The sequence below is a fragment of the Adelges cooleyi genome, unplaced genomic scaffold (assembly GCF_023614345.1).
Source record: "Adelges cooleyi isolate 19-005CV unplaced genomic scaffold, UGA_ACOO_1.1 ACOO_flye_CR_arks_rails_tigmint_CR_PRNA_21, whole genome shotgun sequence".
Taxonomy (NCBI): domain Eukaryota; kingdom Metazoa; phylum Arthropoda; class Insecta; order Hemiptera; family Adelgidae; genus Adelges; species Adelges cooleyi.
The window spans coordinates 11,904,809-12,107,475 of record NW_026095871.1 but is presented as its reverse complement, the minus strand read 5'-3'; the positions used below and the strand labels follow the sequence as shown (position 1 = coordinate 12,107,475).

Genomic DNA, 202,667 nt, shown 5'->3' with positions numbered 1-202,667 from the left:
ATCAACTAAATAACTAACTATAAATCATTCAACTAATAAATAAATCAAATAATCACCAATCCATAAGTTCAATTAATCAAACATTTTTGTGACCATTGTTCATTGATAATTGATAAGCTATAATAAGTTGAAAGAGTTTTAGGATATTTTTAAGTTCACGTGTGAATTTTTTCACACTTTTCCATTACATAGGTATAGTAAAATACTTTTTCAAATAATTTGAAAGAAATAAAATTACTTAAATTATTAAAACTCAATCAATATTCCTTTTTAAAGTAAACCAGGTAATTCAATGATTTAATCAATTAGAGTTCCGTTTATCGACTTTAATTTACTCATCGCTTATAATTAAAGGTTGAATTTTTTTATGCAATCGCATTTTTTAGTTGGTTACAACATTTTTCCAACACTGACTGATGATGGTCGTTTTTTGTTCAATGGGTTTTTCCGAATTTAAAAAAAAAAAAACGATTAATTAATTTTTGAACGCTGTTTTTTTTTTTACAAATATTATTTCTGTTGCGTTCAAACCGGTTAAGCACTTGTGTATTGGCTAGGGTCTCTAGTGTATATTTATTATTAATATGTTGGACAGTGTGGTCAGTGTATGGGCGGTGGCAGGGCGTCGGACTGTGTGCGCGAAAGAGCAACAGGAGTCAACGGAAGACTTAACCCTAAAAGGGGTGGCGAGGGACGGAATGGGCGGCCGAAACCAGAGAGACCCTCGACGACAGGCCGACGGTTACAGGCGCGCATTCTTTGATTCGGCTCCGAGCCAAACGCACAAAGGCCGCCAACGCCGCTCGTCAAGCTCATTTAAGGATCACGTGTTTCACGTCATTTCACCGTTTCGGTAAGTCTCAATTCAAGTTCAAGTAGTTCGCAAAACACTTAATACAATAGAGAAAAAAAAACATTTTTTTTTAAATACTCAGAACAAAAAAAAACCCACACGCTTGTAGAACACAATTAATTTATCATCATCGTAGTACTTATATTTTTTTAACCGGAATTTTACCGTTAATTTTGAAATTTCTATAAAATACTCTTATTTAAATCAACGGGGGTTTTTTTTTTTAATTAGACTTTGCGATTGCATTTAATCTCGACAATCACATAATTAAATATATACCTACTAAATTACAAAACCAAATCGACCACAGATAAAACATAGATGGAATATTATTACCGGAAAAAAAAATGTATTTATGGTTCTATTATGTTATTTGCTACATTTTTTTTTCATTTTTTAATGCATTTACTATTGGAAAATGCCTTTAAAAATTGTAAAAGATTACAAATCTACGTTTAGTTTGAATTCCCGTGCTAATAAAACTAGATTAATTGTTAGTTGTTGTCGAATGTAATTTATGTTAGGTACTTCATAACAAACTGGAATATTATTCGAATAATTTTTTTTTTTCTAAGCAAAGCGAAAATTAAAATAACAACTCTTATTCATTTATTTATTATTCGATTCGACTATTTATGACAAAATTATTTTTGTGTTGTTGTTTTTATGTTGTTTGGGAAAATCAAATAATTTAATATTTGCCGATAAATACATTATTCACCAAATTATCTATTATTTATTTTCTTATTACAATTTTGACCAACTGCACTCAATAATATCTCTGGTAGTGTGAATCCTAATATGCTGCATTTTTATATACCATTTTTTTAACAGTTTAATTTTTACTATTAAAGCTTGTTAGTCATGTGTTATTATAATTTATATCATTACAAATATTTTATGATAAACCATATCATAATAATGTCTTAGTCTACATAAACTATTTAGATACTAAATTATTATAACATATCTGTATTTTAAACCTAACGCGGTCAATCTAATAACTTATTCTATCACATGCACATTACATTCTAGTTTCAATACATAGCTGAAAAGGTATATTTATTTTCCATAAGACGCTTAAGATGGTTAAGATTACGAGGCACGAACTTATATTTTGCAATAACGAATGTAGAGATACATTTTTTTTTTAAGAGGTTTAGTGTTCGGCAATAGTATCTAGCATCGTAGATCTATGAATGATCTATCTCATTTAGCTTAAAAATCTAGATTTTATATATATATATATATATCTTCATTTTTTTTAATATGCGTGTCTTATAAATTGTAGCCACGGCAAAAAATTATAATATAAAATAATTATTTAGATTTTGTTTTAATAATACCGCTAAAACCTATTAAAAATAATGATATGTCACCTACTATAACTATAGTTTTATACAGTTTATATATTACAGTTATTAAAACTATGATTATCTATGATTCCGAGATTTGATCATAAAACTAATATGGTTTCCCGTTATAACACTTAGTAAGAATGAATTGTTAGGTTTATTTCTAAAAATTAAACGCACTCGGTTATTAGTAATATCGTTGTTGTTTTACCTTCAACTGCATTTCTTCAAACGGTACCTTATTTATCTAGTAAAAAATAAATAAATACCTTCGGATCTTTCGCGCCAACTATATTGTTCAAAGGAATTTTTTTTATTATAACTTACTTTTTACGACTGGAAAATTCATACTTTTGTTGTCTTAAGCCTGAGCCCTTCGCATTCTATAGATGGCGAAGCAATAATAATATGTATATATAAAATCGTATACTTACGTTTTAATCTTAATTATTTTATAAAAAGTTACGGAAATTCATACACAAAGGTCTTTTGTATAAGTAATGTAATTTTTGTTGAAAATAGTTTTTATTGCTGCAGTGAAATAGTAAGCAACAAGATATTAATATTTTTTTTTTTTTAGTAAAAATAAAATTTTAGAAGCTTTTATTTTTACGTTCAAGGAAATTTACATAGAATATTATGATAATATTATTTGAATTTTGTGTTTATTGTTTGATTACATTTTACCGGTGTAAGCGTTTATACATAAATACAATCTAAACCATAATATATATATATATATATATATATATATATATATATATGTGTGTCATTTGTGTTGACTTACATTGTTTTTAATATAGTACAATATCTATTGTGCACTGTCAATGATTACAGCTGTTAAACGCGGCGGTTTAAAATTTAAATCAGCTGTACAAGCGAGTAATCTATTTTTGCAATTTAAACAGTATTTTGTGCCTAAACTAGCATGGGCTTTAGAGGTGGATTTTGAAAAACCGGCCGATTACAATCAAAATTGCACAAATAAAATGATAATATATTTTAACATGAACTCTGCAAGCGCGGCGACTAGAGCACATTATCGAAAGTCAGTCGAGTGTTTTTAGTCGGTACTGTCACTTTCACGGCGGTTTAATTTACCGTTTAACCTGAACGAGCCACTCTAAGCACCGTATAACAAGTGCACTTGGTGTGCATTTTGCGGAATATATAATTCGGCTAAGTACCTCCCAGGTCGCCAGCGTCCTGTCCGGGACAGCCCCTTCTCTTTGAAAAAAGAACAAAAGTTTGAAAAATGTCCAGGAGAGAAAAGGTTGACCCCTTTGATTAGGTATTTATATGGCACTTATTGTCCTATGCATCTGACCCGAAAAGAGTGCTCAATTGTTTAGCCGTCGTGGGTTTATTATTTTTTTTTTTTTATTATTATTTCGAAAATCTATTCATTTGCCGAAAAAAGTGTAATGTTGTTTTGCTTTGGCCGCGACGACGACGACGACTTGTCGGTCACATTAACGGAAACGGTCCGGAAATTGTTTACACAACAGCTATTGTACTTAACATTCATGTACACCTTAAGCTAAACCTAATAACAATAATAATCACAAATCTTCATTAAGGAAAAATATTTTTAAAACGGGTTTAACCCGTAAAACGCTCGGTTCGAAAATCGCAATAATGTATTTTTACAAAACGACTAACTTAACACATTTTTGGAACAGGTCTGGCTTTATTGGACACGAATTTAATTAGAATGGAAAAGTATGTAATAAATGATTATAATTCATTAATCTAACACAATTTTATAAGCAGTTAAAATTGTTAAGCTATTATAATATATTTAATCCATTTGATGCATTAGCATGTTGTATTTTCCATCCATTATAATTATCGAGTACAATAGGGTGAATGGTATAAATTCAACAATTGATCCCGCTGACCCGCTGAATGTGAATAATAATATAATATATTGCTTGGCTCTCAATCAACAATCCTCTTATGAAAGTCCAGACTTTCGACCATCACCCATGTAACACGATAGTTTTTAAACATACATATTTTTTGAGGATATTACTATATGTATTATTATGCGTACGAAATGTGAATTTAAAGTATATTTATTACACATAACAGCTAATTGTGTGTTTCAAAATCGTTTTATATTTATATTTCGGAATAGTACACTTACTTAATATTATAATTTATGTTATATTATTTTAAAATTTTGAATTTAAATATTGTTGTTTTTTTTTTTTTTTTTAATAATTTATGAATACAATCGATTACCGTCGAATGGTCTGAACTGAAATGTGATTAAAAACAATAATTATACTCCTAAACTAATAAAAAGCATACAATTACGTGTTTCGCGAGCAATTTTGATGGCATCAACATTGGACAAACTGTATTTTGAACCTCTATCGCCATTATTGATTGAATAAAATGTCTGCTACTATATGTCTTTGCAATCAAATCGTGATGGACGTTTTTAGCGTCTAGCCATTCGGCTTCTGGTTGACTATCAGTACTTGTAGGTATTATTTACATTTAAGTCTGCGCCAAAAACGTCCCCACGTGCCTACACTTAAGTTTGAAGCGTATGGTCTAGAAAATGTCCATAGACATTATTAAACATACACAACGAGGTAGTCGTCAAAGTTCCAGGGAATCGCTTTGTAACACTCGTGTCCGTAGAAAGCTCACAGCGGCTGTGGCACGCGCCTGGAACACAAAAGAACCGTTGTGGGCTATTCGGCGCTTTATCAAGTTGTCTTTGTATAATACCGCGTGTTTACCTTTGTGCCGTATACCTAAAACCGGCATGCCATCGCCGTGCGTAGCAGCTGTCATCTGAAGAATTTGCGTTCATTACTCTGCCATGATACATATTGAGCTTTTAATAACGAAAACTAAAGCGGCAATGTAAAATGACCAAACCTCGCGAATAACGCAAACTTACGCGTACACGGTGTTGGTATTATTTGGCGATTCGCGGCATAGGTATATTCCATTACAACAAGAATAATATAACTTGTTTGTTCACACGTCTTGTATTCATAGGACTGTATACTTACACGTTAAACGCACGACAATGTTATTGTTATTATAATCATAACCGCAAGCCGTTCTTCGGTTCGTAAACAAATGCATTTTACCATTTTTTTTTTTTTTTGTTAAAATATGCAATTATAGCAGTTGTACTGTCAAATCAGTCAACTAATTTCAGAAATTTCTTTTATAATTAATGAAGGATCCGGTACAAAAACCTACACTTTTTATCAATAATTGTTTTTTCATGAAACAATTATTTACATGTTCGTGCATCAAACAGTAAAATCTGACTATAATTTACAAAATTATTATAAAACATTTTTCCCGACAACAGAGGTAAATGGGATAGTGGATTTTCTTCTTGCATCGGACCCTTCATTAATACAAGTAAAAAATAATTTTTTATAATATTTATCCAAGAGTAGTCTAGCCTAGTATTCTTCTTTTGACAAGCTCGGCTGTCCAAAGTGATATTAATCAACTCACTGATTCGGAAATATGAAGACATTCATTGTTTCTAATTAAAATTATGTCCTGTACGTCAAGAATATTTTTTTTCTGCGTTTAAAGTGTCCTACCGATCTATCCAAGTTCTACAAACCATATTTATTTTTAAAATTAAGATTAATCATCATCATATATATATATACACTATGAAACGTCGCTTGTAATACAAAACATTGATCCATTGTGCTTAAGGTTGTCAGTTCTGAAAAAAAAATTATTTCAATTACTGTGCATGGTTGAATTTTTATAGTTAAGTAAAAAATGAACTCCAATAATCATAAAGTACATGTACGATGATATTATGACATATTATTGACCTTTCAATAGTTTTCTGTCACGCTCCTTTTGCTTTGAAAATAATAATTGATATACCAGTTGACGATCGATTGGACGAGAAAGTTCTAAGCTGAAGTCCGGTAGTCCGGAGAAAACATCCGGCATTGCAAGACGGTCTCGGGGGAACACGCGAACGTTTACCGGCACCCTCGGTTAATGTTAAATGATTGGGAGGAGAAGGAGAAGCAGGACAACAATAAAATATCGGCACTTAAAACCAATCTGTCGGAGTACGAAAAGTGGTTTAAACAACTCCACGTACTTTTGTCCCTTCAGAAAGTTTCGCTGGTCGCCGTCTAAAAGTTCTGCGGAGAATCAAATTGATGTCGGCCGATTGGTTTCAGTTATTTTCACGATCCTTTACTTTATTATTTCAACCTAGTTGCGACTTCATATCACATATACGGTGGATGTCAGTGTTGGGCATCAATCACTAATTTTTTCAATCAAATGTCGATTGAACTGAAAAAATTAACAATGTATTATTTGCCGGTTAAACAATTAGTGGGAATTTAATTACTCGTCACATTTTTACGTTAATATAGTCAGCTAAATATTTAATCATAAATCGACCGCATAAACAATTTATCAATAATCAATTAGTCGGTGGTAATTGGTCAATACGAGTTAGGTCAGATACAGTCAGACGGATGTTTAACATAAAATCCTATCAAGTCAAAATCAAAAAGAGAAGACATTTTTTTAGCACATCGAATTGTGTTGATTACACAAATATCAAATCGGTGTTATTATAAGTTTTATGACCGACCAAATATACATGTACCCAGTCTACATCGGCATTGACAAATATTTAGAGAGGGGCAGGTACTGAAGGAAATTGTATAGGGTCAATATCAATGATGATTTTGTAAAAATCAAACGCGATTTTTCATAGATTGAACTGGCTGTTTTTTTAACTTTTGTTGTCTTCTTAACTTCGCCTTACACTGCCAACCACACGGGGACGGTCATAAACAGTAATAAAATTACTGTAGTATACAGTGTTATATTTGAATTCATAATGACCATGTATTATTTTGTATTATTATTCGACTAAACCCTATTTGGAAAAAAAAAACCGACGATAGTGTTCTAAAACCGTGACGATCGTTTTCGATTAAATACATACATGGTTTAACGTACCTTTAGTTAGTAGACAGACGGGGAGTGTTTATCCTCCCCTCCACTCCCCTCCCATCCACCCATCGCGCATAATTGACAGGTATAAATCCCGAAGAGATGATGGTTGATTAACCAAACCGGACAAATCGGCCCGTTTTGTTGTCCCCTGCGCCAACACTATATACATAATGTGTGTGTGTGTGTATGTGTAAAAGAGAGGTATAGGCCGCCGAACTTAATGAGCGTGTGCGCGTATTAACCCGTCGAGCATTTATTACCAAATACACGCTGCACGCCAAATACTATATCGGTCGAAACTCGCCTATAATGCCCCACCCTCTCTTCCCGGCTCCCTTGACGCCTATACACGCGGGCACGCCATGAGAAATCTAAAACGCACCCTCCGCCCCCCCCCCCCTCGCCCGCCACTCGAGTTGAGGACGAATATCCCGTTTAACCCGGGACCCGGGAGGTATGGTAGGGTAGGGGTGGGGGGGGGGCGAGGCAAGATTAACTGACTTTAGGGTATTCTCCCCGTTATGGATAGTGGACGTTCCCGAAAGCCACTCGATGACTGTGGATGGCCCAAAACAAATTGTCATTGCTAGAAAGTTCATACATCTGTTTTAGAAAATTGATGGTCTATTAGACGATTTATAGCAATACAGCACGATTTATCACGGAAACCGCGAAACGGGTACGGCCAACAACCGTACGACCGGTTATAATTAATTATTAAAACTATTATTACACAGTATCATCAGCGACGTTTCTAGTAGTTTAAGATTTTTGAACATTACGCTAATATTGTCTGTAGATTTTGTCGCGCGTTGCCCACGCGAGTTGTTAGTTAAAAACACTGTTAAAACTGGTCGCCTGTAGACTGAAGTGTAAATCAACGGTTTCTGAGTATAAGTTTTTATCAGATTATCTGTTGCAAACAAATTATACAATCCGAACAACAAGCACAGCGAGGTCAGAATGATAAAATACTGAAAAAAAATAAAAGTGTTAAATATAAATGTTAATAACTATATAGGCAATATAGAAAATATTCTTAACAATGTTAAAAAAGTTGCTATCCCTTTTGGGGATAAGGGTTGATTATTTTGTGGTTGTTTCTTACTGCAGATCGGTAGGGTTTCATCTAAAGAACACCTCAGACAAAACTGGAACTAATTCAACATTTTTTTCAGTAGAATTATTCCATGCCATACTACGTTAAAAGTTATTAAGCTACTAAGTATTACTAAGTTGAAAAATATGAGTCAATATATCAGGGAATCTTCTCGATTTGAAACGGATAGGAGTGAACTTTTTTAACTTTTAACATTTTAAAAGTTCATTTAGTGTAATTTTAAATGGATTTTAAATCGGTTTTTAATAGAATAATACTCGCTTACCCCACACCACAAAAATGTTGAAACTGAATGATAATATTGTTCAGAAACATATTCGACCAGAAGTATTGCATTTATTTTTTGAATAAACACTTTTCGAACCATCGATGCAGCTTTTAGGTGGTGTTGTCTTGTTTTAAACTTTTCCGCCGTTTAAAAGCCAGCGGGTGTACTCATATCCCTAACGGATTTTGCCCAAATTTAATAATCATCTAACAATTTTTTCAACTTCGATGCAGAGCTGAGAATTTTTATACAAAATTTACTTTGTCGACAACAATTATTATCACACGTATGGGATTTTTAACTGTATGCTATTGAACGGTCGAGTGTCGTTTATATTTGTACGGAACGTTCAAGAGGCGATCAAATAAAATTACTGTTATTTTCGCATAAAACGCATAAGGCGTAGCCAATTTAATCTCATTCTACCCTCTGGCCACGACATCGAACGACACAGTCAGATAATTGACACAAAACGGACAGAACCGTCGCTACATTCAAGAATTCCAGTGTCATAATGGCCTATTACTATTTAACGGTAGTGTTGAATGGTCCAACATCCACCCCTTTTCAACTTTTCCGCTTAAAATGAGTATTTCATTATTACTAACAATTTTGCTTAGACAAAAAATCTAAACAAATCCGAATCAAACATAAATAAAAAGCGATTTATGTTATACTGAAAATAAATCAATGAATATTCCTGCAACGCGTCAGACTCTTTTGTAATTTGTAAAATTGTACTTTATGTTATGAAAGTTCGTTTTAAATGGAAAAATTCTCACGGCTTCAATTATGTGAATATTTTTGAAATCTGTTTAATAATTTTTTTAAATAAAAAAAAATGTTCTGATTAAAAACGTTAAGCTTTCGAAATCAAAGAAACAAAAAACAATATTGCCAACTTTAGATAATCTCTTTGTCCGAAACAAATTATGTTTACATAGACCTTTCATGGCCTTTCTAGTGTCATCCATTCAAGTATACTATTTTATTCCGTCACGACAATATAGTTTATAATATAGTGTAATACATATATTTTTTTATTATTTATTTTCAAATGATGTTTTCTGCATCGATTCGCGGTCGTGTACAGCACATATTATTATGCTCGAACGGCATGTAAGTACCTATATGTTATGTATATATACTCGTATATTATCGTATTGTAGTAAATAAAAACAATGATCGGCAGAATTGGAAACGGAACGTCTGGCAAAATAAGGGCGACGAGGAAATCGAGAGGAAAATATCGAAAGGGGGAAAAAATCGACCAAATAAGGAAAACCCGGGGACGTTTCCCCATTGTACGGCGGCGGCAAGTTCCATGTGAACCAGTCCGCGGCAGTGCGTTTTAATCTATCGTCGTCGGTAACCTAAAATAAATCTCATGTCAATACCAGAAGAAACACACCGTTTCCTGCACCCCGTTCCGTTTAAGTTTAACTGCCGGGTTTTCGGCCCTTCCCGGGGGGCGAGGGAGGAAGGTATGTACATATGCGCCGTGTTGAAGGCTAAGAGGAAAAGGGTAATACCGCTGCCTTCGACCTCTCGCATATACGTCGCTGTTCTGCTGTTGTTTTTGTACGAAAAACTGTACGGTTTTTATTTTTTTCGTGTCACAAGTCACCCCGTTGAAGTTAATGTTTTGCCTTATTCAATTTCCTTTATTTGTTTGATTCGCGAAAAAATAAAAAATAATACCGGCAACGACAGTCTCCAGTTAGTTTTTAAATACACCCGACCCGCTCACGATGCCGGTATAGGTACAAATCGCAGCGTTTCCATTATAATTAAAAAACCGTGCTTACGGTAACGTTACACATCACGTCGTCGCCGTACATAATACAGAATTTCCTGCCGTTTGCAACACCTCCCGAGTAATTAAATATTTTTGAATCCAATTTATTTAAACTAATGCTGTCGTACCGTTGCACAATCCCTACAACTAACGGCGTTTTAACCAGTCAATATTCGCTTTTGCCCGTCCTCTTGTGTTGTTTGATTATTTTGTATGTAAAACCACCATCAATTACTTATCAGTTATGCGTAATAATGATTTTATTATATTTTTTTTTATAAGCGCTTTTCGTTTTTAATTTCTAAATGCAAAACAAAACATTTAAAATTTTTTTGACTCCACTGCTTGCATAACCAACAGAGCCATATACCATTTGAAAATAGTAACTGGTAAATTTACAATATTTCAATACTCTTCAATCAAATAAATAACACAAAGAGGACTTGTTTAGGATTTAATATTGTAATAATATAGTGCTTCAGAATTTTTATACCAACTCTCTGATATCATAATCATATAATCCTTTTTTAAATACGAAAACAACTCTATTTGCTTTTGGACTGCCTGTTTTGCAAGTTAAATAAACTGCCCAGACAAAGATAATGGTGTAATATACTACAATTTCTTTCTTCAATAACTTATCTCAATAATTATTCACCTTATCTGTCTTTCTCGTTTGTAAGAATCTATATCTCAAACATCTTATCTCCAAAATCTCCATTTTCAAAGCTGAGCAATCGTCCGAGGCACAATCGTACAAACAAAATCACTTGGTTGAAATGTGTACCAAAAAATCAATAGCGATAAAGGAGCGTTAAACTCTTTAAGACGAATCGAAAACCAAGTAACTATCGACAGTGAGCGACGATACAACGACCAAGAGATAACGCTGTTTTAGACAGTCCAAATCGGTCACGGACATTTCCAATATCCCGACAAAACAAACACTATCGTGTAAAATCAAGCTTCTGCTAATTTTTCAAAAACCCATCCAGAAATCACACCAACAGTTTATTCAACAACAGTTAAACGTTTTTCGAATGTTCAATTCACTAACAGTCTCCTAATATTATGTTTTATAACTTTGCACGCCCGAACGGCTGTTGTCCATCTTTATTTATGTACATTATTACTCACGTATAATTAAAATGGAATTACTCAGAAACAAGTAGGACCCGTACGGCATTTGCATAAGGTCTATGTGTGTGTGTGTGTGTGTGTGTGTGTATTGTGTAACGTTGACTAATCGGTCATTTTATGTGTCACGAAAAAGCACACGCTGGTGAAAATGCTGATTTTCGTCCGTCCGCCTAAAAGCGCACCGGGACGTTGTTAGTCAAAAGCTATACAGCGTTGAAGAGGAAAAAACGGTTGGCATGTATAATATTGTTTTTCGGCCAACACTGCGGACCGCATGGACACCGAAACGTTGGTTGTTCAAACATGTGTTACATGTTTTTGGTTGCTTGTAACCATTATATTGCAATTTTTTTTCTATCCTCCCCCCCCCCCCCCGGAGCACTTTAGTTGAAAATGAGATTATGATGATCGAGGAGTACCGAAAAAAGCAATATCCCTTATGTATGTATTGTTATAAATGGCTTTCTGATCTGATTCACCTATGCCGTCCAGCGATTTTAACTTGACCTAAAACATTTTTTTGTTGCGTAAAAAATAGATTTGCACCACAAGTTTTAACGTTGCTTTCCCTCGTTTTAATTTCAAAATTTCCAAAACAAAATATGAGCAGGTTATAGGCAATAAAAATGCTTTGATTTCGACCTATTTCACTTGCCTAACTTAACATAACCTAACCTAGTTTAATTATTTATGTTGCTCGGTTACGGAGGAAATCAACCATCGATGGTAATAATATGATAAGGTATTAATACAAAATTAATATTCTGTAGTAATATTAATAAATAGTTTGAAATTTTGATAGCAGATTGTTTTAAATTTGGTTGTAAATTTGTATTCGTGATAGAGTTTTAACAAAACCTTGTGGAGAGCAGCTATTCCGAATATGGTTATAACCTAAAGGGCCGGTTTACGTGTAATACTACAGAGCTTCAAACAGTTCTAAACATATAATGTAAAAAAATGCGAATTAAAATAAAATAGTCTAAGATGATATTGAAATGGTAGCCGCCATTTTGGAGTTTGCAAATTTTTTTTATGGTAATTGTTTGTGCAGAAATGTGTATTAACATGTTTGTACACAATATTCCACGAGTTATTATCAAAGTTTCGATTATTTTAACTTTGTAAAATAAGTGTAAGGTGATAATTACGAAAAACGGTATTAAGTGCGCTATTTTTGTGAAAAGTGTGCTACGAACGAGTGCCTGAATAGAGACTTCTTTCTGGATCCCGTTGTAGGAATGTAGCACGGGCTTTGCTACTATTATAGTTTAATATTGTGAACCGACGCAGCGGTTAATAAGTCATCGGAAGTTTAACATGGAAGCTAAAAGAAAAAAAAACTAAAAAAAGTCAGGATCTCTAAAGTTATCACAACCCGTCTGGGTCGAACCGACATTGATGACCGTCCGGACGTTGATGACTGTTCGGACATCCGAATTTCGCTTTAAGGCCGCGCGGTTTATTAAAAACTTCCAAGTCCGGCGGCGGCTTCGTCCGTGGTGTTCCATCAATTTCCGATTTTCTTTCGGGCCCGTGGCTTCTTATAGGTATACGTACAATATATAATATATAAAATAACAACGTGGTATGCGGACGGCGTTTTTAAAAACTCGACCGGTGATAAATGAAACGCGCGCCAGCGATAACGCGCGGTATAAAATAACCTTTTATGTATGCTCGACCCGCGTCTCTATCTCTCTCTCTCTCTCTCTCTATATACAAGCTCATCGGGTCTGACAGTGTGTAAACAATCGGAAACGTCCACTTCTGTCTCTGGCAAAACACACATGCACACACAAACACACACACACACAGCGGAGCTCGGCCATTTCTCACACGTCACCGTCGCGGGTATCGTCACACGGAATTCGCCGCCGCCCCTCCCCCCCCCCAAAAATGAAATCGCCGGACCCTGCTGGCCGGCCTTTTGTTTGGCATTTTTAATTGGTTCGATCACCGCCCCCGCACAGTCGGTCGGTCGGTCGGTCCGTCCCGGTCTCTTTGGACCTCAATGTATCTTCGTCAAACCCGTCTTGGCGACGTCTTCATTCTTCGGGACCGCCGCCGCCGCCGCCGCCTCCGAACCGATATATTACGACCCCTGCCCCTCTGACCCTCCCCTTTGCCGCCGGTGTCTTTGAAAACGGATTACGCCGGTTGCCGTCGTGTTTTTAGTAGCTTTACGGATTTTCCTATAATATTATTATCCGAGTACGGGGGCAATAATATATCACCCGTTTAGAGAGCTGATCCCTCCTCCCCCCCCCAGCCCCGGAATCGCGCCCTTGTCGACCGTACATCGTTTAAAGGTTGACTTTTCGATAAAAACAATTTAAGCAGTAAAATACGCTCCGCCACCGTCGTTTGCAAAAAAAAAAAAAATTTAGGGCCCTCGTTACGCACACATACAGACACGACGACAAACAACAAGCATAAATATAATATTATATTATATATTGTTATACTCTAATACCGTAATATACTGTGTAATAATATATCGAGATACGATCGCCGTCACGTCGTTCAAAAGGACAACCGTGAATAGCTGCTGTTGACCTCGGTGTTGTTTTTTTTTTTATAAATCGAACGGCTCGGTGCAATAGCCGATTATTCCCACTATATTTGTTTTATCAAAAGTAATTTTTACAATTGTCTAATGTACATTGTTTTTGTGTGCTACAAATCTATAGAGCCAATTGCGTGCCTAAGTGTTTTCAAGGGGAGGGGGGAAGGGAAGATTAAAAATAAGCCTCGAGGGTTTGGCCCCAAAAAAAAGCTTCTTTTAATTAATAATTTAATTAACTTTTGACTTAATGTGCGGTAGGATCAACTAAAAAATTTCTCGAAAACCAAATATTTTAACCAAAAACTGTTTTAAACATTTTAATAGTATATTTATTATATTTAAAAAAAAAAATAAAAATTTTATTGTACTGTATTGAATAGTACGCTGATTTCCTGTTAATATCCTGACTCTTAAATCTTTTCTCAAAAAATGTAATAATTTCTTTATTTAATATAAAAATATAACGTTAAGGTGTAGACTGTATTATAATAAAATCTAGATATTAAAAAATACAAAGAAAATTGTTTAAACTCCTAAATATTACTAAAAAAGCGAAGTTAGCCTCTTTTAATAGCACCTGTATTATTACATAAACGCTTAAGTGAAATTTCAACGTCCTGCGAGATAATACAGGCTTAAACAAAAAAATAAAATGTATTGCCAATAAATACGTCCATAAGGGTTTTTGTCTGGTGATAAATGTGTGAAAGGTGCGATTTTTTGGAACAGAACGGCGTGCTCACCGTTGACAGACTATAAAACCCGTACTACTTTTTGAGACTGTGAGTATATAAACAGAAGGGACTTTACTTAGTAAAACAGAATAAAAATTGTTAACAAAAACTCACATAATACAACGAAAGCCAGACGATAGCGATTCCGTGTAATAATATGGCAAACTACTCATATAATAAATAGCAGTTATTACCTTGTGATATTTTGACAAGCTTTGCATTCTGTTTTAAAAATATGTGTATGGTAAAATATAATATGAGCAGGCTCAAGTTAACACAAGTGCAGACGTTAGAGGGGCATTTGTGACTTTTCCCCTCAAATCTATCGGCCCTTCGGCCCCAGTAAATCCATTCGTAACCTACCTACATACGGTTTATTCATAGTTTTTAATGACTAACGTTAACGGTACTGTGTTTATTTTGGTTTACACCAATTATATCATATGCAAAAATCGTTACGACAGGAGAATGAGATCACAATACATAATAAACAAATCGCCATAGTACTCCATTATGGCACAATAATTGAACTAATTTTGTTTGTTTTTTTTTTTCCATAGCACAGTATTAGAACCGAAAGGTCGCAGAGACATCCGCAAGGATATAATACTCATACTACTAATAGTTTACAGTGAATAGCTCTGAGGCATAAAATAATGAGTGTCTAGGTATATACAGACTACTATTATAAACATATCCTCTTTTATTCTCATACATATATATATTTATACACATTGTTTTTTTTATGCCAAAAAATATTTTACAAAATACCGAACAAATTATTGGACATTTTAAGATCTTATTATTTTGCTGTGTGCAATGCTTTAATTGCATTAACTATACTGGAAAGTCCAATACATTTGGCCAAAAGACATTGAATAGTTACAATTTTATTTTAAGTTGTTTTAAAAATGTTTTAAATTAATATATTGTACTATAAAAGTACATGCTAAATGCATTTAAATTTATAACAACATAATAATAATAAATGTAAGTATTTCATTGAAAAGAGGAAATGGGCATACTGGCAGGACGTTAGTTCCTACAGGCCGATAACAATCTTCTGATATATTCTGCAATATTGTTGTACAGAATATAATTGAGTGACAGCTGAGACGAAAAAACAGCTATTATTTTAATCTCTAAATGTAACGTTACTTAAGTTTTTGACAAGTTTCAGAAACAGTAGCGGAAGGTATTAAACTAAACCCGATAAGAAAAACATTTTAAAATTAACAAAACTGTTGATGGACAGTTGACATTTATAAAGAAAACCAAAAACAATAAACATAATGTAAAACGTTATTTTTCAATTTTTCTAATTTATTAAGGTAAACTATATTAGCATGTTTAAACTATTTTAGTTTAGTTTTCTAAAACAGTTGATATTTTTAATTCTTAATATATCTTTGACAAATATTATACTTTTTTAGAAAAAGTTAACTGACTATGAAGATTTTTCGAATTTATCATACAAACATTTTGAGAAAAGTTTGTCGACAAAAATTCAAAACCTATTATTGCACTCGTATAGTGTAGCATTTATTTTATTAAAATCAGAAACTGGTCGAGTAAAAATAACGAAAAATATTTATTTAATTATCAAACCTTGCTTGTTTGTTTTGCTTTTAATCAAATTCGCGTGTAAAAAATAATAAGTAAAAAGTTGTTAATTTTATTTTTTACCCGTTTTTAATTAAAAATATATAATGTAACAGAGTTTTGTTTACAGTTAAAATATTATTTGTAATCCCCGAATTGACTACACGTATAAAGTATATAACCCGAATTATCCGTGTTTCAACAGTATAACACATTTTAATTTCGCTTCAAAAGTCATAACATACGAGTAATATACTCTTGATATGCAAAATATATAATAATGCATACATACAATATGTTATGTGACATTTTTTTTTTTCGTTTTAATGATGAATGGTGTTGCGCAAATTCAGCCGGCGTTGAAATTGAAAATAAAGTTCTCATTAAAATTTTTTTATGGAGAATTGCAACAAGATAGACACTTATTCGGATAGGTATCTAGGACTAATCGACAATAGACACAAGTGTGAGGTGGGTTATATAAAAAATATCAACGCCTAGCTCTGACAAGTGGTAAATAATATTGTTACATGATCTCACTTTGGGATAGCACTGAAATATTATATCAAAATTGTCGTTATTATTAGTGTAAGGCGGTTGTCTTGATCGGTTTATGGTGTTTTTGCCGTCCATAAAATCATCGCGGATCGACCGGTCCCAGGAATTCAGTCGTCACGTGGGTGGCGGACACTGCGGGGGGGGGGGGGGCAACAGGTCATCCGGGGAGGATGCCAGCGAACAGGACATAAGGGGAAAAAACACATACCCCTCGTCCGGTCTTGTTCCGGAATCCGTATACTGGCGTGTAACACTCCCTCCTCGGTCCTACCTATATATATATATATAGGTATATATGCTCGGAGCCGGCCAATTAATAATATCACTGGTCCGAGTAATAACAATTAATAATAGGAAAAGAGGTCTAACGAGGTTTTCCTAAAGTGTATCATAAACAGTTAAGGCATACATGTGTACATATAAACTTTGCACGGTATACATGGAAGGGTGGCGCTTGGTCTGGCGCGACGCTGCGGTTATACGGCCGGTCATCCCTCTGATATATCACACACAATACTGTTGTGCCGGGGACTTACCGTCGTGCGTCCATTATTATATCAGCAGCTATGCTGTTTAACTGCTACAGCGCCACACACACACGCATGCCATGCCAAATATTCCTAACCGTCTTGTGATTTATTGCCACCGGTATCCGATAGCGGATCTAGAATTATTATTATGAATTCCTCGCAGCTCCAGCAGCCATTATATTATAACCGGTCCACGGCGGCCGTAAATAAAAACACAAACGTTGTGGTTATTAACCACACTAAACCTACTACCTGGTATAGTAAGGTACTTCACGGCAGTGACGGTCAAATTTTCGGTCAACTGATAATCTGATTAAAACTAAAAAAAAATCTTTCATGAGCGATGAGAAAATTAAAATTTTAGTTTATAGGTGGTATGGTGTTCTCTTAAACACGTGCATTATAAAAATTCTAAATCTGAATGTTATCTTAGTTTATATATTTGCGCAGTGAGCCAGTAAATAATTATTTTTTTTTTACTTTAAAAATTAGAATTTTCATCCAAATAATGGACGTGGACAATAGACCTTATTCAATACACTACACCACAAGAAAAAGTTGTTTCATACTACTATCAATAATTTTATTAGAGGAAATTTTATTTTATTTTTAGAAATGAACTCTCCGTCCCTTAATTGCACACAGTTTATAAATCTTTCCACCAATATTTGATGAAAACAAACGAAAATATTTAAATTTTAACGCACTCCATAATTAAAAAGATTTTACATTATCCAGGTATTTTTAATTTTAACATTGATTTTGTTTTAATAACGGAGATGAGACAATTTTGTCGACAAACAACATAATAACGATACAAACTTTCTCGGAATAAATTTGAAAAGTGCGAATAAACAATGAGAAAACTGCAATTTGCAATCAAATAAAGCCGAAAACAGCGCCGGGAGAAATATTAAAACTGTTATTGATAAAACGGAGATATGTTACTTGAAATAATTAGACGGACCGAAAACAATATGCACAAGTGAAGTCATAACGAACAATAACCAGTTAAACCCACGTCAAACGAGTCGACCGCAATGCAACAAAAAAAGGACAATTTCCTTTACAAACTGGTTGGTTGTTTTTTTAATTACAAAATTAATTTGTAACTCATATAGTCCGTTTTGATTACAACCGAAAACGTCACAGCCTTGAAATAAAAAACGACATAAGAACGATATATTATTTAGAAAACAGATGATTACTTATTATATTATAGTTACAGTCGATAGATTTAAAATTAAGATTTTGTAGTCGTTATACGATCCATCGGTTCTAGTCGACTAATATGTAGTAGTGATTATAGTATACTTATCCGCTTAAATGTGATATATGGACGATGGTGATGGCTGCTAAACAATTGAGGATTTTTTAAAACAAAATAAAAAAGTACTTTATAATAGGATCTCTGTTTTTGTTGTATCAACGTCACGTCAACGATGCATTTTATTATAAAAGCATGTTTTCCTATTGAGTGAGCAATTGACTTCTAAGAATGCGAAAATGAAATTGATCAACACAGTAGAATTCTAATTATTTTTTCTTTTCTATAAATATATATATAGTAACTGCCGACATTTTCAGGAATCGGGAAGTGTTTAATAAATAGCGCCACTTATTCAAATGCCTTTACGCGTCATAACATTTTTTAATAATTTACAATCAAAAAGCGTACACGTCGTCGCCTCCCTGTGAAACCTCATTAGTCCATAATATAATGACTTTTCAGAAACTCAGCAAATTTGTATACTAGCTGTGTGTATGTTATTGCTTCCGACGAACATAATTTAATAGCAATAAAAATACCTACTTAACTTTCGTTTTTTATGTTTGTTTTGGATCTCGTTTTAAATAAATAACAAGAAATCTGTTTGTAATAAAGTCTGAAATACTAAATTGTTCACCGGCGCATAGTGCACAATTCGTAGTATAATTTTTCATTATACCTTAACCGGATAGTAATTGAATATTTTACATTTAATCGCAATATTTTTCATGTTAACGACGTATTCGGATAAAAAATTAATTTTTCATTTTCAACTTGGAAGCAAATCTGCAAAAAGTATTTTTGATCGCGCAAGACATCGTTACGTTTTTAAACCTATAAAAAAAATTGCCCACACAAAATTACCGTTGATCATAAACAAAGACGCTATCGAACCGCCATCGCTGCTTCTCAACTGCTTAACGGAATTTTGAATTATAAATTGAATAGAGTTTTTATTATTATTATAATTTGATATTCTATTATATGGTGTAGGGGAAATGTAATCCGGCGGCATTGAAATTAATCGTGGATTAATATCAGATTTAAAATACAATTCCGACCACCGAACACGCGGCGTATTGGAGTGGTTGCAATGGAATGCATTAACAAAATCCAATCGTATTCATGGGCTCAAAAGTATTTGCTTCCTGTTCGTTTGTTGTCATGTCATACGCCACCGCATACCGGGTCACATATGTCTAATCAGAATGTCTGAATCTACTCGGTTCAAAGCAATTTTTTATTATGTAGTTTGTCCGTTTATAGAAGTACAGACTATTAACAGAGGCCCCTTCAACTGCGATAATGGTGTTAAACAATCTATCTTTTAAATACCAAACTTTTTTTTTTTTTTTATTTATATATACATTACTTTTTATAACATTTTTTTTTGGCGTCAAAATGTAGCTTGCACAATGCGTTACAAAACTAAAAAAAAACTCTAATTTTTCCGTTTTTTTATCTTCTGTAAATTTTTTTAAAATGGATTTAATCTATTTTGAACGCCAGACCTTATTTCACGTAACCTTACAAACGTAAACAGTAATAATTTTCAGTTCTAATAAAATAATTATATCATCATTTGTAAAAATTCCACTTTTTTCAATGTTTTATATTATGTATAAAATGCGAATAAACAAGAGGAAAAATGAGGATTCCGTTTCGACGTAATGAAATATTATTTGAATGCTTTGGATAAGTTTCCAGGGAAATGATTGTATCCTATCAACAAAATGTTTTTAAAAAAAGCAGGGAAAACTTTACTAATTTTGAACTTTTTGAAATCTTTTTAGAGTTTAGTGGATTACCCGAAGTAAGAAAGGTACATTATAATCGATTGGTTAAGTAGCTACAATATTTTATAGGGTTACATCAATATCGTCTGCAGTTGAATAAAGGGAAAACTTATTTATTTTTTAGACCTTATTGAAGGATTTCGTAAGTACAACTCTGTTTCCTTATAGATTTATGTAATGACATTGGATCAAGAGTACTCGGATTCAGTAAATCTTTTTATATTAAATTGGTAAAAAATAATAGGGCATAAAATCTTTTATTTTCATATTAAATATAAAAATAGAATTTTATAATAAAGAAATATTTTTCATGTTTATAGTAAAGAAGTATTTTTTGTTCTGTACTGATATAAATTAGCAGTACATTATGTATGTTATTTTCAGTCCAACTCATTAAGATAGAGTTTATTTTGAAATTAATAGAAAATCGGATTTACTTAATATGTTTCCCAACTTTATGCACATTTCTTCTGAAGCATTTCTTCTTATTATAAAGTAATTAAATGAATCTTTTAAAAATGACTTTTTTTTTACAAAACAAATATTTACAAACACCGACTTTTAAATAAATATACTGACAAATATGTGTTCATTCCTCCACCCTTACTCCGCCGAATGCTTTATAAATCCTCTGTGCATCACATGTACCGGATATACGATTTTTATCGCATACACGGAGAAACTGGAGACAAGTAATAAAAGTTCTTTTTATACTCTTCTACACAGAAGTCAACTTAAGGACTGTTTTCGAGAAATGATTCACAAGCGACGGGCAATTGATCGTCGTAGTTGTGTTTATTTATTTGGGAGGTCGTAAAGGATTTCAAGGAACGTTTCCCTTGCACGCGATTGATTTCAGTATAATATAAAACTTCAAGATATTTAATGAGTACGAGAGAGACGTTCGATTGGCATTAGTCTTGACGTGCCGCCTATAATATCATATACGTGCTTAGACAAATATTTATTTTGTAATACTCGAAAGTTGGTTTTGTTCACAAAGAGCACATCTATGAACACCACACTCGGGCTGCTAATCGATTTCCGGCTAAGTGAAAATCTATTATACATATATACGACGTGTATCTTAGGATGTTTTTGGATATTTTAACAGAGTATTTTCGTTAACACGGCGTGCTGTAAAATGAAGCCCATTAATTAGTTCAACCGAACGTTTTCCGGCTTAACGTCTTGCGTCCACCCCTATCAAACGGGCTCGGGGGATGATAGGACTTATGATTTTTACATCTGGTCGTTGGCTACCTCTGTAACGTCCATCGAACAAGTTTGGGACGACGACACGGGTAGAACATATAGTTATTTTTTGTCTACAGACAGAGAAAAAACTGTCATTGACCGAAAATTGAACCGACGACCGTGCGTGACATACTGCCGCCGCTTATAACCCCATAACCACGCAATCTACTCACCTTCATCCCTACGCTGTTAATAACGGATGTTACATGAAAAAAAATCGTCATAAATATAGGAATGGATTTGGAGGAGGCTAGAAAAAAGAGGGGATGGGGGAAAAAAATCAAGAAATAGATAAATAAAATATATGTTTAAAATCGGGTGTTAGTTTGTTTAGTTAAATTTGTGTTACCCGATGATTAATACAAGATGATAACCAGACACAAAACAAAAATAAAAAATTTTAAAAACATTGTTGTAACACCAAACCGCACACTTGTATAATATCTTTGTAAGTGATACTATCATAATACAACTGCAGTACCGCCCAGTCGTTTAGTGCGTTATGCAATAATAATAATAATAATAATACAGCGCAGACATTCCATTAATCTTGAAAAGAGCATAAATAACGTCTTCCCGGTCGGAAGTTTAATTCGTATACGTTACACGTGTTGAAATTGATAAACTCCTCGTCTGGCCGTTAAGTATTAACATGCCATAATTTCATACGCTAAAAATGATTAAACCGTGCATATAGATCATTCGCCTATTACAGTGTGCAGTCGCCGTTTTTCTTTAAGCCATAATAAGTATTATTACTACACTATTGTAATCATTGCCTTATGCAAGTCACGCGAACGCCTGCAATGAACCGGCGTTCAAAAGTCGTCACACAAATCATCGGACGTTAAAAATATAAATAAATAATAAAAAGAATGGGACACTAGAGCTTAAAATTGTTGTTCAGCTTTTTCTCCAGTTGTACGTCATCCGCTTCGTTTAGTTTTACAAATGCTGTACCTGATTTATTTCGACGTGTCCCTAATCCCAATAGACTTCTTTTCCCACCATTTATGTTTATGTCAGAAAAGTCTACAAAAAAAAAAAAAAACGCCCGGTGAAAAATTTACTCGTTTTTTTTTTTCGTATTGTTTTGTTTGCAGTTACTTTAATCCGAAATATGCTCTGTCGTATCACAGAGGTTCAAAAAATAATAAAAACATACAAAAAAAGTTAGTAAATAATGATATTATTTTAACCCCAATATTATCCGAGTGCGTTAATTACAATTGATTTATTTCTTTATCGATTTATGCCGGCAGTTTATGACAAGCCTTGAAAACCTATTAACACCTAATGTTATACTAGTTTTAAAAAAAAAAAATGTAGTTTTCTTGGTAGTTTACTATCATACACAACAATATTATATATAATTTATAATGCTACGTTTAATTTTCTAGGCCAACTTCACATAAAAATGGGCTTCGAAGGAAACAAAATGTACAATCATACATTCAAAAAGTTCAACTAAACTGGAATTCGTTGTTCGAAAATTAACATGGCCAACGAACATCTGATCATTGTTGCATTGCTTTGCATTAACGGTTGCATTATCGCCAAATGTAAGTATGAAAAATCAATTATACAAATTATAGTAGTTTTAATTTTTTACTATAAACCTTTATAGAAAAAAGTTCTTTACTAATCAAATATCAATTTAAACGTGGTAAATATTATTTTTTTCAAATTAGTTATTGTTTGATTTTAAGTAGTGTATTATTATCAATTAAGGCTTTTTTTAATTGATGAAAGCAAACGAGTGTACATTTGCAATAAGATGAAAATATAACAATATATCCAAAAGCGTACTTTTAATAAACTATTATTGTCACTATTTTAGTGAATACACCTTAATCAAAATTGTATGTTGCATTAAAAATGTTTTCTATGAAATTATTATTATAGCTTAAAAAAGTTCTATAGAAAATCTTCATTATGTTAAATTATCTAGAATAAACTTCATTGTTTAAGTTCAAAATATTTGTTTAGGGTAATTTTTGAAAATAAGTTTTTAAAGTTTTTCAGTACCCTACATACATAATTGGCTTATTTAAATAATAATGATATTATAGATAAAATAATGATTTTTTGATTTAGTGAGGCAAATTTATGTAACACGTGAAGACAAAATGAGCGTACGAATTAAAATAAAACATTTTTATAGCTAAAACAATTATAATTACAAAAAAAAAATTACTGTAGCATAAAATTCTAAGAAGATTTTGTAATTTTATTTGAAAACGACTAAAAATGAATGTTGGAGATTGTACACAGTTATTATTAATATCGTTTGAATTTATTATCAACTTGAGGGGTATGTTAACTTTTCTAGTAAACTCTAGTACTCATATTGATTTGATACTATACAAATAAGCTATTCAATTTTTAATGACTTAACCGTTGACTAATTTTATCCAAAAGTTAAAAACATTGATATTATAATGAAGGAAAAAAGTTAGGATGGTAAGTCAACGGACACGTCTGCGGGAATTATGTCGACGTCAAGTTTTGAAGACGTGACTTGAGTTTACGCCATTTGTCCAAGCGTCTTACCTGTTTTTTAATGACACTCGGCGTTTGACATTTTGTAATTACTTAGAAATTACAATGCGTTTTCTTACTACATTTTTTAAAAATATTGTATAAAATAAATATTGGTTAGGCAGTTTTGGACATTATTGTCGTTATGATTACAACCAAATATCAGATAACAATTCTATCAAAGCTCAGCTTATGTCATAGCAAATTGAAAGTATACATTTTTTAGGCAGCAACATGAACGGTTTTGTTTAATTTCATAAATACTTTGTTTTAAAAGTTTATTTTCGAACGTCTAAAATTTCAACTTTATTGCCAAAAATATAGGCTTGCTAAAGTGAAATCGGCAATTTTACTAAAGAATCTTCATACACTTTGGCAAAACTTATTTTCAAAGCAAATTTAATTTCGTAAACTCGTCCCATTTTTGGCGCAACATACAAAAAATCCCATTGCATATTCTTTTTGTATTGTTGTGCTTACTTCATTCGTCGTCTACATCACATTATTACCTACCAATTGTATAATGGCATTTCGCGAGTTTGGTTGCACGCAAAATCTCATAATACACATATATATATATACACACACCCCAACAACACAACACAATAGAATGTGTATACAATACTAGCAAAGCGTTTTTAATTTATTTCAATTTCTCTGAATTTTTATACATAATTGTATAGTTACTATTGCTGGCATACGAGTATATTGCTTTGGCTTCAAAGCTTTCACAGGAACTGGCTTCCCATGAATATGTGATTTTATTAATAGGATCCGGATTTGCTCACATGTGCAAATGTTTTATCAACGACAAACAGCCAAAACGCTTTGTTACGGATATCCAAAACCCAATTTAATGGTACCTATTTAATGATTATTTCTATGGATCCCATTGTTCCCAAATGATGACGTTTGGATGGTTTATAATATATGTTTTTTTTATTCTAGAGCCTCTACTATTTATAGTTAAAAGGTATTATTTTGAAAACAATTAAAGTTTAACTACAAAAACTTATAATATGTTACAGTATACATGTAAATCACGAACCATTTACAGGTTACATCATAAAATAGCTAAGTATAATTTACCTGGAATCAAATGAAATTGTATTCAGTATGGTGATCGTAATTACCAGAGCATAAAAATTTAATTGTTGATGAATCTAGAACTCATTAGGCGACTCAAAAGAAAATGTTAACCATAACCTATGCGCTGTAACAATGTCCAAATCAACACCGAGTCAACTATAACTTACATCACACACAAAACACTATTGTCAATTAAAATAGTTTGATTCGGCAACCATACCGTCAACTATTGAATATCGATAGTGCTTTGTTGTTCGCGTGCATTGTTTTGTATAATTGAAGTAGCTCGACTTGACGGACTTTAGCTTAATATCGGCACTGGCAGTTCTACTACTAGTGGGAAATGTTCAATGCATTCAAACTAATATCTACCGTTAATCGCACAACTTTGAAAGTTAATTGTACAAAGTTTTACATCACCAGCGGAAAGTAAAAGTATACTACGGCAATTTTGAAAAAATTAAGATGGATAAATATGTAGGACAAAAGGACAATTGGGATACTCAATATTTACTAGATTTGGACACTTCGGTAACGTCATTTATATTAAATATAAATGTCGATCGCTAAACAGGAATAGGTACATATTATTTTTTTAGACTCTATTTCGGATTTTATATAAGAAATCAGCAGTAGCAAGTCATACTGTCTTTATAAATCTGAATTTTTTAAATTATAAAATATAAACATTTTTGCATTATAAATTCAACAAATAAATTATTAAAATAATATTCCTAAAAACAAACAATACTATATCTTATAAAAACGATTTTTATACCGTCCTCGAGCTTTACAAAATTAACTATAGCAAAACATAATCAAAACAACGGTATTATGCCTTGTCAACACAGTATAAAATAAAGACTAAGTTTTGATGGCGTTTGAATAATTATTGTCATGCTAATTAAAACATTACAAAGCTTTAAAATGAATTAAAAAGGCATTCAAAAATATCAGTTAATATATTTAAATCTGATGGTTATTCATTATGATTTTGTATAATTTTTTTTTTTTTTGTTGTTTTGATAATTTTCTTGTTTTAAATAATAATAATTGTAGCGAGGAGGGAGTAAAGCTTTAGGTTAAACATTGGACCTTGCGAGATTTTCCCGAAATCTTATTTACATAATCCGTACGATAAGTATAATCTTTCATTAACTATTCGCGATGTTGTTATACTTGTAGAGAATTGGCCACACAAAAAAAAGCGTATTTTAAGTAGGCATTAGTACTTAGTCAGTGGTGTTTTTTTCTCTCCGATTTTAAAAAGGAATAAATAATTTTGCACGCAATAATAATTGTCACTTTCTCTGATTTCTTGAGGCTACTATTGTTTTTTGAATGCGTTTGGAAACAAACAGTTTTCTCTAAGTAGTACATTACAAAAGTAGAAACGTCAAAAAAAAATACAAAATTATCTCATGTCCGTGTCATTTTTACAAAAAAAAAAGCTTAATATTGAATTTCAAAATCGCTTAAATTCCTCCTCCGCCAAACAGAAATCCAATATGAAAGAATTGGCGTAGAACTTAAAAATTTGTTGTTTCGTTCGTTTAATGGGATTAAGGTACCTCGATGGGACCTAAGTCGACTTTCCTGACCAATTCGGCTATTCGTGCATACGTTATGGTAAAAGCGTTATTGGTGCGCCTAAACTCTCAGTGCACACCATGTCTGTGAAAATTCGTTTCCACTAACATAATACGCTATGAAATTTAATTTAAAAAGTTTATGCTGTCGATTACAAGTACAAGTTATTATTATTGTATATAGTGTTTAAAATACATAGACTGGCAGGCATATTCTAATTCTATTATGTAAAACAACGATTTGGTCGCGATAACTCTGCATAGTCTTTGATGGGAATTCCGGAGACGGAACAGTGCACTGTCCCCGGTAGCTGCTGATAAAACATTCATCATTATGTCGACAGACGTTGGTCGCAGTGTCAGGAGACTGCTTCTTATCAGTATGTGTCCAGCAAGAGTTGTCTCGGGCATAACAAACGGCTGTGCAAATACCCAAGTCGTACTATTCGCGAACGGCTCTGAAATCTTGATTTGGTTACATTTCGCATTACAAAACAAAGTGCGATACATGGAAACCACTAGGGCAGGGCAAACCTATTTTGTTATGTTATCATATACAACTGGATCGCTGGCTCCAAAGCGCTTTCCGTGCACATCTCATTGAGACTTTAAATGAAAAAAAATAATAATAATTATAAAGTTAAACAAGTACGCGAAGTTCAAGTACGTTGAAGTTAACGCACTTCCCATCAAAACGAAAACAAAGGCCATCAAATCGTTATCGTACCGGTGCCGTCCCCTCCCTCCCCCAAAATTCACTACTGGTCCCTAATTTGTGAAACTTTTTTTTGTGAAATCCTATAGCAAATTTAGATAAGCCAACCAGAAAAATTATTAGCGATTGGACACTACAGTCAAAGATATATGGGGCTACTATGTTTACTCATACGGACAATGATGTTATCTCGTTAGTCATCTTAGAGTTCTAAAATCGCAACCAAATAACTTTATGCCAACGTTCATTTTTAAGGAACGTTTTTGCGCGTCCATTTTAGATATCGTTTGAATGTATCAAAGTATTTTTGTACTTGTAATCAGCAACTTATATCTTGTCGGAATAAAAGGATGCTGTTGCGATACACGAAATAAAGAAAATAAATATTATAATAACATAATATCTTTCTGTTAAGTTAATATTTTTTTCTTAAACATCACTAGTAACAAAAACTTCTCATTATACGTGTACACGATTCTTCTTTGTTTCCTTGGTGTGAACTTTCTACAATATTGTTTATCTCAAGTTAAATATATTAGGTTGACATAATTCTCAATTACCGAAATCCAATTTATTTTTGTTGCCACCGGAATAAACATACAGCAAGATACTTGGCCGCACGGCTTAAGCCCAAAGGTATCGCTGGAAACAATAATGTTATTATTATTTGTACCATTCCTTTTTTATTTTTCGCAGTCCGGTCTATAGTAATTACACTATGGTACATTAACTATAAGGGCTTAAACATATATGTGCCGGGGCGGCGGGTAAATTGCTTTGTTGGCTGTTGCTTATATCGTAAGCTCTTTTTTACATGAGTATTTGTCGGGGCAGAGTGAGCTTTGGATATCGCCTTTGTCGAAGAGGTCCGTATCGTATAAAAGAGGATAAAAGTCTTTGGCAGAGGTTACTCGGCAGCAACAGAGAGAGAGAGAGAGAGCGTGCAAGTCGGTTAGGTCGGTCGCTATTGCTTTTTAATCCTTCGAGTAAATTGAATAGGGGCTCAGTCGACAATAATGAATCCACAGTGAACATCACGATTGAATTATTTACACGCCAAACAGTATAATGTAAGGACGTGACATTATCAAAAGCTAAGAAGCCAATATAGACTCGTATATGGCCAGTATATACTCACAAAGTATAATTGTCTAAAAGACTTTGTGTAAACGTTCCATGTAGGTGATTAGGTTAGCGGTACGAATTTCCCGGCGAAAATGTATTATCCATTTTACTTTTCATCTGTGCGGTTTATACAAATTCAATATATATATATACTACTGGATATTACTACAATAGTATTATAATACTATTTAGAATTATATTTAGATATTATATTTAGAATCGAAGAAAATGGAGCTTAAGTCAATTTTTGAGATATTTTATTAAGTCACTATTTCTTTTTTTGTCGATTAATGTAATTATTTTCCAGTTTGACTAAATAAAATATTCAGTAACTATAGTTTTGTAAGCTTATATATATTTATTATTGGACCTCCCGTATGTAAACTAATGTATCATTTAAATATTAATTATATATTATAAAAACAAAATCATATTTGCACAAATTCATTACCAAAAACCCAAACTATATACTTTGCATATGCATACTTGTATGTAATTAACTGTAAATGTATTATTACCTACTGCGCTATTGACCATGTGAAGCGTTATTACATAAATTAAATTAATGTCCTGTTCCTGAAATGATTAATTACGTCGTGGGTGTGACGTTTACATCAAATACCGTTATGTCTAATAAAACAGTTGGAAAAATAACAAAACCTACTCACGAGCCTGGATTTCATTTAGTCTGACAACAACGACACACCTAAAATATTTATTAATTTACCATTTGTTATCAAATCCAAAGTAAGTTAATAATTATGATGCTATAAAATGAGAGGCAGATAATACGTATGTCCACAACCCTGTATACCACTTAATGAAAATAATCTAACTATCGGAGAAATAATATTTTATTACTCAGATTATATTATTCATTATAGAATGAGATTTGAAAAACTCTAAAAACTAACAATGAATTTAGTAAAAATAGTTTAAAATCTAAAAGCGTATTTATTGATACACAATCATATCTATTATAAAAAAATGAATAATTGTAAACATATAAATCATCAATACTTTGTTATGGTAACCATTATACATTAAAATTTTCCATACCTTGATTAGTATGTTTTAGTTCTTGCTAGTAGTAAGTATACATTTACATGTTTGCTTTATGCACAAGTTTAAAATGTATAAGAGAAACGAGATTTTGTTTGTGAATTTTTTATTTCAGTTATTGAAATCACTCCGCCTGGAAGCTTATACAGCTGCAATGTATATATGGAATGCTTTTCTTACTTTACAGTTTCGATATTTCTGCAAAGACATCATCCATGCAACGCATATTATTTAAATCCGAAAGTATTATGCCAAAGTTTTTTAAGAATAAAAAAAATCACTGTGATAATAGTATTTGTTGTATACATTCGAGCCAAGAACGGGTTAGGCGATGTAATGCATCTTAAACTATTGTAAAGTCACAAAAGATTCCATTAGGACATATACGGTTTGACTATCTTTACATGTACTGTAAAAAACAGTGTTGAAATCATCAATCTTTGAAAAAAAATCTATACTAATCTTATAATCATAAGACTAGTATTTCTATTTCTCCAGGAGCGCCATTGTTGCATGGCCCAGCCCTGAGGCTGATTTTTACTGTAACCTGTAACGTGATGATGTTATGGCATGCTGGGCTTTGAGATAAAATATTTATAATAAGTAGTAATAGAACGCCTTTAAAATAAGCTGGATCTTCAACTCTGAATTGAATTTAGAAAAAAAAATGTAAATAAATGTTTTACAAAAAAAAAAATATTTATCTTTTACCGAAATTCCCATACCGGCGTCGTTGCGTTTAAATGCAATTTCCCATCAGGTTTGCATATACTCGTCACTTAATAATTCCGTCCGTTCGTGCTCGGGGTAATTATTTCCCTTGCCGTCCTCGGCACTAGCGTACATACATACCCTTCAGGCAGAATTCAGCAAAGGAAACAAAAAATGATTGATGCACTTTACCGTCTGGCTAAGCCGAGATAAAAACCGCCGTGCGGTGTGAGTATAGCTGTCGAAAACGTTTTTGAGCGCACCAAATCTTTGGTGGCCGTGCAAAACCAATCAGCCAAAAACCGTCCAAGTGCACAATAACAATAACCGCGATAACAACGCCTTTGGATAAACCGACAGCTCACGGATGATGGCGATGAAGCGCGTTTAAGGTATTATGATTGACCGCTGAGCTTACCCGAATAATCTGGACACGATGAATTCGTATAATGTCTGTTTAACATTTTAATTTCGACGAGCTGAGTGTGGTAAAATTGTTAAACCGTTGGCAACTGTACAATCGATCAACGGTCCACGTTACATCATCTCACCAAGTTACTTTTCTTAATATTTTCTTAAGTTTTAACTTTCGACTGTTGAAATTTGGATCCAAAACTCCTTTATAGAATCACAGTGGATTTACATTAAAATTAAACCCAGGTATATACGGTGACTAGAAATAATGTGAGACCTTTCTAATCTAGTCGATCAGCTAGGACTCTGTGATTTATCAGAAAATCTAAAAACGCATTTTCTGCAAATGAGAGTGATATTTCAGATACATGTCAAATGCCAGTTAAAAAATAATAATGCAGGTACGATCGATTTCCCACGGGACCCGTTTGCGTCCTAAGAACTTTTTTGGGGAGCAAAAATTGAATTAATATTTTAAACTCACATGTGTGTGTATGATTATGCCATAAACAAAGACTCGGTTGGAATAACCAAATCTATTCCGCGGTATAATGGAAATGTCGGTAAGACTAAGTTTTAACCGTAAAAAAAAACGGTCACCGAAGTACACGTTCAGTTATTTTTCAAATGAGGTTTTTTTATAATAATAGCTTGTACAGGAGAGACTGAATTGCTTAATGTTGGGACCGGTAGAGAAGAGGAGAGCACGAGACAGAAACTACTTCAGAATACAAAACGCCGTTTTACCGTTCTTTTTAATAGCTGAATATATATTTTTTTTTATTTAATAATACAATATAATATGAACTCATCTGCGTTATTTTATTGTTCTTGTTGTTTTTTTGCTATTTCAATTACAGTTTTAGATTAAAGCGGTAAAGTTAGAAAATTATTAGACTACTGGGCTTAAGACGACTCAGGCGGGCCACAACTTTTTGTGTAACACAATAAACGAGTTAGTTGCGCAATTAGTATGATGTAAAGATGGAAAAAGTGTAGTGTAGTTAGTGTATTCAGTATGAAAGGCACGTTTGAAATAATTGCTCTTAACCTTTTATTTAGCATAATCACTAATAATATTATGCAATAGGTCGTGCATTAAAAACGTAGATTATAATATATGAACACAATGTTAAAAACCCTTCAAAGGTGCCTCACGAACACATAAGTACATTATTCCAATTGCTACCCATTAACAACAACAAAGTCTTCATCGGCTATGGAAGGTACAAATTAATTAACTATAATAATGGTTTTAGCAAATCAGTAAATAATAAAACGTTTACCCGAATGAATTGTCATTTACCCTTATAATCTTTGACGGTTCATTAATATTAATAATTTGTATTGTTTATGTTATTTTTTACACGTGTAAATCGTTAATAATTTGCCCTTCCACGGGAGTAAAATATTTAATAAATAAATAAATATTCAAGTATAGCCGCAACTTAAAGACGTGTACGCTATTAAATCGTACTTACAAAATACATAATATATTTTATGTCTTTCGAGGGTTCTGAAAGGTAGTGTAACTATTTTCATGTCTATACTACACTATACTTGATGTTTCAAACTAAAGCTTAGATCAAAATTACCTCAAATCAATTTGGAACTAATGCTACATATCTACATATATTTTATGTAAAAAATCAAAATTTAAGGACAAACAATAATTTTGTAGTTCATTCGAAATCTAATATAAGTTCATAATAACATGTTTCGTTTGTTCTAAATAAAAAAGAAACAGATAATTAATTTAAATGGTGCTTAACGAAATTATTATGATCGAAATAAGTGTTAAATTTTATTAGCTAATTCTTTCTCTGAAATATTTAAAACAAATAATAATAATTTATTATGTAGATGCATTTACCTTTATCCGAAAAATTTACTTTTCTTAAAACTTATTTTGTCTCTTCCACGCGCTATCCAAAATAATATATTATAATACCTACTGGTATACCTATTGTTTAAAAATATATCATATTAATATACTTTTCAACTTATTCGGTTTGTCGAGTTTTGAATAAAACAAAAAAGCGAATAATATGTATTATGTATCATATTATTCGTATACTCAGATGTATTATGTTTTCCGACGAGTTTTTCATAAAGTAACCGAAGTAAAAGATCCAAAAAGAAACTTTCTTATTAGGTTTTGGTTTAATTTATTGTGCAACGATAAGTAGTTTTTTTGTCCTCCCCGTTTTGTCCCCTCCGTCGTTTATTCTTAAAAATATTTCTCTCATTCCATTCTCGCTCTCTCTCAGTATTCACTTGATGTTGTCGTCCGAATGCTTTATGGCGGTGGTTGTCACTCGAAATCATAATAAATATTAAATCTGATGTCAGATTTACGACCATCGAGTTCTACTGTAACGTGAGAAAAGCGAAGGGGCTAATTTTTCCCCCGCCAATTCGGTTATATTAAAAACCATACATTTTCCCTTCTCGGCGGTGTCTCTCGGCCGGTCTCTATTTTTATTAAATACAGCCATTATGTGGAAGCACCCGAAAAAAGGATTAATTCGGCCGACGTTTAGCAATAAAAACGCAATTTTACCACCACGCCGCCGCCGCCGCCGGCACAATCTATACTTCGACCTCACGGCTACTGCGGCGTATCTCTCTCTCTCTACCGCCTCCGACTGGGATCACCCAGTAATTTGGTTAATAACCAAAAACAGATTTAATTTGTTACAAAGGCTTTGCGTCGTGTGTGCTCTCGTGCGTGTTTAAGGACCGGACAACTTCTTTAATGCACGACCGAAAGAATCGCCGAATGCGAACAACAACCGCTAATGTTTCGGATAACTTGAATCGCTGCAATTTCGAAGCCTTTGGTAATAGATATTCACATACACACACACACACACACACACACTGTATTTGGGTCCAATGTATACATTAAAAATACCTTTGAGTTATTTTATACCCACCGGCTAAGAATGCGGTAATTGGTACGTGCAGAGCGATGGATACTTTGAACGAGGAGAAAACATGACGAAAATACTACGTAAAATAAAGCTTTACGCATACTATAAAGATTTTTGTTTAAAGGTAAAAAAAAAAATGAAAAAGGTGTCAACGTAAAATCTGCTATAAATTGTATACACGATAAATAACAGTATAATAGTCTATTGTTGAGAGCTAAGCACGGACAAATATTCTTTCCAAATAGCACAAATGACGGTATACATGTATTTACATTAATGTCTGAATGCTTTACATTTGTATGCAAAAAAAAAAATATGATGGAGCAAATAAGTTTTTAATTTTTAGTGACTTTTTTATAGTACTAGAGTAAAAATACTTATTATAAAACCTAAAAAATTGAATATCACTAAGGGCTATATGTAGGCCGTAGACCGTTTCAAAGTCGTAATTATGACAGTATCTAATTAATAATATTATACTGAACATATAACTATTGCTTTGTTTTACATTATTATGGTGAATAAAACATTTATATTTTTAATACAATTTTAATGTTCACTCTGAACTGGAAAAGGATATTGTCATCATAATGCTGTTCATTTGGTAACTGTCTAGCTGCGGTAGACGAAGAACAGAAGAAGTCTGATTGCAAGTTGTTGGAAATCGCAGAAATGCGTACACCTATTGTAACGGTTATAATATTATCTAACCGTTCCTGTCTCTTCAAGGTATCTCAAAAGAACCGAGAAATTAGGAGATGGATGAACGTCGAAGCAAACCAGGAGTTGGCCAAACCACAAGTGTGACAGTATTGCCGTTTAAGTCAATATATTAATATTCATCATAATGCATTTATTGCCAAGTGTTTTCAAACGCAATTTGTATTCAACTTGTAGTCTAAATAAAATAACACGTTAAAACTTATATGTTAAAAGAGACCTCTTTTTATATTTTTATTTCTTTCTTCACTGTTGAAAACCAAAGTGTATTCGTTAAATTTTGTTTATGTTTTTTCTTGTAATAATACAAACCTAGTGTCTTTATTGACACCGTCGAACCCACGTCTTTACTACTTTATAATCCGGTGTTTTCCACTTCTTAACAACTTGGAGGCACTGTAGCGTATATTTTATTTTAAACTAAATGGGAAAATAATTACAGACATTTTCACATGCACACAAATACATAGTATATTCAAAAATGTATACTATTCATAAAACAATTTATCAATTTATCAAGGTTACAGTAAATATAGTTATACAAATAATAACAAGAGTCAAGAAATAGTTAACAAAAAAGCCCAAAGTGGGTGATCGTAGACCGCCGCGTTGGTGATTGCGCTCTAGAGGAAGTTGCCGCCTACCGTCCTCACCGTAATTCAAAAATGTATATATATATTTCCCAAAACAATTTATCAATTAAGGTTACAGTAAATACAGTTATAGAAATAATAACAAGAGTCAAGAAATAGTTAACAAAAAAGCCAAAAAGAACGGCTAATCACAGTATACGCGATGGCCTGGGTGATCGTAGACCGCCGCATTGGTGATTGCGCTCTCGAGGAAGTTGCCGCTTACCGTCTCCTCACCGTCATTTCGGGTTATCATTGGCGTCAAGACGTGTAACCGTTTTCCTCGGATAGTAAAACTAAATATTGAAAATATTTTGACTCCCCCCCCCTTGACAAATTCCTGGGACGCCCTTGATTTTAACATTATGATTTATGTTTGAGATCTCAGATAACATCAAATATTTATTTTAAAACATTTCTGTAATTTAAAACTAACCGTACATAAATATATAATATAAAGGGTGTTCCAGAAAGCAGCCACATTTTGAAAATAATTCAATTAATTCCGCTGTCAATGGGATCAATTTTTCGGCAGACATCGGCGGAGTCGGTAATAATGTGTCTAAGATAAGACTCAACTACACCTACAACGACGAAGGTGGGAAAAACGATTTCAGTATATAAGTATACAAGTGTTCACGTGTAGATCGTTAGACCTGTGATAGTATTACACGAACTAAGTAATTTATACAACGAATTTAACGATAAAACCCAAATGCCAAGATTATAGATGGGATTGTAGAGGTAATATTAGCAAGGCCAAGTGTCGTTTAAAATTGTAAGAAAAAACGTATAAAACTGTATGTGGACATGTCATATTCAGTATACTTGCCGAAGTTTGACCATCGCTGATCACGGCTTCACGTGACGCACCCACCGTGGACGGCGGCACCGGTACCGATGCATCGATCATCGTTGCCGTTTGACTTGATTAGTAGTTCATGAGACATTAGAAAACTCTTTAAATTTATCAAAAACACTGGTCTGCAAAAAAAAATTTTGTTTTTCTCCTTATTATTCTCATGCATGATAACATCATATTTGGTGCTCTAAACACGGAATTTAACATACAAATAAATACAACACATAGATTTTGAATATCATGTCTATTTAATCAAAAAACAATATCATCAAAGTAACTACAAATATAAAAAAGTGAAAAAAGACTACGGTCTAAGTTTTACAGTGAAAAATGCTAATTTTACAGTCACAAGTTATAGAAATATCAGTATATTTATCTCATTATGGTAATATAATTCAAATTATTTTGTAGTTTTTTTCCTTTTCATCGTTTCCATCGAAGTTTCTCGGCAAATCGACCAACAAAAATCAGCAAGCATTGCGGCTGACCATTTTCCATTGTAGCGTCTTTCAATATGCATAATATCCTGATGAAACCTTTCACCATGCTCATCTGATACGGCACCAAGATTTTCCGGAAAGAAATCTACATGAGAGTCCAAAAAATGAATTTTGAGTGACATATTGCACCCTAAAGCTTTATAAGCAGAAAGAAGCTCTCGAATGATTTGTCGGTAGTTATCAGCTTTTGTACTACGAAAATTCATATCGAAAAATCTAGACGTGATAGAAAAAATCGACCACTGGGAACAGATTCAGAGCATCAAAATCTTCATATTTATGACATAATTTTTTGAAGGAGGATTTTGTTGCAGACCAGTGAAATCAGCTAACTTATAGCCCTCAGAAATTAATTTCTATGGAATAGATATTCCATAGAAATTAATTTGATTATGAATGGCTAAAACTGTCATGGGCCAAGCAAAAACGGTTTCTGTGTAGCTATGTTTAACTTACACAACTATTTAAAACCTTTATTATGAACGGTGTGATAATTTTAAACCTGGTTTTTCTGTAAAATGATTGTTTTAGATTAAAATAATATGTTGAAATATTCATTATCACAATGCATTTAATTATTCAAGTTGGTAATAAAAATAGTAAATGAAGCTTTAATATTATTATTTTGTAAGGATAAATCGAGATGATGACTTATAAAAGTCAAATAGCAATTTGTAAAATATTTAATAAACCTCTTAAAAGCAATATGATGCAACGTTGGATGATGATGACTGTTCAATAACTAACTTTGAATAATGACTATATAAAATATTAGCGTTAAAAGATCCTTTCTTTAAGAAAAGAAGAAGTAAAGTTAGACTAAATATTATTTATATCGGCACAAAATACTCAACCGTACTCCCATTTTTTCCTGTAACTTAAAAAATAAAAAACTGAAAAAGTCTTAGGTTTAATAATTATAATACCATTATTTTTTTAAATAAGTCCGTTTCATAACTAGGTTACCATATTTTACTTTTAAAAATTACCCACAATACATCCTTCCAAAAAGTCATTTGATTGTACACAACAAATATTATTTTTAATAATTTAATACGAATTCACCTACAAAAAATAATATACTAAAATTTGTATCTGCTGTCCGGCAAAATGTAGTTTTATTGACTTAGCCTCCATATTTTTGACTCACTCACGACTATAACTGATACATTTTATATTAAGTACATTAAAAAAAAATGCTTTATTTCTATAACAACATTTGAATATCAATTTTTGTTATAAAATGGTAACTGATATTACAGTAAATTTACTCAAGTATGATTTTATAATAACAGATAAATTAGTTAAATACTATTATATAGTACAACATAGTACCAAGTTTCTTCGAAGGCGTTCTGAAAAACTTTCAAAAGTCGTCCCCATTGCGTCCCTTCTCTACTGTCCGGGGGAAGGGTTTTTTAATAAGTGGGTGGTTTTTTTTTTGTGTTTAACCAACTAACAACGTTATCATCCTAATGTTTGCTTGCAAAATTTACACACACGCTTGTATGGTATTGTTGTGTAGATCAATTTTATATTTACATATTATGACCCAAAGCCGGACGATCAAATAAGTAATAGTATTCGACTCCGGACAGTCGATAGATAGTATTAAATTTCTACGAGAAAAATATGTACGCCTTCTGAGTATTCCATAACTTACACGAACCCAACATCGGTCATGCGAGAACAAAATGCTTACTACACTTTGATATCGTATTCATCATAAAACGTTAGGATGACCCTTCCAATAATTTCACTTATTTACTGTATATAATGTACTTGGATGTACCAGTAAGCCAAATAGACAAGGAACAAACATCCCTTCGGCGAACAAGCACTTATTCCGTAGTTCATCCCTCCTCGTGCTGTACTCCACCTTCGCATTATTATCGTGTGGAAGATCTTTCACGCTTCGTATTTGCCGACATTAGCATACAAGCAGCGGTTTATTTTGGTTAGCTTATATATACAACAAAGTGAGATTATGTTTTCTTTTTTAAACAAATCATACATAATACAACCGTTTACCCTTAAATCTAAATAATAATATTCAATTTGTGTTGTGTAATAAAATTAAAACAAACGACTTTTGTTTTGCAGCACTTTCGGTAAAATATATTCTCACGAAAGACCTACCCACGGGCCTTAGACGTTTTAAATTAAGGGGTTGAAATCATATTTACACTACCGTATTATTATCAATTATGCAAACGTTACATTTTTTATACCGAAAATACTTGCCCACAAACAACTAATGTAAATAAAAATACCTGTAGGGGGACTTATCTGCCGTATACACTTCACGGCAACGCCTTTGTTATCAAGCACATACAATGATATCTACCGCGTTATTTCCCTCGCAGTCTCTTGCTAATTTTATAATATAACCACAAGACTGTTTACACACAAATGAATTTTTACTACAACGTGTACCGTTAGATAAAGATTATAATGATGGATTAATGCGTCAAAACTAAAACAAAATATGATACTACTATAACAATTTAATTAGAAATTACCATATTATAGTAGTAAACACCTTCTATATGTAAACTATAGATGGGTGTCGTCTTCGCATTTATTTTATCGTTCAAAGGTTCACATGAGTGTTATCAGACGTGACGTAAAGATTAAACGTGTAAGTAAACATTTAATAAAAAAAATTGCTCTCTCCTAATGTAAATTGGATTACACTTTTAACAGGTCAACTTGAATACGTTTTATAAAGCTCTGTACAAAAACAAGAACTAAGTATGCATGTGGCATATTAGTAATCGCTGTTACTTCGTTAACAATAATAAGATACAAGACCTAATGACGCTTTATAAAGATAAAGAAATTACTGAAATTCTAACTACAACTTTAGGCTCTAAGAACCAGACTTTGATGTACTCAAAAGCTATAAAACAAAAAAAAAAAAACATTTTTTTCATAAACTTTCGCTAAAAATGTTTACAAAAAGCTTTCCGGGTCCGGTACACGGTATTGTCCTTTGTGCCCGTCTCGCACATAGTCGACACACCGCCGGGCTTGTGCGCGGGAGGACCGTGCAATGTCGGAAAGCAGTCGCCTGTGATTAATATATTTATGTAGGATAAAGACACCTGGGGGGGGTGGGTACCTACTCGACGTCGGACTAACTTCTGCGCCTGCTAATAAGACGAATCAACCACAAAGTAGTGGAGCAAACATTGCGGCGGCGACGGGACAACACGACGGTAAAGGCGATAACACAATTCGGTCCGCGCCGAGGAGAGGTCTGAAGTGCTAAAATCTGCTGTGGCAGAACAATAGCCGCCTCCGGGGGGTTCGTTCGGTCTCCGGAGGGACGTGCGATATTCAAACGCAGCTAGTACAATATGTACAGCACGGGGAAAAGCTAATCGTCCGGATCGGGGAACTTAAGTATACACACACACACACACACACTATCCGCCGCCAAAAGCACAGCTACAGCCGAATATAACCCGTGCCCGATTTACGACTTTTAATTATAATAATAGTCCGCCCTGTGTGTTATAACTCAGGCGGCCAACGAGACGAAGTTCATTATTATATAATACACACACGCGCATACTTGGGTGAAGTTAGTGCGGGGGTGGCAGTGCTTCAATTGGTGGTGCAGGAGGCGTCGGCCGTATGCTGTGCAGAGTTCGGAGAACTTATTAAAAGAGACCGTTTTGAACAGCAGAGTGCCGTTGTGTGTATATTCCGATTGTGTGCGTTTGTGAGTAAAAGTTTAACACCGGGTGTTCTACGATAAACGGTTTTTACGATATCGCGCACATACCCCGGCCAAGCTTTGACGGTGTGAGCGAGCTTTGTTTTTTGTAATAATCGTTTAAATACTTAAAAAACATTAGCACACACACACACGCGCGCGCGCGCCCGCCATCGCTTCTCTTTGCGCTACCAGCCGCTGAAATTTCTTCTCGGGTACAATATTCTTTTATGTAGTTTTTTTTTTTTTTTTTTATCTCCTCCTTTTATACACATATAATATACCTATAATTGTGCGTGCGCGTTCGTCACGTACGCGGTTCGCGAAAATGGAAAAAGCGTCCGACGACAAAATCGAATGTGCATAAATTAGACCGTTTTGCGAGGGAAAGAAGTATAAGCAAATTGTCCCCTATACACAGGGTCAGCTAGCTAGTCGAATCGTCCTCTCAACGTGTCCGGGACACCTTAAAAGAGAGGTAGAAGGGGGAGGGGGTGACTTCATTGCCTTACATAATATTATACGACTCCCTGCGGGCAATACACATACGGTTCGGGGCTACAGCTAAAAGGTGGACACAGCACACAATTGTTTGTTGTGTCCTTTTCCTCTGGTCGTATAATATGTACAATTCGAATTTTGGTATACCTGTTCCACGAGGGAAATTGCATTACACTGTGTTCCCAATATCGTTTAAACGTAACGTAAAGTTGTACACTTGTTTTCTTTGCACACAATATGCAAACATCTTCCTCCGTTTTCCCTCTGACCCCTACACACACACGGTTTTTGTTTATAATTAAATTTTTTATCGACGCGCAACAACCCGACGGTGAAATCTAATATAACACTGTCGATTTGATCAGCAAATACGAATTACATCAACACAGAACTAACATTGTACGATGTACCTACGGCTTGGTCGACCAAGTCTTTCGCTATTGCCTTGTATTATGTATATTTTTTACCGTGAAACATCCATAGCGATCCCAGGTGTCATCCCATGAGGTACCTCTCCGCCATTGCTATTTCCATATATCTACTGGCAAAGTAAAATAATAACTTTTATTACTCGAATAGTGTAATTGGCTGCTCAATTGGGATTTTTTCAAGTTTTCCTAATACCAATAATAGTGAAACATTAAATCGTATAAACAAATAGAATCGAAGACAGTACACGCATAATAAGCCTCCTCCGAGCTTACCCGATTTCCTAATAGGGCTACAATCCCCTTCTCGTTGGGTAATTTTATGTAAAAATTTAAAAAAACGCGGATTAAAATGCAGTAGACTTTCTTTGTAGCGTATTTTGTATAATAGGGCGCTAGCCGTCAGTAAATATCAAGTGTTGTATTCATCGAGTGAGATAAAAAAAAAATCCCTATAATAAAGCACATATCATTTCATTGTTAAACCCCATTTTGTCAACATCTTTACACACTACAAAGCTGTTGGAATTTATAATTTTAGTGGAATTCGTTACTTAGGGGATTTTTTCCATCGAGTCGACTGACAAAAGCTCTCCAGACACAAAACCGTCGGTTAGACGAGGACCAACAATTCCTGCTTGACGCTAAACGGAAGAAAACAAACTACATATAGAATTTTTTTTCATTTTTTTTTTTTTTTATTGCATTTGCCAATACCAATGAAAATCGTTGGATGATTTTTAAGGGTTGTACAAAAGAGAGAGCCGATTAAGTGCTTACTCGCTCAATGCTTTAGTGGGATTACGAAATGACGGCAGTTATTTTGTCTTTTAAAGCCAACCCATTAATTCTGTTTATTTCGGCACATTTTTTAATCCTATTTCCGGGATTGTGGCGTCCGAAGTGAATCTATGATTTTTCACAAAAACAAGAGATTATCAGTAAAATAAACAAATACTACAGCTAGACATATTAGTTTAGTGGTCGTTGCGTTGCCCGAATTACTATTTCTACTTGAATGGTCTGCTTCCATTGTTGTTAACACAAAATTCGTTGTTATAATTCCTATGACAATTGACCTGACTCTGTCTTCAGACTTTAAACAAATTTTTGTTATTCGCCTGATGCAAAAACTTAAACAATATTCGAATAACAGCAGCAAAAGTGTACTACTGTGTTATGCGCTTTTCCAGAAAAACAAAACGAATCGACCGGTCTACCGAAAACTAAATTTATCAGCTGCTATACAGGAAAAGATGAAACGCCTGAGAACGGACACACGTCGCTCGTGCGACCGTTGAATATACGGTTTAGCTTCTTTTTTTTTTCTGCACAAGTATAATCGAAAATACCAACACGCGCTAAATTCAATCCGGACGTTGATGTTGTTTGCAAGTCTATTTTTCAAGTATCCCAAAGACAGTGTGTTTTGCAGTAGATGGCATTTTTCATCCGGACTTGTGTTGGCAATTATGTTAATTTTTCCGAATCCGACCGGCGAACAATCGCGCGTTCTTATTTTTCCGCAGTAACGTTTTCCTATAATATTATCTAGCTTGGCTTTTTCTTTATTTTTTTTTTTTTACCATTCGAGCGAACCACTCGTACACACTCGCATGAAATCCTATAATGGAATATACATATTATACCGGTAGAAATGCATTTTCCCCGACAAAATAGAGCACTCCCGGAATGTTATGTAAAATTCACAAAGTAGATCTGTTCGCTACGGCCTTTTTTTTTTTTTCTTAATGCAGACATCCCGGTGCATGTGCTTATTGGTCGGAGATCAGAATTGACAAATAAAACGGATTGCATAGCTGTGATTTTGACAGCAACGAGTAGTATTATATGAATGCCTGTCGTTGACGTAAACACCTTATAGGTTAGGTCGACCGAATCAGCAAATATTATGCACTTACAAACAGCGGCACACACACACACACACAAAACATATCTAAGGCGTTTGTCGCCAAACAAGCTTTACACGCTTTTTCCGCCGCCACGACGTCGTTCAACAGGCTACATATTTGTCGGTACCGAAATATACAGTATGACGGTGCTAAGTGCTAACTACATTACTTTGAAAAATTTTCTCCAAATAATGTATGCGCATTTGACAAAAACAGGGTCAAAGTTGGTTTTCTTTTCTCTGGTAAAATACATACCTACGGGCTAAATAACATTTTAGCGCAAAACAAACATTTATTTCGTCGACGACAACGCAAAGAATACGTTTTAAGTGAAACTTTATTTTCATTTTCCACGCTAAAACTTCTTTGCCCCGAGTTCATGTACATTTGTATACCGCGAACGTTTTTTTTTTTTTTAATATTATTCTTTAATCTAATTATGACATATACAATGCACATTTTACTTGTATAAGCCGCATTTTTTTTTTGTATAATACTTTTTTAATTCTATGGTCGAGCACACTCCTAACTGGTAACCACATTGACACTTCAATAGACTTGTTATAAAAGCTATAATATTATATACATTTTTTTCTTTCGATATTAGCATTCGTGAGTTTTAAAGGAACGTATTCATAAACAATTAGTTCGAAATACACTAACGGTTAGAGTTTATAGTTCAACTAGTTTTTACATTCAACACGTTAAACGTTTTTAGAAAATAATCATTTTAATGGGTATAATTTTTTAAGTTTTCAAAACTTTCCAACGCTAATGAACCATCGCGCTGACTTTCTTTTTTCATGAATAATAATATCATTATTCAATTACCCTTTTGATGCGGTGGTTTAAAAAGTACACTTTCAATGAAATCTTACCCGAAAATTATTTTTACAGGTCAAATTCACGAGCCGGACGAAGTGATGCCCGAATTCTATGCTCCGCTAGAAAATTGGACAGTCACTCAAGGCAGAGATATTTATTTCACTTGCACCGTCAACAACTTGGGAAACTATAAGGTAAATTCAATTTTTTTTTTTAAACCACTTTTCTCCACAATTGAGAATCGTATAAGCTATATAAGTGGTTAGTAAAATCTGCTGTTGAAATTAGCCTTACAATGTACCACAAAAAAGAATGAAAAACATTATTGTAGCAATATCTTTTTGGCAAGTCAATATTAATAAAGACTTACACTCGTTATGCTAAGAGGGCTGTGAAAACGCCTCCGCCTCGTCGAGCTCTCCGGTTACGGCCAATTTTCCGACTCATTTACCAGAGAAAAACGTCTTAAGCACCGATGTAGAACCAATATTTTAATTGACAGGTTAAAATAACTTTTGATGTTGACTAATGACTCAAGCAGCGAATATTTAAAATAAACAAGTGTCAAAGTGAGTCGATTTTTATAAGATTAATTGGTAAAAAAATAATTTGTTAGTGCTCTCAAAAAATAATCATAATAAATAACACGAGAAATATTTTCGAAAATTAAAAATTAAGAACTTCAATAGTTCCTTGTTAGTTTATAAATCAAATGTTAATTTATAATTTATAATACATATTTATATATATATTTGTTCGGTAACTCTTGTATTCAAAACTATTCATTACAATGAAAATTATAATACTTGGTCAGGTAGATCCTGCAAAACTTTTCAGTTTTCAAGTTCCTTGTGATATTTCAGCAAGCAGGTTGGCGTAATAACCAAAGAGGTTTTTTTACCTTCATGTTGAAGTATAAAGGAATTTTGAAAGCACTACTAGAAAAAACTCATTTGAACATATGACAATTTAGTCATATTATAGTTATAACTTCTTCATTTTCAAACACTGAGCGCAAACCACTTTGACTTTTGTTTGATTAAATACTCCTGCTGTAAACTTAAGGGGCATCTACACTAGCATTTATTAAGGCGCAATGTAAAGCCAATTTTTCGCTAAAACTTAACATTAAGCTAAAATTAGGCAATACTGTGGCACAATTTTAAAATTATTTTTAGTCAATTAATTCTTTCAATGTAAAATACTGCAATTTTTTACTTTTTTAAACTGAAATAATCAATTTAAAACAGTACGTTTAAAGTAGAATGAGTTGTTTTCTACCAAAATAACGCAGGTGTAGAGGCCGCTAACGAATTAATATAAATATATAATTTAACATGCCAAAAATCAAAAACTTCTGTCCCCTAGTCTTAGGGTAACTTTTTTTAACCATATTCCCTGCTTTTTCGATTTTTATAACGAAGACATAATAATGTCTCACATTAATGAACAATAATTTAATTTCGTTCTAAACATAATGCCTTCATTATAGTTATAAACGCAAAATTCGCATTTATGTTTATTAATTACGTTTTAATATCGAAACTCGCGCCTGGTAGATAACGCCAGGTTGATTTAATGTTATTTTCTTGATTCCTAATGTTGTGATCTGTTATCAAACCCGTACAAAGGATGCGCACTTAAGAGCTGTACATTTTATTGGTAGCCTATTGTTTTCGTGCAGGACATTGGGACTTCAATTGTTTGACTTTGTTGGTCGCCAGCTCTCTTATTTTTGGATATTTAAAAATTATAAGGGGAGGAGGGGGAGGCTCACTTTTAGTAGCCATAAAATTTACCCGTGTCCGTTATCAGTGATCGTTGTAATAAAAGTCGTATAACAAACTGTTTTCCGCGTTAAATACACACTTTATGAGCTTTTAGTTAACTCAAAAGATAATAACTTAACACGTTTTACATGACTAAACACGCTTTATCGGATTCCAGTTATGACTTTTTTAGCCGTACTGTGTACACACTGAAAACGTCAGACAATTTGAGCTGTTTGACTAAATTTCTAAAATTACCCGCCTAATCTACCCTACAATATTCTGGTCGACGCCCACTAGTTGATTACATGTTAAGTTAACCCACGGTGATTTTAAATTTATTTTTTTTGGGACAGGTTTAGCAAAAAATTACAACCAAATTTAGCAAGATTCGCTTTGCGGGATTACACGTGCCAACCGTAATATATATATATATATAACGCACCGTACTGCATTGGTAGTTTGCGCATTCACCGTTATTACCGCTTTACTTACATTTAACCGGCACGTTAAACCGTAGTTGGTTTAACTTGAGTTTATTTTGCAAACAGAACTACAATATAAGTGTTTTGTGGACACCACAGTTAGGTCATACATATATGTATAATATATGTAGTAGCAATAATAATAATTTTTATGAGAAATGTGTGTAAATATTACTCTTGTTAATTTAGTCAATCCGATTCATGTTGTTTATAATTTTAACATCGATGCAAAGCTGAAAACGTGTAGGTTTTACAATGTGTTTTTTTTTTTTTTGGATTTTAAGACACATTTTTTTTTTTACTAGTTTTCACTAATGTATTATCAAAAATAAAAACACGAATATTGATATAATATTTTACAATATTATGTAGATATTACAGTTAAACGCTCCGGGAAAAAAATATTGAATAAAATGTAGTTTCAGTATATACCTTGAGCGCTTATTCCAGTTTTATTTTTTGTTTAAATTAAAAACAGAGAATAACAGAATTTCAGACAATATGCAACTATTTTAATGATGCGGCCAGCGGCATTCTACTTACTATGTGTATAATGTACATTTTTTTTTCTGTGTTATGTATGTAATACATGACAATATCATATTAGTCGCGAAATGAGAGGTACGATGTAGATTATGGCTGTCATTATGATACTTTACAAGCCCCCTCCCCTTTTGTTGCTATACTACAGTCTACACTTTTAATATAGGCAACCAAACGCTACATTGACCTCTCTGATAACATGAAAACTCGTATCACCCATGAATTCCAAATAAGCTACCGAAATGGGTTAAACTTTACAAAATAATAATATATTATGCCGCGTGGAAATATTACAAGCGTACAAAAATGATATTCCATACCATAATATCTACGTGTCGTCCGGCAGGTATACGCCTGGTGCCTGAACGCGATAAGGAAACGGAAATAATATTATTATTGTAAGACCCCCAATGTCGGTGTCTCTTATTAAATTTGAATCAGACGTGACCTCTGAAAGGAAAACGCGTACTTGTACTTGATATTGTGGGGTGCGAGCGATTTTAGTTGGATTACATTATTTGTTGTAGCCTCGTCCCGTCTGTGCGCTCTAATAAAACGTACGGGCAGACAAAGAACTCAATCAAGCCCGATATATATCTATATATATATATAATATATCGACAACCGTGATCCGTCACCAAGTTTTTATTATTAGGTTTGTTAAGATTGCCTCGAGACAAGTTCTCCTCTGGGGCAAGTCGCCGCGCCGGACGGGGTCGACAATTGAACCGGAATATGCCCCAACACTTTCAACTTTTTCTGTTTTTCATCACCTTCGGCACACACCTTAACACTTCGGTCTCAAAAATATATGACCGCACACGTAGGTATACGCATTTTACGGAAGTGTTGCAAACGCTTAAAACTCGCCGAAAACGAATCCCTTCCGGTCAATAACCATATATTTGTGTACCGTATATGTGTTACTATGATTTAGGCTTTAGGGTGAAAATAGTAATACACCACGGACAGGTTTCGCTGAACGACATTAACAGTGTAGCCTATCGAGTCTCAATAATAATTTTCCAATACTTCGTAATAACCGGAATGACTCGATTTAAATATAATTATGTTTTACATAATATAATTGCGATTAATGAATGGGACACACGTGTTGCCGTTGAATAAGAACAAATCAGGAATTATCTCCTTTGATAGTATTAATTTTGTAATATTTTACGTTAATTAATACTATTTTGATTACTATTTGTTGTTTACTCGGTTTCGTAATAACGCATTGTCATAAACTCCGCAAATTTATCATTTTTACTCGTTATTTGGACCAAAACAAGTAAATATGAGTGAGTTTCTTTACTTTATCTTAAAAAAAAAAAAAATAATAAATAATAATGCGTTTCTTAGAAGAATAGTTACGTTACAACTAATTTTTCTCGTTTACAATATCTTGTGTAAGCACTCCTTATACATCAATAACAGTCAGCTGTCACTGTTGTTGGAGTCTAGAGACTATAAAAAGTGCCATCAATAATGTACATTGAGAAAACATTTTAACGTCAGTTATTTTGAAAGCATAATAATATTGACTTTAAACCTTTAGTCAATTTTAAGTACTAAGAAGTCTTATATGTATATATATATATTTTTTTTTTATTTAAGTACAAAAATGTTCTGTTTAAATACGAAACTGAATTATTTTTTACAGCGGAATAGATTAATAATGCCGATAAAATGATAATAATTATCAACATTTTCACATTTTATATAATTATATTTTTAAATATTTTAGGTCGCTTGGATCAAATCAGACTCCAAAGCTATTTTAGCTATTCATACCAACTTGATTGCTCACAATCACAGACTCGCCGTGACTCACAACGGACATAATACTTGGAAACTGCACGTATTCAACGTTCAAAAAAACGACACGGGAAGTTACATGTGTCAAATTAACACAGAACCGATGATAATACAGGTAAAATTAAACATATTATATAATGGTGCGAAGTAAGATTTTAATTTTATCGATATCAACTCTAATATTGTTTTAAGAAAATTTCAATTAACTTTTTTATAAATATTTCATTCTTATTCTTCGCAATTAAAAACAAGTAGATAACAAACCCCGTCGCAATATAAACCCCAGATAGTCGAAACTATTTTCTCTGGAATTCTTCCATATTAAACCATATTCTGTTCAGTCAGGAACTTAATACAAACGAGTCAGCGCTTATTCCGTTAAAATACGTTGGTCGCTTTTATTATGATTGGAAAATAAATATGTCTTAAGTGCATTTCGAGTAATCGAAAACAACAATAAAAAAACAAAAAAGCTACTTTGTTGAAACCTAATTTCACGGGAATTGTTAAGTGAAATATTATAGTATATTATGTATTTTGTAGAACACATTTTATGTATTACAACTTTTTTTTTCAAGTCATGAACTGCATAATATACATTTAATTTTTCATTATTTTGCTAAGATTCCGCAAAATAAAACCGGACGCTATTAAAATTAGTGTTTGTAAGACAGATTGATTTTCTAATTACCAACACAATGATTTCTATAACAAAGTGAACAGAATTGAATTAAATAAAAATAAAAATCATCGAATATTTAACAGCGGCATAAATATTTAACGGTTCGCAACAAAATGACTGCGAATCTCGATCAAACGAATATTACTTTACTTTACTGAGTCTTTAATTTTACTACACTGATCGCAAACTACTCGCAATAAAATCAAATTACAACATTAAAACACTATAAAGTAGCAGTAATTATTAAAAAAAAAACTTTCTGTAAGCTATAATTTATAAATGAAAAAATATTAATTGACTTACTGAAGTATCGAATACTTTTTGAATTCGAATTTTATGCAACTTGTTTTCCTAAGAGCGACAAAATTAATAATCGTTAATTTTTAATAATAATAATGTATATATAAAAGAAAAAACCACAACGGAAAAGTTTTAGGCAAGTTTTTTCTGTCACACCTGCAGTACCTAAGCGTATCGTAACGATTAGTTTTTGCCCTGCACTTCAACGGTACGGACCCTGTAAAGAAGTTTAATTGCTTTGTACAGAAATAATTCATACCTCAATTGCCACCCGAGTCCATCGATTATTTATTAACGACCGGAAGAAAAATCATCCCTCTCGAAATAGAAATGTTTTGGCGAGAGAAAAAAAAAGAAGAATCCGGAAAGACAAGTTGATTCACATTAAACCGTTGGAATTTTATTTCTATACAAATCACTGTATTGACGTTACCTACCTTGTCACAAAAATAATTATAATAGTAAAAATCTGCTACAAAATATGTCCAGCCAATTACCTAAATATTTGTGTCTTATTATATATGCCTCATTCATTACTGCATTTATCCGTTAAAAGTTAAGCCCCCGTGAGTGTAAATGAAAATAAACGAAATAACAACAATACACAAGACGCAAAAAGTAAAACGTAGGTACGACAGCAGTTTGCCAAAAACTTGCCCACTCACCGTATCCTTATTTCTCGCGTCATTTGCTAACAGCCGATTTCAGGTCACGTATTACCTTCTGTTCGCCCGCACAACCTGCGAGGGTGTCATTGCGATTTTCCCTTCCATTCGGTCTGATTAACCGATTTCCATAAAACATAATAAGCCCAACGATTTGTATTATATTTTACAAAGCCAACGGTTCCGGTATATACAGGCTGTAATGAGCTTTACTCAAAAACGTCATACTCGCCTCATAGTACAAACGATAACTAGACTTTTAATTTTAGCTACTTGTGTTGTACAAAAAAAACCCTACATATCACTTGATAGAATATTTTTCAAAGCTTTAAAAACCAGATAGTTACCCGATGTCTTATATATATATATATATATATATATATATATATATATATATATATATTATAGTATGTTCACGGCGGCAGACGTGGCTAACAATATAATACGCTTGGTTCATGATAATCGATGCTATAAAAATAAAACTCAAATGCCTTTTTCAAAAAGACCAACTCGTTTAGTATTCTAAGAACAAACATTTAGTTCATATTTATTTTTCTCAAGCTGAAAAAATGTAAGTTCTTGTTCTTTATACAATTTACTTGTTAAGGTAAAAAGCTTAACAAGTAAATTCCTTAGTTACAAAATTCCTAAGCCTAGGTTACTTGCAACCTCGTTCAGAGTAACAAATTGTTTTTTTTTATCGAAGCTTTAAAATAAATTTAAAACACATTTGTTAGCAAAATACATAATTGAAAATTCTAATACAAGTCATACAAATATATGAAAAATGTCCTTCTATACTTGGTCATGCTAAGTACATCGACATCTTTCAATACATTATCTACAATACAAAAACAAATTATTTGGACGAATATCAAAGATATTTTGAAGTAAAAGATAGTAAAACAATAAATATCTCTATATAGAGTATGTTGGAATGATTTATAATAAACAAAATACCCTTCTTGCAGTAAATCATTACTTAAATAATATAGCCATTGCACTTTGAAGCAAAAGCAACGAGTTTATATCAACTTAATTCGACGTTTTCAATTTAAACATTCATCATAGCTAGTATAAATAGAAATACCTTGCAATTTTGAAAACTCAGTTATAACAGCAAACAACGAAGACCGTCGCTATAGTTTTCTTTCTCTACATTATGAAACTAACAATCCATAATTATTAGTGAAGTTTTAAACTGTGAATATAATATTAAAATGTAATACTTTGAATAACTGGTATAGTTTATTAAAATAATTGCAGTAAAAGTCTTGCTGTTTCTCTCAATTGGAAAATTGAGCCCTCTTTACACAAAAAGTTAGGGGAAACTTTTTATTTAAAAGCTCTAATTATAATTGCTAAATAAAAGTCTTCACATGTACTTACTCATTTATAATGTCGTCTAACCTAGTCAGTTTTTCTTTAATCCCAAATGTCACTTTTTTGTTACACAAGCTGCTTCATTTAATCACATTTTATTCTTTTCACCAAATTTTCCAATATTGACTATTAATTCATAATCTATAGAACTGTGTAAAACCCATATGGTTTTATTATTATTTTAACTACTTTTGTTATCTTCTATACCGTTCAGTCACACGACAAAACGGTTGGGATTAATGAGAAATGTCTACTATTTGAGATTTCTAAAAAAGAGCATCCACTCATAATCTTAGTTTGACTTTTAAGGTTAAAAGTGCGCGCGTGAGAAAAATGATTAAACTGGCGAGATGGGAACTTTTTTTTTTTTTTTAGAAATGTTTATGATTTACCGGAACACTGAAGGTACATCTATACGATATAGACGTGACGTAATATCTTACCGGGTTATTCAAATCAAACACATTAACCCGAGATATGCTTTGCGCTTTATATTATATTCCACCGGCACGCGGCCCACTTAAAAATCCTAATTGTCTTTTCACATTGTCGCGTCGCAGATTTATAGATACCTGGAATAAATTACCATGCGATAACATGGCAAATTATTATGGACAAAACGATGTCCTGAAATTCCATAAAACCGACACCCTTCCCACGCTGCCACGCCAGTCTGGCTTTAATGGATCAATTTATTTTGACAAAATATTTTACTTAAAAAAAAATTTCTCAGACCGGATACTTGGACGTGCGGATCCCGCCGGACATCATCGACGAAGATGACCTCTCGGGTCCCGGTAGCTCGGCAATGGAAGGCGGCACCATAAGATTGCGGTGTCGGTCGACGGGCAAACCAGAACCAAAAGTCTACTGGAAGAGAAAAGACAATCGACACATCATCATCAGGTCGGGCGAAACGCGAGAAAAACAAGGTTAGTCATTTTTTTTTTATAGTCAATCTTAACTTTAACAAAAATCTTCCGGTATAATCGCGGAACGTGTTGTAATTTTTAATTTGGAAACTACAATATATATATATATATATATATGTAGACTGTAGTTATAGGACTGTTTGAGCTTTGATCTCGAATAGTCTGAAAAATGTCTATTGTCTGTAATGAAACTGGATGAGGAAAAAGAGTATAGAAGATTTTTACAATATTTTAAAGGAGTTTTAATTTAGTTGCTACTGTAAATCATAAATATATTAACTAATATAATATATGTCTGCGTAAAACACGCTCGGTATTTGAGCATTTTTTCCGTGTATTTTGTTTTTTTAATTATACGAGACGGACGAGAATATACGAAGAATTCGTCTGCAACGGTTTGACGTTGGAAACTCAGCTGCTGTCCAGGGGTATTTTTTTAAAATTTAATTCACGCTCAGTTTCAATTCGGCATGAAGAGAGGGGGGAAAAATTACAAAAACAGTGTAAACTTATAATAAGTGGATTTTGTGTTTTTTTTTTTTTTTTATTATTTCAACTAAGAAAAAAAATGATACTCTGCCTGGAGCCGACATCGTTCTGTTGCAAAACCGTTTTCTGGCCTTAGGCAACGAGAACAGGGTGATGGCGGTGGCGTTTCCCCGCAGAGCCCTCCCCTACAACTCCCCCGCAGCCACCGGGGGCACGTGGTTCGTGGCGAGCAATAAGAAATCAGTCGTTTGTAACGAACAAAGACAAATGTTATAAAAGGCCGCCACTTGCAACCCGTCGCCCGCCCGCCCTGTCGATGCATCGCCCGCCGCTGCCGCCGTCGGATATCAAGCGGCAAATAAAAATCCGCCGTTATTTGTCAAAAGTTTGAAACGGAAGTCCCCCTCCCCCTCCCCCCGCTCAAACCCCTGGAAATGCTACTGCCCCCCCCCCGATAGTCCCGTGCAATGGTCTCGGATCAAAGGCTACATAATAAAAGGAACCCTATACAGTATGTATATAATGGTCGTGGAAGGGGTTTAGGGTGAAATACCCCAACGCCATAATGTCAAGATTTAAAACTGCACTATCAATCGCCGACCGAGATGGACAAAATTATTAACAAAACGTCTCAATCGTGTTTTTCTTAGATTAACAAAACGTGTATTTCCTGACTGATTTCCCCCATTTTAAATGTAATTTATCGAATATATAAAAAAGTATTTAATAGCTACATTATGATTTCTGAATGTATCTGAACACCTGTACGAATTGTTAATAAAATGCCCACATCATTAGTTAAATTAACCAAGTAATACTTAATTTGCTATCAAAGAAAACGTCATAATCAAATCTGTTTTGCTTACATTACCGTAAGATTTTAGAGGAATATTGAGAGATAGTTATTTCATGATTTACAGCGAGATGTTGTTAAAATCCAAATATTTTAAATCGTTTTTAATCCCTCTGACTACTTATCCCTTCGTGAAAGAAATCAGCTGGAAGAAGACCACCAAAAGAGCACCGAATTCCCTTATAGCGATACAATAAACATGAAATATTTATTTTTTAGAAAACAACTTAAGACCAAACCTTCAGAATCTCTAAGTAAAAAGTCAAAACAAAAAAAAACTATTTACAATCCCAAAAAAAAAGGAATAATCTTATCAATAAAACATACTGACAAACAAACATATTTTTATAGAAAATATTTAATTTATATTTTTTAAACTTTAACACAAGCTTAAGTATACATACAGATCATATGACAAAAAATTGTTTTAAAAAACCCTATTTTTGAAATTTTTTTACATAAATTAGTATCATGCTTCATCAACGATTCTGTTAGCTGCCAGCGTTGCATAGCATTCAGTTTTTAATGAAAAATTATTTTTAATCATTTTAAAGAAATGTTTAATGTAAAAATATAGCAATTCAAGATTTTGACGAGGAAAAATCGATGTCATGCCACATCTCTAGTTTAAAGTTTGACTCAGTACGTTATTAAATAGTTCTCTGTTGTAATATCCATTTATCAAATAAAATCGAGAATTCTGACTTAGTTTAGGTTTTCCCTTTAATGGTTAATACAAAATTAGACTTAAAGACAAAATGCAAAACCATTTATTTTAGTTTTATGGTCGTTTTTAAAATTAAAAACTTATTATATGTAAATAGGTACTTAGATGTTGATAGACAACTGCATACCTGAGCATAGCTATTTATGTTTTCGTATTGTATTAAATGAAAAAATTGTTGCAATAAACTTTTTTTTTTTTAATATTCTACTTAAAATTGTTCATTTTTTTGTAGAGTCGGCGACCGTGAAAGGCGACACCCTCGAACTGGACAACGTGCACCGGACCGACATGGGCAAATATTTGTGTATAGCCAAAAACAACGTGCCGCCTACGGTCAGCAAGGAGTTCAACGTGCAAGTACATTGTAAGTAGACCTCAAAATTAACGTGCGCTTACGCCGGATTAACCTTAGGTATAAAATTCCCTTTACCGTGTACCGCAGACCCGAGATTTGAGGCGAAAAAGGCAACAGTTGGCCATGCAGATCCATTAAGGGTATTAATGCGGTTTTCGTATTGGGTCCATTTGGGGTATGATGTGCGTTATAACAGCTACAGTAATAACCACGGGATTTATCACATATAAAATGCAGTGACTAAAGCGAAATACTATTTTTGGGCGTTGAATTTCCATAGAAAATAATCGCAAACCCACCGCGTATAGTGTACAATAAAATAGGTGTATATGTGTTGTTTAAAACGATTAATTCAAAATTCCGCCTTTGCAGTTCATCCCATGATCAAGGTGACCAACCAACTGGTGGCCGCACCTATTGGCAGCAACGTGCACATTCAGTGTTATGTGGAAACTTCACCGAAAGCCATGCACAGCTGGGCCAAAATTAATGGTAAGACGATTCGTTTATAAACTTGGGAATCGCTTTAGGCTCGTTTAAATGTCACCTCCAATCCGACCCCTCCGCCGTTTGTAGCCCGAACTCATCGTTAATCCGCAGCAGGAACAATGAATCTAGTATATACATATTGTCTGTTTCAACGGTCGATTTGATTTACCGATCACAGACCGTCTTGACTTAGTTGGAAAACTGCTATGAAAACTCAATTGTTTGAATTTCTCAAACTCATTTAGCCGAGCGTATTAGTAGTGCTATTGACCGTTAAAATAACTTACCTATCCAGTCGAATAATTGCCAACTTTGGTCTTTTAATTTAAATATTATGATATTGGCATTTAACAGAGGCGCACGTATTCAACCGAATCGTTTTGTAGATAATACAGTAGAGCAGTCAGCTCACCTCTTTATAAGGGGAACTATTGAACGGTCGAGCTTTTAATATACTTCCGTATACAAATTTTTGTTTTAAACTATTGCCAACGGCCAACAGTTTTCAGAATATAAAATGATATAGATGAATACACAAACACGTTAGAGATTAAATTAAAAAACAATGTAAAAGACAGTAGAAATAAAAATAGGCGATAAATACGTTGTATGGTAAAGAAAATGTTTAAAATGAAAGTAACCAAAACGAGAAAATTCAAATTAACGTGTAGAATAACTAGACATATACAGAATTCTGAATAAATGTAAAAGGAATGGTTTTAGAAGATGCGTCGGTAGTACAATATGAAGAGATAATAAAAGAGAACGAAATAATTAATTTCTGGTATGTTATATTGAGTGAATTAGTGATAAGAAGCAATTGAAGTATATAGAATCGCGATTAGAGGTAAATTATTAAAGATCAGAATATACACTGAAGTATATTGACGGAAGTTGGGTTATGGTGACCGAAATCTGAAAGTGACTTTAATAACTGTCAAACGTTCTGGATAGTATAAGGCAGCACAGTACAAAAAAATGCTATCCCCAAATTCGCATCGAATGTCTGATTGTGTTCCATATAAATTTCAATTCGTTCTAACCTCTTTTCGCAAAATTGTAACAAGTCATATTTGAAATTTAAGAGAGCTTAAACGTTTTTAGTTTTGTTCGATATTGGGGAAAAAGGAGTGGGATTTTTTTCAACTTACAGCCCTCGATTATAAAAACCAATCGCACATGATTTCTGATTTTAAACATTTCTTTTGAACGCTACGTTTTTCAAATGGACGGCAAATATCGGTTGACCTAGGATAATAATACAACAACAGCTGTTAGATCGGCACAACAAAAAAAAAAAACATAAGACGTTTGTGTGTTTGTTTTTCTCGGTTAAAACGAGAACGGCTCTATGAATCTTAACATAAGCTGCTGCTGCTGTTGTTGCGGCAACGATAAATAAATAACATTATACACGCGTACACCACAGGCACCTAAATCCTCTGATCGCTCTTAGGGTCGTCGATAAAACAGGCCTGAGTTTGTTCTTGTTATTCTATATATATATATATATATTTCCCCCACCCCCCCCCCCCTCGACGATATTCTTCTTCTTTCCGTTTCTCGTTCACGCTCTTCATATACATTTTCAACTGTTCGATTATGGTTTATATATATATATATATATGTTTGTTTGCATTTTTTTTTTCGCCACCTTTACTGCCGGATTTACGCGTCTCCCGGTAATGTGGACATACTTATACGGGGTGACGTGGTGCGAGGGAGCGAGGAGAGGAGGATCGTTCGGAAAGAAATCGGTTTAATGTTTTATTCTGATTGTAAGGGGACGGTAAAAACTGTCGTGAGGGTAGGATGGGGAGGTGACGAGGAAAGGTGTGAGCTTTGGCGACACATGTTATGTTTACCGTTTTTGCCAGCAGGACTCATAAAATCCGCGTTTCCGTTATGCACGCGACAGTTGTCTGCACCGCCGTTGCCCCTTCCCCTCCGTTGACCCTTAAAGGGGAGGCAATAACGAGCCCCCGCGTAAGTACACTTTTTCTCGTTTAAGGCAGTGGCCTCATCCTGCCGCCACCTCCTCGGTGTTGTAATACACCGATCGTTTATCGGATACCAGTCGAAATTCCAAATAATAATAATAATAATAATAATACAATGTAATACTATATTATAATATTTTCCCGAATGCCATGCTGCTCACACGTACCTACCTATGTATAGTGTACCGTTAAATGTTTATTTTTGAACGTCACCTATAAGCACTTGGCGCTCGTGAACTTGTGAATGCTTAAAGAATATTCCCCCGTCGGTAATGGCTAACAAAACGCGAATAATAATATAGTGCAAGCGTTGTGTAAAATACACGAACAAAGTTGGCAACTATCATTGTTCATTTACCAAAAAATCATTATTTGAATAACTTTCGTACAACTACATAAGGCTAGATAGATAATTAGATAAGAAGAATAATAAATTATATTTTATGTAATCATTTATTATTCGACTGCTTATGACAAAACAATATATTATTAATTCGTTACTTAAAATTTACATTCTAACTTTTTTGTTATTTTTAACTACCTCCTTCTGCAAATGCAATAGAACGTCAACGTTCTATAAAAATCACTCGTACCTTTTGTTTCTCATTTCACTCTCATTAATATTTTGTAGATTTAAAGTTTCTTCAATTTCTTTACAATAATATATTTGAGTTACAAAAGAATCAATATTAAAATTCGTCATTAAATCACCAAGATCTTAAAACTATAATATTTTACTGATTTGGCTCCAGTCTCTTTTTTGAAAAAAATACTTGTAATATCGAATAAATAACCTGAATATTCTAATTATTCTAACATGTTTGTTGTTGTTGTAATATTTTCATCTAAATGCTCTCAAGAACGTTATCATTAGACAACGGAAATCTCATACGACAGTTTTTCCCGAAATGTCGACCACCCGCGGTCAATTTTAATAAGTTCAATAAATTTAACTTTACTTATCAAGTCCGGCCAAGAGGAAACATTGAAGAGAGTAGAAATCTGATACTGACAGTTAATTTTACTGTTAGAGACAATCCGAAGAAAACTCGAGTTGATGAAGTGTTTACGGAATTTGCATTATTTTTCTCGAGTGTTAGAACTTTTGATTGTTAATTGCTAGTTTCAGCAGAATAATTTTAAGTGTTTTGATTACAACGACTGCCAAAAAAAAAAAAACATAATATATAATTTTTCGCATGAACGTTTCCTTTGCCAATGGCGAACGTGCAGCCGGTACGAAGACAACGTTTTTGGGTCATGTAATTTTGCTTGACAACTGGTGGTATTTCTTTAGGGTCTTCATTTCCAGAGTCATCTAAAATATGTAAAGGAGACCAAATATTGCGAAGGGAGGAAACCCGTATTATCCGGAGACGTTCTGGTCGTTTTGTCGAGGAAAAAAACTTTCAGAAAAGTTTTGTTTTTCCAGCTATTTTATAGACAAAAGTCCCAACCGTTTGGCCCCGCGTTTGGTCAGCGCAAGTCGCACACAACTCAATGTTAATTTTATTTTTATTCACCCCCCCCCCCCCTATCAAGTCGAAACCACAGCGTCGCTTTATTCGAGTTTAGAAATTCAATTCGGACGGCGGTCCGTCTGTCATAATATTTATTTTCATAGACTCAGCGGTATTTTTTTTCTCCCAAGGCGAAATCATCAAAGGGCTGTTTCTTGATCTATACCACCCCGTCCGGCTGCCGACTGTCGATCAATCTTCGTTAGGAGCAATTCGTTCGGAGCGAAACCGTAGCCAAATCGCGAATTAGACCTACTAACCGGCACCGAGCACGCTTTTCGCGCCATTGAACTTACAATAATGTGTTTTCTGCGGGCCGTTAAAAAATAGTAATAATAACAACAACTTTTATAAAACTGCCGCCGTCTACCAGCTGCTTAATTTTCACACATATTTTCGGCAAAATTCGTCGGTATATTATAGTTACTATGTATTATATAAATAATAATAATAATTTCAAGCGCGCGGGCCAAGTGTAAAACGACGGAGTGTTGCACGTTACATGAATCGCCCTGTATGTGAACCGCCAACTCTAGTAGATTACCCGGTTAGGATTATAAGGATACAGAAATGTACCTACCGCGAGGGTTTATGGCGCCGGAATATTTCCACCGATACCTCTACCTGGCAAATAGAAAGAAGAGGGAAAAAGTTAATCAACTGGTTTCCGCGACACACAAGTCCCTAAATCTCAATTTCGAACACTCGCCGAAATTTCCATTTGCGCTAGATTATATTTATGCGTCTCGCTAGAATATATATTAGGTATTACTCGCCAAAGCCCTGGTAAAACATTTAAGGAGATATGTCGTTTTATGATATTGTATTTACTATTTATATGTCTGCGCTCGGTTAGCCGGAAAAAAATACAATAATTTATGTAATAATAAAATATACCCGCCAGAGAAACGCTAGGTTTGGTTCCCCCAGCACCCTACTCATTTAAGAAATCCAATTAAATATCAATAAATGTGACGAGGCCAATTTACATATTGTCTCGCTCGAAATAGTTTAGGAGGCCAGATGGGCTTACTGTATAGTGCAGACGAATAGGACAAACGCAACTGTTATTAATAATTGTTTGTACACGAAAATAATCAACAGCTGTTTGTTTAATTTTTAATTAAAAGTGAAATTAGATTTATGGTCGTCTAAATGGACTCTACTGCAGTTAAGTTGCATGATATCTGCAGTCGTTCAATTTTAAATCGCCTGATGTAGTTTTATACTGATAGGTATTACCTAATTAAAGATTGGCTTTTAGATGACATCACAAATTCAAACACTCAATATTTGGGTGTTCATAAAGGAAAAACGAAAATCGAGAGTTAGAAATTTTCTATAAAAAACAGCTTTTCTATAATACTAGGGGAAAACTATATTTTTTCCAGGAATATCGACTAAAGTATTTGTATCGAAAAATTAATGAAACCAAATAAAAGCTGTATGGAACGATATTTCGGAAAGAATTGTAGAAAATTTGATTAAAAAAAAGGGCTACAATAAATGATTATTCTTGTAAAAAAAGTGTATGGTTGACAAAGTCGTATTAACTATAGCTTCGACTTGATTTACCTAACCTGACCGAGTCAAAAATGTTCTTGTTTTGGTCGTTTCTAATAAATATGCTTATGACAGCTTAAAAATACATATAAGTGAGAAAAGAAAATGAAATTTACAAATTTCCATTGCGGTCAGCTCAAAAACGTTACGTTGGCCAAACTTATACTCTGTTATGTCCATATAGATTATAATTTTATTGACTAATTACTACTACTATATCCTATCCAATGTGGGATTCCCCACACTACTTGCATACGTCATTGCTGGCCTCAATTATAATAATGTAATATAATGTCTCATTATTATTTTTAAGGCGCTGATCTCATACCCAGTGCCAAGTATAAAATTACCGAAACGCCAATTAACGAGTATTCGTTGCAAATGAACTTGACTATTACCGGACTGGAACCCAAAGACTTTGGGGGTTATCTGTGCATAGCAAAGAACGCGCTGGGCATAGCTGAAGGATCCATACGACTGCAAGGTATAGTATATCAGCCAGTGTTGGAAAGTAATTTAACTTATGTTTCAAGGCGCTGTAATGAAATTACTATTTAAGTAATTTAATTACTGCATTATTGAGAGCAAGGCTTTGAACACCACCACCCCTATACCGTAAGAAAAAACACAAAGGAGGGTGAACCCCAAAACCGAATGTCTAATAGTAGAAATAAAATTAAATTCCATCCTTATAAATACCCAAATTCAAAAACCTAATACAACCGTACAAAAATAATGCACAAAAATAGGGTTTGATTTGAAAAAATTGTCCACTCTAATATTTACTTTATTGTTTAATCGACAATTAACATAAAAAATGGTAAATATATAATTAATTTAGCGGTAGTGTTAAAAAATAACATTGTATTTTTTAACAAAAATTAACTTATTTTGAAAATATCAAAAAATTGAAATATTTCATAACTTTAAATTGTATGAAATTTATAAACGCCCATCTCAAACATGTTGTAAAATGCCTTATCTTAAGAGGAGATCAAAATTGTATTGATATTCTATATCTTAAGAACCATTGACGAATGTAAACTTTGATATTTTTGGTTATTTAGGGGCTCTGAACAATAATAAAATTCTAGTGATATATTTAAAAAAGTAATTTTGGATTAATTTAATTACAATTTTGCAGTCTAGTTTAATTGCCATAAATAAAAGTCATTTATCCAACGCTATAATATCAGTTACCGATTGCGCGACTGCTGTCAGACAAACGACGGACATATAATTCTGTCCCACGAGAGAACGGTATTGCGCAGACACCGCCAAAAACGCATTACTCTCGTATGCGTCTGCGCGTAGACAGTAGCGACGCGTTTTGGTTTCTGCGCAGTACCGTTCTCTCGCGAGACGGCAGTATAGAACCCGTGTGCAATCCTTATTGTGGCTTCCTCTCGTTGCAGAACTGCATCTTCCCAACGTGCTGACCACTTCGGAGGCGCCACCGGATCCGGAAGAGGAAGACGAAGACGAGGAGGACATAGAAAACTGGGTGCCGGTAGAAGAGCCCACCGAGGTGCCGCCCAGTCGACGGCCATACGACCTACGGCCCGACCAGGGAGTAACCACCGCCGTGACCACCAGAAAGCCACCACCGCACGGCACGTGGCATTACGACAAGGGGAACCGGCAATTAGGCGGCGGCAAAGGGGGGGGCTCGTTGGGGCCGGTTCGGGGCTTCGGCCTGACGTTAATTGTTGTCACGTCGATCGCTATGCTACTTGGCATTTTGGACGCAACGCGGTAAACGCATGACTGATTGGCATTCCTAATATAAAAAAACCAAAAATTTTAAACCAGACAATAATCCATTTTTTTTGTTATTATTTATTACGCGCATAAGTATTACTTTTATCGTTAACCAATGTATGTACTGAACATATAAATCGAACGACGTTTAGGCCAAGACAGTAATTGTTTTTCACATTTTTATCGAATTGTTGGTGCCAAATTTTAGGCAGGCCTAACTTTTACAGCATACCCATTAAAGTCTGTGTTGTAATTGCGGGTAGAAAGCTGTGGCGTGAATAGGTAAAATTTTCAGGGGAGGGCTCATGTCCTCGGATTTATAGATCTGTATTTATAATTTATTATACCTATAAATAAATTGTCATAGTTTAACAAAATTGTACTTTATTTATAGGCATGAATATTGCAATTTATAGTTTATACAGTTTACTATAATATATAGTGCATGTGTCTCTAGTGCCATGTAGTAACCCCAAGTATTTAAAAGTTAATTAATCTAAAAAAATTGTATTAGCTTAATTTCTACATTAAAGACAATTGTAAAAGAAAACGTTTTGAAAGTTACATATCCCGCTAATGGAATAATTATTGTTCTTTAATTGTAATTTATATTATTCTGTACTTTTTTCACTGAATCCGAACTTGAACTCACACTTTCTAGTTTTTTTTTCAAATCGCTTCCAAAATTAGTATTAATGTCTAAATAATAACAATAGTTAACATTTTTAAACTTTTAAGATGATTTTTTTTATTTTCAAATTTAAAAAATATACATTTCTATTTTTTATAATTTATACTATTTATCTCAGATAATATCAGATCATTTATCATCTATAAATAATGAATAAACTAATTATTATTTATTTATTAGGTTACAATAGTTATGTTATTCACGAATCAAAAATTACCTATCGTTTGTCGATAAATACATTTTTCGTGCAATTATCATTTTGGCTTTTTGTTTCGTTTTTAACGACTTTTTCATACGTGACCAGGTAAAATGCGACAACCCGCCAACAATCATTAGGAACACACTATAAGTATATACTAAAACATAATCAATAACAGCTCTTAAAAGGTTGACTGTAAAATAATGTCAACGTCCAATCGGTTTAAAACGTTTCATAAACGTTACTTTACACGACTGGCGTCGACTATATACATGTTTTACTTTTACAATAATGTTTTTTTTCTACTAATTTTACTGACTAATTTAATTTTTTCAACGAAAAGCATCATTTTATAAGAAATATACTTTGACAAACGTTTTCAACATAAAAATGTTACACACATTTATTGACCCCAAATAAAATTCTAGTTGCTTAATACCTATCTAATTTAACTACCTTAGATCTTTACCAGGTTTATGGTAATTATCACTATAATACTATGATACCACTATCAGATGTAAAATAAACGAAATATTTAAATAATACTTTGTACTTTTGAACATAAATTATAGTATTGTTTAAATAAATTACATTATACTCCATTTCAATTTTATAAAATATAAACAAAACATCTCACGCGAGTTACAAACATAATTTAATTTCACCCAACTTTAATATTCAAAAGGATATTGATTTATTTATATAATTATTTCATTTTGATTTAGATTAAAAAAAATAACATAAAAGTCCACAAGTCATTCCAATTTGTTTTATTATTTTTTTAACGTTTTATTGTGAAATGTAATACATATTTATTGTTACCATATTATAAATATTTAAAAATAATTAAAATCCATATTTGCTATTTTACATAATACGTGTAATTATCGTGGTAGATTTTAAAAATCTAAAAAGGTAAAAGGTATATAATATAAATTCTAAAAACATTTCACCATTTTAGGTATACATAATTTAGGTAATATAAAAAAAAACACACTAGACTTAAACCTAATATATTTCTATGTACTATTGTTATTGATATACTACTATCGGATCTTTGGTTAGGACTTAGGACCAAATTCAATATCATAGTAACATTTCCATTACTTATTATATTAATGTTTTACGAGGTGACCATTCAGGTAAATACTTTATAAGCCAGAGTATAAATTGTAATTATTGATAAATATAATTATTTATAATAAAAATATGTTAACATTACATTATTGCATTGTATTTCATAATATTAAAATTGTCTTCCAATAGAATAGGTAGTGATTTTGATTTTTTAACAACTATGTATGCCAGCATAAAATGTACATTGTAATACGCTCAAGTCTGGAGTGTGATATAAACTAAATATCGACCGGATTTTTTTTTTTTAATTGTTTTAAAAAAATTGGTAATTTGACAAACCTCTTCATTGGAATATACATAACGACATATTATAACCAACGCCAATGCCAATCATTACAACCATTAAAAATGTACGTTTTTTTATGGCTTATTGTTATACACATTATTTTTTAATGCTTTACTACATCATAATATATATGTTAAACATTTTAATATAGTAAGTACATAGATTTAAGATAAATTTAACTATTAAAACAATAAACTATTATTATAAAATTGAAGTAATATAATACATTATAATATACTTCCATTGTTTTCTACAGAATTTAATTATAAAGCTGTTGTCGATTGATGTTTAACAAAATAATAATAAATCGTTTATAATAAGGCCCAAAATTTAGTTCAAGACACATCAAAAAACTATAAATAACATGTTTCTTTGGTCCGTACTCTTAACATTTTGTTAATTGAAACTCATATGCGCCAAAAAAATTTACAACAATTTCAAAATGGAAAAAGTCAATTCAAACTAGTTCAATAAGTCAGGCATCTTTTTTATTTTTAAAACAAAAAAATTATATAAATGCATTATTAATAATAAATAATAATATAATAGTAATAATAAAAAAAAAGATTAGTCAAGTGAATTATAAAATCAAGGTAAGCATATAATTGTATTACCGTGTGTTTGGAAGCGCGTAATTTTAATTAAAAATAATAGTATTAATAGTTGTAAACTTATTTATTTCTAACTATCCGATTTAAAAAAAAAAAATTTTAATCTGACACCTGGTATGTATTCATACAGGGCTTGTATTTTAATAAAGGAATGTACAAATTCTTTTAGAGATAAAAAGGACGATCTACGATTACGAGTATTATCCCAGTAGTGCCAATGTCAGCGGCCTAAGTTGTATCCAGGAAACAGGTGCAATAACGTTGTGGCCAGCTTAGTATTTATGTTCATTGAGTAAGTCTTACCCAATTCAGCTCTACACGATGGGCACTGATAGACTTGCGCGTTAAAAGATCTCTTTAGACATTCCTGTAAACAATAAAGACACTTTATTTGAGTCAAAACGCCTAATAATGAACACAATTATATTTTAAATGAGAAACCTTTTCAACTTTCTTTAATTTACCTAAACATAGTAAATGTATATTTATTAATATACCTTTCTATATAATTATTATACAGTTTACACTTTTAATTAAATTTTGCAAAAAATTGCCTGTACCTAAATCCTAAATAAATAGGGGGTGTAATGTCCCTTTAATTACTCAATTTATGTATAAAAGTTTAAAAATCCAACTCACTTTACAAATGTTATGAGAACATTCGGTCGTGATTGGTTCGTAAACAATATCTTGACAACATATGCACAAGAATGTTTCTTCAACTCTATCCAGAAAAGCCTAAAGAATAGACAAATAAAAACAGATCAAATAAAATATTTATATTTAAAAATAAATTTTAATATGATGCCTACTTTTTTGCCTTTTTCTAATGTCTCTTTGCAATCGTCCCAATATTTTTTATTTGCATCATCGGCTAAAATAAGTTTTCTCACATCTTCCTCAAGCTCGTACTTTATTTTAAATTTCTTTTCAGGACGTTTCTTGTTGTCATCACTCGCTTGTGTACTCGTAGACAGACTGTTAGATTGCTCACTTTCTTCGACGTCAGTTTCCGTAAGAGCCTTCTTTCTTTTTGCGCCAGGCAATTTATTTTTGGCATCATTTATCACAACTGGTATGTAATTTTCAGGAAACTAAAAAACATTTTATTAAAATTAAATTCTATTTTTTATTTACTTAACTTCATCTAACTAACAATTATTTTAAGTCCAAGTTGGGCTATTCGTTTTTTTCCTGCTGCAGTCCATGGAGCCGGAGCTGGATCGTCTCGACGCAGAACAAAGCGCCATACTGTAAAACCTGATATTCCCGTTTCAGGATAGTACTTAATCACTTTATACAGACCATCATACCTACCAGAATAAAAATAGATCAATTATACACTGCGTGATATATACAAAATGGCAAATACCAATCAAAATAAATATAAATAATAAAAAAATTATCATAACAAGAGTTTTATTGGAGAGGCCAAATATTTTGTTTTGAGAAATAAATAATAATAAATATCATTGACATCTCTTAAGGATAATAGTTAAATAATTTGCCTACTAAAAATTGAGCTAAAATTTGTCAATGTTTGGAAACCTTAGGTTTGGATAGGTTAAGCTTAAATTAATAAATCAAGCTGTTTATACCCCAAAAAAAAAAGCTTACCGATTTCCCATTTCTGGAGCATACTTAGAATGTTTGCTAAGCTTGTAATTTCTTACGACACGAACTGGCTTGCCCTTTTTCCAATTAACGGCTTTGGCTCCTTTTTCGCTATCAATTGTGGCGTTACAATTGAGCGCTAAAGCTCTAAACGAAAAATTAAAATTTTTAAGCTAAGCAATTGATAATCAAGTATTTGAATAAATAGACATTGTTTTTGTACCTATTGTATCGTGTCAGTTGCTGATCGCAGCTCTGTAAAGCTGTACGTTTGTTTCCTGACAAGTCACGTCCACCCGAGCCGGTGTATAGAAACTCATCACCGTTATCGACATCGTCTTCATAACCGCCGCTCAACACGATGCTAAAAGCGCCTTGATTATCTCGGCCATGTATACCCCCGACAGGAGGACGGTGAATACCTGCTTCGGACACCTATAAATATAATCATACACTACAGATTGACTTATAATAATTATTACAAATTGTATTACGAACTTGAACTCGGAATAGCCAAGAGGTGCCGACTTCTACTCCTGGAATCGGGCCAAAATGGTTTGAGGGCACGATGTTACACTGTTTGGTTCTACCCACGCAAGCCATACCTTTTCCCCAGTCTCGTTTCGACGTTGATGCGGGCGTGTTTTTTTTGGAATTTTTTAATTTTCCACCAACTTTGACAATTTCGTTCTCGTCATTTTTACATGCCGGACAGTACCTTTTAATGATGTTAAAATAGTTGTTAATACATCAATAAAAAATACTATATACTTTACTCACCAATCATCATCTTCCGGAAGGGCTTTCAAAGGAGGATTGAGGCAGGTCATATGATAAGGATGATTGCACTCATCGCACATTAATTGTTTATCTTCGTTTTCCTTACCTCCACATACACGACACCCACAATCCATACAGTCTTTCTTGTCATCATCTTTACATTTTATACAATATAATGCGCCAGCTCCTTGATTTAACATTATTAATTATTAATTGTTATTTATATTAACACTTTCAACAAAACTATCATATTGGCCTTACTTTGGGTAGTAGGTTTTGTTTGGAAAAATATATCGTCTTCGGGAGTTCTTTCTGATAGAAGCTTATAAGGCTCCAATTTAAATATGTCATCAAGAAACGTTAAATGACAATTGTTCAAAACAGCGTTATCTAGACCAACAGACACATCTCCGATGACGTCTCGACCTTTTCTAGTAGTTTTAATTTCTTTTACAAGCACGTCGTACCAATATCCACGTTCTTTAGGATATTCAACGTTGTAATTCATTAAAACACGATCGCCTGACTGTAATTCGCTAAACGGCAATATCTTATAGGAATGTGGTCGAATTTCTTGGAGCTGCACTTCGGTTGGTGGCTCTTCCGGACATCTATAAAAACAATAAAACATCACTCAATGTTTCTGAAAACAAATTATTATAGTACTAAAAATATTGGTATTGACTAAAATTTTGTCTAAGAAAACATAACTGAAAATTAAATTTATACTCATGGCAAAGTAAGCTCTAAGTCATAAATAACGTTTCCCTTTGTTAAATGTACTTTCTTGAAGTACAATATGTGTTTTGAAAGTTTGAAATTTAAATTTGACTAATTTTTTAATCATATTAAACAAAACAATATCAATCTCAGTGACCTAATCGTAAGGGAAGTACTTCTGTACTCATAACAAAAGTGGGAAGGGAGAACACAACTTCTACACTAAAATAACACTTACCCGACTATTTCAGCTACATATACAAGTCCATCATTTTTAACTGGACTTTTTGGATCATTTTGCTTATCGTTAGACGCAACATCTTTTTTTATTTTAATTACTTTTGCTAAAAACCAAGAGCCATAATTATAATCTTTTATGTCTACATAATCGCCAATTTTGAAGTACTTTGATTCTTCGGAAGCATTGTCTAATGTGTCCTAAAACAAAAAATAACACCCACAAAGTAATTATACTGCCAAGTTAAAAAAATATAATATTATCTAAAAACAATTTGTGTACTTGGTCTAAAGAAGAACTAGTAGAAGACAAGCTGGTATTGTATGTTTCATGTTTCCCTTTTGTAACTTTTAAATTTGATTTTTTCGATTGGTTACTTTCGGAAACTATAGCTCTCACCATCAATTGAATAACATCGTTGATATTTATATTATAATCAAATAAACTATATTGTTCTTCGAGCTAAAACAAATTATATATGGTCAATTTGAATACATTAATTGATTAATATACAATATAACCATTAAATATATAAATATTAATAATCAAAAATTCAACTTGAGGCGTTTAACAACAAATTGTTCATTAGGAATTTTATGCCTTAGTATTTTTGTAGCTTGTTGACAAAACATTTTCCTGCATTTATTTAATACAATAGTTTGTCCTTTTGAAATACTTGTTATTATTTTTGAGTTAAACCTTAAGAACACCTATTTTATCTATACCTATCAGGAACACTTCTTTTTTAAATTCAAAGGCAAATAACTAACTATAAAGTAAAATAATATAAATGTATGATAAAAGTCTAGTTAGTCTTGGGCAATGTACTTGCGTAAGGTAATAAAATTAATCATTATTAAAGATAAAAATACTTGTACTTGGGTATAATTCTGATTGCGCTAAAAACATATCTATCTGAGCTTTAATTATTACGTTTCTAGCATAATAATATTACAGTGTTGGGTAAAATTATTATCTAGCTAAAATGTTCGAATAAATAACGAATAAATGATAAAAAAATAACTCAATATTTTCAACAAAAAAATTTATTTTAATACAATTATTTAAATGTACAAGATAATTGTTTTATTCAAAAACAACAAATAAGTGTTGAATAATACTAATTTATTCATTTAAACCAATTAAATAATTGTTTTTTTTAAATAATTGTCGGTATTTGTGCTGTTTGGCAAAGAATTTGTTAATCAGTGAAATTATAAAAAAAATGAATAGATAAACATGAATATGTTAAATGTGTACCAACCATTATATCTAAAGGTATCAACTCAATTACTTTGAGTCAGCAAAAAAGCTTGGATTATACAATGAGTACACACACATTGTAGCACGTTATGTTGGTAACGTGATAGCTGACAAATTATTGACATATGATTAAAATATTATACGAACAATGAGAAATGTAAGACAAAAGTATTTAGCAATTTAAAACTCTTAAGACGGCCATCGTAATTCAGGGCATACATTTTTTTTTAATCTAAATGTTAATTTTATGATAAAAAAATTATGTTGAAGCCATATTTTACTTAGTTTTGAAGTTAGTAATGTTATTATACGACCATTATCGGACGAGCATGCCGTTAGTTTGGTTATGCATGCAGTATCATACTACACAATGTTGAACATATGCGGATAATCGTAAATGACACATACACATGTAATGCGGGTTGCTGTACATAATTTTTATTTGCAGCTAAACTGACTAAAATTTTACACATTTGCTACAAACCTATATAGGATATTTTTTGGTTGGCTGTGAACAAAGCAACGGCACCGTGCGAGCACTTGTAGTAAATGCTTAACAATTAATGATTTTTACTCACAACATTGCGCTCAACTGCGGTGCTGTGCTCAAATGAACAATTTTAACTTAATTTAAAACACGTGATTGAAAAACCCTATTCTAAACAATGAGAGACGTGGTACATATTTTCGGAACTACACACATCTGAGCCCTGATTTTCAAAACAAACGTCCATGTTTATAGAATATCATTATTGATTTATTAGAACAAAGACAGACGCCTTATTAAAATGAAATAAGCTTGTCCTCACTTGTTTTCCCGCAAAAAATAATCTTTGCTTGTCGGGTTTAATATTAAATTTTTCTTCCACGAGTTTTTTGAATTGTTTCACCACCATTGTTCTCGACGTAGGTATTGTTATTGACACGCCGGTGTCCATCATTCTCACTTGCACGTACATTTTCACTGTTTATTTAATAAACAAAAATAATAATGCATTGATATATTTTACACGAAATAATCAAAAAGTCGTTACCTATATTGAATTAAAGATGATTAGTCCAATTTGCTAATTACTATAATAACGATCAACGTCATACGGTTTTCTTATTGAGGAAAAGTCGAAATTATATAGCTGAAAAATTCAAAAATAAACATTATTCTGTGAAAAAAAAATCTAAAATATAATACGTCGTCAACATTACATTAAATTGACTTGACATTTTCAAAGTAATATTATGACTTACCTATTTCAAATAACTAGAACGGCACGACCGGGGTGAGCAATCCGCAGAAAGCGCTAGACACTCATAACTAGTAACTAGATAACAAGTACTAACTAGTAACTAGTAGGTAAGTACCTACAAAGTAAGCAAGGATTGTATCGAAACACAAAACCGACGAGCGACCAATGGCAACTGGCAAATGGACGTCATCACTCATCAGATCTACTTACCAATGGCATAAACAATCGAGTTTTGGCGGGAGACTCTGTCTAAAGTCCGAAGCCTGATAAATTAAAATGTTTAATACCACTGTAAAACTTTGACTACTTGGCCGATTAGTTATCGAAATCGGCAATAGTTGGCTACACTGCTATATGCTGGTACTTTTATCAATTAAAAAGTACCAAAAAACTGATAACATAATTTGTTGATAAAATATAATCCCAGGGCGGCCTTTGATAAATGATAAATCGGAAATCCAATAATTTATACAAGATAAATCCAACGTTAATTTTTTTCTTCAATGTTTACAAACATAATAAAAAATTAGACTTAATATTACTCTAAAGTTCAAACTCGGAAAATATTAATATTGATTCGACATTCTAAATCCCGGAGGACAACTTTAGTTAATTTGTTATTATTGTATAGTGCTATTGTATTAATTTTATTTGCAATCTCCAGACACCATTTGGACTACCATGGACTTAATTCAAGCTGTTAAAATGTATATAAACAAGATGACTGAAGATTGTGGTCCAGGCATGAAAGTACTCCTTATGGATAAAGTCACTGTGAGCATATTGAACTTGTAAATTACTGATTAGCGCAAACATATTCTTTAAAAGAATAATGACTGTTCTTGCCAGTTGAGCTTATAAATTACTGGTCTCCTTTTAACTAGTCACTATTTTCACTAAATGTCAATTTCTTTTATAAATGGTTACTTTTTTACGTATAATTGTGTTAAGCAATATTTACCTAATTTAAAATTTATATTTACTCAATAAATTAACACATAAATTGTGTTTTTATGACAAATGTAATAAATGATTTTCTTCAACATTTTTGTGGGCATACTACTTATTGTTAATTGACACACTTTAAGACTAGACCGATTGTATTATCTATTGATCAAAGAGGAAGCTACAGTTCCATGGAAAATGTTTTTCTTTGAATATCGAGTTGGGAGTAAGACCATTAGTATTATAATTGAAAGTAGAATAATTTGGTATTCTGTCTGTGAATGTGTGTGTTTGTCTATGTCTATACCTATGTCTGTCGATAGCAACTATGTAAATTCAAATTTTTCCCTAAAATTTTATCAGTATGCTTGTTTGGTTGTCTAGATGAACTGAATTAAATTTGGTGGTAATTGGGTTTCATTTTATCAGATTTTTTTTTTACAATTTAAAAAAAAATCTTTAAAGAACATCACCATTACCTGTTAACTACGAGTATTCTGATTTCTAAAATTTTCCAAAAATACATACATAAATCATTCTATTTTGATTGTAACAGACTAGTATTGTGAGTGCAGTTTATTCTCAGTCAGAAATACTTCAACGCGAAGTATACTTATTCGAACAGCTGGACATCAACAACAGTACAGACAATTTATACTTCATGAAATGCATTACGTTTTTAAGACCAACCAAAGAAAACATATCGCTTTTATGTAAAGAATTACGGAATCCCAGATATGGATACTATTATATTTGTAAGTGACATTTTAATTTTTGATGATAAGAATATAAACGGATACGTTTGTTTTGTTTTTTTAGATTTTAGCAATATAATTTCAAAAACCGATATTAAGGCAATAGCAGAAAGTGATACCCAAGAAGTTGTAAGAGAAGTACAAGAATTTTATGCAGATTTTTTGGCAGTCTCGCCTCATCTCTTCTCTTTAAATATCTCCTCTTGCGGGCAATGTAGCTAACATTTAACTTTATTGAACTTTATTATTTCATTGCTTAAAGTTCATTTAATGTGTAGGTCTTTCTTGGGATCCACTGCAGTTGACTCGCTGTACGCAAGGAATTCTCTCAGTATTACTGTCACTAAAAAAATTCCCTTTAATACGATTCCAGGCTTCTTCGAAAATGTGTAAACAATTATCAGAAAAAATTAAGGTGATAAATTGTAATGTTTATTTGACAAAAATATATTTACTATTGATTTTGGATATGTTTTAGGAAGTATTCTCGAAAGAGGAAAATCTATTCGATTTTAAGCAAGGAGATATCCAACCACAAATGTTAATATTAGACAGAAGAGAAGATCCAGTTACTCCATTACTAATGCCAGTAATGTCATAAAAAATACATACTGCTATTAAATCATCTTATTCCTAATGTTTGAAAATATTTTTAAACATTAGATAGATTTAAAAAATTAACGCACTTTTTCATTAAATGAGCTCTTAAACACGTTTATAAACAAATTTTGTGTTTGTTAACAATTTTTGACTTATTCATTTAACAGTAATTTTCATGTAGAATGACGGCGTTTTTTCACTAAACTATTTCCCGCCTGACCCGCTTGGCCTTTTGTCCTTGTTTTTCTCTGAACATTTTAAAAATATTTTACCTGTTTAATAGAAGCCTCTTTTTTTTCTTAACATAGTGGACGTACCAAGCTATGGTTCACGAACTGTTGACCATAAATAATAATCAAGTCGATCTGAGCCATGTAGAAGACATCAAACCCGACTTGCAAAAACTCTTGTTGTGTGCGGAACAAGATGATTTATATAAACAAGTAATTATATTGTTTAATTTTAAGTACTAAATTATGTAGTTTTAATTTGAATTGTAATTTTATTAAACTGTGTTTAGAACATATATAAAAATTTTGGAGAAATTGGTGAGATAATGAAATCACTGATTGATGATTTTAAATCCAAAGCTAAAACCAATCAAAAACTTGATACAATTTCGGACATGAAAGCTTTTGTTGAAAACTATCCTCAATTTAAGGTAAAAACTAAATGATATAACTATTGTCGTAATCTTATAAAATGCCAATTGAATAAACACATATTTTATAAATTATTCTTCTTTCAGAAAATGTCTGGTACCGTTTCCAAACACGTAATTATAATGGAACAACTATCAAATTTTGTATCTCAGAAAAATCTCCTTGAAGTATCTGAATTACAACAACAGATAGCTTGCGACATTCAAACCTCCCAACATTTACAAGTAATTATTTTCTACCACAATGATAAAACAATAATTAAATCAACATGATGAGGCAAGAGGTACAAGCATTTAATGAAATGCAAAGTTAAGTGACGTTGGCTTAAACAATCGGATAGAGAAAATAAGTTGCATTTTATGTGATTGTATAAAAACAGTAATTGTAACCACTTAATAACATCCCAAACTTTTTTTAACCCACTCTCCCCTTCCCTGAAAAAAAAATTCTGAAAAACAGTGTTGCTTAATCTCTTTTGCCTCGTAACCGTTGATAAACGTAACATAATGTGTGATGCTTAATTTTAACTTTATAAACGTATTTAATACTTCAAATTTAGAAAATTAGGGAACTTATCGACAAAGACATTCCAGAAGATGAAGCAAGTAAACTTATTATGTTGTATGCTTTAAAATCGAGCGGTAAAGACAGTAGTAAAGACATAAATAGTCTAGTTCAATTACTTAAATCAAAACGAGTTGCTGAGCACTGGATTGAGGTAAAATATATTTTTTATAATATTAAAGTGTAGTAAATATAGAATTTCAAATATTTTATATTTTCAGCTCGTACACGATATAATGAAATACCAAAGTAAAACATTAGTTGATAATGAAAATACGTTAAAAAATGCAAAACAAATTACAAAACGTTTTTATAAGGTAATTTTATATCAAGTCATAAATTAGCATTAATCCGTAATAATGTTTGTACTTTATTTCAGGACTTGAAAGGAGTTGATAACATATTCACCCAATATGTACCCCTTTTAAAAGAACTTATCGAAGATTTTATCAAATCACGGTTAAAAGAAGAACACTACCCATATATTAGCGACATAAATCAATTTACCAAAAAGTAAGTGAAAAACATATGTTTACTATTTACATTATTACGTTTGGAGGGTTGTTTATCCACAGTTATTACAAGTAAGGCGATGCAGGAAAGCAGCCGGCACAATGTCCTAGAATGTACTGGAATCTTTTCCTGTCTATCTAGTATGATCTATCTAGTGCTAAGACTTTAAGCGAAAATTGAAACCGTTACTGTTGTTTTATACACAATTATTATGTAATTAATAAGCTGAATCACATTTATTGAAAATTGAACAAGTCTTTTAACATTTAGCATTTTCTCAGACCAAATTGGTCTTTTAAATTAAAATTAATCAAAAATTTGTCAACATTTCTGAAAAACACTTAATTTTATCTGTTTAGTAAGGTGCAAGATATCATTGTGTTTGTAATTGGTGGTGTTACATATGAGGAATCTATGGCTGTGCATCAATTGAACGCGGCAAATCCACACGTGAGGATTATACTGGGAGGTAGCAAAATTCATAACTCCCAAAGTTTTTTGAACGAAGTGAAAATGGCTACTTTTGGAGTAGTCAAGACCAGACCTGGATCTCGAAAGCTGTAAATATAATTAGCTAACATTTTGCAATTAGTATTATTATTATTATTATTCGTATACGCTTTGTTATTTATTTTTCTATTTATTTATTATAAGTATGTAATATAATTTATTGTGCTTGAAATTATTTATATATTTATATATATGTTATATTAAATTTTTATTAATCGAATAACTACAACTACTGTTTTAAATGACGACTTGTACAATTATTTTACGAATAACTGCCAACGTTCTTTTAATACATATTGTCTAATATCAGAAAAATAATGTTAGCGATATCCACCAACCTATACCGTACTTGATTTGACGTTATGCAAAAACTCCCTGTTTGTTTGCTACAGTCTGTCGATTAATTGCCACATTGATAATTATTACTAAAATAAAAAGACATTATTATTAGTATATAATATATATCAGGGTGGTCCTTGTTGAAAAATATTTCTATAATTTTTTCATATTTTTATTTCATCCCCTTAGTTTCTCTGTTTGCACGTCATATTTTTAATTATATAGAAACATATAATACAATTTTACTCATGTTTCATTAAGATTATTATTAATTTTATTATAATCTGATGCAAAACCAAATATATACTTGTCGAATATTCAATATTAGATTCGTGTGTAATTTCTATAAATATTCTATCAAAATGCTAATCGCCTTGCTAAGAATTATCCTACTAGACATTCAATTAGAAATTTATGCAAATACGTATATTTTCATATTATTAATAAAAAACTGATGCGCAAATAGGGAGAAATAAAAATATAAAAACATTAGGGATATTTTTTTTTTTTAATATTTGGAACCGTAAGTCGGCCATCCAACGTCATGTCTTATTTAAGGACCACCCTAAAATATATATATAATTATTATTATGTATAACAATCTATATTTTTATTTATAAATCAATGCATGTAATATTTCAAACATTATTATAATATACCTACCGGCTACCTTATATTATATTATAAACAAGGTTGTAGTAAATTATTTGTTATTGTTCTTTGATTTTTTAAATCAATTGTTGTTTGATCTCTCTATTATGAATTGACTATTTTACAAGTACGTTGTATCTATACAGAAAAAAACTCGTACAGTAAGTTTAATAATCATAACGAGAAAACCCCAATACCGGTACCTACCTAGAAAAAAAAAACAACATGAATGAGTTGTAAAAATGACTCGACGCATAAATATTTATCCGTTTATAGTTGTATTTATTGTTCGGTATAAAAATTTCGGTTTTTTTCCTCGGTCAGAGGCATCATTGCGGTTAAGAGCTTAATCTGATGTACAGTGACACCTAAACAAATAATTCTGTACCCACATTAGATACATACCGTGTGAAAAAAATGACTAACACTCGAGATAAAGAATGTCCGGAAAAAAAGATATTAAAAATCATATTTTTCGGAGAAAATATTATTATATCATTTATTTGTAAATACAATTAAAAGGGTATTATGTGCCTCGAAGTACTCGTAGTGTCTCGAGTCGAAAAAATACTATATATATAAATATATTGTATAATATTACTATTTTATTTATATTATATTATACTACTGTGCCCATCCCTGCTTATTGTCTGCTATACGTGTGTACAAAAAATTGGAAACCAGAGATTCGTAGTTTTGATTTTTATGCACGTATAGCGATATATAGCATTAAAATGCATTTTTGACACCTTCGAGCTGTACGCAATCAGCTGTTGATCGAGTAAACCTTAAAATGAATTCTTTATTAATTATATAGATTTTTTTTTAAAACGATACTGTGCGTTTTAAATGGCCTCGAGTTGCTCTGGACATTAAGTGTCAAGGTTACTATAATAATATAGTGTTTGTGCGGTGTGTACTACGATATTGTGTTTGTAGTACCTACGTGCATTCGTCTGGTAAGGGAAGGAAGTGACGGGGGAGTGTATGATGAGGCCGGAATGTTTGTACACACATATTACACACATTTGATCATACTAGAATAATAATAATAGTATTATTTAGAAGAGCAATAATTATTGGTGAACGTTTATATGCGTCATTTTGCCCATTACCGTAACATCAGACCTGAAAGACAGGAAGTGAACCGCACTAACATAAGACTCATGTCTCAAGACTCGTCTTGTCATCATATTATTATAAATATTAACACATGCGTCCGCCGTCGGGCATTTTATTGTTTGTTGACTAGATCGGTCAGAAAAATAAATTGTTTTTTTCCTATTACAATCAAACCGTGTTTACCCAGACTAATAATTCATTTGTTGTACATCACCTTTTTCAACTTTTGGGAAAATACAATAATAATTAAAATTGGTTAATACTAATAAAATTATGATACCTGCTGTTTAAAATTTGACAAAATATTTATTTTTTTATTAATATTTAAACAGTGATTTTTTTTATCATGGGCTATTCAATATCTCGCTGGGTTTAATTAATAATTTAATTTTGTTTTTCGTAGTTTTTTTATATAGTGTGGTCTCGATTTTCCACAAATTTGTTTGTTCCTACCCCCTCCCAAATTAGTTTTTTTATAGCAACTTTTGAAACTTAAATGGTAACGTTTATATTTTATTACTATTTTAAATTAAGAATATTTTACTAAAAATGATGACTGGTTGATAACCAGTTTTGAACCACTTTTTAAAGTTATAAGAGTTTAAAAGTTAGTACGGGAGAAGTGCGGTTGGGAAGTGTGCGCAGATAAAATTAATACTACATTCCACCTTTCCTTCTGCCGTAAACTTGACACTTAAATAATTTCAAATATAGTTGTCCAAAACTGGTTAAAAATAACAGCGTAACAAGTTTTTCGTGACAAGTTTTTGTGACAGTTTTCGGTTTTCAGAGCTAAGACATGAAAATGTCAAAAACCGAGTGAGGTATTGAGTGACCCATGATAAAAAAAAATCGCCCTGTACATGGTGAGAGGAAAAGAATAATATACGATATCATTTTTAGACATCAAATCAAACTGTATTTGTTTTTGGCAATTAGCAAAATATATTTTTAAATACTAGCAGATTGATAATGAATGACCTACCAGACATACCGCATTTTTTGCCACTCTGCAATAAAACATAATATCAGTGTTATTACACAGCAATTGACAAAAAGTAACGAAATATTATTATTTTTTACTATACTACCACAGACATACTAGTATTATACGGCCTGAGCAAACGAGTTCGAGTAAAAAAAAAGTGTATTTTTACATACTTCATTATACATTGCTTTCCGTGAATTAACGACTATAAAAAAAAAAAAACATTTTAACAATGCATTAAATAAATGTTATCCACCGGTTTAAGTGGTTCGTGGGATTCCACGTGAACTTGCGAATCACGTCAGGGTTTTCCTAGATTTAATTTAATTATAACTTTTATCGTTTGTCGCGTGACACCGACAAAACCAAAAGCCGATCGGTCTACTTCAACTTATAACTTATAGTACCCCTCTTCTCCTACTCCTCGAAATTAAATTGACGGTTTTCCCAAATCGTTTTCGGTAACAAGATACCTATCAAGGTTAGGTTATGTACTTTAGTAGAGTAAAAGCCGTAATATAAGCGGGGAAATACATTGAGAAAGACTAAAGATATCGCTTATCATTTTACATAAATATATTATTAGCAAATTGTATACAATATCTACATTTTTCAACACTTGATTACATAACAACTGACAACAGTAGTTGTTATCGCACATCGGGAAAACCCCCGTTATGTATGTTCCGTATACATTAAATCAACAATTAAATGTTCGAACTTTAATTACTATTATTGTTATTTTGTAAAAATTTAAATATGCGAAGGTCATGGCAAATGTCCGCCAAATTCAAAAGTAAATACCTCTAGTAGTAGTAGGTACAGTTGCATTGCACTTGAAAAAAACAATATTTACAAGTACGTTAATAACTTAAATTTTTTGAGAAGTATGATTTTTTATGAAGCTCTTATATGGATTACTTTTTTGGTAAATATACCGACGAATAAATATTAATAGTATGAGGTATTCTGATAATGCACTTGGTGAATGAAAAAGACAATTGAAAACATTTTGAAGTTAGGTTATGCCGTATACAATTTTTGGAACTATTTACACGTTTCGTTGAAAAAACATAATTTTAAAATAGCGTGTCAAAAGACATAACTTGAATCACATAGTTTAGTTAAGCTATCAGAATGCTATGTACTATTAATCATTTCTATTAACATTTGTTGTAGACTGTAGCTATAACAAATAGTATTCATTTTGACTTGGAAGCGTTTTTGATCCCTAGTTTTAGAAATAGCCACAAAAACATCTTTAAAATTTTTATTTTAAACGTTCACATTAAAACAGTTAATATGATAGTATAAATAGTGTGTATCTTACAAGTTACAATAGAAGTGCTTAACATGTTCTTTTAATTTTTCGAGGGAAGAGTATAACTATTAAGTTTGTTGAAATAAAAGCCATCTGTAAAATTTGATCCCTGTTATAACATTAGAATAACGAACGACCCAGAACTGTACTTTTTTGAACTCAATCCAACCCAAATTTAGATGCATGTACGCCATTTGCAAAAAATACTTAAGCTAACGGTAAAAAAACGAGAAAAGATATTACCTATGTATATTTAATATTGACCACATTACTTTTTGACATAAAAAAATACAGCATGTGGGTAAGCATAAATAGGTAGGCACATAATATAATTTTTATGACTCCGGTACCCTCTAATCTCTATATGGGTATTTATGGACAGAAGTAATATCAGTGCAGTATTATAATGAATTTGCTTAGACACGTACCGTTTTACAAGTACCACCGGATAATGTTTTCGTTATCTACCATGTGTGCCTTATCTCTTGTAAAAAAATACACATGCTAACAGGGAAAACCCGATTGACAGTCTCAAATGTCGTTCACCTACGAAAAAAAGAAATTTTACATCTAACGCGCGTTTCGGCATATATTTTCTCCTTTCTTCGCTTTCTCCGCTTTCGGAAATCCCAAACCTATACCATATCTAATATAATGTCTCTCTCTCTCTCTCTCTCTTTGCATAATAATATATTACACGCTGTGCTCTATTGCATTGTACGAAATTTGTATTCGTCGTCGGTGTTGACGAAGGTTATTTGTGTAGGTATAACATCATCATAGGACGTAACCGTTCTCGATGATTTCAAAGGGGTTTTTTTGCGTGACTGTTTCTGCGGATAACAATGATTGTGCTTCTTACTTACTGTACAATAAGTCAATTATGGCTAACCTATTCCATAATTAGGTATCGTAAACGGTACAATTTTCTCGGGGAATTTCATAACGTCAATTATATAATAATACCCCGCACTGTAGTGTTCACCGGATAAACGCAGTCATTATCCTAAAATTGCCCGTGTAACACAACTGTTCCTTCCAGTATTGCCAATATTTCAAGCGACGGTATTCGCAGAAGGCCAGAAAGTATCATTCGGTTTTAGATATTAGATTGATCGATTATTAGAACATATTGCCATTTTGTAAGTGTAATTTATAATGACGTCAAAATGTATCAATCGAAGTACGTGCCTAAATTTAAAGGTGCATTATGATTTATGAATGTATCAACTATCAAGACAATATCATGTATCAATGCCTTTAATTCTGGTAAAAAATGATAAGAATTTCGTTTGGACCGAAAAAGGAGCAGACCTGGCCATTATTTAAATAATTTGAATTTTAAATAAAAACTCAAGTATTCCATAACTTCGAACTTTATAATATTACCTGACATAATAATATTAACTTGACATTTTTTCCAATTGAAAAACTGAAATTTCAATTATGTATTTTGAATATTTATCGTTGTACGAATGTATAACACACTTTTTATTACGACCATGATTTACCAATGCACTATGTACCAACTCTAAAGAGAAAAAAAGATTATACAAGATTATATGGATTTTGTCGATAACAAGTATAGAACCGGTCATTAGCTTGTATTTAAAAATAGCTTTTTATAAGTATTAAATCATCATCAAATAATTTTTAAAGAATGCTTTTGAATAACCCTTAATAAAAAAATAAGTCAAAGGTTTGCGCCAAGAAGGAGGACTTTATTTACAACATTGACAAATTATTACTTTTTTAGGTATACCAATAAGTGTATTATTTAAAATTTTTAAATAATAGAGGAATACTATGTAGAAGTAATTATCGAACATAATATTGTGTATCAACATCAGACATAACGATTGAACTGTGGAGCTACAACTTTTAAAATTTAATAGTTTATACTAGATTATATTTAATAAAATCAAAAAAGATTATATAATAATATGTAGTTTTACATATTTACACGTTTCCAGTTTCTGTCTATGGATTTAGAATCTGTTTACTTTTAGTTAAAATACTCGATGGTAAAAAAAAGCTAACTACGCACCACAAACGTGCATGGAAAATAATAATATATTAATCAGTTTTTGAAATCTGTAAATGGAAATATCTTGAATTTTTTTTATTCACTCTACCATTAGTTTTAGGAAGCATACAAATGAATCACATTCCCTATATAGAATTGATTGTTTTCTTCTTTAATAAACTGTAGGTAGTTTATCGTGGGCAAACCAGCGAATAGCCTAAACCCGGACCAACATAGAGTTGACATGGGAGAATGAAGTTAGTACATTTTTGGTACATTACAAGTGGAAAATAATACTTCAATTATTTCTTCGGTTTAAGGTCATGGTCGCGCTATACATCCAATATGTATGTATTCAATATGGCTAATGACGCACATTCAAATGAATGTAAATTCTAATCAAGGATAAATGGAAACATACGGAAAATGTATCTATCTTTTTAAATTCAATTTCGAAAAAATATTCAGTGCTCGACATTTATATGGTAATTTTATTTGAAACTGAGTTTAGAAAATGTTTCAAAACAAATATATTAGCTGGTATTTTAACTGGTGCAAGGTGCTCTGCTTGTTCATTAACTTGTTGGTTTTAATCATTCAAAACTATTCTTTTTATAAATGAAAAAAACGTGGTTAAGTTCCTTGTAGTTTCCCAAAGAAAAAATAGACAAGAGTTGATAACAAGGTTGGTTAGACTGCTAGCCAAACCAGGGAAATTTTTATTTCAATAACAACTCACAAATAATCATTTGCAAATAATGAATTTATTAAAATATTTTTTTGGCTCACCAAATAATTTTTTTTATTTTGAGACGATTTTATTTGCTGTAATAAATCATTTTTTAACTTAAATACATTTTGTGTATCTACTTATAAATATGGTCGAACAGCCAAATCTCTCTCAGCATACTTTTTTGTTTTTTCACTCCATGCACACACATACACCTCCATAACTTCATTAATCACATTCATCCACTTCTCCTTCGGTCTATCTCTGCCTCTAAATACCTTGTTTTACAAATTCAATTTCACGTTCTTTCCTTCTTTAAGATCACATATACAATTACCAAATATATTTACGTCACGGATAGCAAGTTATGGAAACTGAAAAAAATATGTGTGATCAAATAAGGCAACAAAATCGGGCGGTTAAACTATACTTAAACGACATGACGTCAACCCGTTGTTGCGTACAGCGTATTTATTTATTTAAATCGATGCGACTGTTTTACTTGTAAATTCATCGTTCACATTGAAAGAAACACAAGAATTACTAAAAAATACAAACGATATTAAAATAATAGTAATAACATGATATTAGTTGTTTTTTTTTAGTGAAAACTCGACCAACGTGAATTCCACTAAACATTATGGTAAAAAACAACAGTAGGCCATGTACATAATATATTATAATATTGCCTATGAAATGTAATACGTATTAATAATTATATTTTATGATCCGAAACGTCATCGGCTAGCCACTCGGACGTTGTCTTCGGCGTCTACCACAAGGATACAGGGTGATCCATCTGATGTAACACACTAATTTTCTCGGAAAATATGAATATTTTGATAATTAATTTTTCCTATTCTTGTAGGTACATATTTTACTATATTTTTTAATACTTAGAGTTGAAGTAGTGTCACTGGACACCCCCTTCTATCTCGTCGTCCTCCACTGTAAAATGTTCAACGAATTTACTTATTGTTTTTAACACTAGAAATTATAAATAGTTTTAATAAAAATAAAATAAAAAAATAGAAAATGTTTACCTTCATCTCTTATACGTAAAAGGAGTATGGACTTTATTTATTCACATGGGAATATATGTTTTCAATTCCATAAATATGTAGACAAAGAATTTTAAAAATGTCGGACAATGCAAACATAAATGTGAAATTTATGGACTACTGAAATTCGGAAGACAATTATATGGGGAAATATAATATCTATTTAGTCATAGAAAATTAAAAACATTGGTTCTCTTTTGAAAAAACCAGGTCAATACGTCTTGTTTAACGTAGGAATGAAGATCAAAATTGTCTAAGTATTAAAAAATATAATAAAAAACGTACTTATTAGTAGGTATAGGAAAAAACTAATTTTCAAAATATTGAAATTTGCCGAGAAAATGAATGTCTTACATCAGGTGTATATTTTGTATATATGTTACAACGAGTTACCGCCCACAGCGATTACGCGTCGCGAGCCCATTGTGCTGTCGTATAATAATAATTAATAATAATATTACATTATGTACTCGCTGTATACGTAGTATTGTTCGACGGCTACGTAAAATGTAATTGACGAAAGTTGACGGTAGTAAAAAAATATTTTAAAATTACTATAGGAAATAATTGTCAGACGGCGGATTATGGTATGTACAGGTGTATGCGTGCGTGCGAGCCGTGAGGCCTGCGGTCTCCTACCAACGGGTGTGTGACCTCAGTTCCGGGGAATCCCAGCGCAAAGTGACTGCCGCCGGTTTACACTATCGCGCGCCATGTCGATGGTAATGATTGCCAGACAACGCGGGCACTGCATGTGTGTGTGTGTATTCGAAACCAACGGTTTTCCCCGACGATTAAATTCTCGTGGGTACGCCGCGCTGGTGTCCGTGTGTACTACAGTACACGGGCACCGCAACTATCTTGTTCAATTGGCATTTAGCTATTACCATAAAATAATATCGTGAAAATCCACAGTTTTTTATATTTTTGTTTTCAACTTGTCTCCTCGTGCCGGCCGACCGACCGAGACCGGGCACGCCGAAGAGGAACCAAAAAAAATTACTGTAATATATCAACTTGTTTTTCTCGAATTATTCGTTTTCAGCATATTTTGCGTTTCGTTTTTCGACAATTTTTCGTATACTCGATATTCGAGTATTGTACCCATTGTAGTAAAATCGAATAATCCGGGCTCACGTCGGTACAATGGCACTATGAACACGCGCAAAACGGCCGGTCTTGCACGGTACAGCTAACGCGACCGCCGGTACCGCCGACGCGCACGATATCGGGTTTTGTGTCGACAGACAAAAGGAAAACATGAAGATGATGACTACCATTTGGGCCCGAGCGCTTTTCATAGGTATGAAAAGCATACACGTGTAATTAATGTATTATTAACATCGAAACCATTACACCCGCACCCTGAACACTAGGGGAGTTAGGATTTACTTTTTATTTTAGGAGGGTGCTAACAATACTAGGAAAAAATAAAGCGAATGCTTCAAACAAAACGACCAGAAAACACTTGTTTATGATTTATGTACATAAGTACATGTTTACACTCTAAGTGTGAAATTTAAATACTTTTGCTAAATTCGTAAAATTCACAAAATGGACAAAATTGTAAAAATTTGGGACATATGAATGATAAATGTCAAAATTTAGTTAAATTCTAAATCTTTGATTTTCTTAACAATATGTTCTGTTATTCTAAATCATAAAACTGTTCAGTTCTATAAAAAAAGGTCCTCCTGAAACGTGTTTCCTTTGCCTTCTTAAATCTTAATCTTTACCAATAATGTTTGACTAATGCAACAAAAATGCTATCACATTTTTTTTTATAAATTGTAGACGATCGTGTATATTTCTTGACGTTGTATTTTGTTATTTAATTGTGTATAATTTAACTTATGACAATGTACTTGATCCTATTTGGCGTTTATTATTAATAAAATAAAATAAATGTCACGGGAACACTAATGTTAAATTAACTTATTTATATACATATAAAATATAATATACCTATTATTGTACAATTATAATATAGTATTGTCAGTCGTCTGAAAACAAAATAGTTAATTATACTAACGAAAAGCCGGTGAAAAATATTTTCTTTAAATCAACGTCCAACACCTCGCTTTAATCCATTAGCATGTTATTATAACGAAATATATTTTACTAATTATACAACATTATTATTATTGTTTTATCAGTTACATATTTTTTAATCAATTCCACGTTTTAACGGGCATCGTTAAAATTTTTCAAAAACATTTTAATTAGCTTTTTCCTAATGTATTTTACAGCCGACGATTACTAAATTTGTGTACAGTAAAGTTCGCTGTAGATACAGAAGCCAACATTAAAAAAAAAAAAAAACAATAAAAAATAACGTGTTGGGATAAAAATAGTATTGCACAAGAATAAGAAAAATTATAAATAGCGACGTCGTAGAGAGTTCCAAGTATTTCGAATAAATTATTGTTTTAATAATAGTTAGACGAAAATAAAATATACAACATAGAAGCGCTTTCGGCAAACAGGAAGAGATCCTTGTATTTCTTAATGGTCTTGGTCTTCCTTTCTTAAATTAGCATTTAAATATCTTAAATTGCAGATTGAAAGTTAGCCCTAGAGAGCATGGTAAGGTCGGGGTGACCATTAAAATAGTCGCAAGGGTATTAAGTTGTGAAGTTCGTTCTCACTTGGGAGCATAAAAATACATTTTTTAAATAATAATCTATAGTTGCACCTGTGGCTGTGTTGGTATTCGATTTTTTATTAATCGATTATAGTGTCTGACTGGAGATGAAATTTTGCCTTTTGACGTGTTTGGATTAGAAAAATATGTGTTAGATGTTTCTTTTTGTTTGCAATATTTGATCTTCGGAGGGTAAGGCGGGTTTTCCCAATTTTGTATACGAAACACGTCATCGTAAAAGTCGAACGAGGAAGTTTTCTTGTCAGTCTATCAGGTTCAGGTCACCGCTAAGTATTATTTATCATTATCATATTTGATTTACTCATAGCTGTCACGTCAACAGCAGAAGGGTTAGTCATATTATTTATTATATCAAATTTAACATTCCAATTTTTTACTGTCATAAAAATATATGCTAATAAACGCGTTGCTTTAAAATTTTAACAATTTCTCGTTTTGTACGAAATGTTTTCCACTATTAATGCAAGGTCGGGATTGGTGGTTTTTATTGAGCATGTGGAAAAACATATTGTTTTTTTGTTTTATGAATTAATCTTGTTTTTACTATAACGACTGTTAACGGCCGTTTGAACTATTTTTAAACATTAGGTGGTCAATTTAATTTTAATAAACCTGCTCGACGACCCAATCCGATCCAGTTCAAGGTTTTAACTACGTGTGTTCACTGCTATTTTAAAACAAAAGGGTTGATAAAATTGTATTTTGAACGTCAAAAAAACAAATGGTATACTTTTATGGTTGGAAGGTTTTACATACTATAGGCTCCAATTATTGGTTAAAAAAAGTTGGCACAATCATGGTTTGTTAATTTTTACAGAAGACAATAAATAATAGATAATTACAGAACATTAAACAATTGATCTTGAATCATTTCATTTTTATCTTAGGTTTTTTTATTTTCATACGTATTCATTATTTATTCACAATAAACGTTAATTTATAAATGATGTTTAATGAATTTATGAATGATCAAAATTATAACACGTTTGTTAATATTATGAAATGTTTTAAAAATGGAAAAAAAAAATGTAATGTAGATTTTTAAAAAAAAAAGTTTCATTGTTAATAGGTATTATTGCTTTTTGTCAAATTCATGGTTGTAGTATAATAATAATAGTGTGTAAAATTCATTGAGGGATAACATACCATTTGGTATTTCGTGCGTTTAACGGCGGCTCTACTGCAATGGACAACGGTAGCCCTTCACTTTCGTTCCCACTTCCCCCACTCCTGGACTCCACACTTCTCTTGGTTACTGTAAATAATAACATGATAGTATACTACTTTACAGTTTACGGCAATTGCACTACTACCACTACGTCTCGCCAGTGAGTAGTCAGTTATAGTATTTGCTGAACGTATTTGCTAGTAAACAGTGTATAGTAATCTGTAAAGCGTTACGCGCTACACGCCAAGTTCGTAGTGTCGTCGAATTGATAATATACATTTTTGTTTTGCCGTACGTTTGTTTGTGCTTGAGAAATCGTATCGTTTTGTACCAAAATTTTAATCTAGTCCATTTGTGTTTGTGTTCATTTGTAACAATAAAATTTAATAAATAAATACTTAAGCTATTGCGTAAATTACCTATTACTTAATAGTGTTTTGACGTGTACAAGTGGCTAAAAAATAAGAACTAAGCAGTTATTTCCATGATACTCTGTTGCACAATATCGAATATAATTATTTCGTTATAGTTCTTTATTAGTACCTTACAATATAATATAATTATCTCGCAATAAATTTATTTCATTATCGAACGTTGTACGTCAAAGACGTCTTCATCAGTAACTTGATTATAAAAATACAGTTAAAATTTCTTTCCAAAGCATGTGGTCAAAAAGTAATGCGGATAAATTGAAAATGGCACTTTCAGGAAAACGCGAAAAATTACAATCGTCCAAGACCGATATTACTTCTAAAGAACTTACAAACGTAAAAATGGATTCCGGATTCCTGTCCGACGCCAACCTATCATGCGACATGCTGTCTAAAGAAAATATCGAGTATGATACGAAAAGCGATCACTCCTCTAAAGACGCTGCCAAAACTACTCTAGACAGTGGATTAGATATTGGGGAATCAGAGTGTCTGAGTGAATTAGATGTAGACAGTAAAATTACTAATCAAATGCAGACTAATAGCGAACCCAATTGGAAGTTGTATTTTCAGCCCAACGAAGACGGAGAAACGTATGTATATAATTATTAATAGTTTTATTTTTAAAGTTAATATCACTAAAAAGAGGGTAGGTAGCTCAAATAGTGTACTCACCATAAAAGTAACAAAATTTATTAGGCTAATTTCTTTAATATGTATTATGTAAACATTTACAAAAATAGTCTACACTTACACTTCCTGTTACGATGTATTAAAAGTAGTATGTTATAGCCCGAAAAGTAGTATATTTTTGTCCGTTACATTGAACTATAATACCCTTCCCAATTCACTACAAAAGCTAACATGTTACAATAAAAATAAGTATATTTTACCTAACAAATCTCCTATTGAGACAAACATACTACTATTCGTGAACATCAACGAAACATACTATTTTTCAACGTAGCAAACACAAATGTATAACTTATCAAGACATAAAAAATAATATTATATTTTGTAAATGAGTTATGATGCATATTTTTTAATAAATTACTACGACTATTTTACGCATCTAGTAAAAGTGAAATATAAAGTTATTACTATTTTGTAGCGGGTTTATTTTATTTATAATTCATTATAAACATTTTAATTATTTACAGGCAGCTTCATTTGACTATATTACATGGATACATAGAAGCATCAAAGCGGTTAATTGACATTTGTCCTGATTCAAAGTATCTTGATATTCGAAACGACAATGGCCAAGTAAGTTTAAATTTTTTGTATGAGTTTTAAACTATTAGGTATTGTGTACTTTTTTTAAAAAATATTGATCAATTGACTTTTTAGCTACATTTTGTAGATTACATATTATAATTTTATTTCGTTTGACCCAGTTAGATAAACAGCTATTGCAAAAGTATATTTTTTAAAGTTTATACAATGTATTTTGTCGTTAGTATTTTCACAAATTATAAACATTTTATATAATATGTTAGGTATAATATTTGAGTGTTAACATTGAGATTATGGGAAAACTGAGTAATAGGTTTTAGTGTCTACTGTCTTATAGTTGCTTCACCACTATCAATATTGAGACAATGTTTATCCACTTTTATTTAATTTAAATAACAAATATTTTTTTATATACATTTTAAATACATAATTTATTTTAATCATCTCTCTGACTTACAGGCTCGTGCCTCACTACTAGTTATTAACTTTCTGTTAAGAAATTATGTAATGTGTAATTGAATGTATTCCGAGTTAGAGGATAATGATGAGCAGAATACTTAAACCGTGAAATTATATTTATAGGCTAAGAATTTAACTTTGGTTCAAGAGGTATCTGGCAGCATCCAGAAAAAATATTTGATTAACTCTATTTATGTCAGAATCAATATCTATAATTAAAAGTTAATACTAATTATTGATATAAGTATGCTCTTAAAATGTCTTAAAACCTGAGAACTAAAAATTTGTAATATTCATGGTTAAATTAAAGTTATTAATTATTTTAAACCTTAATAGCATTTTAATTAGTTAAATTTTAATCATATACAAACAAATATTGCACGTTATTCCTGTGGTATTCCTAAGTTCAACTTATACATGCTTAACTATAAAATTGAATTGTTTCAACATTTGTATCTGGTGTGGCTCACTTTTGTGCCAGTCCTGTAATATGTGTAGGAAATCAAAAGTAAAAAAAAATAGGGTGAGTCACCATTTAATTTATACACTAATAAAATTAGTAACTACCAAGTATCGTTGAAAATGTATTCAATTTGTTTTCCTTATAAACATTCTTATGCAAAATAGTTTCAATATATTTTGTTGTTTGACTATTCTCCTTTAAAAATTATTATATTATGTTACTGTCAACTTTAGTTTTACAAATGACAATATTTAATCATTTTTAATTTAAGTGTAAGTAAGCTAATAATAATAATGACTGTTAGACAACCAACCAGTATTAAATAATTAAGAATATGTCTGCGGCTAAAAACATTTAACAAATTTACCACAAATACTGAAGTGGCGTAGTTGTAGGGTATATGCTCTATGTACCCACCTCACCCTTTTCACCCTTACACCACTGAGGGATTGAAAATTAATATTACGCTCTACTGGCCTCTTTTCTTCCTGTCTTTTACTGTGATATTAACTTTTACATGTAGAATATTTATAATCTAACAATATGAAAACTTTTAATTAATAATACTTGTTTTGTTGTACTTTTTCAGACTGCCCTTCATTTAGCAGTTTTGACGAGTCAGTGTGAAATTGTTCATCATTTAATGATTGCCGGCGCCAATGCAGAAATATTAGACTTTAATGGTAACACGGCAGTGCACTTAGCGTGTTATGTCGGTAAATTGGATACTTTGCGAATAATATCTAATTACGTTCTACTACCAAAATTGTTAGACTTGGTCAATTACGATGGTAAGCAAATTTATTAAGCATTAAAAAATAAAATATAGTTAACACATTTAGAACACTATTGCTAACATATTTTTATAGTTGGTAATAAAATATCATGATACATGCATAAATCATAATGCACTTATAAATTGAAGTACTTCAATATATATATATATATATATATATTCAATAGGTACATTTTATGTTATAATATATTATATTTACATTGACAATAGGGCAATATATATTATAGTAATTTTGCAAATTGGTCGCCTTTGCTTAGTTCTGAGATACATATTTCAGGTACATTTCTCTTTCTTTAAAAAATAAATTTTTGTGTCCATATTATTTTATTTTATTTTCATAACTTAAACAACTGTGGGAAAAATTGGACAAATAAATATTCTATTCGGTTTTAAAACAATTAATATTTTAAAACTATTTTCAACTATTAAAATAAAATATATTTTTATACCAAATTTGACTGTATTAACATTCAATATGTATAAATATTTATATATTCAAATAAAGAACCTGCAAGTCAGGAAGAAAAAGAATAACTGCACAAGACGCGTTTTTTATAATTATATATAAATATATTAAGTACAATACGTTGTCCTTGATTTTTCTCCAACCAGACACCAGTTAACAGGTTTGGCCGTGGTTTGTAAAGATTACTATTGTAATTTTTTTTTATAGTGATGCTATGTGAATGTATTTTGACTGAATATTATATGTGTCTTCAATGTATTAATAGTAGTGTATTTTTATAAACTTTGCTCTAAACTATATGAGTGCCAAAAAAAATTGGTATTCTGTATTTATCTACATATATTTAAAAACTTACTATCGTTGTATTAAAAAAAATACAGGGTTATCCAAATTTCATGTTACATTGAGTTTTTCAACCAAATAACTATTTAACCTTTTGTCAGTGTGTGTTGGCTAAAAATATAATGATATCTCATTTACCTACGAGTAAATGAGATATCATTATATTTCCATGGTTTTCCATATGGTTCCATAAATCCTAAGATGCTTGACAATGGGTTAAGATAACCGAGTTTCTTAAAAAAATATATAAAAGTTTATACAGGTATGGGGCGGGCTTACATGTGCTGGTACAAATGTTTATGTAGAATGTAGATTTTGAAAAAAATGTTGTCGATTTTTTTTAAAAATGATTAAGTATATTATTCTATATTTTTTTTAAAGTAAACCTGGGGATAATTTAAATTGTTTTTACTTAAATACAAGTTTAAATAATTATCAAAACAAAAATTGATTAAAATTAAAACAAAAAATAAATTTGACTTGAATAATATTTAAAAAGAAAATTAAAAACGATAACTCAAATATTTGTTTTCTAAAGGAAGAAAGCTACGATTCCTTGAACATTTTTTTTTTAGAATTTTGGGATGTGATTAAGATCAATGTGTTTTTATTTAAATTAGAACATCTTGGAATACTGTCCGTGTGTGTGTGTTTGTCAGTGCAATTCCTATGTCAGTCAAAAGCGCTTGCATGAACTCAAATTTTTCCCTATGGTTTTACCAGGATGTTTGTTGGGTTTGGATGATTGCGTATTGTGTTTATTTTGACGGCAATTTGTTTTTCTTACCATCTGTTAAACTTAGGCGTCTGAAATTTGCACAGTTTGTGAACTGGTTGAATTTGATATGTGATACAATTTTCAGGTTTTCTTGTTTATGTTAATTAAAATCGTTTAAATAAAGAATGACAATTTGTCAATTTAATATTTTAGTGTGTTCTCTATGTTCTGTTTCAGGTTTGGCTTGTATTCATATAGCGACAATCGCGAACCATTTAAACGTAGTAAGATTTGTAGCTAATAATGCCCGAAACGTTAATATTACTGTAAGTCAAATAGTTAATAACATTAATAGTAAAAAATTAAATAGTTTATATTATAATTTTTTTTTTTATCCAGGACTATAAAAGCGGTTATACAGCATTACATTTTGCAGTAGCGCTCAACAGGGCAACTCTAATTGAATGTCTATTGGATAAAGTAGATCCTAATGTCGAGAGTTACGCAGGCCGTTTAGCTTTCGAAGTTGACGATTATGATGACGAAGAAGAAGATGATGAAATTGTATGTACTTAGTTTAAATTAATTTTAACACATTTTTTAATTCTTTTTTTTTTTTTTCAATAAAATTTATGCTCAATTATATTTTTCAGAGTGATGACCTTGTAAATTCAATGAATGTACTTCAGTTTCCTAACAACAGTAGTCCAGTAATTTGCTGATCTATAAGATATGAAGATAGCTTTTATACAGAATTTTTAAACATCCTAGACTAGACAGTCAATAGCGCCACCAGCTAATATTTTCATATGTATATTTTTTTTAATAATTTTAATTTTAAATAATTTTAGCATGTAAAAATGGAATTTAACGACAAACATTTTATTTTGTTGTATTTTTTAAATTATTATTATTGATGTCATGTTGTGAATTATTAATTTAAGAGTTATTATTGAACATTACAAACGCACTTTACTTGTTATGTGCGTGCAATATCCTTTTATCAGTGTTTCTATTATTGTTTAGTTTACAATCTGTCTAGTTTTAATAAAAAAAAAAATATATATATATAGCTTTAATTATTTTAGGATTCATTTATTTATTTTTCAAATAAATGTTTTTCTATAGTTGATTTGTTTGTGTTTGTTTAATAGTCTCCTTTTATATTTAAAATTAATTTAAAAGTTCAGAATTGAACAGTTATTTTACAATAGATTGTTTTCCAATAATGTGTTTACAATATGTACCGATTTTGTATTGTTGACTTATAGTGTAAAATGTAGCTAATTATTTTTACAGCATTATAAGATGGTGTCATAAAGCCTATAATTCAAAACTGAGATATTAAATAGAAGCAAATCTAGTTAACACATTTTGTTCAACAAACAAATTATTCCTATTTAACATTTTTGAACATAAACATAAAACTAAGTAAGGATGTGAAAGGAAAATATTAATTCTTAAAATGTCTAATCATTATTTCAAAGTAAATACTTATGAAGCTGGTGATGAAAAAAATTACATTTTTTTTTTATATCAAACAGATTAACTTGTATTTTAACAAACCTGGGTATTATTTTAATACAAATGCAGATAATTAATAAAGTTGTATTTTTATTTGACCAAATAACTACATAATAACTTCAAATAAATATTTTATGTTTAAACAAAAATAAAATCGGATAAATACTTAAACCGTTTATTTTTATTTTTTTTATAACAGGTTATTTTTAACATTCAAATAGAAATGTTTCAAAATTAGCTAAATAAAGGTAATGTAATTAAAATAACTCATTAAATCAAATTGTTATTTGTTATCAAAATAAAAATAAAAAAACCAGGTGTTTTTTTACTTTTATACTCTTATAGTTTGTGGGGGCAAAGTATAATAATTTGGATCTATACAATAACTATCGCGTCGGCGTTGGCACTGTAAAAAAAACTAGCGGAATAAGAGTTTACAGAATATGATAATATTTTATCAGCAATTCATTTATTTTAATTTGATAATTGGCAGCACTGTCCGGTTGTTGTTCCGACAATTTTTCTAGAATATTCTGTGATTTTACATCTGCTTTACCGCTCGCATTATTGCTGTTCGTATTTCCCAAACTTGTTAATAGTCGTCACTTTACACCTAACTCCTAAGTACTCGCGTGTTTCAAAAAAGTATTTAGCAAGCTATTGTATTTTCATTTCAATTATATTATAATATACTTGTTTTTTTTTGTTGATTTCTATTCGTATTATAAATTGTAGTTTTTTAAATTATGGTAAGTAACATTTTAAAATTGAATTTCATTATTATTTTTAACCTTAATTTTTGTTGGATTCATTTTCACTATAATTATATAATTAATCGTTTTTATTCATTATGTTTAGTCCTTCTGACAATATCTAATGTTTTTTATTAATTCGGTGCATATTGTAAATTATTTGTTTTTTATACTTTTTAATTTGATATACATGTGACACTTGAATCTTGATGAATTTTTTAGGCATTGGATTTAAAAGAAAAAGGTAATGCCGCGTTGTCAGCGGGCGATTATTTATCGGCAGTTGAACACTACACTAAAGCTATAGATCTCGATCCCAAAAACCACGTACTTTACAGTAACAGATCGGCTGCTTATGCCAAACAAGGAAATTATCAAAAGGCTTTAGAGGACGCTGAAACAACTGTATCTATTAAACCAGACTGGCCTAAAGTAAATAACACTTATTTAAAACTTATTTCAATTATTATCTATAATTACCTAGTTTATTTACAAACCTACTTTTTCAAGGGTTATTCAAGAAAAGGAACAGCGTTGGCATTTTTGAGACGTAATGACGAAGCCACAAAGGCGTACGAAGATGGTCTTAAATATGATCCTAATAACCAACAATTACTAGATGGCTTGAAAGAAGTCCGGCAACAAGCACAACCTTCGTTCGGAGGATCAAACAACATGTTTCCACCCGAAGCATTCTTGAAATTAGCTCAGGATCCGAGGACGAGGGATTTAATCAACGATAAACAATTTATGAGCTTACTAATGGAATGTCAAAGTGATCCTCAAAAATTACTGTAAGTAGTCGACGCGAGTTAAGTTTTAACTTAGTATTTTTTTAATTTAACGCTTAAAATAATTTGCGTTATGCTAATTTTTGTAGGACAAGTATGCAAGACCCGAGAATGTCGGCTGCATTAAGTGTTATGATGGGAATAAATTTGTCGGCAGACGATGACAAAATGGAAACTGAACCATCTCCTCCACCAAAACCAAAAAGGGAGCCAACACCTCCACCACCTGAAAAATCCGAAGACGACAGTTTAACAGAAGAACAAAAAGAGGTATTGTGTTGTTGTTAATTTGCTGATTGATGTAATTGTGTTTACAATTTATATATTGTTTATAATTTTACAGGCCAAGAAAGAAAAAGATCTTGGTAATGAGGATTACAAAAAGAAAAATTTTGCAGAAGCTTTAGCTCATTACAACAAAGCCATCGAATTGGAACCGACCAATATGACATTTTATAACAATGTTGCGGGTATTGTATTTATTAAAAAATATTAAAAATAGAGTTTGTATTAATCTTTTTAAAATTTGTGTAGCCGTGTATTTTGAACAGAAAGAGTATAAAAAGTGTATAGAACAGTGTGAAAAAGCGGTCGAGGTCGGTCGTGAAAATAGAGCGGATTTCAAATTGATCGCAAAAGCTTTCTCAAGAATTGGAAATGCTTATAAAAAATTAGAAGTAAGAATTTTTGAATAATCCATCATAAAAATGTTGCAAACAAATTTGTATTAAAATGTTTATTTTCAGGATTACAAAAGCGCTAAAACATATTTTGAAAAATCAATGTCTGAACACAGAACTCCGGAAGTGAAAAATATAATATCTGAGTTGGAAAAAAAAATTAAAGAAGAGGAAAGAAAAGCGTATGTTGATCCGGTTAAAGCTGAAGAAGCTAAGGAAAAAGGAAACGATTTATTCAATAAAGGTATTTATTAATTATTTTATTTTTATTTTTATGTTTGCTCTTATTCATCTTGTACAATTTTAATAATTAGGTCAATTCGCGGAGGCTATGAAAGCATATTCTGAAGCTATTATGAGAAATCCCGATGAGCCAAAGTACTATAGTAATCGAGCCGCCTGCTATACGAAATTAGCAGCATTTGATCTCGGCCTTAAAGACTGTGAAAAATGTGTTGAACTTGATCCTAAATTTGGTATGTACATTTTTTTTTTGCATTATTTGTAACCGTGATTGTATTAACTAAAAATGTTATATATGATTTTTAGTGAAAGGATGGATTAGGAAGGGTAAAATTTTGCAGGGTATGAAACAATCATCCAGAGCTTTGACAGCCTATCAAAAAGCTCTTGAAATCGACTCTTCCAATGCTGTAAGTCATTAATGTTTTATAAATATTTGAATTCCTTAATTATGTTTACTGATGTGACAAACTCAGTAGCGTAGTCGTAAGGGTTCACCCTATGTTTACCCTTACGACTACAGAACTGAAGAAAATGTACAACTCCGAACCAAACTAAAAATAAATCCCATGTGTGTGTTAGTTGAAATTTATCAGTTGAAATTTTTTTTTTCTTTGTAATGGTTTAGTTTTGTTGGGTTCTATCACTGGATAGCCTCCCTCCTAATACAGCATCATCGTTTTTATTTTTTTTTCTCTGTATATATAACAATGTAACAATTTGCTCATTATGCCTTGCAGCATAGAATGTAAATATTTTTCTATAAAAAAAAAAAAAAAAAGGTTCAGTTTAGTGTGTGGCATGTCAATAATATTTTGTAAAATATTTGCAGGAAGCCTTGGAAGGATACAGATCATGTTCGATAGCTGCGAATTCAGATCCCGAAGAAATGCGAAAACGTGCTATGGCCGATCCCGAGGTACAAGACATTATTAGAGATCCTGCGATGCGACTCATACTTGAACAAATGCAAAACGACCCTAAAGCCTTAAGCGAGTGAGTAAAAGTATTTTTTTTTTTATAAGAATGAATTTCCAAATTTGAAATGTTTCGTTGCTAATAATGTGTTGTATGATGTTTTTTTTCAGTCACTTGAAAAATCCAGAGATTGCCAGTAAAATTCAAAAACTGATTGAATCTGGACTCATTGCCATTCGTTAAAAGTTGAAGTTTTTAAACAACATCCTTGTACAAACTTTGAGAGTTTATTGCTCCACTTGCGATGCTTTTTTCTAAATTATAAATATATTTTTTTTTTTGCAATGTCTAGAATTTAATTTTTATGATATTTAGGTGTATGTACCGTATAATTTAATACAAATTAAAAACTATACAACTTATATATTATATAAAAAAAAAAGAATAAAGGCATTTTTTTTATGTATTTACTATTTATTTAGTTTTATAACATTTTTATTTATTTTTTTTATTTTTGATGTTTTTTGATCATTTACATATTATAGTAATTAAAGCAATATGCATATTGTTATAAATTTGCTTACCAATACATTTGTAAAGAAATATAATGGCGTAGATTATTGGTGGTGATTATCGGTAGTTATAGCAAATACATAGTGTGTAATTTTTAAAACGGCACCACTGAGTATTTGTTAAAGATTGGCAATATTTGTAAATGGGTGTGATGTTCTTTTTTCTTATTTTGTGTTTCATAAGGGAAACATACTGCTGATATCTAGGATGATAAACTCGAATATCTGATACTTAAAAATGTTTTTGAAACCTCCATTAATAATCAGTTAGACATAACATTTGAGTGCAGTTTAAGCCTTTTAAGTCAATAACATTAGTGACACCATCAAAATACTGGTAAACGTTATACCCATTAAATATGGAAAATGTGTCATCAATTACTGAAATTTTATTATGTACAACGATAGGACACAGTATTTCTAAATTGGTACCTGTACAATATATTTGTTGAGGGTTTCTAAGTAAATAAAATTTGATTGCGTGTTGTGCAATTTGTACAATAAACTAGGAAGTATTCGTAAAATGCTAATATTAAATTAATAATAGCCGTAACTGAAATAAAAACCGAAATGTTACTTTGTAAGATTTGTGAAAATGTATAAATAATATTTTATAGTGTTAGAAAATTAAATATCAAAAATGTACAATTATCAAATAAAACAACAAACTGACTAGTAGTGTTTTCTCACATCTAATGCAAGCAGTTTTATTATATACTTGAGTGGTATAATAATAATATGTTGTATAGAAAATAACTATGATTATATAAATGTGTTCAGATAAAGCACAATAAAAATAAATAAATATATCATCTATACAAACAAAAATTGTATTCATTATATTATTATAATGTATAAAATTGTAACGGTTATAAATATTATATAGGTAATAATGTGGTGGTAATGTGACAACGGAGAATACTAAAAGGTATCGTCAAAACTAGTCTGGCCACCAGCCACAATATCCGTTTTTTCTCTTTTTTGTTATTGCTTGAGAACTTCATCCTTAACTTATCCGGAAAAACGTTCAGAGCACCAGTCGTCGCCACAGGTAAACAATTTTATCTCGTCTACTCTCCCCACATTACACATTAACTCATATATATTGTATAATATATAAATATACTTTTCTAGTCAGTCTTAGCACGTGTTTAAATCCACATAAGAAAAAAAAACCGGTGTGATACATTAATTTGTTTACGTTAGTTTGAACTTCGATGCTTAAACTTATAGTAATCATATAATAATAACTGCGTTAGGCTTGGAAACATACACATTAAAAAAAAAAAATAATAGTTTTGTTTTTTAGTACAATATAATATTTTCTTATTTTTAACAATAATTATAAACGAATCGAGTTTTCGCCACAACACTCGTCTGACATTGCGTATTTTTAACTAAAGCAATATTTTTATGCTGTCCATTCAGTCTTACATTTGATTAAACGTTTCTTTTCGTTAGCGGAAATTAATTTCTTAAATTAAATTTTGATTGGATTTGGTTTTTCTGAAAAATTAAAAAACAATAACAATTTCAATAGACATAATGTGTGGTGTAATAGCAAAATAAAACATTTGTATCTAGACTATTGTTGTGAAAACATAACATGTACAACTTGGTGGCACGATAGACTATGACCTAAGTATAAAACAATAATCGTGAGCGAAAGTCGGCTAGAGGGTAAAATTTCTCCTCTCTGACATTATTTACAGCGGAGACAAGACGTGTATCATTTTGACCTTTCCCTTCGCCCTTATAAAAACTTTGAACAATAGACGTCTCAAGTATTAACTAATTAATAAAGCATTTTTGAACAACACGAATGTACTTACTAATCCTACAAGCGATTTTTTGTTCGTTCTCACTTGTTGCTGCCTTTCTTTAGTTTTTCTTTTACTCTCCAAAAGCCTGTAACGATTTTTGAAAGTAACGCGTTAAATACAAATACCTATTGATTTTCTTATTGGTTTACCGCCTAAGCAGGATTAAGAGAGTGGTTATTACTTTTCTTTTACGATGCGCTGTTGTTCCATGTTCCAAAAGTCCTTAAAGTCCGTACAGAACGGCAGCCAAAGGGGGAAGAAATCTTTTGGCGCCACTTCAGTAAGACTTTTGCTATCCTTCGGGTGGAATTGATAGAACCGCATTAGTTTTATGAAACTGTATTTATAATACATGTAAACATAAATAGTATGCGTTAACATGACATTGCATTACTCTCAAAATCATAAAAAGACACTTACAGTTTTTTGCTTTCCTCTAAATTTTCTCGTTCGTTGTCTAATTGTGTGCGCGCTAAAAAACAAAACAAACATCATAAATCATACATTACAATCATGCTATACTTTGAGTATTCAATCGTGTTTATCCCCATTGCTTAATCTGACGACGGTATAGCTGAGTACCATGAAAAAATATATCGAATAAATCACCTACAGAAAGAGAAAAATATATAATAGACTACTAACCCGTGGCAATGAACGATTCCATTTTGGATTTAAACGGTTCCAAACTGTCTTCCGCCGATGACATTATCACCTTATCAGCTTTTTTCTTACAACCTAAACCGAAAGCGATTTCCAGATTATTGTCGCGGATTTCGATAAAAAATAATTGACCATAAGAAAAAGTATTTTACCAGCGAAACTCACCTACTAGTTTAATTATTAAGTCTTTCAAACCCTGTTCCAAATCGTCAAAAGTTACGTGTGCTGCTCGATCCACATCGCTGGGCTCGGGCACAGGCAGTGTTTCTTTCATTGGCTCGTTGCATTCAGATATGTACGTTCGTACGATGAAATGTAGCAGAGTCATAGAGTTGTCTGAAATCAAACAAACCGTTGGTCGAAAACATTCACACGCGTACAAAATGTACATGAGCTATCATCGAATGGGAAATCATTTTATAGCTGACTTAGCTGCGGTACCTTTGCTTTTAACGTCTCTCAGCTTCGGCAAGATTTCCAAACCAAACCCGTCCGCTTGACCGCGTTGTCTGTTGCCGCCGTTCATGTAATTTCCCAGAGCCAAAATAATGGCCAACACTTTTTTCAAACCCTCCGATGTCATCAAGAACTGCGACAAACAACAGCGACGGTTTACAAAACCAATGGAAAAAAAATGCAAGGGCTTGTTAAATCCCCCTACTAGATGCACTCACCCCCGATGTTGCTTTCATGTTGTTCAATTTACTGGCAATGCTGTTCAGAGCGTCGTTGAAGTCAGACTGGAATATCAGACAGGCGACGCGCTCTCCAAAGTGTGGGATTTCGCTGAGTTCATGCAGGAACTGTTCGGGCTTATCGAGTGGTTGGTCCGGATGAGCAGACACGTGTTCTTTGATCAAACTTAGCTCTTCTTCTGTCGCCGCCTAAACAACAGCACAATATAGTTATTCAATTGCAGGCCAAAACCTATCGTCGTCTTGTTACACACATACCACTTCGTAGATTTGTTGGAGCACTTCAACGCTTACTACCGACGTATCGAAATTGTAAAGAGCTAAAAATTGAGCGGATTTACATCAAGTGACAATCATATGAAAATACCGTATTTTATAAATATACATACCGTTTTCGATTTCAGAGAAATCCAAATGTAAACTTTGGGCGAGTATTCCCACGTTTCGAGACCTTTTGGTGTCCAAAATTTGTTTGAATTCCTATTACAGTCAAGTAGTATACAATATTCATCATCACGAACGTGCCTTTAATGATTTTTGAGCCAGCTTACCTCAGTTTTCTTTTTTTGCAACACTTTTTTCTTAGACACTTTCGGTTCGACTGCTTGACGTGAGAATAGCTGTGAAAATTCGTTTATATTTGGAATCGGCGCCTCTTCCAAATCACTCCACAACGGTTTCAGACTGTAATCACACGTTACACAATAATTGACATAATAATCTTGAACCAAATTATAGTAATCACTGATCCAAGGCGGTTATAGTACTTTCAATAAACGTTAAAATTTAGCGTACCAATCGGGTGAATCGGGTGAACTAGGTGTGCGAATTTCAGCAATGGGCTCTTTCACTATCACTCTCGTCCAATACAGCGGTCTCATTGGAACTGGCGGATTTATGGGTTTTTTCCGCAGCACTGTTTAATGAAAATAAGTTTAACTCGAAATTTTTAAAATCGTCACAAGTATATTATATCGCCCAGTTCGTCTTGGTCCTCGATTCCCACTTAACAAGCTTCAAACTGCTATTATACACATTGGTTTTTCTCGATTTCAAGCTGAGGGCCAAGACGAACCGGACAAGATAAATTCGAGGATACTCACAGTCGCGTTGTGCGTTCCAACCACCGACCGGTGGTGCGGGAAACGGCGTTGGTCCATTTAGAGGCGGCGGAGGTGGTGGCGGACCGTTTGCTCCGGAGTTAACTTTACCATTGAGAGATGGTGGAGGAGGAGGAGGAGGAATAGACGTGTTTAGACCCGGAGGCGGTGGAGGCGGTGGAGGTATATTAGCACCACAAGAAGGCGGAGGAGGAGGTGGTGGTGGAATATTAACACCGCTTGAAAATGGGGGAGGAGGAGGAGGTGGCGGTGGTGGTGGAGGAATATTAGTGTCACAAGACGACAGTGGTAGAGGTGGTGGTGGAGGTGGAGGAGGGATATTATCAACACACGATTGGGGAGGAGGTGGGGAGGTGGTGGTGGAGGAGGAATGTTGTCTTCGGGTGGCGGCGGAGGCGGAGGTGGAGGTGGAGGTGGGGGCGAAGGAGCGATTTCCGAAATAGGAAGTGGTGGCGCTGGCGGTATCATAGGTTTGTCAGGAGACGAAGGGTTAATACTGGCTACAGGAACGACTGTTGAAGACGAGGACAACGAGAGACTGTCGTCGGTCCTTAGAAGCGACGAGGTTGGTTGTACCTTGACTTTGGATTGCACGGGACAATTGGTGTTTTCTGAACGTGGCCCGGCATCGTTCGACGGCGACTCCGGCCAATCGCAGGTCGGGGTTTTGTTCAGAGAATCGTTTTTGGCCACTTCCGAAAAGCTGTGAGACAAGTCCTCGTTGTGCACAATGGTATTCGTGTCACTGGTGTCGAGGTTCGGCGACATGCCGGGGAAAACGATTTTCTTTAAGGTGAAACCCACCGGCGTTGCCGGCAGAGATGCAGCAGCACCGGCCGGCGTGTAGTACACAGAAACTTCATTGGCGCTAGGACTAGACGGCGGAGACGTTTTCGAGGAATGGTTTCTGGGCGTCGACAAGGGTGACGTTCGTTTGGTCGGCGAATGCACGCCGTTTTGTTTCTTTGCCAGTGGTTTGTCGTCGGCCGAGTTCCCGTTGGTTTGCTTCACCGGAATCTGCGACTGTTCCAAAGACAAGCACGAGAACTTGTCGGCCAGCGAAGTCAGAGATTTCTTCCGCCTTAGTGGCAGACTTGTCTGTACCGGGGTGGAGACCGGCGAGAAGTCGGATATGTTTTCAATACCCGGCATGTTTTCTTTGTGCGGCGATCCGACGCAGTTTTTTTGCGGCGTCTGTAAGACAATAAAAAAATTATTATTTCTTTGTACACGGGCGAGACAATAAAATAACGGCAACTCAAAATTTAATTCCGAAGAGATACGACGATAGGTAGGTACCTGTTTGGAGACGGTTTTGTTTTGAATTTCTTGTAGCTCCTCGGGCTTCGCGTAGGTTTTCTGCGGTTGAACGCCATTGCCGTTTTCGTCACCTGAAATATTATTGCATCGTTAATTTTTTCCCAAACGGATGTTTACTTAAATCGTGTCGTGTACCTGTATTTTTATCTGTTAGCCATGTTTGTTGACCGATACGGCCAGGTGATTGCGCGGGCGAGTTGATCAGCTCAGAACGGGCCCAGTAGTACATGAGGTCTGACTGAGTAAAGCACAAGAAAAAAATTAATTAGCTGTACAATGCCAGGCGTTAGTCATGCATCGATTAGCAAGTGTGCAAGACACTTTCAAATAGGATTACACGTAGTTATAATATTAAATTACGATTATTATGAATTATGATAATATGATCTCTTACTGTTGTCACATCACAATAGAGTATAGGTTATTTTAGTAACTCATAAATTATCTCTGTAGATTGTCATCATAAGATGTTAAAATATCAATGAATTCACTACGCCTACCGTATGTGACACATACGCATATTTTACTAATTTCACTGTACGTCCATTTTTTAAGTAATGTAATTAATTTTTAACTCAACACTTGGAAAGACATGTTTAGTTAGGAAAGGATCTATAATCTATATTTACATAATAATTTGTTCAAACTCCACTTTTTCCGTTAGGCGTTTTTGGAATTTTGGAAGGTGCATTTTTAAACTAAGAATAAAGTTCATTAATGAACGGAATTTCCCAAAGAGTAAAATATTCAGAATTTATCAACTTAAATAGCATCAATTGATAAATAATGTTGGTTATGTGAAAACGTTCTAACGACAAGTAATTATTTGAAAAAAATTAAAGCTTTCAATTAGGTTTTAGCTATAACTAAAAGTCATTACGTATTTTAGTTACTTAATTTGAACAACATTTTTATACAACTTTAGTAAAATTCTATATCGATTTAGACAACTATAAATGTCATAAATATTATTCCCTGAATATTTTAAAAATTGATGGATTCAACCTTTTCTAATCTAAAGACTTGTCAACATATAGGTTATGTTTTTTCTACTTATTCTTGGTATTTTGCTCCTAGGTTTAAGAAATTTGTTCATCACTTAAAATGATAGTTGTGGAATGTGAAATCATCGTGTGTCTTATGGGTAGCGAGTCTACCCACCCGGCATTCAGCAAATATCTTATCTGTAATCGAAACTGCCAACCATATCAGATAACTGTCTTGATTTTTAAATAATATTATTACGGATGATACTTGTTTCCGGCCAAGATTATTTAGATTTTAAAACACACAAAAAAAACAGGGATATTAGTGAATACTGAATAGCACAATACTGACTGTAAGCGATATTTAATCTGCATGGATGGCGTTATGTAGGCGTGGACCATCTGGTGAATGTATATAGTGGATAAGCATGTTGTTCAGTCATAAGAAACCTCAACTAAACCACACTATATACTTTTAATTATAGTTTTTTTTTTTAATTCAAGTAAAAGTAACGATTTTCTAATGTGAAATGTATGTTTGCAAATACTACTTTATAGTATGCGTGCATAACTTAAAATCAGAATATGTAGGTGTGTTTTTGACCAAGTATATAGGTATTTATCGTCTACACGGTATGCGAGTATTATTCACTGTACTACATTCGAGACACGATGGCCCACAAAATTGCATAAAACTAAAACTCAGTTGCTTTATAGTACTAAAGATACAATTTACGAATTACAAAATATTTAAATGTTTAGTAAAGGTAAAAACTCTTGTTTCCTAGTACCTATACATAGCTCAAGTCAATGCGAACAGAAAAAAATGTTGCCCCTATCTATATATATTTTTAGTTTCAACGCTCTTTTCTTTTGGTCGGGCAGAGTAGGGGCAGAATGACCTCTGTTTAGCATCGAACCTTCTGTCATCTATCAAAAACAAGTTAAACGCCTTATCCCCTGCGCTATACAAGCCGATGCTTAATTATTATCATCGATGCGGGCTGATGTTTTATGTTAGGCGTTAAACAAATAGGGAATTTATTTTTTTTATAGAATAATTAATTGAATAATCTAAAAAGCTAATTTCACCGTTGGATCACTAATAAGTTAGCGTTAACAAATATACGAAATGATTTATGATCGTGGACCAATAATTGATTTGTTTTTGATTAGTTTGGTTTAATTACTTTTTCAAATCACTTTTTAAACCTTTTTAACTTGTGCCTAATTGTTGGGTAATAACATAATATTACTGACTACTCACTCTAAACAGCTCGCCGACTACCGCATTTTTGTCCCGTATCTGTTTGATTACACCCGCCGTTAAGAGATCCGTACAGATTTGAGGGATCAGCGCACGGGCGTCTCTGCGAAGATCTTCTGTCCCGAAAGACGACACCAACCAGTTGACCAACACTTGGCCTGTAAAAAAAATAAATAAAAAACGTTGTTTTACATTAACTTTGTTTTTTAATTTCCAACGCTAGTCCGTTCAAATGATCAAAATATAACGTACAAGTGTATTGCAACAAACCGGGCCTCTAGAGTTTCCTAGCGGCCAGCAGGAACTGATTGGAAAAAAATTGAAAACAACATCGTTTGATGATCTCAAACGAATATGTTAATGATAATCCAAGGACGGCCGGCGGCGAATGCCACGACGGTCGTTCAAAACTCGACTATTTTAATAACCAGATAGTCGCAGTGTCAAATTAACCGCCTAAACGGTTTCTGGTGAAACCAAAAGTGATCTGCGTCGTTTTCTAACGTTTTGACCACAAGCCATTTGGCGCGAATACGATTTTAAAAAAACGCGGAAAAAACGAAATAATTGCATAGTTATTAATAGTAATGCGGAAGTTGATAATATTATAATTAGACGAATACACAACAGCTCAGGCGGGTAACCGCAATGGGATTACCTCGGTTAAAATAAAAAACGGTAATGTTTATTATTGTCTTCGTCTCATTTGCTCCGTGATTGCACTATACAAGTGTGTACAGCGCAACAAATTATTTAGATTTTGAAACCAAATCTATAAAACCGTATAAAAAGCGAATTTTCAAATACGGATTTCTAACAAAAATAAAAGGACGTTTTAGAAAATTTCTCGTTAACATAATTTATGCGAGGTCTAGGGCCGAAAAATATCTATAATAATATAAATTATTAAATTTAATAAATAGTTTACTTGTGAATGGTTAATACAACTGAGACGCCATTAATAAAACATTATAACGATATTCATAGAGTTTATCCATATTTAGAGTTGACGGCCCTGCGTTCGTTTTTGTACCGTACAACAAACAGTTGTGTGTTTTATGCGTGCACACAATTTTATTATAAACCAACAATATGTTAAATGGAAAGTTCCGTTAGTAGATACACGTGACTACACGGATTCCAGGTCGACTTTCAAAAGCACATAATCAATTCCACTATGTTGCTATGACCAGTGGCGCACACAGAATTTTTTTTTTTTTTTTGAGGGGAGACTTATGGTAAAATTGTTTTGCCCCTATCCCCTGCATAGTGGTGGATTTAAAAGGTTCTCCCTTAACAACCCCCATACAAATTCCGAAAACATATGTTGACCACCAAGGTCCATCCAAGAGGCCTTGGTATTATATCATTCATCATTCATAAGGAATTATGTCATTATGTTATACATGTTTAAATCTGTGTAGTAAAAATGTACAGCAGGCATGAGAAATTACTTCTCCTCCCCCCGCTCTCATGCACGCCTCTGGATATGAGCGGTTAGAGTTTTGTATTGATAAAAAATAAAATTTATGAGTTTTGGATCGAAACACTTTATTGCCTATTGATCGATGCTGCATGCAACTATTAGAAATGCGGTCAACGCACTGCGCCTTACAATCGGTGTGACCCCAGGTTTTTTGCCATTTTATAATATGTTACAACACAACAGAGCAGCGTTGTATAATAATTATTATTAAGCCTGTCAATAGCTGTTAAAATGGGTTCACCGAATGTATTGTAGGAAAAAAAAAGCTTTTATTTTTTTATTTCATTCCGGAGTCGATCGTGTCTTTAAGACATTATAATATCAAAATGATAATACGTTTCTCACGCAAGTTCAGCCACATTATTATTATTATTTTTTTTTTTTGCCCGCGCCAAACAATGCGGCGGTGGTCTTATACATTTTTCAGTTGGACACTTTTGTTTTGTTTATTGCACTTAAACATTGATGAATAGATCTAGCCCGTGGTGGTCACGTAGTCATTGACACGGCGTGTATCGATCGATCGAATGGAGTAGGTAGTAGGTAGGTAGGTAGGTAGATATATTACACCAAAGGTCGTCGGAGAATAAACTGTGAAGTCTTAATCATAACATTGACAATACAAATAATGAACGGATTGTCTTATGGAACATAATATTATCATTATTTCATAATGCCGTCCGGCCAAATGAGTTTTGATTGTTTTAAAATTACACGCTGCCGTCCGCGCCAGTGTTTTTCTTCTAGGGAGATAATCGCATGTATTATCCACCGCGTACCCGCCGTTTCCACGGTGCCAGTCTAAAATGTGACTGGTGAAAATGAAAAAAAAAAAAAAAAAAAAAACGCAAATAAGAGCGACAGGCGCCACGGTGTAGCCATCCGTGCACTTTTCACACCTGTCAGACGTGTCTATCGATTACACACTTCAAGCCAAACGAACACTCTTACATACAACGATGATGGACGGACAAGAAAAGAAAAAGAAAAAAAAAACCTACGACCGCCGCCGAATCCTCGAGTCATAGGTATTCTTTTCCGTCTACTCGGTCGTCGTTAATGCCCACATATTATTATTATTATATGTACGTGGATATTATATACCTATATTATAACCCGAGCCGGAGATAATCCTCACGTGTTTGTGTATACTGTGTAGGTATAATATTGCTCGTAATCCGCACTTAAAAATTTGGTTTTAAACGGCAGTTTTGTTGAATTGAATCATTATATCATATTTATATGTATACAATTACAGAATAATATACTCGAACACTCGAGATGTACACCGTAATAGGATTATGAAAACGAGTGAATTATAACACTAATGATATTATTTAAATAGCGACGCGGCTTTATTAAATATATATATATATATAACGCGTTATTGTGCAACTTAGGTTAGGCAACGCGGTATAAAAAAAAAAAACAAAAATCGAGACTACAGTATACCCAGTAGTATTGCGGTACATAAATTCGGATTAAAAATAATAATAATAAAAAATTAAAATGTTGTCGATTATGTATTTTTTTTAATGCGGAGTTTTTTTTAAAATTTTATTATTCGCCGTTTAACGGAAGCCGATCTGTCCATTTACGATTAAGTGTGTCAATGCACGAGTATGGGAACATGTTTCTGTAGAAGGTCGTGATACCTATAGAGTTCCCTTGTAACCATTAAAGACGGTGACACCTACACTTTAGAAAAGGCAAAAGGCAACAATATACACATAAATATGTATATTCCATACCAAACGGAACTATGCCAACAACAATACAGCTACTCCGTGGACATTTTATTCAAATTTATTGCGAATACGTGAAATGTTACCCTATTTTGCGCATTCGTACAACTAGCACAGCTAGTGGAATGTTCAGCGTTCTTAAATACCGATTCGCTGTGTTGTTCACAAGTAAATACCATACTTGCATAACCCAATTTTTCTTTGGTTTAAGACCTTTTCACGCCGTTGACGTTTTTAATTATCATCTTCGATCATGTTGAATGTAAATACATCATTTGATGAGTACCGACAGTTCAACCGTCAAAAAGATGGGCTATAATAAATATTTATACTTTTTACAAGTCATAGTTTTAATTTTTAATCTCAGCCTTACCGATGGTACGCAGGGAACATTAGGCAAAAGTCAGAAATATGAAAAACAAAAAAATAAAATGTTTGCCGAATCATATGTTTACACACGTCAAGACATCAAGACCGTTACGCAAGATGTCAACTACTTATATGACACTGTTGTTGTTGAACTGATTTCATTAGAGATAAGATTGAAGTTCAAATATTAACTTGGTGTCATTTTAAAATGTATTTAGGTACTATATAAAATGCAATACATTTTTACCAAATCTGTTTTTTTATTTATTGTGTTAATGTTTCTTGACTTACGTTGTTGAGTTCTAAAAGTATGAGAAGTTAGTATTTTTTTTCAATAAAATATAGTTTTTGACGTATCTGTGGACGTTAATTTGGTAAATTCTCACAAACAATTAGTAATTAGAAGTTTGGCAGTTTTTTTTAATTTTTAAATACGTAATAACATTATATTGCCAAATGGCTAAATATTGCTTATGAATAATTGTATGTTAAAAAAAAAAACAAAATCACAGATATGCATAAAATAAGTGCACAAAAGCAATCATATTAAGTAAGGACACGTTAAATAGCAAATATACAAAATATAAAAAATAATTATATATATATTTTATTTTACTTGGAACGTGCTCAGCCCTATTGCGAAATCTCAACTGCGCAAAAACTTATTATTTTTTTTTTTATAACAAGAACACATATTATTGTCACAACTCAAAAACAAAACAAACACAGTGACATACCGCGACTGAAAACCGAGTCGTGTTCGCGGGCTAGCGTTCAAACCGACACTGATTGCCTGACGTCGGGATATCAAGTGCATAGGAAGGTAGGTCTTTGCGGCGGAAATCATTGGGCCAGCAATAATAAGATACAGTACAAACATAACCGTTCTGAGCCTACGCAAAGCCGATAAATCAATGACGCCGAGTCAGCCACCACATGGCGTCTCTCCCATTCCAGAAGGTTTTTACTTTTTTTTGCATCGCTCTATTGCAGCAATGTCAGCTATAATAGTCAGCTGCTGACGAACCGGTCGACCGGATTTCATAACGTCACAACGTGCCCGTCATCTGTTTTCGGGGGCACAACGTGTGCAGCTTGTCCGGTGCACAACAAGTCCGAACACACGCATAACGACCGAACGAATGCATTGAATCGACACTATTATTATTATCATCGATTAATAACGATACTGGAATGAAAAACATCAAATCATTACACGCGCATCCCGTATAATGATTTATCGAAAACCACGATTTACTTTTGTCCGTTGAGCTAACAAGTAACAAACGGCGGTTGAATTTAATATTACGGCCATGTCATTCCGCGTAGAATCACCGGACACCGGATAGCCGGCACGGTCAAATGGACCGATAACGGGTTACGGGTTGTTCAATTGAAATTATCCTCAGTGACGTAGTGGAAACATTTTAAACTCAGAGACAAAGCATTAAAAAAAAATCCATCCTAATTCTAGCTACTAATTCACAGGATTAATATCGTTAGACTGAGGGCAATAGCGAAAAGTCAACTCCCACGCCGCTCAACACGGTTCGTGATTGTATAGACTCTAGTGAAATTTCTTAATACAATCATGGCATGCCCATGGGCGATGGTAGCCGGAGATACCCAAGCAACTTTAAATTCCATTCTAAATGTGTTTCTGGTAACGCAATCCGAGTTCCATCACTTTGAGACGCTATGGATAACTACCCGGTTCCCAGAGAAGTAATAAAGACGAGAACCGAAGTAAATTTGATATTGTTTTTATCTATGAATCTTGTGTTTTGAGGCATTCAACCTACTTAAGAACATGTAACAGGCAGTGTAGGGCGTGGATTGTAGGAAACGCGAAGCTCCTACTGTTTATCTGTCCAAGACAAAACGATCTGATTTCGATTGATGGCAATCACTTTTTAAATAGATATTTCGTGTTGCTAGCTTGACCGGGTTTGGTCTTCGAAATTCCCCGGGTCTATTATGCATCGCAGTTGCATATAAATCGGATGACATATTTTCTCCAGGAGGTCTTGGGGACGTTCCATGGCTTCGGGTGTAGCGGCTAGGACTGTGGCACGTAGATCAGGCTGTAAAGGCACGATTATTTTTTTACAACACTATAATCGGGTCGTGATCCACCGATGGAATATACATAAACAACAGACAACAACCGATGACGGACATGTCACGCGCGTGCTGTGGCGATTGGCAACGGCAGATAAGCCAATTTGACGGACAGGCGACGAAGAGCGGCAACACAAGCCGAAGCTAAGGCGTGCTATGCCCCCACGGGCAGCTATACTTTGTCTCGAAGCAAGAATGAGAAACGCACACGATAGAAGTGAAGATGACATTTGACACGAACGGGGCACCTTCCACATTGGCGATCACGTTTCCATAGCGAATAAGAAGAGCACATATTATTATAATGTATTCATAAAGCGAACGAGTCTATTATTCGTGATCCTTAACGAACACGAGCTTATTGTAATGTTTTAGGTTTATCGGTTCTGTCATGTGGTGCCAGACATAATATAATATGTGAGCTGTTTAATGTTGAACACAACAATATTGTTATCTGACACATATAACGCCGCCCCTCGATTATCGAAAAACACAGCTGTATAAGTGCAACAAAGCGAATTGTATAATATCAAGTTAATTGTTATCGCCATCGTTAATCATGCGGTATTATGTTTTGAACTTTAAAAAAAAAAAGAACCATACAAAAAAGTTTTTAAAAAACCGAATACGGTATCATTTTAAAGTTCAACAAAGAGCATCTAAGTGCATATTGCCTATTATGTGGGAACGTTGGGTGAAAAATAATAGGGATAGTTTTGCACACTTTGGTACTACTATAGAAAATTAGTCATCACTTCAAAGTCATTACGGGCGGATTGTTCACAGGCCATTACGGTAAGAAATGTAGAAAATAATAACAATAAAAATATAATAGACAAAAATAATACGATACGGCCGTATAAAATGTATAGTGTATCAAAACAAAATAGTCAAACCGAATGGAGGTTATTGTTTTCCCACAGTTATTACTTATTCGATAGTCTATACTAAAATACGAGACGGCGCGGCGATCGCTGTTGATCTTTTTTTTTCCTATGTTTTTCAAGGTTGTCGTGTACCTATCTTAATTTTCGGATCCTGGCTACGGCAAAAAAAAAAATAATAAAGAATTATTCGAAACCGGTTCTGGGTTAAATGCAATTCGGTTCTACAATGATATTAAAAGTAACACACACGTTGCATCTTTGGCGGTCCGTCCACCCCTCCCCGTTATATTTAAGTAATAATTATAATATAGATGCATTGAGGCGACTAGAGAGGTTCTTAAAAAACTCTCAAGCTCCCTCGGGATTTGGCTTTGCCCAATTGGTCGCCGACAAGAGCCCGAAGGTTTTTGTAAAGGATTTCAAGGACTTCCCTAGGTCCCGTCTACTAGTTGCGCGTCTTACCTTCGAACTTCTCTTGGTTTTTGAAGTCCAACTTTTCGGGGACATGTTTCGGCCTCACTGGCTTCTGGTACTTGGTTGCCTGGTCCAGCGTGACCTTGGCGACCCTCCTGAGGACGCTCCCGTCCTTGGGACCGTCGCCCAGCTGCGAGGCAGCGCTGCGTCTGACTGAATCCACCTGCACCCGACCTATGAACAAACACACACCTCAACGTTATTAGGGGCGTACTAAATTACACGGGAATTCGTATAACACACGTATCGTAATCATAGAGGTATACTATTTTCTTACGATACGTGTCTATATATAAATATATACTTTATAATACACATTAACTACTGCTTATACCATATCATTTTATACAACACCATCGAAACGTGGCCGAGAGTCGACATTAAAAACAGTTAAACGACTTGCGCGTTGGGCCGGAGCTGAGCGTTTTCGAAAATTATTACTAGTAATTTGTCAAAGTTATAACATTGTTGTAGAAACCTATATTATATTTTATCTATATACCCGTGTAACTATAATATATCTATGAATACTAACTAGCCCACGATTTTCTTTCCATATATATATATATATTGTGCTCCGTATCAATGCGATACAAAACGGTCGATATAAAAAACATAAAAAATGTATTTTTAAATCGGTTGTTGGTTTTGAATTTTTAGATTCCCACGACCCCGATATAGGGCAAACGCGTTAATGGATATGTACTATGCAGGCTGGCTCCGAGCAGTTTAAACCGTCCAATTAATTGAGTGGTAAAATTACTATTACAGGTGTTTTGATTATACAGCGCGGTGTGCCCGTTCATTGTTAAAAATCCATTTGTGTGCACAGAACGGCGCTGTATTCAGTGGCGTAGTTCCTGTGGTCTCACGTTTACCGTGTATTTAATGTGTTCCGACTTCTGTGAAAACTGTCCGGCCGGGTTGAAAAAATAAATAATAATTTACCGGCGGGAAAATTCCATTATGTATAAAATTACCCCGTGTACGCGCTATTTTAGTTAATCGTGGGAGTTTAAGAAATTATCGTATTTAGATCATTTGAATTATTGTCCACAATTTTAATCGAGATTACCACATCCGCAATACAGTGGAGTGATAGTAAGCAAGATAACTAGTTTTTTTCGCTGACTAACTTACAGTTCCTAAAAACGTATAGTTTTCTACATTTTTAGAAAACGATAAGAAAAATTTTGATTTTTGACATTCCGGCGTATCTCAATACCAGTTTTTATTGTGCATTGGACATTTTGACTGGAAGTGTTTACGGTGCACAAGCATAACATATTGTGTTTTCTAAGAATCTCTTTTCGCAGACAATATAATAATATTACATAGTGGATTTCATTAATCGTATAAACCACATAATTGATACAACGGGTATGGTTTCAAACGAGAACCTATGAGTTGTACGACACATTGTCTTTTTTCCAAACATAAAATGATGTCACTCGTTTGAGTTTTAAAATGTTGTTTTTTATGCTATGGGAAATTTAAGAAGCACGGAAAGCAGTAAACATCATGAATGCATTTTGCTTGATGTTGCCGTTTTTAACTGTGTTTAACTCGTTAATGATTGATGATACTCGCATTGGCTATAGAGTTGTTCATTAGACCATGACTTCATTACGAAGCAATAAAAGTAATGATTAACAAGAATGTCCTATGAATCAGAAATAACTTATAAGAAACCATTATACATATGTATGTATAATCGAGGCAATTAATCGCCGTTCCTAGATTAACGTTTACCGCATTCGTACCTCCCGTCTTATCAATAATTTAAATAATAATAGAGTTATGTAATTTTTAATTTGACGAATAACATCCGATATTAAATATATAAATAATAACAATACTATTTTTTTTTAGTATTATATAACAAACTAGACTATTGACTTACATTTTCGAAAGAGATACAAACTATTTGCTATAAATTGCATGAATTGTATTAGGTGTTATATTAGTTAGAAGCAAGGCAATTAATTTCAAGCAGTCTATTATAAGTCAGCCGCAAATTCTGATGAACAACGTTGTTTTTTAATGCTTTAAAAAAACTGTTAAAATTTTCATATCATCAATCATATAGTTTGTGGCTGTGTAAGGTATTGTAAATTAAAAAAGGACCATTAGTGACAGTTAAATTATGAAAAACCAGCGAAAAACTAAAATACATTTGCAGATATTGTAAGTAGTGTATAGACTATAGAAATCCACAAAATGTTAAATACATTCAAAATACAATGTACATAAGTCCATTTGAAGAGTTTATAGGTATTAAATACGATTACTCACGCTCAATTTTATAATCAAATTGAAACTGTCAATTTAAAGTGGAACGGAAGCTAGCGTTTTCGTGTTATGGAAAACCATACATTAATTGTTTTAACACTTAAACGGCTATTTTGTTAAATGCAGTAAGTGTCAGATTTCAAAAATATTTTTATCTAATATAGGTACTGCATATTTGTAGAGCAAATATTGCTAAAGCACTTCAAAAATATGATTATAAGTATTTACTGTTATAGCACAATAGCACAATCAATTATCAAAACGAATCTGTTGATTTTCTGTGGAATTTTTGGTGTTATAAAAATCACTGAAATATCTTGGATAAATTCGCAGAGCAAAATAATATCTCTAAAGTTTTCGAATAGTTATACAATAATTGATGATGATGTAATCATACATAACTATACGAAACTAATCATACATGATAACCATTATCAATTTATTAGAAATACATTTAGATTATCGCGTTGACACACTGACACTCGACCATTGATGCGTAAATTCATATTATGTGTAAGCCAACGTGTACGGTGTACACCTTATTCAACTAGCATTTGCCTTTGACTAACAAAACGATAACTTTGTAAAACCACTATACTGACGTCTTAGTTCTTAGTGCTCGGAAACTCGAGTACGGTTTATCTGAAATCAAGTTACTGCTTACGGGCTACAATAAGTGGTTTATTTAATAGATATTAACAGTTGAATAATAACACAATTATTATTTAAAGGCGACTAGATCAAAGCGATTAGCATTCAGCTGTGAGTGTAGTCCGTTCTGGCCGTTTAACTTTGTTACGAAAATAGTAAATTTGGTGATTTGAAAAAAATTGTTGTAAAACACAAAAAAATAGTGATCAAACCGTGCGAATCCCATTTGCTTATCCACACCGACCGGTTAGATTTCGACGACGGTTGCGTGTGCGACGTTACATAATAACCTTAGGACGTTCTTTGTGTTAATATTGTGAAATATTGTATTTTCATGCTGTTCGCTAAATAATGGCTAATTCAACGAGTTATACGCTCAATATTCTGTACGGTTTATATTAGTGTGGGAAAAAAATGGACGATTCCCATTAAAAAAAAATACATTCGAGTAAGAAAATCATCGAATTTTCCCATTGAACAATATATGAGCGCATTGATCGAATTAGGTTTTTTTTCGGATAACGCGTTTTATTCAAATCGTCAATAGTGAGCGGTTCGTATGCCGACGACGAGCATAACAATATAATATATACCCATAAAATCCCTGAATCGTATCCGTTCCACGCAGTTGACTCTGGAGATGAAAATACAGGTTACAGGTACACGCCATTATGTACAATATGTACGATTATACGCGTACCTCTACAGGTACATTAAGTCTTCTCCATTCATTGTCTCGACCGGCTTGTGTTTCATTGGGACGTGAGAAAAGTGTATTAATAGTATACATATAATTTTTTTTTTGTCTGATCTGTTGTGTTTGTTTTGTAAATAATATAATATGTATAAAATATGATATCAATTTTCGCAGACAACTCTAAGCGATTTCGTTGCGGTCGTCGGTACGCACATAATATTCGGTAAACCACAATATATGCAAAAAAAAAAAAATGTAATATTACTACCTAAGTCCAAAAACGATTATATGCTTTGCGTTAAAAAGGGGGGCGATGGATAATAACCGCTAACCGTGCGGTTTTCTGTTCCCACAAGGTCTCTGATCGTACTCGAGCTGGTCAACTAGAATAATATAAAATATCGAAAAGTAATTTCTATTAGGGAAAATGGATTTGTATTTTTATTGTTACTTTTTATTTATTTACAAACGTTTCACTCCCGAGCCGAAAGATTTTAAATTAATACAACGTCTGGTCTAATTTTACTCTCCGGGTAAAAATAATTGTAGCCGTCTCGGATTTACACATAATGTGTACATAATATATATATATATACACGTGTCATTAGTTTTATTAATTACATACAACCCCGGCGGTGTTATTCCGTTGACCGCTGCAGTATCTACTCAATGACCTATTGGAATTCTAGATTTATTGCTTTCACTGTCTTCGCAGATAGGCAGATACATATTATATTATGTATAAAAATAATTATATTTTTGTTTTACTGTATTGCCTGACAGAGGCGTACAGAGAAATTCAGATGAGACTCGGTTAATTAACATTACGCTTTCGTACTAAAGGAAATTGTGTTCATTATTTATAATTTATGTACACTAGATAATGTATTCCATAAGACTCCTCGTTTCGCAACAAGAGTTATAGCGAAAAAAAAATTATATTATGTTCTAGTTTCTATGCAGTTCCATAGATTTAAATTTTTAATAGCAAAACTTTGATTGTAATGTTAGGATTCAATATGAAAATGAATTTCGCAAAACAAATTTGTAGTTCTTTAAATTCGTTTAAATAAAAATTTGTTTGAAATTATAATTTAGATAAAATATGTTTAAATAAAAAAAATGTATTTTTTACTTTTGAGTTTTTTTTTTTATATACGCTTTTATTTTAAATAATAATAATTTTTTAATTTCAATAACTTCCAAGTTTGACTTGAAACGAACTATTGTCATTACTGAGCAAAAGGAAAAAACAATTTTGCATTTAAATCCGTCCACTATAAATAATAACAAAAAATATCAACAAATGGCGATGTTAAAAATAATGCGAATTATTATGCATAATTTAATATTTAACTTGTAGACGTAAGCGAGTTAATTTTTAGACGTAAACCTACTATAAAGATGTTTATCGGATTTGCTTTGTGTACCAACTGACAACGGCTATACAATTTTGCATTTTATATTTAAACATTACCGAGAACAACCGTATATCTATACATAATACACCTAACCTAATGATTTATTAAACAATACTTCATTAACATAATATTATTTACATACTCCAATTGGACTTTTGATCGCAGAATAAACGCGCCTATTATTATAATATTGTACGTTACCCGTGCACCGGCAATAGCCCATTGTAAAACTCTAACTGGTTAGCAAAGTAAATAAAACATTTTTTTGGAAAAATAAAAATAAGTTTATAATATTATATTGCCCGAGAACGGATTTGGTCGACCCATTTTAGTTGAACGAGCAAGATCAAATTAACACTTAACTTGTCGAATGGCTCTTACAGCGACTCTTTGGGTTTGGTTTAATTATACCACCAATAGTGTTTTTTTGAAGATTTTTGGCAAACGATAAACTCAGAACGCGTTTATTGGACTAGAATAATTCGTATACCGTTTGCCCTTGTTCGGGCCGGCCAACGGTCGTGATTGTATTGTTTTTCCAATGTGTTATACTTAAGTAGAAATAATTGTTACCTAGTGAAGCTGTTTCGCCGACGGTCGTACCGAAATCTTCACCTCCATTCCGTCCTAATAATTAAATATTTTCTCTCGATTCGATTTGCTATTTTTTTTTTCGCTCGACACACGCGACGGCATGTGAATAATAAATATCGGTATTATTATTATAATTACTATTAAAACGCCGGCACTTGAAGTATGGTTGATTTCGAAAATTTTTTCGTTATTTCTTTATTGGCGCCACACGGATTTTTGCGGATTATTTACCTCTAACGGTCCAATCGGTACTAATACATAATTCCCATGTGCGAGCAACGCACATGTTTAAAAAAAATAAAGAATTATAGATGAGCTTTATCAGCAGTCGAATGCAAGGCGCGCGCCGACGACTGGACAGTGTGTGTTTGTGTGTACGTGAAAACTTCTAACCGCTGTTGTAGCACCACACTCGTTATCGAAAATAGACGGGGAAGAGCATACACGAGATAATACCATTACACGATAGGTATAATAATATGCATGTTATTATATCTATATAGTACAGCCCAAAGGTGTATACGATGTTCTCGCAGACAATAATATTGTATATTATATCAACAAAAATGCGTTCAGACTTTAGTCGTGTATGCACGATTGTCGAAGTCGTCGTCCAGCGTCTTAATAACACACGTCGACAGGTAATACTATTTTAATGGGTTCGTACCTAGTCGTTTCAGACATAACGACGAGGATTTTTTTCATTAGAAAATAACTCGCATATTAATTATGTGTAATCACAATTGGTTTGGTGCAATCGAAGTGCGCAATATTGTGTACATTAGGGTGGTACGCGCGATATGGCAGTTTTAGAGAATTTTTATGTGAGGCCCACCAAATCGGTTTCAGATGAGTAAAATAAAATACCTACTCTCGATTTTTATTTGAACCATTTGGTTTCATGTTACAATAAGAACTAAGTTGTTTGGCATAAATGCAGTTATGATAAGCGATTTTTCACTCATAGATATAGTTTGTTTAATTTTTAAAAAAGTCGAGTTTATACCTAGTCTTTGCTAATTAGGATATTTCAATACTCAATTTAATTATGAAGAGGAATATTCGGGAGTTTGAAATTATTGATACAGTTATTTGGTAATTTGTGATATGTGAGAGTACAAACAATTGTCACATAAACTTGAAGCTTATTATAAAATTTTTCTTTTTAGAAATATCTATAACCGTATAATTTGAATATAAAAAAACACTAATTCTCATTGCTGATACATCATTATCTATTTCATGAAGTCATGCAAATAATTTCTAATAATTGTCCAGACTTTAGTTACTTAGTAAGCATGTTATACTTGTTTATGAAGTGTTTATTTGGTCCGTTTAAAATTATCATAGTTAGTAAGTAGTTTAATTTTAATTACTATTAATTATTTATACAATTATTATCAAAAAAAAAAAAATTTAATATTTATTCGATATATTACAGTTATTATCAAGAAAATAGGTTTACAACCTTTTCATATTTTAGGAATATTATAATTTTGTTTTGCTTTTTGTGAAATGAATAAGAAATGATCTTATTATTTCAACATTTTAAGGCTCAAGTGAGATTTATTTAGCTTTCCCGAATGTTAAACCTTTTAAAATTAAGGTCTTGTTTGATATCTCCGCCACGACATTCCCATGAAAAATAATTATTATACTTTCGAGCGTAGATTACTGAGAAGATGTTTTTTTCAATTTCAAAAGTCAAAATTATGCTTAAACAAACATCAAATTACCGGTAAACAGACGACAATTGCACAGATTAGCGAAACGATAGCGCGTCCGTCTCTTAAGTCGATTATAATCTGAAAATGTATTTTTTTTTTATACTTAAATCACTCGGTAATGGGTAAAAATGAATTACCCTAATCTTGTAATAAGTTTCTGCCGCCGATAATTATTTAAGAGGATACGGTCGTATTATGGGGACGTCGTCGAGGGGAAAACCCGAGCATGAGAGAGTGGTGGGGGGGGGGGCAATTTGAGCTTAATGAACATATTATTATTACGGTAGATGTATGTCTTTTTTTCTTCTTTTTTTTTAATGTGCAGTTAGGTACGCTAACAGTCATGTTTTGGCCGTTTGCTTTCCGGTAGATCGTACGTGATGATATCCGTAAGAGTAATGAGATTTGTTTTTCGAGCCGAATGAGAAAGATATGCCCCGGACCGATCGAGAAACGAAAAATATACGGTACATGGCAATGTTTAATAAGTTTAAAAAAAATATATATATATATATGTATACCATACAATATGATATTAATCGGTTTCCGTAAATCTCCAAAAGACAACAATAGCGGCCGCTTGTCAGTTACCAAAAAAAAAAAAGAAAGAAAAATATATATATTTTTTAAAACAGTCGGCCGACCGAAATGCAAGTAGGTACTGTTAATAACAATAATTAGTGTCGTTGTTTGACCGGGTTGTGTAGAAGTATCAGGCCCCGGACACCGATATTATAGTGAAATATCGATTTTTTTTATACATACATCATATCGAGATGAAAATATCTCTACTCCGAGCTAGGGGTCGCCGCTTATCTCGTTGTGTACGGTAATTATATATAATATAGTGATTATTCTGAACCGCGTTTGTCCTCAAGCGCACACGGTACGCACACATAGGTTTTTTTTATGTGGCGCAAGAAGGCATGTTATTTTCTCATAAGATTTTTTTTTTCTTACATTTTATTCTTACTTTTACATACACATATTATAATATATACCCTTTCTAGTTTGTCGGTCGGCACCGTTACATGCGTTGGTTTTGTTAATAATTAACGCGCGAATGTTGGCGCATATTAAGGTTTTAAACAAAGCGAAACGCATCAAGCTACTGGAATAATGGATATTCTTTAATCTGGTTTGCGTCGAACGAGGTATTTTTTTTAAATTTATGTGTGAACAAAATTAATTTAAAAAAATCTAGATCGAGTGACGCGCAAAACGGTACTTGCTTATTCGTCGAAAGTGGTTCGTTCAAATATAGAGTACTTGAGGTAATTAACAACAATAATAAAATAATTGAGAATAATATTATAATTACTGATTACAACTAAACAGCCCATTGATTAACGTGTTTTCGATATGTTAATGTTATCGATTGGCTGAAAAACAACACTCTTAATTGGTTCATTTGAGTAAATATATAATTATAAGTCTTGTACAATTATAATTTTATTGAAACTGTTATCTTTAGGACAACCAATTACGGTATTATAATTATTACTGTTTGTCGACGGCTAGACTAAAAATTAGCAAAGCAATTTATTACCTTTATTATCTCCAGCAAAAAAAAATAACTAGTATAAATAATCATATTTTAAAACCGTGGTATAAAATAAAGCCTTAAGTTGGTAGTAATGTAAAATTATTAATTTTCCATAAAAAATGGCCAGTTTGCGTTTTAAATGTTTTCAAATATTTATTTAAAACCAATTTCACACATTTTGTTTAAGTATAAATTAAACCTGCATTTTACAAAAAAAATTGACTTGTATACAAAATGTTAAACACCAAATTTCGATTAGTGAAAAAAAACCCTATACAAACAATATATTTTAGTTTCTAGTTGCAAATCATTGTAATCAATTTTAGCTACATTATATTTTTTATTTATTATTATTATTTTTGGCAAATTTTATAAAATTCAAGGTGGGTTTAGTTAAAGATAAATAAATTGTTTTGTCGTTGAAAAAAATAAATTTGTCTCCTCTAATTTTGACCTAGAAAGCGAAAATACGAAATTTTTTTAAAGAAGTGAGAGCGAAAATAATAATAATTTTTCTTTCGATTTTAAGCATTCCTTGGACATACGAAGAACTTATAAAGTTTGCTAATATTATTTGTTAGCTAATCAAACAACCTGTTTTACTGTTGTACATGTTTTACTTATGTTATTTATTTATTTATGTATTTCTTTATTGTTATTATTATTATTTAATGCTTTATTATTATTATCTTTATCATTAGTATTAATTCTATTACCTTTATGTAAACTCAAATCAGCCGATAGTCATATGCAAAATAAAAATAAATAAACAACCTGTTGTCAACTCTAAAATAACTTTACAATTTTTTTTAGCTTCGGTATTGAAGCTAGTAAATATAATGGTAGTGATTTTTAATTGATGTGTTTATAAGCAATACAACTTTAATTTAAATTCTTTAAATGATGACCTAACCAAATAAATAAAAGTACCTGCCGCCGCACCGAGGAAGTTTGTAGGCAAACATTATATTCAACTTTTTAATCGTCTAAAATATTGATAACAAATTAACCATTTTTTTTTTTTACATTTAATTAACAAAATATTTTCGATTAGTTTGGGCAAAGAGTATTTTATGCGTTCTGATCTTAGTTCCCACATGGATCCTAATCTTAATTGTATCCTAACATTTACCATGAGATCTTTATTTCGAATTAGGTTTTTGATAACTGTACAGTGAAGTGAAATTTTTTGTTTTTTTTTTTTTTTTGTAAAGCAGTGTTACTGTGGACTGTATTTTGTACGAAGACGGTGCACCATTATAATAATAAAAAAAAAGTATCTTACTGCGGCTATGGAATTATGGATTAGTTTTACAGTATGTACATTTTACCATGTTGTGCGTTACACAGGGAAATTATTAGGTACGGTTTAGAGTGCAAAAACATCATTAGAGGTGGAAGCATACACATAGTATAATATACCGGTAATTCGGTTCCTTTAGGTAGGTATAGTAATTATTGTTATTAAACAGGCAGGTACGCGCGGTCATCACGTTAGCGTCACACGTACGTGCTGTTACATCCGACATCTTTCAATAATAATATGTAGTTGTACACGACCGGATTCAGTCATTTTTTTTTTTTTTTTATGAAAATGATACCTACTAGTTAATTTTTTTTTTTATACAGCACTGTGATAGTAGGTAGGATTTCATATAATATATAGAGAGAGAAAACTATAAAACGGCCGATACCGTATAAATTATATAATTGTATTTTTGTGTGGCCATAATTGACCAACATAGTTGTTTGGGCCTCACTAGAGAAGACATTTTCAAATGTGTCTAAGTTTTTAAGGTTTTTTTTTTTGTTCTTCAATCACTCTCGAGGTCACTGAGTAAAACATGAAATTATAGATGGACGGATACAAAATTATCATAATATATATTGTATATCCTGTGACCGAAAAATGGGAACAGTTTTTTAAAAAATTGTTTTAATGTCAATGAAATTTGCATAATATCGGAGTGAACGTAAGCTTTTAATATTCAAATGTGTTGTACACGGACAAATGTAATTTATATGCGATGCGTGTCTCTATAATAATATGTCATTGAAGCCGGTAATAATATTAAATTAAAACAATATATATATATATATAATTATATTATATTATTCACGTGTAAATCATATTACCGTTCTGAAAACCATCTAATGTCGACTTAATGATAATTGCATGAATAATTCGATTCCTACGGAATACCTTTAGGCTATAATATACATATGCTGCGTTTATTGAAATCCTATACTCGTGTATTTGGAAAATAAACTTATATAATGTACAGGTACATACTACACCTACATGTGTTCAGTTATATAATATAACAGTTAATGCCTAGTCTAAAATAAACAAACATAGGAAGTTTCAGAACTGGTCGTACTCGAATATTATAAACATATTAATTTGTTCCTATTTGATTCGACGGAATTAAAGTTGGCTGAAAACGTGGAGATGCTCAGAATAATTTGTCAATAATAATAATAATAATAATAATCCTGTTTATCTGCGTTTGGAGTGTTTGTTTTACACTTATATTTGAATTGATACAATGATAATATTGCAATATTAATACGGGTACTAAGTAGCCTATGATCCGGTACTTAACACTTCCATTGTTATTGTTTGTCGGTGTTGTTATTATTTTTAATAATCTCGGATTGCTTATTGCAACTGTTCATTTTACCATCGCCGTTGCACTTCCCCCCCCCCCCCCAGAAAATGTAAATTATTTACACTGTTCGAATCGTTCACAATGTCGTTTTTGTTTGATCGTTTAATTATCGTGTGTGATTAATGACTATTAACATTTATTAGCCTATGATGATGGTAATAATTTTTCGATATTATGACGTACCTATGCCGTCGCCATTCATGGTTTGGACAAAAATACAAATCGCCCGATAAACACTATTATTTTGGTTGATATACATAATATTTTGTATTGTTTATAAGTATTACATAGTTTGATTTTATGTTGATTGACGAGTTGACGTTTTGTAACAGTTTTGTTAGATCATAATAATAAAAAAAAAGAAAAACATTATTTAACTAATGTAAAATAATTTGTTTTACATAAATACTTATGATGTTATTATGTAATAAATAAAACATTCATCGCGCGTAAATCCAGTTTAAACTTGTTATTGAAATAATATTGCGCCAGATTGTTTAAGATGAAGGCGTTATGTATTGTGGGCTGTTTATGTATTTGCATACGTGATCGCCTAATGCCAATTTTTTTATTTTTAATAAATAAATATCTTAATTATTTTTTTTTAAGTTGTAATTGTTATTTTAAAATAATCGTTCTAGCAAATTATCTGGTTATAATTTATAAATAACTAAGTAAAATTATAACTGTATGATCCAGATTCTCTGTAAATATGTTCACAACGTTTCTTAAAGACAAGTAGTTTTAGATCCTGAAGCCGGTCTTGTAATTATCAGGTTTTAATTATTATTTTAATTTAAAAATTGTTGTCAGTAAGATCTTTCCTAGTTAATATTGGTACTTAAAAGTGTTGAATTTTTCTTTTGTTGTTGTAATTATTACTGAATATTAATTTAGTTTTCATACTAGTCTATTATTTAATAAGTAAAGGTAAAAAACTATACCCCTTTGCTTTTAACTTTTAAGTCACTTATTATTGCAGCTGGCTGACTCAATTATGAGAAGTAATCCAAATAGAAACTAAAATTAAAATGTACAGTATGGGAAATTTGGGTGTGACGAGAGACTAGAAGTAAGATAGGACAACGACAATAATGCTTTTAAAAATATGTTTTATTGAGTGAAGCACATTTTTCAACAATTATTTTTTCTAAGTTAAAAGTATTTTTTTTTAATTACCGTTGTTCCATCAAACCTATAGTTTGATTACAAGTTAATTAGTTGACTCTCGATATGTTTAATGTGTTTCAAATGTATATATTATAAAGTAAGTCCTAGAATGATCGTTGCACTGCTAATAATTAAAATTAATTATAATTGAAGTTGTGAGAACCAACAGGGTAAAGTAACTATAACACAATTTTACAGGAGAGCAAAAAAAAATAAAAATTTTTTTACTGTATTTATATGGATGAAGTTCGTAAGTTTTTTCAATATCTCTTAAAAAATTGTGAAAATTTATAGAACAAACGAACAAAGGTTTCGTTGACAAAATAAATTGTATGATTAAAAGCTTGTTTTTGAAAAAAAAACGGTCACTTTTACCCTTTTGGTTCTTGACACTTCAATAATTAGACTATTTGTCCGTATTTAAAAAAACTATCACATATTTTTTAAGCATTATTTTAGTAGTAGTTTAGAAAAAATAAATAAATCTCGATTAAATTGGTTGAACATTGACAATGGAGTTAACAGTGCAAAAGTCGTTCTGGGATGTGCCGTTAATTAATATGTAATAATCATAATAATTAAACAATTGTTACCATTGGCGGCCGATTGAATTTTCGTCGGGTTGAGTTCGACTTTGCGATGCTTGACGATAGTAAAAGCTTGAGTGGGCGCCCGTGCACCACCGGCGAGCGTATCGCCGTTGATCACCATCGCGCACTCGTCGTCCGGTTCGTCTCTGGCGTCCGAGTACACGCTCTGCGGACTAGTCAGCGGATCGGCAAACACTGAGTCCTCCGAACTGGACTCGTCGTTGCGGCGGCGGTGGTGCTGCTGCTGCTGCTGTTGTTGTTGTTGTTGCTGCGGCTGCGGCTGTTGTTGTTGGTGCCGCTGCTGCTCATCTGCATGATGGTGGTGATCGGTATCGCCGTGGTCGCGGGCCGGGGGAGTGTGCCGCCGCTGCTGCTGCTCCTGCCGGCGGAGGTCACGACTGGTCACGGTCACGTGACCCACCGCCTCCGCCGCCGCCGGCACGACTGGTTTCCGTTGCGCCCTTGCACCCCCCATCAGCCAATCCCGAGTGGTCCCGGACCCGGTCGACTGCCTTTTGTTCCGACTCTTCGGGCCACCACGGGACGACGGCGAAGAGCTTTGCAGATTGCCCATCGCTCGTTGTTTCCGCTGTAATTATAATTGTATTTTTTTTTTTATCACAGTCAACCGCACCGCCGCGCCGGCACTATGGTCGCTGGCCATAGCGGTCCGGACTTCCCGTCCGGACATGCACTTCCCGCTGTACACGCATAATAATATATCGAATTACTCGTCTCCAACACGCCAGTTTTTAACCTGTAACGAGACAAAACACGGTATGAACGGTTTGTTGACAAAAACGGCAAAGGTAAATGACATTTGTACCATAAATTAACGTTAAAAATATTATCATTTACTTATATCGTATCGATACTTCATTAGAGAACTATAACGACACGCAAGTATCCACTACGATGGTTCGATGCATAATTTAGATAGTCTATCAAGAGCCTTTTTTATATTTAAGAAACCACTAAATGTCTATTCATTTATTTAACCTTTAATGAATTGCAACCTGACGTAGTGTAGCGTTAGCTAATTTTAACTTCTTGATGCATTTAGTCATAATGATGCCAAAAAAAAACTGTACTTCCCTCGTTAATAAGTGAATATTTCAAAATTTAATAATATATCAAATATCAACAGGTTAATGTGTACATTTATTTGTCGTTGCAATTTTATACTGGACTGAGATTAATCACAACGCTTGTTTTTGAAAGGAATCGATTTTTTATGATCGTAGTTGTTATATGGATATTGACATTTTTATTTTAGAATTTAAATAGTTGTTTTTTACTATAGTTTGAGCGAGCAGTGTTGGGTGTTTTACCAAATAGACTCAGTAAATTTTACAAATTTAAGATTTTGTTTTTGTCTTATAACTATCTTTTTGACATTAATTAATGGACAATTTATTAAAATTAACATGCCATATTACATAATATTTAACTACGAAGAAATCCATAATGTTACAAATGTATTATATAATATTGCACAAGTCGTATACATACTACTCGTTTTCATTCATTTTGCAAGGGATTAAATTTCAGTTTATAAAAATGTCCCATACATTTCAAATTATTATCGGTTTAAGGGATTGTCTAAAAATCAAATTCGAGTGGCTTAATGATTATTATTCGAGTTTAAATAAATACATTTGTTTTCTTTTTCAGTTATCAGACATACACAATGTGTAAATAATGCGTTTCACATTCTCGAGAATTTGACTTTGTATACTTCGGTATTAATAAAATAAAAATCTAATGTAAAATGTGTGTATTATATTATTTTCTATTATTAAATGAAGGCGACGTAGACTATTACCCTTTCTCGTGCCTAATAAATAGCTGCTGTCATTACTCCAAATCGACCTATAATTCTTGGCGTAGCCACATTATTTACTTATACAAGCTTTTGGTAAAACCTTTTAGCTAATATTCTGTCTATTGAATATACGACAATAGACCAGAGGTTAACGGACTCACTATGTGCTTTCTCGAATTCAATAACCTTAACTGTAATAAAATCAGTGAAATACATAATATTTATCAAGATTTAATTAGAACATATACGATTTTTGACGATAGAATTATGATTTATGCTGAAGTTTTTATGATACGAATGTTGTAAGTATTTAAGGTCTTAACAACTCTTGATTAACATTCTTCTGGTATTCAAGAAAATAATTAAAATATATAAATTTATACTTATAAATTAATCGAATGAAAATAATTTTACTGATTACCATAATATAATTTATTTTTTACTTTTACGAGGAACATTAATATTCTATTAAATTAAAATCATTAATAATGAGGACTTGAGTAATAAAAAAAAAATCTTTTCTTAAATTAGCAAGTAGGTAGTACTTGTTTACACATAAAGTGTGTGATTTCTCGTTATCAGACAGGATTTTAATTTTTACTGTTATTATTAAGATAATATTTTATGCGTTGTAAGCTTAACTGGCCGACATTAAACATAAATTTATGAGTCTATTATTAAACATATTAGCCTGACCCTGTTATATATTGTTGTTGTTTATCCGACAAACATATTATAAAATAAAGTATTTGGCCTTTTCTTTTCGCATTTTTAAAATAATAAAAATATAGTTACAAAACAAATGTTATCATATTGCATCATATTGTATGATATTGCACACAAAAAAAAAAATGAATTTAAAACGCTCGCAAATCACTTTACATATTTAAGATGAAACAATAAAACAAAGTAAAAATATGAAGTACTACTTAACTTACTCACCTTGGTTACTAGTGGTAATTAGTAGTGACTTTTAAGAAAATTTCGCTTGTAATAATATATGATATTATGTGTGTTGAGATATTTATTTAAAAAAAAAATTAATTAACCATTTTCGATTTTTTTTCACTAATGGATTTAAATTTGTTCTGGATACTTACCGTAAATGTGTATGTTTAGTGGTTAAACACATGACTTTCAAATATCTTCTAAAGGTGCATCGCCCGGGTACGTCGCGTGTTCAAAACGCATAACTGTTGAGCCAAATCTGTCGAAAATGTAGGAGTGAAATAATAATTATTAACAGCTGTCCAACTTGGAGAACGCGATACCGATGGCGACAGATGGACCGCCGGAACTGAGCACGGGGTAAACTGTAAACACCAAAGCGCTGGGTTGGCCCCGTTTTGGAAAATCGATAAGGGCGGGTAACGTGTAGTCCAACTGTATGCACAGTAACTAACCATGCCTAACGGTAAACAAGTCAGGTCTAACTCGATGAATGCGACAGCGCGTTGATATAGTATTCGGTTGTGTTGATAAAGTGGTCGGTTCAATTGAAACGACTCTGAAACACGGTCAAATTAATTAGTTATTTAGTCGAAGATCCCTTTGCCCATTAACATTGAATTGGGAGTGTACAAACAATGCGTAGTAGTTTTATATAGCGAGTAAACAACAAAATGCACGGTCTATCCGGTCAATCTATACAGCAGCACGGATTGTTAATCGAAAATCCATCGTTTATTTGATCGAAAGTGTACAAAAATGCCTGTTACGAAATGCCCATACCATTATAATATTAATAATAACATTTTAATACAGTTACACAAATATGGTTGTTAGCGACATACACAGTTTGAGAAACATTCTCACTTTAAGTTTGACTATGAGTGATTTCCTCAGTTTTATAAGAAAAGAACTTGGACATATTAATGACAAAAATATTCTGCTAAGATATATACTTAAGTTTTAGTGATCATTTAAGTTTTTATTTGAACAAAATTGGTTGAATGGTCTAGATAAAATTTGATAGTAATCGGTCAAAAAAAGCGCAACAAGTTAAGAGTTAGGGCCAGAAGTCATAAAAGCCCGAAACGCATTGTAGTCATTTTAAGTGGTTCTTTAGATTCAAAGATCTAGTTTTTATATATTTGAATTTTAACTATACTGAATGCCGCGATAATTAGACCTAGCTAAGAACTCTCTCCGGAATTCACAGATAATTTTACTTTTTATTTCATCAAAATCGATTCTGTAGTTGTATTAAAATAATATATATTTGTTATTATTGGCAACTTATTAATTATGCGTGACGAACAAATATTTTTATTACTGCAGGTACTGGTACATAATAATTATTTTTAGCCAACACAAATAATAAAACGGAGTAGCTATATTTAATAACCTAACCAACAATAATACAGCATTTTTTTAACCAAAAAAATGCATAATGAATTAAAATAAAATAAATATCGTTATTATAATTTAAAAATTAAACGAATAGGTAAAAAATGTAGCTTCATAAAGTTTAAATATTATAACATAAATAAACTACTCATGTACCTCGTTCATTTATTTAACTGTTATACAAATCAATTATAAAACTAAATATAGATAAAACATTTATTAAATTTTTTTTTTTCATTAATTAAACATTTTAAAAATCTAAATCTACAGAGGAGGGTCGCCTTTTTAAAATTTACCACTGTTGTTTAAACTTTGGATAAAATATTTAGACGATGTTTAATTCGGTCAAGTTCAAGTTTAAGTAATTTAGTAACACGGCGTTACGGGTATGCAATTTAGGTGCATTCATGATTTTTATCTTATATAGCTAATTCTAACGAAATGTATTATCATTTTTTTGTATAATATGCATAAAATTAAATCAATAGTACTCCAAACTATCTAGAATTGTTTACCATTGGCCATCTGGTACAGATGTTCTGTATTAGTTGTGTGTTAAAATATATATCCGAATGCGTGCGATAACTAGATAATGACTCCATACCAATAACCACAAGAATTTATTTAAAAAAAAAAATTGTGTTGTAGAATAAAATGTGGGGGAGGGGATTTCCATTTAATTAACAAAAAAAAGTCACGGTTTTCCAATAATGTTACATAATATGATAATATAATTTATTGCTTATTAGTTACATAACTTATAAGTTAGGGTATCTAAAACTATTGTAGAATATTCCATAATACTGTTTAACACTGGTCATAATATTTTTTCCTAATAAATGTATTTTTCCGAGCTGTACGGCCTCAGCCTTATATATTACAGTTTTTTTTTCCAATGGCGAAAGTTTGATCGTATGTTCCTTTTGTACTTTTAGCAAAATGGTTTTGCTACACTTGAATTCTTTGCTGATTATACTGTTATGTTGTTGCGGAATATGCAAGGTGTCTTGCTATTTTTCTTACTCGCCCCCGAAGGCGGATAAAAACGATTGGTGGGCAAATTCTGTGATTTATGAAATATTTACCATGTCGTTTTTCGATACGGACAGTGATGGACACGGCGACTTGAAAGGTAACCGCGCGTTTTAACAATACATTTTAACTGAAAACCCATACTAACCGTTACCTACCGTTTGTTTAGGTGTGACCCAAAAACTAGATTATTTAGCCGGCCTGGGAGTGACTGCCATTTGGCTAACGCCGTTTTTCCAATCGCCCATGGAATCTTCTGGTTATGACATCACAGATTATAAGGCTATACTGCCACGTTTTGGTACGATGGACGATTTTAAAAATTTGATCCACGCCACTCACGGAAAAGGTAGATAACCGGATGGTAGAGGCGGCATATTTTCTAAGACCTAAAATTGTTTACAGGCATAAAGGTCTTCATAGATTTTGTGCCCAACCACACGAGCAGAAAACACGATTGGTTCACAAAGTCGGTTAGAAAAATCGACCCTTATACGAATTATTACGTATGGAGGAACGCTAAAAACCACGAAGACGTTATAAATAAGGGATCGGACCCGATTGTTCCAAACAATTGGGTAAAACCATATAGTAAACATATAGTAACGTTAACATGTGTATTAAAAATACAGCCTCTCGCTTTCTCAGTACACATCTCTCAAATCTTCAGATAGAAAATATTTGATATGGATAATTTTCGGGTGTATCCGTGTTTTCTTTTTTTTGCTAACATTACACTTACATAGCCGAAATTGTATTAACTGTTCTATAAATATTTGAATATAGTGTAAAATTGGCTCTATTGGTAATCGGTACATGCTATATTTTAGGCTATTTGATTGTTAAAAACGATCAATAAGAAGGTTAAGGCGTATTTGTATTTGTACGGGTGTGATTAGGTTTATTTTTCTTCGATATTGCTAAAATATTACTGTCAATCGGTCCACGATGCATAAGCATTCGGTAAGTATACACTTTTTTACAGTTGAGAATTTATCCGAACGGCGACGACAAGAGTGCTTGGATATGGAACAAACACCGTCAACAGTATTACTTCGTGCAGTTCGCTCCGAATTTGCCGGATTTGAATTACCGCGAAAAAGCTGTGCACGATCAGATGGGAGACGTTTTGAATTTTTGGCTGAACTTAGGAGTCGACGGTATCCGAGTTGACGCTTTGAAACACGTGTACGAGAAGTATACTACCGACGACGAGCCGCTCATTGATCCTAATGGCTCGTTGGTTTATGGAAATCTGAATCACACTCTGACCGTCGACCAACCGGAAGTGTACGATTTGATTAAGGAATGGCGGAAACTACTGGACGGGTTCGCGGCCAGAAACGGAAGTAACAAGAGGTACGCCGCCGCCGCAATTATTATACATTGGTTAATTACATATTTTGTGTGTGTGTCTTTTAACATATTTCGATGAGAAAATTACCTACTATAGCCTATAGGTACAGAAACTTTTTGTCGAGAACAGAGTTGGACATTTTTATTTATAATTTTAAAACTTTACCGTTTCCATCTAGGTACCTAATTATTTTATGATATTTTAATTCTTCAATGATAATTTTGTTTTAATAAATCTATTAGGTATCTGTTTATTTCGATTAATACTTTGTTCGTTTTGTTTTAGTTGTTATTCGTTTTTAATTACATTTTTTCCAACTCTGAAAGGAAAAAGCTCATCTTGAGGCCTACCCTATACGACCCTACCCAGGAGCAAAGAGAAATTTAAAAAATATAGGTGTTTCATTTGTAATGCATTGAACATTTTTGTTTTGTTTTTATTTTAGAAGTTGTACAATGTGTAAATATTTTTTTTTTCAAAATTTAAGTTCAAGTCACTTATGTTTATAAGGCAATATAAAATAAGAATTAAAGAAATTAAATTAGTTAATTATAATTTATATTGAGGTTTTTTTAATAAATAATAATATAAGAAATGTTTATTATTAAAATTTTTTTTTTCAAATTATGTTTTATTTAACATATTTTTATATCTATATAATAAATATTTAAAAACAACTTTTTTTTTTTACAACGTTATTTTTTTATTTTAATTATTATTATTTTTTAATTAACGTTACAAACTTATTAAAACGTTTTATGTACATTTTATTCGCAATTAAAAACCGGCCATGAAAACGTTATTCCAAAAAAATTATTAAAACTTGATTGGATGATAATATGTAAATAGTGTAATGTTATTACAACAAAAATCATTTAATAACTTCTTTTAAATGTTTTATATAATACTGTGAACATTTTTCTTTGCTACTTGGGTAAGTTTTTCACCCGTGTACTTAGAGAAGAAATAATTCGGTTATAATTCTACTCGTATCTGTTAAACAAGATACTGTTTTGATAATATTTTCCAGAGCAATAATGACCGAGTCGTATAGTCCGAATACGGTGTTGAGTGAATACTACAAGAGTGGAGCTGAAATACCGACATATTTTCAGCTGATGGAGCAATCTAAAAACAAATTGGCGACAAAATTCTACAAGTTGTTAGAAAATTGGTTTGCAACTATGCCGAAAGGATCGTTTAACAGCGTGGTAAAGTCAATACTACAGTCACTTATTAAATATTGATTCGTTAAAAAAAAAACAATCTCTCCCCCACAAAAAAACCCTTGTGCGTGTCCAATGGCAGGCAAAATGAGAGAGAATAGATTAAGACGGTTTAGGAGAAAAATTAAATAGTTGAACCGGGTAGAAGCGGAAGTCAGTGAAGAGGGATTTTGAAAAACAGATAATATGGCCAAACCCGACTAATGGAAATTTCTCATGTTTTGAAACAGTTACAAAACCATGATAATCCGAGACTTTCTAGCCGGTTCGGGTCTAAGTATGTGGACATGCTGAATGCATTTCAATTGTTTCTTCCGGGTCCGGCAATTATGTACTATGGCGGAGAAATCGGTATGGGAAACCAGCCGGATCAGACGGACGGCAACATGAGATCGCCAATGCAATGGGACGACAGTGCAAATGCCGGTAAAGGAAAAATTCTCAATTTCCCGACAGTCGCACATAATTTATCGACTCATTAAATAAGAAAACAAGATCATTGTCGGTGATCAGGGGGGGGCTTGGGATTCTACAACCTTCAAAAAATCTTAAAACTTGAAATTAGTGCTACATTTGTTTTTATTTCAACAAATCTCTCATTAAAAATCAAATTTAGGTAGGTATTTTGGAAAACACTAGTTATAAGTATCCCAAGACAAGATCGTTCACGCTTTTATCGTCTTAAAAACTATTTTTGTTTACATTCTATAGTTTTTGTCGTTTACTGTTTCGCGTCGATGCGTTTACCCGAGTGATTTTATCACTTTATTTGATTTTATTATCTTGCCATTTTAGGTTTTTCCGACACGAATCCGTGGTCTCCGGTGTGTGACGATTACAAAACCATTAACGTCAAGACCGAAAGCGACGACCAGAAAAGTCATTTGAACTTTTTCAAAACGGTCTTGTCGCTGCGTAAATCCAAAACACTTGTCGACGGAGAACTCGGGGTGTACAATTTTACAAACACTATGCTGGTGATTCGCAGGTGAACACACTTAACCATTAATAGCAGGGGCAAATAGACTAAATTAATGTTACCGTGAAAATGTATGAAAAGTGCTCAAAGTGCTAAGGTTAATTTCAAGTACATAGGACCAACTATTAAGTTAATAGTACACAATATGAGTTTATTTCCAGTGGGAAAGGCAAATAACAACGTTACAGTAACGATTGCCAAAACGTTTTTTAAAAATATATTTCAATAAAATGTGTGGTTTAATATCCTATTCATATAATTCTGAGTTCAAATCTATATTGGCCCACATGTTGTTTGCAGATATTTAAATGATGACCACAACTACGTTTTAGTATTAAACTTCAAATCCAGTTCACAGGATATTAACTTATCTGATCAAATTACGGTTTTGAAAAAACAATTGTTGGTTGTCGACGGATCACAACAATCCGGATACAATGCTGGGTAAATGACTTAGTTTTCAAGTTTTTAATATAGAAAAAAAACGTCAGTAAATAATAATAAATAAGTATAATAATTGTATCATTTACAAGAATTTTTTATTTTGCTTTTTAGGGACAAAATAGACGGATCAAAATATTTAACTTTGCAACCTATAAGTGCTGTAGTGCTAACAGATATATTTTGATAAAGTTTCAAAACCTTACATATTTTTAACCAACAAAGTTTCAGTAGAGTGCCTCTGGGCACTGTAGTTTTAGATATTTTTTTTGTCAAAATTCTATCTATATATTTTTATAGCTATTATATTTTTGCATTAATAATATTATAAATATAGTACAAGTACTTATTGTTAATTTGGGCTTTATGTTTATTATTTAAAATAATTATCGTTTGAAACATTCACTCAAAGCATTTATTTTCTCGTGTTTAATGCTAGAAGAACAAACATGTTTTTGTGCCTACTTATTATATATTTAATAAAACTATCAAGCATTTAATAACTGAAAAAGAATCGTTAGTGTTCAATAAAAAATGTTACCAATCTTACACACACTACATTAATAATTGTACAACAGGTATTGAGTAAAATAGAAATGTATATTCTATAACTAATATAGTAATATCAACTTGTAATTTTTGAAATACATCCTTATAAAAATTGTTGACTAGTTGAGAAAAAAAAACTTTCGCTTGAATTACAATTTAAAAATATTTATATAAATAATAATAGGAAAAAAAAACTTATTAATTTATTGATATAAACCACCAAAAAATAAAAATTATAAAATGCAGTCTCTGTAAAACTTAAAAATATTCAAGAAAGTACTTAAATTAAGATTCCATCTTTTCTGTGTTGCCCTTATCAGCACTGTCCTTTTCTTTCGTTTGAGCCACTTTGATGCTGGGTTCATTAGTTTGCACGATCGGAACTGATCTTGCTTCCTTGTTGTTTTCAATCATCTGCAGAAGACAAGACAAATTCTTTAATATTGAGCATTTCAAACAAATTAAAAAAAAAATAATTTTGATAGTTATTATTTTTACCTTTTTTGGTGCAACAATACTGAGTACACCGTCAGAAGACAATTTAGATGTAATGGTGTTTGGGTCGACGTTATCAGGAACCTTGTAGCGACGAGTAAACTGGCGTGAAATGAAACCGTGTTCATCACTGCGTTCCTCGTGTTTTCCATCTATCACCACATAGTCGTCTACTACCTTGACGGATACTTCTTCTGGCTTGAACTGCTGAACGTCCAAATTTACTTTAAACTCATTCTTGTTGTTTGAAACACACGACAGACCACTTTCTGGTGCAGCAACAAGTCTCCATGGTCTTTGGTAAGATCTTAGTGCTTGAGGCGCTCTAGCATACAAAGGACAATGCGACATTCTTCCATAAGAAGGAGCGTGTGGCAAAACCATGTCATCGTCCAATAGGCCCAATCCAAAATGCTGGTCGTATACAGTAGGACGTGACAACTCTTCTAACAAGAAAGGCAAGATAGACATCTGAAAAATCAATAAAAAATTATTATTATTTAGCTATTCAAATAATAAATTATTTGAGACATATTTAGTTTCTTTGAGATTTTTAGGATAATGGTCAACATTAAGTTGAAATTGTAATTTTCTTCTATTAACTTAAAAAAAATCAACTATACTTTAATGTAAAAAAATTCCCTCCTGATAAAAATACTTTGTTACGCTTTTGATAAAAATAGGACATACTCGGATAAAAATTTAACTTACCTAAGCTCTAACTTAGACTTACAAAAAGTTAAATGTTTTTGAAAAAAGTTAAGGTAAATATTGTTTGGTTCGCGATTGAAACTAATTTTTATATAAATATAAGTAAATTATAAAGTATTCAAAATGAAAATTTAAACGAAATTTATTCACTTAACTTAATACAATAATACGTTAAACACTAATATAATAAAATATATTACATACCTTTTTAGTTTTTTTTTCTGATATTAAACGAAAATAAAATGTATTTTATAACCGACTCGTCAGTTAAAACACCAAAATATAACCAATCGTTGAAGATAAATTTACACTTCAAAAAGAGTACACAATTAAATACAAATCGCAAAACACCGTTGAAACTTTAAGCGTTCACAAGACACAAATTCAAAATCAACTGATGCCTCGCCAGCGGCCGTACCGCTTATTTATAGTGGGGAGAATATTCGAGAAGGAACCAATAGGTCGGCGGGCAGGTAGTGGTTCCAAACGTTGGGTGTTCTAGAAATTTCGCGAGTACTCTGTATTCTGTAATGTAATTTTTATATTGTTGTGTTGTGTTAAGAATGATCTCGAATATTCGTTCGCATGACACAAATATACAATACATTTATTTATAATTTCTAATAACAATTTCGTTCTTTTTAACCTTGGCGGGTTGAATTATTTTTTTTATCAATATTCAATACACCAAAAATAAAATTTATCATCACAATGTGTAATATTATAGCTTAACAGGCCTTGTAAGCCCTACGATGCCTTGTCGAGATGGTTTCTCGGAGAATTCACATGTACTTAATATACACAATTCTTATTGTTTACCACAATTAAGACAAATCTATTTTTGCCGAGTACGGAGAAAAAAATTATTTACCACAATAATTGTTCAATTATTTGTTATTTTTGTACTGGCTGACCAATGGTACAAGAAGCGATTTATCCTCTATATTGGATATTTTTATAAAAAATATATTATATACAATTAATTATTTTGGCCAATGATCTACCGGGAAGTCAATAGAATAATCTTGTATTATTTGTGACCATTAAATAAATTATGTTTCGCAATAAATGGTTCGGTTGAAAAAAGGAAAAATCAAAAGTAAATCTACATTGTATCGTATTTCCGGATGTCGAAATTTTGTTTTAATAATTATACTAAAATATGAAAAAATATGGTATTTTTTCTTCAGATAAATAAAATAAATAAAATTTTAATGTAATAAAAATAATTCTAGGTAGTCAATAATTATCTGTTGTCAAGATCCTATTAGGAGGACGAGGTGCTTCGTAACTAATGACTCGCTTTCAAATCTATATTTATATGTTTTTATCATCATTATTTTATACATTTTAGCTCATTTACCATGCTATAAGTAAAAAATAATAATTACCCAAAAACAAGGTAAACATTTTGGCATTGGTCGTGTAGCAAAAGTAAATACATGGAAAATAATATTTTTTATGTCTCTTTTTGTCAAAACTGGTTAAATAATAAAATTGGCCATTTTAGATTCAATGTTCGGCACAAATCGAAAATGCCCATACCGAATCTTAAATAGGGAAGTATTGCCCTCTTAATCGAATACTGTAAATCAATAATCATTAATATATAGTAATTGGATTAATCGACTTGAATCTATATAATATATAACGACTAACTAAACATTACATATAAAATGTATGGGAAAGAGACAGCTAGTTCGGGCAAACTGATAAGAACACATGTCCAACTTAGCTCTCTCTCTCGCACATAATATCTTGGTAACATAAATTGGTTTCCACGCGCGGTCCATACATTACAATGTCTATGGACTATGTATAAGTCTATATAGTTACATAAGGTATTAAATACAAACCACAAGAATTATAAATTTAGTTTGGAAAATACGGGCTTATTTTCGTGTTGATATATTATGAATTACTGAAACAGCAATGTATTATCGTTTATAATTAGTGTACACACTACACACTGTATTAACTTTGGGTTATTGGGTATGTTTTTATAACATTATATTATAATGTATAACTGCTTAGATGACATTTAATGTAGGTATTTGTGCATACATAATATATTTATATTTGTTAGAGAGGTTATGAATTCATTGCGGTTACGAATTCAACGTGGAGTTGAGGGTTTTTTCCGGCTTTTTTGTTGTTCAACTCGCACTACTGTATTTAGTTTCTACATTCGGTGGTCGGTGGCACTGGTAAAACTATAGGATAATCTTATCTTATAGTTTGCGGTCGATGGTAACTCAAATCATAATAATATGTCGTGACATTTATTGAGTAAATAGTAAGTAATTAATAGGGATGTGGTAAAGTAGACAGTATATAGTATTTTAAGTAATAGTTAAAGATAGCAGAAAACTAAGCTAGGATGATATCTCTTCGCATCTATAGGATTTACAATACATAGCGATGTAGATAGAAATATTGTGTTCTTGTAGAACTATATTGTATTGTACAGAAGTGGAAAAACAAAAAAATCGAATATTGTAAGTGACGTATTTTGTTTTTATTATCGTTGACTTCATAAGTATTAAGTAGTATTGTAGTGTTTTTAGTAGTGTGTATTGGTATTTAGAATAGAATGTTTTGTAGTTAGAGAAGCACAATATGCAAACGTGTACAATTTTTTAAAATCGATATGTAGGTACCTATTTTAAACTCATATTTAAACAGATGACCTAAGTGAATGCAGTTTATTTTAATTGAATTCCATCTGAGTAAAAGTATGCATAGGGGGAGATTTTGACAAATATTAGGTCGACTTAAATAGTTAGTGGGAAACAGACCCGGGAGGCTTTAGTTTCGAAAAAAATATTCCCAATAGTGAGCCCCCATAAAAGTATCTCTAGTTGACATAAAATCAAATTTTAAATAAAAAAAACGTTTTCTATCATTTTACTAGTCAGTGAGTAGTAACTAGAGGAAATTAAATAATAAAATACTAAGCTATAAATACGTACAATTTACAAAATTGGGATTAATTGGTATTTCATAAACTAATTAGATAATTTTAAATGAATAATTAAAATTGAAAATTGATGGGCCATTAAGTTGCCGGTCGCAATTAATAATAAATAACTGACATTTTTTTTATATAGAACACATTATCGAATATTTTATTAACTTGTTTTAATGTTTTTACTTACATAATATTATGATTAAAAACTTCAATTGAAAAAAAAATTTGTAAATTATTTTGTATAAAAATCTTAACCTTATTACTAGTTAGGTAGAATGTGAAATAGGGAGCCCTTGAATTTAAATTATACATTTTATTTAATATAATCAAAAATTTATTTTTTTAGATAGTAAAACAATAAAGCCAGCTCAATATTAAAAATTTGTTTTCAAAAAAAACTGTAAGAATTACAGATTGATAATATATTATTATTAAATTATATAATCTTTATAATGGAGAAAAATTCTCTTTTAAGTAGGAAAAAATGTTATTATAATTTCAGGAATCAGAATTTGGATACTTTATTAGCTGACAACAGCCATTATGCGAAGTGCATATTATTGTAAATTATAATTTCTTTTGAAAATAAAATATAATAAATTATCTATAAATCTTAAATGTATCCGACGATTTCCATATTAATTTTTATTTAAATTAGTATATAATATGATATAAATAGGGAAGTTTAGATATAGTACGTCACTGTTATCTACACTGTAAATAGTATAGGAAATGTTTGTTATAATACGGATAACGTTCTAGAAATATCTAGAATAGTCCAGTTTGAGAACCACTGTGTTCCCGAATATTCTACGGATAATAAAAGCGCGGCGATTCGTTTGAACGGACAAGTTGTTTGTTCCGAGCAATACGTGTTTGAAGTGTCCAGTGCGATTTTGGAGTTCTGTACCTTTGTGTCAAGACTTACAGGTTGTAATTGCTTTTGCTTTATTAAATTTGTGATTGTGCGTAAAACCGTCGAGTACGTTAATTTTACTAGAACTTTATTTTCAAGTACACGATCAGCAAGCAGTATTTGAAAACATCAAAGGTATGTGCAAAATACATAATTATTACATTTTGATTTTTGTTATTTATTTTTTAAAAGATATTTCTAATAAACAATTTGTAATACATCCGGTTAATTTGTTATTAAATCTAAGTAATTTATTATAGTAGCACATTACATATTCTATTTCATAAGTATAATAATTAATATTTCTATAATGTGCAATTTCCGTTGTAAAATTTTATCGATATTAAGCAAATATATAAACTTTTTTAGTGCTGTAGACTGAATGGGAATTTTTCAGAAATTACTTGTGTATAAAATGTATTATTTTGAAACTTAATTGAAATATTTACCAGTTAATAATTATTCGATAAGTTTGACAAGTAGGCCTACAATTACTCTCATTTAGTCATAATTAAATTAAACACAATATAAGCTTTACTTAACTTATAAAATAAATTTATTTTTTAAATAATGTTAAATTATAAGAGGCTAATTAAATTAAATATTCTTCATTTATTTTTTCCAGATGTCTCTCCTACCATACTTGTTAGAAGAGCTCTCACGCCCCACAGTGTACGATCAACATTTTGGTTTGGGTCTATTCGATGATGACATGATTATGCCACGCAATGCTCTCTACCAGAATCTTGTGCCTTCGTTGTCGAGACCTTATCTAAGACCATGGAGACTTGTTGCTGCACCAGAAAGCGGTCTGTCGTGTGTTTCAAACAACAATAATGAGTTTAAAGTAAATTTGGACGTTCAGCAGTTCAAGCCAGAAGAAGTATCCGTCAAGGTAGTAGACGACTATGTGGTGATAGATGGCAAACACGAGGAACGCAGTGATGAACACGGTTACATTTCTCGCCAGTTTACTCGTCGCTACAAGGTTCCCGATAACGTCGACCCAAATGCCATAACATCAAACTTGTCTTCAGACGGTGTACTCAGTATTGTTGCACCCAAAAAGGTAAAAATTATAACCATCAAAATAATTGTTTTTAAAATTTGTTTGAAATGCACAATATTAAAGAATTTGTCTTGTCTTCTGTAGATGATCGAAAACAACAAGGAAGCAAGATCAGTTCCAATCGTGCAAACTAATCAACCCAGCATCAAGGAGGCTCCTAAGAAAGGAAAAGATGGCACTGAAAAGATGGAATCATAATTTTTAATGCTTAAATTATTTTAATGTTTAATAATCAGGACTGAATATGAGTTATTACAGGTCATAAATAATTTTTATTTTTCATTTTAACTCTTAGATATAAATTTCATAAATGTTAAAAACTAAAAAAATAACGGTAGTTCCTTTTTTGTTCTCAAGATGTAAATCGTGTTATTTAATAATGTACTTTGTATTCTATAAAAGATAAATAAATGTTTAATAAGTAATAACTTATTCATGTTGTTTTTTTAAATTGTATTTATATATGTAAATTAAGTGCCAGATCCAATTTATCCAATTATAGGTGTTTTCCATCTATACTAGGTTCTTTACTTGATAATGTAGTAATCGTGTGATAACAGCAATGAAATAATATAAAATAAAAAAAAATTCTTTTACAAAATATAAAAAATTGTGTTCTTAATCATATAAAAGATGTAATAATACTTTTTTAAAGGCTTATCATTTAGTCAAGGTACTTATAAGGTTTTTTAATTGTTCATTGTACCTAATTTTTGTACGGTCCTTCATAATTATTGTGTTAGTTTGATCTATTATTATTTAAGCAGTTTAGTTAGCACAAAAATACCATTTTTTATATTTAGTTGACTGGTTCTGATGTAAATATCATAAATTTTGAATGCTATATTTTTGTCATTATTTTACCCCTTCTATATCATAAATAAAATAAACCAATGTTTTATAACCATAAAACATTTTTTATAAAACTAACAACTGAGTGTTTTCAAAAAAAAATGTGAAGGGTACAAAAAGACATTTTCTGTTGTTAACAACAAAAGAATTATGCCTTGGGAGCAACTGGTGCCTGGTAGTACGTTAGCACTTAACAGGCTTACATACAATTATAATGCATTTTAATTTTGGTTTAAATAAGACGGAAATACCACAGTGGGTGACTATGGAAATACTAAAATGTTAAACCTTTGTTTTCTTAAATGCCGTTTCCCGTATAAAGTGGTTTAAATAAAGTAGAAACTCTAAAATAAACAAAAACAATACAACACAACACAATAGAACTGAAAACATTGAACACATGAGTGATAAATGATAACAGATAAGAATGTTTATTACTGATAAACGGTATTTTATAAAATCCCGTGACCGCGGTATCAAAAGGAATCATTTTTCAGTGAACATATGTGTTTTGGTTGCGGCGACGCCATCTTAATGAAAAAGTACAGTATATTCCTTAACCGTAATCATACTCGCTCAATCATCTGCGTACTTTATTTTTCTTCAGCATTTTCATAAAGGAGCCAATACATGTAGTAAGTTTACACATTTTATTTAATACTTTATTTAACTTTTACGCTGTTATAACCGGATTTTTATTGTGTTCGGTCGTTTTTATTTTAACCAATCCATATTGTTGTGATTAGAAACTGTCTATTGTTTGTTTTTCACGTTGTGAGTTCTGTGGTTAGGCAGACGCGGGAACATGATAAAAGTAAAGGTTTCTTTTTTCAATATAAATAGGTATATATTGGATTTTCAAAGTATCTCGTGTTTTTTTAACGTGATGTACGAACGTCTGCCGTCGAAAATATTAACACTGTCCGGCGGTTATAACCTCTAGAAATTTGATATAACCAATTTCTGGTCAAAATATTGGAGGTACTATTGTGTCATTTGTAATCACGTTTTCGGTTTTCCTTCATTGTAATTAGCCATTTCGTTTCATTTTAAAATTATGTTTCTATTTTTGTCATTGACACGTTATTTATTGAACTTCTAATATATTATCGTCTTTATGGCCGTACCTTACCTAATCATACTTGTAGAAGCGACAAGCTGTTGATGAGGGTACTATATTTTTTATGTTGAATATATATGTTTTATTAATTTAAATGATTTTTCTATATCTTGTAAAGTGATTTTCTTTTATACGAATCTAATATTTATCTTTTTAATAAATATTTTGTATTACACATCATGTATTTATAATTGTGTTACGCAATTATTTTGACTGTTGTTGGTAACATAAAGTATAAACTGTTATGTCAACTTGTAGAAACTTGAATGATATCATAATAATAATAAAAAATGCAATTTGTTAATGTGGTAATAGGCTTATGATGTTTTATGCTGTCAAATGTGTAGCATTTATAATATCATACTGTATAAGAAAATTTTCATCTTCTTTCTCACTGTTTTTCTCAATTATTTAGGATACCCATTTAGAGCAACCTTAATCCAATATAGTCATCTTAACATTTTCATTTAGACCATTTACCTTGCTTGACTTACTGCTGACCATCTTGTTTTTAGTTTTTCTTAACATATTTTTGACTACACTTACATAATTTAAAAATTCATTTTTCCTCTTTAAACTATTATATTATAATTTACTGTGACTATTGAATATTTAAATATTTTTTACTTGTTAATATAAATTGCTTGCTGATAACGCTTTTTAAAATAAATATCTTTTATTTTTACATTTATTTTTAGATTGAAAAAGGAATATAGGATAATAAAAGAAAGTAACTAGTGTGTTAACCTAGTGTTTGTTTTAAATTTGATGATACTTATAAAATACTTAATTTAATTACATTAATTAATATTGCAATAGAAAATATGTATTGTTACTCCAGTGTAAACAATTGTGTATACTTACAAATAATGTCTCATGTACATGTTGTTTTTTTTCTTTTTCATTAAATATTAAGTTTTTTAATATTATAATATTTTAGTTTATGTTTTGTATTTGTATTTAGTTAAATTTTTGTGCTGAAGAAAATAATATTGTCAACATTTTTGTTTCAGGTTTATAACACAAAAGTTATTTGTTTGTGTGTATGAATGTCTTCTGAGTGAATGGAACAGTGACTAGGTCTAAGTCCAAGGTTACTGTTGCGTATACTTGTCGTCTGTTTGTTGTTGAGTAAGTTTTTAAAAATTATCTATAGTAATGTACATTTTATAGAGATTTGATTTTTATCTGAAAAGTCTAGAAACATTCTAAAGATCATACTATATTTGGTATTACAACTATATATATTTTAATTCACCTTCGCCACTTCTAAAACTTAACTTTTAACTGTATAGCTTTTTAGCAATATATTGATTTAATCTAGCATTTTAAAATGTTTGTATTATTGATGTAATAATAATATAATGTTTAATTTAATTTCAAAAATAAGTAGGTAGTTATTGTTTTTTTGTTGTATAAAATAAATCAATTCTTTTAATTTTTTAAAGTAAGTCTTACTGTAAATATCGATGTGTTCATTCTTATGTTTGTTTTTGTACGTACGATGGTATAATAAAATACAAATTTGTATTACGTTAAAATCATTGAAAAATGGTTATTTCTTATTTGTAAAAGTAAATTAATTTGTTTTTTTTATTCAAATTATTTCTCTATAAAATATTATTCATTTTATTTGTGTTTAGTTACTTATTAGAGGAAGTAATTTATGCATGATGGTTTTTCAGTAGTTTAACTTAAATTTCGACAAAATTAAATATTCCAAAGGGTAGTTGAGTATTTTTATTGAAAATTAATTTTCTATTAAAAATGCATTATGATTTAATATTTTGTGTCACGGGTTTACATTACTTCTCAAAATTTGATCCTAGTATTATTTAAAATAAAGCATACCCATGTGGTTTCAATTAGTTATGGTAATTATTTAGGCAATTAAAATTATATAATGTTTATTTTCACAGATGTTTGGATATAAATAATTATGTAGTAATACCAAACAATTTTCTCCTTAATGTCTATGTATATAGTTTCATATATTTTTTTGACAATTATTGTGCTAATGTTTTAATGTAGATGAAATTTCGTAGTTATGTTTTTGTACTTATTTATCACATATAATAAATGTGAATAGAAATTTGTTGAATAGTTTCTACTTGTTATTACCACCTAATATTTTTTTGTTAAATCAATTTTGGTCTTTTGTTTTAGCTGACTTTAAACAAAATATAAAAATCAAATAAATTAAAATGGCTACAATGACGGAACAAGTGTCAAAGCTTTTGGACTTTTCCCAAAAGCTTGATATTACCTTATTGGAAAATATAGTCGGCTGTATGTACACAGGCACTGGTGATCAGGTAATTTATAATTTATATAACCAAATTTTTTTTTTTAAATTAAATTATTATATTTTACAACATTTGTATTGTTATTATCCTGTTTTTATTTATTTTTTATGGTTGTGCTTATAATGTATAAATTAAATTATTTTATTTTAGCAACGAGCTGCCCAAGAAGTGTTGACTACGTTAAAAGAACATCCAGATGCCTGGACTAGAGTAGATACTATACTTGAATTTTCTAATAATCAACAAACAAAATATTTTGCTTTGCAAATTTTGGAACAGCTGATTAAAACTAGATGGAAAGTACTACCTAGGAATCAATGTGAAGGCATAAAAAAATATATAGTTGCTTTGATCATAAAAACATCTTCTGATCCATTGACAATGGAAAGGGAAAAAACCTATCTTAACAAATTAAATATTATTCTTGTTCAAGTCAGTTAAAAAAATTTTTTTTTTGTTATAGTTGTATTTTTTAATTATTTAATTATTTTTAGGTATTAAAACGAGAATGGCCAAAAAACTGGGAATCTTTTATAGGAGAAATTGTAGGCGCAAGCAAATCCAATGCTAGCTTATGTCAAAACAACATGGTTATATTAAAATTGCTAAGTGAGGAAGTGTTCGATTTTTCAGCAGGCAATATGACACAAATGAAAGCTAAACATTTAAAAGACACCATGTGCTCAGAGTTTGCACAAATTTTTGAGCTTTGCCAATTTGTATTGGTCAGTAAAATTTATGTTTGATTTACTTAAGTTATTATTTTATAAACTTATTTGAACATTAAGTTTTGGATTACATTATATAATTTTTTGTTATTTAGAGCTCTTCTCAAAATGTTCCCTTGGTTCATGCCACCTTGAACACACTCCTCAGGTTTTTGAATTGGATACCCTTGGGCTACATATTCGAAACAGACTTAATCGATACATTGATATTTAAAGTATTAAAAAATCTTTTTTTTTTAGTGTTAAACATTTTGTTAATTTGGTTTTTGTTCTTTTAGTTTTTCAATGTTCCTATGTTCCGAAATGTGACGTTACAATGTTTAACTGAAATAGCAGCTGTAACTGTTCCGAACTATGACGCTGCATTTGCTGGTTTGTTTTCAAAAACAATGGCACAGCTCCTTCTGGTATGTTTTGTAACTAACCAGATAATAATAATAGGATAAAAATATGAATATAATATTTTGTTTTAGATGTTACCTTTACACACGAATATTAAAGATGCTTATGCTTCTGGTCAAGATCAAGAACAAAACTTTATTCAAAATCTGGCATTGTTCTTATGCACATTTTTAAAAGAACATGCTCTTTTAGTTGAGAAAAATGGTTCTAATGAGGATTTGTTAAAAGTAATTATGCATTCAATAATAGTACCCTGTAGACGATCAAATTTGTTTGACAATTTTGTTGGTCAAACTTCATGTTTTCATCAAACAATAGCTAAAACACACCGTCAATCCAAATTTCCATCAAACACGTCAGTCTATTTGACAAATAATTTGATCGTTTTCAGGGGCCTATACATTTTTAAGCAAAAATATTTGTTGTTGTATATAAGATACTGTAAACTTATTTTGAGAGGTTTATGGTGTATCGCTTAGCAGTGCTTAGAATTGTTGTCAGAAATCAATTAGTTCTTTATTTATTCAAAAAAAATGTTGGAACCAGTGAATTTGTTTTAATTGCATTACTCGTTTGGCCATCTGACACGGCTCAATAATAATGATCTCTCATTATTAATGTAAACACTTGTCTATTTTTGTTAACACCGTAACTGCTGTTCTAAGAAGAAATTTCCTAACCAACAAAAATGCGATTTTGAGATTTTTAACTTTCTGGGAAATTGTTGGGATGTATTATTTTTTGATCCAACATGGAATGTCCTACGTGCATTACAAGGCTTTCTGGAGCTCATGAAAGGTCTGTCCTATCTACAGTTTTCTAGGCTAAACTAAGTGAAAAAGTCCTATCTGACAGTGCCAAGTAAAATGAAGTTGGGACATTTCTAATAAGCAAGGCAGATAACTTCTTTATAGGTATTAATCAGTATAATTTTATGTGTCCAATAAATAAAAAAAAAATACAATTGAAGAAACATATTAAAACATTATAAATTTAATCTTCTATGTTTTTTTATAACTTGTTTTATATGATATTAACTTGTTCACTAATATTTAACTGCTATTACTAACAGCATTATTACTAATTTGATTTAGTAATAACTTCCACGTTTAAGCGAATGGGCTATAACCAGTTTTTCTAGAAGTGTTAAGTTGAAATTTTTAAGATTCTGGTTTTCTGTAAAATACAGTATTAAACAAGTTTTTTTTAAATCTTGGCTAGGTTAGTAATGAATTACTATTTGGCCATCAAGAATTATAGACCTTGACCAAAATATTATTTAACAACAAACTGTGAAAAATATGATAACATATTTTTTATATTATTAAATAAAAAATGTAATCATTTTAATGTAAAATTTTAATAACATTAATTTTTTAGGCACTTCATTATTTGGTTATGATATCGGAAGTTGAAGAAATTGAAATATTCAAAATTTGTTTAGAATATTGGAATAGTTTAGCTGCAAGTTTATATAGAGAAAATCCTTTTGGCCAACTACAAATAGTCGGTTTATTTTCACTTTCTCCCAATAGCCGACCAGACTCGAATGCTATTTCTCCAAGGCGTCAGTTTTATGCCCCAGTCTTATCACAGGTAATACAATTTTTTTATGCTGTGCTAATAATTAAACATAAAAAAAAAAATTTCTCATTGAGGTTTTCAAATATATACTGAAATATATCTGTGGCTTAGAGCAAGAAGGGCCAATGTCAATTTTGTGCATAAACGAGTTAGTCCGCTAATTGCAAAGATTGAATCATTCTTTATATACTGTGAAAAAATCACACTCTGAGGCCAAAAAATGAATTACTCATGAAGAGTTTGATAAACAAATTAACATAGAGCCTAATGGAAAATAAAAACTTCAAAGCTCATTTTCCGAAAGTTGCAAAAGTGACATTGGCCCTTCTTGCTCCAAGCCACAGATATATATTTCAAAAAAATTAAACACAAGTTTAGTTAAAAAGTGGTTTACTATGTTAATTTAAAACCGAGATGGTTTACCGAACTTTAATAGGTATTATAGTTGGAAGAACTAAAATTGGCTGCTGATACGCCTCTGGCGGCAGATTTTCTTTAGTGGGTTGTAAATATTATGTATTGCCAGTTAATATACCCAAAGCCGCCGAGTGACTCGGTTGTAGAATCCCTGTTTGTTGAAAACAAAATTAATAAAATATTTGCAAGAGGTCATTTTTTTGTTCTTCCAATTAGATAATTTTTTTCTTTATCTTCTGATAAAATATAGTCTAAATATACATTTATTATTATTTTTTTGTTAATTTTATGTACTTTTTTTTGTAGATGCGTTACATAATGATAAGTCGCATGGCTAAGCCAGAAGAAGTTCTAGTGGTAGAAAATGAAAATGGAGAAGTAGTAAGAGAATTTATGAAAGATACTGATGCTATTCATTTGTATAAAAGTATGAGGGAAACACTTGTGTATCTGACTCATTTGGATTGTGTTGATACTGAGCGGATTATGACAGAAAAACTACACAATCAAGTCAATGGAAATGAATGGTCTTGGAAAAATTTAAATACTGTAGGTTTGGTTAAATCATAATATTTTTAGTTTATTAATGTTAATTATACATAATTTATTTGTTCAGCTATGTTGGGCTATTGGTAGTATATCTGGTGCTATGCACGAAGAAGATGAAAAGCGATTTTTGGTCACAGCTATTAAAGATTTATTAGGACTGTGTGAGCAGAAAAAAGGCAAAGATAACAAAGCGATAATTGCTTCAAATATTATGTATGTGGTGGGGCAGTATCCACGATTCTTAAGAGCACATTGGAAATTCTTAAAAACTGTTGTTAATAAATTGTTCGAGTTTATGCATGGTGAGTATTTTTTTAAACTTTTTTAATTATTAGATTTAGTCACAGAAGACTTGTGATTTAAAGTTTTTTAGTGTAACAGTATAATAACACTCAAGAAATATGTCTTATTAAAAAAAAAAAGATGTAGTAATCTTCTTAAATTTTTTGTCATGATATAAACACAGATAAAGTGTACAGACAAATGTTATGAAATTATTAGGTTATTATTATGGTGATTAGGTTTTAAGGTCCTTGTTAAATATTTAACCATAAAGTTTTATGATAATAGCATATGATTATAAATTAGATCCTGAAATCTCATTGAAGATATTTATCTAAGGAACCACTGATGCTATGTATACCATTTTTACGTTAAGAGGGTAATCAATTTAACATCAAGCCATAAAATATATAGTTATAATTATACATTTTCATTATTGGTTACTATTTGTAATGTTTGTCTTTTGGTTTTAGTAAATTATATAGCAATTATTAATTATATTCAGAAATCACAATATTTATCAAACTTACTTACCTATCTACTTAGTGTATTAATCATTAGGTAAATTATTCTCTGATGAAAACATGTCTTAAAAGTGACATGAGTATGATTTTTTATTAGTCTTTTTGAGAATAATATGTTTAATTATAAATAAAAAAAGTCTAACATGGAAAATATTAAATTTTACCTATTTTGTTATGCTATGTTATAGTTAACAAATGATTATAAATTAGATCCTGAAATCTCATTGAAGATATTTATCTAAGGAACCACTGATGTTCAATGTTTTTACTATAAATATTACTAAGTATGAAAACAAATTTCAAAAATAAAAACGTGGTTGCAGTTGTCTAGATGAAACTTAGATAGAAAAAAACACAACAAAATATTCTGTGATGTAAAAATGCCATGCTAATTTTGATAAAAAAAATGAGAAAAATTAATTAAATTTAGCTGAGAATATCTTAAACAATATTTTTAGTATAGTTTGAATGATGAACAATTGCTTATTATAGTTGATCAAAAAATGATTTTTGATTAGTCTTCCTGAAAATTATACTTTTAAATAATGATAATATATAATATGATTAGCAAATTATTATTAATTAGATTCAGAAATGGTATTGACGATATTTTTTTCTAAGGAACCACTAATGCATTTTATATTATTTACATTGGAATTTTTTATATTAAGATTCATCTAAATAGTAATTAAAAATTGTATTTGTAATGTTGTTTTCTAATCATACAATGTGATCTTTGATTAGTCCTTATGTATAATGGTTTTCTATTTTTTTTCTTATTGATAGCAAATGATTATAATTAAGATCCTGTAATCTCATTGAAGATATTTATCTAAGGAACCACTGATGTTAAATGTTTACTATAAATAGTACTAAGTATGAAAATAAATTGTATAAGTTATACAATTGTAATATAATTGTACCATAAGTTCTTATTTGGACATATAGTTGATAAAATACAATGTGTGCATATTGAAAAATGAAACAAAATATTCTGTGATGTAAAAATGTCATGCTAATTTTGATAACAAAATGAGAAAAATCAATTCAATTTAGCTGAGAATATCTTAAACAATATTTGTAGTACAGTTTGAATGATGAAAAATTGCTTATAGTTGATCAAAAAATGATTTTCGATTAGTCTTCCTGAAAGTTGTACATTAAATTATTGATTTAGGATTGGTATTGACAACATATTTTTTTTAAGAAACCATGGATGCATTTTATATTGATTTATGTTGTACTTATTTAAAGTTAAGTTGTAAATAATTCTGTGATGAAAACATGTATTTTAAGTGATCATTTATGATTTTTTGATTAGTCTTCCTGAGAATAATGTGTTAATGAACTACACATTCCAAAGAATAAAATCATATATTTTTTGGGATCTTATAGTTAGCAAATGATTATAAATTGGATTCAGAAATCTTCATGACGATATTTATCTAAGGAACCACTGATGCTAAAAGCTCATTGCTAATTAGGCTAATATAAAAATTAACTTTTTGTTGATGTGTAACATTAAAACAAGAATATCATGGTTGCAGTTATCAATGCTAGTAGTGTAAATGTTAAAACCTTAAAAAAGAAAGTAACAAAATGACATGCTAATTTTTATAAACAAAAATTATAGTAACAAGTTAAATATAGCTGAGAAGTTTTTAAGCAATCAATATTATGAAATGTAGAATAATTAAAATGATGAAAAATTGCAATAATAATGTTGATATAAACAATGATTTTCGATTAGTCTTTCTGAAATAATGAAACCCAATAAAAATAAGTAAAGTTATTCAGTAACAATAACTTTTAGAATTTTACAAAGTAATTATATGTCCGATGATGTCAAATTGTCATGCTAATTTTGATTTTATATGATAATAAATAAATTAGTCTCTGAGGATAAAAAAAAAATATTTTTACTTATTAAATGAAATAATTATATAACAAATTGTTTAAATGTACTGGTCATTTTTTTTTTACATATGTATTATTGTGCTTACAGAAACTCATGATGGTGTGCAGGATATGGCTTGTGACACATTTATAAAAATTGCACTAAAATGTAGAAGATATTTCGTTCAAGTTCAAGTTGGTGAAGCTATGCCATTTATTGATGAGATTCTGAATTCAATGGCTACAATCACCAGTGATTTACAGCCACAACAAGTAATTGGGATACTTTAAAAAAAAAAAAACTATTATCGCTCATAATTATAATTGTTTTCCTATAGGTTCACACTTTCTACGAAGCAGTTGGTATAATGATAGCTGCACAAGTGAATTCTAAAATCCAAGAACAGTTGATTGACAAGTATATGCTTCTGCCAAACTTAGTCTGGGATGATTGTATTGTTCAAGCTTCAAAAGTAATAATTATAAAAATGTTTATTTTACTTTTGTGATTTATAGTATTTTGGGTTATGTTAAGTAAATTTTTAAACCTTCATCTAGGATGTTGAAATATTGAAAGAACCAGAGTTTGTGAAACAATTAGGAAACATCTTAAAGACTAACGCCAGAGCGTGTAAATCACTTGGCCATCAGTATGTTATTCAAGTGAGTTACTTTATGTATTCAAGCAGTGATGTAGTTGTATACTTTTTGTATACCCACCTCCCACTTTTCTATGTTTGCGTGTACTTGTAACAAAAATTGTATGCCCTCGGATAGAGTACACAATTTGTATATAATGCATGTTAATGTGCACACATTTTTTATCTACATTTTTTGCATTTGTATTTCAGTTAGGAAAAATATATTTAGATATGTTAAACATTTACAATGTAATGAGTGCTAACATCACCGATGCTATATCAACTAATGGAGATAGTGTGACTAAACAACCGTTGATAAAAAACATGCGTGTCATTAAAAAAGAAACATTGCGCTTAATATCAGACTGGATTTCAAAATCCAATGACAATGCAATGGTAAGTTTTAGTAGATACATTTATTTTAGTTGTTGTTGTTTATGCTTAGGATGTTATTTTGTAAATGTGTTTAGGTGTTAGAAAACTTCATTCCTCCTCTCTTGGAGACAGTATTGGCTGACTATAGCAAAACCATGCACCCATCAGCTAGGGAGCCAGAAGTCCTTAGTGCTATGGCAACAATAATCGATAAACTTCAGTCTGACATCACACCGGCTGTCCCTAAAATACTTGATGCTGTATTTGAAGCAACATTAACTATGATAAATAAAGATTTCGAACAGTTCCCTGAACACAGAACAAACTTCTACCTCCTATTACAAGTATGTGTTTATTTTTTCAATTAACAGTTTTTATGAGTTATTTCATTTAACAAATACTTTAATTATTATTTTTTTTTTTAAGGCGATAAATAACCACTGTTTTGTGTCATTCTTATCGATACCAGCACCACAATTTAAATTGGTTTTAGATTCTATATTTTGGGCTTTTAAACACACAATGCGTGATGTTGCTGAAACTGGATTGTTGGTATGAATATTAGTATTATTTTACATATTGTAAGCATGTTTATAAGCCCATATATAATAATTTGTGTATAAACAAACTTTTTTTTTTTTACCTTATCAAGTTCGTGTCTACAACTTATAGGAGAAAAACAACTACAAAATTAAATATAAGGAAAAAATGTTGGATTTATAAAAGTATTTTATTATAAAATAATATACTATTTATATATTTTTTTGCAGATATTGTATAAATTGTTACAAAATGTGCAACAACACAAACAGGCAGCGCAGAGTTTTTACGTTACATATTTTACTGATATCCTACAACATGTATTCTCTGTCGCTACAGATACATCGCATACTGCTAGTAAGTTACATTCTTACAGTTGTTGATATAGTTTAACATCAATAATTTTTATTTGATTAATATGTTGTTTTTTTTCAAATTTAATAATTAAAATTTGAATTTTAGGTCTTTTGATGCATGCCCAAATTCTGTCATACATGTTCAAACTAGTGGAAAGTGACCGTATTGAGGTTTTACTAAGTGCTCCGGGTGCGCCTCCTGATGGCGATGTCACTGAGAAAAATGTCGCCTATGTACATGATTTTGTAGCATCTCTGTTAAAAACAGCATTTCCTCATTTAGCTGATGCCCAAATTGCACTTACCGTCCAAGGCATGTTCAATTTAAATCACGACCTCAATGCTTTTAAAGATCATCTTCGAGACTTCCTTGTTCAAATTAGAGTAAGTCTTAATTGTTGTACTAAGGCCCGTTTCACAACTGCGCGTGTAGATTGTTGGTCCAAATTTATACATGGCGTGTGATAAAACTGATTGCGTATGAGAAAATTGTATGCCATACGCATTAGATGTGAAACAAGCCTAACTATCAAGTATTAAATAGCTCTGGACCATTATATTTATGATATCAATTACTATATTAATAAAACTGAAAGTACCGAAACAGCGTTAGTGTGTTTGGCGCTATTTTTGGTGTATTTATTTGATAAATAATGTATATATGATCCTTAATTTGGGTTTAAGGAAATTAAACTAAATAAAGAATCACCCTAATACACATTTACAATTTTTAACCACATTTAATTAACTGTATATTTCAATAGGAATTTACCGGCGAAGATATATCAGATCTATATTTAGAAGAAAGAGAAGCGGCTTTGCGACAAGCACAAGAAGAGAAGCGTGAAGTACAAAAGTCCGTACCGGGCATATTAAATCCACATGAAATCACTGATGACATGCAAGACTAAAAAAGAATTTATAATGAAAATCGCATCACTTTACACCCATTGGTTTTGTTAAATTCGGTTATTAATTAATCTTTTCCTAATCCATCCGAATCAGATTATGGACTTTTTCTTGGTAGTATGTTTAGACATTTATTTTTTTATCAGAAATCTGTTCTTTTTTTTCTATTAATTAAATTTGTGTATTAAAAGATGAAACTTTTATGATGAAGTTTTGTATGTTAAAAAAAAAAGAGCTATCATAATATGAATTCATTGACATACTCAAAGTGATCGTTTAAGTTTTGACTTATAAATTGGCACTTGTAGGTATTTGGGATTTCCAAGCCCACCAATTCTATTTGTTTAACTATGTGGTAAGTTTTTATATCGCAACTATATAATACCTATTCATACAGTTCTACGCAAAAATAATGACCTAACTTTTTTTTTTTAATAAATTGGTTAAACTTTTGTATATATTTGAAACAAATGTGAATTAATTTTTTTTTGTTATTTAAATTATTAAAAATTATGGTTGGGAAAGAATTTGTAGAATGTTGAAGGTAGTAATATTCGTAAATGATTATAAGAGTTTTATATTTTAAAACCCCAATGTAAAAAGTAATTGTACAAATTTTTTCTTTACTATTTTTATATGAATGAAGTTAATGAACTTAATCTAGCAGATTAGCTTTAGTTTTTTTTTTTTTTTTTTTTGTTATCTATTATTTGATAAGTTCACTGTAATTTGTTCCCAATTAGGTTCTAGTTTTATTTGCATTTAATAAAGTTAAACTAAAATCTTTTTGACAAAAAATCTTTTTTGACTAAAATCTTTTTGACCATTAATTTTCCTAAATAATTGAAATGGTAAGCTACAATAAATCGTCTTACATATATTATTTCAAATTGAAATAAAGGCTTTAATTATGACATTTATTTTAAAGGGATTATAAGTAACATATATCAATTATAAAAAAAGTATAATAAATTTCTCTTGACACAAAAGAATGTTTTTTTGTTTTAAATAAACCAAAATAACAAAACGGTTATCGAAAACCATGTATTTAATCTTTTAGTTCAATATATAATGTCGCTTGGCAGCACATTGCGTGCTTTTTTTTCGAGTTACACTTAGATTTTAGTTTTTCATGATTTGTCGTTCGTTGAATTCCACAACAATAACATTTGGATTGCTGTAATAATATATAGATATAAACAAATATTTGCTCCTTTACCTTGAATAACAGGTTCAAGATGAGTGAAGGGCAAATTAGAATGTGCGTTTTATCTACTAAATATTTTTACAAAACTTCAAAAAAATACATCTCCAACAGAAATGGTCAAAGAGCACATGTTAGAAACATTTTACATACATTTAAATGTTTAAAAAGAAATTAAGTTCAATATTTTTTTTATGGTTTTTTTTTTCTGAACAAATAGATAATAATTATTTTATATTTATAAATCTATAATAATAAATTTTGTTTGTTTCTAGAGAGAATAACTTACACAAATTTTATTGGAACATTTTACTTTTAATGCATTGAACTATTGTCCGATTCAGAATTTTTTTTTTTATATTAGTTGAGAGTTAAATGTATATTTTTTTTCAAATTTTATCCGGACCTAAGAACTACTATATTTTGCTATTGTCCTTGTCGGTATGAAAAAGTTTGAATCAAATTGGTTGTAGCGACTGGCGCTTGTTTTTACATTTAAGTATAAAATGTGCGTGGTTGTCAGTTGTACAGTATTGATAGGGCTCAAATTCGTTGTCGAAGCCTATTATTCCTTTTGTATCGATTTATAGGAAATGGTGGTGTTTTTTAAAATTCTATTTAGGTTTCAAACAAGTTATGTATTGAAAAAACCTGTAGTTTGGCGTTGCAACTTAAAAACGTACATCCAAATCGCCTCCATCGCAAGTACCAATGGTTGGTGGTTTTAATTTTTTCGAAAAATATTTCATACCTTCATCTGGGAGTGTCCCAAAGAGTCGAGTTGATTAGCGTTTCTTGAAAAAATGTTCTGATAGTGGTCTGTGCAAAGTGACGACCCGACCGTTTTATTCCATCGCGAGTGGTTGTTGTCTATTGAAAATAAAACAAAACTACATTAAAACATTTCAGTAACACTGGTTAGAGTTTTGCTAATCCAATGTAACTAGTACAATAACAATTGTTGTTGGGTGATATTTTAAATTTAAATTCTAGTACCTTCTTCTTGTGTCTACCGTTAAACGTGCTGTTCAAACTATGTTATATAGTGTCGTTTGTACCTTACAAAAGTGTTTACTATAATATAATTTCATGTTATAAATGTGTCTGTAACAGTTGGTTTTGTTCGCCGGAGTTTAAAATACTTAATTTTTTCCAACCGTGCCGAAGTGCGTGTAGTGGTGTTAATATGATTTGGCGTGTTCCTGCGGAATTCTGAGTTCGGGGTTTGGCTGTTCATTTCGTTCGAATGGATACTCCAGTTGTAATTTGTACACGGCGAATTTGGCACATTTAAATCAGTCCTCTGTCGGTGTTCGGTTGTGTTTTTGCCGGCCTGTAAACTTTGATGTGTGTTGGAGGCGTTCATCTTGCTGCGGTTCATTTGCTCTGAGTAACTGTTTGGGTTAAATAACGACGGCATCGACGATGTGTTGATTCCATGTCTTTGCTCATAATCGACGAGCTTCTCTAAATCTGAAATGGGTTTTATTTTTAAAGTCACTTTTAAAAGCCAAATTGTTGTATTGTCCATACGTTCATTTCGTTTTATATTTTTACATTATTGTCGTTACTCGTTCCCACCTTGTTTGAGTTTCAAAATCTAATTTATTAATAAAACTATTTTTTTAAAAATATTTGTATAGTTTCTTTTTTATTGTGTACATATTATTATAATGTATACCGCTATTCTCGGACCACTACGGAATGTAATATTGAGCTCTAACCAAGATAGTATTATAGCTAGAATAAAAGTGAAAATACCAAAAATCTCTCAAAACCGCGCATCCATATTACGTTTGCTTTAACAATAACTGTTATATTGGTATTATAATAGTATATGCTCGGTGCGATAAAAAAATAAATTACCTTTTATGAAACTGTTCAAGAGTTCTGGTTCTATATCTGTGTATCCTAAAATGTCCAAATGCCTTCTTACCTCTTCCGGATCTACAAGCATTAGCGTGATCTGTGATTATTTTGCTTTTGTAAGTGTGTAAATATTGATTTTAATGACGGTAAATGTAAATTTATTTTTAGTAACGTATCTAGGATTAAGGTTTTTGAGCCACTATATAATTATATATATCATAATAAGAAAACATAAAAAAAAAATAATACAAATAATTGTATTTCTATAATAAATTATTTTTGTATATATATTTTAATGTAAAGACATGCATATCATTTGAGTATTTGGTTGTGTAAATTACGGGTATTAATTAAATTACAGTATGATTTAGTTCCTTTGTATCACACATTATTGACAATAATCATATTATGTTGGTTTATCAAAAATAAAACGTTTAAATATGTTCTTGACTAATTATTGTCCACGCTGTAGTATTATTTGATATTGCGTTGATATGGGAAAAACGTTATTAGTTTTGTAACGTCATATTGGTTCGATCCGTCTTCAAATATATTTGAAAAATGAAAATGATCGTCATTGTCAAGTCCACTGTTTAAAAGGCCAGTTGGTAGCTGTCTCTCTTCAGTATCATAACTGGAAACACAGCATAGTCAATGTGACATTCGGTATAGGCATTAATGTGAGCATAGATTACCTAAATCAGTAGGAACGGACACGGGTTTGTCTAGATTGTAGATCTTTTCGAAAGTATTGCTCATCCTGTACAGCGACGCGATCACCAATGCCGTGATGAAAGAGAACACGAAGAAAATGTCCGACTGCGATTTCAAATTACAAGAACCCGATAAACGGTTAGGTAATAATTGATAATCAATAATAAATAATGATAGACAAATACATAATAAACGAAATAACAATTATAAGTGGAAAATACGAGCGACACGTTGTTACACCTTTTTGTTGAACACAACCGCAAAATGGTTGAAGAAGATGACCATCAAATTGCCCAATGCCACCGAAAAGTACCACATTGACAGAGATACGGTCTTCATTGTTTCTGGAGCCTGCAAAATGAATTGGTCTTATTCTAACAGTAAATTTTCTTGTACCAATAATATGCCATTGGTATTGACTTTACTTCAGAAAAAGTGAACGCCAGTCCGGTCATGGTAAACAGAGTTTCGCCAAAGGCCATACAGATAAATTGGGGCAACAGCCATTGGAGACTTATGAGTTTGTCTTGTGCGCCATGCTTTAAAATACAACGGCCAAATTATTTGTAAATGATGTGAAAATTACAATATTATTTTCTGCCAAGTCGCTGATGGATTTTACTATGGAAGGTATCAGAGTGATTGTACAGATTTATTTATATTTATAGTTCACATTTAAGCTCATCAAAAAAATGAATAGGATTTTAAGGGAAATAATAATAACGTAGAAACTATTTTTTTAGTAATGAGATTGTGTCCACTGTTCATTTATACCAAGTCGAAGATTATAGTTTAGTGTAAATGTCGAAAACAAGTTACGAGTGCCCTGAAGGTCCACTAAGTAACTTGGTTCTCTGCGGGAAGTTTTGTAAATTATGTTCCAATTATTGGGAACAGTAATTTTATCGATACCAAAGTTGGGCCACGATATACATATTAAGAGTACCGCGATAATCTATTACAAATGTAAGTATAATTTGATTTCAAATGCAAATCTCGTTATTTCTTTTGGTACACATATTATGAAAATGAAATAAGCCGGTAATATAAATTAGTGTTTTATATAATACAACGAAACGGGTGTCAATATACACTATTCATGGTTATCAAAACTAAGGGTAGGACACCACAATTTCGATTTTTTGCAAAAAGTGTAACCATTTAAACATATTTTGATTATTAATATGATAGAGTTTAGGGCTTAAAAGTAGTAGCATATTGATTTAGATCCTGACGGGTGGTTAGTTTCAGATACTTGGGGGGAAGTAATGCCTCACACCAGGCGGGTTCCCCCCGGGTTTCCACGGCGCATGAAAGAGAAAAAAAATGGTTGGTTAGGTCATATCATGAACTCACTTCGATGTGCAGCTCGACACAGCCGGACAGCACGAACGCTATGGCGGCTATACTGCCGCCCAGCAGGATGCGCTTAAGAGGGTACTTGAACAACCAGTGCTTGTCCAGGTACGGGTACACTAAACGTTTCATGAACGGTATGGTGATTAACACTAATACCGGATTAACGACCTGCAGCACGAAAACGGGTACTTGCAAGCCGAAAAAACGGCCGTTGGTGCGAGCCGCTTGAAACAGCCACGTGGTGTTCTGCATTGCACAACAGTAAAACGAGTAAGTAAATTGTATTCACAGTCGACTGCGTTAGCAGTGCGCAAGTAGGGAGTGCTATGAACAAAAATATAATTGTTTCGTATAGCTGATATTATGGCGGTTTAATGCGATGAACTTGGATTCTTTGTGCAAGCGTCTGCTAAAAGACCCTCCCTAGTTGCGTGTCTCTACGTGGTATGCGAATGACCCGACAGACTTGTTGATCGAACAGGCTCCAGAACATCGACAGGGGTACGTACAGGCGTAGCATGTGCAATGTCTTTTCGGTGTCGTAAATAACACACGAAGGGTAAATGCCGTCAGCGTGACCTAACCAGTGGGATTTTCCCGGTCTCTGGTAAGTCAGTTTCTTCCACAAGGAGGTCTGCAGCGAGAAAAAAAAAACGACATCAACTCATAAATAATTGACGCCGTCTAAGTTTTTACCGGAAACTTACAACAATGCAATTAAACATGTTTACCAAGACGCTTTTGCCGGACTTTTTCGATAAATAAAAAGGACTGCCGCACAGAAATGCACCTGAACAAAGTTTATGGATTTATTGCTATTATTTTAATACTATCGACACAAAACTCATAAATCGCACTTGACTCGCGAGCGGTCGTTTATTCAGTCCGAACCCAACTGTTATTATCACTTGGATACCTACATACAAGTTGGATTGCGTTATATAGTCAATTTTGGAACACGGGTCATTTTGGTCCTTATAATAATTAAAATATGAATATTGATGGTACAATAGTTTAGAATACTATCATTAGTTGTTTGCGAATCCAAAGCCTTCCCACCATGTCATTAAGTAAAAACTGCAATACCTAAATATGTTAAATTTGGTCACTATATTTTAGGATGGTGTAAAGTTTTAGTCCTTGAATATCCCTCTTACTTGTGCATCTGAATATAAAGCCAATTACTAATGTGTAATAATAAAACTATAAATTATTAACTGATGGAGGTCATTTTGAAGTCAATACTAGAGTTGAGTAATACTTGAGTTGTTTTATACTGCCATAAACATTTTTTTTTTAAATTAAGTACCTAATTTTTGTTGACTTGTATTATCTTTGAATCCTGTAAAACCTAGAAAAACATTTTTTTTTAAATTTATCTAAATAAGTACTTAGTAGTATGTATACATTTTATGAACGATTTTTCGTTGATTGTGTAGTGTGTAGACCATAGTTTGTATACCTATCTATATAAATACAAATGAAGTGCTGTTCGTTGTAACGCGCATCACTTGAGAACGGCTTGATTGATTTGGCTCATTTTTTTTTAAATGTTCGTAACAGTCCGAATAAGGTTTTAGAGGAAAGAAAGTTTTTAAAAAGTTCCCGGAAAATTGGAAAATTAAAAATTTTAATTTTAGAGAAAGAAATCAATAGCTAATCAGCTGACATATGGACAGTTTGACATATAGCATACTGTATAGCCCCCCCCCCCTTCTCGGGCTAAGCCAGGGCAACGTAACTATAGTATGATTTGTAAATTATATTTTACCGAGGGCAATTGTCATTGAAATGAATGACAATTCAAATCTCAACGCGTAGGTATCTACGCTGAAGTTGCTGCTTGACCTGTAAATGGTTATTAATGGCGTTGTTATCAGTCCAATTAATACGGCTGAGTGGATGACAAAGTAGAAAGTGCTGAAGAAACTCTCGGCGTGCGACACACTGATGTTTTTGCTGCTGGTGATCAGCTGTTCCAGCCCAAAAGCAGGCAAGCACGGCTTTATTCCACCCAATCCGATCGAGATTAAAATCAAACTATACAGAGTCAGTATACAACTGCAAATTTGAAAACAAAATATTAAACAATTTAAAACAGTAAAAAATCCGTGTTGTAGTATTATATGAATGTCATGGCTGTTCGGGCCATGACCTGTTTTAACTATTATACTTTAAATTAAAAATATTGTGCAGATGCTTCATTCAAATGCAATTTGTTTTTCCCTAGTGGACAGATTTTTATTTAATAAATTATATATTAATATTTTTGTTTATAAATAGTCATCACTATGTTCTAAATTCTTTCACGTGTCCCCAATCGAAGCCGTTTAAAAATAATATATCAATTACGGATAAGTTTGATTATTATAATATCCGGTAGAATAAAACTATTATAACAGTATATAGATACTTGCATTTTATACACGTCTCGATGGTACAGAGTCGCATAAAACATTAGCAGAACTCCAGACCAGTAAACTACCGAGTACGAAATAATTGTTCTGAAAAACAAATGTAGGTATTGAATATAATTTGTTTTGTTGAAAAAACGATTATATTTGTTTTAGCCTAAGCTGAATTTTAAAACCAATTATGTAACTTTTTTTTATGGTTTAATTTTGAAATATTAAGCAGATCAATTTGAAAACATGTGTTGTAACTAAAGTGTGTAGCGTAATTCACGAAGAAACAGCATCACAATAACAATTGTTACTCATCCATAAATCACGGGAAACCCTATTATAAATAAATAGCTTGGCATTCCTTAATTATACCTATTCTATGGGGATAATTGTTGAAGCTATGCATCGGATTTATACTTATATTAGAACATAAGACCGAACACGTCATTATATTTAATGGTTTTATTTTTGCCGTTGTCCATTACAAAACCCTTACAGAAATTCTGATTAGCAATACTTACATCTGCACAGGTATTACTTTCCTTACTTGTATTTGCCAAAGTTGCTGTTTCCCACTACGCCGCCGATCATTGCAGATATATAGCAAAGCATCATGAAAACGTGAAACATGCTAACAGATTTTTGTTCGTCGTACATCAAAATGTCACGCAAGTAGAACGACAGAATTGCTAAAACATAATAAAAATCTCATTGTGATAAAGTGTGTTCACATACAGTAATTGTCTTGCTGGCCATTTTTGACTTACAGCGAATGCTAGCAAACGAAAATCGTTCGCAAAACTGCATTAGAAGAACGAAACATACTCTTATTGGATACATTTTAGGAAAACGTTGTAAAAGTTTATACATTCATAACATACAATCAGGAAAAAATCAATATAGTATTCTGGAAAAAATAAATAAATCAACACGTGATAGTAGTGCCAGACAACGGCAAACATAGATAGTGAAGTAAATAAATTGTAGGAGCTATATATAATTTTACAATATATTATTATTATTCTACTTCTCTTCTTCTTCTAGTTTACGGCCTTGAAGACCATACTGAAAAATAAACCTCGCTCCACCTCTCTCTATTTAGAGCTAATTCCCTCCAATCAATATCTGGATCTTTTCTTCTTACTACATTTCTATTCTGATGAACTTATCTTGCTCGTTAGCCCTAATGGTCTATTTCCTAAAAGATATATGCTTTATATGTTTATATGCTTTATTTTTTCTAATCCTCTACTGACCTGCATTTAAATCGAAAACGGATCCAAAAATTCTTCTTAAATTTTTTAGTCTCAAAACAAAATGGAAAATACGTATTCGTTGTACTAAAATTATTTTATTTTGAATTAGTAATAGTGGAAAATATAAAATAATTATTTTGTTAACTGATGTGTCCGATCATTGGCGGTACCTATAATATAGCAATACGTGGGGGCTCTTTTAATTCAATTGACATTTTTAGAAAATAGACATCGCTTTAATATTTGATAACAAATTAATTTTTCATGTATATGTTTGCTAGTGATAATAATGGAACTGATGATTGTAATAAAACTTCCAATATATGTGCCGTTTTGAAATCTATGACCTCGGACACACAACATATTTATGTTATTTGGTACAGCGGATTTTAGATTTTTTATTCTGATAGATGAAGTACAATACTATTGTTGTACACGATGTATAACATATAAGCGCATTGTAAAATACTTTTTCATCAGATATTGTGACCAAAGTTATACTAACTTCAGGTTAATTACTCGCAATGTCCTTGTACATTAATACCAATGTTCAATTATACTATGGACCATAGCAGTATTTGTACTTGTATTGATTCATTTGCGTTCGATGTACCCATTTTGAGAATCGACAACAAAGGCACATAATTCTATTTATAATTATTTGCGATTCAAATAACTTTTAATTAAAATGTCTCCAATGACTTTTGACGCACAAAAGAGCTTGAATGTGGAATGGATGGGTAACAAATCTATATTGGTTCGAAACGCCTACAAGTGTTATTCAGATATTGTTAGCATGAAAGGTCTAAATATGACGGTGCCCTGCGGATCAATGTGAGTATTAATAGTACAAATTTTATTTTTTACATTAAGTACACTTTTTAAAAGCATTTATCCTTGAATAATAAAAGTTATTACTGTGTATCAACTGCGTTTTAAATAAGATACGAATTGAATAAGTGTTTTGTGATATAAATAAAACGTAAGATAATGTTATTAGGTATCATAATCTATAAAGGTTGAGTTATAGGAAAATTAATTGTATAGTTAACATAAGACTTTTACGAACTGAAATTGTATTTATTTAATTGTATAAATTCGAAACTGAAGCAAGACCCTGCTGCAAGCGCTTCACATTTTTGTTCATAGAAATTGAGCTTGCGGTACTTGCATTCTTACAGGTCGGTTTTGGAGTAAGTAGTATTGCTTTATAAACCAATAATAATAATTGTTTAATAATTATCGTTGAGTTTTAAAGTGCAATTATTGTTTTTTTTTCATAAAACTTATTATTATAAGCGATTTAAGGGTTTTGATTTCAATTTTAGATATGGACTTCTCGGGCCTAGCGGTTGTGGCAAAACGACTCTGCTGAACTGCATACTTGGCCAAACTCCATTAGACGCGGGTAACATCTATTTGAAAGTGCAAAGATTGTCGGACATTAGCTATATGCCTCAAGTACATTGTTAAAAGTTCATTAGATAGTTTGTTTTAGGGATTTTAGGCGTCTTTAGCTAATGCATAATAAAACGTTTGTTTCTTCCAGGACATTACACTGCACCATAATTTGACGGCGCGTCAAACTTTTATATTTTACGGCAAGTTGTACGGTATAGGCGAAGAAGACATAAAAACCCGAATTAAAGAACTTGATCGCATACTGTGTTTGCCCAGATTAGATGAACAAATTAAAAATTTAAGGTAAAAAAAAAAAAAAATAAAACACGACGAGCGATCGAGTGAAATAAAACTTAATAAAAAAAAAAAACAATAATTCCTTATTGTTAATAGCTAATTCGGTGAATTTAATTTTTGTATTGTATAATTGGATTAATTTAATGGCGTCCTTAAATTTTTCTTTGAATTTTACAAGTAAATGTTTAGGTTTGCAAAAACACACTCATTTGATCCACGGTATTATTTGAATGGTTCCGAACAGATGGACAAACACTAAGAAGGGTCCGCGACAGGTTTAATTCAATGGGCGTCTTAAGTAGAGATTTTGTTTTAGAATATGGTTAAGATATTGTTTTTTTTTTTTGTTGTTGCTCAAACCTGTAGATTTAAAACGCAATAAGTAGCGTTTCGTGCTGAATTTCTGAAATTATAAGGATGCTACTGTAATGGAATGAGATGCGGCGAAAACAATAGGATTACGAATCGTCACGCTTTTGTGTGTGAATAATACAGGTATCGTATTTAAAATGATTTTAGTGGCGGAGAACAAAGGCGACTATCGTTTGGGGTGGCATTGTTTCACGATCCCAAAATCATGATACTCGACGAGCCGACTGTCGGGGTAGATCCAGTTATTAGAGAAAGGTAGGTAATATTTTGTTGATGTCTTCCCGTCGACGTTTTGACATTAGCTCATCCCTTTGTCTATTGTGCACCAGCATTTGGGACCATCTAGTCAAATTGTCTGCGAACGGTAAAACCATAGTCATAACCACTCACTACATTGAAGAGGCCACGAGAGCAAACGTGGTAAGTATATAAACGCTTTTTAATGTTGAAACATTTATCCTGTTGCGGCGTTGTTGTTTTTAATGAGATCATCGAACAGGTGGGTCTGATGCGAAACGGCACATTGGTCGGAGAAGATTCACCGTCGTCTCTGATTTCGAAACAAAACGTATCGACCTTAGAAGAAGCGTTTTTGTCTCTGTGTTGCGCCCAAGAATCTGGAAATGTAAATTTTATACTAATTTACTATACAATAAAACCATCGGGGGAGTTGTGATTTTTGTGAAAGAAGTAAGAATGTTCTGTTAGTTCAGAGAATGGGTACCACTTAAACTAGCAACTAGGTTGCTGATGAGTGGTGTAAATGTTGAGATTATGATTTAACCAAACCGTTTTGATACAAGTTTGACCATTAGGATGCCCAATCTTGAATACCTGGATAAGTGACGAGGCAGGAAAATAAATGCGACAAAATAAATTCGGGACAATAAATGCCAAAGAAAACCGGCTTTAGACGTGTATTTACATTACCAATACTTTTTAGGTGTTCAATAATGTTGATCACGATTTAACGTCATTTACACAGCCTCGCCCGAATTTGAAAAACGACACGTTTTCATGGAGACGATTTCGTGCACTCACATACAAGAACGGAGCCTTTTTGTACAAAGATCATACGTTTGTGAATTTTTTAATACATAATACATTTAAAGACAGTTGCCAAATAAATAGCGATATTTTAATACGTTCGTGGTCTTTTTTTTTAGGTTTTTATTTTTTACTTTTTTTCTGCCATTGGTTCAAACTGTGTTCTATAATCTATGCATTGGTCATTCTGTACAAGACGTGAACTTTGCCATTGTTAACGATGAGATGAAAAATTGCGGTTCGTACGTTCACCACGATTCGTGCTTCCTGAATGATGTTAACTATACAAAATTAAGTTGCACGTTTATCGAAAATTTGCGATACTTCAACAAGCGACTGGTGAACCGGCATAAAGGTCAGACAAAAATGTGTTACTCACATCCGTTTGGTATTTGTTTCCAGGTGCACTATCCGAATTTAGAATCCAGCAAGGTGGCGTTGAACGCTAATGACGTTTCGGGAATATTGTATTTCGCCCACAATTACACGAAATCCCTGAGAAAACGTGTACAGAGACGGGCAAACTTATACGACATGAACTCTAGCTCGGTACAAGTCTACTCGGAATTTAGCAGTTGAGTTTGAGATTTGATGTTGAAAACAAAAACCTAATACCTCGCTTCGCATTAAATGATTTTTTCAATTACAGTTTTCTTCTTCCTCGACATTAATCACAATTTTTGCCACCGTAGTCCTCGACCTCCACACAACCCCTCTGTATAGTGTACATCCGTTTTTGGGTTTTCCTCTACCTGTATTTCCGCTGACAATCATTACCGCTCTTAACACATATGCTCACGACCTTTTTCAGATTATATTATTAGACAAAAAATCAAAAGAGACGTTTATAAGACTTTCGAGAAAACTATAAATGAAGCTACTAAGCAATGCAATAAAAACATGAAGTCGGTTTCATCGCCCATCGTGGTATTTATTGAAATATAATAATTTTACTATCAATAGTTTACATATTTATACTATTGGGATTTTTAGATCCAAAAAGTAGGAAAAGTTCAAATCACGGAGTTTATTCATTCGTCCGCTCCTGGGTTTATAGCGTTGTGAGTACAAGAAAAAAAACTGTATAAAATAATAACATACGATTTTTAAGTTTGTATTATAGTTAGGTTAAAGACTTTTTTAGCTATTAAATCTTTTTAGGTCTATCCACCCCTATTTCTCTTTGTTGTTTGCAAAGCAGTCAATTTCAGATGAAACCGAAACAAAGTCACTTAAATTTCTTTCATCTAAGACTCTAAGATCTAAGAACATGTACGTTTTCGGTTTTGGTTTTTACTGTTTTTTCGAAGGTTTCTAAAAGGTTTTTTTTTGTGTTTTATTTTTCATGTGTAATTTATAATTAAAATAAATTTAAAAAAAACTTAGAAGGTAGATAGTTATTGCGTAGTTTTTATCAAGCTGTTAATTTGGAAAAAAAAAAAAAACGAAATTGGATGTTCCGATTTAAATTCCGACATTCTGCCGCCGCCCATTAGCGAATAATAATTCTTAATAAACAAAAACGGTGTCATTTCGAAATTAATTTATAAAGCTTAGGAAAATGTACGAAGGGCATTTAAAAACTTCATAAATTATAAACAGTTTTTAAATAATGAGTTCATAAAACATTCTGCGTCGTACGATTAACTTTAAGTCGATAAAGTCTTTAAGCGGTACTGTCAAACTAGCGCCCATGGTCCTTGTTGTAAGTTTTTCTTTGTACATGTTGAATTAGCATCTTGGAATATTTACTAGGAAGTGAGATCGGTTGTTAATAATGAACAAATAATAAACCATTGAAAAAAGAAACGTCACAACCTTGCTTGATAACACGCTTAATTGCCCAGTTACTTTCATCAGACGTAATGTGCATACAAAAATGACATATTCAATATTGTATGAACATTTTTTAGCGGCTACCAAAAACGTCCCTGAACGCTACTTAACGAGTTATTAATCAATATGTATAAATTCACGGTTATTAAATAAAAACATTAATGGTTAAACTTTTTAAAAGTCTAATAAAACACATTGAATATAATATTATTTTATGATATGCTAAAGATTTTATATTTGTGTTGTAAATATGTTTTTAAATAATAAGATGATTAGTTTTCGAATAGTTTTGCAGGATTTAATGAAAAATAATAAGTGCAATTTAAAAAGTAGGTAGGTACTTAAAGATAACATTTGCGTTCATTTTAGTCTGAGATGGCCATAAAAGTGTGTCATGTTTTTCTTTATTTTATAAATAGACAACTATAGTTGCGTTAATCAGATAAAGGACACACACGCAGGATCCCGTGCGTTTCATCTAGGTCTGAATTCCTCCTTTATGTACTCAACACTTCAATGAGGTCAAATTTGGTTTCTCTTGTGCGAAGTTCAATCTCTCTGAATTAATACAAAATAGACTTATTGTTCATGAATATTTATCAAAATCTAGTATACGCTTTCAAACGATTAAATATTTACTCAGTTTTTGCCATCCTGTCGGGATTTCTTTTTTGCGTTATCATGTGTAGAGTTTTTATGGCTTTGATGAGAAGCCGAAAAGGTATTGATTTTGCCATGATGTTTTTTTTAATATAAATCAGTTAATGTATCTAGTATGTATCCATGCATGTATCTACCCATGCTCAATTAAGCAGTTTATACAACGTTATTAATAAATGTGTCATTTAGTTGTTTGGTTATTACACATTTTAATTTAATTTATTTTATAAGCTGATTTAGTGACATGTGTACTATTAATTATTTTGACTGAGACAGATATATTATAAAGCCTTCATGTAAAATATTTTAGATTGGCTTTTTACTTTCCAATGATATTATCTACCGGGCTGATGCTGACAGAAAAAGACGAAGGAATAATGAGTCGAATCATGGCCGCCGGTAATTTGACGTTAACATTAAAATGTTGATATATGAAGTCATTTTTTTCATGTTACAGTAATTTTTCGAAGAAAATGGTTTCAAAGAAAATTTGTCAGTGTTTATTGCCGATAATTTTTCAGGGGTTACGTTTGAGGAGTTGCTGTTCTCCATGTTTTGTCTTCAGACTTTTGTTCATATCATACAGTCGGCCATTGCGATGTTCATGATGTTCACCGTGTTTGACAACCCGATTTTAATGGAAAACTTTTGGTCGGTCGTCGCCATCGTAATGCTAACCGGATATCAGGGGATGTTTGCAGGTGGAAACAAGCAACCTTTAACTTTTGTTATGTTTTATACTTTGCGCGTTGCCAAAAGTGAAATCGGATAAGCTTTTATGTATTATAATAATGTCCACATAGCTCGTTTGAATATATCACGTTCAATATGACATCAGACGGATAAGTTACCCAATTATATTAAATACATTTTGCAGTTATAACAATGGTTTTATGTATGTCAGTCATAGGTACAATGCTCGTTAATAAGACATACTTTGTTATAAACTAATAAAAATTGAATTTATATTTGTAAAAATAAATTTGTAAGATTTAATCACAATGGGCAATTTTTTTTAAAAATAATTTATGTATTTAGGAATACTCGCTGCCGCTTTTTCAAACTCCTACACCATGGCCACTCATATTAACATGGGGACAAACGTGTTATTCACCTGCTTATGCGGTAAGTATAAGTTTATCCATTCGACATTTTTTTTCTTCACATGCAGTTCAAAAATTGTTTTTTTCCAAGAACATGATTGCAATGCTTTTTATTTAACATACTTTTTTGTCGTAATCATTTTAAAATTAAAATAAATTACTCAAATTATTCAAATGTTTTTTTACATTCGAGTTATGGTGTAACACTTTTAAAATACTTATCAAAATATTATTAATTTGAAATATTTTTACATTTCATAAACATTAGGGTAATATACCTAAGACTTAAAAATGTGTTATGTGATGTATTGATAAAGTTGTTTCCTTTTTGGCCATTGTTAAAAAATGTAGACTATATGATATACATATAGTATAAATATATTATGTAGTTTGGATGAGCCAAAAAAAGAATAATGATTATCAATTTAATCTTATTTATTAAATTTTAGGTCTAATTTGGCCGATGGAAGGAGCTCATCCAGTATTAAGAGCTTTTAATAAATACTTGCCTCTATCCGCTTCGTCGGAAACTATTGGTAATTTAGCTCTCAGAGGATGGTCGATCAAACATCCGGCGGTACAGAGAGGCTTTGTTTTGAATTCCTTTTGGATAATTGCATTTGCGGTGCCACTACTTTTTTTTAATTCAATGAAAAAAGATATGTGGATCAAACGGAAGTAGTACAGCCAATTAATAATATAATAATAATTATTTGCTCGACAACAATATATTACACTGAATGTCGTGTGTTATAATAATGTCCACATAATATTATGATGTAATTAGTAATAATAACAGTCTGTAAGTCTTATCTATTATTATTATAAAATTTACAAATAATTTAATGATTAATATTTACTAATTGTTGAACTAAACATAATTGTATGTTAATAAAATAATTACTTAATTATTTGTAAACACGTTTTATTATACTAATTATTTAAAATGTACAACGTGTAAGCGTGAATCGGTTTTTAAGTTTGTATAGATTAATGTTATTTAAATATTTTACAGTAAATACATGGCATTTATTGGTAGCACTAATAATAATTGTCAACTATTCTCTCTTCTTGATCGCTTCTAATTTAAAGTTAGCATTTTTCATAATCACGAGAAAAAAAGGGCGAAAGAATTATCAGAAATTTTATTATTTTCGTAATAACTGAATATAATATAAATTGCTTTATAATGTTTACTTTTGCGGTAAATAAATATTAAGTCGGTCGTATAGTGTTTATATTATGTTATTATACCGTTTGCTTCGAAGGATTTTTCAAAACGAAAAATGTATTGGTTTTACTTGATGTAAACAACGTTCAAACGGATTATGTGTTTACTCTCGTGACATACTTATTGAAAAATTAATTTAACGGTCATCATTTTATCTGAAATCGCTGAATAACCACGGGGAAATTGATTACTACATGCAAATGAGACCAATTTTGTCCGCCAGAATGATTTGTAATAATTATTATTAATCGTTATTTGCGCACAAACAAAATATTTTCATTTTAGTATTAATTCAGCGGTTCGTCGTTTACCTGTGCAAGATACGGAGGGTCATAATTCGAATTTCGATGATGGCGAACAACGGGGAACTTGCCAAGATGGACAGAAAGGCGGCCGTAAGCATCGTCGATGCTTTGAAAACGTATTCCGCCGAAACCGTAGTGCTAAACGGTTTGAACATGAGAGTACCTTCGGGATCCATGTAAGTACACAATACAAGTTTTCCACAACGTCGCGCATATGCTTGAAAATTTATACCTGTAGTTATTTTTTTTCTTCGCACATATTCAGTTATGGACTTTTAGGATCTAGCGGCTGTGGCAAAACAACCTTGTTGAACGCAATCCTTGGAAAACTGACACTCGATTCTGGAACTATCGAGGTGGACGCAAGTAGCGTTCTGGAAATCGGATACATGCCTCAAGTACGTGGGTAGACCATACTTGATTGTTATTAACGTTTTTATTTTCTTATTAGTACTTTTTTTATATTTACATATATATATATATATATAATATATAATATACTCACTCAGGACGTCTGTCTAGACAATCTACTCACTATACGGGAAACTCTGCAGTACTACGGTTGCTTGTATTTAATGAGCGGCGAAGATATTGCGAAAAACAGTAAAAGACTGAGTAGATGGCTTAAACTGCCACCGATGGATAGCTTATTAAAAAATGCCAGGTAGGTTACTGCTTCTCGGGTTGTCTGTAAGATGAACGCTAAACGTCAGGTTCTTTTATTTTTTCTCATTGTCAAACCGTTAGAATGTTGCCCGTAAAACAATTCACTGGTTAAAAAAGGAAAAAACGCATTAAATACAAATTGTATTCATATAAATGACATTTTCCTTCGCAGGAACTCTTTTCAACTGTCTAGCGGTTGACAAGCAGCGTCCAAGTATTTCATTGCATATTATGTATATATAAAAATTAAAATTGTTTACATCATCGGTATAAAAGTTGTTTGCAGTTTCGTTAAAAGTTACAGTTAATTGATTTCGTCCATTAAAAAGTTCAGTTTATTAATCATATTTTTTTCCCCCCAGCGGAGGTCAAATGAGAAGAGTGTCGTTGGCTGTATCTCTAATTCATGATCCGAAAATATTAATACTCGACGAGCCCACGGTGGGAATCGATCCGATATTAAGACACGAGTAAGAAATTATTGCATTTAAACAATTTTAAGGTCTTAGATCCGCCGCAGTGGTCAGCCAAATGGTCCGGAACAATTAAACATGTTTTGACACATGAGGTCAGTCTAGCGCGGCGATCGGTTACAGATTCACACCCTGGTTGCTAGCGTGATTTATCAAGCTGGTTGGCATGGCGTCAGTTTTTGGAAAACGGTTAACGGCTATTAATTACGGTCTAATGGCCATTACTTTTAGGGTTTTCTTGTCATTAAAAAGGGAGAAAATGGTGTACAAGAGAACCGCCGACTTATTGTACATAATATTAGTAAAATCGGTAAATAATATAGTAATGTACGGTAATAAAATAGCCGTTATTTTAAATACACTGTTTTTTGGTTTACAAAGAAGTTGATATTTTAATAAAATGTAATAAATAATACTGTTATAAAAAATATTACACGTCTATAAAATAATTACATAAGGTAAGTTAAAAATCATTAATAATAATCAAAACTATTTTTTAAAAAAAATTATGTAAACAGTAAATATTGTAAAATATTAGTTTAGATCAGAATAACCCTGACGTTTAAAAATATCTAAATTTATCGTTTTTTTTTTTAAATTTCTTACTTGATACGACCATAGACTGGCGGTTAAAGACAGGATCAAAATAGTGAACTTAAATATATTTCTTCGGAAAAATGATTTAACCTATCAAAAATTACTGTTGATTGTATCAATGTTAAAGTAATGGTGTAATTTAAATTTTCACTCTGTCAAAACATGGTATTTTGGAACTAGTGGTGGTTAAATCACTGTTACATTTTGGCTCTCGATTCTCAAATACGATTTAGTATTAACGAGTTTATTAATAATGATTTCTCTAAACTTATACCTTAAATCGGTTTTTATAAAAATTAGAATTTGGCAAGAATTATTGAAAATCGTCAACGAGCAAGGCAAAACTATTATAATCACTACGCATTACATAGAAGAAGCACGTCAATCGCACATGGTAGTTACTGTTAAAACAAAAATACATACTTGGATATTTAGTCATTAAATATAAAACTCTTCCTTATTTTTTATGTAAAACAAAAAATCAGATTGGTTTAATGAGAAACGGTGTCCTGATTAAAGAAAGCTCGCCAAATCAGTTGCTGGTTGAGCAGAATACAAATACGTTGGAAGACGCGTTTCTAGCACTGAGCTCACATCAAGATTTAGGAGAGGTAGTCTAAATTGTATATCATCTCTTAATTTGTATTTTTCGTTGAAATTCCAAATTAATTGTAGAGTCGTGTACAATACAAACAAACGTTGGCGAAACAATCTAGATTTAATAATACAAAATCACTTACATCCATACAAACGCCCAGTAAAATTTCTTTAATCAGAATCAAGGCATTGCTCAAGAAAAACATTGTCGTATGCAGTCGCGATTACATGTAATAATTCAAAATTATTTTTTTGAGTACTTAACTAACACCTGTGTGTAAATTATATGATTCATGTGCCTGCACTCTTTTCGGTAGGTTTGTGTTTTTGGTTATATTTTTTCCGATATTGGCGGCCTTAATTTATAATCTGGCCATCGGTAGAAACGTCGAAGACGTTAAGATTCATTTTCAAAACAATGAAATTCACAACTGCAAAAATACTAGCGTTGTCGGTGGATGTCTCTACGATGATGACTATGTTAATAGTCACAAGCTAAGCTGCCAACTCATCGACAGACTGCGGTCTTTAAAATATGATCTGGTAAGGATAAAAACTAAAAATAACTTTAATATATTAATCACGTCCTGATTGATCACGGCGGTTGACCTCCACGCCAGGTAAGTATATCCTTAATATACTGTGATAAAAACTTTACAGCTCATTTTACGAAAGTTACAAATAGTGTGATTAGTCCTTTTAGACCCAAGCCATAGAAATAGTGTCTACCGTGACGTTATATGGATTAATAGCTGTATTTATACGACATATTATTTATGCTTTCAGGTACCGATAGACAGCCAGAAAGCGGGTGACTTGGCAGTAGATAAAACCAAAGCGTTTGCTTTTATTCAGTTTCCGAAAAATCACACTTACGGCCTTCGTCAATACGTTCAAGGCGCTTGGAAATCTGACGTTGAAATTCCGCCCGATACGATTGCACGAGTGCACGTTGATTCTGGAAGTAAGTTTTATTAGTAGACAAACATTTGTTTCCTCAGTTGTTGTATGCGCTGACGATGGTACATTGCTGCCGAAATAGAGTATTGTTATTGTAGTTAAGGGTTTATTTAAAAATTTCATTATTTTATTTCTTTAATGCCTGTCCATAATAGTTTGTTGCTATTATTACCCATTTATCAAAACTAACAATATAATGAAAATATTTTTTTGATACCAGTTAGATTTTTTTCTTTCACGCATAGCAACCTGGATTTTTTTGGTTTTTTCCTGCATGAAAAAAATGTTTGACTTTTGATTTTAGAGAAAACTGTTTATGCTATAACTCAACTCTGTGTCTGCCTTCAGTCTAAGCCAAAACTTTAGTCGAAAAAGTGAAACAAAGAAAAAGTTTCTACACCTTTAGGAAAAAGGTTTTTATTTATTTTGTATTTTTTGGTTTGCTAACGTTTATTTATAGTACTGTTTCTAAAGATTATTGCATACAAATTTGGAACGAATGTGACTGTTTTTAAAAAGGTTAGGTTAAATAGTACTTTTAAAGTAAATTCTTAGGGTGTTTTTTCAATTTTAAAGGTGAATAGGTAAAATTTTAAAACTTTTGACCTATTAAAATTTTCTTCAAGTACGATTTATGGGTTTATTTATACAGATAGCCCGTATAAACTATAGCTATAAGCTATAGGCTTGCAACATAAAAAAGTCGGTTCAATAATTAAAAAATATCGTGGTGAAGACAAATAAAAACACATTATTATAAAAACCATACCTTCACAGCTCCGCATCAAAGTTTAAAAACATAACGGTTACAAAACAGGTGAACATCTATACTTATATTATAAAACAATTGTTTAATTATTCAACTTAGATAAAAAAAAAAATCTAAAAATCAGGGTAGCCCGTCAAATTGGTATAACTCAGTTGTCTGAAATCACATACAACCGTGTTCATTATAATAGTGTACTTTCTAGTTGTTGAAAATAATTTTGCATAGTTTGGCAACCTAGCGTCCTAATTACATATACTCCAGAGTCCAGGTACTCCAGATTCTCCTAATTACAGGTACTAAATAACTGTGATAAAACACAAGTAGATGACCTCGATTAGTATTATGACCGTCAACAATCTTTTCATGCAAACATGGATGTTTTCGATTAAGATTCAAATGTATACTAGGCCATGTTGACGATCATTGCGCCTTGTGCTAGTTGATAAAGCATTATTTTTAATGTAAATAATTTATTTAGTTTTATTTGCAATATAACTGTAGTAGCTATAATATTATAGCTGTTGTACCTCGCTTTACCCGAGGTCAGCCGTTAAAAAATATTTTATTTCCGATTATTTCATTGATTTGGTGAAAATCGTTTGTACAGGTGTTTTAATTAAAAATCAAATCATTTACGATCTCAATAACGTCTACGGGGACATTATTCTAGCAAGTTCAGAATCGTGCAAAGGGAAATCGGTTCGAGGAAATCCTTTGGTAAGTGTACATGCTTATTTCAACAAAAAGTAATTATGATTTTCCACTAAAATTTAATGTATTGTTTGAAGTATAAAATCATTTTTAAATACATTTATTGTGGGGTTTACAGAGAATCAAAAATGTGGTAGGAGGAAAAGTCAAAGCGTACATTCACAGTATAGCAACTATGTTTGTTGCAATGTAAGTATTAATACCAGTAAACAATTAGCTGTAATATTGCTAATATACAAAACAAAAAACGAGTTAAATAAAGGAATATGTAAACATTTACAATTTGACTTTTTTAACATTATTGTCAGCATGTTTTCATAAACAACATTGTTTTTTGCTGTTCATCAATTCATAGTATAGCCGTGTACTTAAGAACAGATTATCCGTGCTATTTTACATCTATTCTTGTTGAATTAGTATTATAAAGTAATTGGTTGCATTAATATTATAATATACTGTCAATCTTTGAAATTTTATAAAATATTTTAAATTACGGATACCATGTTTACAATAAAAATAGATCTTCATAGAAATAAAGACAAAAAAATCAAATTGGTAAAATAAAAATGTACTAAAAATAAAAAGGTTATCATATGATTAAGTATTATTTAATAATATTATTATTAGACGATTTTAAGTGTATAATACTTTCGAAATGGTTTTGTTCTTGTACTTTAATTTCAAACAATTTTGTTTACTATTGATATCCGTGTTAACGTGTTTAAGTTTTTTAATTTTAACATAAAAGTCTCAGTAATCAGTTTTTATTTAATGATTTAATTATGAATAATACGTTTAATTAATTACCAAACAGAATAAAATATGACATGAATGTATTTATTAAAATGAGTTTCTATTTTTTTTTGAAAACATTTATTTTAGGATAGGTTTTTATTTCTCAAGTATTATTTCGGCGGGATTCATGTTGAAGGAAAAAATGGAAGGTTACCTAGACCGGGCTTTGACCGCAGGTGAGCTGAATTTAAATTTATAACCAAATGTCAGTTTGTGAACTAATTGTTTAGGGTTTTTTTTTACAGGCGTTAAAATACCAGAAGTGATAATTTCAATAACATTGATTCAAACCGTAATTCACGTTTTCCATATGGTTTGTGTTATGACTATCACATACATCATGTTTCGAAATCCAATAGAGATCACTAGTGGGCTAGTCGTATATGCATTTTTATCAATATTTACGGGCTGGTTGGGTTTACTTACAGGTATGGTTACTGTTTATCTTTGATTTATAGCTTTGTTTTTTATTTGTTTATTGCAATAATACAAACTGTTACGGCTCAATTATGAGTACAATATAGAAAATACGATTACAACGTATTTTGAAGAGTAGTATAATAGAATAGAAAAAGTAAGATAAGATAAATTGGCGAAGTTCAATGATTCAGTGGATTTCAGTGTAATCGTTGTTATTTTAGAGTTTCTATATTAAAGTAAAAGGAAATAGCAAAATTCCACATGTATAAAGACTAAAACACGAGTCTCCTTTTGATGTGCCTGCTAAACATCTCTCTTTTGGAGCGCATTTAATAGGTCGATATCAGAAATAACAGAAATAGAATTTTAAAACACAATGTTGTTTTTAAAAAAAAGTTCCCTTTAAACAGTTATCTTATAACATATTTCAAGCTATTAGTTATTTAAAACAGTGGACTGAAAATAGTTAATCACAAATTATAAAGAAAAACTAATGTTTCTAATACCAGTTAAAATAAAGTACTAAAGGTTTAGTTAATTTTATTGGTTATAAAAAATATATAATAGAATACATATTGTTAGCACATTATTTTGTAATTTATTATTTTTTCTAGAATTTTATATTCGACGTAAAGCTAAAAGTCATTATGTATTTTCACGTTTAGGTTTGTTCATAGCTTTTTTTTTTAGATTATATTTTAACTATTGAAATGGAATTTATTTGAAAAAGTTCCATAGTTGTTTTGGCCATTTAAACACAATTAATTAACAAAGACAATTTATTTTACAGGGTTTTTAGTCGTCGGCGTTTCAAAGTCAGGCTCAGAAGCCATGCACTTGGTGATTGGTTGGAACATGATGCAAGTCTACGTGTCCGGCAAGTACACGTTCATTTTTATCCTCGTTGCGCAACGCAGATTATTTACTAGAGTTACGTGCATTGATGGAAAAATGCAAAATATAAATTATAATTTTCGGACAAGGGAACAAATTGTCCGTGCCAATACTATTGTAGTCGTTCCGCTCATAATAATATGTTTAGTTCTTTTGCAAAATGGTTTTATTCGCCAGTTTCCGTTTGTATAATATTATACAGTGGCTAAATTTACATATATAACCGTTGGACACAATTTTACAGGTGTAACGTGGCCCATTGAAGCCCAGCCGACTGTCATGAAAGCCATATCCGAACATCTGCCTTTGTGCTACATCAGTAGGTTGATGAACGACATCGCGCTGAAAGGTTGGACCATCGACTGTCCGGCAATTTGGAAAGGCACAGCGATGGTAATCGTTTACATTCTACTGCACTCCATAATGCTGTGTTGTTTGAGCCGAGTGAAAAAAGAAGCGTGGCTCATACGAAAATAGCACTTGCATATAAATTATCTTCAATTTAACTCACTCTTAAATTATTTGTTTGGCGCATGCGAATTGCATAACGCTATTTAGAATCAGCCTTGATCGAGTAGGGAGTTATAAATGTGTATCGACATTTGTATTTATAATATTTAAAAATAATACATAATATATTAATCATAAATCTACGCTTATCGTTTTTTCGCTATTCTAATTATCCCAATCGATTAAAATTTAACACTGGCTATCGCATTGAAGGTAATGTTTCAAATATTATGATGTATTATGGTTCATTAGGACAGAGCGGCGTAACATGTGTTTATATGAGAAACTAGGCATTATACAAAATCGCCGTTTAAAAAGAATTACTGTTTAAAATACTAAGCTACGCAACTGAAGCCACCAATTGTAATCAACGTGTTGAGTACAATTCAAACGTTTGCGTTTGTTGCTGCTTTAATTATTATCTGCATTTAATATATTCGACCTTGTAAATAATAATAGTCTCACGCTACAGTAATTATTTGTATTACAGTTCACTGTGCATCTGTCGTAGCCTATAGTGAGGACTTTATTATTACCGAAGCGTATGGACAAACAAGAACAAATTGCTTAATTTTGTAAATTTAGTATAATTTTTTATAATAAAAAAAAAAAAAAAAAATGAATTCGACACCTAAAAAATTTGATAGTTTTGAGTTTGAAAAAAATGGCGTACGTTTTAAATATCGAATACAAACTGCGACCGGTGATCACTTTGACGAAATCGCAGAACAACTTGGAAATGATTTCTTTAAAGAAGAGCGCTTGTGTTCAGCACTAAGTATGTAATGAATATTTATTTTACTCACATATAGGTTAGCAAGGCGCCTAAAATATATGTATTTTTTAGTTTCCGCGTGTGTCTGAAATAATATTAAGTTCACTACAGTTAAAATATACAATTCATATATACTTACACAGTTAAAAGCATTAAGCTAAATGTTTTAATAATATTATAACATTGGGCTCAAGCTTAGCACAATAAGATTGAAGCCGATAAACACTGATTGCGAGTTGGAAAAAATAATAAAACTGAAAGTGATAAAATTATACTCATCAAAAGGCTTAATGAAAATTACTGAAAGAGAAAGTTAACTGTTTAATTTTTACTATTGTTAATAGTAAAAACTAAGAGGCTGGAATAATAAGAAGTTTTAAAAAAAAGTTCAGTTTTATAAAGATGTTTTCTTGAAAGGGAATTTTATTGCAATATACCTATAGGGTCGAGACTTGAGACTACTAGTGCAGACAGCAATACAATCACTTTCAAAAATGTACAACTAAAACATCTTATTTTGTTAACGTTAATTAATAACAGTGTAAAAAAATGAAAGCTTGACAAATAGGTAATTTTCATAATTTTGATGCAAAAAGTTTGGATTTTTCGTATTTTTGACCTCTTATATACACTTTGAGAATAATTTTCGGTTTATAAACGTACTCATTAAAGAAAAATTATTTATAGCCACATACATACAAAAATTAAAAAATATATATAAGTGTACAACTATTATTATAGTTATTTTTAAAGCTGTATCAAGGCTAAAAATTATTCAAATACAACAATTTAAAAAATTAAATATATTTGATAAACGTTTACAGCAAGAGTAATTTAAGTATGTTATCTGCCATTTATATTATGGTTTACCTTTCGACGGTTATTTTTAATAACAGTTTAAATATTACAATTTGTTTAAACCATATGTTATTTATATTGTTAGATTTAATTAATGATTCGGAAGCAAGCGAAATTTTTAAGAGCGTATGGAGGGACATGGTATGTAGTGGAACAACATTAATAGCTATTATCGAAAACGACTGCGTAGAACGAGGTAAAATAATCGGAGTTAATTTCACTTATGTGGAGAAGAAAGATGAAAAATTATACTCGGTATGTAATATTATTAATATTATCCATGAAATTTAGGTAAAATTTGTATGCAATTAGTCTTCTGCTTTAGGTGTCGTCCAATAAAATGTTTAACCTAATAATAAAAATCCTGTCTGACGCAAGCCAACCAGGAAACATATTCGAAAAGTACAACGTCGATCGATATTTGGCTGCATTTGGTTTGATGGTCCACGTCGACTTTGTTGGCAATGGAATTGGTTATCGACTTCTCGAGTCCAGGGAAAAGTTATGTAAATTATTGGGTTTGTCTGTAACGGGCACGATATTCACAGGCTACATATCTCAACATTTAGCAACAAAGTTGGGATTTGAAGTCCTTTCATCGCTTGATGACGAACACATCGATTTCGGAGACATAGAATGCCATTTAGATGATACCAAAGGGAAAGATATTAAGTTCATGGCCCTTAAATATACATGAGCCACTCTATATTGATATGTAGTAAATGATTTAAATTATTTCAAGTATTAATTAGCATGTCTCTAAAAAAATATGAAAATCAATTCGCGGCTATTTGTAATTGGTTCAATCTTAATTAGAATTATTGTTGCAAAAATTAATACTCATGATATTTTTAGTTTATTTTTCTATATCAAGATAAATGTCAATTAATACAAAATAAGTAATACATATGTACACACTTTTAACCATTTTCGAATTTTCCTTAACTAATTGCTTTGACATAAGTATTTTATGTTTATGAATGATTACATAGAACGATGTCTAGACAATATCAACATTATGTGTTCAGAAAGCAATTAGAACTAGTTAAATTTTAAATAAAATAATTTTTAGTTCAGCGACATTAGAAAACAGTAAACAAACTGTTTAAACTATTTGTGAACAAATAAATCAATTTCAAGGCTGTTTTTTTATTGCATTTTTAACAATAAAGAACTATTAACAGAAAAAAATCGCTTTGAATTTTTCTAAGGAAATATATTTTTTTTGTACAGTGACCACATTAAGGATGTCGCATCAAAGCATCTTGACCATTTAAACTAGCGCAATTCTTTTACTCGTAGAAATCTAGAAATGTAATGACTTAAGCTTGATTTACCCACGCGGCCAATTTTATTCGTTTTATCAATTGTTGGAATCTTTTTCATACTTTAAAATTATGTTTTTAGGCAGCACATCAAATATTAGTAACATAATTAATGTTTCGATAATATTTGTTATATATTTTTAATTTTTTTATAATGTGTAGGTAATATTTTTAAAAAAATTTTGCTGTAAATATTTAATTTCTTGCCAAAACGATTTAAAAATATTTTTACGACATTAAAAAGTATTATTTACAGTATATTTTCACTAAATGGCTATAAATTACTTTATGATAACCTTCTTAGCCTAGCTAAAATAACATTAGAATTTTGAAGCGTGTTAATTGTTTGTATTCGAAATGAATAGACATGTTGTGTTAATAGCACAGAACTAGCTGCGCCCCATCAACATTATTATAAGACAACTTATGATCGTGCAAAGATCGTAAACAATAAATAAGAATCGTGTTTAACTATTGCTCTATGGAGACGCGTTGATGATCGTTAATTATTCAAGGCCAGACTACCGACGATAAGTGATTTGGCAGTCATCGTCGGTCCTTATGATCCACTCCTTGTTTGTCTAACCTCTGATGCTGTGTAAAAAGTCCATCGCCGTTCTTGGGCCTGGTAAACGATTGTTCACTCGGGCAGTTCGTGCCGCAATACGTTGGTGAACGTTTGGTCGTCATCCGGAACATGTTAAAATAGCGTTTGTTTTTATTGTTTATTTTAATACCGTTTGCGTTTGTCACAATGACCACACCGACGGCGAGCGTGGACCGAACAGAGAACATTGTGCGCGTGGTAAACGCCTACAAGAGTTTTTCTGCTGGGCAATGGACACTCCAGGGGTTAAACATGAACGTACCGCCGGGGTCCATGTAAGTACACCGCACTAACGGCCCTTTGCCAAACTTCAATAATAATAATGTTACTGCAAAACGTCGTGTCCGGACCGAGCACTTCAAACATCCGCAACATGTGGTAGTTAGTGAGTAGTTCTCGTATTAGATGAGAATTTCAAACGAGATTAACCGATGTCTGGCGGTATTGATTAAAAAAATATTGTCCAAATAGTTATCTTTTTGATGTAGACACGAATTATATTTGTTTTTCACCTTGTCAAAACAATAAAATGGAATAATGAAAAATACACGATCTTTAGGTTGTGCGGTAGGATACATAAAGGTTGTGTAAATAAAATAACATATTAAGAAATTTTTGTTTTTTATACGACTTCGATTATGCAACGCCAATCCATTTGGTCGTTTAGTTGTTTTTTTTTTGGGGGGTAGGCTGATTGCAAATATTTTTTTAACCTTACCGGCGTCGGAGCATACTGGGCGAAAGTTTTAATCCAGTTAAATGCTTCCCAGTTAAAAAAAGCACCATAAAATAGTGTTAACTGATGATAAAAAAAATAGACTAGGCGTAAAACTCAATATTTTTACACTCATCATTAAGAAGTGGATGGATCGATTTTTGAGTAATGTCAGTTTTAAATCTAAAATACGTGTAGACGGTAATATATTTTACCATTTTTACAAAGAAAAACCTAATCAACACTATAGTCTATAATAAACACCCTTTATATGAAACAACACTGCATCTGGTACTTTGTTATTACATTATTTTATTGATTAATGAAAATATTTTCTAAAAGTAAAAACACGGGAATAAACTAAAAACAAAAATGTGTAATTGGAAACATTTAATAAAGTTTAATTAATCTATGCATTTAGTTTTGTCAGTATTATATGGTTATGAAGAGTGTTGCGTTTTGTAAACATACTTAAAGAAATGAAATGATTTATGGAATGTCTAGTTCTTTTTACCAAAAAATTGCGGAATGCCATTAAAATATCTTAGTTAAATAATATGTTCACGTATACAAAAGGGTGAATTATATATATTTTAGATTTATTTACGACCCGTCTATTTTGAAATTCAAAAACTCTTTAATTAGGTTAGAATATTTCATACATTTTCAATTGTGATACAATATAATATACTTTTTTAGTCATTCTTCAGTCATTAATTTTGAATACTAACATGCAAATTTGTCCTTAATTCGCCTCCCAAGTAATCATTAATTCCATAACAGAATTATAAATAATTCTTGGTAGTTTTTTTTAAATCTTATTGAAACGAGAATTGATTACTTAATATAATGGCTATAGTCGATCTCAAATTTTAAATATTCCATATGTGTTCTTTATTTTTAATAATATGTTAATATTGTTCAATAGTTATGGCCTGTTGGGACCTAGTGGTTGTGGGAAATCTACGCTTCTCCAGTGCATTTTGGGAACAATTTCGTTGGACTCTGGTTTCGTCGAAATGAAAATAAATAAGTTGACAGATGTTGGATACATGCCACAAGTAAAGTATATCGAGAGAAGCAACCAAGACCGTTATTTTGATAATTGACTAATTATTGATAATCATGTGTAAATACTAGGAACTGTGCTTAGAAAACACGTTGACGATTAAAGAAACGTTTGAATATTATGGCGCTTTGTACAATATGAGTAAAAATAAGCTATTAAATAAAATGGACGAACTAAACGTTTGCCTTCAATTGCCCGATAAACATAGTTATATCAAAGACATAAGGTGAACAATTTGTATTTTAGTATCATTTAATAAATGTTTGTAATGTAAATTTGTTTTCAAATTAACTCTTTGCTCTCAACAGTGGAGGTCAAGGCCGAAGAGTTTCACTTGCCATAAGTCTTATGCACGACCCTAAGCTCATCATATTAGACGAGCCTACAGTTGGGATAGATCCTGTACTCAGAAACGAGTAAATAAGTTTTTGCATTGCTTAGGTTGTACTTACTATAATGGCTAAAATATGAAAATAATATTTTGTTTTTTAGTATTTGGTCGAAATTTCAAACAATGGTCAACGAACATAACATAACTATTATAATAACCACACATTACATCGAAGAAGCTTACCAGGCCAATACAGTGAGTTTTCCGCAACATACCTCTGGTCTACTCTTGTCCCCGATTTCTTCTACTCTAACCTTTATTTATTACTTTTTTCTTATACAAGAATCTAGACTTATCCTTATTTTCCTTGCTATTATTATTGCTCATAATCAGCTTGAGTCAACCTACCTCTTATTGTTAAATCATTGTCATTGCTTAGGTTGGTTTAATGCGAAATGGTGTTTTGGTTGAAGAAGCGTCGCCTCAAGACATTCTTATCAAACACAATACCGAAACGTTAGAAATGTCATTTTTACGTCTTTGCTATAATCAAGATACTAATAGAGTACGACGCGTATTAGCTTACAATTATTATTTATGGAACACTAGATAAATGTTTTGGATTATTTTTTTGTTTAGGAAAATGAGCAGATCTCTTCTGAAGCTGTTGTGAAAACCCGAAAGCCAAAACAAAAGCTAAAAAATCCAGGAGCAATCATGTCATTTTCTAGAATCCAAGCGTTACTCAAGAAGAACTCCCGCGTATGCGTCCGAGATTACATGTTTGTTATATTAATCAAAGATTATTTTCATTATAACAATAATAATGATAATGATAATGTTATATAACTATTTTACATCTGTATGTAGTTACAACATTTACAAAATATTATTTAAAAAAAAATAAACCTTAATTATATTTCAAATAAACTACACTCTAAGAGTTTTAAAATTAATTATACTGTATTGCTAAATACACAATATCAAGGTCTAAAATTATTACCACCATATTGACATAATAATAAAGCGATAAAATTATTAAAATTTGCCCATAAACAAAAACAACACTATATTGATGTTAGAGCTCATTTACTGCCTTTAGCAACATAATACAATTTTTTGGTTTTTTTTTTTATTACTTATCTAAGAGGTTTAACTCAGACAGAACTGGACAAAATTTAAATAAGATTATACACAATAGATAATTTGATGAATAATGATATAAATATGTATATTTTTTTATTCGCGAATAATATAATTGTGAGGCGAAAAGGAACTATGTTCAGAATTTGGAATAACCAATAACTCAAAATTTGATTTTGAGAAAGAGGTCCCTCTTCTCTTTTTGTCTCACAATTGGTACTTCATTAAACTAAAGATAATTATTTTATTTATTATTTATATTATCTGTCTTGACATATAAATGATTAATAAACCACCCCTTCGGGAAAGGCAGCGTTTGGCTTTCATGGTCTTTTAAATTTTTTTTTTTTAATTTCCAAATGTTTGTTTTATAGATAACAAATTATCATCGTTTTATAACTAGAGATAAAACATTATTCGCATATTTTCCCATACTTGATTTTTTTACACTTTTTAAATTTATTTATTTTGACTTTTTTACTATTTATTAGGGACCGTTTTCACTATTTAACTTTATATAAATAAAACATTTTGTACACAGGTTATTGTTCAATTTGGTCGTATTACCGGCGTTGCAAGCGTTAAACCTTTGCCTGTGTGTCGGTGTGGATTTTAAGCACATGCCAATAGCTTACAAAAACGACGAGGTGAAATTTTCAGACTGTCAAAACGTTAAGTGCATATTCAACGAAAACCACAACGATACGTTGAGTTGTAACGTTTTGAATTACCTCGCTTCGCACGATTATAATTTAGTAAGTCGGTGTTTATTTGTTCAGAAAGTAAACAATATTAATATTAGTAATTACTAAATATTGTCGATGTAGATAGAAGTCAATAGCGTGGAAGATGGAGAGATGAGTCTGAACTATCCGTCGTACATGGCGTTTTTATATTTCCCTGAAAATTACACCAAAAGCGTGCAAACCTTTCTCGCGGATAAAGGAAACTACGATGTTAAATCTATGGTTTCTGTACATTTCACAAAGGAGAGTAAGTGGGACTACTCGATCATGTTTCGTCCAGAGACGGCTTTAGTATGAAACGGTTCTAGCTCATATAGTATATATATTTTTTTGTTGAAATTGTACTCGAGATATATTTTACGTTGGTCGGATATTATAATTTCGCTTAATTGTTATTAAGTAATATTTGCACCATTGTCATATTCGAGCTGTGTAATGGTTTTATTTAAAATTTTAAAAAAAGTTCCTTATTCTCTCTAAAAATATAAACAAAATAATTTTACATCCTATCAGTGGGCAAAATATTTTACTATCGTCCATGCTACGTTTTTTTGCCCTAAATCTAATTGGTAATGAAATTCATAGTTTTCTGAATTCAGAGTAATTATTACGTTTTCTCTCCAAGAAACGTATTCAACAATAAGCGCAATGACTCTCCATTGTTATCATAATATAAAGCCTGTAACAAATGTTAAATAAATATAAATGCACATTAAAACCTACCTGAAATAAATTGAGATTTTTAAAAAAAATCGCCATCAAGTATTTAACGGACCTTTGTCGTACTAGACCTGTGGTATACTTAATATTTACACTATATATATGTAAAATGTATAAATTACTGGAAGATTAAAATGGAAAATAGGAACGATCACGTTACATTGTCGTGGTTAACTTCTGCTCTCGGGCTTACCGTAAAACATTAATACTTGGTTTTATGGTTACCCGAGACCTAAACGTACCTCTCCTACCTTCACTCGGGTACTCGCCCGCAGTTATCTTATGCTAATAACTATTATTAACTTTAATTATCCGATACAGGATTTAATCTAACAGTTGTATTTCTGACGATTTATATGTAAATATATACATGATGTATATATCTCAAAATCAATTATATTTTTTTTAGATATGTTGTTCAGGAATCAAATAATACGGGACGTAACGGATTGCATAAACGATGTCGTTGAAAATGTAGTTACTTATTGTTCATATTATAATCCAAAATTACAAGGAATCCCTATGGTGAGTCAGTGAAAAATAAAACATGTTATGATCGAAACAATCAAGTCGTAAAACTTATAACGAGATTTCATCATAACAGGAAGTAAATTTATTCCAACAATAACCGTTTTGCGCAGTTAGTAAAAAATGCTATATTTCGCTTGTTCATTGAAGCTGCTGCTTAAATATCAACTAAAAAGTAAAAACTAAATATTTTGGTTATGTGAGGTTTTCAATTTTTACCCAGTTAAAAAACAAAATACCAGTATCACATTTATTTCAAATCCAATTAATTAGAATTTATTTGAATACATAACAAGTAAGACATTATATTTTCAGTATGTGCCTACCTATCATTTTTTGTACACTTCATTCAAGAACTAAAAAAAAACACAGATACATGTTTTAATTTTGTATTCTTAAGTGTAAAAATATTTTAAAAACTTGTTTTATTATACAATATCAAGGTTCCATGAGAAGTCTTAGGTGCATTCCATAAAATTATTTTTTATTCTCCACCACGTAAACACAAACGTTTGAATATTCTTGGAGTGATTAACATTTAAATATTAAACTTTTGTAAACATGCCAGTATATCCATTCGCTGAACGTTTCTCTGTTTTCTTAAAAATATTAATTGTTATTTATTATGCATAGCCTTGAACGACTTCTTTCCAAAACTTGCATTTTACTCTTTAACTACAAAAAAAAAAATTGTTTACACTATAATAATAATAATGTGGTCGTACTAATTAACATTTTTTTACATAAAAATATGTTGCTTTTTTAAATATATGAAAAAGCTTAAACGAGGAAGAAAATTATTATAATACTGCACGTATAGGTAGTATAATATATTTTAGACTAAAATTTAATTTTTTACCCGAACTCGAGTGCCTTGTCCTTGCTATATTTTGAAGCTAACATAAATACAATTTTGTTTTGACATTATTCAAATGGTTATCGAAACGATAGTTTTTTAATCAACTTAATAATAAACTTTCATTATGGCCATATGTTAAAATTTTAAGCTGTTTAAATAACGTTTATTATTTGAATATGTTGTACAACAACAATTCATCTATTCGATCATAAACATTTTTGCTAACCGCAGCGAATAAATTTTCGTGTTAGTTTTGGTTTTTCGCACTAGTTCGTGAAACTATTTGCAATAAAGTGACTAGGAAAGTCAATAATAAAACTTAACCTTTAAATTATACTTTTTAGTACTTAAGTTAACTACACGCACACCTTCTCTTTAGTAAACTTCGTTTCAAGAACACATTATTTGTGAACAATGCGGAAGTAGTAACTAGTAGAAAAAAAAAAGTGATAACTAACGTCTTAGGACTTAGGTTGTAAAGCAGACGTTGTTTCAGTAATAAAATGATAATTTTTTATTTCAATAATGAATTAAATAAAAACTCAAACAATACATGAAATTGTATAATTTTTATTTTTATTTGAACAAACGTCCAAATAATAATATCAAATATTTTTTTGTTTTTTCGATTTTTAACAAATTAATCAAATTAACAAGCTAATAAAAAGTTATTTAACAAATTAAAAGTTATTTGAATTTATTTTCAATTTAAAATGAAAATAATGTTTTAGGTATAATATTATAAATGCCCATTCATTTTTTTTTATTATAAATTAAAAAATTTGTTTTAAACTTAATTTACTTTTTCACTTAAAAACACTGTTGTGTAAATAGGTTTTTTTCTAGTTAAATACTTTATAATAAAAGTTTTTAAATATTTTAGGATGTGAATACCATGTATGGAAAAGACGTCAAGTATGTTGTGCACAGCATCGTTTCCATTTTCATAGCAATGTAATTATTTTAAATGTATTATGTCTTGTGTTGGTTTTAAACTTATATTTTACCTAAACCTAGTAAACAATTATCGATCTAAATAGTTCTACGAAATCACGTCGGTTTTATATATTATAAATTATACGAGTGTTAAGGATATTGAGTTATGGTACTAAACAGGAATAAGTAGCCATTTGTACTTGTCAGATGTTGACCTTAAACGTATGGCGATTTGTCAAATAAATAGAAAATAGTGATCACGGCGCATATTAGAGCAATAATAATAACATAAGGAAGTATATTAACAAAAATGTTAACTTTATCGCTTCTTAATTAGCATTAAATTATTTTTTTGTACTTTGCAAACACTAATTTATTTTGTTACGGAAATGATTAGGTAAATAATAACGTTAATCATAATTCTTAATTAAGTATTATTTTAAATTAACTCATTTGTCAAAATAAAGTTTTTATAGCCGTCTCTTTGTAGTACAATAATTTTAATTGAACAATTACAACAACACAATACTGATTAAACTAAGAACTTAGTAGACAATATGTATAGGTAAAATCAATCTATTTATTTTTTAGGGGTGCATTTTATTTTCCTAGCATATTTGCTGTCAGTTGTATGTTGACGGAAAAACTAGATGGAATATTAAACCGTTCAATGTTTGCAGGTAACGTTAATTAATTTAATTTAAAATGTGTTTGCAATAATACATTTCTATATTTTGCTTCAGGTGTTACGGCGTTGGAATTGTTGTCATCAATGTTTTTTATTAATACTGTGATTATTTTTATTCAAATGACTTTATCAATGCTAATTGTGTACGTGCTATTCTCTAATCCAGTTCAAATAACGACTGGGTTTTACGCTTACATTCTGCTGGTCATATTGTTAGGTTGCATAGGTTTCTTTTTCGGTAAGCCACTGCACAACAACTAAGTTTATACTCATGTATACTTCAAAATTGTAAACTGCGATTTTTGTCTGTGTGCAAACGTGTAGGACTACTCATTGCTGGATTATCGACGTCGAAAATTGGCGCTGTATACGTAATAACCGGATGGTCTTTAATCCAGTTCACTCTATCAGGTAAAAAAAATGAGCTAACAAACCAAACGTCAAGGTTGAAGGTTTTACAGCCTGAATGCTATAATACAGCTTAAATATGCTTTAAATACGTACTACCATTAAATTAAATTTAGATTTTCCTCGTGAACTCGTTATTTGGCGATTAAGTTAAAAAGTTGATATTCCATTAGAATTTATTCCAAACATTTATATTTTTGTCTTTCTTAAAATATTTCATTTAAAACTATGTCAGGAGTGCTTTGAAAAATAAATACGGAATTTTTTCTATGGTCTTATTGGCGTATTTCATAAAATAATAAGCAAGTTAATTGTGACACTTAATAGTAGCTTTCAAAAGAATATTTTACTTCAGATTTACTTCGTTTATTGTAAATAAATACCACTATAAAAACCACTTTTGCGTTTAATTATGAAACAGACGTGTTAGAGTTAGTGATGTTATTATCTCGTTTTATCGCTATTACAGTATAAATTATATGATATTATGCGATAACATAAAAAACAATAGCCTAGCGTTTTTTTTTTTTAAGTAAAGCACCCCATTAAAATTTGATTAAAAAAAAATGTACTATAGTAAAATCAAATCTTCTTTGCATTGAAACATTATATCCAATGGGGGTTGTAGTAATTATCATTTTTTTTTTCAGGTGCCATTTGGCCGGTCGAAGGACAGCCGTTTTACTTGAAAGCCGTTTCCCAGGTTCTACCTTTATACGTAGCCGGCAAGACCATGAACGATATAGCGTTGAAAGGATGGACATTGGCACACCCGGCAATCGTTTTAGGGACCACAGTGATATTTGCATATGCGCTCATATTTTTACTGGTGTTGATAGTTTTGGGACGACTGAAAAAAGACATGTGGGTGATACAAAAGTAATGTAGTTGAATGAAAAAAAATGAAATGTTTTTTTCTTCAACCATAATAATTTTGTACACATTGCATTTATTATTTTATTTTATAATGTGTTTAATACTATTCATTTTTATACATTTATATAATTTTGATTCGTGGATAGTGTTGTAAGTTATATAGTTATGAATCTGTTTTATAAATTACAAAAATACAATTCAAGTATAATATATGAGTGTGAGTGTGTAAATTTTATTTTTTGATAAAATACTTTTGGTTATTTAACTTTTGTAATACTCCTTGATAATAGAGCTATGTGAGTTTTATTTTGTTACCTACTACAAACTTTCAAATAGTCTTCAGTTGTAATTTAAGTGAAACAAGTCAGGTTGGTTGTAAACGAACGTATTGTTTTATATTGGATACGAATAAAAAATAGCAAGTAACAAAAAAGAATAAAAAAAAAGTAGGGTTAATATTGGCTTTTTGACAATTCGTATTCCTGTCTCAATTCACAATTAAAGTTAATCCAATATGAGTCATGTGTATTAAAATAAACCTTAACTGATTATTTAATAATTAGTAATTGACATCTGTTGAGAGGCGAAGTAAACATAAAAAAGTTGTCCGAAATCCAAAAGGTCACAGCAAAAATCGTATTGTGTGTGTGTGTATTTGTATTGTTAATTGATAATCAAAGTTAAACTTGCAGAGTATATTTTTTTCTTTTAGTTATAAATGATTATTATTATTATTATTACACATCAATAGTGAAACTATTTAAATTACACAAGTTCTAAAGCGGTAAAAAATCTAGTGTTATTATTATTTAATTAATAGCTTCATTACAAGTTGCGCAAAGTACTCTGGAACAAAATTAATTACAAATAATTAAAACAAAAAATGGTAGGTTAGGAGGTTAGGTTAAACGATATTATAATAACTATATAATTAAAAATGTTAACAGTTTGGAACACTAACCTACGTGTATGACATTGATTTATCAAAAAACTTATTTGACTTTGATGTGATGAGACAATTAAAAGTATCTCTGTGCCAAATACTTAAAACTGAGTTACGAATAATTAAAGAATATGCATTTTATATAAATGTTTTTTTTTTTACTTAATTCAAAAGGCTGTTCAGCGAAGGTAAATTAAGAGTACTAAATTTTAAGTAGTTAAATTATACATAATGTACGCTTGCATGAATTTACAATGATTCCGATGCGTTGAAAAGTGTACGAGGAAAATATATTTTTAATTGCTCTCATAATGAGCTGTCAGACCAGATCAAAAAGAAGTGATGCTTGTTAATATTCTAAGCTGGTATTATAATGACAGTAGGTGTGTGAGTGCCAACTGATAAGAGGGTTTTATGTTAATTATTCGATAATTATTGTTGTTTTCGTTTATGGTTATAATAAAGTATTTTATACGATTTTTCCGAGTTTCCGTGTATGACTAAAAATGTTTGGGCAAATAAATTGTATTTTAGATGCGTACATTGTACACCGCTAGATAGCACTGTCGTACTCGTCAAAGTATACAATAACTTAAACATATTATAATAATACATAATTACATTAAAAGTTCAACACTTGTAGATAGAAATAATATAAACTGTAATTGTTATTATTGTGTTCTCTATTAAAAATTAAGAGTTATAATTGTTTATGAAAACAGTAAAGGCTTCGACTGCTGTGGTTAAACTATGGTTGTACAACAAAATTTCGATTTTATTTCTGTAATTTTTAATCTGTATAGTGCTGCTGATTTTTCATTAAATTATTATTTGTACCGAACAAATGAACATATTTGAAGCTGGTACCAATACCAACATTAATTTAGATCACTATTAGAATTTCTTTAATTGTAAGTCATAAGTTATCATATGAATTCGTTATGATACGATTCTCGATTAATATTATCGAGTATAAAATCATATATTTTTTTTAATATACTTATTGATTGCTAATCATTTTATTTCTTTTACAATTTTAGTAGTATGCGTGTTTGTTATAAGACATTCAATCATTTAAATTTTTTATAAAGTGAAAGACTAGCAATCAATATTACTAAGAAATGACAATAAATTTCAACTTGATAGAGAAAACAGAAAAGGAGCTATATAAAAGATTGTTGGCTTGAAAAATGTCAAAACAACTTTAAGCTGCTATATGGTAATTTTGTCAGGTGTTATTTATTATGTTTCTAGGCCTCAGTGGAAGAATAGCTAAAATCTTTGACAAATTACAATTGACATTTGTATTTTCCAAGGAACGACGCTGGAACAAATTTTAATAAATATATTTTTAAAAATTTCCATCAGGGTATTTTTTTTTTTTTAGGAAAATTATAATGTTCTTTTCTATTTATGTATTTCATCTTGATTTTGCCAAAATATAGCATTGGCTGTACTCACATTAGTCATTAGATTAATTTTGTTTTAAGCCTAATGTCATTCTAGAAGGTTGAATATTAAAAAGTAATGTTTTCTTTAAGAATTAAACAATTATTCTCTTATAATAACTATTATATTATGTCATATAAGGATCTAGAAATCAGATATTCTAGACAATTCAATAATATTATGATAATACAATTTGTGTAGAAAGGTTTAACACAATGTTATTTAAAAATTATTGCATGAAACATTTTTTTTAAAATAAAATATCATAAGATTCTAAAATTAAATTAATACGTTATTCGATTAGTTTTAGTTGTTATTCGTTATTTTAATATATTTTGCCAGTTGCCTAACTCTGATTTAGTATTGGTCGCTCAACTTAAAATATTAAAGCACCGTCACATCTGTGTTTATTTCTCAAATGCTATTAAATTTTTGGTTTCTACAGTGTCGGGTATTGTTACTGAAACATAAAACAACCGATAACTATTTATGGCCTCTAAACACATTTCGATAGACATTACGAAAGTAATAATTAATTATACTATTATTGACACCCCATACTCGAAGTACAACAGCTGTAAACCAGTGCCGTGGTATAGACAGCCATACCTAAAATTTTCTATATACTACTGAAGATTAATTTCTTTGACACGGTCGCTATGGGTCGCCTCGAAACCCATCGCAGTGTTTATTATTGAACAACAGTCACTTTCATTTTCAACTAGCACGAGTATCACATTGTCGATCTTCTTTGTCTGATCGTTTGCTGTACAATGACTCGTTTCCTTACAAGGTCACAAGCACTGTATTGTATTGGCTGCAGGCCACTACATGTCTTACTAACTATTCATTCATTTATAATTTACCTATCCTTATAGCATAACATTAATCTATGCCGGTAATGCTTATCATTACTTGACATTCAATTTTAAGAACTCTGTACCTACACTTCGCTTTACCAAGGAGTTTTGGCAAAAATACACACCCGCTACCTAGTTATTGTATAATAACAATATAATGTTTATGCGTATTATTATCTTCGACACGTCCTTCAGTTTTGTGCTAATAATACTATTTTATTACAATGTTTTTGTTTTTGATAATAATAAAATAATCGTGTCAGGCTGTTACAAAATACTATAATCATCTAAAATTGTACAGTATAACGTTATTTACTGTTTAAACTTATATTATTATAACACTTAGATAGAACTTATTAAATTACTGATTTAATTTAACTTTTTGAAAAGTTTCAAGCTTTGTAACGTATATATTGTTATATATTCAAACGATACTAATAAGTTTAATGAAGAATTTTAAAAAGTTCATAGCTTTGTCTATTGGTGTACATGTTTTTATTTTTAAAGAACCGTTGTGTTAGTATGCTGTATGCGAGTACAATCAGTGGAGTAATTTTCGATTATTTGGGTATTAGCGAGGGGTCCAAGTAGCTTCATCATAATGATAATACTGCCCTCCTTAATTTTCTATCGCTTCTCACTTTGTGGATTATAGGAGGCTTTCCTATATTATGTTCTTTTTGTGATGTGGATAGCGGTTTTTAAGCATGGTTGGCATCCTGCCCCCACCCCCCACCCACAAATAAGCCACAATGGTTTTCTGTTTAGAATTAGTAATTTTATTTATACCATATTTGTATTAAAAAAATGACAATTATTGTATTTTTATTTACCTGTTTAAATTAAAAAACCACGGCTAGTGAATTAGTAGCGCTACAACTGTTATGGTGTACAGCAGATGAGTTGGGCAAAATTTAATTAAATAATAAATAAATAAATGTAGAACAACCAAAACAATTGTAAGAACGTAAATAAAAAAGTAACGGTTGCTCTTTTTTAGGTTCGATTTAAATCTAAAGCTTTTATTCTTAAAAAAAAATTGTCCAAATGAAATAGTATTAAATCTGGTTTAACAGATATGAAAATAGTTTCGAAAGCGCCAAACACCGAAATGGGTTGAACTGCGGTTTAAACTGTTCGCAGAAGAATGGCGGAGCTCTTTGCGGTATGTGACGACGGTTATTTGTTATTTTAATTATACTGGCAATATACTCCCAACTTGTTTGAAAGATTAAGTCTAGAAAATAATTATAGGAGATATAGATTTGAGTATGGGTATAGATCAGCTTGTAATATTTAAAAATATTGCCGGCTTGAGAGAAATCGTCTTAAGAGGAAGTCTCAGGTTTAGGACACAGTAGTAAAGTTATGTGCAACTTTGGAGTATAATTTTCTAAAATATGATAATGACTTGTGTTCTGTAATGTAAAATATTACCTTATCAGCTGTTGTTTACATGTACATTTTTGCAATAAATCACTTCTAGGATTCTTTATTTTTACTGATTTTGATTTATTCTCTTTTGCTTTCATTCTTGATCCACTTCTTCTCAACACCTACACTGAAACCATGTTAATCAAGGTTAAATATTCTACATTTTTTTTGACGTTTACCAATATGGTCATTGTTCAATAATTATTGAAGTAACTGGGCTCTGTTAAAAATCAAATAAAATAGATGTAAAATGTTCCTTGCTATTAATTAGTGAACTTAAAAAAATTATTTATGCATTTTTTATAACATTTGATATAGTTAGGTGTATAAATTATTGTCATTTGATAATCTGCCTAATGAAAATTGCATGCGTAAAAGTAATCTAAATATTTTAAAATTATCTTAATTGGGTTTCCAACTATTGTAATAGTATGTTTATTGTTTTATTTAATCGCTATAATTGGATGTTCATTCCTACAATCGATTCAAATAAATAAACATGTGCATTGTTATTCATACACCTAATTACTCTGTTATAAACAAATACATCACTAAGAAAACAGTTTTATTTATATTTTAGTCATAGCGTTAACGGCAATTTTAGAATTGAATAACCTATAAAATCACAGTATTACTATAATTCTGGTTAGGTTAGGTGCTGGTGCCGATGTCAGTACTACTTAGTTAACTGTAATGTTCATTATGAGTTGTATAAGGATTTTTAAATTGAGCAAAAAAGGTCGCTATAATTTAATGAAAGCTGAAAATAATAATTATGTGTTGGACGGTTATGATTATTTTAATACTGCGGATAGGTTACAAATAGAATCATTCAAAATTCGTCCCAAATCTATTGACTCTCAATTAGAACCTTGGTGGTTCAACTTGGGTAATAACATAAAAAGTCTATTGTCATTCACGTTATAGTATAACATTTTATAGAGTTTGAGGCCATGATCAATTTTGATTTTTTTTAGAATCTCCACCAGCACGTTATTGTACTAGACGCAAGTCAGTTTTTGCTGAAACATACAATCCAGAAGAAGATGACGAAGGAGAGGGGCCAAAGGTAAATATAACTGAATATAAAAAATTAACTAGATATTTATTTATTAATTGTAATTTTGTTGATTTTAGGTTGTATTCCCTAAGTCTGATGATCAGCGCCAAGCTCTTGCAACCAGTGTATAGAACATATTTATATTCAGAGCTTTGGATCCTGTAAGTATGAGTAAACAATTATTTTATAAAGAAAAATTAGGATAACTGTTGTAATGCTGCTTATGATGGTAATTGATGTAACTTGAGTTACTTATTACAAACATTAAACAATAACTGTGTAAAAAATATATTCTTAGATTTAACGAATATGTTTAATATTTGTTGCAGTCTTCGCCCGCAGTCGATTTTTAAATACTATTAATTCAATTGTATCTTATTAAATATTTTATTCAATTATTATCTACATAAATAAGTTCTATCAAATTTTTAAAATATGAAATTGGGGGTCTTCTAGTTTTAATTAATTTATGCTGGTAAAAATACCAAACTACAAAATCATGTGCGTTATTAATAATATATGTAATCAATAGTATTATAATTATTGACTGTATTTATTTAATTGACTATGTAGTATCGATTTACTTTTAATTTAATTGATGAAACAATACATTGATACAGCTGTTATAGGTGTATTGATTATTCCAAGTGATTAATCGATAGGTCCTAGATTGTATTGGTACTATAGGCTAAACTACTAATATAGATTATTAATAGAAAAAAATAAAAAAACTACTTTTTATGCTTTATTGACAGTTTTGAGGTCTATTTATCAGGCACGTACTCAGGTGTTTTTTTTGGGTGTTCAAACACTTCCTAAAATGTTTTGTTTTTGTATGGTTATTTACTTATTCAATTGTTATGAATAAGTTATATAATGTTATGTTATGTTATTGTAGCGATATATAAGTCGTAATAAAAAAAAAGACTGGAAGAGAAATTCAATGAATTTGATTTTAACAATACAATTTTTTTAGTCTTTTACTAGCTTTATTATAAAAGCTCTACTTAAAAAAATCGTTTGCACAAAATTTCTATTAAAAGATTAATTTTTTAATATTGCACATTTTCAAGACTTAAAAATAGTGGCATTTGTACCCTTCCTATCTCTAGTGAAGAACTAGTTACTTTTATATTATACAAATAAGAACAAAAGTTTAATGTAATGTAATTTTGTTTATAGTTTTGGATGTTGTCGCATTTGGACGTTTTTGTTAGGACCATGCATGGAAATCATAGAACGAAACATTGGTGATTATGAGAATCCACTGGTTAAAATTTTTAGCACGACATAACAGATATTTAAATTAATTTTTTTCTGATCTATTGTTAGAGTAATGTGTTATGTAAGTATATCGGAATTCTTCGCGACTAAATGAGGAATAAGTTAAAAATATTTGAGGGTACTTTTAAGGGTATATATATATATCAATGTTTTCGCAAATTTTACATTCTAAAGCCTAAATTAGTTGGTTAGTAGTTTTTTTTTGTAAAAAAAAAAAATATCGGTTTATTCCTCTTTTTCTAATGATGATTTTGTATACAAGCAACATTTTGTTTAAAATGGATGTTTATACCTTAAAAAAATTAAAAACTAAAAAAAAAATTGTTTTGGAAAACTGATGCTCACAACCTCTAAAAATAATTTTAAAAATCTGAAAAAAATAGGGAAATATTATTTTACCCCAAGGAACATAATGTCAAGAGAAGAACAAAAAAAAATTTGTTTTGGTCCACCTTAATATACATAAATGTATGTATATATATATATACATATTATGTAATTAAATACATCTGTTACAATCAATCACACAATTATTAACTGTTGTATATATGTAATAATAATATTGTATGCACTAAAATCATTTGCACATAATCAAATAATGTTATAATACATAAAATAGATTATACATTCTATAATCAAATTATATGCACTTACACAATTAAATAATGTAATTTTACATAATTATATATTATATGATCATTTGTATGCACACATACAATTATCAATTATTTATATATTATTTTTAGTATAATATTTATATAAAAAAGTATAAACGGATATTTTAAATAAACAGGATACATAAATACACTGACTCAAGCTTTACGCATGTGTGATTTCGCAAAGTATCCCCTGTTACCCAAAATAACATTGTGATGAACCTTTTAGGCTTTAAGTTCACAATTCTCGTCAGGCCTCCCGTTAGAAATTATTTTAAAAGCTTATGACCATGTATTGGTTTTGAAGATAACTTGAAACGTTCAAGATGGCAATCAACTAAACTAAATAAATAAAACTATCATTGCGGTAATATATATCCGAATTAGAATAGAAACGAGTATTATACATATATAACCTAAAAGACAATCGAACAATGATTCGTATTATGCGCACTTATTTTATATTATTATCAATTTGTTAATTATTATTATTTTTGTCACGCTCGACGTCGGGCTAGCGGTGCCTGACCGTCTTATACGGATTTGGCACAACGGTCAAGGGTAACGCCGCGAGTAATTATTATTGAATGAACAAATATACTATATTATATTGGTAATTATTTGCTTTTTATTTTTAGCGGTTATAAGTTTTGCATTGTTTGTGTGACGGACACACAGATGCTAAAAAATGCAGACTCCTACAAAGCCGGTGCTGCGGTACAGAAGGTATTATCGGGCCGAGACAATGTGTTACAACACGGCGCGTGTTACTGAAATCGAATATTAGAAAGTGATAATAGTATTGTGATCACGAACAGCTGATCGATGATGATGCCTCAAGCTAGTCGGAGTCGGTAGTGAATGGCCGTTGTTTGTGTTCTCCACCAGTTCGAGTCCAAGAGCCGTCGCGCGCCGTATTCCATCTGTGTACGTCTTGCCAGCCGAACCTTAACAATAGAGTAATTAGTGTTCATGTTTTAGTAGAAATACTATACTTGCATATATATACATGTAATTATAATATAATCATTGCACACGGGTTTACCGTGCAATACACAACGATACGAATATGGATATATCCATAGTATATTGAGGCTCGAGTATTAATAATTATTAACGCCGTAACGATTAATACGTACATAAGTATATATTAATAACTGATTTTATTTTATATTTAATTTGATGACGAATAGTAAATATAATAATAGTAATTAGATCACAAAATGTTGTGCACGTGCACCAATGTACCCATATATTACTATTATGTTAACAATTTAAAAACAGACGTTAGATACTATGTTATTAAATCGCAATCATAGGAATTAATCGTGTCGATATATACGTATTATTATGTATTCATAGGTAACGTGTTTAGTATTATAAATTCAATTTAATGTTGATAATAGACATAATATATCATCAGAAATAATTACCTAAATTCAGTTACACGCAAAACAGGATTTTTGACTAATGGTTTTTTTGTTAGTCCGCCATAAGATCCGTAAGGATCTTGGGTATATCACACTGGTAAACAGTATACTATAAATATATAGCATTGCTATTATTTATACAAATATAATGTTTTCTATGATGTAAAAGATAATTTTTTTTTTAAATTTGTTAGTCAGAGAAAAATGAAAAAGCCAAATTTTTCAAGTAAAATACAAATTTGTTGTAAATTAATTTACAATGACAGAATACACTATGTTAGTGTATGACTGTTTATCAACCTGACACTTCGGGCTCATACGTGACTTTACCTCTTGGCTCTTACATTATAATATATTGTGTATTACCTGTGTCACTTTTATATTATGCGACTTTGAAGTTTTGTTATTATTATGTCCTTGCAACGATTTACAATAGTTTTTCGAATACGGCCCTAACTCATTTTGGGATTGACTTGCGTTAGCTTGCCAATTGGCTTTCTGTGTAAAAAATTGTAACAATTTTGATATAAATATTTTT

The 202,667-nt window shown here is 31.5% G+C and overlaps 15 protein-coding genes across 27 annotated transcripts; 11 read left to right on the top strand and 4 right to left on the bottom strand.

Annotated features, from left to right (window-relative positions):
• The first annotated feature begins 765 nt into the window (after positions 1-765).
• Positions 766-63,989, top strand: LOC126834460 (lachesin-like). The gene is made up of 9 exons (XM_050566390.1): positions 766-853; positions 23,246-23,407; positions 44,205-44,326; positions 48,677-48,862; positions 52,511-52,709; positions 55,011-55,142; positions 55,506-55,625; positions 61,019-61,189; positions 62,121-63,989. Exons 2-9 carry the CDS (start codon positions 23,344-23,346, stop codon positions 62,462-62,464), a joined length of 1,338 nt encoding a protein of 445 aa, XP_050422347.1. The 5' UTR covers positions 766-853; positions 23,246-23,343; the 3' UTR covers positions 62,465-63,989.
• Positions 63,990-64,702: 713 nt separating this feature from the next.
• On the bottom strand, positions 64,703-71,481 carry LOC126834698 (E3 ubiquitin-protein ligase UHRF1-like). Of its 2 annotated transcripts, XM_050566806.1 has the most exons (14): positions 71,251-71,481; positions 71,040-71,138; positions 70,815-70,969; positions 69,025-69,204; positions 68,743-68,942; positions 68,046-68,395; positions 67,785-67,971; positions 67,503-67,722; positions 67,228-67,439; positions 67,008-67,151; positions 66,547-66,703; positions 66,203-66,484; positions 66,030-66,128; positions 64,703-65,757 (listed from the first exon to the last, which is right to left on the bottom strand). In XM_050566806.1, exons 3-14 carry the CDS (start codon positions 70,962-70,964, stop codon positions 65,611-65,613), a joined length of 2,328 nt encoding a protein of 775 aa, XP_050422763.1. In that variant the 5' UTR covers positions 70,965-70,969; positions 71,040-71,138; positions 71,251-71,481; the 3' UTR covers positions 64,703-65,610. The 2 variants fall into 2 exon arrangements, with proteins under 2 accessions (XP_050422763.1, XP_050422764.1); XM_050566807.1 differs by lacking the exons at positions 70,815-70,969; positions 71,040-71,138; positions 71,251-71,481 and adding an exon at positions 69,621-69,727.
• A 203-nt stretch (positions 71,482-71,684) lies between these two features.
• On the top strand, positions 71,685-76,021 carry LOC126834275 (vacuolar protein sorting-associated protein 45). The gene is made up of 12 exons (XM_050566078.1): positions 71,685-72,023; positions 72,751-72,949; positions 73,014-73,163; positions 73,228-73,364; positions 73,428-73,538; positions 73,858-73,992; positions 74,070-74,210; positions 74,298-74,435; positions 74,771-74,929; positions 74,997-75,092; positions 75,155-75,288; positions 75,648-76,021. The coding sequence occupies exons 1-12, from the start codon at positions 71,931-71,933 to the stop codon at positions 75,850-75,852; spliced, it is 1,698 nt and encodes a 565-aa protein (XP_050422035.1). The 5' UTR covers positions 71,685-71,930; the 3' UTR covers positions 75,853-76,021.
• An 8,897-nt stretch (positions 76,022-84,918) lies between these two features.
• LOC126834750 (NF-kappa-B inhibitor cactus-like) lies at positions 84,919-93,808 on the top strand. Of its 2 annotated transcripts, XM_050566906.1 has the most exons (7): positions 84,919-85,339; positions 88,578-88,893; positions 89,461-89,566; positions 91,048-91,249; positions 93,018-93,106; positions 93,180-93,344; positions 93,434-93,808. In XM_050566906.1, exons 1-7 carry the CDS (start codon positions 85,297-85,299, stop codon positions 93,500-93,502), a joined length of 990 nt encoding a protein of 329 aa, XP_050422863.1. In that variant the 5' UTR covers positions 84,919-85,296; the 3' UTR covers positions 93,503-93,808. The 2 variants fall into 2 exon arrangements, with proteins under 2 accessions (XP_050422863.1, XP_050422861.1); XM_050566904.1 differs by lacking the exon at positions 84,919-85,339 and having other exon boundaries at positions 87,991-88,893; positions 93,434-93,807.
• A 1,058-nt stretch (positions 93,809-94,866) lies between these two features.
• On the top strand, positions 94,867-98,161 carry LOC126834570 (stress-induced-phosphoprotein 1). The gene is made up of 11 exons (XM_050566597.1): positions 94,867-95,053; positions 95,279-95,488; positions 95,567-95,850; positions 95,937-96,117; positions 96,191-96,317; positions 96,382-96,524; positions 96,594-96,771; positions 96,842-97,003; positions 97,077-97,180; positions 97,603-97,766; positions 97,859-98,161. The coding sequence occupies exons 1-11, from the start codon at positions 95,051-95,053 to the stop codon at positions 97,929-97,931; spliced, it is 1,629 nt and encodes a 542-aa protein (XP_050422554.1). The 5' UTR covers positions 94,867-95,050; the 3' UTR covers positions 97,932-98,161.
• A 915-nt stretch (positions 98,162-99,076) lies between these two features.
• Positions 99,077-129,809, bottom strand: LOC126834568 (protein cappuccino-like). The gene is given in 20 exon segments (XM_050566593.1): positions 99,077-99,766; positions 100,093-100,168; positions 100,265-100,420; positions 100,504-100,555; positions 100,729-100,821; positions 100,912-101,082; positions 101,188-101,335; positions 101,421-101,630; positions 101,700-101,761; positions 101,831-101,921; positions 101,993-102,125; positions 102,237-102,357; positions 102,545-102,910; positions 102,913-103,756; positions 103,862-103,953; positions 104,018-104,120; positions 106,136-106,293; positions 113,206-113,391; positions 126,581-127,334; positions 129,503-129,809. Coding segments are annotated over 19 exon segments (3,672 nt in total). The 5' UTR covers positions 127,152-127,334; positions 129,503-129,809; the 3' UTR covers positions 99,077-99,727.
• LOC126834569 (maltase 2-like) lies at positions 119,372-136,568 on the top strand. 2 transcript variants are annotated; one of them, XM_050566596.1, is made up of 11 exons: positions 119,409-119,513; positions 127,202-127,386; positions 131,687-131,883; positions 131,953-132,132; positions 132,189-132,361; positions 132,769-133,142; positions 134,171-134,351; positions 134,597-134,792; positions 135,162-135,354; positions 135,646-135,789; positions 135,901-136,568. In XM_050566596.1, exons 3-11 carry the CDS (start codon positions 131,691-131,693, stop codon positions 135,971-135,973), a joined length of 1,707 nt encoding a protein of 568 aa, XP_050422553.1. In that variant the 5' UTR covers positions 119,409-119,513; positions 127,202-127,386; positions 131,687-131,690; the 3' UTR covers positions 135,974-136,568. The 2 variants fall into 2 exon arrangements, with proteins under 2 accessions (XP_050422552.1, XP_050422553.1); XM_050566595.1 differs by lacking the exon at positions 127,202-127,386 and having other exon boundaries at positions 119,372-119,513.
• Positions 136,368-137,943, bottom strand: LOC126834571 (alpha-crystallin A chain-like). The gene is made up of 3 exons (XM_050566598.1): positions 137,746-137,943; positions 136,834-137,301; positions 136,368-136,749 (listed from the first exon to the last, which is right to left on the bottom strand). Exons 2-3 carry the CDS (start codon positions 137,299-137,301, stop codon positions 136,621-136,623), a joined length of 597 nt encoding a protein of 198 aa, XP_050422555.1. The 5' UTR covers positions 137,746-137,943; the 3' UTR covers positions 136,368-136,620.
• A 3,412-nt stretch (positions 137,944-141,355) lies between these two features.
• Positions 141,356-142,929, top strand: LOC126834945 (alpha-crystallin A chain-like). The gene is made up of 3 exons (XM_050567199.1): positions 141,356-141,563; positions 142,054-142,497; positions 142,582-142,929. The coding sequence occupies exons 2-3, from the start codon at positions 142,054-142,056 to the stop codon at positions 142,693-142,695; spliced, it is 558 nt and encodes a 185-aa protein (XP_050423156.1). The 5' UTR covers positions 141,356-141,563; the 3' UTR covers positions 142,696-142,929.
• A 922-nt stretch (positions 142,930-143,851) lies between these two features.
• LOC126834944 (exportin-1) lies at positions 143,852-156,624 on the top strand. 4 transcript variants are annotated; one of them, XM_050567194.1, is made up of 20 exons: positions 143,852-143,984; positions 145,483-145,600; positions 146,636-146,784; positions 146,926-147,207; positions 147,270-147,500; positions 147,599-147,718; positions 147,782-147,910; positions 147,977-148,132; positions 149,286-149,501; positions 150,213-150,455; positions 150,523-150,757; positions 153,267-153,430; positions 153,496-153,630; positions 153,716-153,820; positions 154,009-154,194; positions 154,269-154,517; positions 154,600-154,725; positions 154,944-155,070; positions 155,176-155,453; positions 155,834-156,624. In XM_050567194.1, exons 3-20 carry the CDS (start codon positions 146,674-146,676, stop codon positions 155,978-155,980), a joined length of 3,240 nt encoding a protein of 1,079 aa, XP_050423151.1. In that variant the 5' UTR covers positions 143,852-143,984; positions 145,483-145,600; positions 146,636-146,673; the 3' UTR covers positions 155,981-156,624. The 4 variants fall into 4 exon arrangements, with proteins under 4 accessions (XP_050423151.1, XP_050423154.1, XP_050423152.1 ...); XM_050567195.1 differs by lacking the exon at positions 143,852-143,984 and adding an exon at positions 144,213-144,330; XM_050567196.1 differs by lacking the exon at positions 143,852-143,984 and adding an exon at positions 144,392-144,519.
• A 2,847-nt stretch (positions 156,625-159,471) lies between these two features.
• LOC126834587 (solute carrier family 15 member 2-like) lies at positions 159,472-160,310 on the bottom strand (the record flags this gene model as incomplete). Its single annotated transcript, XM_050566614.1, has 4 exons — positions 159,472-159,685; positions 159,747-159,870; positions 160,006-160,116; positions 160,191-160,310. Coding segments are annotated over 4 exons (396 nt in total), but the record flags the coding sequence as incomplete, so codon positions are not given.
• Positions 160,311-165,108: 4,798 nt separating this feature from the next.
• Positions 165,109-172,302, top strand: LOC126834416 (ABC transporter G family member 23-like). Of its 4 annotated transcripts, XM_050566317.1 has the most exons (15): positions 165,117-165,619; positions 166,114-166,246; positions 166,335-166,489; positions 167,003-167,110; positions 167,185-167,275; positions 167,355-167,480; positions 167,799-167,932; positions 168,022-168,241; positions 168,305-168,476; positions 168,714-168,829; positions 168,896-168,963; positions 170,709-170,797; positions 170,920-171,099; positions 171,437-171,523; positions 171,951-172,302. In XM_050566317.1, the coding sequence occupies exons 1-15, from the start codon at positions 165,474-165,476 to the stop codon at positions 172,181-172,183; spliced, it is 2,058 nt and encodes a 685-aa protein (XP_050422274.1). In that variant the 5' UTR covers positions 165,117-165,473; the 3' UTR covers positions 172,184-172,302. The 4 variants fall into 4 exon arrangements, 3 of the variants coding, with proteins under 3 accessions (XP_050422272.1, XP_050422274.1, XP_050422275.1); XM_050566315.1 differs by having other exon boundaries at positions 165,115-165,619; positions 168,022-168,476; XM_050566318.1 differs by lacking the exon at positions 165,117-165,619 and adding an exon at positions 165,823-165,966 and having other exon boundaries at positions 168,022-168,476.
• Positions 172,303-172,754: 452 nt separating this feature from the next.
• On the top strand, positions 172,755-180,513 carry LOC126834271 (ABC transporter G family member 20-like). Of its 4 annotated transcripts, none has more exons than XM_050566072.1 (16): positions 172,755-172,963; positions 173,029-173,213; positions 173,303-173,435; positions 173,547-173,701; positions 174,066-174,173; positions 175,074-175,167; positions 175,259-175,384; positions 175,449-175,600; positions 175,688-175,913; positions 176,157-176,334; positions 177,707-177,816; positions 177,929-177,999; positions 178,693-178,781; positions 178,851-179,033; positions 179,816-179,902; positions 180,164-180,513. In XM_050566072.1, exons 2-16 carry the CDS (start codon positions 173,080-173,082, stop codon positions 180,394-180,396), a joined length of 2,079 nt encoding a protein of 692 aa, XP_050422029.1. In that variant the 5' UTR covers positions 172,755-172,963; positions 173,029-173,079; the 3' UTR covers positions 180,397-180,513. The 4 variants fall into 4 exon arrangements, with proteins under 4 accessions (XP_050422029.1, XP_050422031.1, XP_050422030.1 ...); XM_050566074.1 differs by having other exon boundaries at positions 173,018-173,213; positions 173,317-173,435; positions 173,560-173,701; XM_050566073.1 differs by having other exon boundaries at positions 173,018-173,213; positions 173,317-173,435.
• Positions 180,514-180,909: 396 nt separating this feature from the next.
• On the top strand, positions 180,910-183,231 carry LOC126834273 (uncharacterized). Its single transcript, XM_050566076.1, has 3 exons — positions 180,910-181,207; positions 182,148-182,317; positions 182,388-183,231. Exons 1-3 carry the CDS (start codon positions 181,048-181,050, stop codon positions 182,757-182,759), a joined length of 702 nt encoding a protein of 233 aa, XP_050422033.1. The 5' UTR covers positions 180,910-181,047; the 3' UTR covers positions 182,760-183,231.
• Positions 183,232-183,631: 400 nt separating this feature from the next.
• On the top strand, positions 183,632-193,171 carry LOC126834272 (ABC transporter G family member 23-like). The gene is made up of 15 exons (XM_050566075.1): positions 183,632-184,269; positions 185,638-185,770; positions 185,850-186,004; positions 186,087-186,194; positions 186,271-186,364; positions 186,549-186,674; positions 186,749-186,891; positions 187,794-188,007; positions 188,080-188,245; positions 189,128-189,243; positions 190,989-191,059; positions 191,633-191,721; positions 191,785-191,967; positions 192,054-192,140; positions 192,788-193,171. The coding sequence occupies exons 1-15, from the start codon at positions 184,142-184,144 to the stop codon at positions 193,018-193,020; spliced, it is 2,046 nt and encodes a 681-aa protein (XP_050422032.1). The 5' UTR covers positions 183,632-184,141; the 3' UTR covers positions 193,021-193,171.
• The last annotated feature ends 9,496 nt before the right edge of the window (positions 193,172-202,667 follow it).

Coding starts and splice junctions, on each gene's coding strand:
- LOC126834460 (XM_050566390.1), top strand. CDS start 23,344: ATGGCCAACGAACATCTGATCATTGTTGCATTGCTTTGCATTAACGGT. Junction 23,408..44,204: donor CGGTTGCATTATCGCCAAAT/GTAAGTATGAAA, acceptor TTATTTTTACAG/GTCAAATTCACGAGCCGGAC. Junction 55,143..55,505: donor GTTCAACGTGCAAGTACATT/GTAAGTAGACCT, acceptor CCGCCTTTGCAG/TTCATCCCATGATCAAGGTG.
- LOC126834698 (XM_050566806.1), bottom strand. CDS start 70,964: ATGTACGTGCAAGTGAGAATGATGGACACCGGCGTGTCAATAACAATA. Junction 69,205..70,814: donor TATTTTTTGCGGGAAAACAA/GTGAGGACAAGC, acceptor AATTTGTTTTAG/CTCGAAGAACAATATAGTTT. Junction 66,485..66,546: donor AACTTGGACTTAAAATAATT/GTTAGTTAGATG, acceptor AATGTTTTTTAG/TTTCCTGAAAATTACATACC.
- LOC126834275 (XM_050566078.1), top strand. CDS start 71,931: ATGGACTTAATTCAAGCTGTTAAAATGTATATAAACAAGATGACTGAA. Junction 72,024..72,750: donor TCCTTATGGATAAAGTCACT/GTGAGCATATTG, acceptor TGATTGTAACAG/ACTAGTATTGTGAGTGCAGT. Junction 73,365..73,427: donor AATTATCAGAAAAAATTAAG/GTGATAAATTGT, acceptor GATATGTTTTAG/GAAGTATTCTCGAAAGAGGA.
- LOC126834750 (XM_050566904.1), top strand. CDS start 88,532: ATGTGGTCAAAAAGTAATGCGGATAAATTGAAAATGGCACTTTCAGGA. Junction 89,567..91,047: donor TTCGAAACGACAATGGCCAA/GTAAGTTTAAAT, acceptor GTACTTTTTCAG/ACTGCCCTTCATTTAGCAGT. Junction 91,250..93,017: donor AGACTTGGTCAATTACGATG/GTAAGCAAATTT, acceptor GTTCTGTTTCAG/GTTTGGCTTGTATTCATATA.
- LOC126834570 (XM_050566597.1), top strand. Junction 95,489..95,566: donor TTAAACCAGACTGGCCTAAA/GTAAATAACACT, acceptor TACTTTTTCAAG/GGTTATTCAAGAAAAGGAAC. Junction 97,181..97,602: donor AAATCGACTCTTCCAATGCT/GTAAGTCATTAA, acceptor AAATATTTGCAG/GAAGCCTTGGAAGGATACAG.
- LOC126834569 (XM_050566595.1), top strand. CDS start 131,691: ATGGTTTTGCTACACTTGAATTCTTTGCTGATTATACTGTTATGTTGT. Junction 134,352..134,596: donor AAGGATCGTTTAACAGCGTG/GTAAAGTCAATA, acceptor GTTTTGAAACAG/TTACAAAACCATGATAATCC. Junction 135,790..135,900: donor CAATCCGGATACAATGCTGG/GTAAATGACTTA, acceptor TTTGCTTTTTAG/GGACAAAATAGACGGATCAA.
- LOC126834571 (XM_050566598.1), bottom strand. CDS start 137,301: ATGTCTATCTTGCCTTTCTTGTTAGAAGAGTTGTCACGTCCTACTGTA. Junction 136,750..136,833: donor GTATTGTTGCACCAAAAAAG/GTAAAAATAATA, acceptor TGTCTTCTGCAG/ATGATTGAAAACAACAAGGA.
- LOC126834945 (XM_050567199.1), top strand. CDS start 142,054: ATGTCTCTCCTACCATACTTGTTAGAAGAGCTCTCACGCCCCACAGTG. Junction 142,498..142,581: donor GTATTGTTGCACCCAAAAAG/GTAAAAATTATA, acceptor TGTCTTCTGTAG/ATGATCGAAAACAACAAGGA.
- LOC126834944 (XM_050567194.1), top strand. CDS start 146,674: ATGGCTACAATGACGGAACAAGTGTCAAAGCTTTTGGACTTTTCCCAA. Junction 150,758..153,266: donor ATTGTTCGAGTTTATGCATG/GTGAGTATTTTT, acceptor TTGTGCTTACAG/AAACTCATGATGGTGTGCAG. Junction 154,195..154,268: donor AATCCAATGACAATGCAATG/GTAAGTTTTAGT, acceptor AAATGTGTTTAG/GTGTTAGAAAACTTCATTCC.
- LOC126834416 (XM_050566315.1), top strand. CDS start 165,474: ATGTCTCCAATGACTTTTGACGCACAAAAGAGCTTGAATGTGGAATGG. Junction 165,620..166,113: donor ACGGTGCCCTGCGGATCAAT/GTGAGTATTAAT, acceptor TTTCAATTTTAG/ATATGGACTTCTCGGGCCTA. Junction 171,100..171,436: donor ATATCAGGGGATGTTTGCAG/GTGGAAACAAGC, acceptor TTATGTATTTAG/GAATACTCGCTGCCGCTTTT.
- LOC126834271 (XM_050566071.1), top strand. CDS start 172,927: ATGCAAATGAGACCAATTTTGTCCGCCAGAATGATTT. Junction 175,385..175,448: donor CACATCAAGATTTAGGAGAG/GTAGTCTAAATT, acceptor AATTAATTGTAG/AGTCGTGTACAATACAAACA. Junction 175,914..176,156: donor GGTCTTTAAAATATGATCTG/GTAAGGATAAAA, acceptor TTATGCTTTCAG/GTACCGATAGACAGCCAGAA.
- LOC126834273 (XM_050566076.1), top strand. CDS start 181,048: ATGAATTCGACACCTAAAAAATTTGATAGTTTTGAGTTTGAAAAAAAT. Junction 181,208..182,147: donor GCGCTTGTGTTCAGCACTAA/GTATGTAATGAA, acceptor TTATATTGTTAG/ATTTAATTAATGATTCGGAA. Junction 182,318..182,387: donor AAGATGAAAAATTATACTCG/GTATGTAATATT, acceptor CTTCTGCTTTAG/GTGTCGTCCAATAAAATGTT.
- LOC126834272 (XM_050566075.1), top strand. CDS start 184,142: ATGACCACACCGACGGCGAGCGTGGACCGAACAGAGAACATTGTGCGC. Junction 188,246..189,127: donor TGTACATTTCACAAAGGAGA/GTAAGTGGGACT, acceptor TATTTTTTTTAG/ATATGTTGTTCAGGAATCAA. Junction 189,244..190,988: donor AATTACAAGGAATCCCTATG/GTGAGTCAGTGA, acceptor TAAATATTTTAG/GATGTGAATACCATGTATGG.